Source organism: Cottoperca gobio, chromosome 19 (assembly GCF_900634415.1).
Source record: "Cottoperca gobio chromosome 19, fCotGob3.1, whole genome shotgun sequence".
NCBI classification, from domain to species: domain Eukaryota; kingdom Metazoa; phylum Chordata; class Actinopteri; order Perciformes; family Bovichtidae; genus Cottoperca; species Cottoperca gobio.
In genome coordinates this window covers 5,422,250-5,710,607 of record NC_041373.1, presented here as the reverse complement: position 1 = coordinate 5,710,607, position 288,358 = coordinate 5,422,250, and the positions used below count along the sequence as shown (strand labels likewise).

The 288,358-nt window shown below is 39.1% G+C and overlaps 7 protein-coding genes and 1 pseudogene across 47 annotated transcripts in view; 3 read left to right on the top strand and 5 right to left on the bottom strand.

Moving 5' to 3' along the window:
* LOC115025048 (PH and SEC7 domain-containing protein 1-like) overlaps positions 1-48,509 on the bottom strand; it is an 84,303-nt gene extending 35,794 nt beyond the window's left edge. Inside the window, exons 1-11 of one of the 5 annotated variants that reach the window (XM_029457037.1) lie at positions 38,466-38,597; positions 26,529-26,709; positions 24,252-26,437; positions 23,122-23,239; positions 21,776-22,316; positions 20,588-21,055; positions 12,034-12,228; positions 10,512-10,592; positions 9,485-9,597; positions 8,688-8,746; positions 7,095-7,184 (exon numbers count right to left, since the gene is read on the bottom strand). In XM_029457037.1, coding sequence (XP_029312897.1) covers positions 7,095-7,184; positions 8,688-8,746; positions 9,485-9,597; positions 10,512-10,592; positions 12,034-12,228; positions 20,588-21,055; positions 21,776-22,316; positions 23,122-23,239; positions 24,252-26,423 — 3,837 coding nt within the window. In that variant the 5' untranslated portion in view covers positions 26,424-26,437; positions 26,529-26,709; positions 38,466-38,597. Of the gene's footprint in view, positions 1-7,094; positions 7,185-8,687; positions 8,747-9,484; positions 9,598-10,511; positions 10,593-12,033; positions 12,229-15,248; positions 15,650-20,587; positions 21,056-21,468; positions 21,487-21,775; positions 22,317-23,121; positions 23,240-24,251; positions 26,710-38,465; positions 38,598-48,110 lie in introns of those variants that run through there. The other 4 variants (XM_029457036.1, XM_029457035.1, XM_029457038.1 and 1 more) reach the window with 4 other exon arrangements.
* A 10,313-nt stretch (positions 48,510-58,822) lies between these two features.
* Positions 58,823-73,872, top strand: LOC115025054 (elongation of very long chain fatty acids protein 6-like). Its single transcript, XM_029457084.1, has 4 exons — positions 58,823-59,197; positions 63,378-63,509; positions 67,394-67,545; positions 68,663-73,872. The coding sequence occupies exons 1-4, from the start codon at positions 59,106-59,108 to the stop codon at positions 69,091-69,093; spliced, it is 807 nt and encodes a 268-aa protein (XP_029312944.1). The 5' UTR covers positions 58,823-59,105; the 3' UTR covers positions 69,094-73,872.
* A 3,409-nt stretch (positions 73,873-77,281) lies between these two features.
* Positions 77,282-102,828, top strand: LOC115025053 (transmembrane protein 150A-like). Its single transcript, XM_029457083.1, has 8 exons — positions 77,282-77,856; positions 78,986-79,056; positions 83,741-83,788; positions 88,699-88,785; positions 90,819-90,886; positions 94,858-94,985; positions 100,818-100,995; positions 101,623-102,828. The coding sequence occupies exons 2-8, from the start codon at positions 78,995-78,997 to the stop codon at positions 101,883-101,885; spliced, it is 834 nt and encodes a 277-aa protein (XP_029312943.1). The 5' UTR covers positions 77,282-77,856; positions 78,986-78,994; the 3' UTR covers positions 101,886-102,828.
* A 3,111-nt stretch (positions 102,829-105,939) lies between these two features.
* On the bottom strand, positions 105,940-114,839 carry LOC115025052 (S-adenosylmethionine synthase). Of its 2 annotated transcripts, none has more exons than XM_029457081.1 (9): positions 114,616-114,839; positions 111,309-111,386; positions 110,738-110,860; positions 110,462-110,574; positions 109,855-109,998; positions 107,857-108,075; positions 107,554-107,736; positions 106,647-106,780; positions 105,940-106,110 (listed from the first exon to the last, which is right to left on the bottom strand). In XM_029457081.1, the coding sequence occupies exons 1-9, from the start codon at positions 114,704-114,706 to the stop codon at positions 106,008-106,010; spliced, it is 1,188 nt and encodes a 395-aa protein (XP_029312941.1). In that variant the 5' UTR covers positions 114,707-114,839; the 3' UTR covers positions 105,940-106,007. The 2 variants fall into 2 exon arrangements, with proteins under 2 accessions (XP_029312941.1, XP_029312942.1); XM_029457082.1 differs by lacking the exon at positions 105,940-106,110 and adding an exon at positions 106,867-106,908 and having other exon boundaries at positions 106,714-106,780.
* Positions 114,840-118,363: 3,524 nt separating this feature from the next.
* On the bottom strand, positions 118,364-129,619 carry LOC115024830 (vasoactive intestinal polypeptide receptor 1-like; annotated as a pseudogene).
* Positions 129,620-134,396: 4,777 nt separating this feature from the next.
* On the top strand, positions 134,397-166,503 carry LOC115025050 (microtubule-associated protein tau-like). 31 transcript variants are annotated; one of them, XM_029457053.1, is made up of 17 exons: positions 141,188-141,368; positions 144,297-144,429; positions 148,433-148,504; positions 149,499-149,591; positions 150,854-150,877; positions 153,128-153,162; positions 154,289-154,429; positions 154,748-154,814; positions 154,927-154,965; positions 155,180-155,430; positions 157,151-157,243; positions 157,896-157,988; positions 159,157-159,249; positions 160,985-161,075; positions 161,992-162,098; positions 163,137-163,287; positions 163,726-163,864. In XM_029457053.1, the coding sequence occupies exons 1-17, from the start codon at positions 141,324-141,326 to the stop codon at positions 163,728-163,730; spliced, it is 1,533 nt and encodes a 510-aa protein (XP_029312913.1). In that variant the 5' UTR covers positions 141,188-141,323; the 3' UTR covers positions 163,731-163,864. The 31 variants fall into 31 exon arrangements, with proteins under 31 accessions (XP_029312914.1, XP_029312912.1, XP_029312913.1 ...); XM_029457054.1 differs by lacking the exons at positions 141,188-141,368; positions 163,137-163,287 and adding an exon at positions 134,397-134,532 and having other exon boundaries at positions 163,726-166,503; XM_029457052.1 differs by lacking the exons at positions 141,188-141,368; positions 163,137-163,287 and adding an exon at positions 138,447-138,548 and having other exon boundaries at positions 163,726-166,503.
* A 274-nt stretch (positions 166,504-166,777) lies between these two features.
* Positions 166,778-198,309, bottom strand: LOC115025049 (KAT8 regulatory NSL complex subunit 1-like). 5 transcript variants are annotated; one of them, XM_029457043.1, is made up of 16 exons: positions 198,295-198,309; positions 197,596-197,678; positions 189,597-191,061; positions 178,750-178,891; positions 178,508-178,591; positions 176,931-177,040; positions 176,091-176,232; positions 174,825-174,993; positions 174,136-174,291; positions 173,256-173,483; positions 172,175-172,320; positions 171,177-171,301; positions 170,967-171,024; positions 169,713-169,825; positions 169,113-169,359; positions 166,778-168,443 (listed from the first exon to the last, which is right to left on the bottom strand). In XM_029457043.1, the coding sequence occupies exons 3-16, from the start codon at positions 190,991-190,993 to the stop codon at positions 168,231-168,233; spliced, it is 3,330 nt and encodes a 1,109-aa protein (XP_029312903.1). In that variant the 5' UTR covers positions 190,994-191,061; positions 197,596-197,678; positions 198,295-198,309; the 3' UTR covers positions 166,778-168,230. The 5 variants fall into 5 exon arrangements, with proteins under 5 accessions (XP_029312903.1, XP_029312902.1, XP_029312901.1 ...); XM_029457042.1 differs by having other exon boundaries at positions 197,596-198,305; XM_029457041.1 differs by lacking the exons at positions 197,596-197,678; positions 198,295-198,309 and adding an exon at positions 194,069-194,581.
* Positions 198,310-208,209: 9,900 nt separating this feature from the next.
* On the bottom strand, positions 208,210-266,926 carry crhr1 (corticotropin releasing hormone receptor 1). 2 transcript variants are annotated; one of them, XM_029456788.1, is made up of 14 exons: positions 266,431-266,926; positions 259,352-259,439; positions 257,511-257,570; positions 257,053-257,178; positions 239,491-239,576; positions 232,217-232,323; positions 223,705-223,825; positions 221,600-221,753; positions 220,084-220,144; positions 218,566-218,638; positions 214,109-214,194; positions 213,766-213,901; positions 213,480-213,521; positions 208,210-210,443 (listed from the first exon to the last, which is right to left on the bottom strand). In XM_029456788.1, exons 1-14 carry the CDS (start codon positions 266,458-266,460, stop codon positions 210,303-210,305), a joined length of 1,311 nt encoding a protein of 436 aa, XP_029312648.1. In that variant the 5' UTR covers positions 266,461-266,926; the 3' UTR covers positions 208,210-210,302. The 2 variants fall into 2 exon arrangements, with proteins under 2 accessions (XP_029312648.1, XP_029312649.1); XM_029456789.1 differs by having other exon boundaries at positions 257,523-257,570.
* Between the last annotated feature and the right edge of the window lie 21,432 nt (positions 266,927-288,358).

Below are 288,358 nucleotides of genomic sequence, written 5' to 3'. Positions count from 1 at the left end.
TCTCTATTCTCTCTCTCTAGATCTAAGATCTCTCTCTCTCTCTATAGAGAGAGAAAAGAGAGGAGGAGTGCAAACCTATGCATCCTCTGAGCTCACAATAAAGGAGGAAAGTTTTCTCTAAAGCACTAGCTTGGGCCGGCAGCCAGAGCTTCAGATTCTGCAGGGAGCTGCGGTATAGCTATGTTTCCCATGCAAGCTGGGAGAGAAACATGAAGGGTTATGAAGGCTTAAAAGCTTATAGTGGCATTGGGACCACAAGTTTTAATCATTTAGTTTTTGGTAATTGCACAAACAGTGAGCCACTCATCAGTTATGGACACATTAGGTCCAAACACTGCAGTGCTGCAAAAAGACAAAGTCTGACACAAATGAGTAAGCATGAGAAAGCAGACAAACACATTAAAGTACAGTATGTCTTCTGGTTCATAAAAATCCACTTACAAGCAACACTGGGATGTGTTTTTTATTTGTGATTGCTAAGCATATTTAATGAAGACAAATTTTTGGAAAATACACTTCTTTTCGTTGTGATGAAGAGGTAGATGAGAAGATGGACACCCCTCTCATATCTATTGGTTAAATACGAAGGTTGATTAGCTTAGCTTAGCACAAAGACTGGAAACATCTGTCCAAATGTAACACATTCCACCTACCATCGACTGTTTTATGGGGAGTTAGGTGACGGACTCTGTGCACTCATTTTTGATGGTTGCCTGGCAACTACTTAGAGCCAAGAAATAGTCTGGCCAAATACTCTGGCACATAACCCCCCATAAAACACTGAATTGTTGTTTTTAACCTTCGGTGTTTGTATCAGTTAAACAAACGAGATACAGCGTGATAACTAGTCAGGTTTAGAGGTTTCATTACCTTCAGGCTAGCTGTTTCCAGCCTGGTCTCACTCCCAGGGCGTCAAATACCAACGCTTGGGCAGTGGGCGAGGCACCCTTAAGCACCGAGGTCACTAATAGGCGGACCCGGACCTATATCCGATAAAATATGAAGAGTTATTACATTATAATGAAGCGTTTACATTTTACCGGCAGCAGTTTAGCAGCCCACAGATCGCATGTGTTGTAAATCATCTCACGTGACGCTACTCAGCCAATCAAATAAGTGCATTCCAAAAAAGCTGTTTGACTCGGGTGACACACACACACACACACACACACACACACACACACACACACACACACACACACACATACACACACACACACACACACACGTAATGTAAATATATTTTACCAACAGCTATGAGGGGGGTATTAATCTTTTTATCTAATGTTTTTAGAGAGCATCATTTCCTCAAAATCTAAGCTACTGTTTTAATATCGGGATAAGACTCGGGTCTTATAGTCGTAGCTTTGTCCATCATTTCTATGAGTTATGATAACTTGCACTCACTGAAGTAACCGTTCAGATTTGTGAATGTGGCGATATAACATCTATCGGTGCAAGAAACATGAGCAGTTGTAAACACAGCACACGTCAGTTTAACCAGATTATCTAAACCACTTTATTTGGAGGTAAAACTGAACGTGAGCAAACTGTAATTGTTGCTCATAATTCCTCAGTGCACTGGAAAACTTGCACAGTAAGTCAAAGTTGAAAAATAAGTTTTGTCTGTAAACTGTGATGGATATTATTGGGTAACCATTTTAGAGTTAACTTTTATTTTCTCTTCTAAATACGTTGGATAATTTGAACGAATGTCTGACCGTTTTTTCTTTTTTACAGATGTCACCGTGTTCCCAGTTCTTATGTGTTATTAAATGATAAGACGCAGGTTGTTATAAACCATAATTTACTGGTTTGTGATTGAGAATGAATGTTTGCTGGCCTCTGTGCTTGGATTATAAAGAGTCTATCACATCTCTGCTGACTGATAGTCTGGTGTTGGTAACTGTGGGAGGAAATATCCTCTGGAGCGCATTAAAATAGTTTATTGCCTCATTATGAATCCTGGAACGAGAAGACGCTGATTGAGATAAACAAGCATCAGTACTCGAACGGACATGTGCGCTGTGCTGTATGTAGCTACACTCTGTATAACCTCCATCCATCCTGGTACTGGTGGGATGTAGTGACATGCACACCTATTAGCTCGGTTCAATCATATTGTCATTTGTCATATTTTAATGAAACAAAACGTAATCATTGCAATTAACTTCCAAATCAACTTACGTAAACATATGGCTGGTAACTATAATATGATTTGATGCTTGAATAAATACAGTTGTTTTCACAGCAATATAAAATAGATATCAGTGATTGATAAATAGACACTAGCTTGTAAGCAGCTTAAAATACATCATTAAAACTACTAATGCCAAGATTTCGTTTTAATCAAGACAAATATTTAAATAAAATACAACCATTTATTTCCAAAATAATTTGAATTGTGTGTTTTTATGCAAATAACCACTATTGATGACAATAAGAAAGTAAAAAATACAACAGTCTGCAGGCACTTTAACAATTTAAAAGGGATCGATAAGGGAATTGTAAAGAATCCGATCGATAGGAGAAATCCATTAGATGAATCGATGATGAAGTCGGTATAGATCAAATCTTATCCGTTCCCATCCCTACAAATATGTGTCCATGAAGTTATGGAAATATGTAAATAATGGGGAAAAATGAGTGTGACGCTGCCTAATGAAAGCCTATCAGCATTGGGATTCTCCAGACGTCAACACAATCAGAAAGGCAGGACAAACTTTCTGTCGCCGTCTGTGGGCACCCCGAGCTCTACGACTGTCACAACTGTTCAGAGACAGAACGAAAAGGAGAGGGCTGGGAGAAAAGTGAGAAAAGCCAAAGGAGTACTTGGTAACTTCTGAATATATGCATTTGTTACACGATTACAGGCATCGGTTGTAGTTACTGCGGAACCAAGTTAGCACTAATGTTACGGAATGTACATAAACGTTGCTACGGTATGTAGTATCTCTGGAGGTAAGCACCTCTTCCTTTCCTGAAGGAGCACTAAAATGTCAGCGCCCGTATTTGAGCGTTACAATGAGGCCAAAATCGCAGTTGGTCTGAACACATCTCAAGAGTTTGGTCAACGTGTAAGGAGTCGGTCGTAGTGATACACAGAGAATTATCACCCGACTCTGCAGCTCCCCTCAGCTTGATAGAGAGTTTTAGCCTCTTTCAGCTCATTGTTTGGTTTTCCATTTCCATTCACTCTCGTAGCATTTTCAGCCGCAACAGGAAGCTGTTTTCAAAGAACTCTATAAACCCACTGTAGACGACCTACCCGGCAATGAAAAAAAGTATTTCATCGATGTGCTGAAAAATGTATAAGAGGAGGTTTTGAAGCCAAAAAGTTCAGGAGATTTCATTTCTGCTCTATTGCGGCGTTAATGGGAGTCATATCACAAGTTTTAATCAATATAAGCTGAGAGAGAAAAAGAGGAAATAATTGCGAGAGTTATGGAAGCAATAAAAGCTAGAAAAGAAGAAAAGAAAGGAACTACTTGATGATGAGACAGGAGGGTAGTGTACCTGAGGGTGAGAGGTGGCAGGACGTGTCATGGGGATGAAAGCAGCAGATTTCTGTTTTAGCTACAGGGCTCAGCAGTGTTTCCTGTCCCTCAGAGTAAAGCTTTAACATATGGCACAGTCTTAAATAATCATATTGTATTGTTATAATGATAGATGTCGCCCATGTTAATGCAGAGCTTTGACTCTATCCAACTTGAATAAAAGCAGAGTTTGTCTAAAAAATGTGAGTCAAACCTTAGTGACTGCCTGAAATGCATCTTATTTAAAAAAAAGACTTGAAATAGCTTGAAAAACAACACAATTAGTGAACAATTTGTATTGAGTTTGTAAACAAAGTATAAATCATTTTGTGTCGTGCCAATATTTTCGGACTCTGAGGGGAAAGTCATTATTTGCAGGTATTTGGTCATTAACCAAAGTATTGAAGAAAAGTCAGAGGACCAACTTAAGCCTTCCTCGCACAGGACTAGTATTACCAGAGGACCTCATGTGATTTAGAAATGAACCCCCAAGTTATTATCAGGTCATCTCTGAGTCTAAGTGGACGTTTGTGCCAAATTTAAAGAAATTCCCTCAAGGCGTTTGTGAGCTATGTGTTCTTGAGAATGGGACGAAAGGAGGGACGTGCGGAAAACCAGAAAACATATCGGACAGAAAACCCGAAAACGTAATACGGCTGTCGCAGGCATAAAAAACTCCCATGAATCAATGAGACGCCGATCTGCATCAGGACTAATATTATTACATGACCTCTGAGTAAGGGGTTATGGTTAATATAGTTAGTAATTGCTTACATTTCATGGAAATTCATCCAGTGGTTGTTGAGATATTTCACTCAAAAGCAGAAATGTCAACCTGCTGGTGGGGCTAGAGGACGTGCCGGGGAGGAGCAATGTAGATACCAACAACGCTTTATCAACCATGGCCAAAATAACCACAATTGCTGATTTGTACATGCTGTGGGAGTCCCAGCTTCATCGGGAAACCAAACACCGTTGTGTCGGGGTTCATATCATCATCGGGGGGCACACACAGTTAATTGAATTTCACCAAACTTTCTTTACCGTCTCTAGCAAGTTGAATTAATCTAATTTACTACAGTGGTATTAACTAAAAATGCTGTAATTTAATTGCAATAAACGTATCAAATGGATGCCGAAATAACTACATAATGATACCGATTAGCAAAAAGACTGAATTAATGCTTTGTCAGCTCTGTCGCCAAGTTAAAAAGCAAAACACTTTTAAAATGCTTGTTTTCTGAATGGAGATTGGTTTGATCAGGGCTAAGCCAACATTGTAACCCCATCAACACTCAAAATAACGTTATTTGGGCATAAAAACAGCAGCGACATTATTGTTTACACCATAGACCAGGGGTCTATACACATACATTTAAAAATATTTTTGTCCCGTCTCTGTACAAATATAGGGTACTAGAGCTCTGGGTGTTTTCTTATGTGCAGTTTAACACTACATTGTATAGATATGTATGTAAAGACAGACCTAGATAGAAAAGTAGAGAGAATAAATAAATACTACTTTCTAGTAAGAGGGAGGTGCAAGGGTGGCCTAGTGATAAGGCACATCATTATTTGTTGTACTTGGATGGTATTACCACTTCAAACTGAGAGGAAGGGGATGCAAGGAGGGACAGAAGGATGGTAGAGAAACGAAGGAAAGATGTCATGGAAGCACAACGGTCACTATGAAGCTTTTGCAACAAAGGTGACAGAGGAAACAAGTGCTGAATCTGGGACAATGTGTGAGGTATACAGTACATGTGTGTTGTTGTTGTGCAGAATGAGCAGCAGGGAGAAAATGAGACTGAGTGAGGGATTTCTCAGGTTCACTCTAATGTATTTACAACACATACAAACACAGATACCAGACACGAAAGGGGAAATGGGCAAGCAAGAGAATGAGTTGAGGAAATGAGGGATACAAGAATAGAGGGGGGGGGGGGGGGGGGGGGGGGGGGTAGCAGGAAATGATGGCGTGATAACAGAGAAGAAGGGAGCAGAGAAAAAAACAAGAATGGAAAGGGTAAGAGGAGATGTAATAGTTATAGTATTGCTTTCTTCTTTTTCTTATGTAGCACAAAGGGGATAAAACTGCATTTCTTTGCGCAACCCTATTTTGTACAATGACAATAAATGAACATTGCACCTTGTAACCTTTTTACATACAACAGTTCTTCCATTGAGGTTAGTTGTTAAATAAAGCTGTTAAACTAACAAGGCAAACTGTTGTGCAGCTCATTTTCCTTCAAAAAAGGGAATTTTGTACTAAAAAGACAATTCATTTGGAAGGTACTCGATACTTGATTTGACCGACTCAGACTGCTGAAGCCTCAAATTACTGAAGGTTCAGCTCATTTGTGTACGGAACAAGGATTCTCTCATCTCTTATAATGTAGTGGCGCTGGGAAGCTTTAATTGTACAACCTGATTTAGAAAAATCACTTAAACTCTCTAGTAAGAGCGTAGAAGAGACATGACACCTAGAAGAGAAGAAAGCAGAGGACAGGGGTACAGGAGAACACAGAGATGACAGGTCAGGAGTGGGGAGGCAGATCTGGGTGGAGGTGAAAGAGTGCAGATAAAAAGGTGGCAGCGAGACACAGTCTGGAGATGGAGATTAAACTGCACGGGAGCTTAACAGAGTCAAGATAAGGAACGAGTAAGAGTGGGCCAGCAGAACATTTAGAGAATCAGAGAACAAGAGAAAGAGAGAAAAGAGAGTGTAGCTGCAGGGTGAGAAAGAGTCTCATTGAGAATGAAAGAGAATAAAAGAGCTTGTGGAAAGTGGAAGGCATGATTAAAAAGGCTGTTCCTGGATCTATACAAGCATTAATAAAACATCTAATGCACGTCTGTGAGACTATTTCTTTCTCTCTCTGCCTCGCTTAGCATGGATACTATCTGCCCTTAATAACAGCTTTTTATTCCAGAACTCAATGCAGCCGACGGACGTGGCCTCTCTCTCTCTCTCTCTCGCTCTCTCTCTCTCTCTCTCTCTCTCTCTCTCTCTCTCCCCCCCTCATGCATTATGAATACCCCATTACAACTTGTTGACTTGCACTCTGGGGTCCTGTGGCATGTTGACGGACCACTCTGCAGACAAAACTAATCAACGGCATCATCATTAGGCGCACCAATGGACAGGCAGCCCGCACTGATTGGGTTATTTCACCACATCACGTGGCCCCAGACCTCGGTCTGAACCCTGTCTGATGGTTCACTATATCTATTGCAACCAAAGTCAACTGGGTTAAGCTAAAAGCCTAATCCAATGCTGCTGAAGTCACACAGATACCCCGAGGGGTGGCTCCACATCACATAACAATTAGTCTTCCAGCTGGAGTGTACCAGGAAGTGTCGGGTGCAGGCAGGCCTCTGATTGGAGGCCTCTGGAGATGAGGCTAATGCCAGCTGGCAGTGAGCGCAGGCCAGACAGCCAGGCTCAGTCGCACAGATCTGAGGGACAATACAATGCTGGCACACACAGTCGGCCCGCTCTCATTTCAGATGTGTCTGTGCTCGACAGCATGTGCAAGTGTGCTATTTTAGACGTACTTTGAGCAGATCCTTGGGAAAATCTTGGCCGACGTTCAGTCCTTCCAGGTTGCCGATGAACTGCGTGCACGACATCCTCTTACCGATGTTCTAAAACAAAGGAAATATACTTAATTTCATACTAATAACTTAAGTATTCAGATCTCTACTTCAGTAAAAATAGCAATACTACAATAGTACAAGTCCTGCATTCTAAATATTAGAAATACAAAAATATTAGCATCTAAATATACTTAAAGGACCACAATTAAAAGTACTCATTATGCAGAATGCACCATTTTAGAATCAGTTATTTTATATCACAGAATTATAGTTATTAATGCATTACGTGTTCATCACTTTAATGTTCCAGCTGGTAAATATGGAGCTAATTTTAATTCCTTTATATACGGCTAGGTAGTTTAGTATAATACTACATCATCATTTATAAGTGGATTTATATTTTGTGTTAATAATCTGAATCCAGTATAAAAGTACAATATTGGAGTATAATTTGGAGATCAAATTAAAAACAACAACAGCTGCTTGGTAACTTATTCTTTGATCAGATAATTCCTGATTTAAATCAAAATGTATAATTTTAGACCTTTGTTTTGGGAAAAAGGCCTTTACAGCTGCTTGTGTGTGGACAACGTTTAATATTTAAGAAGTGCGGCTTAATTTGTTAAATGAAAATAAGGTGTGTAGAAAAACATTTATTATTTAAGTCATTGATTTGATGTCAGATCTGAAATTCAGGTATCGTATTTATATTGACTTTAAAAATGAAACCCAGTCTAATTAGTCCATTAATCAAAATAAAGTTGATAACATTCTGATAATCAAGTTATACTTTAAGACATTTGTGACCAAAAATAAATTTAAAAAATGCACGTTCAAGTTCTCAATTGTGAAGATTTGCTGCTTTTAGTACATGTTTGTTTTTAGTTTTTTCAAATTTCTCTTATTTTAGAATTAATTACTGGATTAATCAAATATATTCAAAAAGTCCTGGCCTGTATATCATGATGATGGTAGTGATGATGACCACAGTTAAACTTACAGTATCTCTGCTAATATTTGTTTAAACTCTCCTAAAGGAGCTGATCTTCTCCAGCCCCTTTAATTAATCATTCTTCCGCAGAAGTGTACTATCACTGAGAAGAGTGGCCCAGATCTGCAAAAGGGGGCTCTGACTATAAAAGTAGCACATTAATGATGGCAAAGAAGCTCATCAGGCAGACCTGCAGATCAGCTGGTGATCAGTCCCCAAACTCCTGAGTTAATCAAAAGGGCATTCAAGGAGAATGCAGCTTTTAAAACTTAATCTTTTATTTGTTTTTCCTTTGCCTGAATGCAACACTTGCAGTAACGCTACCTGCACACTTACTGTGCAGTAGATTCTGTTTTACATATAGATTTACACACGTATGCCACCCATGGATGGATTACTGAACAGGACTACTGGACACAGTTTCAGAGGCCCCCCTAGCCTTCATCTGCAAAATGTCACTTAAAAAGGCCAACCAGAAAGAGACTCAAAATAACCCTAACCCAGTGGCCCATTGTCTCATAACCCACCCAAGATGCCACCAGATATGAGTTATTACTCACCTGACCATGTAGATCAGTGTTCAGCAGCATTAGGGCGCAGGTGAGAGTGTGAACTGCATCTAAAGGATGAACACAGTGAGTTACCTCCATCCGCAAAATGAGACATCCTCACTTAGAAATAAACCTTTTTTATTTACAGATACTTAAATATAATGTATGTCAACACATGCAATACTCTACTATTATTATGGCTTTCATTTTAATTAAATGAGCTAAAAACATAGCAAACAAAGCAGTTTTAATATATGCTGTAAGCTTTAACTAGCCTATACTGCTGTCATAGCACAAGACAGATTCAGCAAATGTATTTAAATATGTCCTGAAGTAAATGAATCCATTCAGGTGAGGATTCTCTGTAGGTTGATCAGTAGTACTGTACTATCACATGCAGCACATCTAAGGTTCGTAACCCTCATACAACGATAAACAGTAGCTTATAGGTAGAACCTAGAACCTGCTGAACAGTGGACAACATTCAAATGTTAAATCAAATTTTTTAAAATGAATTGTGCAATAAGCCATGAGAGGCCATGGTTTACAGTGATCTTACAACAACGAGCTTCATTGTATTCTTATTTTTACTTCAATAACATCGAATGTGAAAGTTTATATTATCATTTTAATAAAGTGCCCTATGGGCTTCCACGGTTTTAACATTGTCATTGGATATATTGTAATTATAAAACATTCATTATAGCCGCTTTAATGATGGCACGGTGGGTGTATTAAACATCCAGGAGCAGATATATATTTTTTATTGTTGATACTTGGAAACACTCCTCTGCAGTGCGACTCACCCTCTGATGGTATGACTTTTGGGTTGCAGTCCAAGTAACGCTTAGAAAAGTGTGACAGCACCCGCTCCCTCTCCTGAGTCTCCCCCATCAGGGCAAACTGCCGCAGGAAAGTCCTGCAGTCACACACACACACACACACACACACACACACACACACACAGTTAGTGTTAGTTTGGATGTGATTACATAACTGAATTTGGGATAATCATTTTTATTTAATCAAATGTAATTAGTGGCCAGAGATGGAAAGTATCTCAGTATATTTATTGAAGTTTTGAACTTCTACTTCACTACAACATTTTACATTGTAATATTATTGCTTTACTGCTTTGATCTCGGTACTTCTACCCTTACAGTTAGATACCAACGGTTTCTTTTTTTGAGGAAAAAGCAGATTTAAAAACACATGATAGTGGTAGTTGCTACGGATATACTGGATAACTCCAATGTGTTAAACTGTATAAATGTGAAGGTGAGTAGAAAGTATGGAGAACGCATGCTCAGCATAATTTCTATCTGAGTAAATAAAATAAAAGAGAAACAATAGGAATACAGTATAAACCTCTTTATTCAACAACATACGCTGTGTACTTCCTGTAGATACTGTACACACTGTCATCTCACTCTAAATGCAACACCAAGGCTTCCCTCTAGAGAGCAGCGTTTTATAGTGGAGAGGTTTCACTACACGCTAACCAAGATGAAATGAAAACATCTGCAGATTTTCATCTAATTGAGGCTAAATCAATGCCACCGCTACACAAAGTCATGTGAGGGGAAGACAACGCACGTCACAATTTAAAATCATTCTTTAATCACCAGACTGTACAGTTCTTTGAGGGGAATGAAACTAATTCCAGACAATGGTTGGTTATTTGCTCGACATGCATTTAATATTTAGCAATTATTTTATGATGAACAAACTGCCAGGTATATTACACCATCGTGTCTTCATTTCTCATAAGAAATGTATTGAATATGTATCGCCATTAGATGTATTTTTAAATGTCCAATGATGTGTTCTCACCGCAATGCCTGGTCAAGAGCGAGGCCCGTGAAGTTGAAGAAACTCAGATACTCTTCTGCTACCATACGACTGAAGTCATTACTGTAGACAGACAGACAAGATATAAAATAACATACTGTATAAGCGAGGCATAAAGCAGCAGAAAAACAACAAAAAGCTCCAGTGACCATAAAAGCACAAAATGTCAATGAAACGTTCAAATTCTATCTTTCTAAGCTCAGTGAAGGGCCTCAGTTTGTGCTGTCAGTCAGTCAGCTGGAGATGCAGACCGGAGGACAGAAGACGAAAAGGAGGAGGAGATTCCCAAGGTGCATCTCTCAGTGAGGAAAACCTTTCAATCCCACATGTTTTTCTCATCAGCGCGAGCGAGCAGCTGACAGACTGACGGGCTGATCGAGCAGTGCAGCGCTGCAGGAATGCAGATGATGTAGAACGCCGCACTTTGGAGACAGAATGTCAAGTGGCATACAGTAAATGTAAATGTACAGTAAATGTACAGGAAACTGAATGTGAACCAGGAGATGAATTCATTAAATAAACATAGGATGCAGTAGAAAGGAGCCCACAGATTTAGAGCTCTAAAGTTAACATGTTGGTTTAGAAGAGGGTTATGTAGCTTCTTATTGTTTATCAGAGTAGCAGCAGTACTATTGATATCACTATTCAGAATTACAAAGCGGATGGAAGGTACATGTCACAGAAGTCGTTGTTGTCTAACTATTATTATTAATAATTTCAAAAAGATAAAAATGACACACCAGTAGAACATTTCTTCATGTTATGTGTTTGCTGGAGTCTGTTGCTCTTAGCTTGTTGCGTACATGTTAGCTAGCACTTAGCAATCTCAACCTGATAGTTGTTGTGGACGACCTTGGCTAACAGCTCTTGATAGCAACAGCTAAGTGGTGCGAGTCTATTTAGGGTGCTTGGTAGGATGTTGGTCATCTCTACAAACAGATATCTATAGACAGTATGAACGCAGTTTCTGGGACAACGGGACTAGATTTTAGTATCGGGAGTTTTCTGGTTTCCGTTTGTAGTCTGACATCTACTGACCAATCACATTTGAGCCAGGTAAACAGTCCGTGTAGAGAGCAAAAGAGGAGGAATGCACTGGGCAAAATGCAATCTCAGAACCCATTGGCTCTCATCTGAAGACGATTTTGCTTTTTTATTATCTGAAAGTTAGCTTCTAAACTGTGGATCGGCCTGTAAACAATGACCAGCGCATGGAAGAGGAAGTCTTGGCCCAGATAGCCACTGGCTATCCCGGGACTCCCAGAGACATTGCCAGTTGTCCCCAGACGCTTATCGCCATCAGACCGATAGCCGATGGGTTCTGAGATCGGGTTGTTGGTAGGTTATTGCCCGGGTGTTTGGGATGGTAGCCATGAGAAGTTTAACAGAATATTAATATTACATATGCAGGATTACAAAACAATTCAATTCTACACAACAAGCACACTTCTGAGATGTTCAGACACTTCAACCTACAACCCAATAAAAACATCTAGCAGCTCACTTCTTGCTGAGGTGGCGCGCCACATCGGACTTCCTGAAGCCGTCCAAGTTGAAGAGACGTTTGGCCAAGCGTCTGGCGGCTGCCACGTCGGCACGGTGGCTGCCGTTGGTGAGAGTGTCACTGCTGCCCAGACCCAGCCGGTCACTGAGGTCCTGGTCCAGTTCCGAATCTGTCGCCAGGCGGGCCTTGTCCCTGCTGAGAGGGTGGGAGGGAGGGGGGGTCAGAGGGTGAAGAGAGGGCAGAAATAGTGATTAGACACAAATAGATGGACAGAACAGGATATGGAAAGGAAGGAACCTTTTTGTTCCAGGAGTGGAAAGTGGGACAAATTATATAGATTTGTAAATAATTGAAAAGGAAAGAGAGAAAGGCATTAAAAGGAGGAACAAAGAATGATGGTGATATAATAATAAAACTAATAACTCCGGTATATCAATAATGTAATACAACTAATATCTGATCCCTGCAGCACTGATCTTAAAACTGAATTTCCAGCAGTAAAAGACAAGAAGGGGGAGATCTGAAAAGGTAGCTTATAAGAAAGATAAATATCTATTTAATGAAACAGTATTTATAAAACATGAAAGATGAATGGTGAGGGGATAGAGGGTGTTGATAAAAGAGGATTCAAAGACATATGGAGTGAGATAAGAGAGTGAAGAATATACAGAGTAGTAAACATAGCCTATATTTTACATTAATGTAGTATCAAGGATAACAGAATGTATGCAAATCATTTTATATTCAAACACAACATTTGGCATGATTATACACTTCACAAATCTCTTTAGCGAGCTTCCTCACTTTCTTGTTATCACTTCCTAATTAAGCCTCTTCAAAGCTTCAACCAGTTCAGAAGTGCAAAACTTATTACATCTGAATTATCCTGTGATAATAATTTAAGCATGTTATGTCACACTGAGCTGAAAAATAACTACTTTTCTGGCTGCTGGATTACAGAAACGAGTTCTCTGAGTTCAGTTACTTAGAATTCGACATGAAGCTGACTTTCATTGATGCTGTCAAGAGCTGTGTGACATTTATAGTCATGCCAGTTGGGCTGATAGAAAACAGTGACAGTTCAACAGCTGAGAGTTGTATTCCAAAAAGCAAGAAACACTTCCTGAACAAGCGGAGCTCTCATTTGGATTTCTCAGCATGAGAAACAAGCCAAGAAAACCCACAGTCCCAGGGCTTTGCTTCCCACACTTACACATCCTCACACTGTAAATGAGTCAGGCGAAATTACACCAGAGCAAACAGTAATTAATAACACAAGCCGACTTGGTATGAAAGCTTGAGGGTTCAATGGTCAACTTTGCTTTCACAAAGTACACAGAATAACAAGGACTAAGTTTACAGCCATTGTGAGGCTTTACTTGGGCACAGCAAAGCTTTGAGCTAAATGCTAACATGCTAAGCAGGTATAATGTTTACCATGTTCACCATCTTAGTACAGTGTGTTAACATGCCGCTAATTAGCATGAAACACAAAGTACTGCTGAGGCCAATGGAACTGTTTTTATTTTGCAGGTATTAAGTCCCATACGAATGTATTGGACTAATTACAATTTTGAACCTGATGATGGCGCATGATGAAAAAGCAGATGATCACCAAAATTAGTCTCCAATTCATCCTGAGTGGGACACAAATGTGTGTGCCAAATTGCATGGCAATCCATCCAATGGTTGTTGAGACATTTCATTCTAAACCACAAATGTGGACCGGATGGTGGCGCAAGAGGAAAAGTCAAGAGGGCACCAAAGTTATGAGGATACATCATCTGGGGACCATTAATATCTCTACTAAATTTCATGGCAATACATAATAAACTGGAAGGGCACTCAGAGCAGACCAGAGGGCAGGCCTCCAGCAACGGCGTTTCCACAAGTAAAAAATAATGCGTGTTTCCGCCCCGTGATTTCAATTTGCTCCAAAATTGAATGGGTTCTTCCTTTGCCCATGTTACACCCTTGTTTCATGAAAATCTGACCAGTAGTTTTTCTGCCATACTGCTGACAGACAAACAAACCAACAAACCAAACCGAAAGCATTACCTCCTTGGCGGACGTAAAAAAAAAAACACAAATGTGAACCTCATGGTGGGGCAAGAGGAAAAGTCAGAGGTTCTCCAAAGTCAAAGGATTTATTATGTGAGAACCATGGCTTTGGTTGCTTTCCACTAAATGATGTACTTCAGTTAGAAAATATATTTTATATCAGCAAGAATATGTTTAAAAATAATATTTAATAAATATATATACATATTTCATGGCTCACCTGATCTGTTTTCTTTGTTTGAATTACGGCAATTCATAGTTATGTTTAAACGCTCTAAGCAATAACATACAACACATCTTCTTTGTAGCGTCCATTTTGGTTCCACATTACGACTTAAAGCTCACAAACGACTTTCTAACTCAGGAAATGGAACCATCCAAGGAGCACGTAAATAAACCAATATTTTAGTCTGGACCAAAGTGGTGGACCAACAAAGCGTCGACCTTCAGGGCCTAAAAGGTGAAGCCAATAATGAAGTAAAAACTTGCATTCTTGCAAATGACCAACAGGGGGCGACTCCACTGGTTGCAAAAAGAAGTCTGACTGTATAGAAGTCTATGAGAAAATGACCCGACTTCTCACATCATTTATCAGTAAACATTTTCTTGATGAGTTTATGGACTCACTTGCTAGTTTCAAGAATTCTTCAATACATGATTGAATTATTAAATTATGGTTTAGAACAAAATATACAAAAAAACAGGGTGTGGCTACCTTGTGATTGACAGGTCTCTACCACAGTGTTGTCCGGTGTTGTCTGTGTCTTCATCTTTAATTTTAACTCATAGTGTTTTCACTTCATGAAAGTTCATTGTAACATTTTGGCTGCTTAAAGATGTCTTGTTAAGCGTTCAGTTGACTATGTCTACTCCTTATCTATACAGTATCTATACATTGCCATCCCTACAGCCATGCTGCTAGCATTGTGCATAGAAAACACAACATTTTAATGTAGATCTCAGTATTGCAGCTTTAACACTGTTCGGAGATGATCTACTAGTTTAAAAACAAAGTGAACAGGCTTGCAAATAAACTCGGCACGGCTCCTGAAACCTAAAAACAGTTTGAACTTTCCTTCCGGACAAATTTCAATTTCAAATTCTCTGATTTACATACACAAACAGGTGAGCGAGGTTCCTGGGCGGAGACCTACCTGTGACAAGACCGCCTAATCGACAAATACCTCTCCTCTCCGACTGCCGCTGAACCCTGACAGCAGAAGACGGACGATGACCTCATTGCTGTGCCCTGAACGCCACCTCTCCTCAGACTGCTCGTACGACTGAACCCTCCTCCTCTCCTCCCGGCCTTGTAACCTGAATGCATCACTGTCGCAGAGGAACACCTTTAGTCCCTCCCAAGAGGCCCGCAGACTTTGACATTCCTCTGCTTGGTTTTGAGTCAAACTGGGACTTCATGGGTCTCCCGTTTTTCTGTCCTCCACTTTCTCCCTCTGTGTTTGCTGTCATTTGATCCTCACAGCAAGCTTTTTTCCCTTCCAAAGTAAAAAAGCAGTTTGTCCTGCAATTCCTCTCCTCTAGCTTTTTTCCCTCTGAGTCTGTTTGCTGTTGTTCCCTCTTTTCCCTCCTCCCTCTCTTTCTCCCTCCCTGTTCCACTGTGTAAACTCTCACTGTCCCCTGCTGACCTTGGATTCGAAGCATGGCATGAAACTTGGCTTGTCTGTTGCTTAAAAATCCCCCTCCCTTCCCTTTTCTACCTTCCATTCATTCCTCTCTCTCTGCATCTCCAATTACACACACTCAGTATATCCATCATTTGAGGGTTGTACAATTTCTAGTCTACCTTGTTTCTAGCACACCTACAAAGAAAACAAAGATATGAGGTTTCAGGTTTGACGTGATATATCCACTGTGTGTGTGCCTCTACAACCATAACTGCCCAGGAGAGAGAATAGATGGCCTTTTGTCAACACCCGAGTCTATTGTTGAATGTGTTTACAGCATATGCTTCATCTGGGCCTGCAGGAGTGTGTGCACAATCATAAGATTAAGCCGGCACTCAAGTTTAGGCTTAGCCTCCTGTTTGCATTGTCTAATCAAGAGACGAGAGGTCCTGAGAGAATTCCCAGTGTCAGCCTCTTGCTTTAACGGTATCCCCGCATAATGCTGTCCACAGCTCTGCACAATGAGCCACTGTCTAATGGAGCATACTAACAGAAAAGGGTGATGTGAGGGAAGGAGGAGGAGGACGGGAGGGGAGTGAAATTCCAACTTTTATCAAAGTATGGACTTCAGAAATATTTGTCTCGCTCCTAGATTCCACAGCTCCAGGGCTGCCAGAGTCGGGCCGGTTATAAAAGTGTGATAAGATCGGTGCTAAGCAAACATTTACCTGAGCTAGTCCAGTGGGATTTTCTCTCATATAAAGAGTTTTATCAGGAAGTTGAGAGAAAAATGTACAAGTTATTGTTCCCAGACATTCAATAACAAGAGAAGAGAAAGCAAAAGGAACATGCTCAGCCTGGGGTGGCCAAACTTTAGCATGCGGGCCAACCTATTGGCATATTTCTAAATTGCTCTGTATGTACATTGCACATCCTAGTTTAAACACTAGATTTAGTGAAATTATCTCTGTCTTAACCTTTTGGCACATTGACCAATAGTTTACCATTTTCTGCCTGTTCTGTTTGTTACATCTTAATATTAGACAAGAACAAGGAACATGGAAATATTCAGATTCAACTTTGGTCTTCTTGTGACCTTTGGTCTTCACTAGACATACCTCTGTTCCTGCTGCTCACAGTTACCCACCTGCATTAGATTCATTTATTAAAAAAGCACCTGACAGCATGATTGCTCTCCTGTTACGCCATCTAGTGGTAAAAGCAACAAGGTGACCCAATGCAGTCCCTCGTCTCTGCAGTACTGTCACAGTAAGTTAGGGTGATATTCACAAATCAGCTCTACTTCACCGTCACACATAAGAACCGTAGCACATCACTTCCCCACAAAAACGGACTGTTGTCCCAGATATTTTGCAGGAAGGAGGATGTAAGATGCATTAAGAAAGCTACTGTTTTGCTTTGAATTAATATTCTGTATGGAAAAAATAGACAAAGGATTCTGGATACAAAATAAAGTCTCCTAAATTGCAGGTGGGAGTCTGTGGAGAGTTATTTTTAAAAAAAGTATTTGCGACCCTGACAGTCAAGGTGAGTCTCTCACTGCTGCAGCAGCCATCTGCCTCTCTCTCTCACACACACACACACACACACACACACACACACACACACACACACACACACACACACACACACACACACACACACACACACACACACACACACACACACACACACACAAAGACAAAGCATACACTTGAAGTACACAGCCATCCGAAAATCAATTACAGGTACACGTGCATGCACACACTCAAACACAGAGATACGGGAATATGCACAGATGGAGTCACGTATTACACGCACACACACTAACACACAAGCCTGCCTGGCAGACAGGAGAGGGACAACAGGCAGCCTTCTAGTGACCTTCACTCTAAAGCTCCAGAACAGCACTGCAGCACTGCTCTGCACAAGGAGAGGGACACACAGACAACCATTCGTCTGGAGACTGACAACAGTCCAGGGGGACTGACTTCAGATAAAGGCAGTGAATACTGAATTAACATATAAACCTCAACTGTTTATGATGTTCCTTCAGGTTGCAAAATTCCGGGAATATACAATGTGAAAACTTTCCATGGGAATTTTTGGGCAATTTATGAGAAATAACAAGAATAAAATGGGAATATTGGGATTATATGCTCAGGCTGTATGGTCATAAACAGATAGAAACTCACCTTTTACCCTATCATAAGCAAACGACTAATTTGTGGTGAGTTGGCTGCTAGCAAGTTAACTAATTGGGACAGGTACTTTAACATTTCGACAATGTGGGCTGTGTGCACAATAAAGTTAAAAGTGAACAGTTCATTTTTAAAATAAATGTTATACAATAAAGAATGAATGGAAATATATTAGTTAAAACTCCTCACTTAGCATGCTCAATCAAGCTACAACTAACAGCTAACGTTAGCTAGCAAAAACTAGCAGGTGTTAACATTAACTATAAACTGTGTAGCGTTACTTTGTTTTAGGCTTGGTCAACTGAAATATCATGAAAAATATAAAATATATTCCAGTAATATAATAAAAACATACATGGCAACATGAAGTCCTCTGGATCAGACAGTGGAGTAGTGTCGGCAGTAGTGTGGGCTGCACATGTGATGCAATCTACATGCAGAGGGTTGTAATTTTACTGTAGGCCTACTTTAATGTGGTGCTGGACAATGATCTGTAGCCTACATGTGATGTGATGTGACTGCAATTAATAGGGAATACTTTAACCAAAATATACCAGAAGACTATCACTAGCTATCACTTTTTTTTATATGCGTCTCCCCTAAATAATTTCACTATTAAAAAATTACGTTTTTAAAAATTCAATTATGCAAAAATGTCAGAACTTAACTTCCCTTTCCTCCAATTTTTCCATTCATTCACAAGAGTCTATGAACTGTTTATTCAAAGAATACAGGTTGAGGTGAGACAAGGTTCATTTTGAGTCTTTTCTGCTGTAGCCTGCATATTAAACATATGACAGCAAAGAGATGTGTTGATGATTTAGAGCAGGGGTGTCAAACATACGGCCTGTGGGATGACTTTGCAAAGTGTAAAAATGACAGAGCTATTAACTGCTATTTTTTTTTATGTATAAATGTTATACATTTACAAGGCAGGGGGATAACTTAACCTTCGTCCTTAATAGTTCCCACTTTAGTTTGTATGGTGTGGTGTGTCAGTTCAGGTGGTCAGGATTACTGCACAGATGTGGAAATTAATGTAAATTTAAAATCATTTTAAGATTTTGACAAGTTGTTTTGATCATAAAGTAAATTACTATATTGTTCAGTTCCAGATACCTGTGTCTAAATGTGTTCTGCCTTTGCAGATACACTGTGATCTGTAAGTTGTAATGCACATATGTAAATGATAAACTGAGGCATAATATTGTTGAAATTGCACTTATTTTTCTTAAGAAATTTCAGGTTGTTTATAATGTTTTGTAAAAAGATAGTTCATTAAATGTGAGCATTTTCAGAATGTACTTGTACTTTTTTGCACTAAAACAAAGGGAACAATTTGGAGTTGTCGTTATTTATTGGTTATTATGCTATAATTTTACTAGTCTGGCCCACTTCAGATCAAATTGGGCTGTGTGCGGCCCCTGAACTAACATTAGTTTGACACCCCTGATTTAAATATGATCAAGACTGTATCCTCATATACCTTCAGAAATGCTGCTCTTGCACTTGCCTTATTTCAGTGTAGAGTGGAGATAAACGGGACACAGAGAATGATTTGCAACAACAAACATGACCCAGATTCACCATCACTTAGATTCTTGGTGAATCACTAAAGTCACTGAAGAGTTACTACTAAGAAGAGCATGTTTACATTGGGGATTGTTAGACTATCATCAAAATACAATCATGACTTTTGCAAGATAAGGCCAAAATAGCAAACTGTGGAACCATTTCTTTATGGAGCAGGATTTGTGCACCGGGGGCCTTGTCAAGTTGAAACAAGAAAGAGACAAACTGTAGCCGCAATGTTGGAATCTCACTACCGTCTAAAATGTCATTGTATGTTATCGCTTTAAGATTTAAAAAGGGGCCCTCTGATCCAAGAGGAGAGTCGCACTCAATGACAAGAAGTCATTTTATTTACAGAAGACAAAACGTTCTTTGGTCCGAACCATGAAAAACAGACCACAAATACACTAAACTATATGGACTTGACGTATAAGATAAAATGATCCTTATAATCAGTGTTAGGGGGATTTTTTAAAATTTACAAATCAAACTGATTCTGCATTATGAGTTATTAAAACTTTTATGGAAAGCTGAGATGAAACGCACATTATGTAATTTCCTGCAACTAGGGGTCTCTCAATCTAAATAATAACAAAACCCGGAGTTTAGTGGCGTCCATTGCCGTCATTGCAGTTAGCTTCTTGCTGCTATCGTTTGCTCCGCTTGTTTCTCTTATAATTTAAAGGGCTGTTCAGCTGAAAGAGAGAGTAATTAACTTACTTACAGGTGACTGAAAGCTAATGTTGCATTAAGTTTGTGTTATCAACTTTGTAAGGTGATGATATGTCAATGTTGTGTTTATAGTTTATAGCACTACTAAAATAAATCAATGAATGCAGTTTGGTCCTTATATAATGTCATGAGACAGTTTCCCACACTGACAGTAACATTTATCACGACTACTAGTTCTGCGACTAACAATTATTTTCATTATCGACTAATCTGCCAATCATCTTATTTATTAATCGATTAATCTATAAACATTAATAAACTATAAATATTTATCAATGATGAAAATATTTGCAGATTATTTTTCTGCCAATCAACTAATCGTTGCAGCCCTGACGACTACTTGTTGACTCGCTGCTAACTCACCTTGGTAATGAGAAAGAAGGGTTGCTGTACCAGCTGCTCCCCAGCTGTGAACACCCTCGTCCTTTGGGTGGCGTGTCGTCCGAACCGCTGCTCAGCCTCTCGCTGGAGGGGGCTCTGGTGGCGTCCGAGTCCCCGGTCATGGTAAAGATAGAATCAGAGATACTGGGCCTCTCATCGTGTGCCAGCGGGGCGAAGCTAAGCTGGACGATCTGCCGGGCGCTCTGGCAGACCGGACCGTGGATGGCAGGGGTTAGTGTGGGCAGGTCAAAGGTCAGGACGGTTTGGGTGCTCGACGTCAGCAGCTCCTCGCTGTCCAGGCTATTGTACGATGTGCCTTTGGCTCGGTGAGACTCCATGATGCTCTCAAAGTGGCGGCTGAAGGTGTCCTCTGCAGCACATCGAGGACCGGAGACCAAGATGGGGGATTTCAGGGCCGGGTGGTGGTTGTCAAAAAATGTTGCCATTGGTCTAGACAGAGAGGGAGGTTTTACAAACTCTGCAACAACACAGCTGTGTTTATAAAGAAATGTGCAAGGAAACATGTAAAAAAAGGAACTCCAACTGTATGTGTTTGGATGTTTTGAAGTATGGTGGTATGAGGTACTCATCCATGTACAGCATTTGCTATATATAGAATTATTTCATCGCTTTATCTTGTCGTTAGACAGCAATTTCCAACGGGGAACTGAAGGTTATCTATGCTCTCAGTAAAGCCGCCAGACTAAGAACACTAGAGTTGCCTCGATCGTATAGTTTGTTTGTGTTATTGTGTGACTTTGGTAAATCCAAACTAACCAAAGTCACACAATAATGGTGGTGATGGCCTAGTGGTCTAGTGGTACAGCTTCCAAACATAACACAGAAGGTTGTGAGTTCATTACCAGGGCTGCCACCATTGTGCCCCTGAGCAAGGTACTTAACCCCTAGTTGCTCAGACTGTCCCTGTAAGTTGCTCTGGATAAGGGCGTCTGCTAAATGACCTGAAATAGTAATAAATAAAAAGTATTAACAGCAGTAGACCAGCAGTCCAGGATGCCAGGATGTACTGTATTGTTAGAGATGCCCCCAAACCTGTTTACGATTTACTTGAAAGGTAGGTTACCAGTGAGATCCAAATATAGGTCAGGAGAAAATCCCCAAAGTGTATTTGTAGCTTTGTGTATGAGTGTTAGTGTACTTCATGTTCACCTCTTCAGAAGGTGACCAAACATATCTGGCTCCACCTGAGCTGCATGCTGCTGCTTCCTGTTGTCTCCTTGCATCCTCACACTGGCCCAGCTCACCATTTCTTCCTCTTCCTCCTCCTCCTCATCTTCCTCCTCCTCCCCCCCTCCCCTTCTCTCCTCTACATCCTCCCCATCTGTCCTCCCATAACCCAGACCCCCCAGTGGGCTGCTGCCTGTGCCCGAGGTGCCCTGCACGCTGCGGTTACTCCCAAACGCAGAGTCGGCATCGTCCTGCTCAGCCTGCAGCACCTCGTCTATGTCCGTCTCTCTGTAGCAGCGAAGCGGAACTGCGTCCAGGTCGGTTTCTGAATACTTTAAGGTGCGGCGAATGATGCCGGTTTTTGGCGACGTCCCGATAACAGCTGGAGGAGGGGTCAGAAGTTCTACCTCCACATGCTGCACGTTGTGATTGGCAGAAAGCAGAGGGAGGGAGGACGGGGGAGTCGGTGTGGGAGACTCGCTGGAGTTACCGCTAGGAGGGGCTGTAGAGGTTTCGAGAGAATCTGGAAATGTAAAATGAGTAAAACATCAACCTCAATGATTTTTTAAAAATGTGATTGGCTATATTTGCTAATTCCCTGCTGTAACTGCACAGGAAAACATATTTAGATCAAGCAATAAATAAAAGCTGTAAAAGTATGAAACCTCAGTATCTTTCTTGATACAGGCTGAAAGTATAGTATCAAAAAGCACTCAAAGATGGCTGATTAAATGTCTGATCAGATTTGTCATATTTATTTTTTTAAAGATTATTTTTGGCATGGTGACAGGTTAAAACTCCTCTGCAGAGAAATTTGTCTCTTCGCAAGTCTGATTGGTTAGGCTCATTTAAGACAGGCTTTTCACAATAAGAGACACCTTTATGGAACAGCCCTCTGAGAGTTGACAGAAGGAAAACACTAATAGCACAAGAGGAACCCACAACCTGCAGACTGTGGAGCAGTTTCACTACCAGCTGAGCTCTCAAGACTTTGAGAGACAAACTTCATTTGAGGTTATTCCACAAGTGTTCACAGCAGGTTTCAGGTTAAAATAAATGGATTACAATATATTAAAGGGTTTTAATTGGTTATCTCCTGCAGATTCTTCTGTCTTTTATTTATACAAACATATAAGATGTAAATCTGAAAGAATTTGGTCATGAGTATCGACTTTAATTTGTTTTAAATGCTCAGTAATTTGCTTTTTAAACAGCTGGTAACAAAAAAAAATGTAAAATGTTTCTCAAAGAGGTTGGGAACAGTGCATTTGAGCAGTGGATTAATCATGTGCAGTAACTAGATGGAATTGAGTTGGACATGCTCTCACTTTTCTCTCCCCTGCTAGCAGCCTCCTCAGCAGGGGTCCCAAATAAAAACTCCCACTTGGCACGAGCGATCCTCTGACAATGAAGCGAGGGTACAGGCAGTGCACAGCCACTGTCCGTCTGAAAGACACACACACAGACATGCTAGAGGCTAGCTCTGCAGCGCAGCATTAAAGAACTAGTACAACATTTTGGGAATACGGTTATTCATTTTCTTGCAGAGCTAAGTGAGAGTGATACCACTCTCATTTGTGTGAAATATGTAGCCAGAGGATTTAAGTTTGGAAGAGAGTATAGCTAGATGTTCCCTCTTACCTCTGCTCTTAATGCTAAGCTAGGCTAACAGCCGCCTGTCTCCAGCTCCATGCTTACAGCACAGACATGAGTGTTCATCAATGATCTCATCAAGCTCTCGACAAAAAAGTGAAAAGGCATATTTCCAAAAATGTCAGACTATTCCTTTAAGGTGAGACACTACAGATGAATAAGGCAAACATATTATACTAATAGATACCACCATGAAACTTTCCCAGTTGATTACTTAAATTAAGTTTTCTGAAATGAGGGGATTTTGATTTCCTATTATCACTCCATAAAACAGAAAATACTGTCAACATCCATAAAAATAAATCTATTTTTGACATGTTTTTAGGAATAAAATGTTGTATAAATCAGGCTGTGAATAATATATGAACAAACCCCTCCGTAGAAACAGAATATAGATAGGAATGCAACTGGGAAGTTTGGTGTATGTAAGTGTACATTTCTAGCTGAGAGTATGACAAAAAATATATATCTTTGAGAAAAAGGGCCTTTGAAGATACATTTTCAAGACACAGTGTAAAAATGCTAACTAATATATATCACCATGAAACCTTTCTAGTTGACTACTTTCTTTTCTATAACAAGCTTTCTGAAATGTTATGTTCAAATATGTAATTGAAACAAGTGAATTTAGGAGAAACACCTAAAACACTTCAATGTGTATTTTTTCACTACAATGAATGAAGACATGTTGAAGACACGCAAAATATTCCAGTGCATGTAGTGTCTCGCCTTAACTCTAATTTATAAATTAGGTATCCAAAGCAAAAAGGGTCATTTGTAACTTTGTGGTTCACTCAGTGCCCACCTGTATTCCTGAGGTGGCGGCCCCGGTCTCGTTGCTCTGGTGACTGGACTGACTGGACTCGGGGGAAACACAGTCTCTGTCCCCCAAGCTGCCCGTCACCCCACTGGAGCTCCGGGAGGACGAACCTCCCATCGCTCCGTTCTGCTCTGCCTCTGGAGGCTCTTCTACCCTCTGCTGCTCTGCTCCAAATCCCTCCATCTCATTGTCCTGTCCTTCCTCATCACAACCCTCGTCCTCCTCTGGAGAGTCCAGCACCACCGGTCCCAAAAGCAAAATCTCTCTCCTCCTCTGCTCCGCTCGTTTTTGCTGGGCTGTGGGACTGAGCGGCCTTCGACAGTGACTGGATTGACGATTAGGAGTTTGGTCATTGACGCACCCAAATCCATCCCCAGGGCTCGGCCTCGGGCTGTTCTCCACCTGATTCCCCCACTGCTGCCTGGATGTCCAGCTAACTGGTGCCTCCTCAACACTCTGATTGATGAAGAGCCTGCGAGCAAGCTCAGTGCAGTCTCCTCTCTCGAAACAGCTCAGGTCTCCTCTCTTGTCCAGGCTCGGGGACCAGGAGTCTCTGGTGTACCGCGGAAGCTGCCGGCGATGCAGGGTGGGGGTCTCTGGTGCTCGGAGCTCTGGCTGGAATAGCCTGGGGTCCTTCATGGGAGAGCTGAACTCAGTGGGAGGATGGGAGGGACGGAAAACACGCGAAGGTATGGCGGGGGAACTCAAAATTGAGCTCTGATGCTGGGACTTCTGAATGATGTCCTCCTGGTGTGTTTGATAATTAGTACTGGAGTTTGTTTCATGTGACTGCAAGATTGAGTGAGAGAGAGAGTTTTCAGGCTGGTGAGAGTCTGTGTTGTCAGTTGCTGGCGTGTGTTGGTCGTTTAAAGGGATGTTCATCTTAAGCGTTTGCTTAGACTGTTGTGCATTTGGAGCTGAATGGTGAACTTCTCCAGCGGGCTCACCTAAAGCATTGTGCAATGAGGACCTTCGTGTCTCTGTGAAAATAGAAGATACTTTGGTAGCCTCCTCTGCTAGCCTGCAGGCGACTTCAGGGCTATGAGCTGGAGAAGAGGATTTACTGTCACTTAATTGATTCAAGCCCTCAACTACATTATTGCCAAATTGGAGGATTGCTCCCTGCGGTGAAGTGCTCATGTTGCAAGACCGGTGAACATTTCTTTTAGTGGATGGACTTCCTGCCACAGCCCTTTCCTCTGCTGACCAGTGAAGAGGACTCTGGGACTCAACACAGGATTTCGGCATCGCGTGAGGAGACTGCCTGGACTGGGAGGATAGCTGGTCTGACGCCGGGCTCCGAGGCAGCCCACAAACAGCATGGCTCCTATCTGTAAAGTGGTCTTTTAGGTTTACGCTGATGTTCTGACGCTGAACAGGAGACCCAGCCCAGGACTGACAGCGTGGCTGTTGGTTGAAGTGTGAGGATGAGGATTGCTCAAGTGCGTGGGCTAGTTTAATCCTCAACAGAGGGGAGCCAAACTCCTCCACAGCCCTCTGGGTAGCTGCCCTTCCGATGGGGTCCAAGGCTGGTTGGCGTAGGCCGGGAGAGAACGCCTGCTGGTGACTTCCTGGAGATCGGAAAGTCAGCTTGGGACTGGAGCTGCACGATGAATCGGGACTCCCAAACCAAACTGGGTCGCTGAACCTTTTACGGAAGTGAGAAGGGGTGGATCTTTCCTCTCTGGTGCCTCTCTCGCACGCAGAGTTGCGTGGACTTTCCACGGTTTTCACATTGGACTTCTCAATGTAACTGAAGGTGACGACAGAGCGTGTACCATCGCTGACCTCTTCCTCGTTTAACCTCCGGCAGTGGGGAGGTGTGTGAGGGATGCCGACCTTTCCAGAAGAGGGCATCATTTGTGAAGAGTGGAAGGCAGACGCTCCATCACATGGTGCGCTCCAACGCTTGGTGACTGTAGGGGAGCTGCTGGCTTGCTGGAGCTGAAAGTTTCTAGAAGGAGACTGGTTGGGTCTGCAGTCCTGAACCAGACGGTGAGCTGCGGAGGCCTTGGTCTGACTCGCAAGCTGGGACAGGAGCTCCGCTTGACTGTCCTGAACCGAATGCCCCTCAGCAATCCCTTCCTTCCCTCCGCTCTGATCTGGGACAGACCTCACTTCCACATACAAATGAAGGACTTTTCCAGACTGGGACATGACTTCCTCTCAGGCTGAAACAAGGACAGAGACACAGAAATGGAGCGAAAAGAGACAGAGAGTGTCAGACAGGTTGAAAGAGATAAAAACAAAGGGAAGCTCGACTTTGCCCTCTTCTTTTTTTTGTTGGTTTGTATTTCTGCTGGTGGTGCGTGTCAGTTTATTTTTAGACGGTCTTTCTTCTCCCTCCCAGAGCGTCTGTGTGCAGAGCAGAGACACACAGGCTGAACGGCCAGAGGACAAACATGCCCGTGGGACACCTGCAACAGCTCCCTATTCTTCATACCTGTGAATGAAAGAAAAGAGGATATCTTATCTTGTGTGTCCTCAAGTGACGCTAGATACACACAGAATATTCTAGAATTTGTGATGCACTCATTCACTTGTTAGTAGTGCTACCAGTTTCTCCTGACACATTCATTGTACAGTAAATGAAAACATACCAACTTTAAAGGATAAGGCTGCCTTTACATTCTTAGACCAAAGCCTACAATTTGTATGTCTGTCTCTCTATACTTTCAGTGTCAGTGGCACACAGCTCAAAGCTCATTCATACTTTTTTAGGTCACAAATACACAGTGGTGCAAGAAGCAATCAGATCCACAAACTAATACCGCACTGTGATAATACTGGACTGCAAGTAAAAGTAAGCATTATGCAGTAAAATGTTCCCTGTCAGTGTTTTCTAATTATAGATGATGTTTTTGTATTAATATTACTGCTGCATTAATGTGTATGTTGCATTTTACTGCTTTAGATGTTTAAGATTGTTTTCATTTGAACTGTTAAGTATATTCATCTACAGCAATATATCATATTCTATAAGATCATAATATGTTTGTAGCTTTTTCGCTGTCCTGTGTGAAACACGTGTCTCTGAAAATCTACTTTTTAGCTTTGTGACGATCTATTTTGCAGCTGATCCAAGAGGCTTTTTAAATAGTTTATTTAGCTTAACACATAAAGGAACACTTCATCCTTCAGTTTATCACAATCAAAATGAACACATCATAGTTTTCACTGCACATGGGGATGAAGAACTGTAATCTGTAAAGTAACTAAAGCTATCAGATAAATGTAGTGGAGTAAAAAGTATAATATTTATCTCTGAAATGTAATGTAGTAGAAGTATTACTACTTAAGTATTTGTACTTAAGTCCTGTACTTAGTTACCTCCCCCGCCTGCAATATATATAAATATACAAGTCATTTACAGCAGCAGGACCGTGTATGTGGAACTGACTGTGTATTTGTTGACAATAATACAAATATATCATATTTCAAGCCTTATCCATTAAAGTCTATAGCTGGATATCAATGGAGTAAAATCCATAAAGGTAATTTCTCTTTCTCCTTGCAGCATGTTCCTTAATGTCCCATAAATAACATAAACACAAACTGAAGCTGTTGGACGAGTTAATTGATTCCTACGACAATAAATAATAGTACTTTAATCCCTTATCTTTAGGCAGAGGAACAGCACTCTCTCTGCCAAAAACAAAAGAGAAGCAAAGTCCTGCAGCTAGCCAAGGTGCAGCAGTAGAAGAGAGTGAGGGCCTTGAAATAGTAACAAGGAAAACAGAATGTAAACAGCCTCACTTCAGATTAATGCAGCCATTTAATCCATTTAATTTACACCTCTTCTAAATACACACAGATAAGGATGTGCATACTGTTTAAGGTCAACTGATTGGATTTTGCCTCATTACAACACATTGGTGCATTATAAAGGCACAGCTGTACTGTGAACACACACTTGAACTGAATTATAAATAAATTCTCTTGACGCCAGTTAAAGACGTATCAGGTTTGTCTAGATTATTGTAAACTTGGACAAATCTGGTACACACTACTTTTCTCTTTCGAAAGAAACTAAACCTGAAAGTACTTCTATTTGTTAGATCAAGAGATTCAGTTACTGGATTACTAGAAAACAAGGGAGTTTTTCATTCACTGACACTCAAAGTGTTTTTTATTTAATAAAGAAAGACATCTTCATGTTGAGCCTCTGCTCAACATACATGCACATTAAGATGATGAAGAAGATGTCTAGAGAGCCTGACATGAATCTAAATTGACGTTCAAAATTGGCTCTGGACTGACTAACACGATAATAATCTGCATGTCCAATGCGACTTTGAGTATTTGTTGTGGAGATAAAACATGTGACATCACTGGACCTTCAGTCAAACCACCAGGCCACAAATTAAAACGTATATGGGTCATCTACGAACCTAACTGGAGTTGTTATTAAATATTTACACATTGGCAGATTTAGCCGTAAACCACACAACATGTACGATGTGTATAGTTGACAATACAAATACATGATCACTATAAGAGTCATATGCTTTTATTTTATTTAAGCCCCTTTTCAAAGAGGTATACTTTGTCACCTATTGACCTTATTGGCTCGTCCATTTCTTTGTTCCAGTTTTGTCTTTTAATTTATGTTAAGTTTATCTAAATTCTTCATTAAACAAACTGAGTCTCCACTGTGACCCTGTCTTTGGATATTTAAATATGGATAATAGGAATATTTAAATTCAAACCTACAGTCAAAACAAGTGTGCAGATCATCTGTCTTCTGTCCGTTAGGATCTGTATTGTGTGTTAAATCTGTTGTTCACATCACTATCTGTGGGATGTATATTGTACTGTAGTGAGGTGAGAACATGAGCTCATCCTGTTGTGAGAGGAAGCAGGACATTATCCCTCACTTCCTCCTCTGCTCGCTGACTCACTTGATAAGACCTGGTGACAGCTGCTTTATCTAAACTCTGAATGAAACAAGTCGACGCTCTGGATTCAGTCACATATGAATCTATTCAAGGGATCGACTTTGATTGACTGAGAGGCTTAAAATTAATTGTTGAAAATCAGATTATATGATCAGATTTTATTTTAAGAATCAGTGTGACAATGATGCAGCAGTGATACCGAGGACTTCCTGTGTGCACAACATCGCCTGCCTCTCTCAACCCATATCCAGTGGTGGAATATAACAAAGTACATGTACTCAAGTACCGTCGGCACGTACACATTTGAGGTACTTGAGTATTTCCATTTCTCAAAAATTACTTTTGAAATTTTCAACCAAAAAGTGTTGTATACGTGTATATTTATATTGTATACTCTTACATTGGCCGGTTATGTTAGGTCAGGCATATATCAGAAACAAATGGATTTCCCCTCCCACCCACCATAACTGCACCGACATGATATATGAGAAGAAGAAGAAGAAGAAGAAGAAGAAGAAGAAGAAGAAGAAGAAGAAGAAGAAGAAGAAGAAGAAGAAGAAGAATAGTAATAATAGCAATAATAAACATAATTATTATATTTTTTTTAAACTGTGAGTAAATCGTTTCAAGAGTCTTGGAATTAAGTCAATGACAACTCCACATACTCCACATTTCTCAAGTTTCAGGCATGATGTAATTTTCTCAAGCTGTGTGGGTTTCCATCTCAATACAATTGCACGTCTAACTACAACATTGGCAAAAGCCAGCGCATCACGTTTAGTTGCGTTCAGATGTGCCTGTGACGAGCACAGCTGAATGCACCTGCTTGAGAGTGTTGTCCCATATGTTGTTGGAGAAGGAGAGTCCTGTCTCTTACTCCTAATCTGCTTTTACTTTACTTAGAGGGGAACATTTCGAGCCTGATATAAGCAGATAGCAGATACTGATCCTTTGGTTGATGGGTTGAAGGTAAGCACCAGATCGATAGAATTGGTGTCAGGTGCCTTGGGAAAGCAAGATATTTGGGTCTGATCTGTAGATATCTAAAAAAAAAGAAGAAAAAATGGGCCTTTGGCAGTTTGAACTTTCCAGAGTTGATCGAATGAGGCAAAGCCGTCATCTATGAATAGGTCATCAAAGCATTTATGCCTCTTCTGTGCCAGGGCTGATATGAATATTTCCATTTTATAATCCTACTCCACTACATCTCAGTAACAAATAGTCAAACCTTTACTGCACTGCATCTATCTGACAGCTTTACTCAGTCAGAAGCAAACATTAAATACAACAACATCATGCACCAAACACCAAACTCCTATCACAGAAATGTCTTTATTATTCTGTGTTTAAATCTTTCTCTCTTTGTTGAGCTAAATCCCTCGACACTTACTCAACTCAACCAAGCTGAATTCTTTCCAATTGTCAGCGTTCTGTTTAGCACTCATGCAACGACTTTCCCCGCCAATAAAGCCACAGACAACAGAACTCGTGTGAAGAGTCACTCAGAGGAGGATGGTGAACCCCTGACTGCTGCCAGCAGTGACAGATTGGAGCGGCCGTATGGTAGCAGTGGGAGAGAACGTGTGTGTTAAAAATGGAAGTTGACAGAACAAAGAGAACTTGTGAGAGAGTTGGCACGGGAGGCGAGCGACTTTCCCTTCTTGACCCCAACTGATGATTCTGCCCGCGTCTTCAAAGAATCCAAACTGAATCTTTTCAGCCTCACAAATTCTTAATTAATTTACCCGGCCTCTCTGCATGGAGTCCCAGCAACATTTGTCAGGCTGTTGACTCTTGCGTTCACTATTGGACATTGGATTAACCTTTTTTTTCTATTCCTTGTGGATAAATAAAGTAAAAAATGTTCTCAGCCTCTAACAACTTTAACCGCCTCTCCATTTCACACTCTCATCTTTCTGTCGTTTTCACACCTCGGAGCAACTGTTCCCACAGCTACACCATTCACAAAAAAAGGCCTTTGTCCAGTCGTTGGTGGCTCCGTGGCTTCCATTGTCTATAAAGGTGTGAGGAAGACGACGTGGCTCCTGGGCTGTATCATAAATGTGACAGAGATGGTTAAGAGAAGAAGCCTGTGGGCTGATTAGTAGATTTGTAATATTTGTCACTACCAAGAAAGAGAACTGACACACTGCAACGCATCTTTTGGCCCAATCATCCACACCAAGCTGAGTCCATAGAGTGGGACATCTGGAAAAACTGGCCTTGTATGTAGTGTGGACTAGAAAAACAAAGCTCAACATTATCAACAATGATGTAGGTTGAGAGAAAAGTTGGAGGTGTTAAGATGGCCTGCGTTGGTGTGGGTGTGTTTAAGTAACAGATCCATGATTTTGAATGCTGATCAAATGATAAAACTGTTTTGGTTCACAATATTATGAAGATGGATTTTGCAACTCTGGAAAATGATCAAGATTGAAAATATTTATTCTTTCATTGTGATGATTGCAAGATAAATGGTGGAAATACACATTTGCATTACAAAGTCATTCTCTTTTATTATTTGTTTCTATTCTAAAGCATGTTGTAAGCTTATTTTGAATAGTGTCATGTAAATGAAGTAATTATTGGTATTATTATTATTATTAATAATAATAATAATAATTATCATCAAGATTATTACTAAGAATTCTGAACTTTAACAATTATTAAGAAATAATTAATAACCATATTTTGCTGTGCAACTCTGCACTGTTTTTCTAGAGCTGAATGTTCCCATTCAAATAAATGAGGGGGCTACATTTCTAAAAACAATATTTAGAGAGGATTGATCTAAAGACACCGTCCTCATATTTTACTGTGCGTGAGCTGTGAGGTAGTAACATTAAGAAGAAAACTTCCTGTCTCCTCTCACACTGTGTCTAATTTCAAATGTAATACATATATTAGTTTGTTAGATACAATCATAAAATAGTGGTTTGATCTCAGGAAGTACTGTCCACCTGGTCAACAAATCACAGTTTCTTATTTGAGTCATTGACTGACAACATATAATTAAAAGAATATGTAAATAAGAAGAGCTAAATCCTGAGTTGGGCTGTGTTGGTGATCACAAAGAGCAGTCTGTCCTACTCCGGGGGGATATTTGTTGTAATGTTCAACCTGTTTTCTGTTGTTTTCATTTGGACTGAACTCAATAAGAAAATGATGTGCACGTAACAGGTGTTTTCATCTTTGTATGGTCACCCTCTTGGCTTCATCATAATGGCGACAGAGCTGGTCGAGGGATAGATCCACAGGGATTACCATTAGATATGATTTGACATCTTTGTCGTCACCGAGAGAGCTGGTATCGATTCTGTGAAAGAGCTGATGGGCCTGAACTTCATTTGATCCATTAATTCATCATCTGAGACAGATGTTGATGGGAGCAAGCGAGAAAAGTGAGATCAAGACGGAGCTGGAGAGATGGATGTAGAGCAGGAAACATAAAGAGAGAGAGAGAGAAAGTAAAAGCAGGATGAGGGAGTCATGTGTGTGAAGGAGAGAGCTGTGCTGGCAGACAGCCAGAGTGATGGGAGTGTAGAGTTACAGGAAGGTCCATGTTAGAAACAAACACTCAGCCTCCTTCCTCTGCAGCGAGATAGTGCAAGGAAAGTGTTTAAAGGACCAGTTCACCTTTTAATCACAAAGCAAAACATTTCCCTGTTTAACTCTAGAGGTATCTAACTATGAAGATAGTGTACATTTTAGTGGAAGTGCCAAAGTTTACAAAAATACTAAATATCAGACGAGGATCACATGATTCACAAGGCTGTTCTACCTCACAGGTGAAGTCTGTTCTACCTTACAGGTGAAGTCTGTTCTACCTTACAGGTGAAGTCTGTTCTACCTTACAGTCGAAGGCTGTTCTACCTTACAGGTGAAGTCTGTTCTACCTTACAGTCGAAGGCTGTTCTACCTTACAGGTGAAGTCTGTTCTACCTTACAGTCGAAGGCTGTTCTACCTTACAGGTGAAGTCTGTTCTACCTTACAGTCGAAGGCTGTTCTACCTTACAGGTGAAGTCTGTTCTACCTTACAGGTGAAGTCTGCGAAGGCTGTTCTACCTTACAGGTGAAGTCTGTTCTACCTTACAGGTGAAGTCTGTTCTACCTTACAGTCGAAGGCTGTTCTACCTTACAGGTGAAGTCTGTTCTACCTTACAGGTGAAGTCTGTTCTACCTTACAGGTGAAGTCTGTTCTACCTTACAGGTGAAGTCTGTTCTACCTTACAGGTGAAGTCTGTTCTACCTTACAGTCGAAGGCTGTTCTACCTTACAGGTGAAGTCTGTTCTACCTTACAGGTGAAGTCTGTTCTACCTTACAGGTGAAGTCTGTTCTACCTTACAGTCGAAGGCTGTGAAGGCTGTTCTACCTTACAGGTGAAGGCTGTTCTACCTTACAGATGAAGGCTGTTCTACCTTACAGGTGAAGTCTGTTCTACCTTACAGTCGAAGGCTGTTCTACCTTACAGTCGAAGGCTGTTCTACCTTACAGATGAAGGCTGTTCTACCTTACTGGTAAAGGCTGTTCTACCTTACTGGTAAAGGCTGTTGGGGCTGGATGCAGTCTAAATAGGGATATCTGCAGACACTAACTCAGGGCTGAATACAATTAAAAATATTTTTATTTACATTTAGTATTCTCTTAAAAATGCTGAAATCAGTCAAGATGTATCTTTAAAAAAAATAAGGTCTTAATTAATTAATTAATTAATTTTATTTCCCGACTTCTTATCTTTTAAATGTTGTTATGTTTTTATTGTTTGTTTGTTTTTGTCAGTTTTTTCATTGCAGTCCTGAATTTTCTTTTTTAACTTTGGTTTTGAAATATGTTGTATCATTTAAGTTTATTATTATTACTTTTGTAAAGAGCTCTTTGTGATAAAGATGCAATTACCACATTATCCATCAAAAAGTTATCCCAGGAACCTAAAACTGATATAGGATTGTTTGTTCTACTTGCATTATTGTTATCCTAATTTGTTATTTATATATTTTGGAGCTACTGGAATAAAGTGACTTTTCCAGCCTTAAAGCTACTTGAGCAGAAGTATTAGGGGGAAACTAGATTTTAAGATATAATACAGTAGCTGTTTGTCATGGTATTGTCCTTTTCTCGTATTCTTGGATCTCTAATCTTAACTCCCAGGTGCTGCAGTGTTTCCCCCCCTCGCAGTTTTCTGACAGCCGTCCAGTTTGCCATCAGTTCTGGTGACACCATCGCTGCTGTGCCAGGAGGTACAATAGAAACAGACCATTACCACTCGCCACCTGCCACACTCTGAGGATTTACAGGGCACTTTTATCTAAACGTGTAAAACTGATTAACAAGGAATATTCTCTAAACTCCAATAGCGTAGTTCAGTATTTATGGCTGTCACGATAGAAATGTATATGATAAAGAATTCACAATAACAATATTATTACGATATCAATAGAACATTTTAAACAAATTAATTACAGTGAAAATACTATGGTAATGAGGTGGAGACGGAGTCAGGGAGTTGGGAGAGGGAGACAAAACGAGAACAGAAAGAAACAGAAATTATTTAAGAGGCGTTGGATTATTTACACGATATCATCATATATGTATTATTTACATGAAAACAATATTAAAACATTTTAATATCAGGGTTCAAAACTGTCAGTGTTCTCCTACTGAGGTCTTTCTTATTTAGGGAAACTGAGTTCAGTGCCCTGCTGGTGATCATCACGAGTTGTTTAAAGCCCCATGGGCCCCTCAGTGATTCATCTCCACCTGATCCATCATTGGCCTTCTTCATCAGAATAACATGAGGTGATGAATTTGTTTGGCTGCACTGCAAACATTCACGATTTGTTCTTCTGCTGTTGTTTTTCTGACAAAGAAGCTCTTAAACGAACAGTTCGAAATTTTTTGTAATTATTTTACTTTCTGGCAGAGAGTTTTCTTCTCTGTGTGATAAATATAAAGCTAATAGGGCTGCACCAGATAGTCTGAAGCTTCACAACAACAACAACAACAACAACAACAACAACAACAACAACAACAACAACAAATATTGTATCTCTTAATTTTATCTACCAAAATATTCTGCTTCTATCCATATTTGTTTAACCTTTCAAAAACAATAATAATATTAATAATAAAAAGACTAACTCATATAATCAGATTAAATAATTGTATTCAAATTGAGGATTTTGTTTGAGGATATTTGAATCATATTTGTTTAAATGATTACGTCATAAAATGTGACCACAGACATTGAAAGCTTCATTCGAAAACCTGAATAGAAGCTTTAAATGTTAAAGAAAATGACATTTGATACAGCCCTAGGAGGTACAGCCAGCAGCCAGTTAGCTTAGCTTAGCATTTAAACAAACAGACCTGATGGGAGAGCTGTGGATGAAGGACAAGATTTAAAACTTAAGATGCACCAGCTGACACACCTCAATAAACAAAAAAGCCACAGCTGCTCGATATTGATGACTCATGCTCTTGTTGACCCAGACACACACAAACACACACACACACACACACACACACACACACACACACACACACACACACACACACACACACACACACACATGCCCACATACGTATTAACTCCATTGGGTCATTGACAAGTCACATCACACAGGTAATTAAACCCAAGGCAGCATGTGTAGCTCTAATATTAGCTCCCTGGATACGATGGGGGTGCAGGTGGTGGTGGTGGGTGCTCATGCTAATATTAGCTCTCAGCTTGCTTGTTGCTGGCGCTGTGCACTAGCAGCTATCATTTCAGCAACATGACAGGTTGTGCAGTTTTAGGTAGTAACACATTAAAGCCCAGGGAGATTAAGAGGGTTTGTGTTAAGAGAATGGCTGATGAGGGACGTTCACAGCGCAACATACACTGATCACCACTCACCACTATTGATTTCTCTACAAAAGTAGTTTTAGGTTACATGCTGTATTTGGCACAGCATGCTAATTCCTTAAGGGCTCAGTGTAACACCAAAAATACTTGCTGAACTTCCACTCGTACTGAATCATAATCAACCAAGCGGGCGACTAAAGAGGATGAACTGAATTTAAAGAGGTGAGTGTCAAAGATGTCTTTAAAGAGATGACTTTGTTTGCATCACACTCTCCAGCTCTTTTTCTTTCTGCTGCCGCTGCCTTCAAAGACACACTCAGACAAAAGAGACGGGTCCTCTGACTCATGCAAAGGCACAGGAAGTGTATGAGAAGAAAGATGCAGAGAGGCTTATTGGTGGAGAAAAAAAAAGGGAGAGACATCACATTGGCCGCGACCTTGCTGCATGTACAACTACCCCACTCACTACCTTGCATGCTTGTGGGAAAGGATCTTGGGTTTACAGGCAAAAGGTTGACATGCAACATAGAATACTGCATGCGGAGATGTACAGAGTCCATGCAGGCTCACTCTCACTGCTGAGTTCTGTGTCACTCTTTTACACAGAGTCTATTTTTAGTTGCTTGTGGAATATTTAAAGAGAAGCCATATACAATTTTATGTTAAGGAAAGACAATCAGCTAAAAGTTGCTCCGCTGTTATTCATCTCTTTGCTGGTTGTACTCCTCTCCTGCCATGTGCATGATAAAAAGAAATTCCATAGAGACTCCCTGAGATGTGACCAACACGGGACCCTTCAGGAAAACCATCAATAAAATGCTTTCTTTGAACATGTAATTCCAGTTTGTGAATCACAACCCAAAACGTCTTTAAGATCACAAAAAGTGACTCACGTTTCAAAGCAAATCCCAGCAGACAACCTTGCTCTCCCTATCATCTCTGCTTCAGGGCCGCGTTCGACTGAACAGGTCAATGTACACATCTTCAGAGAGGACAGCAGCCGAAGACAAAAAAAGGACAAAATAGGCCTTTTTCTGACGTCTAACGCTGAACAAAATTTCTAGATAAACCAAAGACAAAGATAATGTTAAGACCAACAAACAAGATGACTAGCTTCTATCTTTGGGTTCAAGTAGAGAATTAGACAACAGTTTTTTCCACAATGGTATTATTTTTGTGCCTCCTTGCAGGCGACAGCTATTGTTAACCATTAGTTTCCGGGTTGTTGGTGCGTCCCCTTCTCATCTCAGGAACGTCCAAATGTGTTCAAATGCTTCCACCAACGTCCACTTGGACTCATGAACTGATTACAGTCTTGTGGTCAAAGGTCAAAGGGCAAGGTTGCTGTGACTTCACAAAACTATTTTTTTGTCCATGATTCAAGAATTCATAGGCTAATTATGACAATTCCACACAATGTCTAATAGGATAAAATTATGAAGTTTTGATAAAAAATAGGGCGGCAACTAACGATTGTTTTCATTATCGATTAATCTGATTATGATTATGAGCATGAGACGTTTCCTTCAGTGCACCAAACACAGCTAAGTGAAAAACCATCCATCATCTTTCCGCTCTAATGCTTCCAGTACATTAGCACTTTATGTTACATACTACACATTCAGGTTGAAGGATGTGCATACATACATCCTCGGCATTCTGATCATGTTAATGATAAATGATAAAAACATAACTCGAGATGGACATTTTTAAAAGATTTGTCTTAGTTTAGGATAGAAACTTGTCTAACTGTTATTGCTTTTTGTTTTAATTGTTTTTTAAATGCAATTTTAATGTTTTCTTAATGTCTTACGCTTAATGTATGTAATATATTTCTATGCTCCTGTAAAGCACTGAATTGCTTCGTGTCTGAATGCTGCTCTATAAATAAAATTGCTCTGCCTTGCCTAAGGATTTCAGACTTTTCCTACAAAATAAAGAGGCAGTTTCATCAAAAATATTAACGACAACGCAAATGAATGTAAAATCCCAAATTAAAGGGTGCAAAGCTATGAACTGGGTTCCACTGTTATGCATTACAAACTCTTCGAATGTGTAAAACAAAAGCCGTAATGACACATTTTGTTAGCTTTATATTGCAGTTTGCTCTGAATCATTCACTTGGCCCTCGCACAGATCAGATCATATCATCACTTATATTTGGTCAAGTTTGGCTCGATTGAAAAATATGCAGTCCCTCATTCATGCCTTCACACTCACACTCACACTCCCCCACACAAACACACACAATACACTGAAGAGTCCCACTTTTTTCTGCCCATTAGTCATCGGGTTCATAAGTCTTACAACATGTTGGATCATCTGTATCGCTGTGCAAATCTGTCAGCCACCTCGCTGGTTGTTTCTCCTGATGGACCCCGAGCTGGCAGCAGTAAACCAGAGATACCAACAGCTACATTTACACACACAATCTTCCTCTCAATTTCACACTCACCTCTCCTCCTCTCACAGCCGCTTACAGGATTTACACCTCCCACATGCTTTATCTTGTCTCATCCTTTCTGCTATTCCTTCTTCCTTCCCTCTTTCTCTCCAGCAGAGCAGTGCGGACCTGTCCGACCAGCACAGCGAGGCTCCCTCCCTCCCTCCCTGCCAGCAAATGCTCACACTCAGCCAGTTAGCAGGCTCCCATCACCAAGCCCTGCCCCCTTCCCTTCTCTCTGCCTTTCACATACATGCTGAGTCAGTGTGGAGTAGTTAGTGCCGGTCTGGGGAGGTGCTGCAGGGAGGGAGTGTGCAGGAAGAAAAGGGGGGCATGAAATGTTTAAAGGCACAAACTGGATCCATCTCCATGTGGGACACAATTCAAAATATCAAAACAAAGGAGGACGACGTGAGTGGATAAAAAGTGGGCATGTGGTCTGATCTGCAGGGCGGCAAAATCTCAAGCATGTGTGAACTCCTCCTCCCAAACACTTCAGTGGTAAATGACAAGGTAACAATACTGAGAGTAAACACCCCCGATAAAACATCGACGTGATTCATCACATGAAGATCACAATCGCAAAATAGAATATATTTTTACAGAGCAATTTTGTCCGAGTTTGGACCCCGATGTTTGTAATTTAAGGAACTTACAGACACAACCACACAATTTGTGTTTTATGGGGCAAATACCTTCAATTTGGGGGCAACTTTTATTTCTGACACTGATTTCATGTGATATATGAACATGTGTTTTCAGATATTTAACATGTTAAACATAATATATTACATGTGAAAGTATATTTTACAATTCATATACAGAAACATGTGGCCTGTATTTTTCACAAATAAAAACATGAACTTCACATGTGCTTTTTTTTGTACAGGACAGAATAACAACATTTGACTTTATATATTATGTTCAGAAACATAGTATTTTAAAGTTTGTATTTCAGCTTTGAATGGGTGACGTGTCTCAGAAATATAAAATAAAGCCAATAGATGAATATATAACATGTTTATATGTGCACCAAATTAATTTCAATAAAAAAAGATCTACCTTTTCATTTTCTCATATCTGTCCTGCTTCCTGAGATTGCCGAGCATTATAGGTCGTACAGAATCTAGACAGGTCGGATGAGTGAAGTTTGATTCTCAAATGTCGACTTTATAACAAATCCTCTGTTTTTCTGCTGTGCATCTATATTCATGCCATGTTTCCAAGTCGTTCTTTAATATATTATTTAATTATTTTCCATTTTCTGGACAATTAAGTTCCTAAAAAACTAAACTAACTGACTAAATAACTAAAACCTGAACTTCACAACTAAAGACTAAACCTTTTAGAACAGAATCCCATCCTGCCGTCTGCATGAAATCTGACAGAACTAAACTATGTGGACAAAGGTATATGGACACTTACAGTAACGCTACTTTGTGTACTTTTGGTTTGGGGCTGTATTTCATGGTTGAGCAACATTCAACTGTCCAAAAACATTTGGTCATGTTACGTAATATCTATATTTGGTACATATAGCAATGTCTCTTATAGAGTCTGAAAACATCAGGAAGAAAGGAGCTCGTTCTCTCTCTACTGAAATATTAAAGAGAAGCATGGAAGCAAAAAAAAACACTTATTCACTCTTATTTTCTCTTCATATGAACGTACATGTTGACTCAACATCATTATTCATGTACTCACACAGCTACAGGAGCGCTTTCATAAATATAAAACTACCTCCAATCCCTGATTTATTGAAGGTGTTTACACGCAGTTTTGTGTTTATGACCAAAGCAAAAGTCACGGTTAAAGCTGCACTGGGTGTATGTGTTATTGTCTTCCCCACCAGGTGACATTATACAGACACTAAAACGCTCAGCTGAAACTGAGACTCTGACGTGGCTGAATGTATTTTTCTCACCATCTTCACTCCTAACAGGTACAAGGACAAAACACATTTCTGTCTAAGGAGACATCCTGCTAAATCTTGTCTTGGTACAATCCTTCAAACATTCAAAAATATAAAGCATAATTATTTTTTTCCACTTTAGATCTTGTGCCTCTCGGTTGAATGATTCATTGTGATGCCAAGAATGGATTTACATGGACTTTCTCCAGTATTTTGCACTTCATCAAAAGAGCAGACTATTTTCTATCATTGGCATAATGTCATTTTAGGATAACAAAGAATAAATTCATATTCATTTATCAAATGTGTCCTTGATTTGAGACAGAATTAAACAAAAGCAGATTCTCATTTCTATCCAATGAACATCAATTTTACCAGCTGAAATAATAAATGTCACTGGAAGATTTTATCAGCTGTGGCTAGCTCGGCCATTAAGCGAACGTCCAGGAGTTGGTTTAAAATGTTGCTTCTGGCTGATTTTTTAATGTTTGTTCTAAAACAAGAAGCCTTTAACCCTTTGATGCACAACATGGGTCCAAAGTGACCCGAATGAGTTAATTGTAAATATCTTTGCAATAAATTACTTTAATCATTCAGAATTCCAGGGTTAGGGTTTCCTATGTTATCTTATGCATGGCCGAGTGTTTCTTTGCTATATTTTTGGAAATCAATTTGTTTAATCATTTAATATTCCAAGTATTCATTAAATACCATAAAATCCTTATTTTCATTCTCCCTTTCTTAATGTATGAACTAAAATAGTTTTTGTATTACTACATCAGGTTTACACACTTTTGACCCATGTGTGTAAACAAATGTGTTTGTAGGAGGACTAACCCTCTCGAGTCGAGTATAGCAGAGGGTACTATATATAAGCTAATAAAGTGCTTCGAGAGTCAAAGTTAAAAGATAGGGAGACAGTAGAGAGCCAAATAAATAAACTGCGTGCATGCAGCAGACAGATAGACGTCATCGGAGGTAAAAGGTCAGACACACTCAGACGTAAACAGATAGAGACATACATACACAAACACACAGACACAGCCACAGACTGTCCCACGTTAAGGAAAAGTAAACACACATAATAAAGGACACATTTGGTGGTTTTCTTATTGTCAACACATCCCAAGCCTGATTCCTCCGTGCCATAGAGCTCCATTGCTGTTCAAAAAAGTATTTAAAACAGCCACACTGTTGTACTGGTGACATGTTCATTCATTAACATGAACACACACGGTAGTTTATTTGGATTCTATCCCCACATACACCGTCCTGCTGCCCCATATACTTACTAGAACACTAAATGTGGATTAATCCGCACTGAAAACAGTCCCCAACAAATGTACTTCCTGCTTGAGTAACATTTGATACAAACGACAGCAACAATAACTGGTTCCACAGGCAGGGTGTGTAAATCAGAAAGTATTGAGAGATATTTTGATCGTTGATAGTTTTTTCATGGGATTTCTTAATGATAAAAATATGCTTTTCTTTTTAAATCACATTCTTCGGAAATGTAAAAAATCTTTTTGCCAGCTGAAATTCAAAAACACACTCCATACGATGCTAGACTAGCTAACGTACACATGCTTATGATTCTGATTAATATACATATATTTAACTATAAAAATAGATAAATGTAAGTTGACACATAAGATAATGCTCTAACATGGACTGTGTCTTTAAGGCTTAAATTAAACCCCTATTTGTCTTTGAGGTCTGGCATGTGTCAATGCAGCAGTGTATATTTTTTTGGAAAGTAAATTTACAACTAGTGTTAAACTTTGGCGTTAAGAACTATTGCACTGTTGGCTTAAAATGTTTCAATTTAAGCTTTGATTATTACATTTTTGTTTTTATATGACATCATCTTGAGCTTTAAGAAATTATAAAGGACACAATAGACTCAAGATAATCAGCAGATAATGAAATGTATTAGTTGCTGAGCTAAAGCACAGACCACAGAGAGATAGACAGAGAGACAGACAGAGAGACAGACGGACGGACGGACGGACAGACAGACAGAGAGACAGACAGAGAGACAGACAGACAGAGAACAGACGGACGGACAGACAGACAGACAGACAGACAGACAGACAGACAGACAGACAGACAGACAGGCAGACAGATAAACAGACAGACAGACAAACAGACAGACAAACAGACAGATAGACAAACAGACAGACAGGCAGACAGGCAGACAGACAAACAGACATACAGACAGACAGACAGACAGGCAAACAGGCAGACAGGCAGACAGACAAACAGACATACAGACAGACAGACAGGCAGACAGACAAAGAGACAGACAGGCAGACAGGCAGACAGACACACAGACATACAGACAGGCAGGCAGATATAGAGATAGAAAGTGTTTTTGTCCTTTGACCTCTACTTAGCCCTTGAAGCAGGCAGCTAATTTATCTAAATAGAGCAACTGCAGTAACGTCAGCAAAGTCTGGCACTCAACATACAGCATCCTCATGTTGAGCACCAGGATCACGTCTGACTAACAACATCAGCTAGTCAGGTCCTCGAGCAAGACAGAAAACGGATCAGGCAAACTCTCAGCTAAACAGCTTATACTGACTTATATTAATACCTTGAAGAGTTTGGAGATGTTTGACAATGACGCACCTCTGACAGGGATTCATCATTCAAAATCTGTTCCGCAAAGTCTGGCTCAACAAAGTCAACAGTTTCCCTTTGTGTGCCTGTGTGTGAGTGTATGAGGTGAAACAGGTGAATATGACAGGCATCATCTCTTCTCTGCAGTCTGCACCAAGCACCACCAAGCCAGCTTTTACCAAACAGCAGTGTCAGCACTCCTGAGGCAGATGTGGATGAGTTTTTTAAAAGCAGGGAGGCTTTCAGCAGCCAGCATGAAAAACATCTTGACCGCTGTTCTATTTCAGACAAATAACGTTAAAGACAATTCAATTAAAAGATTATGTTGATTGCCTCCGTCAGTCGATGGCGATCTTTGGGGGCGAACTGTCCTGCAGAGACAAACAATGGCGCTCATTGATCGATGGAGATTTAAAAATAAACTCCTTGGTGTGACAAGTGGTGGCTCAACAGTGGATCTCCTCTTTCTCTCAGTCTGTCCTTCACTCACATCTGTCTTTACACTTACGTCTGGTCAAGAATTTAAAGAAGTGTAAATATTTGATTATCAAGAAACTGTTACTGGTTCCAGTTCTTAAATGTGAGGATGTTTTTTTCTGGTCGGACAAAACAAGACATTCGAACATGTCAACTTGGACTCTGGGAAATTGTGAGGGCACAATTTTCTGACGTTTACTAACTAAGCCGTTGTTGGTTGAATTCCTCTCTTAAACAGAATTATTGGATATTATAGAAATGTTACGGTATTTTTCATCCTGGGTCTTGTTTTAATAATTGTGGCCACTCTGGGCCCATTTTTGGTATTTTTTATTTGTTGAATTTCCTGTGTTAAAAAATATATTAATATATATATACATATATATATATATATATATATATATATATATATATATATATATATATATATATATATAAATCATAAAAAACACAAGATTGCAATGAATACTATTGCAACAATTATTACAACATTTGGGTGAATGTGACACAACGCAACAAACAACAGAGATTGGAACAATCAATCCTAAATCTTTCCAAATAGATGCCTGCTTTCATAAATCCTTTTAAAATCTTAATTGTCAGACTGAGTGTAAACACAGAAGGTCCCCCTGGATTAGCTTTGTAGCTAAATGCAGAGTTATCTACGTCAGGGGCAACTTTTCGGCTAACCATACGAGTAGCATGCTATTTGTTTACATATGCCAGGCTGTGCATTTATCTTATCAACATCGCATTTCACTTTCCCAAAATCTACTGTAAAAAAGATTGCTGACAAAACAAAACAGTTAAATGTTTGGGAACAACAGCGATAACAAACCCAAAGCAACCAATGACTCTTAGGACAGTTGAAGCGAACACTTACGCATTAGTGAAAGTGCACGTGTTAGTGAGCCTACGACTGGATAAATGAAACTGGTCTGATACTGCTCGAGTTGTGTGAGAGTTTGTAAAAGGATGTTTTAATATACTGTTTTCCTTTAAAAGCATTCAGGAGTTTGTTTTACTATCAAGACAGTCAAAATATTTAGAGGTGCATTACAGAGCTTGTGGTTTATGTAAGTCTACTCCTCCATTAAGCCCCATGCACCCAGATAAACTGTGATATCACTCGCTGCTGGACACTTAGCAAGCGTCGGGAAAATCAATTACTGGCATTGAAATGTTACCAAACAGCCAAGAATGAAGCCTGTATATGACAAAACGAGAAAGCACTTCGGCATGTAACGAGGAGAAAGCAGCTCTACAACAGATTTGCGTTTCATTAATCACACAGGATCCAGGCCACTGCAAAGCACTCCATCTGCACCGCAGCCAACATACAAAAAAACAAATCTCACAGATTGGAGCAGCTAGCAGCAGACGACCACTCATTATACGGACACACAGCAGGATTGTAAAATGCTAATGCTCGCCATCATCACACATGCTCACTGCTATCCAAATGCTAAAAGGCCCTTTATCACTGCCAACGCTCTCACCTCCTAACGACTCCCACTACCACACCTCTGAAACGTATTCTTGGCTTTCAGCGCTGGATATTATGAGCAGAAGATACAACATATAGCTCCTCATCACAGCTACACTGACTTTACTGCTGTACTCGTAAAATCTGCTAGTTCTCTGAAACAGCAAGGCAACTGAAACTGTGAGCAAATTATGACAAAAAGACAGAGGCAGTAACCTGTGAGAGGGAGCAAAGAGTGAGAGAGTGTAGGAAGAAATAAAAACAGACGTGGGTAGGAGACGAAAACAGTAACTCAAGACTGCTCTGGTCGCTAATGCTGTTTTTCAGCACCATTGACAACATGAGAATAGAAGGCTGACCGTCTAAATCCTCCAATAAGAACTGATGGGAACACAAACATTGTTAGCGCTAATCACTTTGTTATCACAGCTCTGGGTTCTGTGTTTTCTGATCCTACAACGCAACCTTTTAACCTCTGAATAAAGGTTGCTGATATTCCAGGTTTTTATTATAACCACGGCCAAGGAGGTTATGTTTTCGACTCTGTTTATCTGTTTGTTTGTTTGACTGACTGTCTGCAGGATTACAGATAAAATACTGGCTCCAATGTGGTTGGAGAGTGTAGCGTGGGCCAAGGAAGAACCCGCTAAGTGGTTCCAAATCACGAGGCGGATATACTGTTCACCAATTATGTTTCACTTTCTTTAACATGGCGAGATTGCGCATTTGTGTGCCCTTCATGTGGTGTTTTTCACAAGAACACCCCTTCGATTCGGATCAACAATTCAGAAACCTGTTGTTTAAACGCCCTGAGCAATAAAATATATATATATATATATATATAAATACCACACAAATAGCTCACCAAGTTACATATACAGCGGTTCGATACCCAAAGCAGGTATCGGTATTGAAACTAAAAAGTCAGATCGGTGCATTCCCAGTCATGAGAGTGTGTGTCATATTGTTAAACCACTGCATGAACAATGAGCCAAAGAGCCAAGGAAACTGAACCAGGCGAGACAACATTGTCGAAAACATTGCCGTTACAGATTTGTTTGTATGTGGACTGGAAATGCAAATGGAGGATTTTGAATCCTCTTTTAATGGTCACACATGCACACAGCACACACAGTGACATTTAGACTTGATACAAACTACAATAACCTGCTGTTTAGCGAATTAGATATTATTTTTAAAATATAAAACTATATATTTGGTACCAATTTTCAGTAGGAAGCAATGGGCTTCAGACAGGGAAGGAAAGTCGCAGAGCATCCAAGGACGGACGGACGAACACGTTGTTTATCGTTGACCTTGTCCTTGAACTCTTTCACTCTGGTCATACTCATTTAGCAATTTGTGACAAACTACACAAGTTGCTAAAAATGGATCCTGATTGTCACAGCATTAAAGAGTTAAAGCAACATGAAGTTATATATCTGCAGTGTAACAAGCACAAACAGGTCGATGCAGCTGATTCCACAGAGACAAACAGCCCTGCAGACGTAATGGAGTAGATGTGTTTCTGTGTGTAGCGTGTGTTTTACTTCTCTCCAGGAAAGGTGAAAAGAATGGAGTCTTTTTTCACCGTCCTTTCACTGAAACCCAGAGGTAGAGTCTAGACTGAGCCCCAGATGGGGGATTCTTTAACTGCAACAAATGAAGACAAAATGCTTCCAGCTGCCCTTGGCGGCCGGCTGGGAATGGATCTGCTCTGGGGCTCATATATAGGGGGGACATTTGACAGAGTCTTCATCCAGTCATGCAGCCCTGTCCTCCCTGAGCTGCAGAGAAGATACTTTTCCTGCACTGTCATTTGTCATCAGGATCATTAGCATACAGCCTGATCGGATCCTCTCAAATATTGTATAACTGTATCTCGAGAAAAGACAAATTCATTATTAGATTTTCTCGATTTTGATCTGTTGTGAAAATGTTCTGTAACATGAACATATTGTAGTCACATTTGAGAAGCTGAAAAGATTTTTGTTTTAAAAAAACTCCTCAACAGATCGATCAATTATTACAATTGTCAATCGACTAATCTGTTAATTTAATTATTGTTTTTCTTTGGATTTAATTTATGTTAAATCTTAAAAAATCTATGAATGTATGGCAACGTTCTTTGTGTTTAGTTTGCTGCTTTTGGTTTCATTAGTGCTGCAAATTCATTTTTAATTATTGATTTATCTACTGATTAGTCTCAAAGCAAATTGTGAAATCACATGTGACCAACTTTACAGGAGAGTAAGATAAGCAGAATATATTAACATTTGAGAAGCTGAAGCCAGTAAATTGAGCTTCAAAACGATTAATCGATTATCAAAATAGTTTCAGATTAATTTTCTATTATTTCGACTAATCAGCTAATTGATTGAGTTTAAGATTAATTGTACGTGAAATCTAGAAAAGTCTATGAATGGAATGAAACGTTTGTGCTAAAAACAGTCAATTCGGGCTCAAATGACTATTCATCAATCAATATCAATACGGTTGCAGATTAATTTGATTAGTGGACTAATTGATTTAGATTTCATTTTTGTAAAAAGCTAGAAAAGTATATAAATGACTGGAAAAGTGTGTTTGGTAACAACTGCAGTAAAATATCACTGTTTTCTGCATTCATTCAACATGACAGTATTTATTTTAGGCAAAAACAACCAATTCATTATATTTCTAAGGACATATTGATACTCTTTTAGAAGATATGATTAAAAATACAGCAGGTCTGCATTCACCTGTGTGTCTGCTGTGTTCAGGTGCAGACAGACTTATCTAAAACCTTCTCACGTACACACTCACCTTAAAGATAAAACACTCCAGTGCCAACTTTTCCTGCCAAGGGCGAAACTTAGCAGAGGCTATGCGGGACAGGCTCTGCTGCTACTGTGAATGGCACGCACAGATGCGTCAATGACAGCGGTGTTTGTGAGGTGTGTGACCCTTTTCTGCATCCTACAGGTCCGACTGGATGTGTCAGTGATGCAGTGCACTCTCTCTCTCTACAGTACTGTACGTGGCTCAAGTTGTGCACTTCTATGCTGCATGCATCTGAGGCAGCAACACGCTGAAAACGCAACGAGCTGCTGGAAACGTCATTCCTACATTGACTAACACGAAGGCGGTTGGATACAGAAAGGTGTCTACTCACCAGAATATGTGATGTTATCTCTGCAGCAGCGGCGTTTGTCTCCCAGAGATGATAAAATGCTGCAAATGAGACACTGCGGTCCACATTTATCCGCTTCCCCCCAGATCCGTGTGTGTGTGTGTGTGTGTGTGCGTGTGTGTGTGTGTGAGTGTGTGTGTATGTGTGTGAGTGAGTGTGTGTGTGTGTGTGTCGTGTGAAAGGCAGGAGAGGAGGAGGAGGGGGTGGGGGGGCTGTTTCACGTCAGGTGGAAGCAGACGTGATTCTGTGAAATGGACAGATCCTCGTCGGTGTTTTTCACGGTCCGCTTCAGCTCACAGACATCTCAACTCTTCACTCTGCCTCTCCTCGTCTTCTTACATCCTCTCTCCTCTCTCCTCTCCCTCCCACCGGGCTGGGCATGCCCAGTCCCTGCCTCCTGCTCACCAGCAGAGCATCACTAAGTAAGTAAGTACATTTACTCAAATACTGTACTTAATTACAATTTTGATCTACTTGTAGTTTATTAGCATTTTCATTGTATGTATCTTTATACTTTTACTAGAGACAAATGTTGTACTTTTCACTTCACTACAGTTACTTTTCAAAATAAAATTTTACAAAGGCCTACAAAACATGATTTTATTAATAGCCTAATATAATAACAATACCAATACTACTAATAATAAATATAACAATGACATTAATAATAATCAAATTGATAATAGTGATAATAGTGATGATGATTGTAATGATAATAACTTTATCACAAATATAATAAAACTCAAGAGCAGCAAAATACAAGCACACAGTTTAAAGACCGTACAAGAAATGTAGATTATAAAAACAGTCATCAAAAAAATAACAAACAAGTGAAACTATAAATGGCTTAAACTTAAAATCCAGTGGTTGCACAACAGAGCTGTAGAACGTAACAAGGCAAGTGTAACATATAAAGTAATAATTGTATAAAATATGATCCATTGTCATTTTGTATGTTGTATAATAACCTTAAAGTACAACTTAAATATTAATACATAAATAATAATGATCCAATACTAGAATAGTATAACACTGACTAAAGTGCATTATGAGTACTTTTACTTTTAATACTTTAAGTATATTTTGTCGCTAACACTTACTTTTACTTTAATACAATTGTGAATGCAGGACTTTTATTTATACCAAAGGACAAACACATTTGCATTCTATCACATAATTTTATTTTTGTGGCAAAGCTGTGACACATCCAGATTTACTTCTTTACATATTTAAAGTACAACAGAGATTTAGTTTGAAGGTGATAGTTCTGTCTGAAATTACTCTGCATGCACACATCAATACAACCTGTTCTGGTGTTTCCTGGTTATAATGAAAGTGATGATTTCCACGGGGAAATAAGTACATTCCTTGTGTGATTAAAGTCATGCTGAGACACCTTGAGACGTCCCTGAGTTTCCTCACGTCGTCCTCTGGAGTGTAATAGTCTGGCTGTTGTTTATGTGGGGTAATGAACTCATCTTCATATCTCTGTGACCTGAATGTTAATAAAGACACAAAACACTCTGAGGGACTGAGTTGCCCTACAAACAGCAAATGCAGTGTGTAAATACTATATACAGTATTTACGTACAATTGGGTTAAGATCTTAAGATTTCCTTGACATCTAAAAAAATGACTATGCCTTAAAAATGTGTATTTTTTGACAGACATAGCTTGTAACATCTGCAAGAACTAAAAAACAAAGGTAATGAAAGCTCATTTTTAACACTTCTTTTGTGGTTTCCTGTAATTGAAAAATACATTTTGATGCAATATCTGAGATTAAGTTTTTTATACCACATAAATATGACACTAGCTTAAACTAATCATAATGGAGAAAAAGAAGAACACCAGTTAGTCCGAGTTTAGCAGAGTAGCAGTTCATTCATGGGATTTGATGTGATTAAACTATCTTTAAATTACAGGTTTAAATGTATTATTTCATTTATTAAAATAACTTGTTATTGAGATGGAAAAGGCTGAACAAGAAGAACACATTTTGTTTTTATATAAACAGTGTTTGAAGATAAAAAGTAGTGCAATGTAACTAAGTAGTCCTACATTTACTTAAGTATACATTTTAGGTACTTTATACTTTTATTGCATTTCATAGAGAAACATAACACTTTTTCTCCGCTACCTTTATTGACATATTTAGTTACTTTACAGATTCTGATTATTAACACAAAATATTATCAACTAATACATTATTAAAAACTACCCAGCAGTATAAAGAGATTAAAATGAGCTCCACATTTACCAGCTTCACCATTAAAGTGATGACCACAAATAAAGTATTAATAATTATAATCCAATAATATAATACACATTATTCTGAAATGGGCCATTCTGTCATGATCGGGATTTTTGTATATCCTGTTTTATTTTGAAGTGTTCACTCCCACTTATGTCATGTCTAGCTGTACTTCCTGCCTGTGTTTTCCCTCTGTGATTGTTGATTTGTTCCTCCTGTGTCCGTTCACTTTGTCCTTGTGTTTTAGCTTCTCTCCCCAGCTGTGTCTCGTTCCCCTCGTTTAGTGTCTGTGTGTATATATCCATGTCTTTTCCAGTGTTCCTTTCACCCTTGCAGATGTCTCCTCGTGCTTCCTCGTGCTTCCTCGTGCTTCCTCGTGCTTCCTCGTGCTTCCTCGTGCTTCCTCGTGCTATCCGGATTTATCTTTTCAGTTTACTTTTTACCTTTTGTATTTTTGTTATTTTGTAAGCTTTTTGGAATAAAGCCCTCTTTTTGTTAATCTCCTCGTCTGCCGTCTTGCATTTGAGTCCTCACCTTTTCCCAACCGTGTCACATTCTGCATAATGAGTACTTTTACGTCTGGTACTTTAAATAGGCCAATATGTTGATGCTACTGCTTTTGTACTTTTACTTAAGTAGAATTTTTAATTCAGGAATTGTGCTTCTACCATCATTGGTTTCATGTAAAGTGACTATGGTTAATAATGAATGAAATAAATGTTTTACAACAACACAGTTCTGTGTTCAAACATCAAACACCTTTTTCTCAACTTCACTGTTTCTGTATCTGTTGTTTGAGGTTGAAAGGCATTTCAGATTGGAAATGTACTTTAATATATATTTATCCGCTGTCATTGTTTCCCTTTACACCAGATTCATAGCTGTGACTGTATTCTAATGTTCATGCTCGTCTAATCTGTCAACCTCATTTCCTGCCTGAGGCATTAATACCAATTGACTGTACACTGGTTTGAAATGCATTTAGATCACAGCAGTTGTGTCCATTATAGTTCCTGCTCTAATCCCTTTGGATGAGTCCGACTGCTGCACTGATCATTATACGGTTCAGTAGCATTATGTAGCGGGCATCTTCCATAACTGTCAGGAGTTACATTTGAAACAATTTGTCTTTGTTCACATCCCTTAATTCTCTCTCAGAGCAGGTGTAATGCTGCTCGTAGTTTTATGATTACATATTGAAGCTCTTTAATTCATTAGATATACTCTAAATATTGGCTTAATATTGTATGTTTATGCTTTAATGTTGTCATTATTTTAATCCACATTGTAAGACTGTACTACTTCTTCTGTTGATTCTGTATATTGTATGTCAAATATATTTTATTATATATATATTTTATTCTATACTACATCCTGTATACATTATTATGAACTATGTTTGCCAATATCTTGTTTATGTTTTTGTCTTTATTTCAGTATATAAATCACTTAAAAGACACATAAAGGAAATCTGCAATCACTGTATGTGCTTTGCATTTGAATGACAACGCATTTCATGTAAATACATGTGGCACAGAGGGGAGGTGGATCACACAGACCATGATGTGATATTGAGGATGGAGATGGTGCTGTCATATCAAATAGGCTAAAGACTCAACATACAAGTCAATCAACTATCTAATAATATGGATTTCAACATCATAAACCACAAGGTACAACATCACATTCAATTAAATGAATCTGCACATTTTTCCCACTGATAAAACTCAAACACTCAAAGTGTTAAAGTGGAAGCATTTTGCTTTCTAAATACCAGAGGTCTCAAGTGAACAGTTGGATTATTATTATTATTATCATGTGTCAGAAAACCATCCATGTCCATTTTTATTTGATGTTTTACAGTTTTTTTTACAATTATAATTATAATATAAACATACGCCTGCTGTGTATATACTGTGTATAGACATGTAAGTGCATATACTGTACATAATGTTTATTAAGTACCCTGTTACATTAATCATTCAGTATTTATTCCAACATGCTTTGCACTATTGTTTTTACAGTAACAGTTTGAATTGAAAATAATATTAATAATAATAAAAATACTACTACTACTAATGATAATAATAATAATAATAATAATAATAATAATAATAATAATAATAATAATAATAATTTACAATCTTTACAACAAAAAACAAAGCTAATAAGAAATAAGAAAACGTACCCTCCTGAGACATAATAATAACATAACTTAAGTAATTGGGTTGTAAGAAACATATTACAAGATTTATTTTTCTTATGTCCCTTGTAGTGGATATTGGTTCAATCTCTTCCAGAAAAAATACACTACAAGGCACGATTGGGTGATAATACAATTATATTTTTTCTTTTTCATTCTTCCTCATTTGATGAAATTGGAAACAAATATAGATCTGCTGCTGCATTGGCCCCCTGCTGAGCAGCAGCCTCCTGCTCTCTGCTGCCCCCTGCAGGGCCGAGAGTCCAGTGGCTGTGTTTCAGCTGCTTTCACTTCCCTCCAGCAGCTCCACTCCCACACCGCACTGCACTTAATTCTTTGTGTGAATCAATGTGTAGGCTGCTGCCTTTAGTTAGACAGTAAATCTCCTGCTATTTGTTTTAGCAGCCGTAGAAAAAGAGACATTTACAAGCTGACAATCTACTTCAGGCTTCATCCAGCAGATGGCACTAAATATTAAACATATATTAAACTAAACATTCTTTATAACTTTATAACTTTCCAACTCGATCAACAGAGGTGGAATGTAACTAAGTACATTTACTCACGTACAATGTTAAGGTATTTGTTCTTTACCTGAGTATTTACATTTTCTGCTTTATACTTCTACACCACTACATTTTAGAGGAAAATGTTTTACTTTTTACTGCACTACATATATGTAAGAGCAATAGTTGCTTTTCTAATTAAGATTTTACAAACAAAATCCAAAATTAAAACAATATTTAATATAATAATAACATAAAATTAAATAATTAAATAATAATATAATATATATACAATATGATCCATTATTACAGATTAAACTACCAGAAGTATATGAGGTAGTTAAAATGAGCTCCACCTTGAGCAACAATATTAAACTACAGCTTCTATAATTATCCAAACATAGTATAACTCTCTGTATTATGATTATCTTTGCATTTGATACTTTGGGAATTTTGTTGCTAATACTTCTGCACTTTTACTTTAGGGGATCAGCATGAAACTTCCCCAGCTGACTACTTACAGTAAGACAGTTATTTTTTGTATTATTTTGTAAAATGTTATGTGTGAATATGTAAATAAGGCATCATCTTATTAAATATGTGCTAATTGCATACATTTCCAGAACAGAAATGTGAACATTGGATAAAGTCAGGTTCAAGTTTCTTATTGTTGACATATTAGAGTCAACGGATTTTAAAGAGGGATTTTTAGATATCTCTTTGTATAATGCCATACATCAGAAAATACTTTCAAAAGACATAAATGTTTTAGCAATAAAATGTTATATAAATCAGGCTATGAATGATGTATGAACAAACCCCTCTGTAAAAACCTCCAGAATATAAATAGGAATGAAACTGGAAAGTTGTGTGTATGTAAGAACTACTGAAGTGGAGACTTCTGGCTCAGAGTTTGAGAAAAAAACTAATTTTGAGAAAAGGTCCTTTAGGGATATACTGTACATGTATATTGTAAAATTCCATACACTTTGTAGGACACTACAGGTGATTAGAGTAAACATATTAACTAATGTATATCACCAAGAAACTTCTGCAGTTTATTCCTTAAATTGAGACAATTCGTTTTTGTATTACAAGTTTTCTGAAATGTTATGTTTAAATATGCAGCATTATCTAATGCTAACTTTTGGTGAATTTAGGAGTTAGTAAAGTAAACACCTAAATGTGTATTTTGGATGTTTTCTTTCCACCAGCTGAAAGAAGACACCACGTGTTTGCCTGTAGTGTCTCGCCTTAATTGAAACTTTGAACGCAAGAGTTTAATTGTAATGGAGTATTCCTATACTGTGATAGTTTAAATAATTTGAACGCTTCTTCCACGGACTGTCAATCTATTCATCATCCTTTTTAATTGTGCTATAATTTTCTAATTTTTTCAGGACGTATTCAAATGAATTCATGCGACACATCTGTACATAAAAAGAGCCGGAACTTATTAATGTTTGATCTTTTTCTGTAAGTGATCATTGACTTTTCCTCGTCTCTGCACCAGCAGGTGTACACGTGCACATTGGGACATTGTGTCTGGATCAACTTGTTTAAGAGCTGTTGTGCCATGATTTACCCCATGTGTCTTCCCCTTTCTGCTCAGTGTGGACATTGTATTCTGGAATAGTACATAATCTCTGGTTTGCTATATTGTAATTTAATTGAATGCAAATCAATTTAGGACTATGCTCCATGTAAGCAAAACATTGCATACAATTCTCTCTGATTTGGAAGCAAGTCAATCCAGCTGTCAGTGTAATATAATGTTTTTGCACTGTATTTACTGTATGATTTTCAGCCCTGAAGCAAGGCTCTCTATGGTAATAGTGGTTGGTTTGGTGGTCTTGTTAATCTGCTGTGTATATGTACTGCTGTTATTTTATGAATTTTACACTTTGATCATTCTGTGATTAGATTATTCTCCTCATATTTCGTCTACTTCATTACACATCTCACTTATATGTTTTGTTGGACACTTCTGTTAAAATGAAAGCATCAACTAAGATCTGCTACAACAGTGTCTTCTTTTAAAAGCACAGCACTTTTATTTTTCTCACAAGCTTTTAGTTACATTAGCTTTTTATTATTATCATTTGTATTATTCTTATTCTTATTCTTATTATTATTATTAATAATAATAATAATAATAATAATATAAAAACTATTATTAATAATAATAATAATAATAATAATAATAGTAATATTATAATAATAATAGTTTTGAAGCACATTGAGCCTGCCATATAAAATGTGCTATATGAATATTCTTGACTTGACTTAAATCTAGATTTTGACACTTTAGCATCAGGCAATAAAGCAGCATATGCTTTATGATTTTCTATTCTAGTCGTGCAGTTTATGTTACAGTTAATGATGCTCCCACAGATCTGTTGCACCAAACACTGGATCTGGGACTTGTCTGGTTACCTTTGCCCTACTGATGATCCAGCCATGATTATGCTCCCTTACATCAGTGAGCAAACAGATGTGTGCGCAGCGGTGACACCAGGAGTCTTTATATTGCAGAAGTAATGTCAATGACTGTCTCCCCTTTGGCACAGAAAGATTACCTCAATGAGCAAATTCAGTTTAGTAAAAATTACAGATAGCACTATTACAGGTGAAGATAAGGATTATGGAGTAATACATGAAGGCTTAAGCTAACATTGAATTGCAACACATTCCTATTTTTGTTATAAATGTTCTTGATTAATCCTTTGGTCTATAAAATGTTCATCACAACTTCCAAAAGACCAAGTTCAATGTTCATGTTCAAATTTCTCGTTTTGTGGGAACAAAAGTCCAAAACTTAAAATGAAAATTCCTTTTAAAATTTAATTCAAGTTCAGTACTTTAGTAAATGTACTTAGTTACTTCCAACCACGGTCGATTAGCTGATTTATCATTTTAGCTGTAGTCGACTTAATCCAACAAGGAGACATTTAAACGTGTCATTGTGACAACATGAAGAAAAACTAAAAAACTAACATATACATATTTTTATTTAATTATTATAATTAATTATTATGCAGCCTTTTATTAATTATTTTCCGTATGGGTAATACTTATGCAAAGACAAATACATTTAAAAAGATTAATTACATTTAACTCAATTAAATTAAATTCAGAACACTTTATTTGTCAAAAATGCAAGGATAAACTGTACACATAATAATAATAATAATAATAATAATAATAATAATAATAATAATAATAATAATAATGATAATAATTATTATAATACTTCTAATACTTCTAATACTTCTAATAATATTACCAGATGAAACCAATCAATTGGCTAAACTTCAAGCATGCCTTAAGGACATAAAAACTTGAATGTCTAGCAACTTTTTGATGTTAAACACAGACAAAACTGAAGTTATTATACTTGGCCCTAAACGCCTCCGAAACGCATTTTCTAATGACATAGAAGCTCTGGATGGCATTAATTTGGCCTCCAGCACCACAGTAAGGAATCTTGGCGTCATCTTTGATCAAGATCTGTCGTTTAACTCCCACATAAAACAAATCTCAAGGACTGCCTTCTTTCATCTACGTAACATTGCAAAAATAAGACACATCCTGTCTCAAAATGATGCAGAAAAACTAGTCCATGCATTTGTTACTTCAAGGCTGGATTACTGCAACTCATTGTTATCAGGTTGTCCCAGAAAGTCGCTTAAGACTCTTCAGTTGATCCAAAATGCAGCGGCACGTGTATTGACAAGAACAAGGAAACAGGATCATATTACTTCTGTATTTGCTGCTCTGCACTGGCTCCCGGTAAAATACAGAATATAATTCAAAATCCTTCTCCTGACTTACAAAGCAATTAATGGTCAGGCTCCAGCATATCTTAAAGATCTCATAGTACCTTATAAACCAACTAGAGCATTGCGCTCCCAGACTGCAGGGTTACTTGTGGTTCCTAGAGTCTCTAAGAGTACAATGGGAGCCAGAGCCTTCAGCTATCAAGCTCCTCTCCAGTGGAACCAGCTTCCAGTTTGTGTTCGGGAGGCAGACACACTCTCCACATTTAAGAGTAGGCTAAAGACTTTCCTTTTTGATAAAGCTTATAGTTAGGGCTGGCTCAGGTTTGCCCTGGTCAGGATCATGAATTGTGGCTGCGCCTGCTGCCCTGGTCCTGCTGGACACCGGGAAGCCTTTTTGACATTTTCCTGGATTCATCCATACTTTCTTTTTTTTTTCAACACAACACAATTTCTGTCAAATGTTGTATTTGTACTATGTTGTTTATCCTGTACACACGACATCTATTGCACGTCTGTCCGTCCTGGGAGAGGGATCCCTCCTCAGTTGCTCTCCCTGAGGTTTCTTCCATTTTTCCCCCTTTAATTATGGGGTTTCTTTTAGGAAGTTTTTCCTTGTGCGATGCGAGGGTCTAAGGACAGAGGGTGTCGTAACCTGTACAGTCTGTAAAGCACACTGAGACAAATGTATAATTTGTGATATTGGGCTATACAAATACATTTGATTTGATTTGATTTGATTACTACTACTAATGATAATGATAATGATAATGATAATAATAATAATAATAATAATAATAATAATAATAATAATAATAATAATAATAATAATAATAATAATAATAATAATAATAATAGCAAACATAGCATTTAGAACACATAATATGCTGTGTATAAAACTAAGGCATCAAAGCCGGAGTTCAGACTCCCAGTTAACTGTCTGGGTGATACCGGTGACCAGACTGTACTCAACGTCACAGCTAAGCCCCGCCCCGTCCGCCTCCCTCACTGCACGTTTGGAGAACAGAGAACGTGCTCTCACTGCGTCAAAATGCAAAGTGACAGTGGGAAGAACCGGAAACATATGTGTATACCTTCATAATAAAAGTTATGCAACTAACTAACGTTTCCATTTGTTGATTATTTATTGAACAAGTAATTACTCATTTAATCTATACAATGGCAAGTACCCTTTACAATTCAATAGACCCTAAAAATTATGTCTTCAAATAACTTTGAATAGATAAACAAGCATTTTAAAGCTGTACCAATTGGATTGATGTTTTATTGGCTTAATTTTTTTTTTAACAAAATAGTCTTCGATAAATTGTATAAAGATAATTAATTGAGTGGGATAATGGCTGGATTTGTGTTATGCTTTCACTCATGTATTGTATTTATTATGTTTTAATTATAGAGTTGTTGTTTTTTTCACTTTAGCTGCAAGACACATTTACCCTCGATTAAAGATGAATGCCATTAGTTACAACTTTTTGACTTATTAGAAGGTGGTACATTTTGGTGTTAGCCTATGCAGAGGCTTTTTCACAGGTTTACAAAGGGTGATATATACAGAAGAAGATTAGGGCCACATGGGAAAAATGTATTTGAGCTCTGAGTTTAAAGTCAGATCTCAAATATATTTTATTTTACATGTGGCCCTAATCCTCTTCCCTAGATATACAATCACATACTTTGAAATTATTTCTCAACATAATTTCATAAGATCAAAATAAAAAGGGAAAGTGTTGTGCAGCAGTTATGGTATATTAGCAAAAGGTGCAAATATAAATATTTTAAAAAGCATTTAAAAATCTAGTAGTCTCTTATTTGAGCACTTATAAACTAAACTGACCATATGGCCTGACCTGAAGCATTAGAGGCTGCCAATATAAAGGGCCGAACACAATTGCACACTCATTTGCTGCGTCATAGCGACGACGCGTTTTATTTTGAAAGTCCAAACCGGAAAAGGATTGTTTTTTTGTTAGCTAGCTTGATGGCCGTGAGGAAAGTGAGAGGCAGTGGGGAAGTGCATCTGGTGGTACCTCATCCTCCCTTCTCCCAGGACTCCAACCGGTGGTAATCCAGCTAATATCAGCTGGATAAGATAAAGGAGCAGCAGTCAGGCTGTAGTCCGCCAGAAGGCCGGTTCGGCGCGGTCACATATTAGTTCCTCTTTTCAGAATCCTCCAGAAACTTCGGGTGTTTTTATCGGAAGAAAAGCTAATAAAAATGAACGCGACTGAGCATTCCCCGCCGGCTGAGTACGACTTCGAGCGGCGTTTCGACGAAAGACGAGCCCTGGAATGGATGCAGGAAAACTGGTATGTATACGGGAGAGAATTATCTTTAAAAAACATGATAAAATGTCGGCTTGGTACCCCTCCTCCTCCTCTGTGGTGGGTGGTGTGCTCTGTCTGTACCTCATGTCCTGTCGCGGGGGACTGCTCTCCATGCGGACCCGGTGTCTTCCATATTTATCGTCTCCTTCCATTATAGTGATTTCTTTTGTACGTTAATGTGTTGCATCTCAGACCAAAACGCATGATAATAAGACAAAGTTAGCGTAAGAAACTGGGGAATCACATTCTACCCGCTTTAATTTAAACGTCCTTGAGGATGCAAGACATGACTTCATCCGTTCTCCCATAGGTCAGGCTTGGTCTGAATTAAAACGTGCTTTTATTTCATAAATTATGATTTGCATACATGAAAAATAGATGTTGCTTTGTGTTCTGTGTCTGCACCAATTGTATGTTGTCACTTAAGTAAACAGTAAAGCAAAGCAAAAGGGAAACCTAGTAAAACCACATTTTTTAGCTTTACTTTCACGCGGCTATGCGAGACTGAAACTAAATGGAGCTGTTTCTGTGACAGGCAAGTGAGCTGTCAAATTAATCCCCTGGGAGGTAAAGTGCAACACACATCCACACTTCCTCCTCCACACAGGCCTGGAACTCCATACTGACTGCTAATAGCATGACAGATGTAGACACATTTTTCTAGAGAGAAGCAAGTGAATAATAGCAGGGAGGCTTTGTGTTATGCTTGGACGTGCTTCAGCATTCCTTCTGCTGAGTCGTCATGTGACTTTGCTTTTAAGGTACACAGTTATAGGCCTACTTCCAGACAGCTGGCTATTCCTTTATGGATCATTTCAATTTAGGATTTAGTAAGCCACTGTTAATACATCCACTCTTCTTCTTGCACTTGACCTCCTCCTTTACTTCAAAGGGCTTCTTTGTTGTTACTCACATGCAGTATCACTTTAGGGAAGAGTAAAAACATCTTAGTACAGATACCATATCCTACTTTGAAGAGTATTGATTATTGACAAACTGGGTTATTTATGATTAATAGAGCAAGAGTCCGATCGATATATGGGCCGATGTTGGCTCATTGCAGATATATCGTATCATCGTGTATGTAAGGCAATAAATAAATAGGTGTTGGCTGTATGTTAACGTATCTGCAGAATGCCGCAGCAGTTGACTTACAGGCTTTTTGTGGACCAAATAATTTTTTTTCGTTTAAATAAAAGCCTGTCAGTAAACTATATATGTCTGGCCCTTCATGTGATTCTCATTTAGCAGTGTGGCCCTTAGTGAAATTGTGTATGACGCACCTGATCCAGGATATATTTGCCTCAATAACCGATAATAATCAGTATCGGTCGGATTCTAGTGGCGGCAGATAATTGTGGCTGGTTGTAGCTAATGGGGAGTAGAGCTACAACTATTAGTCGAATATTCAATTATTCCATCGACCGAGAAATAATCTCAAACTATCTTGATAAACGATTAACCGCTTAAAGTAATATTTTCTTTTTTTCTGTTTTCAGATTCTTAAATATGGAGATTTTATTATATTTCGTATACAATTACAATGAATATCTTTGTGTTTTGGACTGAAAAAAACATTTAAAGACCTCAGCGTGGACATTTTTCACTATTTATTTGCCATTTTACAGACTACACGATTAATCGATTTTAATCTAGAAAATAATCTGCAGATTAAATGGTAATGAAAATAATTAGTTGCGTCTCTTATTTGGGAGCTTAATTAGTGGGCGATTAGCAGGTTCTATTTCCCCCCCCAAAACATTAATTAATAACTAGATTTTAGAGATCAACTCGACTCATCGATTATCTGAAAATAAATCTACAACTATTTTGTCATGTTGTTTTTCAAAGCTCAAGTGTCAGTGCTGGAAATGACTCTGAGGCGGGGTGAGTGTCTAATCTCAACTGGTTGCTGTTGAAAAAAGTCTGTATGTCCATCTATAGAGAAACATGGATATTCCTGTGAAATATGAGGCCACTAGTGGAACGTGTGAGCACTAAAGCCCACCCAAATATGCCCTAAATCCATACATGGGCTTTAGCCTCTAAAATGTGAGGATTTGTTTCTTTTCTGTTTTAAATATGACAGTAACGTAGGATATAGGTTGGATAACATGCAATTTGAATACTGCAACTGGGGCTCTGGGTAAACAGAATGCACACATTTCACAATTAATTTTTTCACTTCCGTTTACATGCCACAACCGCACCTCAGGTTGTGCACTTAATCATATTTGTCATTATCTGAACCATATCACATGTCACCCATACAAACCTTCCCCCTGCCATGTGTTGTGTAACCAGTGAAGACATGAGATCAAGTTCACCCCTAGCTGACCCTTTCATCTGCTGTCTTTTTGCATGAAATAATAAAATAATATGTTTCATATATAAATGAACAAAGGAACATTTCAGATGGTGGATGCTAAACCCATTATAGAGGGGGCTCAGTGCTTTTTTTTGTGGTGCGCTTGTCCTTTTAAAATGTCATTTAATTTTTTTTAAATGCCAATCAGAAGTTCAGCCAGAGATGACGTCTTCAGCAACAGTCCAAAATCCAAAAGTATTTGGGAGGATTTGCTGCCTTTTCTCTATTTTACAGCATTAAATATTGAATATTGTTGGGTTTCCGCCTGTTGATCAGACAAAACAAGCACTTTAAAGATGTCACATAAGACTCTGAAATTGTGATTTAATAGACTTAACAATTATTTAATAAGAAGTAAAAACAAACCGATCAAGAATAAAAGGGATTATTAGTTGCAGCCCCAGTGTACTCCTTTTTTAAATATTTGATCAGTTCCTACTTGGGCATCCTTGAGGGCTTTGGGCTTTATGCTTATTTTTCTGCATTCGACATGGATGGACTGGGAACGACTATCGGAAGCCCCCGTAGCATTAACTGGGTCAAGCAGCATCTACTCGGCCTAATATGTATTGTGCCAATCTGGATTAGTCATCTGGTCTATTCCAAAAGCACCTCAGACACACACAGCCTCGCACATGTAATGCATGCACAGAACCTGCATTCAAAAAGAAAAAGAAAAGAATAATCAGGTGTGGCTGTTCCTTTTCTGGCAGCAGTGTCACGATGCATTCATAACATTTTATACACCATTTAGTATTCTCTGCTCAGGAGTTGACCTTTTCTGCTCTGTCGTCATTTTCTGCTGCCGGCTGTTAATTGAAATAACATCGGTGGTTGATAGGACAGGCGGAGCAGTGCTAAAGTTAAAATTGCCTCATCAGTCAGAGATGGCAGCGTAAATGGTCAGTGTGTCACAAACTAATCTCTGTTAATCCTTTTCTGTCATTATAAACACGGGTGAGGCTGAAGGCTTTATAATACTGATATGTTTCTAATTTCTAGTTTGGAAAAAACATTATGTCATGTGTTTACCTGACTCATGGCCTCAGTAAGCAGCTGACCGTCAGATCATGTCATATTTGTTCTTAATTGCAGTTGTCTGGCCTGTTCACCCTAATTGTGTAATGTCCTTGCATAACAGCTCCACAGCTGTGTAATCATCTCAGAGTTCAGGGTCTGGCTGAGGTGATTTAGGGTTTTGTCAGCGCTGTTTGTCAGGAAGTCACCATCTTCCTCTTTTTAAACCTGATGGAGATCAAAGTACATTACTGATTCTACAATCCTGCCCTTTGTGTTAAATCACGTGTGTGGAATCACACCCATAAAACATTACACACAGACAATCCCACCAAGTAGCAGGTGTGCATGTTTTGTCAATTTCTTGAATGGAGACGAGGGTGGTGCTGGGTATTCGTTATGTGAAAAAACCTGCACGCTGCTTGTTTATTTAATTTTCTCCTTGACGGGTGTACCTGATCAAGTGTCAACTATCTAAAACTCATACAGTCTGAAACAACAGTCCTGCCATGCATCCTCCCTTCATGAAGGTTATAATGTTCAGCTTTGTGTCAAACCTGTTTTTAAATACATCCGTACAATCATTTTGGAGGTTTCAGTTTGCGGTGATGTTATTGCATTGTATTTACAGGTGTTTCTATTATTTTGTCCATCCTGTTTACATCCATGAGGCTAGGCTAGGTACCAGAAACGCCTCACAATTCCCCAGCTGATGAAGTCTATGCCGTTCCCTTCAGTAAGTTACTGTAATGTTACGCTGTGTCTTCCCGTCCACAGGAGCAAGGCGTTCATGTTCTGTGGCCTGTATGCTGCGCTCGTATTCGGCGGTCAGCACTTCATGAGGGAAAGGCCGAAGCTGAACCTGCGACGCCCGTTAGTGCTGTGGTCACTCAGCCTGTCCATCTTCAGGTGAGTCACCTGCTGCAGCGTCAATAGGACTGCTTTTTGATATTTACTATACTTACTGTACTCTACGTGTACTGTACTTGTACTGTATTTCTACTGTACTTGTACATACTGTACTGTATTGTAGAAATTCCATTGTGTGCTACTTTATACTTCCACTTAAGTTATTTTACATATTCTGATTCTGTTTACAAATTATAATCAATTTAATATTATGATTCATTATTATAGATTAGGCTACTATACTAGCATTACACAACTCAATCACTGATCAGTGGTCGAGTCTTTGTGCACAGGGACAGGAGAGGGCCTTCACACTGTTGTCTAGACACTGTATCTCTTGTGTATCATTAGGTTTCCTTTTCCCAGTTGTTAAATTGTCTTCTGCTCTAAGCAGCTCATTCAAGTTCTATGTTATCGGCATAAACTGAAGCTGTCACAATCAATTACTGTCAGTTATACAGTGTTAAAATCTCAATGAGAATATTTGCCGTGATAATATATTTCCCCCATCGATCGATGCCAGCAGAGCTGCTCTCATACTCCCACTTTCACTTTTTAGCTGTTGTTTTTTGCCTCTGATTTACTGTTAGCTAAATATGAGTTATTGAAGATTAGATCGTCCACATTGCTTCATTACCTGCAGGAGGCCACCGGTGCTGGAAGAGTGCAGGGAATGTGTTGACATTTAAAATGGCTGAAACCAGTTTGATGGCACAGCTGTCACCTACAACACATTCCTCACTGGGTTTGAGCTGTGCACTCAAAGGAAAGGCCTTTCACAGAATGAAAAGCATCTCCACACCGCCATCATGTGTCCACACTCAGTATGTTTTGCCATGAATGTTACAGAACACAGCATTGAACTGAATTAACATAAGCTCCTTTCAATGAGATGCCATGTTGTGTTTACATGCTATTAGATGAGAGAACATAGATTATTTTAATACCCTGGAGAGTTATATAATTTATGTGATGTTTATGTTGAACTCCAATTCTCATATAAACAGCACTTTCACATTCAAAGCATCTGCTACTATTTATATCTGAAAGTATGTTTTGAGCTTGCACTGATAAAACCACACATGGTGCCTACTTTGCGATCACGGCCAGGAAAGTTTGTAGTGATTGTGACCCACTTGGCAGATGGAAGAAGGCGGGGCTGCTCTCCTGTTCTCAGAGTTCTATCACCAGTCGATCTCCCTCTAATCTTAATCCCATAGCAGTGGGCACAACCGCATGGCAACATGACTTTGGGGTTTCCAAAACTGGTGATATTCTACATGTTAATGTCAATAAATCCCATGTATAGACTAGGGATGTTAATTAACCATTCAAACGTGACCGACAATAGGAATGTCCCTCTCTCTCTCCGCTGGACACTCCATAAAATTAACTTTGGCATTGGCGGAAAACCCTGACTGAGTAACGCGACACAGCTGAAAAACCTCACAGCTAAACTAATGATGCGATGGAGACATACTGGTAAAGTGGCTGCATGTGACCATCTCAATGCACGCAACGTCACGGCTGTACTCTCTGGGGCGGGTGAACTGTAGTTGCCTGTTTGGCGCATGCACTGCAGCTGATGACAAATGATGTATTTGTCCTGTAACCTGTGCATCGTCTATCATTGCAGCTGGCCGACAAGTTAGGCTCTTCAGCCACAGCAGCCCTGCACGCACCGATCTTGTCAGTTAATGATCAGTCAGCGAGTGTCGGCTATCTGTCTGAAAACAAATCTAAATGAGCAACCCCAGTATAGACTGTATATTAGAGTATAGTTCATTACTGCTGCCTGCTCACTAGAGCACAAAATGTGGATTTATCCATTGCTAAAAATAGTCCCCAACAAATGCACTATTTCCTACTGTTTGAACGTTTGCTAAAAGAAGAGGTTTCAAAAAGATTTCATTTTTTTTAAGATTTATGTCTGAAGAAGAAACCAATGGGCTTGACGCTGAGGGCTACAGACAGGAAGTAGGGCAATAATGTTTTAGGAGAGACTTCAGAGAATTTGTCCAAAGTATTTGTCCAAGGCAACAAGCTTTATTAAAAGACTGAACGTTTCAACGGCAGGTGCTTCTTCATCAGAGTCAAAAAGACAGACGGAATAGCACATAGTTGTTTCAGTGATCGGAGGCATTGTGTTTTCGGGAGTCCGTCCGTCCCATTCTCGTGAAAGCGTATCTCAGGATACCTTGAGGGAATTTCTATACATTTGGCACAAATGTCCACTTGGACTCAAGGATGAACTGATTATAATTTGGTGGTCAAAGGTCACAAAACACATTTTAGTCAACACATTTTTAGCAAGAATTCATACAGTAAATCACAGTTTCACACAAATGTCTACTTGGATAAAATGATCAAGTTATGACATTTTATACAAACGGGGACGTAAGCTTGTCTGGTTGGTGGAGGCAAACGACAGCGAGGCAGTAATCCTAGTTTAGTTTAATGCTTTCTGCAAAGAATGCATTGTAAATGAGTATTTTGAAGTCAATGGGGAAACTAAATACCAAAAGGATTGTACAGTTTGTGCTTATAAAATCTGAGAAAAGTAGGAGCAGTATACAGTTGGTGTCGAGAACTGAATCTGAACCAGTTTTTATGTGAAACAAGCTTGCGACCTGCTTTAACCCCCTCAAAGAATTGGAATCTACAATCGTTAAGAACCGGTATCTGAGTCGCTAAAATCCAAACAACACCTAACCCTTTTGTTTTTTTTATTTTGTTGGGCAGAGGAATTCCTTCCTGCAATCTCTTGATCAATGATTGCACTGTACTACGATCGCTCAGAGTTTATATTGACATTACGGGGATGAGTAACGTTGAGTCGTTATGGCTGCTGCAGAGCTGCAACAATGTGGAATGTGGAATTAACTCTCTGGTTCAGTGATGTTTTTATGAGAAACAATGCCATGGGTTGTAAAACAAATCGGTGCTTTCAAGGCTAAAGTTTGTGACTCAGGGAATATCGTGACCTTTTATAATGGGACGATTGTATTCAGCGCTGAATGATTGCACTTTCACACATCAGGGCTCCAGACTGAGACCATCACATTTGTTCAAGGGCAATAAAAGGGATCGTTTTGAATGATCATAAACTGTTTTGGGATGACTTAACAATGATACTGTTGTGTGCTTCACCGTAGTTTTATTTGTATAATATACAACAAGGTAACCTGCAAATGGCTGTTAAATGGCAGTAAGTATGGAAGAGATGTTACTAGTATTGTGGACGACTGGATGTTGCCTCTGATCTCCCCGTTTGATTGTTTTAGGTTCAGGAAGTCCAAATTTAATTTGTTTTGATCAAATTTGATGCTGTTCTTGAAATGTGTTTGCATCAGACTGTTACCAGTATAATATAAATATGAAACTCTCCTCAGGACTCATTATTACAGCACTGTTGTAGATGAACAATTGCTTTAAGTGCAAATAAAACAAACTGCACAGATTCAGACGGAGCTTCTTTCCTCAGGCCATCAGGGCCGTTATGCCCCTTTCACATTCCATATTTTACATCAATGCATGCACTTTTATCATGTTGAAATGATATATTGTGCAGCCCTAGAATATAAAATATTGCTGCTGCTGTCTGGATGAGGTCTGTGCAGGGGGGGATGTGTGGTGCGGAGTCTGTGTGTGACTTCGCAAAACACACCTTGAATTTCAGGGGGGGCGCGCCAACAATAGGGGAAACACTGATATTGAATTATTGCCTGGGCCAACAATGTGCACATACCAACATGTATTTTTAATGCTCAGTATTCGGTAATACAACGGAAGAAGCCTTAGTCCAACATCTATTTTCAGTTTAGGATGGTGAAGGTGTTTGAACTGTCTTCTCATGTGTTGCATGTTGTGTGTTCCCTCTGCAGTATCATTGGAGCCCTGCGGACTGGATTGTACATGCTGCACATCCTCACAACCAACGGCTTCAGACAGTCAGTGTGTGACATCAGTTTCTACAGCGCCCCCGTCAGCAAGTTCTGGGCCTACGCCTTTGTTCTTAGCAAGGCCCCCGAGCTGGGTAAGGCTTCTCTAACCTCTCTCTCGCCTCTGATATTGTCCCAAATGTCAGAAGCTACTGAAATATTGTTTAGATGTCCTGGTTGCTTTAACAGATTCTAAATGACTATATTTAAACAGGTTCTAATGCCATGTTGAAATGCTGTTGAAACGATGGTAATATGTAACCTAGACATCTAAAAACTTTACTTTTGCAATATTGAAACAAATTTTAACCTAAAAGTTTAATAGTCTCAATTTTAAGATTTTAAGACTTATCTCCAGATATTTAGAAAACATATTAAATTCCTTATCCAATGATTTACTGACACAAAGATTAGGTTTCCTGTCACAGACTTCTAAGGTGAGGATAGTAACGTGCAACATGCAGACATAAACTTTAACCTCAACTGATCAAATCATTTCACTCTAGCGGTACATTCCTTGGAGCACTTAAACTTCAAGTAAATTTCTCTGTAAACTATTTCTTTGAGAGCTGCTTCTCTGGACGGTGTGTGTGTGTGTGTGTCAGTGCAGTCTCTCTGTCTGCACGCTAATCTCATCTCTTCATGCTCTCTGTCGGGACACAGAGTGCTCTGAGAAATGGAGGCAGATGCTTCATGAAAATCCCATTAGTGGATGATTGATACTGGCAGTGTTTCCTCAGCTGCAGACAGGACGAGAGTCCTCGTCCTCTTATTGGTCGGGCCATTAGTTCACTGCAGGATATACAGTATACCGTCAAGACCTGTGTAATCTGTGCAATTAGGCCTTATAGATCAGAGATAAAGAATAATACTGGTTCATGAAAACACAGCAACAAGGTCTGGAAAGAAAGAAAAAGAAAACCGTTGATCCTTAAAAAGGTCGTCATGTCCTGTATACCGTACGATAGGTCGATGACGTTAAAATGATCGAGGTCATGTCCATATAGCGTACGATAAGTCGATTAAAGAAACTATTATTACAGGACTATACATGCCCTCTCTACCAGGTGAGCTGCCTGGGTGCTGACCAGAAATGTAATCCCAGCTTTCAGTACACGACCGTTTACTAATACTCGGCGCTACAAACACATTTTTGCTGTTTTTAAATTAACGAGGTTCAAATTTCAGTTCAATTTGATGCTTCCCTCTCAGGTGACACAGTGTTCATCATCCTCCGGAAGCAGCGCCTCATCTTCCTGCACTGGTACCACCACATCACCGTGTTGCTCTACTCCTGGTACTCCTACAAGGACCAGGTGGCGGGCGGCGGCTGGTTCATGACCATGAACTATGTGGTTCATGCTCTCATGTACACGTACTACGCTGTCCGGGCAGCTGGCCTGCGGGTGCCCCGTCCTTGCGCTATGATCATCACAGCCACACAGATCCTGCAGATGGTGATGGGCCTGGCGGTGCTGGGCCTGGTGTACAGCTGGATGCACGAGGTGCGCTGTCCGTCCTACATGGACAACATCGCCTGGGGGGCTCTCATGTACCTCAGCTACTTGGTCCTTTTTGCCTTCTTCTTCTACAACACCTACCTCAGAGGCTCCTCCGGGGACAAAGGATCCAAGGCAGAGTAGCATGTCAGTGCTGTGCTATTGAAGTGTGCCATATGTAGAAATGACCAACAGTGAGGGGCCATGAATGTGTGAGTCACAACTAGTTAACTGGTTGCTCGGTCCTCCTCTTTTTATGACATTTTCACTTGACTTTTTATAGGCATCTGTAGCTCGAGACAGTGTTACGTCCATGGATTTAGAGCGGTAGTAAAGAGACCAGTTCAGACTGAGCACATTGTAGTTGGGAGTACAGTATGGAAATTGATTTAAAAAGGGGATGAAGGAATAACATGTTTGTGTTTGACTAACATAGTTTTCAATTCATTTATATTGCAATTTATTATTGCCTCGGTGACTTAGACTCTGGACCAGTATAAAAAACAAACATATGAGGGCCAAATATTTGTATGTTGTAATGAAAAAGTGATCATTCTTAATGTATTCGTAAAAGCTCTGAAGTTGGAAAAAAAAGGTACTTTTAAATTGTTAAAGGAATAGTTCCACATGTTGGGAAATAGTTATTTGCTTTCTTTCTGATAGTGAGATGAGAAGATTGATGTCAGTGCTTTAAGTATTTCTATTTCTGTTTTACGCATGAGACAAACATGATGCAACGTATTAATTAGGAACCTGTGTGGTGCTTGTAGCTGGAATAGTTTTTCCCTCCGGACAGAGCCACGCTAGCGATTTCGCACTGCTTCTAGTCTTTATGCTAACCTAACCTAACCTAACCGTGTGCTGACTCCAGAGCTATATTTAACGCTCAGACAGAAAGCAAATAAGTGTAATTACCCAAAATGTTGAACTATTCCTTTAAAATAGTGTCTTTTTTAGCCCTAGCACAACTATGACCTACAGGATAGTGAGTTTAGGATTACCAAAAGGGAATGAAGACTTCACAATGCACTGAAGGAAAGAAGGGTGTTTTTCTCATATTAAGTTTTAGCTCTCACACACACACACACACACACACACACACACACGCACGCGCGCGCGCATTACACACAGCATTTTAACCCTTGTGCCTCACTAGGGATGTTTTGGGCATTTTGGTTGTGTTAATGCATATGACATATATTTTGGAAAGGGAGTGTTTTTTAAAATTAGTTTTCTTTTTTTTTGGGGAAGTTCAAGCTCAGCTCCTATAATAAAGTGCATTGCCAAAATACATTCAGACCCTTAAGGACAAAATGTCCCCATTAAAACCACAATTTCTGATCCCACGGCCAGTGCAGCATAACACCATGCATTGTATTATATCAGGCTTTACATCTAGAGCCCTGGCTGCAAAATTATATGTTTACTATTTTCCACCAGATTGAGCCATTTTCTCATATTTTGCCTTATGTGGCAAAAGCATGCTATTTTCCTGGTTTCCACTGGTGCATTGCTGCTGTATTGTGTGTTCGATGTAATGAATCACAATCAACGTTGTTGCTAATCACTGGCATATCCCACACTGTGAAAAAAATCCCCCTAGCATTTAGTTTACAGAAAATAATTACATTTTTGTGTAACAGTAACCGTGGCATTATGTTAACAAACGGGCATTAAAAGGGTTAACATTCTGGTAGTGGTAGATGTTCAGGACTAACGGTTGGTTAAAAAATGTAACTCAGTGAAAGTGGAAATTGATATTAATATATAATTTTATGGCAATTCTTTGACACAGATATTTTTGTCCTCTAAGGACATCAGAGCAACTGTTTTAAAGGGATGCACAATGGTTCACTATGTAAGTGTGAAGCTGTTAGTCGGAAACATTGTGTTCTGTTTCACATGCCACCCCTCCCGCAGTACTGCTCCTAAACCACAGACCATGTGTCATCTGAGAGATGCTAACACATTAATATTATTATAAGGAACACAGACGATCAATTGAACACAGATACTCCATGTGTGCTCTCACCACACAAGCACTTTGTTAGGCAATAAGATCTGAACACATTCCTCAGCTGACAGCCGTCCCAGAGCAAATAACTTCCAGGAAGTGAGTTGTGTAATAATATGTTGTTTAAAGCTGAAGTCCTCCTGTCCCCCGTCCCTCCTGTTCTTTTGTAATAATCCTGTTTACACACTGCACATTTTGCCTTCTTCATCTCACCTGAGAACTTACACTGGACAAAGCCCAGTCTGCATCTCCCTTTCATGCTAGAGGAGAGTTTTACTTGGTGGGGTCAATATGGGGTCAGCCAGATAAACCAGCAGCCAAGGTGTAGAACACTCTGTGTATACACAACAGCACTCATACTGTATGTATTGCACTGTTCATTTCAGGTTTGTGTAAGCGTGGATCTGTTTTTATGAAAATCAGTTGTTGAGAAACTGTGAGCACGTGCACACAAGCCTGAATTCCACTCCCACAGTCAGCCATAAATAGACAAAGAACCAAACCCGAATCACTTATCTGCATCTACTGTAATACTTCTGTTTGCTTTACAAGACTTTAAAAAAAGAGCCGCAGAGATTCTCCAACTTCCTTATGCAGGACTTCTTATCTTATTATCACCCGTAAACTGTCACCTGCAGCAATTAAACACACACAAGTAAATAGGGTTTTTTGATTATTTAGCTTTACACATGAATTGATTCTATTCCCAATCTATGATGCTCATTGCAGCGGTAGTTATTCAGCTTTTTCTCAAGAAAAGAATTATGCAAAGTTTTGAAACTACAAGAAAGAGATATTTCGAGGCCACAACGAGCTGAAAGTATCCAGCATTTCACCTGGAGAAAGTCCGAAAAAACAATTATAATTAAGCCTTTTAACGCTCAAATTTATCTCGGAACCTTTGTGGTTTCTAACCCCCAGTTTGGAAACCACTGGTTCTAAGATTAATGCGCCAGATGCAAACATTCTTCTGAAAATATGAGTTAATGTGTAGTAACTGGTGTTTTCATGCTACTTTAATGTCATCATGCTCATCCTTTTGCTACACAGTGTTTGTCCGGTTGGTGTTGCCCTCCGTAGTTTCCTTGTGTGCTGTAATCCAGATTATTAGACTACACCCGACCCAAGATCCGCATGGGGTGCAGCACGTGATTTGATCTATTTAGTTAAAAATGTGGTCTGTAAAGCAAAGTGATGCTTCTGCATTACCACGCTTCACATGTGGTTGATGGTTAAACGGGAAACATCAGGGCTTCTGTGGCCCTTTGTGCTACACTCAATGAGCTGCAAAGAAGGGCGATACAGAAGATGACGTGTCCATTGTAAATAATTAGAATATTTATTTTCTTATTGTATAACATTTTCCAGCTGATCTGAAGTGCACCTGGTAGATGTTAGAGTATTTTTTATCAGGATGCCGCTCCGTTTCCATCCAAATGTCATGTTTGTGCATTTTCCTCATTCACTTATTTCATTTACATCGGCTGACATCATGACACCATTTCTGCCTCTTAATGTTAAACAGAAAGAGGTTTTGTAACGGTAGACTCTTGAAGCCATTAATACTTCACGTTGAAATGTTTAATTTGTGATATGTGTAGTGTAATTTCAGGCCGTCCTTTTTTCTCTATGTCCTGTGTTTTATGCCCTTTTTAGCCAAAACCTGTCTGTGTCGTAGCAGCTTACAAATGTACGTGGAGGGGGATTTTGGCTCTGACATATGAAGTAAAGATGTTTGTTCTGCCATCATGTTTAACCACTAATACTGTATTTTTGTTATGGAGGAGCTGATGTTTACATGATGCAAGAGGCGCTTTACAAAAGGGACATGAGTTTGAGAAGACGGTGTTTTTTGAGTTTTCCAGCTCTAACCTCAAATGTCCCCACAGAACCATTTGTGACCGTCGCACTTCGGACATTACTCTGTGATACGGTCAAGTAGCGCCAGACCGCCATCATTTATTAATTAGCAGCGTGTTGGATCTTCAGAGGTGGTTTCACAAATGTCCTCTGTCTGCCCGGTCAAATTAAATGTTTGCCAGATTTTAAATTAAGGCTGCACGATGTATCGTTTCAGCATCGGCATTGCGATGTTCGCATGCGCAACAGTCAAAAACACAAAAAACATTTTCCGTGACTAATCTACGAGAGAAGTCTGTCTGATAGAACACAATTCACTGATTTAAGGCTTCTTCTTGGATACACCGAGTTTGTTGCTAGTGAGTGACATGCAGGATCTGCGTACACGGTCAAACACCAATCACTCTTCAGCGGTTTTTAGGCCCCGCTAGTCGATGACCACAGCCTGAAAATAAACAAGACAGGTGAAAAACTACGAAAAGGATATCGCATTGTCAGGTTTTTTTCAATTTCGTGCAGACTTATTATTCCGGGCAGAAAGTGCAGCCCCTGAACTCACAAGCACATCTTTTAACGATGCAACTTGCAGCTGGATAAAGAATAACGTTTTGACAGTCACAGTAATGTCTGGAGGGCTGAGGCCACAAATGGAGCTCTGAATGATCTGTTGCCGGTGTAGCCTGAAGTCCTCTAGTGTTTCAGTACTGCTCACTACTGCTTAACCTGTATTTGAACTGAATCAGCAGTGAGGTAATGTTCAGAAGGCACCAGGCGAAGACTGTTTGTAACGTCAGTAATGATTCCTGGTCAGAACTTGTTGTAACCCCATTTAAACTTGAAATGATTATGGGTCATTTGAGTGCCAAACAATGCTTCTGTTAATTCTTTCTATCATGGATCAATGTGAGCGTGTTGGTCTGTGCATTACAGTACAGTGTGTAAGATTTCACTCTGGTGGATTCTACTGTCAACTGCAAACGAATGAGAAAAAAAAGCAGTTAAAGGGCTTTTGATGTTGAAATGTTGTTACAATAAATAAATTACAATAATGGTTTTAAATAAGTCTCAGTTTGTTATTTAAATTCTTAAAAGCAAGTAAAATAATTTGCATTTCTTATCTGCTGAATAAATACATTTATCAGCAGCGTCACAACAAAACCAACAAATCAATTTTAAAACAATCATTTAAGAAAAATAGAAAAAAAATGAGTTTCTGTTTTCTGGGCTGTGAAGACATTAACAATAAGTGATGATGCATGTTATATATATATATATATATATATATATATATATATATATATATTGTTAGCATTAAGAGCCATCGGTGCTTTACAATCTTAAACTATTTTAATACAAAACATGTTTTCATCAAAGATCAAACTGTAAAAAGTAGTCTAGAAGTAGTTAAAATGAGCTTCACCATGTCCATATTAATACATTAATAACACTGACGGTAGCTATACTTATTTTGCTCATAATTCTGTTCTCTAACGTTTCATTTTGAATGCAGGACTTTTACTTGTAACAAGTGTTTTTACAAATTAAAGGGTATTACTACTTTTACTTAGGTAAATTATTTTAATACTTATTCCGCTGTATTTAATATATTCTTTTTATATAGCTGAAGCCTTTTTTTGTCATATTTGGCAAACAAGTTTTCTTATTTTTCTGTCATGTTTTGCATGTTTGCGGTATTTTTCCGTTGTTACTGTACAGGGTTGTGTGAGCACAGTAACCGTACATGTGTTTGTCATGTGGATGGTTAAAAGCTTACGACACTCCTGTGGTGTTAAAAACCAGCAGCAGTGTGTCCTGTAAACGTCCAGGCTGAGATATGAAGCGCTGGGAGGTTTGTGGGCTGATGGAGGACAAAGCGCTGCCTGCTCAGCACATTATTAGTGCTGCAGCTGTGGGTGGTGACAGCAGAGGACATCACACTGTGAGAGGCTCTGATAACAGATACATCCCATAAAGGATTAGGGTCACAACTGCAGCTCTGCTCTGTGACTACATTTAATATCTGTCCCTGTAACCAAATCTCATGCGATTAATACTATAAAAATCAGTTCTGATGGATCAACACTGTAAAAACAGCAGTAGTGGAATGTAACTCAGTACATTTACTCAAGTACTTTTTGAGGTACTTCACATTATTATGGATTAAGCTGCCCAGCAGTATATAAAGTAATATGAAGTATTATTAAAGTGATGAACTCATTAATGCATCAATAATTATAATTCAGTAATATTATTCTGAAATAAGCCATTCTGCAGAATGAGTACGGTACTTTTACTTTTGGTCCTTTAAGAATATTTAGAAAATAATTATGTATTGTATGTAAGTATGCATAATAATAATAATAATAATAATAATAATAATAATAATAATGCAGGACTTTTACTTGTAACAAAGTATTTATACTCTGTAGTATTGTTACTTTTACTTAGGTAAAAGATCTGAATACTTCTTGTACCACTGCTTGTAGTTACCATGTGTTATATACTATATTATTATGTATATTACTATTTAATGGTGGAAGAAGTACTCTGATCCTTTACTTTACTAAAAGTACAATACAATACTATAATAAAAGTTTTCCTAAGTAAGAGTACATAAGCAATATCAGGAAATCAGGGGAATATTGTACTTTATACTTCACTAGATGTATTTGATAACATTAGTTACTAGCAATTTTGTAGTCTTCGATTAATAATACAAAATACAAATCATCTAATAAATAATAATGTAATATTCTAGATTAACAGCAGTATATAAAGTAGTTCAAATTAACATTAATGCATGAATAATTATAATTCAGTAATATAATATATATTATTTTGAAATGGGCCATTCCGCAGAATGAGTATTTTTACTTTTGGTACTTTAAGTAAATTTTGATGCTGATACTTTCGTACTTTAATTTAAGTATTACATTAAATGCAGGACTTTTACTTGTAACTGTGAAGTCTTCTACAGTGTGGTGTTGCTGTGGTTAGCTGAGCCTCCAGCTGTTAATAATGTAAAGCCTGTAGCGCCCTCACGCGGCAGAAGTCGGTTGTCATGGTTTCCTCCGCCATGCAGCAGCTTCAAGTCGAACACTGTAAACCAGCCGTTTGTTTCCGATTTAAAACAAACGGTAATTGAAAGCAGCTGTGGGAATCTCTGCAGTGACGCACGCGAGGAGCCACGTGAAGTTGCCTTCACGTTCCGTGGGATAAATACCATTTTAACGGAACATAGTTACATTCTTAAACAATAATAGCTCTAACATTGTGATTTCTTTGTTGTTGCAAAGTTAAAGTATTGCTTTTTGTCAGAAACTATAATGAACCTGTAACAAACTTTTGATGTGTGTTGTTTTTGCTTTAGAAACAGACGGGATTTTTTTTTACGTTTGTCCACATTGTCTTGCTTTATTGAAACTATGGAGTTAATATCCTAAATCTGTCTGTTAAAATGAAAGTAAATAACAACTGTGGTGGGGGGAGGAAGCTAAGTAAGCTTACATTTACTTACGTACTGTACTTAAGTTGTACTTTCTATTTCACTATATTTTGGAAAATATTATACTTTTTACTCCACTACATTATTTATCTGACAGCTGGTGTTACTATTACGTTAAAGTTTAGGATTTTACATGTTTTTTTAAAGCAACAAATTTATTAAACTCAATGCATTGTTGAAAATTAAACAAGTGGCTCTACATATATGGAGCCACTTTTATACAGATATTTCCCCTCTAAAATTCCCAAATTCAATCAATGAAGAAAAAGTATTCAATATTTTACACAAAAAAACAACATTTAGAGAAAAGTCCACAAAAAAAGAAAGAAATGTGTGTAGCAGAACATAGTTGTTTCTTCTTTCCTTCCCCATTGATCATCTCACAACCCCTCAGAATAACACTTCATCAATCAGAATGAACAATTTGATAAAGTAATATAAAAATATATCACTCACATAGGCCATTGTTTTGCAGAATCTTTATCTTTACTTGTGATACCTTAAATAGGCTACATGTTGCTTATACTACTTAATACTGAATATTTGTACATGATTGTTTTGCTACTTTTACTCAAGTACTTCTGCCACCCCTGGCTTTGTGTATGCAGGGAAATAAAAGCAAAAATGTGAAAGACAATTAAACAATGATTAAATCATATAAAAGTGCAGCAGCAATAAATGATAAGGACATAACTAAATGAGCATTGAATAGATTTGAATGCAATATGAAACAATATGGAGTAAAGAATAATTCATTCAAATTTAACCATTACAGGTACAGATATAATTTAAAATCAGACCCAAAAAACATCGATGATCCAGTTTAAAACTTTCAGATCTGAAACACTGAATTTTCCCACACTCCAGTCCATCACAAAGGCACCACTGTCAATTCAGAAACACGAGTTTACAAAGGAGTACTTGAAGGCATCATGTCCGCTTTCATGGAAAACATTTTGAGCTTCTTTGAGTAGGAACAGAAATCACGAGATACACTTTCCCAGACTACCGAATTGATGCGTGATCTGCAATCCGGGCGTGATATCTGTTTCCAGGAACTAGAAAAAATAACAAAATGATCGAAAAAAACATCTGCAGCTGATCGCACATAGTTCGTGAAGTATGCAACAGTCCAACAACTATGTACACACACGAGTGTATGAGTTCATATAAAGTTGTAAAAAAAGAAAAAACAAGTTTTTTTAACCCTGAAATAATGAGTGCCGCTAAAACCAACTCAGATGGTCAGATCTGCGTTTTAGTGTGTACTGGGAGGAGTTTCACGTCACTGGATCCAGCTGCTCTCTGCACGTCGGATCACAACCATCAGGCTGCACATGGAGCAGCCTCAGTGTGTGATGAAGGAACATCCTGATGGGATAAGTCGTCACACTATTGACAATGAAATCAGTTGCAGCAGCTGATGCAGATGGGCTCAGACACGCAGCGACTTTGTGCAACTTTTCCGCGAGTTTGGAGGAGCTGAGATGAAGAGGACCTGAAGCTTTTACCACCGAACAAACCAAAGGTAGAAACACACTTTTTAGTCATTTTTACTGAACCTCTGCTTGCAGATTTTCCTGAAGTAGTGATAGTTATTGTGAAATACCTTCAGGTAAAGCATCATTCAGTAAAACCAGAGGAGAGTAAAGAAATAGAAAACTTGCCACAGTGATTTGAAAGTCTGTTTGTAGTTTTTGTAATTGTAATTGTAGTTTAATGAATGGTGGTTAGAGTTTTATGAATATGAAAACACGGGACATTACAGCAACATGTAATCAGAGTAAATTATTCAAGGAACTGTTTAAAGTGCTCAAACCAGAGAAAATGAGACTGATCACTTTAATAATCAATTATCTGTTTTTTCATCCATTTTTTGTTGTGGACTATACATTATTTTGGTTTTATTTTATAGGTATTTATTTCTTATGTTCCATAATTGACAGATGAATAGAATTGCAGGCAGTACTGTAATATCCTGTGGACAGAGGGGCAGTAACAAGGGGTTAAGAGGGGCCCAGCAGCTCCTTTTAACCCCTGGGACCCCGGGCATGTTATTCCGGCCATGAGGAACATTACGTTTAAGTGTCTCCAAGGCTGCATTGTCCGCAGGTTAATTTGTTCTGGTCTGCAACTAACTATTATTATTATTATTTATTATTATTATTATTATTGCTACTGTCAATTAACCTGGATTTGTTTTTTCATTATTTCATCCATCAATCACTGTATAAAATGTCAGAAAATAGCAAAACAATGCTCTTTAACAGTCAAAAACTACCCAGCAGTGCATATAAATAAGTTGAAATTAGCTCCATATTTAAAAGCTGCATTAAAGTACTCTTTAAGTATATTTTGATGGTAATACCTTTGTACTTTTACTTGTAACTATTTGAATACTTCTTCCACCGTTGACAGTGATATAAAATGCAGAAAATCTTCACATTTGAGTAGCTGAAACAGGAAAGTGTTTTGCATTCAGGTTTACGAAATTATTAATTTGCTGTCAAACTTTGTGTTGATGAATCAATGAATCGGGTAATCTTGTGTCAGGATTATTATAGTTCTTTCTATAACTCTGTCACCAACACAGATTGGTGATTCTGGTATAAATGGCTGCAGTCCTTCAGGTGTGTGATAGTGTTTGTTCTCTCCAGGTGGTCATCATGTCGTGGATGATCCTCCCCGTCAGCCTGCCTGTCTTCACCATCACTGGGATATGGGTTGTGTGAGTACCTCAGAGTTTGTGTAAATAAACAACAACATTTGCTTACAAAGTGTTGCAACTCCAGTTGTCTATACGTTAGAGAGGGCACCTATTATCCCTGCAGCGATCGTGATGACCTCAACTGGCTGTACAAAGGTTACAAATGTAAAACGGTCTCCTCCTTTTGGAAGTGGAGAGTTACGGCTTGCTGTTTATTCTACGATTGTGCCTGAGAAGAGTCATCCTTGAAATTCCTCTAGGCCCGTCCGGTCTGCGTGTCCCCGCATCTGCATCTGCTTTACTCCCACAGCAGTCACATCTGTAGCGCTGCACGACAGCAGCATACAATAAGAGCTGCGTTTTATGGTGGAAATGAGTGAGTGGAGCTGCTCGTGCGAGTAGCATTCAGCCCGGAACAAGAATGTGTTTTATAATCAAAGACTGAATACAAGGTTTAAGATATAGTTTAAAACATCCTTAACTTCTCGAGTCATATGTTGGTTTAACAAATGGAGATTTTAAGGGATTTTACCAGCACCTCCTAAACTCGCAAATTAACACTGGTTTGTTTAATCTGTACACAAACCAAAGTGTAAAAACATCCATTTGTGGTTTTGCAGTCTCCGCTGGTTGTCTGGCTGCCTCACAGTGACGAGAAGACGGAGCCATGCTTGCTGTTTCCAGTCTCATGTTAAACTAATCTAAGATGTTGTTTTACTTTTACTATACAGACATGAGAGAGAGTTGATCTTCTCATCTTACCCTTGCAAGAAAGCAAACAAGCAGATTTTTACAAAATATTGAATTATTAATCTTAACTTTTGGCCTCTTCTGCATCAAATTAAACTATTAAAAAAAAAATCTGTCTCCTTATAAATCCTCCAGATTTATGGAAGTGCAGTATTAGATTCCTGCAGTAACCCTTTTAATAAAAAATGATCATTAGTTGCAGCCCTACCCTCCTTATACACCCTCATGTATGTCTGATAACTGTGCAGAATAGTCATTTAATCATAAACACAATTGTTCATGTGGCCTACATCAACACTTTTTAGCTCTTCCTTCAGGTCATTAAAATATACTAACATTTCTGCTTTAAAACGTCTAAAGATCACTAGATCTATGTGAAATATTTAGTTAAGTTGTGTACTTACATTATCCCAAATGTTTCCAACAAGTTTCAAACTTAAAGAAATCTGTCATTTGATTCAAGGTAACCGTCCTTTTCATCTGGCCTCCTGTGATGGCGTTGTGTCTCCTTTGTGAGTGTGGTCGTCTGCCAGAAGCTGTTATAAATTGACTTTTTATTCCAGTTGTAAGTAGGATTTTAGTCATCGGACGTCTGAATCTTAAGTTATCAGAGAGACGAGCTGAGCAAACGTTAGCATTAGCACAGCATCGTAGAAACGCTGATTATTAACGTGAAACTGCTTTATTCAGTGTTTTTACTCTTTTAATCAGCCGGTCAGTTTGTTTTGGAGAGGAGGAGAGATCTGCAGATAATTCGGATCCCGGTAAAAACCTCCTGAACGATGAACACTAAAGGAATCCTCACCAGGAGCAGCTGACTGCAGTCACAAACTCCCATGATCCCACGCTACTTAACAACGCCACCAAACTCTGTCTTTTGACATTGTTCTGATTGAGAGACCTACTGGCAGAAAATGACATATTGTGCTTTTAATTTAATTTCACAGAACGTATTCTACACACCACACATCTGTGGTCAAATGTTTTGCTCTGCAGTTGTTCGTGTTAATGAGAGTCTGACAGGCTTGACGCTTCACAGCTCTAACATCTTTATACACACTTCTACTGCAGATTTAAGGATGTTGAGTTGCAGCAAGACGTTAATTTCATTTCTGGACTGTGTGACTGTTTCTTTTTGTTCTTGTTGTTGTTCTTGCTCTTCTTGTTCTTTTCTTGTTGTTGTTGTTGTTGTTGTTGTTGTTGTTGTTGTTGTTCTTCTTCTTCTTCTTCTTCTTCTTCTTCTTCTTCTTCTTCTTCTTCTTCTTCTTCTTCTTCTTCTTCTTCTTCTTCTTCTTCTTCTTCTTCTTCTTCTTCTTCTTCTTCTTCTTCTTCTTCTTCTTCTTCTTCTTCTTCTTCTTCTTTTCTTTTCTTTTCTTTTCTTTTCTTTCTTTTCTTTTCTTTTCTTCTTCTTCTTCTTCTTCTTTTCTTTTCTTCTTCTTTTTCTTTTTCTTTTCTTCTTGTTCTCTAGCAGATTATCGGCCGTCAGTTAATTTCTGGCTGTTGGTGAGCGTCTGTCGGCTGTCCCGCACCGTTAGCACTGTCGGAAAAATAAATCACTCTGATTGGCTGTTCAGCTTCAGCGAATCAGTGCACAAGAAGAGAAACGGACGTGAGGAAAACAAAGGACTAAAGTGAAGAGTGCACACACACAGAGGCTCTTTTCATGTTTCATCTTCATTTCACCTGAAATGAATTTTTCAGCGAGAGTGGTGTGAATATGGTCGACAAACACTGCTTAGTTTTATTGTGTGTATCAGAACAACGACTTATATATTTACAGTCAGTTTCCCTTTTCTGATGATGAATACAGACTACCGCTGCCTGCTGTTATTAAGAGTTATTTTCTCTCACGCAGGCGCACAAAGTACGTGCTAGTTTGCCGTTGGCTGTAGTCTTTGCGGTGTGCAGGCAACGTGAGCCGACACAACAGTCTTCTCTGTCGCCACTAGTTCTTTTGATGTCTGTTTGGTGTGTCTGGGCCTTTTTGGTGAGAAGCCTTTCACACCTTTGCTAAGTGGGCGCGAGAATCTTTCACACCAGGTCTCTTCCCTGTCAGAGACGAGTCTGTCAAACCCCCTTGTTTTGTTTTTTAGACACGTTGTCACCTGTCTGCTTGTGCCTTTTTGAATGTTGTGTTGACCCAGAAACACACCTGAGGCATGAGCTGCAGCTTGTGAAGTTTTTATAGGAAAGAATGAAGCAATATGACTAAGTAAGAGTTCCTCACTGTTTGTTAAAGTCGAGGAAAATCAATTTTCCTGACCTGTTCTTGTTATCAGAGATCAATAGAGGAACTGCAACCATCACATGTTTAACTTTAAGTTTCTGTTCTTCATGTGCAATCACGTGACAAAACTGTGTGACGTATGCGTGCGACGCCATGTTGGATGATATACAAATAAAAAATGGCGTCTAAAGCGAACAACTACAACAATACAACTCCAACTTCTTCAAAGTATTGTGACTCTCTGGAGTCCTCTGCAAAGGCAAGATTCAGAGGAAAAAGTCCAAATTTGCAGCCGTACACGCTAAAGCCGTTGGATTATATTGAGGATTTAGATTCATTACCGCTGATTGAATATCCGGATATTGTGAACTACCTTGTGCTACAAACGTTGTGGGCAACCAACGCACAAATGAAGGCATACAAGAGCTTAGATGCTTATAATGTCTTTGTTTCTGGCTGGGTTGGTAGTCTTCTTACCAAACCAGTCAAAGATGACAGGGTGCTCGTCCATGCCCGTGTAAATCACTCTCAAAGAGCTCGAGATACACCGCTCAAGCCAGTGGTTTGTGAGTGAGAAGAGCGGCGATGTTATCCTCGCTAACGTAAACGTAAACATAGCTTTAGCATGAGCTCTTACCAGATATAAAGTGGACTCCACACACACGGGTGAATTGTGCTTCTTCTTCTGTTAAATCCTCACGAGTTATGTTGCTAAACCACAGTTTACGGCTTTCTGTAGACAGCAATTCATCCCTCTTTTGTGGATCGTTGTTTTTGATGATTTTAGGAAACCTAAAGAACCGTTTCTCTGGGTCACGAGTAGCGTTATGACCACAATTATACACTGCGCACAAGGTTGGCATTTTCTTTCAATCTTAGACGTTTAAATACAAAGAAAATGATGAAGTGTTGCAGCAACTCACACGTGAACGGCCGCCGCCTTGGTTGTGTATACATCCAACATGGTTAACTTACGGGTTGGGAAATAAGAGTGACGTCACATGCACACAATCAATACAGTGACATGTGAGCTTGTTTTATGTGTCCAGTGTGTATCTCATCTGTGACACAATGCGTCTTTTGAGTGTTTCAATGATTTAATCTCTTATCTCTTCTCTTGATATATTTAAGCCTCAGATAACATTGTTGATATGTGGATCAAAGAAACGAGTCAACAGATAAGCTAGCGACTTTTCCATCTTCATTTCTGCCCTTTATATTTAAAAAAACATATAAATAAATTTCAAATGGTCATTTTCAGGAAAGGGGAAGTACATATTTAGTTAAAAACACTCTACCTGTAAATTGCTCTTTTAGTCTTTGCGGAGGTGGTTATTGTGGAGTTGACACATTTAAAGGATTTATGAAGGAGCAGCTCCTCTGGCGTCAGAGGGCAGGTTAAAATACAGCCAGAAGCTTCTGTCTGTACTCGTATGACGAACACAAGCGGCCTCAGTCTGTGAAAGCAACAGTATGGTAATTCATGTGACATGTGTTTTTGTTAGGAGAAACGGTATGTTGAGCCTAGAACAGCAATAATCTGTTTTAAGTGTGGCTTATTTATTCTTTGCTAAAGAGTAATAAAGTAGTGACAGTCATGTTTCAGGAGTGGAGCTATTGTATGAAAGATTATATTTATTATTTATAGTTATTGATTTCATGTCCAAATGTTCAGTTCTTTGAACAGTTAGTTAAACTAAAGATTATTCTCTCCTTTTCTCTTTACAGATATGCGATGTCCCTGTACAACCAGCATGTCTGCCCCGTGCAAAACTGGTACAACACACACACACACACACACACACACACACACACACACACACACACACACACACACACACTGTCGTGGATATTATCACTCACAAATGTGTACTGTAAGTTTTAAGAGTTTCTAGGAATTCAGTCGTAACACAGCTTTTAAACAGTGAAACTCTAAATGTAATGCTTAAAGACGATCATCGACTAAAGCTGCAGCGATTAGTTGATCGACAGAAAAGTAATCTATTACTATTTTGAGAATGGATAAACCGCTAAAGTAATTTTTGATGTAAAAGTGGCAGAAAATGCTGTTTTCAGCCTCTCAAATATGTAGTTTTCCTGCTTTTCTATGTTTATATCATATTAAAGTGAAACAAGACATTTAAAGACATCACCTTGGACTTTTTATAGACCAAACGATTAGTATAATAATTAAATAATGGGCAGATTAATCGATGGTTCAGCCTTATAATGATCCAACTGATGCTGTGTTGTTGTTACTTTAGAATCATTTAACATAACCATTTTTAATAATTCTTAACCAAATTTTTTTCCAGATGGAGCAGGCAGCTGTTTAAAAAAAATGCTCCCTGTCCTCTACCTGATCAGCAGCAGACAGGCACAGTTAGAGACTAGCTGGTGAACATAGTGCAACATCTAGCAGCTAAAGAGAAAGATATTTCACTCAGGAGTTGGTTGAGACCAAAAACGGAGCAAAAAGAGAGAGAATAATGAACTAAATGTCATCGGGATGACACGAACATGACTCCAAATGAATGATCCTGTTGCTCTTTAACGGCTGGATGTGGAAATGTTTGCGCACAAGTTCAATATATCAACTTTAAAAGGTGATAATATGTCAGTTCACAACTTGTTTCTGCTGCCCCCAAGTGGCCAGGAAATAATGTTTATTTTGTTACAATGGTTTGTATACAATTAGCATCTGTTTGACCAATACTTTTACACCTCAAATAGAGATGTTAGAGTTGGTTTTACACTCAGAATATGTCCACTCTAAGTCAGCTAAAGTTGAAAAACTTAGTGTCCACACTTGCTTCAGGTCGCTTGAATAATAAGCAGCTACTGTATATATCTTCTTCTTTGTTCTGTTTTGGTTGGCAAACAAACTCGCAATTTAGTTTACATACCTTTCTGTGTCTGATGTCAGATCAAGCATAAAACAGTGATTTACATCCTTGTTTTGCAAAAGCCTGTTTCCCTCATCTACACTAAAACAGGAAACCAGTGTTTTATATTCATTTAATCTTGAGTCTAGGTCTGAAACGCATCAGCTCAGTGTGGATGAAGGGCCAAAATAGAGAGGGGAAAAAGGCTTTGTATAAAGTAGTGAGGAGGTTTTCTCAGTTCCTGTTAATGTGCCACAAAACACCAAAAAAACGGATTGTGAATAATTACTTGCAGATGCCCACTGTGAAAAGTGTGGAAGGAAAAACTTCCTCAGCTGGCGTGTTTATGCAGCATTGATTCAGGAAGAAGGTCATTCATGGCGGGCTTATTTTTGCACGAGGCATCTTCTTTCAATCTACTTCAACGAAGCCTCGCTCCCCACTTCCTGTCAGTCTTAAATCAAGCATAGTGAGGCATGAGGTGGAGAGATGAAGGTGGAGGAGTGGACATGAAGAAGATAAAGTGCTGCAGGGGCAAACGTTGGCATGAGGGGAGAGTGTGTAAAGACTGAGAGAGTAGGTGGGTGTAGGAAGGGAGTTATAGCAAACTGAAGTCAGAATGAAAACACATCCGAATGGAGGGAGGAGGAATCTATCTCCAGTCAGGGCAGATGTGTTTATCTCTTCTATGGAATGTGAAATCTAAACATGGATTCAATGTACCTGTCTGTGTATTTTAATAAAAGTACCTTCCCTGCTGGTACAGTAAACACATAGCGTTTATCCGGGGTCGGGTCGCGGGGGCAGCAGCTCTAGTAGGGAAAATGTACAAGTTATAGTTATTACAAGTTGAGATGTTTTCAAAAACGTAATCGGCAGAAACATTTTAATCAATATTTGCATATCACCTGCGTTACCCGAGTACTGCTGTGTTTTCAGTGCAAGAAGCAAAATAAATGGCCACACAAAAAACACGAAACCCCATTCTGTTGTCTAAATCAGTCTAAATGTAATTTATTCTAAAAAATACACATTTCTAGAAAAGTCCATTGGTTATTGTCTCCAGGGGTGAACAGTAGCTAAGTACATTTACTCAACTCCAGTACTTCAGTACAACTTAGAGGGATTTGTACTTTTTACTCGTCTACATGTATTTGTTACTTTTTTAAATTCAAATTATTAATGCAACGTATAAATCAACTATTTAATTATGATATATTGTTATAGTTTACTATAAACTACTCAGTAATCAGTTAAAATAAGGTCCACATTTACCAGCTGCATCGTTAATGTGATGAACACATTAATACGTATAATCCAAACATATAATATACATTATTCTGGAATTTGCCATCGAGTACTTTTACTTTGAGTAATTTAAGTATACTTTTCTATTTTGAATGCAAGACTTTAACTTGTCACAGTGTTGTAATTATAATTACTACACTGTAGTAATTATACTTTTACTTCAGTAAAACACCTGAGTACTTCTTCCATCTCTGACTCTCCTATAAGAGAAAATTGCTAGATTAAAAGAATTGTTGCAAAAAACAACAAACCCGTTGTGTCACAAACTTACAATAAATAAAAGCATCATATTGCACATTTTGCAAAAAAAATATATATACAGGACTGTCTCAGAAAATTAGAATATTGTGATAAAGTTCTTTATTTTCTGTAATGCAATTAAAAAAACAAATGTCATACATTCTGGATTCATTACAAATCAACTGAAATATTGCAAGCCTTTTATTATTTTAATATTGCTGATTATGGCATACAGCTTAAGAAAACTCAAATATCCTATCTCTAAATATTAGAATATCATGAAAAAGTATACTAGTAGGGTGTTCAACGAATCACTTGAATCGTCTAATTAACTCGAAACACCTGCAAGGGTTTCCTGAGCCTTGAAAAACACTCAGCTTGGTTCAGTAAACTAAATCACAAGTATGGGGAAGACTGCTGATCTGACTGCTGTCCAGAGGACCATCATTGACACCCTCCATCAGGAGGGTAAGACACAAAAAGAAATGTCTTAAAGAGCAAGCTGTTCACAGAGTGCAGTTTCAAAGCACATCCACAAAAAGTCTGTTGGAAGGGGGAAATGTGGCAGGAAACACTGCACAACCAAGAGAGATGACTGCAGCCTTAACAGCATTGTGAAGAAGAGTCGCTTCCAGAATTTGGGGGAGCTTCAAAGACAGTGGACTGAAGCTGGAGTCCAGGTATCAAAAGCCACTGTTCACAGACGTGTCCGGGAAATGGGCTACAATAGCCGTATTCCCATGGTCAAGCCACTTCTGAACTCAAGACAACGGAAGAAGCGTCTGACTTGGGCTATGGAAAAGAAGCACTGGACAGTTGCAGAGTGGTCCAAAGTCCTCTTTTCAGACGAAAGCAAGTTTTGTATTTCATTTGGAAGTCAAGGCGCCAGAGTCTGGAGAAAGACTGGAGAGGAGCAAAATCCAAGTTGCTTGAAATCCAGTGTGAAGTTCCCACAGTCAGCGATGGTTTGGGGAGCCATGTCAGCTGCTGGTGTTGGTCCACTGTGTTTCATCAAGCCCAGAGTAAATGCAGCTGTGTACCAAGAGATTTTAGAGCACTACATGCTTCCGTCTGCTGAAAAGCTCTATGGAGATGAGGAATTCATTTTCCAGCATGATCTGGCACCTGCCCACAGTGCCAAAACCACCAGTAACTGGTGTACTGACCATGGCATTACTGTCCTCGATTGGCCTGTCAATTCCCCTGACCTGAACCCCATAGAGAATATGTGGGGTATTGTGAAGAAGAAGCTGAAAGACACCAGACCCAACAATGCTAATGAGCTAAAGGCCGCTATTGAAGCATCCTGGGCATCCATAACACCTCAGCAATGCCACAGGCTGATTGCCTCCATGCCACGCCGCATTGATGCAGTAATCCGTGCAAAAGGATTCCCAACCAAGTACTGAGTGCATTAATGGACATTTTCAAATGTTTGATTTTGTTTTGCTGTTATAAATCTTTTTTTTTACTTGGTCTGAGGAACTATTCTAATTTTTTGAGATAGGATTTTTGAGTTTTCTTAAGCTGTAAGCCATAATCAGCAATATTAAAATAATAAAAGGCTTGCAATATTTCAGTTGATTTGTAATGAATCCAGAATGCATGACATTTTTGTTTTTTTAATTGCATTACAGAAAATAAAGAACTTTATCACAATATTCTAATTTTCTGAGACAGTCCTGTATATATACTGTTAGATAAATAATAGTTTATACTCTTGCAATGTGTTTTGGTGCTAATGAGTTTTGTATCCACATGCACAAGTCTTCCTAAAAACAGCTGCGTCTCTCTGGTTTTAGTTTAGTTGATTCTGCAGAATTGTACTTCTGTGTGAGGATTGTTCTACAGCATGAAGGGGAAGCCCTGACACATCTGACTGAAATCAACACAACAAAAGCCGATAAGCCATTAACTGTTATTTAAGAGACCTTTCACCTAAAAGAATTTGGGGTTAATTTTCTACAGTTGTTTGCGTAGATCATGAGTCATGATGCTCCAAATGTGCAAGTTGATGCTCAAACATTAACAGAGTTTTACAAAGTTTGCTTACTTTACAGTCATTATGCACCATTGAGACCTGAAATGGGGATTATTTAACTTTAACTTTTTAAGATGAATTTCAAAGATTCCAGCTGGGCCCAAAAGTTTTGAATGTCCTGGCTTTGAACCTTAAATATTTTACTTTTAAAAACTCCATCTGTCGGTATCTGCAGATTGAAAGTGTTTGCATGTCCCTGTGTGTGTTTACAGGCTTTATAATGAGTCATGTGAGGAGATGCTTCCACTGCAGAGGGGTCCAGTTCTGTGCTGCACCCTGGACAACATACCACTCATCAGGTCAGTGATCCCACCTCTGCACGACAGTTTTGAGTCACTCTGCAAAGCTGCTGTTGTGAATCTCCTCTTGCACAATAATGTCTGGTTCCTTTATGTGATCTTCAATGAACCAAACATTGGCACATTGTTGACATCCATTTGTGCAGTTTCTTGAAGCCACAGTGATGAAACTGACCGAGGATCCTCCTTCCACTCACAATAATAATAATAATAATAATAATAATAATAATAATAATAACACAACAGCACACACATTGTACGCATGATGCCATGGGTATCCAATGATGGGAAATAGCAGCGTGCCTCGCTGTGGTCTGTGGTTTCCACCAGTCATTTTTGATTATGCTCTGTCTTTTTCAAACAATAAAAGTCACTTTATTTCTGATCTTTTATAAAATGATCTTTTGTTGAAACGGTGAATCCAAATAGAAAAAACAAGAATGTGGCTGCACACATTTACTTGGCACACAGTAAAGACTGATTAGAGAGAGAACTTCAGAAACTTTGTGATGGATTAGTATGAGTCATGGACAAAATGTGAAAAACAAGACTAGAATATTTAAGTGGTTGCAACAGAACATTTATCAGTCTAAATTTAAATCTGTATTGTACACCAATCTAAAGCCTCATCCAGACAGAATACAGTAAGCACCCATCCTCAGCGCTACCAACAACACAGGACACACTGCATTTGTTTCCAAACTAAATTTCTATCTGTTATTTTCATATGAACAAGAAGATCGATCTCCAGCATCGTTAGCAACATGGCTAACGCTAGCAGCCTGTTTACTGTCCAAAGCGAGACACAACCATAAGAATCCCAATTTGAACTAGAAACCCAGATCCCCTCAGTGCTATGACCCAGTGGCATCAATAGGCATGCTTTGTTACTTACTGATGTAACATAGTAGAAGGAATGTTTGCTCTCCCTCATCGCCTTCTTTGACTCTTTCTTTCCCTGGTAGAGTTTCCACAGTTAACATTACTCTGGTTGTTCCGCTGCCTGGGGATATACTGTAAGCTGTCTTGTTAAGTTACTTCTAAGGTAAACGCTCTCTGGTATGCTGTGATGCAGTGTATATGTGTAGGGCTTTTATTGTGAAAGGGAGATAGCGACACGGAGGCATACAGAATTGCATTGTAAAGTAAAGTTTACAGGGAACCAATCTAAATGCAGATGGTGTCATTATTCTACAGCCATTACATTGTGCAATCAACATTTACTTCATAATGTTAAGTAAAAATAAAGTAAGTAAAAATAAAATGTTATCTATTGCCACTGTATATGTAATGTAATGCATTTGATCATCAACACTGAACCGGTTGAAGGACACACGACACACGACAGCCTACAGTGAAGTTTGTACAGAGATGTTAAAAGAAATGGTCCCCAGAAGGTAGTTCAGTGTGTTTCCTCTGGGCTGTGATTGGACGCATTGCTGCGATATTCAGCGAGCAGCTGCAGTGCAGTTCGTTGGGAGATAAGTCCACACTTGCCTGCCTGAGGCTTCCAGTTCGAGGGTTTGACCTTTTCACCTCCACAGGAAGAAGAGCTTTTTGTTGTGTGTAGTGGATCCTGTTCCGCTCTTTGAAATGTCGCCACACTGAGTTGCAAAATGTAAACAAGAAATGCTCTTCCCCTCCCTGCATACGGTGACACGCAGAATGATGAACAACACATCTTCACCATGTCTTCAATACTTTCATGGTGCTTTTGATCTGAAGATAAAGATTTGCTCAACCTCCCGGCATGTTTTCCATTTATTGTAATCTTTTCTCTGTTAAATCTCTTTCAAAGGAAACATGCCACAGAGTAAGTAAGAACACGCTGCTTTTTAAGGAAATCCTGCAGCACAGTAAAAAAAAAAAAAGACGCACATGACCAAAAACCAAGAGGAGGAACATAGAGGTCACAGATCTGATTGTGAACTCTGCTGGAACTTGATTGAACTTGAACTTTAGCCCACTGAGCGTGGAGGCCAGCCCGCACTAACTAACCCCCCCCCCCCCTCTCCTCTCTGTTTTCATTGCAGTAAATGTGGAACTCTTCCACCTGAAAGCTGCTTTTTCAGCCTTGTATGCAGCACTGGATCCTTTATGGGTAAGTATCAACACAAGTTTGTGTATGGAGAAATGTACCTCTAGTATTTATTTTTTGTCCTTCACACACATTTACCCAACATGCTGCTCTTGGGTGAACAAGGCTCTGTGCACCCAGGCTTGTTTTCTCAGCTGTGACGGCTCCAGCCAAGTCTCTGTTCCTCAGAATCCACTGCCAGGTCCCGCCTCACCCCTTCCCCCCCCCCATGCTTTTTTATGACCGACAAGCATTCACCCTCTTACGAGGGCAACTACTCTGCTCTGCCGTGTGCCAAAACTACTTTAAAGCATCTATTCGGGGTGGTTTACTACCGAGTGTGCAGGGTGGGGATTGTAGATTTTTCTCTCTATTTGCTTTAGAAAACTTTCCGAGAAGTTACACTCCAGGATATTACCATAGTGAGCTTTAGTCTACTTAGTCTAGATTTTATAACTTGGAGGCTGACAAGGGGCAAGTTGGACATTACACAGAGCAAGACTGTATTTCCAATGGAGACGAGGGGTTTATCTCGGGCAACACCACGACTTTCTGCCAAACCTTGCAGCCGAGCGGCACCATTATATGGCGGAGTGAAAAGCCAAATATCATTTTAATATGCAGATAATGGTAAACATTTTCAGACTGTCTCTCCTGGAAGACACTCTGTTGTTCATATGAAAAGTGACAGAAAGAAGAGCGAGCAAGTTCAAACCCTGTCTGAGATTACTGTACCTCCAAACTACGCGTCCAATGGGATTGCGGCATTGATGGTATGAGAAGTTGGAGTGGAATAGTGGACATAAATTCTGTGCAGAGTAATGTCACTCTGCTCTGCGATACAACTGGGACCAGAGTTAAAAAAATAAAATAAAAATAAAATTCAAGCATTGCAGAGGGCGGGGACGCCAAGTTATAAAATGAATAGCCTGTTGTAGGATGACCTGCTGCTCTTCATTCTGCACACTCGCTGATCCGTGTATTCTGTGAACCTGAATAGGACGTTCAGCTCTATCGCCTCCTGTAAATGTTTTCATTATTGGTAGCCTTGTGGCAAAAATGTTGCTTCCATAGTATTTAGACAGGGTCATACACTTAGAAAACTTGCAAAAAACCTCTACTGACAATATTTGGTCGACACTTCTTATATTTGATTCATTTGATTTTTTTACATAAAAATCACTGCTCAGAAAATGGGAATCTATCTCGAGCCTGCAAGATCTGTTAACACACACTGTGTAGGAGCCTTTACTGCAAGGTTTGGCACTTATATACAGTTCAACTTGTCTGGACCTTCACATGTGGTTATGTAATCATCAGGTAAGGGATTGGACATTCCTTTTCCCAGAAAAGGGTGACGTTGAAGTGATCATTAGATAATATATCTTTTTTCTTACACAGATGTGTTTGTTTGAACAGCACTGTCCTGAATTGTTGATGTAGTATTGGGTTGGGTGGATGAATAAAGTGTGAAGTGCTGCTGTCTGTAGACCTCCATCGATACAACAGGAGGGCAACACTGCACATTGCTATACTGAGGAAGAACATTACAGTCAGATATATTGGAGAAGTCCCCGTTTTTAATTTCTTGGTTGTCAGGATTTTCCGTTGAAGAAGAAAGGATAGGAGGAGAGATAACATGATGGATGCTTCATATAATCATGTATGATCTACCAACTACCAGGCGCTCCTTTTTATAAACGGATCTGAAGTTTCCTCTTTGTGCAGCAATACATGAGGTGTTGTTTAGAGCTGCAATGATTAGTCGATTAGTTGATCGACCGAAACAAAAAATAGCGTTGTGTATTTGTACTCTCTTTAGACGTCGACTCCAGGGAACACTTTGTTCTTTTCCTGAAAAAAAAAAAGCTGGAATTTACGGACGTTTAACAAGCCCGTTAACCTGTCTCCTTCCAGGTTGTTTTTTTCTGTGTCTGCTATTAATCTCACAGCTTGGATGTTAGCACCCACTGAGTGTCCTGCCACACTCTATGGCATTACATAACTGAGACACAGACTGAGATTAAGTACAGAATTAAAGTGCAAAATAGAGAAGAATATTGTCTTATCTCATGTTTGTTTATTATCTCATTTTCTATGTCTGTCAGTTGATGCAGTTACACCTCCTTAACCTGTCACAATGTTCACAATTTTTAAATCATACAGCAGCTTAAACAAAAGCTGTGTGGTGTGAACCGGTCAGTGATGTCATTAACTTGTAGGAGACCCGCTGGTAACCATCAAGTCAGGTCAAACAGTAAAGGACCAAGTCACATTTGGTTAAAATCAAAGTAGGGTTGCAACTTCCAATTATGTTCATGAGAAATTAAAACGTCAGAAAATAGTAAAAATAATACCTGTTGTGATTTTTCACAACCTAAGTTGACGTCTTCAAGTTGTTTATTTTGTTTATCCAACACAATACTTTTTTTTTTAACTATCTTGACTTTAACTAAGTTGCTTGTCTTTAGCCATGTTAGCAGCATAAATGGAAACACGATGTCTACGTTAGGCGATTAATCCACCACTTTGCTCCAGACCAAAATATCTCAACAAATATATTGTATGGATTAACTATTAAACTGTTACTATTAAATTCAGACGTTCATGATCCCCAGAGGATGAATCCTATTGACTCCTCTGGTGACTTTACCTCCGGTGCCACATTTGTGGTCTTGAGTTAAATATATCATTGGATAAAGTGCTATGAAATTTGGAACAAACATTCATATTCCTCTCAGAATAGATTGTCTTCACTTTGCTGATCCTTTAACTTTTCCTTGAGCGCCATCATCGGGTCATTTCAAGTTTCTCCAATACTTTAGTTACTGACAAAATACCTGCAAAACTAATGGCATTCCCATCAACCTCATCATTTGCTAATTAGTAAATGTTAGCATGCTAACACTCTAAGCTAAGATAGTGAATATAGAAAACATTACACCTGCTAACATCCTACTGTCAGCATTGTCATTGTGAACATGCAACGCTAGCATTAGCATTTAGCTGAAAGCACCACTGTGTCTAAATACAGCCACACAGAGCTGGAGACTCTTCATCCTATTGCTTAAAAATTAAATTGTCAAAAAAGTTGAATACATTGTTTTGGTTGATTTAAACAGACAGAACAAAGACAACAACCGCTGATTAAAGGAAAGCTGGAGCTTCCTCAACATCAAAAGCTCTCCTCCACCATTCTTTATCAAGTTCATGTCAGTGAGGCAGTTTGTTTAACTCTGAGGTGTGGTGAGAGTCGACATTAGAAGATCAGATACCCCAGAACCATTATCGCTGGCCGCTGCTGGTTCCCTGCTGGACTAACAATATGGACATCATAACAGTCGCTGTCTGTACTTTGCTGCCTGATGAGCACCAGATGTGAACGGCATGAGCATCAGGTGGGCGTGTGGGAGAGCGCCGTGAAGCTGCTGTGAAGCTTTGATGGAGCAGATTAATAAACAGACATCAGGAATCTGCTCACACTGAGATCTGCAGCATCGTCGATTTACATTTCAGATGCAACACTGAACTCGTTGTTCCTTTCATGCTGCATCCTGATATTGAAAGGAGAGAAACGCTCTCTTTTCAGCTCCAAGAAGTGATAAATAAAGGTTTATCTTATCTTGTATATTAACACATATAGAGTATATAGAGACGTTTTTTATCTTTATCTAGTCAGATGGTCTCTCATCTGGGTAATGGCGTCTCAACTGAAGATGTGGAAGGAGAAAAAGAAGGTTTTGAAAAGTAAAGGAGAAGAGTAGAACTTGCACCCAACAATAACCAGTGCTTCTTAAATATCATGTTTTAAAGTAAACAGTGTGTCAACGTAACTCCTTAATCTGCATGTGTTTGGATGCAGAAAGTGAAGTTGTTTTTCTTCTGACCATAAGAATAAACATCTCAAATACATAGTTCCTGGAAGAGAACACATTTGAGACTGCATGATGAGATATCTCTTTCTTATTTCTTTCTCTCTCCATCTGCTCTTCTAGTGATGCTGATTGGCCTGCTGCGTTACGCTCATGTCATAGAGAAGCACCAGAACTGTGTCCTCAACACGGCCGGCCTCTCCAGCGCGTGGATCTGTGCTGCCGGGCTCATCATGGTGGGAAACTTCCAGGTAATCACAACCTGATCAATGACTTTAAAGAGCTGCAGGACTTTGTACTGATGATGTTGGTTTAGACTCTAATCCAACGTCATCAGCCTCTAAACTTTAGAGGCTCACAGAACGACAATGAGCAGGAACAGGTTGACCTTTACTCTCATCTCTGTGTGTAACGATTCACTTTATTTCAATCCAGCGTGATCTCAAGATGGCAACACATTCAGATTTTAAGCATTACATCAACGGCTGGATTACCAACCTGTCGGGTTCACCAATAAATAAGAATATGATAACATAGTAAGGGTTTTAACGGCGCCTCATTGTTTGAAGCCTCACTTGTGTCGTAGCTCTAGTTATGGCAGAGTCTGTCAGTCAGTAGGTTCACCACTTTGGTTCATACTGAAATATCTCAACAACAATAGGACGGATTACCATGAAGTGTTTGTTCATATTTGTTGTTGTGTTGTTTCCAGACAATTTATCAGAGTTGAAACCGATAGATCCGCACACCAAGTCGCCCCGTCAGAAGGATTTTAATGCTCTAACGAGCAGAAAGAAGGAGAATACCCAAACAATAAACATCTTAAATACAGTCTGTAGTGTGGACACAGTTCCTGGTAGAGATGTGCTTACCAAACTGTATGATGAGAGATCTATTTCTTCTCTCCTCATCTGCTCTTGTAGTAGCTCTTACCCCTTTATCGGACATGTTATCCCGATGACTTTGGTGATCCCTGACTTTCCTCTCGCGCCATCAGGAGGTTCACATTTGTAGTTTTCAGTGAAACCTCTCGACCATTGAATGCATTTGTAATGCTTCGTTTTATGACTAAATACTATGGATGTATTATAAGAACTGGATAACAGACTCCCATTCACTTGAATGAAAACCGCTCTCTGAACAGATACGTTTTCTTGCTTCTGGGTTGTGCAGCTCAATAAACTCATATTACAGTAATAAAAACAGTTGGAAGCTCCAGGTGACTTAGACAAAGCCGTATTAGATTTATTTAATATTAGCATGCACGTGCACATGTTAGCATTTAACTCAAGTGACTAAAGTGCAGCCTCACAGAGCTGCGAGCATGGCTTTATGTTGAGTTCTAGTTTTCAAACCTTTTTATTATTTCAGTTTATATTGTGATGCACATTCCTAAGTGTGTTTAATCCAATGTCCACAAACTGATGCCACAGTGCTCCAGAACAGATGGAGTCAAAGATGGAGAGAGAGAAACAGGTGATGGCACTAAAATGTTGCAAAGAAAGGGTGGCAAAATAAGTTGGAGCACACAATACTTAACACAACACAATAGCTCAAAAAAATAAATGATCGCTACAATAAAAACAATTAAGTGAACAAGTAAATAGATAAATATCCTCTTCCAGCAAAAAGTGTCTCTGTGGCCTGTGTGTCACAGGAACAGAGTGGAGGTAATATCAGAGATGGGTCATTCTGCTTCTCTTTAACCAACATGCAGGTACTCTGCGCTAATGGACACAATCTGTGGTGCAGGTCAGAGCAAATCATCTTTCCTGATGGTAAGAACACCGAGTTAAACGGATGAAATGTTTGTCTGCACCTCTTACCGTCACGTCACGCCTGCTGTCGCTTAACCTCTCTCTGTAGCACTAAAACAGTGATTTACAGATATTTCATTTTGATCGAAAGAAAGAAAAGCAATTTCTCTTCCTGCGCCCACAGTCACAAATGCATTTCAATGTTCTCTCACAGGTTACTGGTTCAAAAACTGTTTTAAAGATAATGGGGACAAATGCTGGTATTGGTCATTTGCACTCTGTCTATCTGAAACAGTTTTCAGCCCCACAAAATAGAGGACAAGAGTGGCCAATGTCACAACATTATTTTGCAATCAATAGGAATACTTTATATAATCAAAAGTGGATACTTATGCATTGTGGATGTACTGTTTATGACCTGGACACTTTTTGTTGCCACTGAGGGATTTGTCAAACATTAGGTTTTCTTTTTTTTTTTTTTTTACTATTTTCTGTTAATTACTTACTCACTGTTAAAAACAGTTTTTAGAGGTATAGTCTATTGTGTGAATTCTTTGAACAAACAATGACTGCGTTGTGAGAGGCTGTACATGTGCATAGAACTTGACCCAATATGAGATAGATCCAATTCTTTGGGGAAAATTTCAATGCAATTGCAGCTAAAGTCGATACTGAAAACAAGACCGAGTATCAGTATCCCAATAGAAGGCGGTATGCGTGCACAGTACACGTGTATGTGGTGCTTCTGCTGGGTTTAAAGGCTCCGCTGAGCCTCTCTGATGTGCGTCTCCCCCTGCAGTCTCTCAGCATGTTGTAGACCTTCTAAGCAAATGTCTCTTTCCTTCTCTTCTGATGTCGTCTTTGTTCAGTCTGGAGATTGTCTGGCAGGCCTCTCTGTGGTAGTATGATCCTAAATATAAGACGTGTTGTGTGTCTGTGTTCCTGTCCTCTGTACGCTCAGGACAAGCCCAGTTCAAGGATGCGCTCTCATGATAACGTCCGCCATTTGTTTTGAAAAGAAACTCGGTGTCGGGGTCGCCTTTTGCGCTGACTTGTAACTGCGGGTTTTATATAGCTGTTGAGATAAAGACAGACAGACTTACTGTCGAGAAGAAAAGCTACGTCACATGTACACACACATACTGTACGTACGGGAACACACCTGCACACACCTCTTCCTGTGCTCAGCGTTTTCATGCCCTCAGGTGCTCGCTGTGTTAAATCTTCTGCCAAACATGTGATAACTGTGGGTTTTTGCCAGGAATGTAGTTCAGAGTACGCGTTCATGCCTTTGAACATTACAGAGACATTTATGTGTTTAGGCACGTGCTGCGGTTATCAAGTACTGCAATTAATACTTGTTCTATTGTGCTTTCTATCCAGTGTACAGTAGTTGCTGGTTATATTGCAGACTCAGATTTACGCATTACGGAAAAACTACTGCCCGGATATTCATGAAACTAGGTGATCAAGGAAGATCCCTTCTGCATCCGAATCACAGGGTGGATATAAGCATTATTCACTTATGGCAACAGCCTTAGTGGAAGTCTGTGCTCTTCGAGTGCCCTTAGTTTAGCTCTGTTGTTGGTCTCTATCATCTCCTGAGGGAAATATCTTTCTCTTTAGCTGCTAAATGTATTACGATGTTTGGTAGTGTACAGTTGTGTTTTTTAAAACAGCTGCCTTTTGAGGCTGAAAATGACGCTCTGAAAGCGCTGAGAATGAACCAAAACAGTGAAGTCGTGGGCCTGAAAACCAAAACGGTATCTTTTTGATACCAGAAGACTGATATAGGAGGTAAATCTCAGACGCATGTGTTTGTGTGTTGTCAAAGGTCTGTCTGCAAACTTCTAATTACATTTCGGGGCACACACTGCACAGTTCATCCTCCGGGTCGGTCGTCTAGTTCACCCTCTTGTGGTTAAGGGTGGTCCTCTGATTGGCTGCAGGGGCCCTCCTCCCTGTCCGTGCTCAAGCTTACATAACAAACCTCCGTGTTTCCCTTCAGAGTAACCATGAGAGGAGTCCTTGAGAAGTGATTTACTGTATAAATGTGCTCCATCCATCTGCTGAGCCACGCACACACACACACACACACACACACACACACACACACACACACACACACACACACACACACACACACACACACACACACACACACACACACAGGGCCGCTGTTTACATCTCTGAGATGAAGTGTTGATGTTGAATTGGAGTTTCAGGAAAAGATTTCCCACAGAGAGGCTGCAGAGAGGAGAAGCGTTGTTGCATATCAAGTTTTCAATAAGATTTTATTTGATCGTAATTTGTCCACATTTTTTAACCTCTTTAACATCCTTTTTATTTCCCCTCATAAATCTTCTTATTCAACACTGTCTGACAGTATAATATATATTCTGTATCCATCACTGCAATTTATTATTACAGTTTGTTTGTATGTCTGTTGAGCGGACTACAGAATAACTACTGGTCCGATTTTCATAAACCTTTGTGGAAGGGTGTAGGAAGGGCCAATGAATAACTTATTATATTTCTGAGCGGATTGGAATAAAGGGCGGATACTCAAAATGTTTTTTTTTTACTTTTGTGAACAGAGTATTTGCGCCGCATTCATGCGGTGTCGGAATAATCCCAAACACTAGTCCCCGAACGTGAACATTCCCTCAAGCCTGAACCACGACTCGCAAAGTCGGAGAAAATGTTGGTACAAGACTTGCCGAGTTGACGTCATGTAACGCAAAAACATGGAGGACGGAAGTAAATGTGGATGGCTCTAGGCAAAAAAACAACAACACATCTTCCATGTTGCTTCCACATCACGACCTAAAGCCCATGAACACACCAAGATCCTCACGTTGTAGAAGCTGAAACCACAATTTTTGGCATTTTTTGCTTGATAAATGACTCAAAATTAGAAATTAGAATAGTTGCTGATAAGTTTTCAATGTATCTAATAATCTTTTGACATGTTCGTATTGGCTGCCAGAGGCCTACCGTAGTTTTTCCCTCCCGACTTTTATTCTTTTAGTTTGATTTACTCACTTAAATCTCTCTAAACAACCTCTTGACATTTTACTACCTCCTCTTTCCAAAGTAGTAAAATGTTAATTCATCCTGAGCTAACTCTATTTGGAGGACTATTAAGTTTAGTATATAAATGATTCAGCAATTTATACAGCATTTCAATGTTTTTTAAATTTTTATTAAAATGTAGGAAATGGCTTTCATCATCCACACACTTTATTTGTTTTCTTCTGACATATGTTAAACCAATCGTATCCCTGCCACGAAATAAATGAATAATAATCATACAATATTCTTCTTCCCTGTATACATGAGTTGAGATCTTTTCGGGAGTTTTGTGTGTACATTTGCTCTCTGTCGCTTCCCTGTAATTACACAGCTTAAACAGCTGTGATGCCTCCCACAATGCACCTCTGTTCACTTAGCCCCATGTTTATGATGAGTCATCATCGTACCAGCTGCTGCATTTGAAAATATATGTCCACACAGGTATTAATAAAAAAATTATAAATGCAATAAAGATGCAATTTCTGTATCTGAAGCTGGATGAGTACATTAAAGTAAGAAGCTTCTTATCAGCTCGTGTTCAAACTGTGTCGTCATTCTGTCAGAGATGATGATGGAGATGGTCGTGTTGCCTTTGTAAATTTGTATCATTACAGTTTTTTCTCATCTTATGTTTTGCTGGTGTGGATTTTCCCATCCTGCCCTCTGACTCTTTGTCGGATGATATTGTAGCAGTGATTACCCAGAATGCCGTTGTTGGGTCACGAATACCCTTTTAGTATGTGTTTTTGTGACATTTTTCTTTTTTGTGTTCCCACAAGAAAACCGTAATAAAAGATGCTCAGATGTTTTAGACTTAGATCTTGAGGGTTAATGTTTTACATGTTTTAAGGGTTAATGGTTAAAAAACAAGTTTTATAGTTGTTGAGATATTTCAATCTGGACTAAAGTGCTGGATCAACTGAGCGACATGAAGCCGAGCTGTAAAAACCAGTAACCAGTAAAAAAAAAAAAAGAAAAAGAAGAAGAAAGATGATAGGCAAGAAATAAAAAGTGTAGCTCAGCTGCGGGGGAAACCAGAGTAACAAAAGTAATTAACAGAACCACAACAACATATTATGTATAATGATGCCGACCCTTATCAAAATTGTTAAGTAATGTTAATGATCTTTTTCTGTCCTATCCCCAAGAATACAATGTTTAGTTAATGAATGATAACTCATGATCTAACTACTCTGAGGTTACATAGGACCTGTGCAGGATTGTAAGAGTTTTGTACGTTTTATTTCTCAGGTGGATTTTGCCAAAGTCCTGCACTACGTCGGAGCCGGGGTGGCCTTCCCTTCTAGCATGTTGTTTGTGTGTCTTCAGTCGGCTCTGACCTACAGACTGGCCAAAACCCAGGACGAGTATCGCATAGGTCATCTACGTGTGGGGATGTCCCTCCTGGCACTGATCGCCCTGGTGCTCAGTATCCTGCCAACATGAAGTTAATTCTGTGTTTCAACTTGCAGTGTCTTTTTTTTAAAAACAGTCTTAAGTTTTCTGAAATAATGATGTATTTGTCATCTTGTTTTCTGTGTTTTGAGATCAGTTCAAATATCAGGTCAAAAAAAACATGTCCGTTAAATAAATGCAAAGAAAAAGGAAAAGATAATAATAAGTACAACATTTCCCTCCAATGTATTGGAGTAGAAGAACAAAGTTACAAAGTGGAAACACTCAAGTCTTAAAGTACAGTACTGTTCAGTGCAGTTACTGTACCACTGCCAATGTGTCTGCTTTCATGATCTCCACTGTGACGCTCCATCGCCCTACCAGTACGTTCAGAGGTTATGTGTGTTACGTTGCCCTCTGCTGGAGAAAAAACACACTTTTCCCTTTAACGAATCCAAATGTCCACCCTCTGTCACTATTTCACAACAAGCCTTACTGCATGTTAAACTCGTACATCAAAAATAAGAAAATAAATGTCTTTAAATAACACCTCTATAAATCTGCACGTGTGGGGATGTTTGGATTCCTGACAGTGAGATTTACTGACCACGTCTCCCTCTTGCTGTACAGACATTGTCCTCCTTAACCTTAAACTCTCCAGGTGGAGTTTTCTTTTGCCAGGAGAGCTTCGCCCTGCAGCACGCCTCCGCCATCTTTGAGTGGATCTACTGCATGCTCATCATGCTCTTCTTCGGGACTTTTGCCTTTGAGTTCGGGGGCATGTCGGCGGACACGCTGATGGTGCTGTCCAGAGGAGGAGGAGGAGGAGGAGGAGGAGTGCACAGCTTCTCCACCTCGGGACACAAGATAGAGGTGGGCAGCGGCTCTAACCACCACCAGCCGGAGAGCTTATCGATGCTGTAACCAGACTGCAAATTAGCTTCAGCATCCCTGAAGGTCAAAGGGCGACACATGGGCCGATCTAGAAGACACCAACTCGGAGTCTCGAGACGCTGCATCCTGCATATCGTCACGCTCACTATAGCACACAGCCAAGCTGCCAAAGCTGTTTTGCTCAGCACTGACCAAAGACTTTTATCCTGCTTTGCTTAATTTAAGTGCAGGCTACAACTGCAAACCATTGCACAATATCATTATCACAAAGTGCTTTTCTGAACACTGAAAGAGATGCACGTGCGCACACTCACGCACACAGCCCTCGCTGTTTGTTTTAATGCTCTTAATGTAACAATCACTCTCTGCATTCTTGGCTGAAGTTGCCTTTTCTCAGACTGAGCGGGCTTCAGATGTAGCGACGTCAGTTTGTTTGAATGTTTAGACGTTCAGACACTGAGCTCTGTGTTGTTGTTTTTAACTCAGGAAGTTTTGTTACACAAGCAGCTTTTTGCTCTTTACCTAAAATGAGGTAAGCTTTTCCAAAAGACAATAGACGGACTAAAGGTTAGTGTGTGCCAAGAATAATTCATTTAATGTGGTTTATTTGTTTTATGGCAGGAATATGTCTTTAAATTAAAAAAAGTAATTTTTTTTTGTTTTTTATGATTTATAGCATTTTGTGCAACTCTTTATGGCAATATTGCCCAAGTAGCTGTCTCATATTAAAGCTCAAATAAGTTCTGTTGTATATTTTGTTGTATCAGCTCTTTGCCAACATGTTTTATTATTGCTCTCAGTAAGAATGAAACTTTTACAGTTTGAATGGGACCAAACTATCTGTGATGTCATGCTGTATTTGATCATATGCAGAAATACTTTTACAAGAAGTTCAATAATGTGTGCAGAGAACAAAAGAATTAAAGAAAATAGAACAAGATGAATTTCCTTCTTTTCAGTCAAACATGCAGCCTTGAAGAAAGATTCACTGCCTCTCTTTAAAATGTTTTATTGTTCAAAAATCATATTTACATTATTTTCCAGGACTAATGAAGCAGTCTGTAAAGAATGAGGTTTTATATGAGTTGTGCCTCACTGATTCTATGACTGTTTCAACATATCTAATCTTTGCTTTGCAGATGTCTGCAGGTCTCGGTGAAATTAACTGTTTTTATTGTCAAATCATATAAACTTAAAAAACAGCTGTTTCACTTTGTCGACCATAGAAGATATGATGGCATGTTCAGAATTGAGGTCTGTGCATTGATTTCCTACTGAAACTCTAAAAACTAGTAAGAAAACTGCAGATATTTATTATTTAAAAATAAATGTTAGGAAGCGTTGAGGATTTCTCTTATTTCAAAGTTATGAGTCTCTGACATTTAAAACTTAATCTGTTTCGAGCTCACATCTTTGACTTGCTTTGCAAGAGTCTGCAGGTCTTGAATTCATGACATATTAGTACCGAATAATATGAAGCTTAAGGCAGTTTCATCTGGTACATTACAAAAAAGAAATGTAATGGTAGGTTAAGGATTCAGGTTTGTGCGTTTATTTCCTCCTGAAAGGAAAACGAGCTCTGAAAAGTATAAATGTGATAAGTTTAAGACCTTTTAGAGGCTTTTAGATCATCCAGTGTGGCACTCAAACCTGCAGACACCTTACGAGCAGCCAGCTATCTACCAGATAGAATTAATGACCAACAAAAGTATATGATATAAATGTTAAGGCCCTGTCACACATATCTGTATGACAGAAACTTGTGCCGGCGCATACGAAATATCGGCAATAGGTTGATATAAATTAAGGGTAAGTTGGGATCGTTTGAAGGACGCAGACGACACGCCGAACACGCCAGACATGCACATCTCCGTATGACAGAAACGTATGCCGGCGCATAGGAAAATGTGTCAGAGTCCAAATACGTCCAACTTTTTCACAGCGGTGTTGTAGCTGACGTATACATAACGAATACATAACAAATTATTATACGCATGTCAAACATTGATAGCTTATCATTTACTTATTTAAAACGTATCAGAGTGTCTGGCCAACGGAGCTGGTGAAGTGCCATCTGGTTCACGTCATGCTGATGCTGGAGAACATGCTGAACGCTAGCTGTACTGTAGAAACACGTTTAATAAGTTACTCCGTCGTCAGGCTTAATGTTAACATAGGGTAGGAATAGGTTATCCACTCGTTATCAATACATTGGCTGTAGGGTTCACCGTCAGCCGACGTAGCCTATATCTAACGTTCCTCTAACGTAGTCACGTAGGTATTCATGTAGGTATTCACGTACTATATTTACGTAGGTAAGTATTTACGTACGTATTCCGTATTCACGTATGTCTAACGTCATGTAGGTATTCACGTACTATACTTACGTAGGTAAGTATTTACGTACGTATTCCATATTCACGTATGTATAACGTAACGTAACGTCTGCATATCTTATGAAGCACACGTCGAGTACGTCCGGTAATTTTGAACATGCTCAAAACATCAGCGTTCAACAACGCACCCCAGCGTAACACAGTGAGCTCTTAACGAACACTACTTATACCTTACCTTATATCTACGTAAACCAGCGTGTTGCCGATATTTTGTATACGCCATATTTTTGTATAAGTTATGCATTCATTGGGTATTCGTCTGATACATTTTGTATAAGTAAGTGATACTCTATCAATAGGTTAGACATGCGTATCTGTATATGTTCACTTTTCCGATCCGATGAAAAGTTGGACGTATTTGGACTCTGACAAATTTTCATATGCGCCGGCATACGTTTCTGTCATACGGATATGTGTGACAGGACCTTTAGGAAGCATGAAAGTTTTCTCTAATTCCCACCTTAAGACTCTAACATTTGAAACATCTTTGGGACATCTAGTGTATTTCTCCGTCTCACATCTCATCTTTGTTTTGTCATTTTGCATAGATCAAGTGCCAGCTAGCTATATAAATACCGACAACTATAATTAAAGTATCTAGTGTAAATGTTAGGATGCATTCAGCAAAGAAATCACTCTGATTTACAACTTATGAGTGACTAACATTTGAAACTTCTTTGGGATAATGCTGTATATCTTCTGTGATCTCATCTTTGTTTTGTGGAGATCAATTGTACGGCTGCCCTGAGAAGCAAGTGGGAGAAGAAATCTGGTGAAGTGTAATAGACATAGTTTTTCTCTCTTGTGTTTATGAAACAAAGTATTTATATATCTGGCAAAAGCCTTTTTTTCCACCTGTTCTTATGTCATAAACACAGGACAGAAAACAATGTAGATCAGAATTTCTTTTTCTCACTTCCCTCTCAGGGCTTCCGTACAATCATCTGCAGGTCTTGATTACATTTTTCTTGATTTAATACAAAATAATATAACACTTAAGAAACAACAGTATTATCCTGAACATGGACCAAAATAATACATTCAGGGTACAGATTTGATTTCATGCTGAAAAACTGACACTTGCAGTCTTTACTGTATGTAGAGACTTTAAGATCTTCCAGAAGGCTTTAGATTATCCAGATTAATGCTAAAACCTGCATCGTACAGTATTTATCATATAAAAATACTGACTACAATAACAAAAATGTAGATTTTTCTTAAGACATTAAAGAGTTTCAAACATATGCATGGCTGCTCTCCCTTCAAATTTGGTCACTCACTTATTTCTGGGCAGAAAAAAGTTGCAAACAACCAGTTCAAGTGTGAAACAAAATGCAGGCATGAATGCTGAATATATGGGACACAAATACCAAATAGCTTTCTCATATATCAGGATCCTATTGAAGGGTCATCAATTACAGATGAAACCTCTTTAGCTCGTCCAATCACCAGAGATTGTCTGCACCCACCCTGACCCATCTCTCCCAGCTGCCTTTCTCTTACTGGGTTACAAGAGCATGAGGACTGCATACACACACACACACACACACACACACACACACACACACACACACACACACACACACACACACACACACAGACACACACACACAGACACACAGACACACACACACACAGACACACACAGACACACACACAGACACACACACACACACACACACACACACACACACAGACACACACACAGACACACACACACACAAACACACACACACACACTGGTACACAGATACGTCTAGAAGTTGAGGTTCTTTGGGACCTCCCAGGGGAACTCCTTCCTGCCAAAATGTCCGTAGCAGGCTGTCTTCTGGTAGATTGGTCTCTTCAGGTCCAGGTCTCTGCAGTACAATAAAGATACATTCAGGTGCGTATAGGTTGACTGATGTGAAGTATAGTCAGTGGTGGAAAGTACATTTACTCAAATATAGTACTTAACGACAAATGTGAGGTAATTTAATTGAGTATTTAAATTTTACGATACTTTATAATTCCAGGTGGCAACCTCCAGGTCTGAAAAGTGAAGTGCTTTAAACTTGCATTCTTTCTAATGGCCAGCAGGGGGCGACTGCACTGGTTATAAATAATCTATGAGAAAGTTCTCTTTTGATTTATTACCTCAGTAAACAGTGTACACATGAGTTTATGGTTTATTTTACTGCAGAATGAATACTTGAAGTACATTTTGTTTAAAAGTTTTAAGTACTTATTTTAAGTAAGTCATTTTGCATGCAGGACTTTTACTTGTAATAGAGTATTTCTCCACTGTGGTATTGCTACTTTTACTTAAGTAAAGTATTTGAGTACTTCTTCCACCACTGACTATAGTTACATTTTCCACAACTATCAAAGTAGAAGCTATCAGTTTACTGCCGACCTGACGATGACGCCGGGTCTAAGATCAAAGTTTTTATTGACGATCTGCAGCAGCTCCTTCTCGCTCTGCTGAGAGGAGCCGTAGGTGAAGAGGGAGATGGAGAGAGGGTGGGCCACTCCGATCGCATACGCCACCTTAAAATACAAAAAAGAGAAAATAATTATAAATAATAGACTTTAAATAGAGTTTTATTCTGTATGTATTTATGAGTAGGACTGACCTCCTTTGTTAGAAACTGACTGGACCACAAGATACACTACAGCTGATAAAAAAATAAGACACAACGCACTTAACTCACAATTAGACTTTAAAGACCCGGAACTGTATCCTTAATGTAGATGATAAAAAAAGGAAAGACGAGGACAGCGCTCCAATTTGACCTTTTAATATTACCACACAGAGGTTTCGGGCAAGACGCCCTTCTTCTTCTTCTTCTTCTTCTCCATCATGAAACAGGAAAGGGTCAAACACAAAGTTGGAAGCTCACTATTGAAATCTGAAACATGATTCTATGGTGTAGCATTCACATTTACCTTCAATGAATCTGAGAGGCCCAAACCATGAGTCCAAAAGTGAACAGGGGTGTCCACATATTTTTGGCCATACAGTATAGATTGGATTTATTCCAACAAAGTATATTAATTATATATAAAGTAACATTAAATAGCTTCCTGTAATTGTGAACTCTGTTGTGTTATCCTATGAGATAATCTCCCAGATTAAATACTAAAGCCTGAAAGCAGAAATACAGAATTTTCCAAAATAACTTTACAGCTGAGCAACATTACATTTGTGTATTCAAGCTTAACGTGTTTTTCCTCCAAGTTTCAGGTAAAAAGAAAAGCATAAAACCGGTGAAAGCAGCTCCACGCTTAACAGCGCAGATGATTTTGGAAGGATTTCTCACCTGCACCAGCACCCTCCTGCACAGTTTGGCCTTCACCAGAGATTTTGCCACCCAGCGGGCGGCGTAGGCTGCTGAGCGGTCCACCTTGGTGGAGTCCTTCCCAGAGAACGCCCCACCGCCGTGGGCCCCCCAACCACCGTACGTGTCGACGATGATCTTCCTGCCCGTCACTCCAGCATCGCCCTGATAGAGAGTCACACAAAGAATTGTCTCCAATGCTCACGCAAGAATCGTGTAAACATTATTGTTCTTCAGTATCTTTTACTTTAAGTTTTTTACATTGAAAGAAAAAAAGACTTTTACCTGTGGTCCACCGATCACAAAGCGTCCGCTGGGCTGCAGGTGATAGGTGGTGTTCTCGTCCAGGTACCTCGAGGGGACCACGGCCTTGATGACTTTCTCCTTCAGGACCTCCTTCTGCTCCTCCAGGCTCACGACTTCGTCGTGCTGCACTGAAATCACCACAGTGTGAACCCTCTTGGGGATCACAGCGCCGTTCTCTTGGGTGTAGTGAACCGTCACCTGGATGCATGGGAGTGGAGAGGTTTTAGCATCTTTACTGTAGAAATGAGAGATCATATATCTCCTGCTTTATGCAACCTGCACTGGCTCCCTGTATCTTTAAGAATTGTCTTTGGGCACTAAATAGCGTGGCCTCCTCTCGTATCACAGACTCCCTAACGTTTATGACGTCCACAAACCCTCAGATCCTCCACAGCTGCTCTTCCTAAGTTCCCAAGGTCACCACTAACATCTTTGGGGATGCTACTTTTAGCCACAACGCCCCACAAATGTGGAACACTCTATCTTTAAATATTAGACTTGCAGACTCAGTGGACAGTTTTAAATGCCATGTTGTAGTTTTTCTTTTTAGATAATAGTAACTCTTTCTCCCCATTCTTCCTTGTGTATGTGTATGGTTTTTGAACTAGATTGTTTTGTTTTTGCTGCTGAATTGTAAAGCACTTTGTGTTGCAGTTGCATTTCTGTGCATTAAACGTGTAGTATAAATAAAGTTCCTTCATTCATTCACATTACATTGTGACATGCTCAAATTAGGAGCTATGGTTCCAGTGTTAAGACATGTTAAATGATTTATATTTTCAATTGTAAGCCAACACACAAGAAGCTCCTCATCTATAGACCTCATTCCTCGTTTTAGATTTGAGCTTTTGCAAACGAAGAGCTGAGTCTGAGTGTCACATGTGCAGTGAGTTCAAAGAACCAGAGCGATACGTGCGCAGCCTGAAGCTGCTGGAGGGGCTATTGGAAAGACGTTTCCCAGCTCAGATGTTGCATTCCAGCTTGCTCTGGTTGCACATTCTTGAGGTCACTATCACTGTCCCACCTACTAGAGAGTCATCATAAACATAGTGAGAACCACTGGCTTGACACCCTCTAGGATATCTCAATTTAAAGATTTGATTCACATGTAAATATTAATATTTAGGTTTTATTTTGGATCAGCGTCTGACTTTTTAGTTAATTTAGGAGGTAGAGTACTGGGATTAGTGCTGAGCAAAAAATGTAAGGATCAAATTAAATAAAATAGAACTGTGTTTATCCCGAGGGAGATTGTTGTGCAGCAGTTGCATTACAAAGTAGGAACGAGTGCAAATATAAAATATCAAGGTCCTAATACAAAATATAAAGAGCTTAAAATCTAGGATTCTGCACTCATACACACTAGTATATAAGTCTTGTGTGTCCTGTCTAGATTATACTTTATGAATTTGGTCAAATGTAACACGGTTCATTACAAAACAATTATATTATTTTTGTAAATTCATAAGCTTACAGTGAGGGTCCGGGATGGGAACCCCCAAACATCAGACATGATTCTGATTCATAACAGACGTGAATGTGCCTGAAAGATCTTTAACTTGTATATTTTGTACGGACATCCCTGAATTAATGCGGTGGAAGTTTTATTTGTATTATTAATGTAATATTTATGGTGCTAAGCAGAATCTAACTGAAAGTGAAAGATCTCTGTGTGCACACGGTTACATTAACATCAGATATAAACAACACGTTTACTGTTAAAGACTGGGATTTCATTAAGTGATTATTTCAGGTCTGAACCTTATAAGGTAACCTTTATTGTGGTAGTTTTTATTTGTAGAGCGTTGCTCAGGAGGCTTTTGTTTCATTATGATGTGAGAAGTTATGTTCACGTCTGATAAATGTTTCACGACTGCAACAGTAGATTTTGGTGTGTTATAAATCCATAACACTAACTAACTACATCAGTACTACATGTTCTGGGCATTTTGTCAGTAGTGTGTTTGGATCCCCCACCTGCGTCTTTGAGTCCGGACGGAGCCAGGGGACAGTCCCGTTACGTCTCAGTTCGGCCATCTTGGCGTTGAGCTTGTGTGCGAGGACGACGGTGAGGGGCATGCACTCCTCTGTCTCATCTGTGGCGTATCCAAACATCAGACCCTGTCCCCACAGGATGAAAGTAATAAGTGAGGTTGTCATCAATGTCTTTGTTGTATCCAGTGGTGAAATGTCACTAAATATATAAATATAAATATATTTTGATGCTAATAATTTTTTAAGTAAGATTTTGAATGCAGGACTTGTACTTGTAAGGGAGTATTGTTACACTGTAGTATTGCTGAAGTAAAATATCTAAAGAATTTCTTGCATCAATGCCTTTTCGTAGCAACCTCATGTTACCATCCTTTACTATATAAAGAAAAAGAGTTGAATTTAAGAGCTGTCCATTAACTGACTCTGTGGTTTAAGTGTCTTTCAGTATTTATGTGAATAGCAACATCATTTAAGTTCTTCAAAAATTAAAATGGGAGAGCCCTGGTTATTAAAACAATCAGTATGTGTTCCAAGTTGTGTCGTGTCGTGTCGTGTCGTGTTGTGTCGTATTGTGTGTTTTTCAGATGACCTGGTCTCCAGCTCCGATGTCACTCTCCTGACGATCAATATGAACTCCCTGAGCGATGTCAGGGGACTGCTGCTCGAGGGCCACCAGCACGTTACAGGTCTTATAATCAAAACCTGAGAGGTGGACATGCAGAGTTTACACATTTTACATTAAAGAACAACTGACTTGTTGTTTGGCTCATGTTTATGCATGCAGACACCAGTCCCAGTGGGACGTCTTCACTCGTGCATCAAACCAACTGTTGAAGGAGCAGGTGCAGCGAGGGGTTCCACTCACCTTTGTCTGAGTTGTCATATCCGATGTTTAGGATGGTTTCTCTCACCACCTTTTGGTAGTCCACGTTGGCTCGTGATGTGATCTCACCACAAAGCAGCACCATGCCGGTCTTACACACCGTCTCTGTGTCGACACACAGAGGATATCACATTGAATGTGTGTCTTGATAAGATCGAAGTGTGCAAGCTGGGCTTTTTTCAGCAGATGTAAAGTTTAAACAATTCCTTCTGACGGCATGAGAATGAATGCAAATTATTACAAAGTCAGACTGAGGAGATCAGAAGTTTATTAAGAATTTTCTTTCTTTTTGTTTTCACAATTTCTCATTTTATTTTAGTTGTATATACCTCTTATTATACATGTTTTACTCTTTGTCTATGTAGCTGTACTTATTTGCTGCTGCAACAACCTAATGTTGTCAGCTAAAGAAAAGTATGTCTCTTTGATAAACTTTCTTCCACTTGTGTAAAGTCTGTTGTAAGACATAATCACCTACTGATTTGAGGAACTACAATCCTCTCTTATTTGTGCTCTACTTCCCTCTGCTGGAGGGAAACACATCGTTACTCACCACAAGCCACTTTGGCATCCGGGTCTTGCTTCAGGTGAGCATCCAGCACAGCGTCACTGATCTGGTCACATATCTTATCTGGAAGAGAGATTTAAATACATGAATATCTGTCAGTGTGCCAGGTCGTTCCCTGGTGTGACTTTCTGCTGCACATGTCACACATTCCTCATGTGGGCAGAGCCTGTAAATATCACATTTCCCCGCTCCATCAGAAGACTACACATCACTCCTATTAGGAGCTACAGCTCTAGGAATAGCCTCAGCTCTGTATGTGTGACATGATACACTGTAACTCCATCAGATCATTAAAGCACCGCCTTCATTCATCCATCAGTCATTAACTGTACTGCAATACATTTCCTTTCTTTTACTTCCACTTCATCACAATTTATATTGTACTTTCACTGCACCCCATGTATCTGACAACTACTGTTATAGATCTTCCACACAAAACGTGAGAATCTATCAAATATGATGCAACGCTCAGTGCACAAAATCTCCTTCTCATCAAGTCAGTTTATTATGTCCTTTAATGAGTCTTTAAAAGTATTAAAAAAAAAGTATTAAAAAAAATACATTTACAACCTATCATTATTTTCAAATATTATTTTTATAACTTGCTTCAAGTTTCATTTTCAAAAGTTTCATTTTTAATTATTCTATTGCGGCAATCTGCTTTTATTCTTGCTAATTTCAAGGTAAAGACACATTTTCAAACACACTGATTTCAATTAAAATCTAAATAATAAAATACTATAAACTATATATAATTTATTTTTATTGTTGTCACTTTATGTTTTGGATTTTAAGGTTTTTAGGACTCAATTACAGACATACATGTCTTCATAAGATCGAACCTTTGGCAGATTTAACAATAAATACTTTTACTCTGTGGTATTAATACATCTACTTTAGCAAAGAAGATCTTACACCACTGGAGAAGGAAGTGTGAGTTACAACCAGGGGTAAATATAACAAACTACATGTGCACTTCTTACTGTTGTATTTCTCTGTACTTTCTGTATTGTACTGTATTGTAAACTGTGAGACACTCGAACAAAAGAAAAGAGATAAATCAGCAGCTGCAGCAGAGAAGAAGCTGCAGGAGCATCTGTTTAATGTCCAATATTCACTTTTACAACTTTTGTATCAACCACTTGCCACTACTTGCCACTTTACTTTCTTGTTCTTTTGCTGTAACAAGGTACATTTCCATTGTGGGACTAATGAAGGATTTATTATTTGTCTGTCCAGCTGTCTGTTCACCTGTCTGTTCACATGTCTGTTCACCTGTCTGTCCAGCTGTCTGTACAGCTGTCTGTTCACCTGTCTGTTCACCTGTCTGTCCAGCTGTCTGTCTACCTGTATGTTCACCTGTCTGTCCAGCTGTCTGTCTACCTGTCTGTTTACCTGTCTGTCTACCTGTATGTTCACCTGTCTGTCCAGCTGTCTGTCTACCTGTCTGTTTACCTGTCTGTCCAGCTGTCTGTTTACCTGTCTGTCCAGCTGTCTGTTTACCTGTCTGTTTACCTGTCTGTCCAGCTGTCTGTTTACCTGTCTGTCCAGCTGTCTGTTTACCTGTCTGTCTACCTGTATGTTCACCTGTCTGTCCAGCTGTCTGTCTACCTGTCTGTTTACCTGTCTGTCCAGCTGTCTGTTTACCTGTCTGTCCAGCTGTCTGTTTACCTGTCCACCTCAGGAGGGTCGAGCTCCGGCCAGCTGACTCTCTACACGTGTACCTTCAGTGGCCGAGTTTCAGATGATATAAAGGGGCGCGGTCGCACCTGAACCGCACCACCCGGCGGGCGTGCAGTGACCCTAATCAAACACACCTAAAATGCTGTGACATTAATCTCATTCAGCTCAATATGTGTGAGCGGCTCAGTGACTGCTTATATTTCGCACTGGGGATGAAGGAGTTGGGAAGCTGGACCTGGAGCAGATTGAGGACTTCAAGGTGCACACGAGTTACAGAATGAAGTGATGCACGTGAGTCCCACAACAAAGTCGTGTGCAAAAAAAAGCAGATCGTTTTGCTTTAACGTGTGTGTGTGTGTGTGTGTGTGTGTGTGTGTGTGTGTGTGTGTGTGTGTGTGTGTGTGTGGATACAGCTGCTTTAGAGTTATGTCTTTACATTTCTGTGTTGATGCCTTGGTGATGTTGTATTCTGCTGTTAAAGTGACACGTTATTAACTTTATTAACTTTATGTGGCCTAGTAATACTTGCTGCACCCGCAGTCGCAGTGTCCATTGACCTTTTGTTTATTGTTGGTAATAATAGTATAATTGATAATCAGTTGTATGCACAGGCTGCAAATGTCTATCTATAGATAAGGAATTTATGGCTTGGACAAAATGTGCATTTTTTTCCAAACTAAATTTTATTTTGCACAATAATTCCACTTTTAGTATGTTTAGAATATTCTAATACTACAGTTTTCATCCCTGTTTCAAACTCACCTGGGCAAATGTGAGGCCCAGAGTAATGTGCAACAGTGCCATTATTATGTTTGTCCGAAGAGCTCAAATGACCGCGAGTCAATTAATCGATCATTTATTGCATGTAGTGCAATCAACAGTGAGACTTGTGGTATCAGCAGAGATCACTGACCTCTGAAGTTATCAAACCAGTCAATCTGACAGCTGCAGTTCTCGGGTCACTGTTCACGGGTTTCCTGTGTGTCAATAAACTAAGTTTAAGATACAACTGAATTCCTGAATGATTTAGGACCAGCACTACCCACATGTTGTATTTGTAATAACTCTGGTCCAAAAGTGTCTCCAACAGGAACAGCTGCAGTTGTAAGTTCCTCGTGTCAAATGACCAACTGACTCTTCAAACTGAGTAAATGTGAATGGCAGCAGTTGTTGATTCAACTTAATATATTACGTTTATTGAACTTGATGACTTTGAAGTAATTATTCAAGTTTAGTTCAGTTAACTTAGTTTTAAGTTAAAGCAACGTTTAAAATGATCCACAGTTGAGCTACAGTGCAACTTTCCTGCACTTGTAATACATCCTAAGCATCATGTGCAGCTGCAAGTTTTGTCTTTGATAATGAACTAAAGATCTAATCTAAATCAAATCTAATTTCATAGCCGTGTTGTGCAGGATCCACGCTTTAAAGCAGAGGTGTCTGGCTTTTCAAACTATTTTTTTTACAGGCACAATGCCTCCATGCAGCATTCAGGACTTTGCACATTCCTCAAAGTCATCAATGATCACTGGAACATAAAAGTGTTTAACACCACCACTCCACATTGACAATCTACAGCAGCAGCATGGAGAGGGTGTCCGTTACTCACCAGGGTGTCCCTCTCCCACAGACTCCGAGGTAAACATGAAGGAGCCGTCTTGAGAAGCGTGCTCGTTATTTCCATCCATTGTACCATTCATTTTGTGCCACGCTGCAGGCTGGATAGAGATAGAAGAAGTGATGGCTGTGGAGGAGAGAAGCTGTTCTTGTGTTTCTTATGAAAACAGGGGAACAAAGACGGACAGATAGTGCGGCTGCACTCTAATCTCACAGTCCCAGAGCAGAGCAGCCGTATAACTCTGCACTATATAAGGCAAAGACAACACACACACATGGGGGGGGGGGAGGGTGCCATGTGAACCAGTGGGTTAGACCATTCAGAGGCGAGGAAGGGGAGGTGGGATTCCTTTTTTCCTCTTCTTCTTGGAGTCACTTTTGTTTTTTTTACTCCTCCCATGCTGAAAGTTTGAACTTCAGAAAGTGGACTCATCAAACTCAGATCCGTCTGATGGTCGAACTCTTGCATCAGACAGTTTATTTCACCCGAGTTTTACGTGGAAGCTCTTCCATGGATTCATTCATGCTTACTCTTTGTTTCTTTGTACCTGGGGGCCCCTGAGGTCTGTGATGGGGATCTGTGGCTGAGTACACATGGAGCCATCTGCCAATAGGACAATCCCAGCTCAGATATGACCTGATACAGGATCAAGTAGATTTACTCAAATACTTTACTTAAGTACAATTTTGAGGTACTTGTACTTGAGTATTACTATTTAATGCTACATTTGACTTCTCTACATTTATTTGACAGCTTTAGTTACTCTACAGATTCAGATTATTAATACAACATATAAATCAACTAATACATGATGATGTAATATTGTAGATTAAGCTACCCAGCAGTATTTAAAATCATTCAAATGAGCTCCACCTTTACCTTTAAAAACATTAAAGTGACTCATTAATGCATCAATAATTATAATCCAATTGTCCCTGTCCTGCTCCACAGACAGGCTCAGGAACTCTTTTCGTCCCCCTGGCCATAAGACTGCACACCTCCTCTCAGTGATGCCGGGGGATTCAAACATTCCAACAATTCAAACATTTCATACACTCCAAACTTTCAAACCATAAAACAAAAACAGTGGTCAATGTTGCCGTGTTGTAAAATTACTTTTGTAATTATTTATAATGTACACCCTTTATCGCTTATTTTTAATTTAATTTGTACTTACTTTTTAATGGAGGGAGGGGGGGAGATGTGTAATGTTAAATAATTATATAATGTATAATGTATAATGTATTTTAAGCTACTGGATGCATAAGATAGTATCTATCTATCTATATAGTTTCATTATTATGAAATGAGCCATTATTCATAATGAGTACTTTTACTTTTGGTACTTTAAAATATATTTCAATGCTAATACTTTTGTACTTTTACTGAAGTATGAGTTTGACTGCAGGACTCTTACTTGTATTTTTACACTCATAAAGTCATATTACTACTTTCCATCCATTGTTACAGATTAAACTACCAAAAGTATATGAAGTAGTTCAAGTACAGCTTTCATTCTGCCTAAAGAGTACTTTTACTTGTGATACTTTAAGTACAGTCTGTTACTAATCCTTCTTACTCAATGCGGAACATTTATTAATATTTCTACACTGTGGTATTGCTACTTATATTTAACTAAATGATTTGAATACGTCTTCTAATACTCTAGGTACAAGTATGCTCAGGTCTACTGTCAGATCTGTATTTACTTTAAATAATACAGAACATATATTTATGTGCACCTACATCAGGAAACAAAGGGGTCGTTATGTTGGTAGTTGATGAATATAAAAAAACACTCCGCCGTCTTATTTGAAAGGTATTTTATATAGCTAGGGCGTGTAATGTATATGTAAAAAACATGTTTTTATATTTGTTGAAATACTCTTTACATCCCACACAATTAATAAATGAAATGACTGTGATAAGTCCGTCCAATTCATTCGGCCCAAAGTGCTAACAATATTCATGTTCGTCGTTTACGTTCATAACGATAGTTTTGGGGGAGTGGCTTCAGAGGGAGGACTGAAGGGACGGGCTGTCGGTGTTGAAAACTTGCTCGTGGTGGTTTTTCAGTTGGACCATTTAAAAATGTAGTTTACTCTTTCTGGCTTCTCCAATGTTACCTTTACTTTGGTGTCAAGAAGTACAACTCTACACAACCGTGGCTTTACACTTCCAGTAGGTTAGATACACCAAAGGACACACAGAGGGGCGTGTGGTGTTCTTCTTCTGCTCTGGAAACCGAAATCTAATCATCACAAAACAAACATTGGTCAAGAAATTGATAAATTCCAAGGTCTTCTAATCTTTACGACTGGATGACCTCCTTCTATTGACGCCAAGTGTAGCAATAGCACAGGGTGAAAGAATCCTGCATACAAATGTATTAGCATTAAAAATATAAAGTACCAAAAGTACTCATTATGTAAAACGGCCCATTTTAGAATGATATATATTATATTATTAGATAATAATTATTGATGCTTTAATGTATTCATCACTTTAATGTTGCAGCTGGTAAAGTTGGAGCTCATTACTTAATATACTGCTGTGTAGCTTATAATCCTGTAATGATACAGCATCATTTATTAGTTGTGATATATTTGTATTAATAATCTGAATCAACAAAGTAAAGTAACTAAAGCTGTCAAATAAATGTAGTTGAGTAAAAATGACAATATTTGCCTCTGAATTGTGGAGGTGTTGAAGTAGAATATATCAACAATAGAAATGCTCAAGTAAAGTACTTAATGTAGTAAATGTACTTAGTTACTCAATCATTCATGTTTATGTGCTGCTAAATTAAGAAATCTCACACTTGAAATTTCAAGTGTAGTTTTGCTTTTTAATAAATAGCTGCAGTTATTTTTGAACAATGTGCATCGTATTTTGAAATATAACATTTAAAGCTCTCCGTGGTATTACCCCCCGCTTTATGTTTGTGAGTTTGTGAAGTTGCGTTGTGGAGGAGATCATTGAGCATTAGTTGTCACGTCTCTGCTGTGATGTGATGTGTTGTTCAGCCTGATGCAGAAACACTGTTTGTATTTATACGACTTAGGCTGCGTTCCAAATCACATATTTTTCTTTTAAGCGTTTAGTACACACTGCAACTCGCCGTACAAAGTATGTACTGTTGGGACATCATTCTTTGTCCTAACAATGGCGCCTCAAACTTTGACCCTCTTGCTCATAAATCTGCTGTGCAAAGGATTGTGGATCACAATAGCCAGAAAAGCATGCTGGGTAAAATCTACTGAATGCAGTAGGACATCCTGGTATTTTTTGGCAAACTGCATTTGACATGCTATGTACTAAACCGTATGGTAGTATGGGTATTGGTCATGTGACACTATTCTTTGCACATGCTGAGTGCTAAATGAACAAACAAACTCCAGAGTAAATCTTATTAATTATTATTTTCATATGGTCAGCATAGACAGTCAACATAACCCACTCACATTCACATAGTCGACACATTCTGCAGCACTACTGAAGAGTGGACAACACAACAAACCACACATTTCATTTAATATCAATTTAATCACATTTCATCAAAGAATTTCAATTTTCAATAATTGAGCTGCGGTGGCACAGAAATAAACGCCACAACCAGTGTGTTACTAATTTAAAAAAGTAAAATTGTGCAGCTGTTATAACTTAAAGCAAGAGAATATGTGTCATTACAAAGAACTAATAAGCACCAAACTATGTACAATATTTATTTATTTTGCCTTCAGGGGAAGAATTCTTGTGTTGGAAGATTGATGGCGTTAGTTTTCTTCTCAGGCCGCCATCTTCTCAACGTCCTCTGGAGTTCTTTTTGCACCTGAATGATAACGATTCATAATTCTGATGCTGTTAATTCTGACAAAGCTGATGATTTTTTACTGTGCAAGCTTACCTCTTCATTTAGAAAGCAGTACAACAGAGCAACAATAAAACCCTGGTGTACAGGAGAGATCACAGTTAGGAAAGTAATTATATTATATCTTTTAGAGCTGCAACGACGGTTTACTGGGTCGTTATTAATCGTTTGACAGTAAACTGAGTGAATTTGGGTTTTGGAACATTTTCCAGAAAAAACGAGGCATTTAGCTATTTTTATTACAAACAATTAATTGCAGAGAAATTGTCAAAACTGACTGAATAATTTCCCACAGTCCAACACCACGTCTTTAAATTCTTCGTTTTGTTCGACAAATGGTCCAAAACTTAAAGATCGTTGGGTTTCATCTTTCAATATTTTCGAACAATTTTTAGATTAAGTCTCTTAATTTACTCAAAATTTATCAAGAAAATGATCTGCAGATTAATTAACATTGATAATATTGTTAAATTGCAGCCCTAATGTATTTGACCAATAGTACACTCAACATACAGTAACACATGTAGAGGGCACTAAACAACTTAAGTTAAAAATAAAAGTATCTCATCACATATCTGTTACCTGGAAGGAGTCGAGGCCCGACGCACACGTGTTCTGGGATGAGTGCAAACACCACGTAGTGAATCCCAAACAGAGGGATGAGGAGCAGCGTGGAGCGAAGGAGTGTCCTGCAGAGGGCAGCAGAGGACGTCAGGACTGACGGGAGGAGGAGGAGTGGGTGTGAATGATGAGTCTCACCTGTACAGCTGTGTCTCCCTCTGTGTGGCCTTTGTCTTCTGAACAGTCATCCTGCTGATGTTCAGCAAGATCACCAGGTTTATCTGTCAATCATATCACACAGTCACTACACATACTAAACTAAAAATTAAACTATATATTTGTTTTTGAACATTCATGTGGAACCAATAGGCACAACTTTGAAGAGATTTGTTGACAATAATGCTGATGCTTTTATTCTTTATGACATAAACATATTTTTACATTTGAAATATCCTCTAACTCTACGTGCAAAAGCAGCTTCGCAAATTGGGAGCTCCAAATTTGAATAATTTATCAATTAAAAACAAAAAAAGGATTCAATAGCACATCACACTGATATTTACCAACCTGGAGGCTTCAAAGGAATAGTTCAACGTTTTGTGAAATGCTCTTATTCTTACTTACCTTTACTTGTAACCAAATATTTCTACACTGTAGTATTGCTACATTTACTTAAGTTAAAGATCTGAGTACGTCTTCCACCACGGGTGGAATCAATCTTTTCATCTAAGTCGCTGCTTGAAATAGGCATATTTCCTTTAACTCCTTTAAGCACACTGAGACAAATGTATAATTTGTGATATTGGGCTATACAAATAAATTTGATTTGATTTGATTTAACTATTGAGTTTTATTATTTTAAAAACCAAAGCAAACAAGAAATGTTAAAGTTCAAGCCTTTTATTGTCATTATACAAAAAGTACAACGAGATTCAGAGTGCCACTCTGTCTCAGTGTGCAAAAAATACACACTGAGAAAGTGTGTATGTTTAACATAACATTAAAAACATGGCAGTAGGACAGACAACATAAGCAATCATACGGGGGAATAAATAGTTAAAAGTATTGATATAAAAATAGTTTATACTTTTTAAAAGTGCATTCAGAGTGTGTATGTGTGTGAAGATGGTTATGGTTATTGCATTAGGTGTGGTGGTTAAGCAGACTAACGGCCCAGGGGTAGAAACTGTTTTTTAGTCTGTTTGTCCGTGATTTGAAGCTCCTGTATCTTCTCCCAGAAGGCAGGAGAGAGAGCAGTCTGTGACCTGGGTGAGAGCTGTCCTTTATTATTTAGTTTCTTCTGCTGAGGCAGCGGGAGGTGGAGATGTGTTCCAGAGAGGGCAGGGGGCAGCCAACGGTTTTCTCTGCCATCCTAATCACTCTCTGCAGGGCTTTCTTGTTCATACCTGTCCCAAGAATTTAGTTTGAGAAAAAAAGGTGAAGACGTGTGCAGAACATGTGCTTACAAAGATGGAGAGCAGGATGGGAATCTTGATTATCCACCACAAGCGGCTCTCCAGGTTGTCCCAACAGCTGCACACACACACACAGATATTATCATCCATTAAAATGAAATAAAAATATGAAATATAAGAGATATTTGCACATCACTTACCCCTCATTATCAAGCTGGATTTTCAGCAGCGCCCAGATTACAACAGTCACTGACGAAGTACCTATAAAGTCAGACTCTCGATCAGCATTACAGGTGAATAGACACAAATACGATGAATGTAACCAGCAGCCACCAGAAGTTAGACAAAACACAGAAGTGGAAGAACGTCACAGCTGCTTTACACCGGAGCTGAGACCACACAAAGGATTTTACATTACAGAAGTCGCAACCATTTTAATTCAAATGCCAAAAACATCTGCATGTTGCATGATGTGGATGCGCAGGGTTTGGTGCATTTCTTCTTGGAAATAGTTTAAATGTGCCTTAGATAAATTAATATATACTTTTAAAATGTAGGCGTATAGCATTTTATATTGTGCTTAAATTAGTTTAGCATTAAAGTTGAGTTCATATTTTGTACATCAGGGTCAGTTTTTAATGCATTATGGTTACAAACAATGATTTATATTGTGTTAGAGCTGGAATGATAAGTTGATTAATCGCTTTGACACAGACTTATCTCCCCCACAGACACTACGTAACATTTACGCAAAGTCTTCACAACTAAGCGTTAAATTAACGCACATATTTTGGACCCTTACCTCTGTACATTGCACATATTCTTTATACTTCACACTGTGAACTTTTTCTCATTCCTTGGTCAATATTTTGCACATTACTGCACAAAGGTGTACAGTTTCATTTTAAAAACTAACATTAGACTTTTTTTATAATATCCCTTCATATTTTATTTATTTATGTCTCTTGACCTTTGCAGTACTTGGTTGTTATTTTCTCTGACTTTGTTTATTGTTATCACTGGTTAGTTTCAGTCATGTATTGAACAGAAATAGTGCAAAAATGCAGCAATTTTTCAGTTTGCTTCTCAAATGGGAGGATTTGCTACTTTTCTTGTTCATATATGATATTAAACTGAATACATTTTGGATTTCTGTCATACAAAACAAAACATTTGAAGCTGCCATGTTGGGCTCTGGGAATCTGTGAAAAATATATGTTTTAGAAAGAATAAATGCTAAATATTGGCCTATAATAGAAATAACTGGTACATAAATAAATTAAACGCCCTCATTTGGTTCTTGCATCACCGCCCCCCCGCTGCCTCTGTTGGCTCCAGGCTTACTGTGGACACTGTGCAGTGGTCCGTGCTTGTGTCTGCAAACAACACGACATCTTTGAGGAACACAGCGACATTTCTGATCATGAATCACACAAACAGGTTGAGGTGGATGTAGTTGCGCGTGCAGAGCAGCTTCCTGACAGGAGGAATATTGTCACAAACATTTCATTATAACATTTTAATTACTTGATCTTTCTTTGAGTTTTCTAATGTGAAAACATAAACCGACCTGAAGCAGCAGAAAAGCAGAATAGCGACGAGGAGAGCAGCCAGAGACGCTCCGTATCCAAGCTGTAGATCAGCTTCAGCGTATCAAAGTAGTTTTTCTGGAGCAAAACATGGAATATTTATTAATCTGAGGCATAAAGAACCAAATCTTTGGGCTGCTGGCAAAAGGGATTTGAATTAGATGAAAAACGGCACAAACAAAGTGCATGCACACTGAACTGTATCGTGTTGTATATGGTTTGTATTGTGAATATATATATATATATATATATATATATATATATATATATATATATATATATATATATATATATAAATGTGTAACATTCAATTATAATCAATATAAGTGTGAGAATACAGCCTCTGTAAACATCTGGGAGAAGGCCTGAATAATAACATTAAGGAGGATGAGAGTGAAGAGTGAGTCTCCCAATTCAAGCTCATAAAGAAAGTGGATTTATGGGACCCTTAGTATATTGAGGATGAGATAAGAAGGCCAGGCGCCTGCTAAAAAGACAGGACTAACTTCAACTAGAGAAAAGACCCAGAGACACACGTTTAATGGACATCCATCCATCCATCCATCCATCCATCCATCCATCCATCCATCCATCCATCCATCGTCTACCGCTTTTCCGGGATCGGGTCGCGGGGGCAGCAGCTCCAGTAAGGAACCCCAATCTTCCCTTCTCCGGGCCACATCCTCCAGCTCCGACTGGGGGATCCTGAGGCGTTCCCAGGCCAGTGAGGAGATATAATCTCTCCACCGAGTCCTGGGTCTTCCCCGGGGTCTCCTCCCTGCTGGACGTGCCTGGAACACCTCCCTAGGGAGGCGCCCAGGTGGCATCCTTACTAGATGCCCGAACCACCTCAACTGGCTCCTTTCAACGTAAAGGAGCAGCGGCTCTACTCCGAGTCTCTCACGGATGGCTGAGCTTCTCACCCTAAGGGAGACGCCAGCCACCCGTCTGAGAAAACCCATTTCGGCCGCTTGTACCCGTGATCTCGTTCTTTCGGTCATGACCCAGCCTTCATGACCATAGGTGAGGGTAGGAACGAAGATCGATATATTGAGAGCTTTGTCTTCTGGCTCAGCTCTCTTTTCGTCACAACGGTGCGGTAAAGTGACTGTAATACTGCTCCCGCTGCTCCGATTTTCCGGCCAATCTCTCGCTCCATTGTCCCCTCACTCGCGAACAAGACCCCGAGGTACTTGAACTCCTTCACTTGGGGTAATGGCTCATTCCCTACCCGGAGTAGGCAATCCACCGGTTTCCTGCTGAGAGCCATGGCCTCAGATTTGGAGGTGCTGATCCTCATCCCAACCGCTGCACACTCGGCTGCGAACCGATCCAGTGACTGTTGAAGGTCACAGACCGATGATGCCATAAGGACCACATCATCTGCAAAGAGCAGCGATGAGATCCTCAGGTCACCGAACTGCAACCCCTCTCCTCCACGACTACGCCTCGATATCCTATCCATGAAAATCACGAACAGGATTGGTGATAAAGCGCAGCCCTGGCGGAGGCCAACATTCACGGGAAACGAGTCCGACTTACTGCCGAGTATCCGGACACAACTCTCGCTTTGGGCGTACAGGGATTGGATGGCCCTCAAAAGTGACCCCTTCATCCCATACTCCCGCAGCACCTCCCACAGTATTACCCGGGGGACCCGGTCATACGCCTTCTCCAGATCCACAAAACACATGTAGACCGGATGGGCGTACTCCCAGGCCCCCTCCAGGATCCTTGCAAGAGTAAAGAGTTGGTCTGTTGTTCCACGACCAGGACGGAATCCGCATTGTTCCTCTTCAATCAGAGGTTCGACTACCGGCCGAACCCTCCTTTCCAGTACCTTGGAGTAGACTTTACCAGGGAGGCTGAGAAGTGTGATACCCCTGTAGTTGGCACACACTCTCTGGTCCCCCTTTTTAAATAGGGGAACCACCACCCCGGTCTGCCAACCCCTAGGCACTGTCCCAGACTTCCACGCAATGTTGACGAGGCGTGTCAACCAAGACAGCCCCTCAACACCCAAAGCCTTCAGCATTTCTGGACGGATCTCATCAACCCCTGCGGCTTTGCCACTGTGGAGTTGTTTGACTACCTCAGTGACTTCCATCAGGGAAATTGACGATGATCCCCCATCAGCTTCCAGCTCTGCCTCAACCATAGAGGGCGTGTTAGTCGGATTCAGGAGTTCCTCAAAGTGCTCCTTCCAGCGGCCGATAACCTTCTCAGTTGAAGTCAGCAGGGTCCCACCCTTGCTGTACACAGCTTGGATGGTTCCTCGCTTCCCCCTCCTGAGGTGCCGGATGGTTTTTCAGAAGGACCTTGGTGCCGACCGAAAGTCCTTCTCCATAGCTTCTCCGAACTTCTCCCACACCCGCTGCTTTGCCTCTGACACGGCAGAAGCTGCCGCCCTTCTAGTCCTTCGATACCCTGCAACTGTTTCCCGAGTCCTCCCGGATAACATAACCCGGAAGGACTCCTTCTTCAGTCGGACGGCTTCCCTGACCACCGGGGTCCACCACGGTGTTCGAGGGTTACCGCCCCTTGAGGCACCTAAGACCTTGAGACCACAGCTCATCACCGCAGCTTCAGCAATAGAGGTTTTGAACATCGCCCACTCAGGTTCAATGCCCCCAACCTCCACAGGGATGGCTGAAAAGCTCCGCCGGAGGTGTGAGTTAAAGATCCCCAGGACAGGGGCTTCCTCCAGACGTTCCCAGTTCACCCGCACTACCCGTTTGGGTTTACCAGGTCTGTCCAGAGTCTTCCCCCACCCCTTGATCCAACTCACCACCAGATGGTGATCAGTCGACAGCTCCGCCTCTCTCTTCACCCGAGTGTCCAAAACATGCGGCCTCAGATCAGATGATACGATTACGAAATCGATCATTGACCTTTGGCCTAGGGTGCTCTGATACCACGTGCACTTATGAGCATCCTTATGTACGAACATGGTGTTTGTTATGGCCATTCCATGACTAGCACAGAAGTCCAACAACAAACGACCGTTCGGGTTTAGATCAGGGAGGCCCTTCCTCCCAATCACGCTCTCCTTGGGAGACCCTACCAGGAGTACTAGGCTCCAGACAACACAGCTCTCAGGTTCATAGGGACACACAAACCTCTCCACCACGATAAGGTGATGGTTCCCAGAGAGGCGTTTAAAGGACAGGACAGGCAAATTCCAGGTGATGAGTCAAGAGGGCGTAGGCCAGAATATGTCAGGTTGATTTACCGGACTCGACACACATTCTGCAACCTTTTAGCCTCATCTTGGTTTCACCATGTGAACTAAGGTATAAAGAGGGGAGCCAGATCAGTACTTGGTCTGTGCGCAGCGGGCTGGGTACTCAGAGTTTGTTATGTACTTACATGTGTAATAAACTCCACTTGTATCTAACTTTGAACTTCTCCAGTGATCTTCTTTTTTGACTAAGTATTATGCTGAGTCTGAGTTAGACTAGAATTTCAACAGTTTAAGTAGTTTAAAGAAATGTCTGTGTAGATCTAATCCTTCATCTCTGGCCCGGAGGACAGTATTTCTCTCGATCTTCATCTTCATCTTTATCTTCATCTTCCTCTGAAGCTTCATAGTAACTTTGTAATACGGTACGCTCGACTCACTCCATCCTCACACTGTACACCTCCTTGTGATGAGAACTGGGAAGAAAAAAGTGTTTCTAGAACAATCTGGAGAATGGAATAAAGTATTATTGTTCTAAAGTGTTGGGATACATTTTGGTGTTACATTTGGAGTTATTGAGAAAAAACACATGACATTAATTTAATTAAACTTTCAACAAAAATATTTATATAATAAAGAAAATGCACTCCAATATGAAGAGGTTTGTCCTGTGTGTCCAATATAGTGATACATTTATTTATTTATTAAATTTGATTTGCTGCGGCACATTATATGGAAGTTTTTGAGAAAATAATTATGCATTTAATTTAATGAATTTAATTTAATTTGAATAAATAATATAAATATTTGTTCTCCAACCATGTACAGTATATCTCAAAAGTGAGTACACCCTTTAGATTTTTGCAAATATTCTGTTATATCCTTTCAGGGGATAACATTATCCTACTGAAACTTTGATATAACGTAAAGTAGTCAGTGTGCTGCTTGAATAACAGTATAGATTTATTGTCCTTTGAAAATTACTCAGTACACAGCTGTTAATGTCTAAACAGCTGGCAACAAAAGTGAGTACACCCCATAGTGAACATGTCTAAATTGTGCCCAAAGTGTCAATATTTTGTGTGACCACCATTGTTATCTAGCACTGCTTTAACCCTCCTGGGCATGGAATTCACCAGAGCTGCACAGGTTGCTTCTGGAATCTTCTTCCACTCCTCCACGACGACATCACGGAGCGCACGGATGTTGGACACCTTGCACTTCCTCCACCTTCCTCTTGAGGATGCCCCACATGTGCTCAATTGGGTTTAGGTCTGGAGACATACTTGGCCAGTCCATCACCTTAACCTTCAGCTTCTTCAGCAAGGCCGTTGTCATCTTGGAGGTGTGTTTAGGGTCATTATCATGTTGGAAAACTGCCCTACGGCCCAGTTTCCGAAGAGAGGGGATCATGCTCTGCTGCAGGATGTCACAGTATATATTGGAATTCATGTGTCCCTCAATGAAATGCAGCTCCCCAGTGCCGGCAGCACTCATGCAGCCCCAGACCATGATGCTGCCACCACCATGCTTGACTGTAGGCAAAACACATTTGTCTTGGTACTCCTCACCAGGGTGCCGCCACACACGCCGGACACCATCTGACCCAAACAGGTTTATTTTGGTCTCATCAGACCACAGGACATGGTTCCAGTAACTCATGTTCTTGGATTCATTGTCTTCAGCAAACTGTTTGCGGGCTTTCTTATGCATCGGTTTCAGAAGGGGCTTCTGTCTGGGGCGACGGCCATACAAACCGATTTGATGCAGTGTGCGGCGTATGGTCTGGGCACTGACAGGCTGACATCCCACTTCTGCAACCTCTGCAGCAATGCTGGAAGCACTCGCACGTCTATTTTTGGAAACCAACCTCTGGATATGACGCTGAGCACGTGGACTCAACTTCTTTGGTCGACCCTGGCGAGGCCTGTTCCGAGTGGAACCTGTCCTGGAAAACCGCTGTATGATCTTAGCCACTGTGCTGCAACTCATTTTCATGGTGTTGGCAATCTTCTTATAGCCAAGGCCATCTTTGTGAAGCGCAATAATCCTTTTTTTCAGGCGCTCAGAGAGTTCCTTGCCATGAGGTGCCATGTTGTCCAGCATTCAGATAGAATTGTGCCCAAAACACCAAATTTAACAGCCCTGCTTATCATTTACACCTGAATCCTTGTAACACTAACGAGTCACATGACACCAGGGCGGGAAAACAACATCATTGGGCACAATTAGGACATGTTCACTATGGGGTGTACTCACTTTTGTTGCCAGCTGTTTAGACATTAACAGCTGTGTACTGAGTAATTTTCAAAGGACAATAAATCTATACTGTTATTCAAGCAGCACACTGACTACTTTACGTTATATCAAAGTTTCAGTAGGATAATGTTATCCCCTGAAAGGATATAACAGAATATTTGCAAAAATCTAAAGGGTGTACTCACTTTTGAGATATACTGTATATTCTTGACATTGTAAGTAAGGCTTTCAATTGTTAAATGAATGCCGCAATAATTGATTTTTTAGGCAACTTGGGGGCAGTGGTGACAAGCTGTGAACATCATCATCACCATCATCTAATAAGGTTGTTGTGGCAAACAATATTTTATATATAAAATATGAAATTATGCATCATGCAAAGTAGTGATGTCTTTCGTAGCCTCCCAGAAACAATGTTGATGACATTGCAGGCAGTGAGAATGAACCAAAATATTAAACTTGTGGGCCGTAAAATCAAAACAATAAGATTAAACATGCTACAACACGACAGACTTTGACTGTACTAACAGTACAAAGCAGCTTAAATATAAAAGACATGTCTATAAGTTCATTAAACATAATTATAACTGAGTTTTCTTTCTTTTCTTTGTCTCTTTCTTGAAAGTTGAAGTAAACTTTAGAGACTTGTTAGTGTGATGATGTAATAACGTTTACCTGGAGGAGTTTCCGGTTTCAGGAAGGGCGGAGGACAGTGGACGGAGACGATTTCTCCTTCAGAGGCAGCCGGCCAACAACTCACTCCGTCCCACTCCGTCACACAACCTAATATTGAAATAGAAAATCATCACTTAAGACGAATTGTTGCTTTAAACTTGATATATTTGTATCCATAGGATCAATTAGCTGCAGTTGTATTACTCAGCTGTAGTGAAGCTGCAGCGTCGGCCTTCACCTGAAGTTCACGCTCATCTTCTTTGTTGTGTAGATAAAGAACAATGGAGCACTCTGGATGAGTCGACCTCACCTGATAACAAAAATGACTGCAGGTTAATTTCCTTTAAGGTTTGGTTTACTAATGGTTGGTCAGCTGTTTCGTCTGTGCAGCTGCAGTGATGTGAAGTGTTGTAATATTCAGACACTACAGGTGAATAGGGCATACAGTATATAAATAGATATCACCATGAAACTTCTGCAGTTGATTACTTATATTTAGACATTTATTTATACATATTACAAATGTTATGTTTAAAAATGAAAATGCAGCATTATCTAATGCTATCTCTTGGTGAATTTAGGATAAATCTACAGACATAAATAGACAAAGTCAGTAAAATAAACACCTGAATGTGTATTTTGGATGTTTTCTGTCCACTAGTCTGAAAGAAGAAATGTTAATGAAAGCAAAATAGCTCAAACTCAAAATTGACCAAAGCATGAAAGAAACATTTAGTGTCTTATAAACACGTTGGTTGAAGGTTAAAACATTTATTTTATTTTACAGACAATGTTTTGAAGTTTATGTAATTGACTAATCATCCCACAGCAGGAGTTCTCGTGCAATATTTAAGTGGAAAACAACACGTGCTGTGAAGAGCTGCAGGACTACACAGGACATGTAGTTATACTCACAACTGATGGGTTTTACTGCGACTTCATATCATATGGAAAACATATACTCTCTCTAATCTCACTTATAACATTTAAACCTGCACAGTACAATAAAGATAAAATAGTTTTGATTCTTAGATTTCCAAATGCAGGTGTTTATTAGCACTTGAAATAATTTAAAAATATCCAGAACGTGTCAGAGGCATATCTAATCTTAGTGTTTGTCGGGTTTGAACACCATGGATATAGCTTTTATAATATGACACAATGTATTGAAACTTGGCTTGTTACTGGTGTGCTCTGGTATTTTGAGGAGTTCTTGCTAATATTGAAGAAAGGGGAATAAAATAAGATTTCACTGCAGCAGTGAGACTGTTGATGCTGCAACATCTCCCTCTGGTGTTTGATTCCATACTTTGTTTTCAGCTTTTGTTTCAGGCTGTTTTTTTGTCCGCAAGTATTACTTAAGCACTCGAACTTTCATGCAAATGTTACTTCTACTCCACTTCATGTCTTCATGACAGCTTTAGTTACTCTTTACTTGTTCCATGTTTCTCCAGATGTGTTGATGTTGAATGTTTGTGATAAACTGAAGGACGAAGTGTAACTTTAAGTGTTGAGATAATCCTCCTACTTCTTAAGTTAAATAAAGTCTTTAAAAATCCTCTTTTATTAGCTGGACAATGCATCGTTGACCTTCAGAGACACGTGGTTCTCACAGGACGGAGACAAAGTTACAAACATATGATCTGATAGAATATGATGCGTTGCTGTAGATGAAACTACACAACAGAATATAAAGGAGGTAAAATGAGCACAATCTTAAACATCTACAGCAGTAAAAAGCAACATACACATTAATTAAAAGAAATATTAATCCAGAAACAGGGAACATTTTACTGCACAGTGAATACTTTTACTTTTTATACATTTTGTTTATAATACTAGTTTTTAATGTTTATGAGCAGATGAATTATAAAATAAAGTGTTGGTTTTGGTATGTTCACAGAATGTTTTGTCAATAAGAAAAATCTAAAATATTTCCAGACTTTTGTCTTTGTTATGGACATAGTGATCATTTTATCTGGCAGCACAGGACTTTATAAGACTGTTAAAGACAGGGGGAGACAGGGCGAGTGAATGTGAGTTATTTAACAGTAATCCAGAAGAATTATCACAACTTGTCGGTTTGATTTGGATAAACTCATGTTACACAACTCCCTCCCCGAGGGCAGATGGTCAGTTAGTCTTTATGTTTTTAAGATTATTCCAAAACAGAGAAGCCTGAAGACTTAGCCTGACTGGCATCCAGAAAAGTCATTACTGTGATGTGAAGTGCTTTGTACAGTCAACTCTGATCTGAATCTGCTGTCACAGTCGGCTCCCAAATACTTGAGCCACTAATTCTTTTTTCCCTCTGGAGCTGCTTCAGAGAGCAGCCTCTTCATTTATTTCACTTCAGACTGAACATCAGTCTGAAGACACTGGTATGTTGCTGTTAAGCTTTAAACTTGAGGGCAAAAAATAAGTAAATCCTCCATATGTATGAAAATCTCATTTATATTCTGGCTATTGAGGTTTATGGATGTTTAAATTCTCTGTTTAATGAAAGAAGTATCCAAACAGGTTGTGTAGCTGTGGGATCCACTGAGCACACGACCTGGTGGAGCAACACAATCTGGATCCACCTTCACACAGTGGTGGAGGAAGTATGAAGTCTCAATACAACACTGTAAAAGTCCTGCACGGAAAATGTTACTGAAGGGATAATATGCTTACAAAAGTAATATGGTAAAAGTGCAGAAACCTCAAAATGATGTAAAATAGATTAAAAAAATATGTAATTTTTTAAAAGCAGCAAATCCTTAGAATTAAGAAACAAAACAATAAAGTTTTGTTAACAAGTGTTATAGTTAACAATTTTCCAAAAAGTTGCCAATTCCTTTTCTGTCGACTAATCAACTAATCAGTATAATAGTTTCAGCTGTACTTTTATAAACTGTTGGGTAGTTTCATTTATAACAAAACATCATAATTGATAAGCTCTTTGTAAAACTCTTCATTTGTAAAGCAACTAAAACTGTCAAAATGAATTGTAGTGGAGTAAAAAGTAGAATATTTGCCTCTTCGATGTTGCGGAGAAGTAGAACGTAGCATAAATGGAAATACTCAAGTAAAGAACAAGTACCTCAAAATTGTATTTACGTGCAGTACTTGAGTAAATGTACTTGGTTATATTCCTCCAGCTGCAGACATGAATCTGTCGTGGTTATTAGGTTTATAATGAACTGGTTATACCACGTTTAAGCCGATACTCAAAAGAATCAGAATTAGACTTTTACTACGAGGTTTACTGTGAGAGAAGATGGTATGGAACATTATTTTCTTCATGTTTAAGTCTTTATTATGCCCCATTTTGCCCCGTGTTTCACAATATAAACCAGCTGATGAAGACGTAGTCTCGGGTCAAATACTCTTCAGCATTAACAAAGAGTAAAGCTTGTCAGACCTTTTTATTAAATGTATGTAGGTTTCTTTTTTCTTCTTGTCTCAAAAGTTTTAGAAAAGAAGGTAAGATGTTTATGTTTCTATCTTTATTTACATGATTAAAGCGCTAAAACTTATTTATTATTAAACCATTTCGTAAACAAAAAAACTTCCAACTGCAACTTTAAACCTTCGTCTTATTCAACTTCTCTCAAGCTCCTCTTTTTATAATGAGCCACATTCAGCTAACCGGTCATTTATAATGTGCCTGGAAAGACTGAAACGTCCTGCAGGCAGTGAAGTGGTTCCTGCAGGTAACAGACTGCCGACCACATGAGGATTTGTAAAAGGGACATTTCCAGCCTGAGAAGGATCCCACAGCAGCACCTGGCCCACAGTGAACTCTCACCAGGATAAATCCCATCATCCTCGGCCACACAGCTCGTGGCAGCTGTTGCACTAGGCAATTTTCCAAAAAGGAGAGAGAGAGGGAGGAAAAAGAAAGAAAGAAGGAACAAAGAGTCTTGTCCTGCCAACACATCATAGCTTCAACATTCCCGAACACATCTGACTGTCAGTTATTCCACTGAGCCGGACGGTTCTATCGACTTGGTGTAAAAGTTTGCACCCAGTGTGTGTGATAGTGGGAGGCCACAGCGAGGCCAGTGAAAGAGGAGTGACACAAGGGTGCACTGTTTAGTCCCCCGGGCCTCCACTGTTTTATATGCCAAGACTCAACCTTTGTGTGCCGACCACACTGATCTGTTACTGTAGCTTCTGTTCAGTCTGGAGCTCTCACACACAATCACTGCATGCTTTTTAATTTTTAATTTTTTTATAAACATACATTTCCAGGGCATATTTTCCCCAAAATGTATTTAGAAATTGTTGGTTTCTTTGGAAACTTTGGGGGCTCCACTAGTTGAAACTAAAGTTTTGTGGGTTTGAATGAAGTTTCGTGCCTCGAAGCTGCTGCTAATTATTCATAAATATTCAGATACATAAAGACACTATTCATAAATGTAAAATATATTCATAAAACAGCTAAATAAATGTAAAATAGCTGAATTTATAAGCACATACATTTTTTTAATACAGTATAATTCAATGTTTTACAATGGCCAAACTAAAATAATTTTGGCCTGTGTGATGAGCTTTTCCCCAACACACACATCACGTTACCTGCTCAATCATTTAGATTCACATTCAGCTAACCGGCAACTTTCATATCATTAAACGACCATCGCAGTTTGATATTGCATTTAGTTTTTTAATTTTATTTCTTGATACACATTTTCTCGATGAAGAACACACATATAGTTCATTTTGTTAAATTCTGCTATTTTTGTTGCATGGATTTCATAAAGGATTGTCTGATGCAATGAGCGCACTGGACGTAGCCACAGAGAGCATTTTGTTTGTTTATTTGAAAGTTTAGTTTAGACTGAGTTTCTTGCGTGGTTAATATTGTGTTAGCGTTGTGTTAAGTGCCTGTCTAGTGTTTATTTGTAGTTAATCCAGTTATTGTGTTTGTTCATCCCTCCTGTCTGTTAGAGGGTTTAGCCTGACGGTATATGCAGCATGTTCCCCTCGTGTGTCATGAATTAGGTCACTGTTGTGGTTTGTTTAGGTCACTCTGTTCTCTTGTGATTATATTTACTGTATTATTGGATCATTTCTGTATCGTTGCCCAATTTTGATAATAAATATTTTGCTTTGTCTTTTCTCATTTTGGGGATAAATAGACGTCAAATAATATTTTTTTAATTCAAAAACCTGTGTCATGCTCTTTGGCCCCTTTCAGATTATTTAGGTCATATTTCTTGCCATGAAATCTATAAATAACATCAAAAACATTTTCTGTTAACTGATATCAAAATAACTTTTACTTCAGACATGTGGTCCACTGACGACAAAGATACAAATGCTTTGAAAACATTGAACACACATAATAATAATAATTATAATAATATATTTTATAGAATTAATAGTATAATGTTTATTATATTACTGGATTATAATTATTGATGCATTCATGTGTAAGCATCACTATTGTTACAGCTGGTAAGGGAACTCATTTTAAATTATATAATGTGATTATTATAATATAATATATAATATGATTGTTGTTGAATAATAACTATATTTTGTATTAATCTGATTCTGTAACAATTAACTAAAACTTTAAAATAGTGGAGTAAAAAATACAATATGTTCCTCCAAAAATGTAGTGGAGTAAAAGTATTAAGTAACATGAAATGGAAATACTCATTGAGAACTTTACTTAAGTAAGTCGGCTACTTAGTTACTTTCCAACACTGGAAATGGGCCGTTCTGCATAATGAGTACTTTTACCTTTTGCAATTTAAGTACATTTTATTGCTAATAATTTTACTTAAGTATTTGAAATGCAGAACTTATTTTTACACTGTGGTATTACTACTTTTACTTAGGGTAAAGTATCTGAATCCACCTCTGATAAGAGCTATAGTTACTTTCCAAATTAAGATTTAAAAAATATATACAGTGTATATGAGATTATAAAATATCATCCATTGTTACAGATTCAACTACCAAAAGTATATGAAGTAGTTGAAATTAGCTCAACTGTAACATAACATACGTTAAATTAATTAACACTTTAAATGCAGAATATTTTCTACACGATGGTAAAATATGATACACATGTACTGAAGTGTTCAAGGTGTGTGCTTTTGAAAGATTTTTTTGATGTATGAATTATATAAAAATGTCAAATAAACATTGTGTTTTCAAAGCTTGTATTTGCAGCTCTTTGTTTACAGCCTGCATTGAAGCAGATGGTTCGTGGTGAGCAGACAGGTTGCATTTCAGGACAGCCAGTCAGCGCTCCGCTCCACAGCGCCCCGCTCTGGCCTGCCGCTGCACTGCGACGAGAAGCTGTGTGAGCCGGTGAGTGACTGCCACTGAAGACACAACACTGCTGTCTGCACTCAGGTAAGAATAAACCCGACGTATTTCTTTTATTTCACCGATCAAATGTCACTGCAATCATACCTAAACCTCGCAGCGAGTCGCCGACATACGAGCTGATACACTGCGTCGTATTTCTCCATCGGCATTCGTCTTGTCACTTAATATTTTTTGCATGAGGTTGGGCCTCTGAGCGTTTACACGTATAGAAATATCATGCACATAAATGAAATGCATTTTTCTTACAGCATATGGCAGCACACATCCTCCTTCAGCGGTTTGTTTTGCACGTTTAGGTGTTTTACCATTTTAACTGTGCGCGATCTACATCGAGCCTCCATCTACAATAAACAGAGAAACGTGTTTTTGTTGCAGCCATCATCGTTCCAGGAGCAGTCACCCCCCTCCACTAGCACGGCGTGTTTTCTCCTCATTCCCTGCAAAAACAAAAATGTCTCCATCATCCTCCGGAGCAGGTCCTTCTCTCGCTCCAGACGCACGGAGATTGTTTTTGCACGCTGTAACAAGACTAATCCACCAGAATATTTATAATCTCATTATTAAAGGATCCCAGGAGGACAATAATGCAATGTTATTTTTTTATAATATATAGTGTATTTCAGCCTTTTCGTTTCTTTGTGTCGTCTGATTTCATTTAAAGTGTGAATGTGTGGCTCTTCGTGTTCCTTTTTATTTTTTTTCGCTCCCGCTATTCTGGATCTTTCGCTACTTTCTTGCATTTTAGGGCCTAAATGGTGTTTAGCATCGCTGTACGTGTACCACACATTCCCTCCTTTTATTCTATAATCGCTAATCCAAAGCAATGACCCCCGCCCCCCGTTCCTCCGTGGTGTTTTGCATTCATTTACACGTATGTTCATATTCCTATATTATTTAGAGAGCAGATTCTGTTGGGAATCGGGAATGATGCGGCGCCTGTTCGCAAATTGTGCGCAAATGCCAAGCCCATTTTTCATTTGATCAACAGTGGAGAGTGTACGCACAACAGCGCAGAGTCTCAACTGCCACACAGCCGAGCAGTGAACCAGGTTGTTTATGTGACACATATGGGCTCCTCGGTAATCTGCACGGGGTCAGTGGACAGGATCTGATGGCACAGTAGGTGCATGAAAAGCCTTCCACCATGAAAACAATAGGGCTTAATGCGCTCACTGTATGTCGGTGTTAATAGGGCTGTGGATGGATTTGTTGGAGGGAGTGTCTTTCTTCGCCTCCGACACACCTCTGTCCATCCTCATGGGAAGAGCCAGTTTCTTGCTACATTGATTTGTGCAACAAGGAGGGAAGCTGGCATGTTGTAGTCTGTAACCGCAGCTGGAAACCTTTCCAGCCAGCCAGATGAGAATGAAAGACATCTCAGTGTCATTTCATTTAAGTTCAGTTAATGTTTGGATAGACATAAAACTGCCTTCTGCAAGTTTCTGCAGCACTTTGAAATGAGCTGTTACTGGAGAAATGTGCTGGAATGCACACAGTGAGGTCTGACATTAAGATGGACCGCTCCCTGCCAAAGAACTGCTGAAGTGGAAGTTTAAATTAAAGGATGGGTTCAGACTTTTTTAAATGTATTTCAGATACAATACTCACTTTGCCCATTTGTACTCTCGTTAGTGTGAACTGGCCATGCAGGAACAACAGCTGCTGTATAGAGAATAACTTCTGGTTTCTGGTCCAGAAGTAAGAAATGATCGAGACATTACCCGGAGGAGCTGTGTGGGAGAGAGCAAATGTTTTGTCTTTGGTTATAAATTGAACACCTGTCTCTATCTTAATAATTAATGTTGGAGAAACACTAGAGAACACGATGGAAATGCCTCTTCAGGCTATAACAAAGATGCAGGTACATTGTAGTATTGCAGGTCTTAATTGAAACAATCACTCCTCTGAATTTGGCTGCTGACTTCATTGAGTCATCTGCCTCAGCGACGTGTCCTCCAGCGTCAGGCATTATGAAATGAGTCCACACTGAAGTGCTCCATTTAGCAAAGACTGACGGGCTGCTGCCTCATGTAGGCGCAAGTCCAAAGGTGACCTCATCCATCCTGGGGAGCCTCAGCCTGAGGACTTAGGCTGGCAAAAGCAACAATCAATCACTGAAATTATTATTTTATAACAAGCTTTTATAGAAGCTATTCAGACTCCTATATCTACTGTAGAGCTGAATATATTATTTCATTCATATGTTGGTGACCAAAATTCATCTCCAACAATTAATTTTAAAGTAATTTTTAACCAAAAATACCAAATATTCTTCTCAAATGTGAAGATTTGTTATATAATGTAAACTAAATATATTTATGTTTTCAACAAACTCATCAGACAATTAAACGTTTTGGGAAATTGTGATGCTATTTACTGACATTTTATTGCCAATATACCTGAGAAATTAGAATAATCATTAGTTGCATCTCTAATCTGTTTTCTCTGGGGTTTTACTTGTAACTCATGTTTTATAATTATTTCATAACCAAACATAACATTTATCATTATTCTTTTCATAACATCTTTTTTGTAAAAACAAATGGATTCACATGCATATCCTGTAGCAAAATAATCTTTTTTTAGGTAGTTAGTAATAAAACAAACACGATAAGCGTGACAGGGTTTTAAACATCTGCTAAAAGAAGCTGCTCAGACGTCTTTCCGATTGCGTCGCCTCGTTAAAGAGAAGAAGAAATGCTACAGCTGACTTTAAACTGCATTCTTGTATGCAGTTAATTGGCACCGTGTGGATAGAGGATGGCTCATTTCACCAGTACACAAGTGTGTGTGTGTGTGTGTGTGTGTGTGTGTGTGTGTGTGTGTGTGTGTGTGTGTGTGTGTGTGTGTGTGTGTGTGTGTGTGTGATGGATCCGATCGTAGCTCTGGGTCTTGTGTACATATTGAAACATGCAGCAGCTGGAGATGACTTTACTCTCACTCTCACCTTGACAACACAAGAAGAATTCTTTGAATTCCATACTGCGAAATTGTAATGTTTCTGTGTGTCTTTTCTGCAAACTGGAACTGAAAGTCTATCTTTGATTATGTCCCATACGTCTTGTTTGAAGAGGGTGAAAGGAGGATGTGTGGATAGGTAGCAGGGTGTGGTTTACATCCTGGAGGTATGAAAACAAAGGTGGAAACTAGAAAGGCACTCGGAGTGTGCAGACCTCTCCCAAGGCCAATGATGCATTCAAGTGCTCCTTGGATGTTTCCATTTCCCAAGTTGGGAAGCCTTTCTTCCGACTTCGGTGTGTGTGTGCATGAGCTTTAAGTCGTAATGTGGTAACACCATGGACGCTACAAAGATGTGTTGTATTTGATTGAGTGTTTAAACAACACGTTGATATAAAGGGGGCGTTCACGTGAAGGATATCTGTTGGGAGTTAATTTTTACGGTTATTCCGACGCCACATGAATGCAGCACTGTTAGTATAAGTGAAACATCTTTTGTGTATCTTCCCGTGTTTGGATCCACTCCAATGTTTAATGGCTTCTTCTTTGGCCCATGCTACACCCTTTAACAACTTTCATGAAAATCGAGTCGTAGTTTTTCCATAATCCTGGTGGCAGACAGTTAAACCAAGCCTAAAACACAACCTCCTTGGTGGAGGTAATAAATGTACAGCTACTAAACAGAGAATTAGTAATTGAGCATGTGGCCACGTGGCAGGCAGGCCCTGCAAGATGTTTCCCTCCGGTGCTTAGAGAAGGAGGGCAAAATGGAAACGGGCTCCACCTTCAGCCCCTCCACCACAGGCCCACATTATAGAAAGGTAGAGTCAGTCTGAGGCTGCTGGAGGCTGGGTCAGAACACAGAGAGGGAAGGATGAGGGAAAGTAGGTCAGAGATACAGAAGCAATCAAGCATGAGAGCAGCATCCTCGTCTCTCAGCTGAGCTACAAGCAGCGCTGCATGGTGAGGCGGCGGGACGAGACACGGCATCAGAGAAACGCCTTTGTTTCTGGGTTCGATCTTTTTTAGCACTGAAATAATTACGTGATGAATCAATTGCCTTGAAATGAATCGACAAAATGGTAAATATTCTCTGCTTCCAGCCTCTCAGATGTGAGGATTTGCTGCTTTTCTCTGCTTTATGTCAATAAAAATGGAACATCTTTAATTTGTTTGACTGCTGGTCGGACAGAATAAGCATTTTAAAGACTTCAACTGGCGTTATTCTTTGACATTTAGTAGATAAACCCTTATCTACTACCCTTGACATCTAACCCCCCCCCCGGACAACATATTTATGCAACTCACGATTATAGATGACATTTTCACATGTCTTGTTTGTTCAATCTCAAACCCAAAGATATTTACTTTCTAATAATGTAAAACACAGGGAAAAAAGCCCCAACATACTAGAAGGAGGAGCCAGAGAATATTGGTTAAATAATAGTAACAATTAACTCATTTTAAGAATTGTTGACGATTCATTTTACAGAAAGACGTCACCTTGGACTCTGAGAACCTGTGAAGGTCGTTTTCTGACATTTTATAGACAACGTGATTAATCATGTGTATAAATGTGTATAAAAGAATCTTTGTTCAAGGCGGTTTAGTGTTTCACTAAGTGCTCACAATGAAAGCAGCACAGGCCGGGGTATCCACGTTTTTACACACTGCAGCTTTTTTAGAATACATTATACAAAAATGTGTTCCCTGACTTCAACACTGATGTGTACAATGGGAGTAACCTTAAAGTGGACATATCATGCTTTCTTCTAGAATATGTTTACGTGCTTTAATGTAAAAAAAACACGTGTCTTTGAATAAAGCTTTATTCAGCCTCTGTCGAAAACGCTCCGCTTTAGCGTATGTCTCTTTAAAAGCCCTGACACACCAAACACATCAAAGACCTAGCGCTAACGAAGACTGACTGCCAAGTAATCGCCATAGTGACCCCGGCGTGATATGCACAAACCAAAAATGTACGTCGTCACTTATTTTGTGTAAAGCGCTTGGTCGTGCACCTTTTGAAATTTGTTTTAACTAGGCTCACTTACAAAAGCACTATTAACATGTCCGCAGGTTTTACATAGACGGCTGATTCATGTTTAAATGCTTTAGAAACAAGTCTTAAAAATCTACATGTGAATAAATGTAGCTCAAATTGTTTACAGGATTCAACCTTTGTTTCACTATCATACATTTGTTGTTCCGAATACGTGACTCTTTCCTTTACAGGGATTGTATAAAGACATTACATATATAAACGTTTAATATCAGATTCCTGTTGCATGTTTAATCTATAGCGTTAACACTCGTTGACTTCTTGCTTCAGTGAATGTTTTCTGTGTCGCACACTGGTGTTTCAGAGAAGACTGCACCGCATTGAGCATAAACGTCTTCGTGTGCGCTCGTAGCTTGCGTGCTATCCCAGTCTTCTCTGATTGGTCAGTGTTTCCGGGTCTTTTGTACCTGCGCACTCTGCATCACAGCCGGGAAATGACTGTAACGGCACTGAAGCAGCTCTTTCTACACACACACACACACACACACACACAAACACACACATATATATATATATATATATATATAGTTGTGACATCACAAGTCCTGAAGGCTCGTTTAAATGCACAGTTTGTGTGCATTTCTCCGTGGATTGGGCTTTTTGATACGTTCACAGTATTTATAAAGCACCTAGACCTGCTTCATAATAAAATAAATTATGAAAATCTCACTTTTTACAATATGGGACCTTTAAGAGAAATCAACATTTTGCCACACTTCATAACAACACACACACAGTTTCAGGATGTCTTGCTGCCTGCTCGGTGCTCCTGGAGCTGTGTCAATGTCCCTGTTGACCGAGCTCCTTGCAGAGCCGTCTTAGTGCGTTTGCTCGGGAGCCGTGGGCCTGTGCCAAGATTACATTTTCACACGACCCTGAGAGGAGCAAGCTGCATCAGCAGACCTTTGAGCTTTCTCCCTCTAATGAAGCTGCGATAAAGACCGCTGTCATGTTCCCTTTCTGCAGCAGGTGAAATTAGTGCACGTGTTTTGTCCCAAAGCAAATCATGACACAATAAGTGACAAATGGTAGTGTTGATCAAAATAAAAGCTCCCATGTTTACAGAGTCTGTAAGGACTAAAGTCCCAGATATCCCCATGAAAAAAAGGCTAATTAATGAAATGTTTAGTTATTGTTTCCCACCTGTCTCCTGTAATATAATATAGCCACGCTGCAGACTCATGTACATTCTCTCTGTACATATAATGATCAGTTAAAGGATCCAGTTCTTATCAGCCTCAAGTTTGTTTGCTCTCGAACCGTCTGAGCTCCCGGATGCAGAGTGAACGGCTTCTCAGAGTGGATTGTCTTTGTTGGCAAGTGTGCAGCTTTCTTGTTGTTTGGATTCTGTCATGTGTAATGCCACAATGGCAGTTTTGTCCCGAAGCGCTGAGAGTACACTATTCATTAGGATTTCTATGGGACACACAAACATCGCTCTATCGTTTATAATATATTGGGAGGTCTTTTTTTATGCACTTGTTTAAAGGATAAGTCTGCCGTGATTTTATGTTTTTTCTTATTGTCAACAAATCCCACAAAAAGACCAAAACCAACGATCTGTTAGTGTGACATTATCCTGTCACTCAGCTGCAAACCCAGCCTGCTTCCAGACCTTTGAATTGCTGCTTACATCACCGATTACTCCAGTGATTCGTAGAACTGTAGGTCTGGTGTTTCCCCCATTTGGAAAAACCAACAGCGCCAATCAGAGCTTTGTGGGCAGGATCAAGAATGGGGACGTTATGTTCCTGCTGCCAACACCAGAAAAATTACGAAAGGCACGGCAACGAAAATGGCGGCAAGCGTGGAAGAGGAGGGTGCAGCTGTACAGGTTGTTGTGAGTGAACTTACAGAAACAATAACTCTTAAATTGTCAAATCTCTTCAGTGACAAACGTTAAGTTAACGGCTACTAACAAGAATTCATAACTTGCTTCTGATTGGTTAGAGCAAAAACAACAGGTTTTTTTATTTGGCAATTCAGTCTAAATATCAGGATCATGTTCACTTGTCTATAGTTGTAAATCTTTAAAAAGGTCACAAATACATAAAGTTAATTTAAAAAAGATCAAACAAACGGGAGGAAATAGTGCATTTGTTGGGGACTATTTTTAGCGGCGGATTAATCCACATTTATGTATATGTATGTGCGATTGAGTCAAAATAAACTGCAGTGTGTGTTCGTGGTAATGATGTGTTTTTAATAGTGTTTGGACAACAATAGAGCACAGGGGAAGGAGATAATACTTAATAGTGGTTTTGGTCTTTTCTTTTTTGACAATAAGAAACATTTAAAATATCACCACATTATCCTTTTACATTTTAGAAACATAAGCTAGTGTAAGTAGGAGGATGATTGAAATCTTTTGAAGTCTTTTCTCACCTGATCCCATTCAGGCTGTTTGTGCTGTATGTGGAACATTGTTGAAACATCCAAGGTCAGGAGATATGAATGTACACAGAGGGAAGGTCACAGAGCTGCACCCAGCGTGCCTTTTAGACTAGGTGCTTTTACTGGGTGGAGTAACCACGGCAACAGTTTAGGCATTTCTGCCTGTAAAGAGGCAATTGCATCACTGCATGGTGGCAAGCCTAAACAGAGAAGAAATACTCCTTTACGCAAAATAAAGTACCGCTTCAACAATGTAAAAATACTCTATTACATATTAAAGTCCTGCGTCCAAAGTCTTATCCTACTCCTCTGTAAAAGTTTAGAAGTATTATCACAAAATGTACTTATAAAGTATCAAAAGTACTGCAGAAACACTGGGACTTGTGTATTGTTATATATAACATTAGATTGTTAAAGGGGACATTTACTAATTTTCAGGTTCATTCTTGTATTTTGGGTTTCTACTAGAACATGTTTAGAACACGTTTACAAGCTTCAGTGTCCAGAACACGTTGTTTTTCCTCCCGTCTGTCTGGATATTCCTGCATTCACTCCGTCTGACATGCTCTGTATTAACGACTGTCTCTTTAAGACCCCCTCCTGAAAAACCCAGCTTGCTCTGATTGGCTTACGAGAAAAATATGGCGCACCTTTGCAAAGGTAGTTCTGGAGATACTCAGATGGGGGCGTAATACTTTAATAAACCTGCATGCGACTACACGGATTCTTTGTAAGGCAAACATATTGGAAACACAAGTTTAATCTTAACAATGTTTTGTATTTTATAAGCTTTACATATTTAGTTTTATATGAAATCTCAATCTGTAAAGTAGCTAGTAACTATATCCGACAAATAAATGTAGTAAAAAGTACAACATTTCTCTCTAAAATGTAGAAGTATACATTAAATAGATATACAGTACACTGATCTTGAAATGTTATCTTTAAACTCTACATGTTTCTACTACATTACTTTACCTACTATTTAATTAATACTGAATCATTTCCATGATATTGAGCGATGATTATTCTAAACTAATAGTAAACTCATGCTATGTATGTAAACTGTCTTGGTTTGAAGCTGCACCTCTGAGGGATTAAACCGAGTCATGTTTATGAGCCACAGTTGGCATCAGGGTGGAAATAATGATCAGAAGCCAACAAATCAGATCGCCATACAAACACGGAAAGAGCAGTTTGGATGTAGACACTGATTACGCCATAAACTCACTGTGTGTGTGTGTGTGTGTGTGTGTGTGTGTGTGTGTGTGTTTGTGAAAATATGATTCAAACTGAAAGCTGTTGATGTAACCAGAGGCTTGTGTTTAATCTCATATGTAATCCTCTTTTTATGAGATTTGATGCAATTCACATCTCGCCGGTTGAAGAAGCATGTGAAGACTTTAAGGTTTACTTCCTGTCGTACATTACGCAGTGTTAGTGGTGGGATGTAACAATACATTTACTACCTCAGATGTGTACTTGAGTCTTTTCTTTTCATGCCCCTTTCTACTTCTACTCCAATACGTTACAGAGGGAAATATTGTACGACATTTATTTGAAAAGCGCCTTGAGGGAGTTTTCTTCTAATTTGGGGACAAACGTTCACTTGGACTCGAGGATGAATTGATTAGAATTTGGTTGTCAAAGGTCACTGTGCGCTCACAAAACATATTTATGGCCATAACTCAAGAATGAATTCGCTAATTACGACAATTTCACACAAATATATAGGATAAAAGGATGAAGTGATAACATTTTGGACAGACGTGGATGTAAACTTCACTGGTTGGTGGAGATGTGATGCGGTAATTCTAGTTCTACTTTTAATGCTTCTGTACGTTTACTTAAGTAACATTCTCAATGCAGGACTTTTACTTACAGTGTTTCTACAGTGTGGTATTAGTACTTATGTAAGGATCGGAGTACTCCCCATACCACTGCGTATTAGCATTTTAATGATGATGATAATAATGCTGAAAAATGGCAGTACATGAAACACAAGTGCTGCACTTGATCAGACGAGGTTGTTTAGGAAGTGCTACTAATGACAGTGAGGACGGCGTGCACATGGGTAGAAGGGAGTATTTTTATCTGTCAGGCTGTAACATGAAGCGCCAACCCCACGTCAGGATGTATAAATAACTGCTTTTCACCGACTCAGTGTCTGTTTACCTTTGGTGGTGACGGACTGGCTACTGCACGCCGGAAGACAAAGTGTCCACGAAGTGCGCCATCATCATATTTAATCTTTAAACCAGGTGGTCATCCGGGTCAGCTGCTTTGCAAAATGTAAAATGTGTGACTTGACATTTGTTACGTGACACATCCTGGACTAACTCTGTACTGATCTCCGTCTGTTGTTCTTCTGCAGCCTGACCTGCGACTGGCAATGGACTACATGAACAACTCCTCCAACAGCTACAGCTCCGGAGACACCATGAGCTCCTCCTTAGCCAACATCACCATCAACGACCAGCACCACCAGGAGAACGGAATAATGAAAGGTCAGACATGAATCAAGTCAATTCTATTTATGTAGCCCAATATCTCAAGGCTTTACAATCAGACACCCTCTGTCCTTCCAGTCTTTATTCGGATTTTCGAAGGAAAAACTCCACAAAGAACATGCAACATTTTGCAGTACATTTAATAACCGTTTTACTTCTACAGGTGTTTTTTTTAATAACATTAGCTTCAATTATTTACAATTGAACATAGGAAGCTTTCAACTTCAACAAAATAAAAAAAATTAATGATATAATGATAAAATGATATAAACCACATTAAACTCTCACTCATTAATCTATCAAGTCAGCTAAAGTCTCTTATAGCTTTAATGTACCCAGTCCACTTGGTCCAAATCCGTAACAAAATAAAGTTTTTAGACTTAAAGGGAGAATAGCAATGTTTCCATAATATATATTGCATATATTATTTCTAGCAATTCATCACCAAATATTCTTTTAATGGGGTAAACAATTGAAGAAAGCTCCAGAAGTGCAACAGAGGAGGGATCCTCAAAGATATGCTTGCTTAGTTAATGCGCTCCATTAATGAGGCAACAAAGTGAAAGTAAATACACCTGCTACAGAATCAGTGGGTGTTCACACCGAAAACAGCAATTCAAGAGGCTGCGAGTGTCGAGTGACGAGGAAATATTACTCAGGAGTCCAGTTTGAGTAACAGAATCATGAAGGTGTGAAGGTTTAACTGCACAGCGTTGTATAAAACTAGACAGGATTTTACAGTAAGTTATCACGAGGTAAACAGCAGCGTTCATGTTGCAAAGTAATCCACAGAAAATGTTCGTTTGCACGCATTCGATTGGCCCGATGACGTCACAACGTGTTGTTCTGCAGGAGCTTCCCCAGCGCTCCCCCGTTCTAATTAATTAACGGGCTGAGTTATTCACACAGTGTTGTTTTCTGTCCGAACACGGTGAAATAATCCCGATGACATCATCCACGTTATCTTTTATCATTACATCATGGGTCAGCGCTGATGTCCTGGCAACATGCCAGCATCACAACTTCTCTGTCACTGAGCTGAATGCACACAATGTTTCAGTACCACAGTGACACCTTTACTTACTGATGTTGACAATGTCCTCTCCAGCATAAATTAGCTTGAAGAAAACAGCCTCACAAAGGTAAGAATAATTGCTTTAATATAGTTTATTTATGTGCAGTAACAACACAAATGCCTTTGCATTTGACGTCCAAGATGAATAATATACGGTATATAAAATAATTATTAAGGTTAGTTGCTTATATTTAAAGAATATTTAAAGAAAAGTTCTGAATAGTTATTAAGCACCAATACAAATTAACATGTTAAATAATTGTACTATGCAAAATGCTACAGTAGATTAAGCTGTTTTTAATAACACAATAAAAACATTTTCCCTAGATATATGTCACAATAAGGCAATTGTATACAAATGTACATATATACAATAATCTATTTCATATGTGTGGAACAAAAACTATTACATTCATTTTAATTATATTTATATTGTAAATTATACTTATACTCTCTATTTAGAATGATAACATATTCTGTAAAAATAGCACCTGATTTCATCATAAATAACATTAATATTATTATATATGATTTAATGGTAACACTTTATTTTAACTGCATTGATAAGCAGTATATTGGGGCCCACAGGTTAAAGTCAACTCAACCTTTGAGTGCTTTAATCCCAGCACACATTCTTAAAAGATCACAAAGAGAAGGATTTATAAAGATTTACATCTACAGTACAGTTTCCTAAAAGTCTCTGCAGTCTGAACAGATTTGGGGCCGAGGCCGAGCCCCGCAGTTTCAACAGCGCTTTGTTTTAATCCCACTTTTACATAATGGATACAAGACATGCTTGAGTGCCCGACTGCAGCTGCACTGTGCTCTGTAATCTAGGCATCTGGGTCAGACTGAGTTTCTGTCTCCATCCTGTGTCACTGTACGCTGCCAATAAACAATCAGGCTTTTAATGCCGCGCTGAAAAAAAGGCACATTTGATGTCTGAAAGGGTAAATAAATGTCTTGTTGGTCAGTTGCAGAGTTCTAAAATAAATACTGACGGTCCTGGCAGATTGTTCAGTAGCTAATAATCAGTTTCAGTTTCCCCCTTCTCTTCCCTTCTTATCAACCGTATGGCCCATTAGTACGTAGCCTAGCTTTCCCCAGTTTACAGCCCTCATTAGTGCAGTCGTTCTCCCTGTTTCCGTTTCCCCTCATCTCACGCGCTAACAGGAAGCAGCAGCGCACACAGTCAGATCCGCCTGTCAGCAGTGAAACACAGAGTGAGTATCTCATAGATCTGTTTGAGTAGAAGCTAAAAAGTGTAGTATTTGGAGTACAACAGTAGTTGTGTGGTTATTTTTAGTTTAGACGAAATGTAGAGCAGTAAATTGTGTCATTATGGTTTTAAAAGTTTTTTTTTCCTTTTATAAAGAAACTAGGAATCAACTTAAAATGTTATCCTGTTAGTTTAAAGAGTTCTAAAGAGTTCATTTCCCCCAAAAACAAAGTTAAAATGGCTATATCTTATATTTTTGGAGTAAAAATATGACAATGTGGAAGGTGTCTCTCATAGTGATGAACCGATTATTTCCAAGTATCAGCCAACGATCAGCTGAATCTGCAGCTCCTCTCGGCTTCACGGAGCTTTATCGTGCGTTTCATTTCATTATTTATCCGGCCCACAACGTTACTGTTTTGGTTCTCTCTCATTGATAAAAAGCTGTAAAAACTACACACTACACTTCCTGCTCAGCAGCAAACGGCAGACAGACACAGTTAGAGATCAGCTGGTGAGCATAGTGGAGTATTTAGCAGCTAAAGAGACAGATAATGCTATTAGGAGATGGTGGAGACCAGAACCAGAGCCTGAAGAAAGAGAATAATGGACTAACATTCATCAGGAGAACACACACACGACTCCTAATGAATCATTATGTTGCTCTCTAACTGTTGGAGGTCGAAATAGGCAAATGTTTATTTACCATATCAACTTCAAAAGGGATAATATTTCAGTGTTGTCTTCACAAGTGGCCTAGAGAGTCTGTTGTGCAGCTGGAGCGACTCTCTCGGTTGAATCATCAGTACAAAAAAAGGATTAAGTCCATTAAACGATATTTGGTTCTTTGAACTTAAAGCATGTGTACATAAAAACTTTGAGGTAGAAGTTTTCTTTCAGCCTTAAATGCCACAAAAAGTGTTGAATAAACAACGATCCGAGCTTGTTTAAACAATCCAGACCACCCACCGAACATACGGTTGTATTTTTAGTTATTAGCAAATGTCCATGTGATTTAGAAAGAGGTTTTCGTACTTCTGGAACAGAAGTTCCAATTTCACTTCAGAGCTCTTTATCAGTATATGTGCATGTTTATACTGTATGTGTCAACAGATTAGACTCATCTTTCCGGTCATTGTTGCCATTACAAAAAGTATACCAGACCTTAAAAAGGTCTGTCTACATACCTTCAACACAGTCTTTAAGTCCATTAGTGGGATAAAAACTCGCAATGAAGTAAAGAACCTGTCTGCATAAACTGATTTTAGCTGGCCCACCAAAAATAATGTTTTTGTAATTGATTTTTTTGTAATATTGTGTAGTTCTCCTTGCTTTAATGTGATTAATCCAGTTCAGTGAAATGAACAATGAAAGCCTCTAAATGTGTGTTTCTCAGAGTTTCTGCATGTTTATCATCTAAAAACACAAATCTTTCCCAAAATAGCATCTTATTATTTAAAATGAAAGCATTTGGTTGAAATAGTTTCATATTTGAATTTAAAAACCTGGTTTTAATGTGTTTTATGGTTTGTTCTGGATTCAGCAGTTAATAACTGTTGCAAAGCTTTTAACCATTTTATTCCATTTCACAGCTCACGTGAACATGAACATTAGTTCAGGGGGATTTTATCGAGTGTTTCACAGTTATGTCGGCTCCTGTCACAATAAACCTCCTGCTTGACCTGCACTTTACCTTTAATTCACAGAAACTGAAGCAGCTCTCAGTGAAAACGGGCCTAAACCTGTGTCTGAACTCTGTGATGACAAGGTGCAACCTGGTACGCCCGCCTGCACTCCTCATGTCATGACGCTCAAACACCAAAGACTTTAACTTAACCCTCATTTAGCATGTTTCACTTTGTGTGCAGATTTTCATTTAATTTCTCCTCTTTTACAAATAACGTTTCTTTTGTTTCAGAGATATAATCAAAGAAACGTTCATCTCAGTTTGTTGATTTTCTTCTACCTCACAAGTTTTATTATTTTCAGCCCGTCTTGGATTAAAGTTGCACTTTTCTGCTTGCTTACTAATGAACTGTATGCATTAAACTTGCTTTTTTTAATTAATGTATAGCCCACTGGCACATGTAGCCAGTGGTGGAGTACAACCACACTGTAAAAATACATTGCACGTAAAGGTCCTGCAAAGGTCTCAAAATAAGTCAATAAGCTAATTAATTTATTCAGATGTTCTTGTTTTAATTTTTTGTTAGTTTAATTTCTAACAAAACATATTTAACTCTCAAAAATCTAAATTTGTAAAGTAACTGGTAAAGCTGTCAGTGAAGTAAAAACAGAATATTTGTTGTAGTTGTAGTAGAAAGTAGAAAGTGACATTTAAAGAAAAGACTAAAGTACCTTAAATTAAGTACTTATGTGTAGTATTTGAGTAAATGTACTTAAGTTACACAGGGAACATGTGGATTCACTTCACCAGCCACACATGGCTGACTAACATGGACAATAATGTCTCTTTGCCCGTGAGAATCAGCCACAGTAGCTCCACTCCAGCCTGGGTCGAGTGTGCTTTGATCATAAATAGTGAGAGTGACAGCGAGTCAAAAGCGTGGAAAGGAGAGTCATCAGGTTGAAAATACTCCTTGATCTGTTAAACAGCTCCTGGCTTCAAATGTGAGAAATATCACAACACTTGGTGAGGAGGTGTCATTTCAGAGAACTTTAGTAATCCTGAGGAAAGTGTCAGATTAGGGCGAGATTTATGGTTGAACAATTCCTATTTTTCTGACTGACTGACATCCATTTATCCTGCAGCAGAGACGTCTGCAGAGAAGGGCGGTGTTGAAGCAGCAGTGCCTGAGCTCTCAGAGATAGAGAGCACCTCGTGTGAAGACGAGGGGCAGCTTGGTAGGCCTCCGGTCTTTGAGCTCCTGCCTCTTTTCAGCTGCTTGTGCATTCCCTTGTTTTCCTAGTTTGACATTTTGGGAAATATATTTTCATTCTTGCATAAGAAGAATGATACCGCTCTCATGTCTGTATGATAAATATGAAGCCATAGCCAGCAGCTGGTTAGCTTAGCTTAGCTTAGCTTAGCATAAAGGCTGGAAACAAGGTGAAACAGCTACCCTAGCTGTGTCCAAAGGTAACACAATCCTCCTACCAGCCCCTCTACAGCTCACTAGCTAACAGTGTGGGGCAGCACTATGAGCAGGGCTGCAACTACCCATTCTTTTTTCAATCATTAGTTTAGTGTGGAAAATGTCAGAAAACTGAAATATGCTGGAGCACAAGGTGACGTCATCAAATGTCTTGTTTTATACAGAATTTGTGATGTATGAATGTGGCAGCTTTGATGAAGTAATGAACGTAAAGTCACAAATATCCTGCTGACAAACAGACAAAACAAACCTTGACAGAGGTAATAATTAGAGAGCTTAAGCCATGCTAGCTGTTTCCCCCTGCTTCCAGTCTTTGTGCTAAGCTAAGCTAACCGACTGCTAGTTGTAGCTTTATATTACGTGTCCACACGTGAGACTGGTATCAATCTTCTCATCTAACTCGCTGCTCTCCTGTGTGTTGTGGTTGTAAAATGAAGCTTACTATCTTTTTCTTTCAGCATCATAAATGGAAAAGAGCGGTGCTTTGTTTTGTTTTGGTTAATTCTTTGGCTTCTTCCTTTCTTCATGCTTGCACTGATGGTTGATGATTTGCTCCTTTTTAGAACAACACATGATAATAAACAAACTCAAACATGTTTTTAAAATAAAAAGATGGTTACATCCTGGCTATTTCAGAAGGAAGGGAATGTGCCAAACCTCAAGGCTGATTTCAGACTCCTGGGATCTGTTAAACAGATGCACCGCTCCCGGTCGCCGGGACGCCAGAATAATGTTAGAAACAGCTGAGAGACCACATGGAGCACCAGCTTATGTGTGGTACTGCTGCACCACATTAGATGCACATAAAAACTGATTATTTGCATATTTATCTTTGTTTTTTAATGATGTATGGAACATTATTTTGCTCCTGGCTTTCTGCATTAACTGAAGACACGCTGTATGTGGGCTTTGTAATGATTCCTTTGCATTGAGCGAGTGTATTAATGAGTCATGAGTGTCAGAAAGTCATTATTAATGTCTTTTTCCATTTGTCTCGTCATGTTCACCCAGCAGCTGGAGGAGCAGCTTCAACAGGTAGGCTGCTTTATGTTTTATTGATCGCACTTAGACTGTATTTATTTACTGCAGGAGATGGATATTTATACAGTTAGAACTCCAGGTGGACTAAAGCGGTTCTGTGCAATCTGTTTTATGTGATACCTAAATAGATGTTAAACAGGGTTTAATTATACATAACTAATAAATTAAACCATTTATTACCATAGATTGATTACACATTATATGTGTAGTTAAATGATGTATTAATAAACTAAAAGCCAATTAATAATTATATTTATATGATGTGTTAATGATGGAATATTAAAACAGAATTGCAAACTCAATTTTTAAAGTTGAATCTTTCTTTTAAAACTGCATTATTTAAATTTCCATATCGTCATTTGTTAAAATAAACACCTTTCTTTTTCGAAGCTTTGATTATTAAATGTATTTACATGTGTGTCACAGTACATGGAATAGCAACAAAATATATTTAAAAGCTTCTTTTAGTTAATTATGTGATTATTAATTCATAATTTAAAAGCAGAAAGAGGAAACATTAATACTTGGCTAATGTAATGATATTTTTTACTCTTACTTTATTTATGCATCCTTTAAATGCTAAATACAATTATACATTTTTTTAACGTATAATTGATATTATTGTTGTGGTGTCACACTTTTTATAGCTTGGTAATATGTTTCAAGGGTTTTTGGGAGGTGCATTATACTTACAGTCAGAAAGACTTTATTTCATATTTTATTTTTACAATGAAATGGAAACAGTGTGTTAGAGGTCTGTTGTTCATTCTGCCCACTGGAATGCATCATCTGTTGTCTGTGAGCCCGGTCTGATGCATTAACGTCCATTTCCATCTCATTTTATTTTCATGAGAAGGTTTTCTTTCCACCATTAATAACTAGGTTTTGCATCTCCACCTTTTATAGCTCTTTCAGTTTTTCTGTTTATGGAAATATTAACATAATCATTTTCCTCATGGACATCAATTGTCCAGTTCTGTTCCCTTTATTCTTCTTATTTTTTATTTGTTTCAATGGGGAGATGGAAAACAAGTGCTGTGAATGTCATCATTAATCTGCTTTCCAAACAAATTAGCAAAGCCTGCTACTGGAGTCCGCAGTGAGTTTGCGTTTGTGGGAAACGGATCAAATCCTGCCAGATCCGCTAGGGAGGCCGTTGACTTCATGGGAGCTTCCTGCTCCTTGGACCCAGGAAATGAGGTGGTGGGGGAGTGTGGGAAGAGGCTGAGTGAGTCTTTATGGGCCTCTGAAGACCTCGGCTGCGGGTCGGAGATTAGACGGGACGACAGGGGGAGCCCTGCGGCTGCGGATGCTCAGAGAGCGATCAGCCTCGACGCCTCCGAGTGCCTGACTGAAATTAGCAATCTGTCCCGGATGTCTTTAATTCGCAGCGCAGCTTTGGAAGACCTGACATCCATCGGAGACAGACGCTTGTGGGTCGATCAAGGAGAGGAGGTCGACTCTAAACAAGATGGAGCAGCTTCAAACACTAAAAACATCCCAGCAGATACACAACACGCCCAAAGTCTGTCACACTTTGACTCTCATTCAGAGGATCTTCACAGCAGCAGTGGGAACATTTCCGAGACGGAAAGCCTTTTAATCAAAATGCCATCCGAGACTGCAACTGAAAACAGCAGCAGTGACTCATCGTTACACAGGGCCGGCTATTCAAAGCCTGACATTTCTAATGACTCAGACATAAGGAACATGAGTGTGGCTCAGACCACCAGTACCGCTGAGCTCCACAAAACTCCCCCCCAAAGCTCTGCAGCCAGAAAGTCTTTGGTTCCGGTCGCTATTTTCAAAGGTCTGTTTGCTGTCATGTTCACCAGTTCAGAGTCCTCCTCAGTTAATTCCTTCCACTTCTTTCTTTTACAACGCAGCTTCTACCGTATGCCATGCTGCACTCTCCCTACGACTTTTTTCTATTGGACATTAACTTTAACCCGAGGAGAAGCTTGTTGTCCTCCCTCCCCACGTTTTCTTTAATATCACCGTCTCTGCTCACTCTGCTGGTTATGCAGCCCCCCCCCCCCCCATATATTTGGTTTCTTCGAGCACTTTGTGTCACAATGCATGCTGCATATCACCAGCATTTGGTTTTGGTTTTGGTTTCTTTGCCATGTTTAGGCACACACTTGATAGTAAAAGACTTCATTTATTTCACTTGGGTGGAAATAAAGAAGAAATAAAAGATATTAAACTTGGAATCTAAAGTCTGCCTTTCTCTTCTGTCTGTAGCTCAAGCAAAGATGGATAACGGCTCTGCAGATAAGGTACGTGACCAAGAACCTTATCATCATTTCTTTTATTTAGGGGATAGTTCTGGTTTGTTACAACTTGGAACCTATTTTTGTAGCTCTGTCCATGTTTTCTATCAGTTATTGTACCATTGGTCTGCAAAAGTGGCAACACTGGAGCAAGAAACATTCAGTCAGATTGTAAATAATTCTCCAGGTTAGACGTTATTTAGAAGAGATAATTATGGCCAACCAAGCTTGCCAAACTCAAATTTCCCAATGAAGAATTATAGTGCTAATTTTCAATAATCTGGGTAATCTGCTAAATTTGCACTGCTCATGTTTTGATCAGTTGCTTTTTAAAATGCATTTGAGTTATGACTCTTGTGTGTCATAAGGTTGTGTCTACATGGTAACTAGATTTGCAAAAACTTGCGGAAACTCTTGCACGACTCGCTGCCCAACGACCTATACTAAACTCAACCATCTCGTGAGAGTTGACCGAGTCGTGAGCGAGGTGCACAATCATTCAGGGAGGAGTTTAAGGTGGATGGTGTGACAAAGAATAAACTTCTGTTCGATTTTAGTCGACGTTAGTTTATTTTAGCCATGACTGCAAACTTTCTCTAACCTATAAACTTAATATAAACTCTACCAACACTGAGGGAAATCTCTTTCTCTTTAGATGCTCAATGCTCCTCAGTGTTCACCAGCTAGTCTCTCTCTGTTTGCTGCTGAGCACAGTAGAACCTTTTTTTTCCAAACACGTCTGCCGGCTGGAAACCACGCTGACACTGAGAGTGAACCGAAACACAGATCTGTCTTGTAAACCAAAACCAAAGAAAATCTAAAGATGCTCAAAAACATGCCGTAGATATCAATTAATAAATCATTTTTGTAACAGTGGTTTTAATGGTAATTGTTGTTGTGCTGCCGCTGAGCTCTCACCATTGAGTTTAACTGATAGAAGTGATGATCAAGACTCTTACAATAAGATCCACGTTGCAATAAACCAGAATAATCCTTTATCATTAACACTTGTGAAATACCATTATATCTTTCCATCATTTTTCCTTTGTTCAATCATTCCTCTGTTTTATGTTCACTGTCATTAGAACTTTTGTTATTGTTTGTTATTATTTTTTTCCTCCTCATGAAAAAGACCCAAACTGCCATCAAACCAACCTCTTCCCCTAAAAGAACATCCATAGTCACCAGGGGCAACAAAACACACGCTTCTTCCCGAAATGGCCCCAGCTCCATCCCCATTAAAGCCAGCAGCCCGGGGCCCAGGCAGCCCGGAGTAAGTACAGCTCTAAATGCAGCTGAGAGTTCAGACCTGAGCTCAGTTCAGGTTGTTAAAGACGATGGATGGACGCTGAATTTTCTTTGTCTGGTTTGAGAGGGCAAAAAAGTATAAATGCATCCAAACCTACATTTAGATTGTGAATGATCATAAACACAGAGCCTCGTCCATTCATCACTGATGACACTCATTTGCTCGACCAGATCAGAACAGGATGTGTGTGATTATTGTCTCCATACATGTTTTGATTTCTTGCACTTTAACAAGAGCAGCTTTCTGAGGTTAAAGCAACGTCTCTGTTCTGTTGATTTTCAGAGTCTCGGTGGTGCGAAGTCTCAAACCCCCGGAGCCAGAATTGCTGTCAGAACTTCAGCTCAACCTGGTACAGAACAAAAGTTTTCCCTTTTGAATACTTGTCATTTTGATTTTATGTGATTTTATAAGGAGTAAGATTTAAGGATTACTTATGATGTGTCATATTTTTTGTGATACAGCTAGTGCCAAGAAACCTCCCACTCCAAAAAATGAAAAAGGTAAAAAAGAAAAAGAAAAGGCAAATCAGTAGACATCACTTTTAGCCTCGCATGGCACAAAGCCACAGTCTGATCCGGTCCTGGCTCAAACTTGGTCAGCTTTTAGCCGGCAGAGATCCGAGTCTGGTTTTTATTGCTATTTATTATTTTCCTTTAATCCACTTCTGTTGACTTGTTTAAAACCTCTGACTCGTCGCTTCTCTTATTGCTTAAGATGGGAGTGGACAGAGCAGCCCTGGCGGCACAAAATCTCCCTCTACCCAGGCACTTTCTGCAAAGGCGGCGGCCGAGGCCAACAAAGTGAAGAAGGTGGCGGTGGTGCGTTCTACGCCCAAATCCCCGGGCTCGCTGAAGAGCCGCCCGCCAGCCCCTCTGGCTGCAGCGGCACCCATGCCGGACCTGAAGCACGTCAGGTCCAAGATCGGCTCCACAGAAAACATAAAACACCAGCCTGGAGGTGGAAAGGTAACCGGACTCTGACTCCAGCTGTTACACTGAGTGCACCTCATACAGCATGGAGGCCAAGACTCTACTCTCATCTGCACCAGCTTTAGATCCAGCTTTAGATCCAGCTTTAGATCCAGCATTAGATCCAGCTTTAGATCCAGCTTTAGATCCAGCTTTAGATCCAGCATTAGATCCAGCTTTAGATCCAGCTTTAGATCCAGCTTTAGCTCCAGCTTTAGATCCAGCATTAGATCCAGTTTTAGATCCAGCTTTAGATCCAGCTTTAGATCCAGCTTTAGATCCAGCTTTAGATCCAGCATTAGATCCAGCTTTAGATCCAGCTTTAGATCCAGCTTTAGATCCAGCATTAGATCCAGCATTAGATCCAGTTTTAGATCCAGCTTTAGATCCAGCTTTAGATCCAGCTTTAGATCCAGCATTAGATCCAGCTTTAGATCCAGCTTTAGATCCAGCATTAGATCCAGCTTTAGATCCAGCTTTAGATCCAGCTTTAGATCCAGCTTTAGATCCAGCATTAGATCCAGCTTTAGATCCAGCTTTAGATCCAGCTTTAGATCCAGCATTAGATCCAGCTTTAGATCCAGCTTTAGATCCAGTTTTAGATCCAGCATTAGATCCAGCTTTAGATCCAGCTTTAGATCCAGCTTTAGCTCCAGCTTTAGATCCAGCATTAGATCCAGCTTTAGATCCAGCTTTAGATCCAGCTTTAGATCCAGCTTTAGATCCAGCTTTAGCTCCAGCTTTAGATCCAGCATTAGATCCAGTTTTAGATCCAGCTTTAGATCCAGCTTTAGATCCAGCATTAGATCCAGCTTTAGATCCAGCTTTAGATCCAGCTTTAGATCCAGCTTTAGATCCAGCATTAGATCCAGCTTTAGATCCAGCTTTAGCTCCAGCTTTAGATCCAGCATTAGATCCAGTTTTAGATCCAGCTTTAGATCCAGCTTTAGATCCAGCATTAGATCCAGCTTTAGATCCAGCTTTAGATCCAGCTTTAGATCCAGCTTTAGATCCAGCTTTAGACAAAGAAATAATCTTCTCTTATTATTGAACCTCAATAAGCAGAGGTCTACTGATACACACATTATTTTTGACGTTTCATGATAAAAGGCACCTATTTTAAAAAGGTAGAATGTAAATACAAGGTGCTGTTTGAGGTCTGTGTGTGTGTGTGTGTGTGTGTGTGTGTGTGTGTGTGTGTGTGTGTGTGTGTGTGTGTGTGTGTGTGTGTGTGTGTGTGTGTGTTCCATTTTAGCATTAAAAACACTGCAAAGTCTTTGTTCTAATCCCGTGTGCGGTCACGTGATGTTTTACTGCAGAAACTTAGAGGATCTTGTGTTGTGATATTTATGATTTATGGAGCAGAAATACATAATTAAAGTTAAAAACTCTTTAAGACGTTTAAATTGTAGATCCAATAAACAGAAGAGAGGATGATCATAACAACGTTACATATTCATCAGTGTCTGCAATGCTTGTTGTATTTGGTCCTCAAAGGAATGAGAGGAAGAGTTTGAAGAGCAGTTTGTGGCAGCCCAGTGTTATTTGTATACTGTATATATTAATACATCACGTCGACCTGCATGATACACACAGCGACACGAGTTAACAGCATGGTTAACAGCTGGCTCTGAATCAGCACAGTCCTTTTTCTCTCAGGCTTCACAGCTCATGTTTCAAATCAAAAATCTAAAAGCTGACGTTTTCATTCTTCCAGGTACAAATCCTTGATCAGAAGTTGGATTATAAATGTGTCCAGTCTAAGTGTGGCTCCAAAGACAATGCGAAACATGTACCCGGTGGCGGCAATGTGAGTAACTGAGGGATGAACTCAAAACCAGAGTATTGAGTATCTCTGCAGTTATGATCATCAAAACCAACTTTTGGTAAAAGAAGAAAGTGCTCTCTTATTTGTGCTCTCCGTTTTTAAAAGAAGATGGACCTCTGAATGGAATCTGTACAGTAACAACCGTCTCAACAAGACACTGAAATATGCTTTTTGTAGTGTAGTTCACTAAAAGCTCAAGGTGCAGTTAACCAAAGATCCACTGTGTTAATGCGTTAAAGTTGGCATCTGTAACATGTTCTAAGTTATTGTAGGATTTATATGGTCATTTGTGAAAGTGCAGACATTCATTTTATTACTCTGAATTTGAAAATAAAGCTTGTCGGGTCTCATCTGTCCTGGTGGAAAAACTAAGCCAGAAGTGTCACATTCTGCACAATACTTGTTTTTATGCACTAAAGTTATTAGAACACCTCTAGTAGTATCTGCAGTGGTTAAATCTCCCAGTGTGACAAACATACACAGTTATGGATGGCAGCTTTAATGAAATGACTCCATAACATGACTTAATCTTCATCCTTTCAACATCTCATGTCCTGCTGTTTGGGCTGATCCTCTCTTGCAGTTATTCTCAATGTAATTAAGAACTTTTATTTTTCTTCTCACACTTTTGCAGGTCCAAATCCTCGACAAGAAGCTGGAGATAGCTAACGTCCAATCTCGTTGTGGCTCTAAAGACAACATAAAGCACACCCCTGGTGGAGGCAAGGTGAGGGATCTTGTGTTTGACTTTCACGTTTGAAATAATAATTGCCCTTATTTATATTTTTCCCAGCTGACATGTATGATGCCTCTGCCATAAGTGGAGGAAATATTCACAATTTAAAAAAAATAGAGCATGTCAGTCTGTTTAAATAGCTGACTGTAGCATTTGCATATGCACTACATGATGATGACAAAATAATATTGATAGTGCAACTACTTTTGGAACTAAAGTTTCCATAATTTTGATATTTTGGTCATGGGTTTAGAGGTTACATTTGGGAAATTGGCACCATTAAAATGATGCTGAATTAGCTATGTGCAGCTCCTGTTTGCAGTGTACCCATGCATGTACAGACAACTATAACTGGATCCCATTTAAACTGAGGAAAACTTAAACACATGATGACATTTAAGCTGATTTATGGCTGTTTATTCACGATTAACATCAGAGATAATGATATCCTCGATAAGTTTAAGAAAAACTGTGTAGTATGTCTGCGTATACAGAGTTTTGAAAAACATCTGAAGTATTTGACATGATGGATTACAGTCTAAAGACAATATCAAACATATACATGAAGTAACAAAGGGATCTCCTCATCGGGAGAGTTATAAAGAGTTATACATGTCATCATCTGCCTGTGTCTGCAAGAGTACACGCCCAGGAACATGTATGAACATTTCTGCCCATGAATACACCCAATGTAGTATAATCAGAACAGTGTGCGCTTTTGGATTATATTTGCCCCTTTAAAGTTGCATTTCTCTTATTGCAATTTCTTAATATTATTGTACACTCACTTTTTTACTCAGTTGGGATCTTCTTAGAAAAAGAGGGTGTAAGACTGTGTGAAGTCCATGTTAGCATTAAAAGTGCTGCAAAGTCTTTTTTTCTCATTTGTTCATCATTTGTTATCAAAACCAATTTTTATTAAAAAAAGAAAAAAGGGCTCTATTTTTAAAACACATGAAAAGAAGATGAACTTCTGAAGGGACTCTGTACAGCCACAATCTGCTCAACAAGACAATAATCTGTGCAGTTAAGATCATCACACATATCGTCCTCTTTGATCCGCCATGACGGTGCGACTTCTCTCCACCTCTGGTCCTCACCCGCAGCTCTGCTGCTGTTGCTTCCTCAAGGATAACCGTCTTTCATATCAACTTTCCAGGTGCAAATTCTTGAAAAGAAGCTGGACTTAAGCAATGTGCAGTCCCGATGCGGCTCCAAAGATAATATAAAACATGTACCCGGTGGTGGCAATGTGAGTAAATAAGGGATCTGGCCCATGGCAAGCTGCAGGTATGCAGCTGTTGTCAAAAACCCTCCTTGTTGCTTCGACTGAATGCATCTTCACAAAGGAGCAGGAAGTCAGCGTGCACGAAACCTCCTGTGTGTGTTCAACCCTCCTGACCTCGATACTCCCACACTGTTAACACCTCCTCCGAATAACCGTTTATCATTAGTACACAGGCATGAGCATTGATGACGACAATAACACTCAACCACAGACCAGTGGTGCAACATAACATGGTGCATTCACACATGCACTACTGTAGTACACATTTACTTTTATAATACACTTTTCACTTTCCTACATTTATTTGACAGCTATATTTATTAGTTATTCAATTAAGATGTTTACATACAAAGCATATGAAGAGTTTATCAAATATGATGCAGTGTTATAGATTAAAGCACCCAACAGTTTATACAATTAGAGATAAAATGATTTGATGATTGTTCATGGTTCCAGCTTCTCAAAAGTGACAATTAGCTGCTTTTTATTTTTCTTATATGACTGAATAAATTGAGGTCAGGCTCACTATTTTAATTATTATTTCAATCTTATATAAAAATGCATCTCCAACAACTACAACAGTAAAATCCTTCTTTTAATTATATTTCATTAATGAGTTATAATAATCCAATTACTTACTTGTACTTATTAACTTTAAGTACATTTTCTATACTTTTATTCTTTTACTTGAAGAACTTTTACTTGTAACGCAGTATTTTTACAGTGTGGTACTTTTACTTTGGTAAAGCATCTGCACACTTCCTCGAGCACAGACATACTTATCTACCAGTTCTTCTCGTCTGCACTGAAACTGTAGTGTCCGTTGTTTAGTGCTCACATTTAGCACTAACATTTAGCGCTTTGAGATTGCTTTTAGCTTTGAAAGGCGCTTTATAAATACAATTTATTATTATTATTATTATTACATTACTGTCCCAGTAACAGTGTTACGTAATGCTCATGCTCTTCTGTAAACCTGATAACGCTGTTGAATCTGTGCTTGTCGCTTTGACTGTGATCAGAACCTCTTTCCACCCAAACTGACCCCTCAACGAACATGCATGGATCCTGTGTGTGTTCTAGTTTTTATTCACACTGACCGGACATTTTTTTTTAGCAACAGAAAATGTGTAAAAATAATTAATCTTAATCCCCTCGTGGTGCAGGGAACTATTTGTTTCATAGAGCAGCAGGAGTCTCCGTAACAAAGAGTCTCTGTCCAAACTGTGCCTGTTGTGGTGAGCACTGAGATGACCTCAGCTGAGAGACTGAGCGCTTTGTGTTACCAGACAATCGGCCATGACAGGAGCGATGAGACTCTGTGATGCACGGCGGAGAAATATGGCTTTATATCTGCAATCATCATGAGCAGTGCATGTTAAAGAATGCAGAATATGATCAATTTAACTTAATACTAAACATTTTTAACACGAAACCGGATCATTTTTCTGCGTTCTTTTTCTTTTATAAAAAAAACCCGGTCTCAGATTCTAGTACAAGACTTTAATCTCTAACCCAGTTTGTCTTCACATGAATGATTTGGTGTTTTATTGATGTGTGTTTCCTTCCTGGTAACAGTTGTAGAAGACTAACAGGCCAGTTTCTAGCAGCAGTTCCTCTGTAGTTGCATGTAAACTGAGTTTAGAGTGACATGTGTTCACATGAATTAAAAACTGTGTTTCTGCTTTCTGTTTTATGGACTTCACAGGTTCAGATTACGCACAAAAAGGTCGATCTGACCAACGTTCAATCCAAATGTGGATCGAAAGTCAACATTCGTCATAAGCCAGGTACATTTGTGTTCGTAGTGTCCTGCAAAAACATCATATATATATATATATATATATATACATATATATATATATATATATATATATATATATATATATATATATATATATATATATATATATATATGTATATATAACATGTCTTCATCAGCTCAGGTGTTTCACTGTGTTTTGTGACCTGGTGGAAAGAACCACTTGAGTACATTTTAAGATACTTTATACTTCTACTACTCTACATTTCAGAGGGAAATATTATACTTTTTGCTCCACTACATTTATTTCACAGCTATAGTTACTTATTCAGAAAACGTATAATAAAAGATGAAACCAGTGATTCAACCTTTGTGTCTTATCGGGCTCCTCGTCACATTTCAGATTTCTTTAATTTGTTAGCAGTTCCCGTAAAAGACTCGAAACTGTGTTTCATTTTAATAACTGAGCCTCAAAAAATTACAATTATCAAATATTTCACAAAAAAAGCCAAGACTAGAAAATATTCCAACAAATAAATATAAATGTCTAAATCCAAACACAGTTTCTTCTTCTTTCCTTTTCCATAAATCATCTCACGACCCCTCAGATTTATCTGGGGACCCTTTGGAGGGGCCCGACCCCCTAGGTTGGCAACCAATGGATCTAATAATTAAATATGTGACAATATATCACAGGGGACATTTTTACTTCTACTGATATTTTAAGTACATGTTGTTGTTAATACTTCTGTTCTTTAAATTCTTTTGATTGCAGGACTTTTACTTGGAGTATTTGTTTTACTGTTGTATTAGTCCCTGGTCTGCTTATTATAGGACTCTTTAAGTTGGTTTGTTTTTATGTTACCTGTCTCTTATCCATATTTAAACAATGTATGTTGATATATTTCTTTAAAGGATTAATGCTATATGATCTTTTCCATCAGGTGGTGGAAATATCGAGATCAAAAATGAGAAGCTGGAGTTCAAAGTTCAGTCCAAGGTCGGCTCTCTTGACAACATCGGCCACGTCCCTGGAGGTGGCGGGAGAAGGGTAAAAACATCACAACCAGACTCTCTGTCACTAGTGTTTCGTTGTTGCCCTTCTTCATGTTCTCATGTCCTGCCAGTTCTGCTGATTGCATGGCCAATAGCTGGAGAGTTTGCTCGTCTATTTCCTGTAGAGAAACTCTTCACTCATGACGACGACCCTGCAGACTTATTGTACCTGGATGAGCACGAGAGAGATGTGTATAATAATTAAAAATAAGATAGTATCAAGTAAAAAACAGTAACCTTTGTAGTGAAGTTCATTTATTATAATAAAAAATGATATAGTATGAAATGATATCAGGTATAAATATGTAATAGGAGTAGTTTATATAGTATTTCTTATTTTCTTGTTAATTATGGAAAGTAAAATGCAATTATAATCAGGTGTATCGCCAAATATCGGTTTTCACATACGAGGGATTGGCCTTGGTGTTTTGGTGCAAAACGGTCAAAATAAACTGTAGATTATATCGGTTTTAAAATGGAAAGTCAAACTGTTCAAAGCGACGAGGAGGGAGTGTGCAAATGATTGATATAGATGTATAGAAATGCAGGAAATGGAAATGACAGTTTGAATTAGTTGGTTTGTGGTTCAGAAATATTGTTTGTCTGCACCAGATTACATTTTAAAAAGTCTTGATTTTGGAGTAATACATTTCAGCGTTTACCAACCAGGTTTTGAAAGGGCTGGCAGACTTGTTGTTACCCACAATGCAGCACGATTGTGATCTTAGATTATAGAAGTTCAGTCATCATATTTCAAAGGGTTTCACACAAAAAACATCCATTTTAAAAGCTTAAAATTCACCCGTCAGTCCTTCATCTGCCGTCCCTTCTTCCCCTGAGTTTGTCGCTTTTCTCGCTCCTTTGTTCAAGCTCCCATCGTCTCCATCCAGTTGATTTTATATTACATTATTAATATGTTGTCATTATCTTCTGTTTCTTCATTTGGTTACATTTTGTTTTGATTTCTGTTGATGCCATCTCGTGTATTTTTGTTGCATGCCTTGTTATTCCCTCTGCTGGGGTTCCTCTGTAGAGGGAGAAGGGGAAGGAAGCAGAGGGGAGTACCTCAGACAGCCCCTCAATCCCCTCCCCCGCTGTCACCCCCCCCCAGTCACCTCAGACTGTCCCTTCAGCACCCATCACACCCATCTTGACGAACCCCCTCATAAAGATTGAGGACTCCTGTAAGTACTCATGAGCTGTGTGTTGTCTGCTTTAAACAGCAGAACTCATTTTGTTTTTGACTCACAGGGTTAAACATGTGATCTAATACATTATACAGACATTGCACGGCCAAAACTATGTGGACACCTACACATTACACCTATATGTGATTGTTGAACGCGTCATTTACAAAATCCAGGGCCATTAAGTCATAACAATTAAAGTATAGTATCATAAAAAAAGTCATATTATAATATTACATAAAAAACGTTTGCATAGTGTGTCAAAGGTGACTTCACAGGTACATGTGATTCAGTGGTGTAACCCGGGCTGCTGGATTACAAAGCGTCCACATCGACCGCACATTTGAGTGCAGGTAGTTTCCCACCAGAGGGCGCTCCACAACATGTAACATAATCCAGGATGCATGTTTGACCTTCTCTCTAATCTGCCCGCAGATTGAGAGCCACAAACTGAGCTTCCGTGAGTCCGCCAAGGCCCGCACTGACCACGGCGCTGAGATCGTGTCTTTGGAAGACTCCCCTCACCAGCTCAGCACCGTGTCCTCCTCCGGCAGCATCAACATAGCCGACTCTCCGCAGCTCTCCACGCTGGCTGACCAGGTGTCCGCCTCTCTGGCCAAACAAGGCTTGTGAACGCACCCCCGCCACCTCCACCTCCCTCCACCTCAACCACACGACCACGTAGAGGAGTTGTGATGCCTTCCTCGTTATTTTCACAGGACCTTTTTAGCTACCCATCACTGTTTATCCTTCACTAACCTTTGAAACTGTTCTTGAGGCATTACTTGTAGAGAGAGAGAGAGAGAGGAAAAAATATTAACAAGTAGGCCAACGTGTATTTAATTTCTCTCTGTGGTCTCTTTATTTGCTATTTCTACCTTTTGTAAGTCTCCCTTTAAGAGTTAAAGCACCCGAGCAGAGCAACATTCTCCCTGTGAATCTAAAGATCTTCTCGTCATACATATCCTGGTGAATCATTTAGCACTTGGTTTCCTGTCACATTGACTGTAAACCCTTTTAGAGAGGTATGTATTCAATGTACTCGTTCCCTTTGATGGGTGTCCCCTGATATTTCCTTTGATAAAACTTGGAAGAGATGTAGGCAGACTGCTGGGGTCCAGTTTATGCTAAAGCAGAAGGAGCAGTTAACAGGGTACGGTGAGGGGGGTCGGAGGAAAGCTGTTTAAAAAGAAAAGTAGCAAATTAATTGTGCAAGGCAGAAAAAATGCTTTCAGACCTCAGTGCTGTCTTTTGCTTTGTGTAGTCCCAACATGACGGGGGTGTAACCTGGATAAAAAAAGAAAAAAAACAGAACTGCTAGAGTAGAAACTTTGGTTTGTGTTGGGCACAGTTTTATAATCGTATTCTGTGGATATATGACATGTATTTGATATGAAGAAACATTTGTATTGTGCCTGCTACTGTCAGTGTTATTTTATTTTTTGTTACTGCTCTATTGAAAACGCGCTAAAAGCTTGAGAAGGAAAATTAACCTTAAGGCATTTTAAAGTGTAACTTTCATGGCCAAATTATTAAGAGGGATAGGGAGTAGAGTTCGTCATCGATTACAGTATTTAAACTGCTATATGCACATTAAAGGTAGGTAGAATAATGCTCATCACAATTACTGGAAAATATTCTTAAAGCGAGACGACGTAAAATGATCAGATAATAACTAATGTATCGGTGTTTAACTAAAGCTGCTGGCTATGAATTTGTCTTTTATTTTGTAAGAAGAAGATTGTTATTTCCACTCAAACGTTACATAGTCTCACTTTAAAGGTTGGAAAACAAAACCTAGTATTTTAAAATGTACTCAACCAGAATGAATATTGTAAAGCAGATGGGTGGATGATGACGGATGATGACGGATGATGACGGATGATGACGGATGATGACGGGTTGATTGGGCCAAGAGATGAGGGAAAACTGTACAGCAATGAGTTCATGCATCTCTGTACCTGAGCGCTGGACACAGGACTCAACATGATGCCGCTCCCAGCTGGTTGCTCTGATCTCATAAAATACTCCAGTTCTCGGCTAAGACGAATCTACACTACATGGCCAAAAGTATGTGGACGCCAAATGACGTATCTCGCAATGTTAACACCATAATGTAAAGGGTTGTTCCTTACACTATGCTACACCCTTCCACCAAGTTTCATGAACATTGGGCTAGTAGTTTCTCTGTAATCCTGCTGACAAAGGAAACCAAGAACATAACCCTCTTTGCAGAGCTAATAGTATATTAATAATTCACAAGCTCAAAAGCAAAGATTAAAGCAAAGTACGCAAAACTACAAATGATTTTGTAACGTAGCATGCTGCAGCCTGTAGGTTTCATTAGCACTAAGAGGTCCAGCCCAAACCACGAAAAAACAAGTGCATTGAATTAGAAGAGCCGTCCACAAACTTTTGTCCACATGGTGTATTTCATATCAAGACCCCATGGAGATTAGAAAAGATTCTGAGTGAGTTATTCAACTATTTACTTTACTGTAAAGATGCAACCAGCTGTTTACCTCAATTTGAAATAAGAACGTTCCTTTAAAAACCTAAGTCCGTCCATGTGCTCAAAAACGTCCTAATGTTGATCAATATTCCCAATGATTCATCACTATTACTCACATTAATATTAAGTGAAACAACTTCTTGCATGCACCTCATGTAAGTCTGCTTGTTGCCTCCCCTTTCTCAAAGTGGTCTCTTCGTATATCCTGTTTATTAAACGCTTTCTGGATATGGAAAGACAAACTGATCGAGGACACAAAAAAAACCGTGGTTATGTAAAGTCGAAACACTTTGTTCCCAATTGTGTGTTTAACATGTTGCCAACATAGATATAAGTGTTTTATCTCTATGATCGCAAAGATGCTACTTTAAGTTAGCAGATAGGACTTAAGAGTGCGCTTGCAACATTATCTGCATGCTAAATTCTTGGTTCTTCTTTTTCTCAAATAGACCACATCTGTCTCAGAGTGCAGGACAGACATGAGTGCGCAGAGAGAAGTGTGCAGTAATGTGCTTTGGTGGGTCCTCATGTCATGAGGTACTCTGCAGTAACAAAACTCATCACCTTTTAGTTTGGTTGCTTCTGACGCTGTACAGTTGTGGAAATGTGATTGTTCTTGTTATTGTGCATTTGATCAATAACTGGTTTATGATGATTCTTGTCGCTGTATGTGTATTTGAAAATAAATGCTATGAAGTCACCGTCGTCGTGAAGGATTAAATCAAAAGTACAGTCGGCAGTCACTCCACATTTACCACACAGTGCACTGAGACGCTTATTCTTGAGTATTGAATTCACACACTCATGTATTCACAATGGCATGTTTGCAGATGTCCTGATGATACAAATTGTGTCCAAAATGGTCAACTTCCTCCTCACTTAAGAGTCATTTCTGTGCATTAACAGAGATGTGTGAACGTGGGAGAGATTTCAGACAGTTTCCACACTGAAGGACTTGAGGCCAGAACAATAACGCCAAGTTAAACATAAATGTTTTAATGGTACTATTTACAAAAAAGAAAAAACAATTCTGCTTTTTGATTAGGTTAACTGCTGCAACAATCGAACAGGTACATTGACATCTTGCTTAAACTACAAAAGAAAAAACAGTGATTGAATGGCTGTGGCATTAAAAGGAGGTGTAAAATGAAAACAACCATAGTTTTTTTTTGCATAGCAATTAGTTACTTAAGGGGGGAGGGGGGGCAAGAAGAGTGTGGTTATGACATTGGTGGGGTGGCAAAAAACAAAACTCATCTTGCAACAGAGTAGTCTAGATCTGATCAGAGTGAAACTATTAAACAGCAGAAAATATTCCCTTAAATTGAAAAACCTGAGCTCGGGGTGGCTTCTAGCTGAGAGCTGCTACATTTGAAATGTTTGCAAGAGGAAACTCGTCAAGCTGGACCAGAAAAAAAGAAGAAGGGGGGGGGATTGTGTTATGTCTTTATTTTGCCACAATTTAACTTTTCTAATACAGCAACGACTGTACGCAAAGAGTGAAACTAGCAGATGGTACAATCATCCCCCGCCATGTTTCTTTTAAGTGGAAAGCTTACTGTGTGCTGTTGTGATAAGACTAACATTAGCATGTTTTTTAGCATGCAGCAGCGCTTTTTTTCTGTAGAGCAAGTGCTCAGAAGACACCACAGTCCTCTCTATGCCACCACCCACTTTAAAAAACAGAACTGAGAGAGTTAAGAAGAGACAGCGGGGTGAGACAAGGAGCCGGACACTCCCAAAAAGAAAAAGACCGTAAAAAGGAATGATTTACTATTCAAAAAAACACAAATAATGTGTTACGCAGGAACAGACAGAACAGATACAAATAAAACATGTCAGGAATGAAAAAACAAACGAAGAAAAAGCAAACCAACAAAACTAGACTTGGCAGTTGGAGAAGTGCTCTGGTGATTTCAGGCGACCTCTAGAGGGAGAAGAAGGGACCACATCTCAAATGTACCTGTTTATTTGGATGAGGGGGATTTTTTCTTGTTTTGTAATTTGTCACTCCACTAAAAATGTACATGGGAATTACAAGCAAACTAGTCAATAGAAAACACCCTTTGGCCATATTTTGAGGAGTCCGCTACATAGTGCGCTACAAGTGTACACGCGACATATGAAACACCACTAAGCCCCCCATGTACATTGTTTAGCCTACTACAGAAAACATTTTTTGTAACGTGTTGTTTTATACTTTTTTTTTTTTTTACATTTATCCTTTTTTTTCCTGTGACAAAAACAAGTGCAGGGAAAGGCTTCTATCTCCATAATGTTCACTAAAAACTGTGAAAAGTATTAGACTGATGTTTGAATATCAAACAACAGGAACCCATTTAATATCTTATTCTGCTTTGAGGTTCTGCTTGTTAATGCCAGAGAGGAGCTGTGGGTGGGGGGGCGGGGACCTCAGCCTGTCAGTCATTCATCGATGTGTGGAGGACGCCTTGTTTTTGGGGCCGCTGTCGTCGTCACAAGGCAGCTCCATGTCGTCCGAATCCAGCCGCCCGTAGGCTGCTGCTCGGCAACCTGAGATGCTGCGCATTCTGGGCCTGATGAGGTGGTCGCTCTCCGGCTCCGGCTCCGGGGCGGGGTCCTCTGGCAAGGGGAAGCCACGACGTTCCCACGGTGCTACCGTCTGCAAACATCCGACATCGTTCATTAAACATGGCTTCAAATGTGCAGCATTTCTTTTTAAGATTGTTTTTGTGGCTTTTTGTCTTTATTGATAGAAGAGAAGATGGATTGGAAATAGGGAGAGAGATAGGAGGACATACAATTAAAGTTTGGAAAGAAACATCCATAGGAATTATTTACTAGGAGTAACACTCAAAGACTCCGCTAATGTGCTGCTTCAGGACTGTAGTTTGATCAGATTTGACTGACATCAAAGCTGAAGAACATTCTTTTTTTTTTTTTTTACATTTGCAGCTTGAATGAAGCTTTGAATGCCTGTCGTGATATTTTATGAGGTCGGTCGTGTGTTCATTAATAAATGATCCACTGATTTAGTAAAAATTGTGAATTTGAATAAAAGGGAGTCATCTATTAGAATTCTTTAGAACTTGTCAGTGCGTGTCTACCTTTGTGTGCGGCAAACTGTTTTTTAGACCTCAGTAAAAATATTGTTTTTGAAAGGCTCAGTGCTTTTACCCGTTACTTAAATCTAACATGAAAACAACACTTATTTGCAGTGCAGAGGCATCAAAAGAGAATTTCTTTGTATTTGCACCAGAACAAAAGTATTCTTAGAAAAAGAATCATTTGGGAGTAACTTCCAACAGGAAGCTGAAGTTGAAGTACGTACCCTCTCTTCAAAGGTAAAGTCTGGCGTAGAGCACCGCGTGTCTTCGCTGGACAGCAGCCGATGCGAGTCCCTGGAACAGGGTGTGTTGGGGTTGGAGGTGGTGTCGGGGCTGGCTGGACTCATGGGTGACGGCACGTGGCTGTAGTCGTGCAGCATAGGGCAGTGGTCTGGGGACGCAGGTTGAGGGGTGGGGGGGTTGGTCCCGCACAGAAGAGGTGTGGTGCGCCCGTCAACAGATTTGTACGACCTGAGGGACAACGCAGAGATCATGTCACATCTACAGTCTGCAATCAAAGACCAGTACGTCCCTGTGTACGGCTGTACCAAAAGTGAAGCTTTTATTGTCCGTTATATTTTATGACGTCATCACTCTAAAATAAAATAAATGCTTGAACAAAGTCCTCAGTTTGAATAAAGTGATTCATTAGATTAAATGAGCTTTTTGTTATTCTGGTTAAATAAATGTAATTCATGGTGCTGTTAGATTGCGTGTCTCCCTTTGTGTGCGTCAAGCGGGAGAATGAATAGACATGAACAAATGAAATAAGCTGCACTATTTGGTACAGGCCTATCACTGCATGGGATAGTGGTGATAGTGACCTGCTGCCCCTCCTCTTAGCGGGAGCCAGGGCCATCCATGTCCAGCGGGAACGCTCCTGGTCCTCATGGGGTTGATGGAGCACAGTGAAGGCTGCGTCTGTCAGGTCCTCCACCTACAGACACACAAAATACCATCAGGACCCTTAAAGTGTGCCGACTTCACTTTAGAACTGAAACAATACAAACAATCAACTGACAGAAAACTAAAAATCGCCACAATTTTGAGAGCCGCTCAAAATGACCAACATCCTCTGGTTTGACCTTGCAGGGTTTCTGTGGAGTTCACCACGTTCAATTTAACACGTTTAAAGATAATTTAATTAGGGCTGTCGAATTAACGCGTTAATTTCGATTAATTGATCGCAGAAAAAATAACGCGTTAAAAATATTAACGCAGATTAATTGCGCTCCTAGATGCCCTTGACTTTTGCTCCGACAGCACGGAGCTCTGACAGCAAATATTGATATATGCGATTAATCGCGATTAATTAATCACAAAGCTTGTAATTAATTAGATACATTTACTCGCTTGACAGCCCTAATTTTAATACAACATAAAATGTAATATTTCATGGGTAAACCAGACAAAGTACAACAGAGATCAGTGAAAACCACTCTGGAGGATGAAGTCTTGAAATATTTACAAAGTGCATGAATTCATTGAAACAACCTTCTCAGACTCATAAATTGTGAAACACTGCTTTGTGGCTCTCCTGTTGACTCGATCAATGTGGCTCTCACGTAAAGAATAGTGAAGACCACTGCACTACAGAGATATAACCTTGTTAGGCATTGGACCACCAGGTGTCACTGTTCACTCACTGCCATACAGTATGTTTGAGCTGACATTTTGAAAGTATAAGTGATATGGTTTATTAAATAATGAATAGATTCATATATCTCAGAAAGCATCTGCACATTTTAAACCTCTGCAATAGAAAGCGTCTGCCAGTGCCTACATTGGTACTTTTGCTTATTGTGATGTCATTTCTTAGAGTATCTTCAAACGCTTTATATCACAACAATCTGCACAACATAAGCTAAACTGTTATGTAGGTCAATAAACCATAAAGATAAATAAAAAAGGTATTGGAATTACAATATTTGAAATATTGTTTGACAACACCTATAAGGTAAGGTAACGCAATGACATCACCATGAGCGATGACGTGAAAGACAGAAGCCTCACCAAAGGGTGAGTAATATGGAACGTGTATCCTAAATATCACTTTGGACAAAGATGTCAACACTCACCTCGCGTTCATCTTCCTCTTCAGTTATTGGCAGAGAGAAGATGTCCACTGATCGCCACCTAAGCACAGAAACAGAAAGATAAATGTGAAACCCGCCGTCACAATACCTTCCTAAAGGCAGAGTATAAATGCACTGGTCAAGGAAAGCAACCAGGCAGTTAGCAGAAGGTTTCATGTGTCGGCGTAAACAGACCATCATGCAGGCATTTACCTGGGCGTGAGAATCTCTTTGTACTGCAGCTTCTCCACCCTGGTGGTGGCAGCCACAGACATGGGGATTACTATGTTGTTGATGTCAAAAGAGCTTTCACCTCGCCTCCTCTTGATGGGCTGCTGCTGGGGGTCAGAGGTGAACATATAGTATGAGGATTCAATAGGAATGTATGACCTCATATATGACCTCATATATGACCTCATGGTTTAATGAGCATTTCTGTGACAGTTTCAATGATAAAATCTCCACAGGAGACATTTACTAGAGGTTGGTGTTATTGTGGATCACCACCGTGCCTGTCATTATTTTCCACCGTTTTATTTAATGGTCACGCCTCTTGATGCATTTGAGGAGTTCAAATATTTATGAAAATTTTTAGATTTCACTTGAACTTTTACAGCAAATACAGAAAACATTTTCAAAAATGCAATGAAGCGCTTTTATCTAATCAAATTGGATTCATACGATATAAGCAAGAACATTTTAGAGTTTACAGAAGTCTTTTTAACTTGTATGTATGTATGTATTTATGGTATGGGCACCTGGGGGAGAAGAACAAAAACAGACCGTCCAGAATAACAAACATGGCCGGTAAAGTTATTGGGCAAGAAACAACTGGGGTGTAGGAATAAAACGCAGGTGACATTCTATTACACATTTTGTTAAGACAGCATTTCATGTTGTTGTTGCCACTAGGGAGGGGATTTCTAACAGACACGCTTAAATAATAATAAATAAGGATGTTCAACTTCTCAGTGCCTGCTGAGTGTTTGACAGTTGTTCTGCTTCCGTAACCACAACAAAACAAAACCACCAAAAGAAAATGTCCACAAAGTCAAAGAAATAAAAGAGTGTGTGTCGTGGTGCTCTGCTCCGTTTGCAGTTTGGCCATTTTGAGAGAAGACGGTAAAATTGACTGAACACCAAGAGGTTGATACCTCATGAAGTCCCAGTTCATCATCTGATAGAGAAGTAAATAAAAGGAGTTTCCTTACAGGTGTGCTCTGGACGCTCTGGCCCAGCGGTGTGGAGTTCTCTGAAGACGTGGACAGCTGGCGTGTGAGGGGGCTGTGGAGGGACGGGTGCATGTTGGCCAGAGTCGGGCAGGGACTACTCGAGTCCAGGAAAAGTTTAGGGGAGGCTGGAGGACGGGAGACAGACAGATTTTAGATGACTGCTTGGTCTCCTTGAGCAATTACAAACCCTTTCGTGAGATACCTACAATATCACATTAAAAAGGACCTTAAAAATAGAACTGGACCGAATAGTTGAACTATAGTGACTATAGACTAATAGTCTGGTTTTTCATAACGTTGACATTCCAAATCAACATTGGAATGCACAGGTTTGTATTTAAACCCAGTGCCGTTGCAGACAAAGATCAGGCTACACTAATAATATTAGTATTATACCATTTAGAGAATGAGATTCCAGCGGTGGCTGCAGAGGACATTTACTCCAGAGCGTTGTAAAGTCCAGAAGTCAAAATGTATTGTAAAAGATGGATATAATCAATTCCAAAAATCACAACATGTTTTTATCTATCGAAATATTCTGCTTCAAACCATATTTGTTAGTGTTGAGCTTTTCAAAAACATTTCCACTGCAGTGAAAAACAACAGTTTTGTCCTGAAGCTCGTCGCACCACAAATTATATTTAGATAACCGCAATAACAAAAAAATCTAATTCCATTCATTATTTACACAATTATTTAAGGCATTACACAAAAAAAGATCATATTATGTAACTGCATTTGCTTGGCACTCCATCGAAACGGCATTGCTTTATTTGTTGACAAAAACTGACGAGTCGTATACATTAAAGAAAGTTGATTCAATAAAGAAATTAACTAATTACTTTGATCCGATAAATCCCTATCAAAAATAAGACATTTTGTCCAAAGATTTATTATATTGTTTAGGGTTATGACGTCATAAAATATGGCTTCATACGAAAACCTCAATAGAATTATATATATTTTTAATTAAAAGTGTTCGGCAGAGCCCTACTTTAAATGATTAATGCCAGCGATAATTCCCAGTCTGTGATCAGGGCTTCATTTGTAAAAGACTCACTGTCGGTCCTGTCCAGCGAGTGCTCTCTTAATCTCTTGCGGCTGTAGTTCTTGTCGTAGGGCCCTAAGGGGGTGGAGAGGCCCTGCAGCCGCTCAGTCTTGCACACGGCCTGGCCCTCGAGCCGGGCTGTGTTTAGAACAGCGCTACTGCTGCTGCCGCTGCCCACACTGCTGTCCACCGTCCTCAGCTTCTCAGCACGGTTCTTATAGTGGCCCAGTCCTGCAACACCAGGAACCAGTCACACATCATCATTAGACGTTGATGCAGGTTTTCAGAGCAAACATTTCAGTTTTTTAAAAAGGACATCCGTTGGGTGTCCATAAGCCCCAAGATTCATGAGCTATAATACGCTGGGTATGAAATGTGTGTATGTTTCAGTACTAAAGTAAAAAACAATGAAAGCTGCTTCAGACCTGTAAGAACATAGGTTGCTACTACTGGAGCTGTGCAAACAAAAGCAACAGCCAATCCCATAACTGCCTCTGCCCTGTGGCATTGTGAAATGAAATACTTACTGGGAAAAATGCCAATGTGAAATAAAAACAGCTGGAATGAAATAAAAGCAACCGGCAATAAACTCTGTTATTGTGAAAAGCAGCAAGATGAAAGAACATTTCATCATAATGAGCTGAGTTTAAAGAATTTCTTGTCTTATTTCACTAATTCATGGTGATCCATTTGGTCTATACGATTATTTCCTCATCTCTTATCTTAAATATGGAACTGTTTGGGCCTCTTATATTCAGATCATTTCATTTCAGACATTTAAGGGATATTAGAGGACTTGTTGAGTATCACTGTGCAGAAATGTGTGTCTGTTTGTTAAACAAATAAAAACTCTCCCTGCAGAGGTCTGTGGCTCAATAGCATTTGTACTTACTGACTGCCATAAGTGAGTTGGTGAACTTGTGCTTCTCTTTGGACGAGGACAGCTTGTGTTTGAGGGAGAGCTTCTTCAGTGGTTTGCTCCTCTCCAGTGACTTGCTTTGCCACTGGCTCTTCATCACCTGCTGCAGACGTAGGCCTATACAAACGTCTGAGGAAGAAGTAAACAAAAGAGGTTTAACTATAAAAACACGGATTTAGGATATTCTACCAGTATGCAACCAAGTGTGCAGTGGACACTTCAGATGTGCCATCTGTAGTTTAACATTAGCAATTCACAATGGCATGCAACATTTATATTTAACCACAGGCAATCTACTGTGTGAGCTTATGCCAAGTCCACTGTTGTAAATACAACTTTGTCTTATTTATGTATCGGCATAATGCATTTGGGACAAAACAACAAATTCCTTAACAACAACAAAGAAGCCTTGATTTGTGTGAATCCAGAGCTACAAAGGGAAGACTATATTCTTATGGTAGTTGTGAAACCATCCCGAATAGTAAAAGAAGCCAGGCACTGAGAATGCGGGACTTATTCAGGGGAATATGACACCCATTACAGATTTTTAGTACATTTAGAAAATCTTAGCTAAGAACTTCCTGCGGAGAAGTCTCTCTACGACCACTCCTTGTTTGTCTTCCCCTTGAGATGTAAAGTAGGAAATGACTGCGTAAACTGACCATCAGGGAAGGAGAGAATGGGGTGGACGCCAAGATCCAGTCTTGACAGGCGCTCCAGGGTGGGCTGCTCATACTGAGGGTCCTCTCTGGGGGTGGGCCAGCCACCACACATCACACAGCTGCTGGGGTTTACCCTGCAGTTACACTGGATACAGCTGCTTCTCTGGGCCTGAAAATCATGTCGCAAATCATATAATGCTCAACTGTAAATATTCATAATTTAGTTTCTACATTAAAAGCGACAATGAGTAGGATTTCTTGATTACGGTTTGTATACACAGTATTCAAAGTTAGCCCCTCCTCCCCGACTCAACTCAAGGATTTGTGTTTTTCCGACGCTGTGTCCGTCATTTTCGTAGCTTTCTCTTGGAAGTCTGCTTAAATCTGGCACCTGATCGCTTGGTTTTTATAGAGTATTACTCCCACAAATGTCCCGAACACAGCAAAGTGAAAAGAAATGGTCCCGCCACACACTTCTAGTAGGTAATAAGTGATTATTGAGAGATCTAGACGGGACAATCCTATTCATTGTGCCTTGAACACATCTGATAAAGTACATTTTACTCAGTGAAGAACACATTTTCTACAATTTAATAGACTACAGTCATGACTGTCATGGTGACAGAGTTCCTGCATATTTCATAAAAGGTTCTAATATTAGTTCCACTTGGTACTGACTGGCAGGTTCATTTAAAAACTAGAAGCAACACCGGAAGTTATTATTCAGCCTTCATGTCCTGAAACTATAAATTAAATAAAAAAATAAAAATGTGATAGCACATTGTTGATTTAAAAACTAACGACATGAAAGATTTAAGCAATAAGACATTTTACATTAAACACATTTCCAGACTTAATGTCTCACAGATCCCAAAGCCACCGTGTTGTTCTGGGGAATAACACGAACAATCAGCTCATGTTTCTATTTCCTCAACTAAAACTTGTGAGTCGTCACATGGGTTATTTCCCTTCTTTGTTGTTTGCCCTAGTTTTTCATAAATAAGTCAGCCGTCTTTTGCTATTGGGTTATAAACCAAGTCTAATCAGTGAGTGCATGAAACGCACAAGAATAAAAGTTCACTTTATTGCTCTTTGCCAACAAATATGTAACAGCACTCGAACCCGTTCACACAAACACACCCTCTCAGTTCCTTTAAGGTGAAAGCAATGAAAAATCTAATGGTGATGAATTTGCTTTATGCACTGAATTTATCCAAATGTTACACTGGCCTTATATGTGAGCATGTACAAACAGACGACACTCACCTTGCCGTTAAGGTTGGGCACAGTGTTGGGCTGAATGAGCCTCCGTCGCCGACAGCTGACTAGCGGCCGTGTACGCGCAGCCACACACGTGCTGTCGTAGGCTGACGGCTGCTGGTGCTTGGTGTCTGCACTCTCTGCCATCCTATCAAAAGGACAACCAACAGAGCCCAATCAGGTCACAGGTCTTAGACGCTCAAGATGGTAGAAACACACCTCGTCTCGAGTGACAAACAAGTTAGTTAAATACATAAGCACTGATCCATTTGTCTTTGTTAAAAGCTTCAACATAAGTTAAAATTGAAGATGAAAAGAGACACTGATGGTTATTAACTTTTGTGAATTATTATTCAGATATTTAATGGTGAAATCTTCATCACTTAATCTCAGTAGCAACAGTAACATTAGGCTTGATCATCTTCATCGATTTGTTGAATAATCGTTTCGTCTATAAAATTTCCAAAAATAGTGTAACAATCTCCAAAAACTCTGCTTGTTTTATTCAACAAACAGTCAAATACAATCAGTTTACCATCATATATGACAAAGAGCATGAATCCTCATGTTTGAGAAGGTGGAACTTGTAAATATGTAGCATCTTTGCTTGAAAAATTACTAAAGACGATTAAACGCTAATCGAAATGGCTGTCAATTACATTTCTGTTGATTAACTTATCGATTAATCATTTCAGCTCTAAACAAAATCAGAATCTCAAAATGGGAAATCCATAAATAGAGATTTCTCAGTAACGTTTCTTAGAAAGCAGATTCCCTTCGGAGAAGCTGAAATGAGGCTATTATTATTATTATCATTATTATTATTATTAGTATTATCAGCTGTACCTGCTGAGGACGCCGTTAACAGGCTGTGTATTTTGACCTTTCCACTGGCCGGACTCTGTGTTGGAGATGTGGGCGACGCCTGTGTGCTCCAGCCGTTCTGAACCAACATCCTGCATCGACAGATAAGACAAAGCCAGTGAGACAACACCTCCTGTTAACTGGCACAGCAGCACAGGCTGACCAGCAGCACTTAAGCAAACCCAGGATATTTAAGGAAACTACCGAACTGCATCATCCCAGTCTTGTGGCCTTGAATTATTCATTCTAGATTTGTGAAAAAGGGCTCGGCTCTCCCAAAACTTAAAAACCTATTCTGCACTGTCATCAAGACGCATGGCCGGGAGCTCCTTCTTCACAAGCTTTCACATACAAATGAACACAATTTCATGGTTTCAATTAAACTTTTAAGTCTTGTCCTAATCATTTGGCGGTCTAATTTAAATAATTCAACAGTTGACAGTTCATTTTTCTGTATTATTCTGTTGAAGCAGATTATTATTATTATTATTATTGGAAAAAAAAGATTAAAGCGACAGTATGCCTCAGCAAAGACACAAAATCCTACAATTTAACAAGGTTGAAGTGAAAACCGACTGTACGATTAATTAGTTGTCAGCAAAGATTAGACGCCACACCTGCAGTTGTCCTTGTTGAACTATCATTTGTATATTCAGTTCAAACATATGCAGAGAAAAACAGGCTCATCCTGTAATAAATAATTATTTGGTCATGAAGGTGTTTATTACAAAAAAGGCTCTTTCGTCTGATTCATTTCAGACCTGAGGGACAGATAAAAAGAAACTATTTCCTGTGAACATTTCACATTTCCACTCGATGCTTTAAATGATGATTCACTGATTATCAGGCGTCTATGAATAAACTTGTAAGTGTACCAAAAACGCCAATATTTACCTCCCAATGTAACAACAAACGCTCAGACTACTGAATGAACACCGGTTTAAATCAAATACTTGCTGAGAACTTTTAAATATTGAAAACTGATTTATCCAATTTATTTTGTAACAAGCATTATTATTATTATTATTATAATAATAATCCTACTTCAATGGCAAGTTAACTTGAATGTTGTTCAAACAGCATTCGGATGTTTAATAAAAAAAGATGTACTCTTTAAGATTTAGATTTTTGGTGAGCCTTTGTTGCAAGAAATGTTTTTGAGGCTCATTCTTGCTCTTAATGTCATTTATTACACATTAACTGATTTATTTAAACATGCGCTTATTTCCCCCCAATGGCCTTGCAAGTTTTATTACCACAACATATCACCCAATAAAAAAAGGACACAGTCATTTCTGCCTCAATAATCACAAAACAACTCCAAGAGATCCTGGCGAGACTTACTGAATAGGATGTAGCAGAAAATGCTAAATACTCAACAAGAGATGCTGCATATCAGAGCCAGATTTAATAACTTTATACTGTGAGTGCATCATAATTGACAAGTCTGCTTAGAGACAGATTACACATTTATTTGGTTTAGCACGGAGACATCATATAGCCAAAGCAGCGCTGTACAGGAACACAACCCTCTGTTGACTTTCACCCTTTACACTTACCTGAGTATTTACAGGCTCTGTCTTCACTTCTGTCCCACCTGCAGACACTCCGCTGGGGGAAACGCCTGCCAGCTCCACTAAGCCCTACAGAAGTAAGACCTGAGTGTTATACTTCCACCACAAAAGATTAACATAAGGAGTATATCTATGTTAACAGCTCAGTGTTTTCCTGCACATTAGCCATCAGCCTATTATTTAACACACACAAACAGACATGTCCAACACGAGAGTGAGCAACTGACCTTGCTGGCGCGGATCTGTCTGTAGATGTCTGTCTGCTGTCGGATGCGGTACTCCAAGTCCGAGATGTGGGCCTGGAGCCAGTTCCAGTGGCTGATGATGGCAGCTCTCTCCACGGTGTAACGGCTCTCCGCCCGTTTCCATCTGCGGGTCAACAAGGTGAACAGATGAGATTCTGGATTAACGTTTGCAACAGAAAGCCTATCCAAAGATTTGTTTTAAACACAAATGATATACATATTTTGAACAGAGCTAGAAAGATTAGTACCTTAATCGATTGTCCGAAAAACAATCGGCATTGCTGAACAGAACAGCAGCCGTTTTCAACCTCTCAAATTTTGTATCATTGTAAACTGAATATATTTGGGTTTTGGACTGTTGATCAGACAAAACAAGACTTTGAAGACATCACCTTAGATATGGGATGAAAATATATTATTCAAAGAAAATAATCAGATTAATTGCTAATGATAATAATTATTAGTTACAGCTAGGGCCGGGCGATAATTCAGTATGATAATTTACCGTCTTTCAATGGAACTGTATCATACTGAAATCATATATTGTTATATCTTGTGAAATATAATATATATATATATATATATATATATATATATATATAATATTATATATATATATTATATATATATATATATATATATATATATATATATTATATATATATATATATATATATATATATATATATATATATATATATATATATATATATATATATATATATATATATATATATATATATATATATATATATATATATATATATATATATAATATATATATAATAAACTGTTCCCAATTAAATGAAAAAAATACTCAGAACTTTGTCAAGTATATAATAGGCTTTACCATTTGGTTATTTCATATAGATCACGTTTATTGAATTACCAGAAAACATGCTTCATCATGATATATATGGTTATGGGGATATGAAATTACCTATATTTAGATTGAAGATTTTAATTATTCAGTGGTAAGTAGTGTACAGAAAGGTAAGTTGAACATCTGTTGTGTCATGAATCATCTCAAACATATATATTTTTTTGAATATTAATGAATCACAAATGGATCATTTACAGCATATTATCCAGTGAGGCTCTGAGCATTTCCCCTGTCAGACTGCAGAGGTCAGTGAATCAGCATTATAGAAAAAGCTCCCAGCAATGGCAACTGCAGGCACCTGGAAAATCCTCCTAATCAAAAAACAATATGATGAGGGATGCTTCACAAGTGAGGGGGAAATATAAAAATGGGGATTTTCATTGTACTGAGTTACTTCATGGCAAACTGTGAATGTCAGCTGAGAACAGAGTACTCCATTTTACCAGTATGACACACAGAATGGGCATTTCAAAGGCAGACATGAGAGGAAAATGTCTGCTCTTGCACTGTGTGGCAGCAACCACAGGGGGTGCTGTTTCATCAAAATATGGGCTGCAGTGACCATGGCATGAACAATGAAAAAAATGACTCAGATGGCAGACAAAGATAGACCTTGCACTCCTCTGCGCTTTCTCCTCTACACACCCGTCTCTGTTTTCAATTTTTAGATCTCCACCAGGATGGAGGAAGTCGAGAAAAGGCTACTGCCGAGAGGGGAGAAGAGACGGGAAGGGGAGGAAGGGGAGGAAGGGGGGTGTAAAAAGAGGGACAACAAGGACTGGGAAAGCTCTGGCAGCCTAGAGAGGAACAGACGGGCTTTAAAAGCAATCTACAGGCCACAGGGTGCTGGGGGGGTGGGGCTGGGTCAGGGAACAGTGCGGCAGACACTGGGATAACCAATAATCCAAGCAGGCATCCTGTCTTATTGTGGAGCTGAGCGGAAGGAGAGTTATTGTGGCTTTGACGCAGACATCAGCCACCAATCAGTGCAATGAAAGATGTCTTGATTCCTTGCTTAACTCAGCTCCAACATTTAGCAACGTTTATCTATGGCTTGTTCACTGCAATACAGCATCAAGGACACTACTGCAAATACAGCTGCAGTGTCACCTGCCAACAACATTTCCTGTTGCTATTCTACAGACTCAATCCTGTTCTGCACAGATAAACAAACATGCACTGCTGTTACACACTGGGTGGTGAATGTTCACAAAACACTGCAACACTCCTGAACACGCCCATTGCCGGTGCATCAGATCAATGCACTGGCAATTTATTTGCATCCGGGATTCCCGGTGGAGACTCATTTAAAAACTACACCGGTGATGTGTCGCACAATATACTGCACAAACTAGTGATTCACCAAGATGTAGGTGGACAGCTGATCTACCAAAAGGCTAGGTGAGCTGTGAAGCCTCTCTGGGTGAACTGCAAAATGATCTCAAGGAAATTCATGCTCTCTATGACAAAGAAGATTTTTCAGCATTGGCCTGCTTACTAAAGGAGAGTAAGACTGTCTACAAGAGTCACAGAAAAGAGACACCAAGACCCAGTGGTGGAAAATGACTAGTACATTTACTCAAGTACTGTACTTAAGTACAATTAAAAAAATAATAATAATAATAATAATAATAATAATAATAATAATAATAATAAAAGAAATAAAATGAGCCTGCATTACCATTACTTGTTATTTTTCCTCCACTACATTTACTTAATAACATTGGTTACTTTTTACTTGGCATTTTGTATTATTAATCTGAAACCACAATCAACAAATAAAAGGCTTTATTGATCGCCAGGGGAAAATTCACAAGCTACCCTGCAGTTTGTGAAGTAATGTAAATAAATAAATAATAAATATTGTAATTACTTTTAAATGAGTATTTCTGCACTGGGTTATTGCTTTTAAGCAAAAGATCCGAGTACTTCTTCCACCACTGTGAAGTCCTGATCAAGCACAGTGGATCCCACCTTCCTAAAATCCTAAGGCTTTATCATCAGGACTGATTTAGAATTGACGTGCCACGGGAATTCATTTAAATTAAAAACTGAAGAGTAGAAAACCTATGAGTTCTCAGGGTCCAACGGACAAGAGCTGTCAACCACTAGTGTAGATAATTGTGAAAAAGAAGCAGGAAGAGCTAAAACTGTAGTTTAGTAAAACATAAACACACAGAGGCCATTACAAGTGCAATGACCTTAATCGGCAGTGACGAAGCAGGATGAGGAGGAGGAGGGGTCAGTTAACAGCATTGAGAAATCTCCCCTCCCCACACTAGGAGCTCAAACCCCCCCACCCCCTAACCAGGACATATTTTCCTCCCCCCTACACCCACACAAAAAAGCACCGGCGGCAATCACTACAGCCGTTGTTTTGTGTCAGCACATTCTCCATTGTGGTGCTTCTCTGAATGCAGCACATATGTTGTATGGTGCTGGTGCACCCCTGTACCATACTATCCACACCAAAACCAACCCCGCTGCTCAAAACACGTGGCCCAGCTCTCTGCAAAAAAAACCAACATGCGTCTGGGCTGAGGGCTGGTCACTGAGCCAGCTGACTCATTTACACCTGATGTACCTTTCCACTGGAAATTTACCATCAATGGGGAGGAAATTTATGACGTTCCTTCAGGCTAAGAGAACCAATTTTTGCTTTCATATTAAATTGTTCTACAAGTTCAGAACGCACAAACTATTTCTATCACCATTTGTGTTAACACCTTTCTCTTCTCCTCTACTTCATTGTGTTAGTTTGTTTATACTACGGGGGGGGGGGGTACTTCCTCTCCAAATGGACACACAAGTGGCTGGTAGAAGTAGATGTATTTGCTTGATGCTTGTATTATGCTTTACATATAATATGCTCTGCTATTTTTTGCTCATCATTTCATCACTCAGCACTATTAGCATATGTTCAGTAGAGCGTATAAATGAAAGTCTCTTGTATGAAAGAGGTAAAAGGTACTTAGGCTCTGACATACCTATTATACATTATGGTAAATGGATTGCATTTATATAGCGCCTTTCTACCGCTACAATTCGTCTCTCATTCACACACATTCATACACCAATGTGGCAGAGCTACCATGCAAGGCATTGGCTTGCCCATCGGAACAACTTGGGGTTCAGTGTCTTGCTCAAGCACACTTCAACATGGGATCAAACTACCAACCTGTTCTTTTGCACCATTTGTTTGCCGCTGTATTTGATAAGCAACAGTTTTATTAGAATATACTAACTCCACAGCCTCGCTGAACTTACAACAGACGTGTCTCACACGTGTGTGGTGTCCACACAGGCAGCATTACTACTGCTGCCAGCCCTTTCTTTCTACATTGAGTTTGCCTTTTATAATGGCCATCAATAATAGAATGTTGCATTTCATTTAACTATAAATAGCATTTATATTTATTTTTGATTGAAAAAGGTTAAACAGCATTTTCTCATTTGTAAATAACAATTATCCACATTGTAAAAACGGACACGGAGTGTTGAGTTAAAAATAAATATTCACTGACATATTCTACAGATAGATATTGTAACTGTAGTATTGATACTGGTATGATGTCAATACAATGTCAAAAGATAATTTTCACTGTGGTTTTGCTGTGAACCCTGCACAATGTGCGGGAAGAAAATGGCCAGGATCTCAAATCAAGAGAAAAGGCAGCTGGCACGCAGCCGCGCTTGAGTAGCGCTGCTCAAGCAGGCTGTGTTGCTGCCTTAACCTGGTAACATGGCACCGAAATAAAAAGCATAGTAATAATAGAAAGAATAATAGTCTGGTCAATTCTGAAAATGACATCACTTTAGTGTATTGCAGCAGTTTAAACCATTTAACGACAACACGTATGGTATAGTACGATATCTAAAACAATATCTAGTCTCATATCAGGATATCAATATATCGCCTAGCCCTAGCAGCCATCAAACTATCTCCATCTCACGCTTGCTGCTCATCTCTGAACCTCTGCATCAGCTGTCTTCTCCGACACTTTTATGCACAAAACTATAGTTTATAGTTCTAGTTGGAAGTGCAGCTTGCATCTGTAATCCAGTTGATATTAATTGAAAACAGGATTTGAAAGTGCATATTTTTGCACAGGCTGGCAATGAAGAGGGTAAGGTCTCCAAACCTGGCATGCTAGCTCTCCCAATCATCCTACCACAATAGTTCAACACTGTTCTAGGGTTGGGCAATGTCTACCAAACAGGCATATGATTATGTCCACAAACTGTGATGTGTTCAAATTCAAAATTTATATGAATTAATGTTACGCCATCTTGCGCTCTTGCTGCACGTCTAAATCACGATGGGTGCTTCTCGGTGGTCCATGACAGTCAGACATTCAACCCTACGAAGCACCCTACAAAACTTTCTTTGCAGACCGTACAAAAAACGGGATAGTATAAAGCAAAGCTGTAATGAAGGTTATTTTACGAAGTGCTGTCATTAGACTCACAAACATATCTGATCTAAATTGGATTGAATGTTTAATTTATTGTCATCTAGTTTTTTTTAATGTGCATTAGGGGACAACTGACTCCATAATTTATACTTTATCACACTCATGTTCACATTGGGAAAATGTAGCTCTGTGTATAAATATCTGGCAGAGGAACATGGTTATGAAGACATGCATACATTTTGCCTTCCCAGAAGAAAGTAAACAATAAAACCACATTGCAAGTATGATTCACAAACCATTCAGTCATCATTCATACATACTCAACAAGGGAAATCAGAGCAGCAGCTGTCATATTAATTTCTTTGTTCTTTAGAGTCAAGGATTTTCAAAAGCAAATTAAAAGCACAGAAAATTATCCAGACATTGAAACATTTAGAAGAGACTGCAAATGTATAACAATATTGTTCAGGTTTATTCTGATGAGCAGGGATGGCTGGCAGGAGTTTCACAGGACAGCTGGTTAAACTCATGTCTTACAGGAAGAAACGGCTCTGGAGCCGGGATTGTGAGCGAGGCAGGCCGACAGGGTGTGGGGCAGGAAAAACTAGTGAGGGCAAATTCAGCCAGAGAGCTACAGCAGTCATTACATAAAAGAGGGGGGTTATGTAACGCCTGTGGGTTCGTGTTGAGGAACTTGGGTTGAGCTAAACACATCCAGATGTGTAGAAAGGGACAGAAACCTATACAGGCATTCACATAGATAAATAACTACACACACAAAACGAGGGAAAAACATAGCTAAGCTACTCAGACTGCAGAGTAATGCTGAGCTATAAGCATGAAAGGCACGCTGTAGTCTCAGCCAACCTAGTTACCCTAATTCACCAACAGCAGGCAGACAGAATTTCTTTTCTGTCTATTTGCATAAAGATCATACAAACAACATGGACTCTGGATCATACAGGCCCCATTTTATCATCTGACAGACGAAAAGCCTGCAAACCGCGGTACATTTTAGTGCTGGCCAGATAACGCAACTCCCGACATTTTCCTTGTTCCGTCTGTGAGCCATTATGTAAGCTGAGATTTCCTGATGAGCATTATTGTTGCCTCAGAAACAAGAAACTGTGCCCACTTGTTTAACACAGAACAACCCGTGCTCCATGTAACATGCCGAAACAAACACATGTAACTCTAATGCATTAACTGTCCTTGTCATTTTGCAGCTAGTATAGAAGCCAACTTCATTTCTGAAGCTAGCAGCACCCACGCCTTGTTGTGGACGTCACATTCACAGACAGACACTGGCTAAAGCAGAAAGGCCCTGCAGCGTAAGCATGACAACAGATGTTGGCTGGCCCCGCAATCCTCTCCAAGATACGGGAAACCACGTCTACAATATAGACGGGGATGACAGGATTAGTTGTAAGCAACGCACTGCATCCAAACAAGCAGCTCAAATAGGTTATTTTCCACACTGCTGTCAACTCAGCTGACGATAAATAATTGAGGTGCTGCCGCCTGAAGAAGACATTACATTGTCTGTAGTGTTGACTGGTTGTAGTGCTGTAAGCCATTAATTGGTAACAGAGATAAAATGTCAGTTGGGAAAATGTGGCATTATGAGATATATAGAGATATAGATAGATAGATATAGATAGAGATAGATAGAGATAGATAGATATAGATAGAGATATAGATAGAGATATAGATAGATAGATAGATAGATAGATAGATAGATAGATAGATAGATAGATAGATAGATAGATAGATAGATAGATAGATAGATAGATAGATAGATAGATAGATAGATAGATAGATAGATAGATAGATAGATAGATAGATAGATAGATAGATAGATAGATAGATACACACACACACACACCTTCCTGGCAGACTAACATGTTCACAAAGAGGCAAGGCTTCTCCTCTGCTGGGTTGCGAGCTGAGAACCTGTTTTTTACTTGTCGTGTTATGGATGATTATACAATGTGCATCAGACGGCTGCATATAAAGGCATAACAGATGAGCAGTTTTAAATTTCCAAGGCAGCTTTCACTCAGTGTACAGAGAATTATTAGGCTTACATGTGCAACCGCTTGGCAAACATTAGCAGACCTGTTAAGTGATGGGTGCTTCTGTGACAGCAAAACAAAAACCTTCAAATGTGGCTTATTCAAGAACATCTGTGCAAATTAACAAAGCTCTCTGGGCCTGGTTTATTATATTCAAATTGCATAATTTAGCTTTATTGTGTAGCAAATAATACAGGCCAAAAAAAACTATTGTGCTCTTCATACAGGGTTCTTACAGATTTTTAAAATTCAAGCACTTCAAAAAAGCCAAACATTTCAGGACGATAGAAGCCTTTATCATCACATCTATATTGTTACTAGAAATGCAATAACTAAGGGATCAACAGACGACTTATATAGCTATGAGTGACTAGTGAACACAAGTAAATAGTAAACAGTGATTGTGTAGATGAAACTGCAAATTATGTTGAAAATCAAGCCTTTTTCAAAGATATTCAAATGCAAGTATATTTGTAACCTTGAAAACATACCGGTAAAATTAAGCTATTTCCAAACTTTCAGAGACTTTGTACAAACCCAGTTCATTCATGTGGTGGTGTTCTAACCAAATAACATTTATGTAAGCTATAGACAACCAAATGCCATAGTGGGATAATGTATTACAGTTATCGGTCACTGCAGCTGCATTTCATTTAGCCATATAGGCCAAAACACTGAGGTTAACCTGGTCTGGGAGATTTCTTTCATCGGGTATGGGGAGAAACAAATAGTTAAATAAAATGTCACCCTATAATATTCTATACTGATCCAGTAACATAAAAAGCATACAAAATGTCCATACATTAACGGAGACCTATTTTTACGCACTGAGGACTTAGCAGTTGTTAACAACAGTGAATAAGGTTGCAAGAAGCTGTAGCTGCTTCACAATAAAAACCCTGACAAAAAGGTTGGCTTTCATGGTAAAGCAGGAACAAGATATGTCATGTTTACTGCAACAGAAAATAAACTGCAGCTGAGAACATTTTTTGTTTGTTACCAGTAATTTTGCCTGGTTATTTAAGGACATTAGAGGGAGCTTGGTCAAGATTAGAGAAAAACACCATGATGACTGTAATGAGTTAGGCAGGAGTCATATTACCATTATACTGTGGTAGCTGCCTTATCCCACAGGGTAAATCTGAATACCACCTCAGCATTTTTCAGATGCTTTCTCATGTATGGAACTACATGTAGGTAGTATTAAATGGGCTGTTTAAAGAATATAATAAATATGATCCATGCTTGAGCTCAGCACACATCCAGAGAATGTTGCTTTTCATCAGAGCATGAATATAATGAGAATAGAAACACAATTAGGCACTGCTTGATAATGTACAACACAATCATCTGTGCTGTAGTACAACAAAGGATAAAATCCTACGCTCAGCAATAAATTGATCCTCCATTCATGAACACCATGATGGCTAAGGCTGTCCTTTGATTGAAGAGATTCTTAGTCGAATAATTGATAAGTTAATTTAAATAGACAGATCTGTAAAACTGAGTTTCTCCACAAAGTATCACACAAATCCTTGTGATTACCAGAGATGTGGTAATAACTTTCTTGGAAACAAGTCATTCAGCATGAAAAAAGGCTTTAAATAATGAGTAATTGACAACAGATATCTAATTTGACTAAGACCAAAATGACCAACTAATCGACTAAGAGGGGGCAGCACTACTGATGGCCTATAACCTTTAACCTAATTTTCTTTCTGTGGCATGGACATTTATGGGATTTAATTATTTAAATACTCTTGGTGCAATGGCAATGCATGGATGTACCAAAATATATAATTTTAATCGATTTTCTAAACAATACATTCCTAATTCAATAGAAAATACAAATGTTGCCATTTCACAATCATGATTGCAAATGTAGCTAACCCTCTGACAAATTTCATTCACTATTACTAACAAATAAGCCTAATTCAATATTCTCCTTAACATTCAAATTGTGGAAAGCATCTACAACTTCCAAGGGTATCCATTGTCAAAAACAAAACCTGGGTAGGTGCATCGTTCACTTTCATTACAAAAACAAATAATATTATTTATCATTGTAATAATTAAGAGTATGGAAATAATATCGATGATTATTTAGTTAATATGAACAAGTAATTGATCAAACCCGCCCATAATAAAAAATATATTAGATCAGACTGAGAGGATATGGGCCTATAAATGATCTTATGTCATGGTTTAGTACATGAGATGCCCTTTTTGGGTGAAACAAACTTCCTCTTTGCAATATGTACCATTACAATGTACATGATTGCTTCTAAATCTTAACATAATATTACATTATTTGTTGACTAGTTTTGTCCATTATCTATTTATTTAGGTAGATCTGAAACAATAAGCAGAATCAACTCAAAACAGTTCTGTTCGCTACCTTGTTTACATAAACTATCATATTCAGTGACATAATGACTCTCACTCCTACAATCTCAAGCAACATAAATGTAGCTCAATGTCCACTCTCCTTGAAAATGACGTGCTATAAATTTGCACATAAAATGCTCCAACACCTCCTTTGAGTATGAATACATTACAAGCAATTGTTCTACTTTTGGATCATGCTTGCAAGACACACACACTGTTAGGTTATGAAGATATTTAGGTCAAAAGGTCTAAAGTCAACACATGAAAGGACAATAAAAATCAGTGTTCTCAGCTACGTTGTTAATAATCTACCCAATACACAGGTCAGTAAGTCCATTAACGCTGCTGACCCTCCTGCTGTATTTTTCCCCCTTCCAAACACTAATGACACAGAAATGAGCATGTGAACTTCCCATGGGATACATTTGCAAGCTCCTGCTGAGGCAAACCTGACATCACAACAGGCAGCATGTAAAAACATAAAACCCACACCTTCTGCAAAACCCCCGACTCTACGTTTCCTCCTTGGTTTCAGTTTAAATCAAAACATTCATCTGCTCTGTGGGCGCTCACTTGTTCACTCTGCAGATAAACAGAACGTTCAGTTTCAGCCTCGGCCCCACTCAGGAGGAAGTACTGTGTGACGAGAGAGTTTTTTACTTTGAACCCAATCCAGCCGGTGCATTCTCCACAGGATGATACCACCCACACAACTACACTCTCTCTGGGCGAATGGTATCTCTACCCCTCCCTGGAGTTTGACCCAACCACTACTGAGGCAGTTATAATTGTCATTAGCACCTGCTAGGCCTGAGTAGCATATTGCAGGACCCAGAAATACAGGGACTTTCACAGGACAGTTGAAGGGCTATAAGCACCATAGAAATGTGAGCGTAATGAGAGTTATGTGCATGGGGAAAGTGTAACAACTATATCTTTTTTCATACATTTGCTTTCAAAATTAAACTTGAGTCTCGGTAGTAAATTCTCCAGTACTGCATAATCATGCATATATGTAAAGCCCTAAATAAGCTTGATGTCTCAGTGGGTGAAGTCCCTTTTACTTACATTTTGACATGTCGCTGCTCAATGTCCACTCTGGTCAGCTCCTCCTCCTCCAAGTCAGAGTCTCCTCCAGAGCTACTTTCTGTTACATCTGAGTCAAAGGCGCTTTCTGCTGAATGAAGGTTGGCCGATCCACTCAGATACAGCCTCTCCAGTTCCAAGGGCATGGAGCCGCTTTTCAGGAAGCGACCAAGGCCATCTCTGTTGTTTGAGGAAGAGTGGCGTCCAGTCCTCCATGTAGCTGTAGGGGTTGCAGTTTCTGCTTTACGGTTTCCAGCCAAAAGCCGGTTGAGAGCAGAGTCCAAGAAGCCACCCAGCTGCTGCTGAATGTGCCGCTCCACCTGCTTGGCCTGAACAACCTGAAGACGTTTGCGCAGGCGACGCAGTCGGCTTTCGATCTCAGATTGGCGGCTGCTGTTGAGAAGGGTACGCTCCTTAACATGAGCATCAAGGCTGTCCGAGGAAGAAGTACAGGGTAGAGGAGGCTGTGGTGCAGGTGTGCAAGACGGGGAGCCCTGCTGGCTGCTACCTGGTCTCTCCCTATCGGAACCCTGTGACTGACTGGTAGGCGTGTGTGAATCAGCTTCTTCCAAATTCACTTGTTCAGTGGGGTTAGGGTTGTCAAGGGTATAGGGGGAAAGGGCAGCAGACTGGAGAACTGGTGGCTCGCGATTTTTTCCGTCTGTATTTTGAGAAACCCCAGAGGAATGCTTCTGTTTAAGGGTTCCTTTCACCGGGATATGCCCCGATAAGGTAGCTGTCAAGGTCTCAGCGTCCAAGGGCAGGTTCTGGGACTGAGAGTCTGTGGTGGCAGACGGCTTGTCACCATTCACTGCCACCACGCAGCCAGAGCCAGACATAGTGGCCAGCTTCTTGGCCAGTCCATTGACAGGTGCCATTGGCTGGCCACCTCCGTTAGTGCTGCCACTCATGAGGCTTTTGAGTTGGCCGCCAGAGAATTCGATCTGCTGCCTCTTCCTCAACAGGAAGTCTCCTCCGCCGTTGAGCAGGGAGCTGGGCAGTATTCTGTGGCTTTTCAACACAGACTGTTTGATGAGGACTCCTTGCAGCTTGAGTGACTCCTTAGTTGAAGGGACAGGTGTCACATCAGAGCATAGGTAAGAAGCCACCAGTGGCTGGAGCTTTCCCAGGGCCGAGGCCTGAGCCACAGAGTCAACTTGGGGCTGCTGTTCCTGGTCTCCGCCACAAAAGTCAAGAGGGCAATCTTCGGACACGGCCTTGCACTTAGCGGAGCCGCTGCTGTGGATGAGGATGTTGCTGGCGTTACCGTTGTTCTCTGCACTGGCTGGTGAGAGACTTGAGGATGGGGCAGCCAGTTTGAAGCGGATGTGGTGAGCTTCGGCTGGGGCGTCGGTGAGAGCGGGCGCCATCGCAGCCATGCAGTGCAGAGGGACGGGCACCGTGGCCTGCTCCACACCACCAGCTTACTGCCCCACCTGAGGACAGCCTGAATATAACAAAGACAGAAGGAGAGGGGAGACAAGAAATAAAGTTAAACAAAGTAGTCTCATTAAGTCAAACATAAATAAAAACCTTACTTACTACACCAAAATCTGATCTGTTGATGTTGGGTGGAAATATTTTCCTATCAACAATTCCCAGGTAACATTCACAGCCTTGTACAGTGATGGGCCCACAACCACATAATGAAAACAAACATGCAGACACTACCTAGAACCCTTTTAAATGTTCATTAACACTAAAACCGGCTGCTGTACAAAAGTGTGATTTATATTAGTGCACTCAGAATTATTCAGAAGGCAATCAAGTAAGGAACAGTTAACTCGATAGCCTTAACACGTTTAAGGAAAAGCTGCATATAAAAGCCTATACAACAGTTCAGTCTCAAAGGCAATGAAAGTGCTTATCGGCAAATTGGACTTAAAAACTTGCTTAGACTTCAATAAACACAGAAATATATTTGTATATATGCATTTCTCCATATGAAATATTATTTTGTTACGTGAAAGCAACATGAAGGCAGGCTGTACATATATACAATGAAACATACAACTGAAATACTTGCACTACAGGTTCTGTAAGCCTTTAGAGTGAGCGGAAAATTACTAACCAAACCACCACCCAAAAAGATAGAAGTATTTCTAAAATATTTGGCACCAAATGATTATGGAAAAAAGCAACTATACCACTGCTTCAACATCAACACTAATTCAAAACACTCCTAACCGAGTTAAAGGGGCTAATCAAATCAGCTGGTGACTCATTGACATTTTGTTGACCTATTGGTTGGAAGTGTTGCTAAAAATGATCGACAGAGGGTCTGCAAAAAAGGAGAGGAGGACGATCATTTGAGATGATCAAATTCACTCTCATATTTCTGACGATTCACTATGCGCTCAAAAAATTACAGAAAATGTAATTAGATTCCATTGTAATCAAAATAAAGTTAAAGTGCTTTAATTGTCATTACTTACTACTCCCTACAGGCATGAAAAGAACAAACTACAGTTCCTCCAGGGCCTAGAGTAATAGACATACAATGTATCTGTTAAAGTAATAGAAGCAATTTGATATCTTAAAAAAGCAGTACAAAAAGTCATCTTCATTTTAGCTTAAAATGCATGTGGACGGATTCATCTACAGAGGCCCTCCTCCAAGACCTAAATATCAAATAAATAAATGATATGCACTGACCTTGGTGAGAGGGATACTAACAATATAGATGGAATAAATAAGAGCAGACACCTGAGCTACTTCTTCCCAGGCCAATAAATAATTCCCACTATACCCATTATCGTGTGAACAGGCCTTCATTGTCATTTACTTACAAGGCTCCTTTTTTAAGAATATGCTTTGGAATACAATTCTGGTGAGGGAAGAAACAGGCAAAGCCAATGCAAATTGCCCAAACCCCACTGCCCTACATGTGCCCTGGTAAGTCAGTGTGCAGCACACAGGCAGTGTAAGTAGGTGGATTTAGGCCCAAGCATTAGTCCAAAGCACATGATGTCATCCTGACTCCGTTCCTGTGTCAATTTCAGAAGAACCCATTAAATTTCCCAACAATTATTGCCCGCAAAATGATTCTAAAATTAAATATGTAAAGAGAACGACATTGCTAGGGTTATGGTGGATAATTGATTGAGTGTTTAACATGTAATTCACAGACTGCCTGGATATCCAAATTAAACTTTAAAAAGAAAAATCCTTCCTTCAAATAATACGAGATCAAAGCGAGCTGCATCTCCGCGTATCGTCTGCAGGGTCAGATGAATGGGGGCTCAGTATTTCACCGCAGTTTCTAGTCAGCGCGCACTACGCCATGTTGGTATTTCCGAAGCAGATTATGCAATGCAATTCATCTACCTAAAACCGCCCATTCCGCTCCAAACACACCGAACTTGTTCATGCTACAGTGGAGGAAATTAAACAACTAACGTTAGTAAATTAATGGATTTGATCAACATGCATTATAACACAAGTATCACTGTAAACTGTCAGACTAGAGATGCGACAAAAATGCCCACATCAAACGTTAGCCAACCATAACGTAATCACCAAAATGTCTTCCTGATGTTTACAAAAATATTTGTGCATGTAAAAAGGAAGCCTGGCGCCTGCCTCCAAGATGCAAACGATTGTAATAACGTTATTTCGTAATCTTGAATTATCAGTAGCTTCCGCGGAAAACGATAGGCAGTGTGTTTGTAGCATCGAGCCGTGCCATTAAAAAAACGCAACCGATCGCCACACAAACCAATCTCCTAAGAACCGAAAGATAACAATCTCGCTATTAAAACACATGTCACTTTATCCACTGCGTGCACATTAATGCGCTTCGCTTCTGGCTAACGTTAGCTCGGGAAAGCTGCTGATGCAAGAAACACAACCTGATCGCAAAGCTAGCGTGCGGATCTCATAAGCCAACTGCGGTGAAACGCTAACGTTACCAACCCTGCTCATATTATGGATAATTTCTGAAGCTTTTGTTTTAGTAGGACATCTTAACGAGTTCTAGTTTTTTGGCCAAAGCCGTTGAGCTTTAACTTTACGCAAAACTCGTTTAGGCAAGTAAACATTTTAGAGACCGACTACGCAACATACGCTCACCTCAGTGATAGTTTTAAGCCAATAACGCCCAAAGTAATATTTAAAAAAACATGAGCACATGAATTAACACCAGGGTTCAAATCTAGTTGTTGCAACATCGCAAATGTGGCCATAATAACAAGACAACCTCACTCGTTATGGATCACAACTTATCTTTAAGACCTATTGCAGAGTGGAGACATGGTGTGCATTGCAATTAGACTAAGGAAATATATACAGACAGGCCTGTTGTTGTACATCAATGGTGGCTGTCCTTTGACACACTAGCTGGTGGATAATCAAATAGTAGGTAACGTTAATGCACATATGTCAGAAGCTGAGAAGTTGGGAGTAGACCCTGCCAGTGTAGCTAGCTCGCTAACAAAGAAAAAGGAGGAACCTACCACGTGACGAGGTTGCACTATCCGAGGGAATTTCGGCAACAATCCCCTGCAGTTTTAGTGGAAAAAAACCAAGAGTGCTAACACAAAAAAACGCGCCTTGAATCGATCAGTCTGCCATTAATTAATCCAACAAAAAATGCAACCAGACTGCCCCAAAAAGGCCCAGTTCACAGAGCCGCTCGGATCTCGTTCCGGATTCAGGCGAATGGGCGAATCAACGATCTACACCTTGCTCGACCAGCTAGCTCGCCTCGCCGCTAACAAGCAGCGAATATAAAGACAAGGCCGTGAAACACTTCTTTCTACTCCAATTTACTTCATATGTAGGCGATTTCGCGGCAATCTTTTACCAAAAAATCCGATTCTCAGTAAACGAAAGGTAATCCAGATGATAGTTTTGTCGCGAGCCCTTTTCTCTCGTTTTAGGGAGAGACGCTTAGAAAATGGCGGCTAGCTCCTCTCCCTCGGATTTGAGTCTGACAAACATAGGAGGGCTGTGTGTGTGTGTGTGTGTGTGTGTTTGTGTGCGCGTATGTGTGTGTTGCTTGCTTGTAGGCGGGAGACATTTCTCATACTCACCACTAGAGTAAAGGGCAGATAAGAAACGACATAAAAGCTCAAAAGAAGATACCACAGGAGGGCATTGTCTTCCAAAAACATAGGTAATGTCAATTTAGCACTTGTTAAGACATACCGGCTGTGATAAAAGGAGCTGCTGGTTGAACTGGAAATATTACCACTGCTATGTGAGACTCTTGTCCGCCAAACATACAGTAAATATATTATTATGCTTTCAGTTTAACCACCTGTTTCCCCCCCCCCCACCCCACATAATTCATCTGTGCACAAAATGAACTATTTAATGATATTTCTATACATTAAAAGGTCTGATTTTCTCTTCTAAATAGCTAAATGATGACAATAAATACTTGTTATGCTCCCTATTTACAATGGAGAAAACTAAACCAGGTCCAGACTGTCTGGCTCCCATGTCACTTTTAACAGGAACTAGATCGCCCACTACTACACCAACAACTCTGTGAAGGTACAGCCAGTGGCCACATGAAGGAGCTATTCTGCACAGGACTGTTAAATGCAGCCTTTGCCCAAAATATAATTTAACACTAAACAGGTATATATAGTGTGTAAGAACAGAGAGAAAAGCAAAATCGCCAACTATTGTGTGGACCGATTAATCATTCAAATAATATGTTATGCTAAATGTCAGAAAATGCTGTTTTCAGCCTCTCAAATATGGACATTTCTGGCTTTCTGTTTTATATTGTATTGAACTGAATATCTTTGTGTTTTGGACTGATAAAACCTTGGACTTGGAACTGGAATGGACATTTTTCACTATTTTATAGACCAAACTAATAATAAACAATTAACTTAGAAAATAGGCAGATTAAACTATAATGAAAATAATCATAATTGCACCCCTACTGAAAACTACAGGGGTGTATATAAGATACCACTATTTAGATTTTGATGTTGTTTATTATGCGTCAGCGGTGGGTAATTGGTCATTTGAGGATGTAGTGGATTAAGATGATCTAATAATATTTTAGAATGCAGTACAATACCACCACAAACTGCAGCCTCAGGGTAACATGAAACATTCCTGACATAGTTTCAACAGAAACAGGGAAGAGGAAAGGTATCAAATAAGACCAAATTTGTACATAACAAAACCTACTGCACCTACACTGATCACTAAAACTGCAGTCAGATAGATAGATAGATAGATAGATAGATAGATAGATAGATAGATAGATAGATAGATAGATAGATACTTTATTTATCCCGAGGGAAATTCAGGATTGTATTCATGTTCATATCTACCCTTATTGTTTATCCTGTATATTACGCACTAAAACATGCATATTACTCTGCACTTCTGGTTAGATGATAAACTGCATATCATGGTCTCAGTACTTACACTCTGTGAAATGACAATAAAGTTGGATTGAATCAAATAAAAAAAGAACAATCTAATGCAATTTAATACGTTGGCCTTTAAGATTTAGTTTTTGTTTAGTCTGTGTCAGAGGTTGCTAATTGAGGCTGTAGCTTGTTGGTGGTGTTGAGTGGATTAAGATTATATATTCTATAACAATATAATATTTTAAAATGCAGTAGAACAACACCATAAACTGCAGTCTGCAGAGTTTTTCAAAACCATTTCTGACACATACAAGCATTAAATAGGGCAAGGTATTATTTAAAATCTTTGATACTAGTGTTTTGTTTTTTCTACAAAACCCTTTTATAATTTAACAAAAGTTGTTGAATGTTGTCTAAACACAAGTAGCCATATAATTATTTTTGCATTAAAATGGTGCGATTCAAATTGAGAACTACCTGTTGAAATAGGCTAATAAATGAACAAGATTACAAATTTGACCAGATATTTAGATGCCAGCTTTGAGTACTTCACAGTTTGCGATACTACCAAAAAAGTACTCAGATTTAATAACCAGCCCCAGCTTTAAAAACCTAAATGAACCTTTCATGAAAAATATCCTTTTAGATAAGGTACTGTAACATTACTATGTGGTAATTTCAGTGTGTACAGTACCAGTACCTCTTATCTTTTTTTTTGTTGAGGAAGTTTATATTTCTGTAGTTACTTGCCTATTTGTACTTTTCTGTTTACCATTACTCCTGCTTATCCGGTTTATCTTCTATGACTTTTAAATAAACAACTGTTATTATCACTTCCTGTGCACTACAAGTTTTTCCAAGGAAGACCTATTGCACATTAGATATTTACAGTGTCCTTGCTTTTGACTGTTAAGTAATGCTACTTAATGCATACCACTTATTTCCTACAGGTCTTGCATGGCCTCTGTGTAATATCAGACTACCAGAGTAGACATGCATAATAAATAAGTAATTATCAATGTGTGCACGCATGTGTGAATGAGAAAGAAAGCAACAGTCTATATCCGCCTGAAAATGACTTCAAATTGATATCTACATAAAGTCTCTGGAGGCAAATTACAAATGTCAGGATCAAATAGGCGATATCTTTGATAATTATCCCATAAATTATCCTGCATTTATACTTTTCTGCTTCATCGGTAACGGGTAAAAACATCCATCCAACCATCCATTTTCTAATCCAGGTCACAAAAGCAACAGGCTATGCAAAATTGCCTACACTTCCAGCCTCTCAATCCACATCCTCCTCCAGGGATTCAAGAGGCGTTCCCCCACACTTTGCTGGGATAAGTAATCCATCCATCTTTAGGTCTCCTTCCAGTTGTCCAAAATACCTCCACAGGGATGCGAGGGGGTCCCATTAGATGTACCTCATGTGGCTCCTTCCCAGTCAAAAGGGCAGACAGGCTCCCCAAAAAAGGACACTAATTTCAGGCCACTAGTATTCACAATCTCATCCTTGTTGTGGTTAACACTCAGAGCCCATGACCACAGGTGAGGACTGATCAAGAGCATTGCACAGGATCCGTCAGAACACATAAAAAAATAGAAAATAAATAATAACATATATTTAGAAATACCTTTAACTCCATTTTTGAAACGCTCCATTCAATAATCCAAGGGGCCATAATTCCAGGTACCGCACATGGGAATAACATGACACCTAAAAATAGAAGAATCCACAGACAAACATTAGTTTAATCTTTTTTCGAGTAAGAGACACTCAGTAAATAAAGTTGTTAGCTGACACTCAAGGCTTTTTCTTTTACGGCCAGCTGGCAAGCTAACGCTAGCAGGGCTAATGTAAACCTACGGGAACGTTATCATTGCAAATTTATAATGAAAAAGTTTTACATGTTGAATAATATTAACATTGAGCTCGGGAATTAAAAAGTAAGTTTTGAATGGGGGTTCTTTGGTGACTAATCGTGTCAAAGAATGCATTGCCAGTGATTTTTGTGACACAATTAACAGTACTTTCTCCCAGCGCTAGAAGAAAAGCTAATGTTAGCCATGCTAATGTTTGACGTAGTAAGCTAACGGCCAATAACAGCCAACTTTGCTAGCAGACTAAGCTAATGCTAGCTAGCTTGTTTGCCTCCCGATCCCCATACTGACTTTTCAATGACTACCGTTTTATTGCACGTTTGGTAGAAAAGTGTTAAAAAAAAATCCAACCTGCTCAATTCGAACATCTGATAGTTTAACCAAATGAGTGTTTTTTCCTGACAAGCGGTGCGTTCGTTAATTTTGAGAAAAATAACAAGAATCTTACTTACCTGCTTGTCCTGTTACTAACCGTTTACGACTTGATAACAACCGTCCCCCTCACCTTCCTATTGGTCGATGCTTCCATTCGAGGCTCCCTATTGGCTCCCCAAAGCTGTCAATCAGAGCAAATGCCCGTACAGCGGAAATGTGGGACGGAAAGTTCATAGCACGAAACTTCATTATCCAAAAAATATTGTTTTCATTTGAAAAATGTCTTAACAAACTCTACATTTATTATAAATGACTGTTTTAACTGCGCCATTACACGAGTATTGTTTATATCACACCGCTTGCTAGCTACTCAGTGTGTGTTTTCACTCAATGTAACTATAATATCTAATATTTCTACTGCCTTTTCTTTCGGACTAACCTTAGAAATGAACCATTGGTTTTCACAGCACACTATAAACCACATGCAGATCATGCTGATGGCTGCAAATGAGTTTCTTCGATATGTTTCATTTGATCTTATTTCTTGCATCAAATGCTATACATATTTTGCTGCTGGTGCTGCTGCTGCTGTTGGGATGAGATTTTAATGGTTTGAGTCTCTCAGTCCTTGACCCCAAATTAGGACATGAGACATAAAGAGAAGACATTTCCTTTATAAGAGTGGAGTTTAAGCTGGAGCTGATGAGACAAGAGACACAAGGGACAGAGGATGGGTGAGTCAGTGTTGGGCTAGAGGTTTGAATACAGGCTATAGCATTTGCCAGTTGTGGAAAGAAACTAGGTGCATTTAATGTTTTAGCTTTCTTCATTTTACCACCTTCCACAGTCACAAATGTTGCAGCAGGTATTAACTTTTTCTATGAATAATTTAGATAATAGTATGTAGGCTATCCCTAATGTGCTTAACTTTACTCTTCCTTTTGTGGGATGTGGAGTTAATTTAATTTAACTTCTTACACAGCCTGTGTGATTTCTTGTTTGGCATAAGAGCAATTTCTGTAGGCTTGAGATATTGTTATAGTGTCTTCTTCATCTTTTGTATGAAGAATTTGATCTCCTACCCTCCTGACGTAGATTAAGACTTCCAAAGGCCAATAATTTCTTTATTATAATTTCTTTATTTATTTATTTCTCACATCACCAGAATCTTAAATGCTTGCAATGACTGATTATTAGTTATAATAATAACTGATTATTAGTTTCCCATTTTACTATTTTGGGCTGATGATGTCCTGTTGTCACTTGATGTATTCATGTATGTTATTATGTTTTTTGTGTAGTCTGTGTGTGTATGTATGTGTGTTCTATGTTTTACCTGTCTGCAAGACAAAACCCTCTGAACAATGAAGCCAAAGTTGAAGTTGAGTCAAAGTTGAAGAGGCCATAGATTAGTATTTTACCTGCGATCGTGTGTGAATACACCTCCATGTGTGAGGTTGAGAAAGTAAAGACCCCGACCAACCAAAACACATAGAATTTAAGTTCTCTATTGTCATATGTTCAACAATAACAGCAAAGCAGTTGTTGGCAATGAAACACTTAGATATCAGGCTCCCTATAGAAATGCTCATGCAAATATGCATAAAAATTCACATAGGTAAAATTTAATTTAACATTTTTAATTTTAATTTTAATCTAAGACATAACATAGTGTAGCAGCTAAAATGTAGATATAACATATACTATATAATTTAAAATGCGGTACATTATGTTCACTAAATATACACACTAAATTATACTAAATCGTATACTTCAATATAATTCTGGTGTACAATGTTATAGTTGGTGTATCATATTATGCTTCATCTATGGCTACTATACTTTGCTGCTACCAACCACACACCACTATGTCACTTTGTTTGAGACAAAAGACAGACATTTCCTTTACAAGAGTTTAGGCTGATGAGATACAAGGGACAGAGGATGTTTGAAAACATAGATGAGTGAGGCAGTGTTGGGCTGGTGGTTTGAATATGTAATATTTGTATTTACTACATTTAATCAAGTATTGCGCCTACAATTTGGAGGTACTTTGTACTTAAAACTATAAGTATATCCATTGTCTGCTACTTTATACTTTTAATCCACTACACCTCAGAGGGAAATAGTGTACCTTTTTTTGCACATTTATTAAAACAAGTTAATTGACACTAGGATCCACACAACTTTACATAAACAAATAATATATTTTTTAAAAGAGGCAAAAGACAATAGATAGGTTTATGCATGCTTTCACATTTACCAAATTATCCAATTAAATGTGTACAGTATTTTCACTGCTAAGTACAATATAACAGATGACCATCTTTCTAAATAAATGCCCCTCCAGGACGCCCGGTAGCCCACCGGGTAGAGTGCGTACCATCAAGGCTCGAGTTTCAATCTCACCCTGGGCTCTTTGCTGCAGGTCATCCCTCTCTCTCCCCTGCCTTACCTGTCTTTCACTGTCAGAATAAAGCAAACATTTAAAAATAATATATCTTTGTTGCAGTCTAGTTGTTATGTTTTCCACACAGTTCACAGGCTTACGCTTTGGGGTCCATTGGTCCAATGTAGGTGGGTGGGTCTTAAGCCAGTTCTTTGTAATCATATTATGGGCTCTTACCTACAAGCTCTGAGCATATATCATTTGTTTTTCCCCAACCCCCCTTAGAGTTACATTATCTAGAATCAACTGATGTAGTTCAAATGTTCTGTTCAGAATTTCTCCTATTTAATTTTTTTCTTTTCTTCCAATAAACTTGTAGGACAATCCCAAACAATGTGGGGAAAGTCTCATATTAAACCACATCCGCTCTAACAGAGAGGATTAGGTTTACTGCCACAGTTGGATATTACCATTGGGGTTTTAAAATATCTTATTCTCAACTTCAACAAAAATATTTTCCAAGTGCTGGATGTCCTGGCATAAATGCTAAGTAGCCCAACAACTTGGACCATTTACCATTCACATCCAATGTATTGTCTGTTGAATCTATGACTCACTGTATAGACAGGATAGTATTTCTCTCCAGTGTATTTGATTCTCAACCATCTCAGTTAGTTGGGACTTCTTTAATCTTCCTTGTGTGTCACCAAGAAATATTGTACTTTTTACTCCATTACATTTATTGACTGCTATAGTTAATTAGATTGTATGTACAAATCCTATGATCAACTTATTATCTGGCTTTTTATATACCACATCTGAGGCTTTCCCCCACAGATGTCTCTCCATCTGGCCTCTTCCTTATTCCTCTCCTAATCCTCGTTAAACTCTCCACCTTTCTTTCTTTTACACCCATGAACTTTCTTAGCATCCACAATTAAGAGTGCTTAATGAAGTGTGTAATGTATGAGAGTGGTGTCAAGAGTTCAGATCTGACCTTTTGGCCAGGTGTCACTCCTCCTCAGCACCCTCTAAATGTTTGTTTAATTGTGCTTCATAATGGAAAACTCTTTTTTAAGAGGTTATGAAACACAGAGGAAACATCTCAATGTAGTTGCAGGGAAGCAACACTAGATGGCACTGAGACATCACACTCATCATCTGGCTCCATGAGCCTCATTAAATTACATTACATTACAGTTCATTTAGCTGACGCTTTTGTCCAAAGCAACTTACAATAAGTGCAAACAATCATGAGGATACAACTCCGAACAGCCGGAATCTTGCAAGTACATTAGCTTCAGATAGGTTAAATCATAACCTCATAAAAGGCACTATGCACTCACTTCTATATACTTACTGTGGAGTAGTTCAGTTATTGATCACACACTGGTTTTTAATTCTAAAATGTACTTTAAGTCTTCTCTGTTTAGCATGTAAAGGCAAATAACTAAGTACTGTATTTAAGTACAATTTAGAGGTACTTGTACTGCTAGTCAAAGACACATTTTTCAGTATCTGCAGTGCCCTATTATATTACAGGGATATTTTCTCAGATTATTAATGGGAAAAAGAGAACATGAAAAAGCTGCTTTACCAATACTATTAATGAATATTGTCAGGCCATCTTCTTCAGTGTCTGCAGATAACAGCTGTTTGTCCTCTTCATTTATAACACAGGAGAGACAAGAGACAACAGGGGCTGTCATCAGCATGATCATTCATATTATATTATATATCGTCTTCATGAAATCAGCCCCCTTTTGTGCATCATATTACAAACATTTAGCTGTTATTCTGAATGATTTATGGAATTAAAAATGCATTTTCTGGTGTCTCCACATTAGGAGTTTGTAGTGATGGAGGGAGTGGAAGATGGTCTTATCCCGGTTGAGTTGTTTACATCAACCTCCTGTTTTCAGCAGTGGTGTTTTTACTCAAATGATGTTCAAGTACAAACTGAAGATCCTTTTCTTTACTTCAGTATTTTCTACTTATGCTACTTTCTACTTCGACTCCATTACATCTCAGAGGGAAAAATGTAACTTTTTACTCCACTATATGTTTCTTACATTTTTACAAATCAAGATTTTATTCAAAAGTAGAACTGAAACGTCTATTAACCGGGGGAAAACTTTGGCAACTATGTTGATGGTTTAAGTCATTTTTAATGTAAAGAAGTTGAAGATTTGCTGCTTTTCCTTTTAATTATTTTAATAATGTTAATGTTTTTGTGATCATTTTTAGGTTTGGACTAAAACAAACATTGTGAAGGTGTCACATTGGGCTCTGGGTAATTAGGAACAGTGAAATCCTGCGTTCACATTTATGCCTGAGTAATACTAATTTAATGATATATAATACTATAAAAGTCTCAGTGGAAATATTTATACTTTTAATACTTTATGTACATTTTCCGGATAATACTTACTTAACATTTTCAATGCAGAACTTTTACTTGTAACAGAGTGTTTTTACAGTGTGGTATTAGTACTTTTACTTAAGTAAAGGATCTGAATCCTTCCTCCAACACTGGTTTTCACAAAAACAGCAATTAAAATAATGCTTATTTGTAGTGTCTGCCCACCAGACCACAGCCAAAAAATGTGGCTTATTAGCCTGCGAAAGTAAGATGTTTTTGTGCATCAGTAAGCCTTTTAATATTGTACAAAGCCAGACTCACCCACACTCCAGGAACATGAGCTTAACTGGGTTATTCTGACAGAGTTGTATTGTTTACATGTGGAGTGGTTACTTGAGTAACCGTGTTATAAGCTGAGCTCTCATGCATTTAAACACACCACTGTGAGCTCCCTCCTGAGACCTCCACATCATCATTATTAAACCTGCTCACATACAGATTCACCTTTAGCTTTACAGTCATTAAACTCATCTTATTCCACACAGGCGCACATCATTTATATTCTGTATCGGCTTCTTTCAGATCTTCTTTGAAGCCACATAATGGCCAATATCGTTATTTTTATTTGTATGGCTGCACCATGCATTCAAATGGAAATGTTGTAGATGTCTTGTGCAGCATTTTATACACATTATATTTGGTGTTTTTGTAGACTATAATTGAAAACAAAATTCTTTATTATTCATATCTTCAAGTAAAAGTAGCAATATCGCTCTGTGAAATGACTCTGTTACAAATAAAACTCCTATGTTACACTCAAGAATTAAAAATACAAAAGTATTAAGAGCTAAATCATATTTAAAAAATAATGTAAATATATTTTCAGAGAGTTATATACAGAAATATATACTTTAGTGAAATATAACTTTTCAATATTATGTACAATATTACTTCTGCAATATAATGTGTAATATTACTTCTTAAATATCATGTGTAATATTACTTCTGCAATATAATGTGTAATATTACTTCTTAAATATAATGTGTAATATTACTTCTTAAATATCATGTATAATATTACTTCTTAAATATCATGTGTAATATTACTTCTTTAATAACATGAATTTCTTTGGGATTATTAAAGCTCTATCTTATTTTATGCTGTATCACACATAATCAGCATTTTATTGTTACAGCTGGTGGAAGTGGAGAACATTCGAACTATATGTTGTTGGAGAGTTTAATCTACAGCACTATCATATTTCATATTTCTGGGAAGGTCACCACAGACACATAGTTTGTACTGCAAATATATACGTATTGCAAGACTTTAACCCGTGGGCCAGAGGTTCACTCACCATTGTGTTACCTCATGCAGCGATAGATAGGGACTTAACACATTTATATAAATAAAAGTCTTCAAGATTGCCACTTTAAGTACAGTACTAGAGCTAATGTACTTAGTTACTTTCCACCACTATAGCTGTATTGATTTTCTTCCAACTCCTTTGTTGAGCTGTTGTGAGGGTGCACAAGGGGAAGCAGGCTGCAGAATGCGCCACACGAATACAACAGTATAACACTCACACTGTTCCAGACAGACAAACAGTCATTATGAACTCATCAGCAGCAGCAGCAGCTCTGACTGTTAATCTAATGACATAAGAATTGAATCATGCTGACTGAAGTCTAATCAGCGGCAGAGTCCCAGAGCTAGAAACCGTGATTGCACCAATGACTCCGTAAGATGGCAGTAACGGCTCGCCTCAAGCTGCTCTGCAGGCAGTCACTAACCTTGTTGGTCACTTTAAGTGTTTGCATGGAAGTTCACATCCAATTTAGTGTTCTTATGTTGTGATCCTTTGAGAATCAACATGAATACTGTCACTGTCGATTTCTGCAACCCCCCCCAAACACACACACTCTGTGCAATAGCATAACATCCCTGGTTAAAAGCAGGAGAAGCTCCTCTCTCTTGTTCATGAGAGAAAATGGTGAATGTTCACTTCATCGTTTACAAATTCCCCTTTAGCTTTACAGTTTATAAACCCATCTTATTCCACGCAGACTGACCAGATCTTTGAAGATTCATTGAAGCCACATGATGGCCAACACTCATGGCTGCACTATTCAATCAGATGTTGTAGATGTTTTGTGCATCATTTTATACACAATTACCCAAAATTCAGCCGAATATATTTGGAGTTTTTGAGGACTGGAATTGAAAATAAAGTTCTGTGATTCTGATCCATGTTTGACTGCAAAACATCCAGTAATGGAAGAAGTAATCATGTCTGTAAAAGTATCAATATTGCTCTGTAAAAATTGGTCTATTAGTTGTAGAAGTGCTCAAATCTTTTACTTCAGTAGCAATACCACAGTGTACAAATACTTTGTTACAAGTCAATTTCCTGCCTTCAAAATCTTACTTAGGAGTCATATTATGCTCATTTTGAGATTCATACTTGTATTTTGGGTTTTATTTACATGCCTTAATGTTCAAACAACACTTTATTTGTCTCATACTGTCTGTTTGAATGTGCCTGTATTCACCCTCTGTCTGAAATGCAATGATTTAGCAAATTAATTGCAAACTCTTTACGTTTAAAACTGTGAAATGCTCTTTATATTGTACAGTTGTGACATCACAACCTTAAGGAAGTCCTGGCGGCTCATTTCAAGACAAAGTTTCTGAATACAGGCCGTGTGCATTTCCCCCGTGAATTGAGCTTTACGATACTTTCACAGTATTTATATTGCACTCTACCTGCTTTATAATAAAAAAGACATGGACATCTTTTTACAATATGGGATCTTTAAGCAACAGAACAAAAGTATTAGCATCAAAATATACTTAAAGTACCAATACTAAAAGCACTCATTATGCAGAATGATCCATTTTAGACTAATACATGTTATATCACTGCATTATTATAATAGATGCATTAATAATAATAATAATAATAATAATAATAATAATAATAATAATAATAATAATAATACATTTTATTTATAAAGCACTTTTAAAAGGTACTCAAAGACTGTACTTTTATTTCATAGTAATTTCATATTCTTATTGTATTTCTTTTTTTGTATATTTATATTTCCTGTACACATTTTCTGATAGTTATTACTATAGTTTTTGGTAATATATTCTATATTTGCGCTCATTTACATTTTAATTTCCTTTACTTTATGTTTAGGTGTGCACCATTATACACCAAAGGAAATTCCTTGTTCCTTATTGACTTGGCAATAAACCGAATTCTGATTGTGATTTTGTATTAATAATCTGAATTATTTTAAGCTAAATGTGTCAAATATATGTTGTATATGTATGTTGTGGAGTAAATAGAGTAATATTTCCCTCTGAATTGTAGTGGAGTAGAAATATAAAGTAGCAGAAAATGGAAATACTTAAGTAAAGTACAAATTCCTCAACATTGCACTTAAATAGCCTCTGTGACGCACACACACACAAAGCTTTAAAAGATCACTCGATGCTCAAGATGCATTTCTTGTTTGCTTTCGTCTCAGGGGAGCGTGGAGACAAATGGCACCATGAAGCTGAGCCTTTTAAGCGGGTAAAAAAAATAAAATAAAAAGGGTACCCCATAAGGCTAGCTGAACGTGTATGTATGTATTGTGCTATATAAATACACTCAACTTCACATTGTTGAATTTTTCATTCAGTCAAATGCAACACACAGTTTATTATCTCTTCACATCTTTTCAAGTATGAAAATAACAATATTGAAAATAAATAATAATAAATATTAACGTGAATTACATTGTGATTTTGTTCTCACCACCATATGTACCACATCACTATGAAGACGTCGTTAATTCTCTTTGTTTGACCGAATGTCACCAACATCCAATGCTGCTTATTCCTGCTGACATTTTAAAGTTGCATTAAAAAAATGAACCTTTCCTTTTGGGTAAATTCCTAAGTGCATCGTAATGAGACTTTACTTACATAAAGTAACAGTTTGTAATATCTCGATTGTCTCCTGTGAGATGTCTGAGAGGACCTTTCTATATGTTGGAATGGTGACTTCATGTTGTTAGATTGCACAAACAGCTGTTTCTTTGTATGAAGGGTTTGTTTTGTAGATGGAGAACAAAACGCTGTACAATGTCCAATACAACCAGGCAGAAAGAGAGAAAGAGACCTCAACAGTTCAATAAGAAAAGAGGAAACCAGCAGATGTTGGTCAAATAAACTGGAAGCTTTGCATCAAAATGTGTGCAGATTTAAAAAGCTTCCTGTTTCAGTGTCAAGTGCACAATGATACCTCGGACAAGCTGGACTTCACGGGAAATGTGTTCCTTTAGCAAAGCTCTTCTTTAAACTTAACAGAAAAAGAAGGTTAGTCTCAGAATAGCACTGTTGGAGCAGGATCTGTGTTTTGCGTGTCATTACGCCACAGCATTACACGCTCAGAGCAACTGCTCTAGAATTCAGGTGACTTAGTATAAAGAGCAAGACAGTCTGCGTACGGAGGATGGGTGGGTCCAAATAATGCAGGACTTTCACCCAGGAGACTGCTGTTCAGGACTCGTGTAAAACCAAGACTCAAGCATAGAGCTTTTAACGTTGACTACTTCATTTAGGTAACTTAATCTATTTTACAAGCTTACCCTTTTTAACCCAAAACATGATATCTTCCTAAACTTTGTTTGAATCAATAAAAATGTTAACCACGTATTTAAAACTGTGACTGTGTGTCCGCGTGTGATGAGTAGGGAATGAGTACGGGACGTTAAATGATACCCAAAAAGCTTAACATGCGTGAAAATCTATTTATACGTGATTAAATGGAAGTTTGTATCATTTCATTCTTCTTCTTTTGGGGCCAGAAGTATTTCCAAAGTAAATATTTCATTTAGAGTCTGAATTATACTGTTTTTATCCCAGTAAAAATAGACATTTTTGAGAGAGAAAAAACATCGGTATGACAGTTTATTTCAAACTGTTCCACAGCAGTGTAATCCTGCGTTATATAACATCCCAAAAAACCTCCAATTACCCATGAAGCAGCTCCACTGCTCCGATGATTAACATTAGAACAAGACACATCACAGTGGCATGTGAAATGTTGCTACCTTAAATATTTTTGACATTATCACACCCAGAGCTCACACATCTCCGACGGGGGATTAGGGCTGTGGGAGGGGGTGTAATGGAAATGACCACAATTTTGGACTATATAAATAAAATGTACTCGACATGACTTGAATATTCAGGGAAAAAAACCCAATTAGTTTTTTTCTCATAAATTTGTCACTAACTTTTTTTTTTCTCGGAAATGTACGACTTCCATCATCTCAGACATTCTGAGTTTTTTCTCAGAATATTACCCCCACCCCCCCCGGCTCTGTAATTTACATTTTTTATTTATACCTACAATGGCCCTAATACGCCGTCGTTCACATCACTTGTAAGGGATAACAATAACATGATTTTAGGGCGACAAAAAGATGAGGTTCATATACAATTTGACACAAACAGCAGTTGATAGAAATGCACAGGTGCTAGGCATACTGGTATAGTAGGAATGTGGACTGTGAGTTGCTGATCACATGGATGAATGTGAAGTCATGCCCATATGATTCACAGTGTGTGGTTTGTGTTTTTTGGTTTATATTTGTGACTTTAACCCCCCCCCCCCCTTATATATTTACTTATTTACATTAAATCGGTACACAGAGTTACTGCATAGCTCGCTCCCGTCATGCTTCAAGTCAACCCAACGCCACAGAAAGTCACTTGATTAGATACAAGAATGAACTCCTTCCTGGTTAAATAAACTGTGTTCGTCTCAGCTGATCCTTCTCCTTCTCTGGCTTGCTGGTAGAGAGAAAACGAAAGTAAATCTCTTTATTCAGCCGAAGACTTTTGTTCCAAAAACATCCATCAAAGTTGATTCTTGGCCTTGTTCAGTTTAAACTTGTTGACCTTGAAACTTGTTTTGGTTCATTCTCACTGTTCCCGACAGCAGACGTATTCAGAACCTTTACCTCTGTAAGTACTGATACCACCCTGTGAAAATGTTTCTTATAAAGGATGTAAGAATAATCAGGATAATGTACTTCAAGTACTTCAAGTATATAAGTGACTGTTATACTATTAACTAATGATTCTTTTCATTGTCGATGAATCTGCACATTATTTTCTATATTAATCGATTGATTGTGAGAGAAATGTCATCACAATTACCCAGAGCTCGAAGTGACACCTTCACAACTGTTTAATAATATTATTAAAACATATCATCACGTTTGAGAAGATGGAACTTTTAATAACGATAGATAAAATAGTTGCCAATTTATTTTTTATCAATCTATAAATGGATTAATCACCTAATGATTTCAGCTGAAATATATATATAGCAAAAACTGTTGGGTAGTTTAATTTATAATAAAACATCACATTTGATAAACTCTTCATAAACTCTTCACATGTTGTGTGTGCAAGTGATACTCAAGTAAAGTACAAGTACCTGAAATGTATAATAAAAAAACGTACAGTACTTGAGTAAATGTACTTCGTTAAGATTCCACGCCTGATTTTTGGACATTGGATTAAGACAGGCTAACTGTTCCCCCTGCTTCCAGTCTTTATGCTAAGCTAGGCTAATCACCCCCTGCTCTGGTTCAATCCTGAACACCTGTAACACACATTCATTCACGGTTGATGTTTTTTTGGAACAAAATTCTTCGGGTGGAAAATGATGGAATGTGTTTCACTTTCTGGAAAGTCGATGACAGTAGCATGACTGCACTGAACAGAGGAAGATAGCACAACACCAAATGAACAAACACCATGACCAGACAATTGTTTGTGACAACCAAACAAAATAAAAGCTGAAAATAAAACAATTTTAATAACTTAAAATAATTCCAGTGTCCGCAGGGGTGGAATCCAGTTCAGTGCAGTCCAAGCGGCTAAAGCTCTGAGTTCTCACTGATAGCAAAATAAAGAAACAAGTTTGAAAGCAGGAATACAACATAGAATTTCTATGGCAGGCAAACATTAAAGAATACGGAGTGCTGTACATTCAAACCCAAGATCCAAAGTCACTCAGCTTGGTCACGTGCATCTTTTGATCCACTAACCTCTCGTTTCCTAAAGTGTGCAGTGTCCTTTATTTCCGCCCTCATCCATTTTCACGTCTGTGTAATGTCCCTCCTGAGGTTTAGGAGACTGATGCAGCCTCTCTGTTGCTCTGCCCCAGCTCACAAAGTGGTTCAGTGAACTCCAGTGACGTGGCAGAAGAATGATGACGACAGCCTAAAGCCCGTATCCAGGACGACACCCGCGTCCTCTCTCATAGTGACGTGGACTGCTTGATGCTGTGAAAGCTGACCCGTGAAGGTGACGTGGGGATGGACATGGCCTGGGTCATCCGGGCTCGGATGGAGTGCTGCTCCTGCCACCGGTGGAACCGCTTCCTCACAGCCGAGCGCACCTGGACACAACAAACCAGGAAGCATCATAAACTGATTTGTCGGTGTGTTACCTTGGTAACAACACTGTTTTCTGAGATATCACCTTCGTATTGTTTTAAATGCATCTGTTTTTGCTTTTATAATAACAATATATGCATATGCTTTAATATGTTATATACATGGAGGCAGCGGAAAGTAACTAAGTACATTCACTCAAGCACTAAGCTGCCTTCACATGGTAGAAATGTTCTCTGCACTCAGCGTGAGGTAAGGTGCAGAGCCTTGCGGTAAAGGCAGCTCGTTAGTTTTGTTTCTATGGTTACCTCCCCTGCTTGCTGTGCCACTTCTTACAAGTGTTATCTTATTGGCAATCGAGGTCAAAGTTGAAATAATTTGAACTTTGAAGCAGCGCTCGGTGGCAATTTGCGGTGCCGCCCGACTAGGCCGGTGGCTTTTCGCACTGCTCGCTCCATAGGAAAACAACGGCACAGCCAACGGTTTCACCGCTGATAGTGTGATGCCAGCTTAACTGTGACGATATTAACATGCAATATCGTAGACAAAAAAAAGACGGGACTATAATGTAGTTTAAAAAATAAAAACTCTATCAAAATCTCTCTTTATTTTCCGTCACCTTCCACCTTCTCTTCCTGTCTCTCTGTCACTCTCTCTCTCTTCCAAACACACACACACACACACACACACACACACACACACACACACACACACGCACACAGAGCAAGTGCAGCGGCGCTCAGTCCGTCTCTGTCCTCGTCTCAGTCCTCAGGCCTTATAATTGGGCTAAAATCGACCAAAATGACACAATTATTGGTTTTGGCTCGACAAGATTGACTTTAACGTTTAATATAATCTAAACTAATGACTTAATAAAGGACATTTGAAACACCACTAAATAAAAAAAATACTGATAAAATGAAGAGAGAAAACATTTTGACTAGTAAAGACTAAAGGTTGAGTAAAATGTGACTACAACTGATAAGCATTCTTGTTTTAAGACTAAAACTAAATCTAAAATAGCTGCGAAAGTGAACATGGGTTTCCCGGCAGAAAAATCCATCTTGCAATGTAGAACCACATTTACACCTGCAATTCCAATACATTTCATGTATTTTGTAAACAGAATCTGGTGCAACAACACGGTAACTCATTTTAATGATGATTAAAAAGGGTTCCTCCTCCTCTTTCACTCCCATTTCAAAATCAATCGTCCCATGTGTCCCACTTCTCTACATCCCTGCCTCCAGTAATCACAACACAGTCGCCAAAGAAGAGCTTTAACCTAAAAAGCTGATCCGCACAATCATTCTAACGCACTTTAATATTTCACATCTCAATTCATCAATGTGCTAACCAGCGTTGTGTTTGGCTGCTGTCCTCTGTAAAGAAGATTTAATCCTCTACACACATGTTCTGGGACTACATGCTTTCCTCTTCTCTTGAGTGTGACCGCGGGTATCCTTTGTTCATCTGTCTCATTTCTTTTCTGCTACTCTCAGCCTGAAACAAATCCTAAATCAATATCCTCTGTAAGCTACACATGCTGGTTAAGCTCCTTGTTGGTCCATGATGAGATATTCATTCATCATCCAGCCGGCTCACACAGTGTGGGACGGTAACTAAAGGCCAGCAGTCAGCTGATATTACATCCATGTGCTCCTCCAGGAACACCTTGTAAAGTAATGATTATTCTGGTTAGATGGAGCTGACTGAATCACCAGATTAAGATTCAGATGAAGAACCACCAGGACGCCTTGATTAAACTCAAAGATCGGACATAATCCTCATTATCACGATGAAAAGGTCAAGTGATACTATAATTATCTTTATGCCCGTTTCATCTTCATCAGGCAGGTTTAAGTCGAAGCCAAACGGTTATTGATTGCAACTTTAGAGAACGAGATTAATTTAAACTTTTAGGTAAAAAGCTATCCTTTTTTAGATAAAACCTTTAAAGGCTCTTATTAGGGTCAGATTCCTACTATAACTGATGAGGCTCCTTCATGGACACCCTCCACCCTCCCTCCGCTTCCACCCTCCACCCTCCACCCTCTGCTTTTGAAACCATAGTTACGCATCTCCCGGAAGAAAAATAATAAATGATAAATAATAATAAAACTACAAATTCTTTAGTGGCATTTCTGCCACTTTGTAAACCTCTTATTGTTTTTGAACTTCAATCAAATGAACACGTTCACACGTTTTATAGACTAGACGCGGGTATTTTTGATCCTAAGTAAAAAATACAATTACAAGGTAACCTTTAAGTTGTTAACATCTGTATGACAATATTAAATGTCTCCTATTATGCGCAGTTTAGGCTACTAGTAAATGTTTGCACGGAACTACTGTCTATTGTCACACAGCATGTTTGTGTCTGTCACAGTGTGTGTGTGGACACAAACAGCGTTGCATGTGGTCACTCAGGGCAGCTGGTTAAGTCAGGATCGATGACAGGTTGCAGACTCGCTGTTGGAGGGTTTTATAACCCACTTCCACTTCCACTTCCACTCCCCGCTATTGGTTTGGAACAGCACTTAATGTGGCGGACCCTCCACACAAACGCACAAGCAAAGTGGAAGTGGGTAGAGAGAGTCGGGGCTGGATCCGTGTGCTCCAGTATACTTTGGACCAAATATCTGAAGTCTCTCCTCATACAATAAAATAACAATACAATTACTACTATTAATACAAGTAATAATAATAATAATAATAATAATAATAATAATAATAATGTCACACATTAAAGCATAGCATTTCTGCATATTCATATTTCTGTGCTATTTTGAGAGGGTTTCACCCACAACTTCTCAATGAGACCAAATGAAGGCTGACACTGTCATGACGAGTAGAAAGTGATGTCACTTATACATGACAAGTCTTAATTGTGCCCTAAATATAAGAGCTTCAAGCGTTATCACTCGTCAGCAACAGTCACCAAAAGAGTGAGTGGAAGTGCCTGAAGGTGGGAAATATAAATGTTGGAATCAGGGGGAACATCAAATGTTTGATCAATAAGTGGATGTGAATGTGCTTACCTCGCTGTTTAGGAAGCAGTAAAACACTGACACAAAGAAGCCCTGTGTGGAGAGGAAAGAGAGGAACAAAACATTGTATAAAAGGAGGGCATTTAAAACATCAACGCCCTGATCAGGTTTTAATCGCATGCACAGCCGCTTATCACAGGAACAATTTAGCCTTCCTCTCAATACAATTACTGTGTCTTTGTATAGACAAATCCACCCACACGAGATGATGTTACACCGTGTTTGTCCCTGAAAGCATTCAGGCTGTCCACACCTTCGTTTGTGGGGTAAATCTTACCTGGAAGGACTCCAAAAAAGAGTTGAAATATATGAAGACGATTTGAGAGATCTCGTCTTCCCCCGGGTTGACAAAGAACAGCATATAGGTGATTCCCAGGAGAGGAAGAAGTACCAGTGTTGCCTTCACAGCTTTCCTGCAGTCGATCAGACAACCATGACAGGAAGATGGTTTTAAAACGTTTGCACAGAGACAACAGCACACTGTACAGCTGTATCCCCTTCACCACCCTCCACAGATCCAAGTATAAAACAGGAATTATTTATGGCGTGCACATGCAGGAGGCGCTGTAAACGTGTGTCTCTTGCAGGTACAGCTGAAGACAGCGTTGCATTGCACTTACCTGTACTGGATTGTCTCTGATGTGGTAGAGGCTCGCAGTTTAGTCATCAGTATTCTCACGATGTTGAAGAGGAAAATGAAGTTGATCTGTTGGGAAAATCAAACACAGCGATGAATGTGAGACTTTTTATGAAGGCGTTATAGAGAGAGGTTGTTTAGGGGTCGCTGTTTCAGACGGGTTCAAAGCAAAGGATAGAGGATGCTTGCCCGGCAGCAGCGGTTCAAAACTCATTAGTTTACTATCAACAAAGCCGTTAACAGCAGCCCCTCTCACCTGCAGGTTCCACGCTCTCTACAACAGGAAAGCCCTGAGGGACGCTCGTGTTGCGAACCAGACAGATGACGTTTATCTCTGCATCATGTGTTTGAACTATCATCACTTAGTTATAAAGTAAAATGACCTTAAATGTATTTAATTACATTTTAAACATGATTGAAGTATGCTAGCTCCTTTCTGCCAGGAAAAGTAAAAATAAATAAAAGATTGAAAAGTTATGAATTTAACAAGTAGTAACGAGATATAAAGTCAAGACTTTAAAGTCAAAATTAAGAGATAACAATTGTACTTTCTAAGTGAAAGTTAAGTCTATTTAAAAGGTCCAGTGTATAGTATTTAGGGGGATTTATTGACAGAAATGGAAAATAATATTCCCAATTATTCATTAGTGTATAATCCCCTGAAACTAAGAATTGTTCATATCTACATAAGGAGCGGGTCTTCTTCCAAGGAGTGCGCCGTGTTGCACGGCCATGTTTCTACAGTAGCCCAGAATGGACAAACCAAACTCTGGTTTGCAAAGGGAGGGGTGAGCGGTGTGGTATTAAGCTGAAATCCTACACACTTCAGTATTGCTACTTTCACTTAAATAAAAGATCTGAATACTTCTTCCACCAGTATTTGAAGTAGCAGTGACACTAACACAGATGGCACAAAGGGAAATGGGCAGCACATGCTAAGAGCAGAGAAACTCCTATACATACAGTAACATGAGCATATGCTGCTGTAAACCTACATTATAGTTCCCATGGTCAAAATTCATATAGATAAACTAAAACTAAAAATATCAGAAACATTTAGAAGAGAATACATATCAGATGCCAGAAGATGGAAGGAAACTAAATAACATGTTTGTTTGTTTGATCTGTGCGAAGTGTAAAATCATCCAATAAATAATTTGGCACGTATGCACTTCAATTTGCATTTTTTTTATTTCATTGTATAGGCTTAGTAATGTCTAAACACTAAAACAATATAATATATATAACATCATCAAACGTTTTGGGTGCAATTCTGCATCATGAACATTTATATTAGATATGTCAAATACATTAAGCTAATAACACTTCAGTTTTTTAACCAAAGTATCATTTCAAAAGATAAACTTGTGATAGAGTATTTTACATGATGATATTACTGCTTGTGATTATTTCTCAACTAGGGCTGCATCCTGACGAGATTATTAAATGAATGTTTGTTCTATACAATTTTAGAAAATAGTGAAAAGTGTCCATCCCAGCTCCTCAAATTCCAAGGTGATGTTTTTAAATATCTTGTTTTGTCTAAAACCCGAAGATATTGACTTTAATATGATATAACAAAGAGAAAAGCAGCGTGTTCTGCCACTCTTATGCCACTTTTTATGGCAGCTGGATGGTGTATGTGGGTTCATTGTTGGTTTTCCTCTTTTTTTTGTGATTTGTGGAGAAGAAACATGTTAAATAATGCCAGCCCTATTGTTTTATAATACTAAATCATGTTTCTTGGTGATCTGAAATGCTCCTTGAGATTAATTTCCCCCCGCAATGTGATGAAAGACAAAATCCATAGCTTGTGCAATAGGTGTGGATTATGTAACATGGGAGCAAAAATAGCTGCAGCAATACTTTCCAGGCCCCGCTGACCTGACCTTGGCCTGAACAGATGCGTGGCAATCTTTCAAGAACCATCCATTCCACCAGTGCTCACTAACCCCATGCATTATGTTAACATGTTAAATAACAACCTCCATTTATCCCTAATAGCAATACATCACTTGTCGGCTGACATTAACAGCCACCGATGGTGAAAGGCATGGATCGCTCACAACCCAGCACCCTGACAGGATACACCACAAATATTGTGGTGACATGACGGTGATCCTGAAGGATCAAGTGCTCGGCAAAAGAGATACAAGCGCGAGAGTCGAAGCTGCTATTGTAAGCAAGAGAACTTTCAGTGAGAGGAGCAGAGAGATATTGAAGGAGGCAGATGTGTGCTTTAGGGGAGAGTAGAGCAGGAGAGACAGAAACATAAAGTGCCTCTTTTTCAACTGGAGAGAGAGAAGATCAGGGAACGTTCTGTTTATAACAAGGATGTGAAGGTCAGTCCTCCACTGGAGACCCGGCAGGGAGAAAACCGATCAAACTGAGCAAAGAAATGGTCAAATGACCACAGCGATGGGAGGTAGTGGTCAGAGGGCATGCATGTGGATCAGGACTGAAGGCAGAGGGGAAACACGTACTCAGAACTTTAACTCAAGCAAAGGGAGCAGAAGCGCAGTGTGTTATATGATATGGAACACCAAAGTACTAAAGCTTGTTATCCTTAGTTTACATACTACAGTAATACAATAATACAGTAATACATGAGGGGAGATCCTCCGTATAAGCATGTGGCTTCTCGACCACTCCTGTCACATTTGATATGATTTTATTTATTTTTTATTTTTCATAATACATTTTACTGACTTACATTTGACTTATGTGTGTGCAAAACATATATAAAAATACTGTTACAAGTAAAATTCATACATTCAAAGTAACATTATTATTGAAATCATTATGCAGATTTCAGAATGACATTGATTTAATGCTATTTTATTAAAGTGTGTTGGTATTATCTTATGTTAGTTAATATTTACTTATTACTGCTCTTACAACCCATTCATAGTTATACTAAAGTCCACACTGTAGGCATTTCACCTACAGTGTATTCATATTTATTCAACCACACTATATGTTATGTCTACCTTCTGCACATGATCATATTGTATATTTCTTAGCATACTCATATCTACTTACGCCCTTACTGTTTATTTTATATATATATATATATATATATATATATATATATATATTACTCTGCACTTTACTACTTTTTGTACTTCTGGTTAGATGCTAACTCCATTTTGTCGTTTCAGTGCAATGACAATACAATTGAATATACTAGTCTAATGTTGCATTGATGTTTAGGAATCATTTTAATATTGGAGCTGGTGAAGGTGGAGCTATTGTTAACTCATTTATATACTGCTGAGAAATGTTGTATTTAGCAGAGTAAAAAGTACAAGTACCTCAAAATTGTACTTCAGAACTTGAATAAATGTATTTTGGAAGCGCAGCCAGGAGGGAGTTACTGCAGTCCAGACGAGAGATGACTAAATCTTGTACAAGTTGCTGGGTCGGGTCCCCAGACAATCTGCCAAATCTGCAGGATCATTCAACACGAGCCCCGCTGAAGGGCTGAGAGTCTGCCTTCACACAGAGTGAGGAAGAGTCACAATAACACAGCTACGGTCTGACTGCTGAAGGAGAGGTTCTGCAGGGGTTTGATGCCCAGTTTAAAGGGGCAGTAAGGATTCACCAAAGCCACACAATAACACAATCAAACTAATCGATCGAGGCCGCGGCAGACCAGCAACTCCCGTGTTCTGAGAGGTCAAATGACGGTTCCTGTGTGAGGATGCTGGTGGCTTTGAAGAGAGGATAGATAATGTTTCCAGTTCCCCTTAGGACAGGGTTGACTTACAGCAAGGTTAAGCGGTGAAAATATTCTAAATATAGGGTACACTTAAACTGATATTGATTTCTTTTGGTGGGCCTTTCTTTTAGGTTTCTGAATAGGTTTTGTTGCTGCCCCGGTCCACAGCAGTACATCACTTCTGTGCTGGTTCTCCGGTCTGTTTCTCCAAACTGTGGGGCGGGACGACCGTCATCTACTGTCCGTAACACACTGACTGTGGATAAGTACCTCATACAACCCCCTTGCACTTTCCCTTTCAGATGTTATATTGCTGTAATTTAATGTTCAGCTGCTGAATGTGGAGCTGGATGCAGACGGGAGTGACAACACACAGATTTACAATAGTTATCACCTGATGAAATAATGAAATAAAAGCATGGGAAACGTTCCCTCGGGGTGGAAATAACAAGATAGTTCCTAGTAGGTAAGAACAAGAATGAACACATCCTTGGATTTCTTTCCATAAGGAATCCCATATTTCTTACAACGTGCCAAGCTGCGGAGATTGAAACGACAGGTAAAGTGTTACAAGTTCACATTCCTAATTTCTAACATGAAGAATGAGCTGCGTTTTTTACCTTTTCACGCCTGTCCAGCATTTTAAAGACATAATACAGACTAATTGTATCAGCAAGATATGTAGAATGCTGCTACTTCAGGATGAAGAAGTCTCTCACCACTAAGACGAGGATCATGGGACCTTGGTAGATGTAGTCTGTGTAAACGCCAGCTCGCTTTCCAAACCAGCACCTGAAATGAAACAGAAGCTCTCACACATGTTTACTTCTAACAGGCAGATGTATTTATATCGTCACTCATCATTCATTCAGTATGAGTTGGAAATAATTACCATTAATTGTGCCTTAAACGTTAAACGTTACACAAAGTATGAATTATAGAGGATCATTTTGATCATAATCGTGGCCTAAAAACCTTATTTTCTTTAATCATATATATATATATATATATATATATACATATATATATATATATAAAATAAAAACATCTGTTCGTATAATGAGACTTTTGATTTTGTGTCAATAATTGTCTTTGTCTCTATCTAGACAAAGACATAAAATGGCATTGTGGAACAATGTGCTACACTGGTTGATTTATTCACTTGGAAATAAATTAGAGGGTAAGGCTGATGTCCTATATTTGTCATATTGTTCACAAATTCCATGAAAAGACCAAAAGGCGTCTCTTAACACATTCTGACGTCCCTACCCTGTCTGTAACACTCAGCCCCGAGCCCATTGGTTCATACTGAGGACATCAATCTTTAAACAGCTCACAAATATAGTTTCATTTAAAAAAAAAAAGGCTAAATAATTCACTTAAACAGCTGGTCACTGTAGTTATCAAGCAAACAGGAGGAAATAGTGCTGCGAAGTCCTGACCGATGAGCTGCAGGGGCTTTCCCTAAAACTTCAGGCGAGGAATTTACCGGTGACAGAGATAAACTCTATTTGGGATTCAAACTCTCAGTCTGTCAGCACTGCTCGTGTTTTCCAACACACACCTTCAGAGTGTAAAAGAAGATGGCATGGTTTGAAGCAGAGGACAAAAGAAAAAATATACTTCAACGCTCTATGATGACTGGAAAGTCTGACCCCTCTCACCAACTCTCTGTAGACGCTGATCATTATACTGTATGTGTGGCTATTAGCGCTCTTTGTGAATTGGACTGTTTTTGCAATGAGGCTCATTTGCATAGAAATGGGCCAAATGTATTGCATATTTCCTCATTTAAATATGTGCTTATAACGCAGGAGCAGCGAGGCTCTTTTTGCTTGGCAGTGCAGTTTTTGTGCAGGTTTAGCGGCCCGCAAAAGTCGAGCAATCCTTTTGAGAATTCGCCGTTTTTTCATGGGATGTTGACAGTAAGAAAAACATAAAACAATGCCATTCTTATCCATTACTAATGTTTGTGCTTTAAAGATTTAAAATGAGATGGTTTTTTTGTGCTGAATCCATTTTCACCAGAGACCATTTCATATCAATCAAGCACTGAGAACTTCACATCAAAGTGGAAATGGCCACAGGGGTAATATGTAATTAAGAACATTGTACAATGAAAATGTGATTATCACAGGTCATTAATAGACATTATTCTCCTTAATGCAATACAGTCTGACTTTGCACCAGGTTCAGTTTCTCTAAATAGCAAAGAGGAGTCACAACATCGGGCTTACTTCTCATTGTCGTAGTACAGCTTCCCAATCGCCCATGCCACAATGATAGGGAACGGTATACCTGTGAAGGCAAAGAAAGGACAGATGACAGATTCTTCTTTCATCTTTCTCAGCTATTCAGATCACGAATATCTCCAAGGATTTCACACTGCTATAGAAAATCCTTATCTTTTTTCTTTTTCACCAGCCTGCCAGGCTCTGTCAAAAGCTATTGTTGCTGGTGTGCTGTGATCCACAGATTCAAGCCAAGACATGTCACCATGTGAACCTTTTGTGAATGAATGAAAATCTGGTTGACGATAATGCAGAGTGATCGTCTGATTTGCTGACTTATAGGAGTATAATAGAGCAGACTAACAGACATTACTTGGCCATGAAGCCGCACTATAGCCAGTGTCACACAACTTTCCACTGCATTAGCAATATACTGTCATCAGTGTGAAGTTAAACCTCAGCAAAATATACTCTCGCAGCCCCAGATTACTTGAAATATTTAATTTGTCTTGTCTTCATCTCGTGTCTTCACCCATCTGCTTTAATAATAATTTCTGCTCCTGAAGCCTGATTCAAAACTAAGCGAAGCAAATACCATTTGATCTTATAAGTGTTTGCATGGCCGACCTGAAATGTGCTGCCATATCTCCCTTCACACGGAGGCTTCACGCTGCCCCGGGGGAAATGTAATCCAGATGGCACAATACCTAATCTCAGCAGCACATAGTTCAGTTTGACAGTGTGAAACGGGGTGTTAGTGAACTCCACACCAAGATGTTTCCCAGCTGCCACAGCAAATCCTGGTTTCTCCATCAAGTCATTTGCTCCCATTGTTGGGACGATTTGTGTCTGACTTTCAGTTTGTTCTATTAAAGCGAAATGTAGCTAAACTGACTGGATTTGAATAAGCAGTTCGACAGTTAAGAAATACAATTACTCGCTGCCTTGCAGAGAGTTTAATGATAAATTAGATGTCACTCTCATGTCTGTGCACAAGGAAGTCAGCCAGGAGGCAGTTAGCTTAGCTTAGCATAAAGAATGGAAGCAGGGGGAAACAGAACATAGCCTGAAACATAACTCTCCATAAATAACTTTAGCGGTGTTGGCAGGTGTATTTTTGAACTTGAAGAAATCAAAGTTAGCCATTTTCCTTGTGCTTCTAGTCTCTATACTAAGCTAAGCTAACTGTTCCTGGCTCTCGTTCTCAAGGCAGACATGAGTGATATCAATCTTCTCATTTGAAAGAAAGCACATAAATGTATTCTATTCTTTGAAGGTTTTTACAGCTGCAACGTTTAGTCGACTAAACCACTAGTCAATCGACACAAACATTTTCAAGACATTTAAAGCTTGGACTTTGAGAAACTGGAACCTTTTTCATTTGTTTCTGACATTTTATAGACCAATTGATGACTGGATTAATCTAGAAACAGATTAATCGATAATGAAAATAATGGTTAGTCACAGCCCTAAATGTTTTCATACAGCTGTAGTGATGTTAATTGTGTAGCAGTGTACGTACACCAGCCGATGCAGATGAACATCCACTTGCGCAGCTTGTCGGTGGAGTAGGTGAGGACGATGGCGGTGTGGAGGTAGCAGCCCTCTCCAAACATCCAAAAGAAGTTGGTGGAGTGGAAATAGTTGAAGGAGGCGGTGACGAGTCGGCACCAAACCTACAAAAATGTTCTGTTAAACATTTTACAGTTTCTCATTTTATCTCACTGCCAATCATTTCTTGACGCACGCCACATGTTCTTTAGGTTACATTATCAGAATGTCATCAGGAAGCTGTTCGGTTTGTCAAATTAAGTTCTGTTTGAGATTCAAGGATTTGTAATACAAGAAACATGCTTTTATTTTATGACTTCCAGTCGTTTGTAATCCAAGTTTTATTTCCCAGAAACACGTGGGGGATAACTTGAAGGAACTTGAACGCATGGGAGATTTTGGAGAATCAATGATGAGGAGAATTCAAACTCTTCTGGTGTCTCATGGCAACCCAACACCTCACTAAATAAAAACGATGGCAAATTTATTTCGCTTCAATTTGAGAACTTTTTTATCTAAAACTTCTGAATGCAGCAGCTGACTCTTAAAACTCAGTTGCTGGGTCGTCATTGAAGACACTAACAAGGACACATTCTATAAATAAATGGTGTAAAGAGGAACAGTTCTTTTATTAAAGAATTATCCTTTTTAGCCAGCTAACGCAAAGTCAGATACACGCAGATATACACAGGATGTCTTAAACTATTTAAAAGTAAAGGCTGCTGTTGTCTTAGACCAAACCAAGAACATACGTTTGCCTCCTAATAGTTTCTGTCTGTGTCACTCCACCCCAACATTCATACTGAAGACGAAGTTTCATTTTTTGAAAAAGGCTAAGTAATTTTCTAAAACAGCTGCTCATTGTAGTTTTTAATCAAACGCTATTGAAACAGGAGGAAATAGTGCATTTGCTGGGGACTATTTTTAGTGGCGGATTAATCGACATGGTGCTCTAGTGAGTATTTGTGGCAGCAGGATGGTGCGTGTGGGATTGAGTCCAAATAATGTACAGTGTGTGTGTGTGATGGCCATCATTGATTGATTGATTTGATACATTTTCGTGCCCAACCCTCATGGGTTTATTACAATAAATATAATTCATGTGACTATAAAGCCTTTGAATTCTTGAATCTTTTATAAAGACACCAGAAACACAGCTGCAGTGGTCAAACATTTCATTCCATTTCACAATTACAAGTTATGTTACCGCTCTGCCTTATTTATTTTAGAATCTTTTTATTGAACTTCTCCAACATATGCATTTACTCGTCACGACATGACAGAAATAAAAGCAATCAGCATCACAGCTCGACAAAATACACCATACCAATACATAAATATACATTCAAGAACAGAACAACAACACTCAAACACAAAAACAAAACTGCCAAACTCGGGATAGAGGACCAGGGAACCTATACTTCATCTTTGGATACAACATTTTGTTCACAGTAGGAGATAAAAGGCAAAAAGCAAATCAGATTTCCAGTGAATCAACACCAACCGCTGCGCTAATGATGACAGAAAGGCTAAGGCTGTGTACCTGTACGTGCAAACACTCGAGGAGCTACACCAAATATAGCAATATCTGGATCTGGCTCAATCACCTTTCTACAAATAGAGAATATTTCAAAGATGGCCGACTGGAATGATACAAGTTTTGGGCAGCTCCAAAACAAATGTTAAAGAGTTCCGATGACAGCAGGTTTTATCCAATCCTGGGAACAACTTTGCTAGTCTGCTCCTGCTTTAGTGCAGTCTATGTATTACACATTGGTCTTGAACTAAATATTCTGCCTACTCTCCCAAGCTTGGCAGATAATCTGATACAAAAAAAGGTTCTCTTCCTTTCTCATTGTCATCCAGCCAGATGAAAACATAAATGGAAACAATTTGTATTTCAAAAGTTCATCCCTTATGTCCTCGTTGGCGAGACAGTAAATGAAAAAGTGAACCTTCTTCTCAATCTCACCTCGCTCATACAACATATAGAATATTACCAGATGTATCCTTTGATTCAAAGACGAAAGTGTTCCTTGTTGCATATTAAAGCTCAACAGGTGAAGCGATACGTACCACATTACTTTCGTGCACCGCGGGACTCATGGTCATTTGGACGATAAACCAGGTGGCATTCCTCAGGATGAAGGCGGTGATGAGGTTCCAGTGGATGATGTTTCTCAGGCAGCGGATGCTCCTGTGAGACGAACAGAGGAGTATAAATAATCTTGAATTCTTATGCTTCTTTTTCAACATTTCTCCTGCGGTGCCCATGAAACAAATATGAATTCACACTGAGAAGAAAGAAGATGTAAAAGCAAACATGTGACCAAACTGGTGGGAAGTTTCTGATTTTGTAACATTTAACTCACATTGAAATAAAATGTAACTGACTGGAGTTAAAGGAGTTGTTAAAATATTAAATACAATAGGAATTGTTCCATATTTTGGGAAATACAATTACTTTTGTTTTTTTGCCGAGATTTTAACAAGAAAATTGAATCCGCTCTAAAGTTCAAGCACAAAGAATTCAGCTAGAGTCCGAGGGTGATTAGCTTAGCTTAGCATAAAGACTGGAAGCGACGGGAAACAGCTAGTTTAGCACAAAATGTCCCATTAAACCATATGTGGTCCCTTTTACATTTCTGTACAGATTAAACACATAATATATATAAAACTCTAACAACACATTATGTAATAACAACACATTTTATAATAACTAGACAAAATGTAATACATTTTAACTTTAACATTATTTAATAATCCACCGCATTCTGTAATAATCTGCTGCATTTTGTAATAAACAGCCTAAACACAACATGTAATGAGAGGGGCGTTGAAATGTGAGTGACAGCAAAACAAAGAGTCAATCATGTTTCCTTCAGGAAACGTAGGTACCTCGAGAAGTACAATTCAACACTTTCTATACACCATATTTCCAGTGATTGTTAGTAATAAAAAACTGAAGGCAGGGACAAAGTCCCGATAAACCAGCAGTACTCGGTACCGACAGCAGTATAAGAGCAATAAACTGCCAGATTGTGCCGTTCAACAGCCACACTTTAGGGAGTGATGTTTCCCACTTCCACATAGCACAGTGAACGCAGCGTTGTATTCGCTTGGCGCTAGCCGACTGTTTTTAATATACTCTGGGAAATGATCCTAAATATTATGACAATGGGTCATTTTGGTAGCATGTCGACATACATACAGGGAAAATATGCTTTTAGGTGTGGAATTTGCCAAAGCTGGAAATGAAGCATTGCATGAACTAGCTTTAAGCTATCAGCTGTAGTGTTAGTGAATTTTACTCTTTTACAGTGTCCAGCTCAAGCTTTTTCCTTTAAGGTGTTTTATCTTTGTTATCCGTGTTTGCCCGAGAGTCTAACGTTACTATAACTCGACAGCGGCTGCAGCTGCACAGAGTGTATAAATGTGCTCACACAGAACCTCTCTCTGAATATTATATTTTTTGGTAATAAGTAACGTTAAGTCATTAGTATCACCTTTTCATAGAGTTAGTTTACATGTCATAACCTTTGTTAAACACATAAAGTATATATATATATATATGTATATATACTGTATGTAAGCCTATAGGTTATTTCACATCAGCATCATCATCAAAAGGACATTTAAAAGTGTGAAGTGACTGTGAGGCTGAAGCAGCCGACATTTTCCTCATATGACAGTCATGTTACTTGACAACATTGTCTGTTTTAGTGTGTTTGCAATGCGTCTTAGAGATGGCTCTGCTGTAAAAGTGCAATGTAAACAGAGATAATTCATTCATTAGGCCCATACACGTCTGTGTGGCGTGTAAGAAAAATGCAGAGCTTTCAGTGGACTTTTTAATGCTTACTGTGTACGCGCTGTCACCGGTGTTATCTGACGAGTGAAGAATCCGCTCTATCAGCAGGACACAACCTCTCAGCTGACACACACACACACACACACACACACAACCTCTCAGCTAACACACACACACACACACACACACACACACGTACACACACACACACACACACAGCCTCCCTTCACCCCATATTTCAACAACAATAAAAGTATTTTATTTCAGCGAATCATAAAATTGCCAATTGTTTCTTTTACAAAATGCAGCACATTTTGTTGAGATATTACATAATGTGTTGTTACAAACATGTTAATTAATGAGCTTTAGATGTTTTGGTTGATGTATTTTGTACGTTGGACGGAGGCGGTGGCGAGAGAGACCAAACTGGCAGGAAATATCAGAATGAATTATTTCTTCCTACTGAGTTTGAGTCTGCTAGTGTAATCTAAACAAAGACATTCAACTCAGATTATTAAAATATTCCCCCATAAGGATATATCCCTTAAAGTAATCTTGTAAAAACTAAAAATAATGAAGGGATATAGCCTCAAAGTAACATTTCCCATAACTCCCCAGTGCCCCTCACCCCTAATATAACATGAAGTAACATTTCATTCCCACTGTTTGCATCTTTGTGTCATGCCCTGAACATCTGATGTTTTTTTAATGCTGTAAATAAATCGACCTTAGGATACAATTAAGAAATCTGCCTCAGAGTGAGAGGTCGAAAATAGAATCACACAACCGAACGGACAGAACAAACCAGCCTTGGTCACCAGCTGACGGCGTTATCAGCCACCGAAGGCTTACTGCCAACCATGAATCACTTGATTTATTTTCTAGCATATATCAATTCCTAATAGGTGGCACTTGCACTGGCTTTGTGCTGACTGGGCAGACGTGCGTGAGCAAGATTGTTCCATTGACAGTGTATTATTATTACCTTTCACTTTATATTTATCATGCAGCTTTTAAAGAAAATAACACCCTCATTAACACAATAACATGAGTAGAAATGCTGCTGCCGTTTTGAATAATTCTAATATTACAAAGGAGTAAAACGACAGCAGCCTTAAGGATAGAAAAAATAAAGTGAAGTATTATAAATGTGGTTGTCCCACAAATAAGCAGCTAATTCCTCCTCACTTTCTGACAATGTTAGTAGAGCTTGCCTGAGTATTAAAGGCGCAGTATTAGTATTCATTACGCAGTGTGATCTCACTTCCTTTGGCATCGTGCCAGTGGGGTCAGCTCGGCCTGATGGATATTAATTAAAGAATTCTACTCCAATGTGAACGCAGATCTTCTACCTTAACGTATCGTTATGTGACCTGTTTTCTGTGGCTTTATATATTTATAGTGTCTTTCTGTACCAGTGGGTCCTATCCCCAGTGTATAAGCTAACACGTGTATGTATATCAGCATGTGTATGACAATGTGTCAATGTCAATTTGTATTGTTCTGGTGCAACCGCGCAGCCAGAAATAAACATTTAGGTGGGCCTGTGGGATATAATGTGCCTCCCCCCCCCACACACACACCTCTGGTACATTCTAATGCCACTATTGCATCCTACACATACATCTTAATTATACTTACAGGGGTGGGGGGGACATTTTTATATAACTCACCCGTGGCTACGTGATTGTTCTGGTGTGCTTAACAACTTGACCTGCTGACAATTGACTTCATGTTTGTTCAATCAAGCCCTAGACCTAGATTGTCTAGGTGCACCTGTAGAGTAACCCACATATAAGGTGACTCATGATGCACTGATGACAAAATGTTTGCACTTTTGCACATTTTTTCCACTGTCTGTGCAGCCCTGTAATGCATCAAATAGAAACATTTAAAAACCATACTTTATACTATATACTATACTATATATACTATACTATTCTCATATTCTGAATCTCTTTTATGTTCTCTGTGTGTGGCGTGCCTTGCTGCACTATTAGTTGAGAGGAAACACTGCAGACAAGTCTTTGTCAACCCCACAGTGAAAAACTAAACAAAAAACTAAACATTTGTTCCAGTCATGTGTTTCTGAGTTAGTTGTTCCTTGTTATGTGAGTCGTAGTATAGCAGTAACATACCTGTATTTTATATTACATTGTATTATATTACTTATATCACTATATAATACTATATTGCAGCTATACCATGGTATGCTCTTCCATTTCAATTATATATATTTCGTAATTCTTTATTATTACTGTGAAGTGTGTGTATATTTTGTGTGTTCATTAACATATTATTATGCATGTTGTATTTATTATTAGATAAGATTATATGAGACGTTATTGATCCCTGAGGGGAAACTCTTAGTGAAAGGCTAAAAGTGGTAAGAATGCAGAAAAAATAAAACATGAAATAAGAGAGTAAATAAATTAAACAGATATAGCTAAATACCATATATACATTAAATATCCTTAGATTATATTAGCAAATTGTGCAAATATTTGTGCAAAAGTACAGCAGTGCATCTCTGGCAGACATGATGTGTGCATTATAGCTATACACCTATAAATGACACATAGTCTAATTCAATCGATATGACACGATATCATACGCACATTTAACACAATCACTTATGTTAACTCACAAAAACGACCTTAAACGTAATTTGACATTTTATTACTGGGCTCTGTCGGATCGAGGTGTGCTTTGACATGACAGACCTGCCAGGGGAATTTCAAAATAAAGGCGTATCTTAAAGATGTCTTCAATCGATAAATCGATCCAGATCGATTTATTGTTACACAACTAATATCATCTTATTTACTTTCATTTTTATTTTTTTCAAATAGTTCCTTATCTGTTTTATTACCTCTTAGTCTGTCTCTATGCTGCTAAAATAAAGTCTTATCTTTCAGAAAAAGGCATTTTTGAGTATTTTAAGTATTTTATTTCTCTGCCTGCAAAACATTTCTGATGATTCATTCTGCACTTCCCCCTCCCATCATATAAAACTGACTTCGTTAGCGTGAGTGTGGTGGTAGCTGCTGCAGCGATATCACAGGTCAGAGGTGTGCGTTTGAATATCGGTTGGACAAAAAAACCTTGTTTACATTCCAAAAGAGGGTGCCTGCTGTCTAATTTATTAATGTCTTCATCTTCCTGATCTAACAACACGGGCGAGGGAGGTGTGGGAAGGTGAACAGCTTGTCTTCATGCTTGCTAAATCATATCCCTCAACAATTTGATCAATTTCCTCTCTATGCTATACCCTGACTGCATACAGAGAGATGAGTTGTTTGCAGCTTCTAGGGTAATGTGAAAAGTAAAAGTCTCATTTATTTTCATGTATATTAAGTGTGATGTGACTGACAGTTGGAGCACTTCAAGGCTTTGATGGACACACTTCAACTCTGCTGTTTGAATCATCGAAACAAAAGAAGCTTTGTTATACAATATCTGGATTATAATTGCTGACTGTAGTTTGCTTGTTGTTCTTAAGCCCCGTTCAAAAGCTTTCAGAGGGTTATGGCTAGACAGGATCCGTCTTATGTAAATAGGACATCACGTTCTCGTTGTAATGGGAAAATAAAAAACACTTGGAAAGGACGGGGATTCCGAGGTTGGCCGGAAGCCTTTCGTGGGGGAGAAGAGGAAGAAGGTACTTAGTCACAGGGATGACAGGTAGATGTTCGTCTTTTTAGGGTGCTTTCACAAGCCATAGTCCGTTTGGCTGGACCCAATCAGGGGGAAACGGATACTTTAGTTTTATTTAGTCTGGTTCTGTTTCACAGTGCACAAGTTAAAGCCGATCCAATAGAAAGATGTATTTGATGAGGGCCGTATGTGAAGGAGCAGGGTCAGCAAACATCTGACTTGTGCAGAAGTGCAACTCAACCTCTTCCACTCATTAAACTGTCGTTTGCCTGGGTCCATCTCAACAAACGCCTGCACAGGCAGCCCATAATCCTGCGTTTTGGTTTTCTTCCTGCAATTGGGTCGGATTATGTTCTCGCTGCCAATGAACTGCACTAGGGTTCGCCTGGAAATGTTCTGAGACCACATATCAAAAGCTGTCTCTGAACTGTTGTTCTGGTCCGCAAGAAGAGTATGATTACTACACAACAGCACATAGAAAACACACCAGGGGTTACACCGCACCATACTTGGATTAAAACAAACTAATGTTTGCTTAATGAAAAAGCCTTTACGCGAAAACAAATACAACATTTTTGTCGACCATAATGGACAAAAGCTTTGCCAAAATGGGGATCATGTTGAGGATTGATGTTGTCGGTTTTAAAGTTTGGCTAGAAGTTAGTCCTGAGAAGTTTAGGCTATCTGAGGATAGAGGAAAATAGATACTTATGTTGTCTTTCTAAGAACTTAATGTGTGTAAAAACTAAATGGAACATACAACATGTTTCACTTGATGAAGAGGGAGAAATAAGATTCATTGCTCAACTACCATCGACGTTGTCGATGACGTCACAACAAGGCTGCCTGCCGAACATGAACACACACATTCAACCACACAACGCATGAACCTTCGCAAAAGTGATGCAAAGTGAAAACATCGATACATATTACACAAGACTGATCCTTTCCAGCCATAACCTTTACAGAGAGCTTTTAACCAGGAAGAAACACAGCAACGCTTTCAGGCACCAGTGAGGACAAACAGTCACTGACACTGGTGGCGGAGTACACCCAGCTTGTAAATTATTTGCTCGTACGTGCACTGAACACCTCCACTGATTTCAATAAGAAACATTCAAACGAAGAACTTAAAATACTATTAGGTGCATGACTGATGCCTAATAAAACATTAAGCAGTTTAAATTATTCACTTTCAGATTGGATCCGTTTTGGATTAATTTAAGTAAATTGTTAAAACAGCACACAAGTATGGTAGCATTTAGAGGCATCAACCAGACCAGACCAGAGCAAACCAGAGCAAACCAGACCAGAGCAAACCAGAGCAAACCAGACCTAACCAGACCAGAGCAAACCAGAGCAAACCAGACCAAACCAGACCAGAGCAAACCAGACCAGACCAGAGCAAACCAGAGCAAACCAGACCAGACCAGAGCAAACCAGAGCAAACCAGACCAGAGCAGGCATTGGTTCAGCAGGGAAAGTGGGTTATTCACAGATTTCGGGGTTGGTGGTTCGATACCTGACTCCTCATGTCAAAGTGTCTTCCCAATTCAACATTTTCACATTCCTGCACAAAACTGTACAGCTCTTTCATTTAAAAACTAGATATATTATATATATATATATATATAGTCCATATTTTTTATAATGTTTTATTGTACAATTTTACCTCCTCCAAGGACGTTATGTTTTCGGCTCGGTTTGTCTGTCTGTCAGCAGGATTACAGAAAAACTACTTGCCCTGTTTTCATGAAACTTGGTGGAAGAGTGGAGCGTGGGCCAGGGCGGATCCAAATCACGGGGCCAAAACACAATTATGTTTCACCTACGTTGAAATGCGGGATAGGGCATTTGTCCTGCATTCATGTGATGTGGGAATAATAAAATAAAATAAAGATTCCGACTGGGAAAATTCATGCGAACACCTCATCAAGTCGGAACAACAAGTTGGAAAAAGCTACTGTATGATTGTGTTGTTCAAACGCTCTGAGCAATAAAATACAACACATGTTCTGTTTTAGCGTCCATGTTGTTTCCACTTTACGACTTAAAGCTCTTGAACACACCGAAGTGCGAAGAGAAATGGGACCATCTGAGAAGAACGTGAATGCACCATTGGCCTTGGCAGAGGTCAGCGCTCTCCAAATGTCACACTAGTTCTATTTGATTTATGTTTCTTGACTGTTGCAGTCCATGATTTTATTTTTATTTTAGCACCAAATGTCCATAACATAAACCCACAATATTGTTGAATTATCCAGGAGAGTCCTGTGTTTCTACTTGGAGGATATCATCAAAATAAAACCTTAAAATTGGATCTCACTGTAAGATTTATTATCTATTTCACTGACACCAGAAGCTAAAAATGCTCCAACTGCCATTTCAATGTTTTTTAGCCCCTTAAAATGTCTTCTCTCTGCTGTAATCTTTTCCACTCTCACGTTCCAGTTCCACAACACTGAACAGGAGTGTCAACCTTTCTCTCCATCACACTGTCAGCGGCTCGCTTCCCTTAAATGGTTCTCAATCTCATTAAAAAGTGAAGAAGGTGAGTAATAAATGCCAAACTCCTGCACTACCCCGATGCCATTTCTAGATGGCTGACACTTGTCCTCCCTCACCCTCCCTGTCCAAGCCACACAAACATGGGTTGTGCATAAACGCTGTCCTGTAGAGCTTTTTATTGTGTCTCTCTGTGGCCTTTCATGCTTTTCTCACCCCCCGTGGGTGTCTCGGGGATCAATAACAGTCCAGGCTGTTGAGGGTGCTAAGACCTTTCTGTCGTTTACGCTCGGTTTATTTCGGTTTGTCAGAGAAACCCATTCCACGTCCACCGGTTGTCCCAGCAGGCCTATGCAAGAGTGTTTTGGTTTTCTTTCTGAGATAGGTCTATTATTCCCATTTGTGGGGAAATGTGCCCTAGTTTTTGCGGGCGTCTAAACCCCTTTACATCTGCGGGATTGAGATAGGGAAGGTTTCATCCCATGACCAAACGGTTTTTCAATAAGAACGAGAGGCGCTTTAAAACGAGGGATCTTGAGAATACTGACGTTTCTGTCACATCAAAGATGTCTTTAGGATTATCAGCGGACTGGTGGCAGTGGGACCAACACTTACCTCAGACACAAGAAGAGGAAGAAGGCTATCAGAAGAGCCACCATGGAGATGCAGTGACCCAGGAAGTTTATGATCACAGCTATTTGGTAGTGCATCTTGCCTTTTTTCTGCAGGGGGAGAAGAAACACAGAATGAGTCTTTTTTGTGATTTACAGAAACAATACCATTAGGATAAAAAAAAGAGACTTCAAAGATGGAAAATCCTTTTTCGGCTATTTTATCACAGAGCGGACTCCTGCTGTGGCTTTAAACACAGGCGGGTTAAACATGTGACTTACTTTTGAAGCTCTGGTTTTGAATTTCCATTACATAATTAATAGCCACACTGTTTATTCAGTGTAATAAATTATATAAACAAGCAACTTAAAATATTCTAATGTGAAATAATATCAATAAATAGCTGCTATTTGTAACTCCAAATACCTTAGAGCCATGGGCGGATTACCAGAAAATTGGCCCTGGACAGACATGTAAAAGGACCCCCACCCTTTCTACATAGGAGCAGGAGACCCAGACAGAAAGACTCAGTTTGTAGTTATTGTAGTCTCTCTTTGGTATTTTTGTCTTTTTGTGATCGTTTCGTATCTATTTATGGTCGTTGTTTCATCACCAGACGGCTTCCTCATCCGGTTCAAAGGGTTTGCACAGAACTTCTCCTATTTTACTTCATGGATTTGGAATAATCTGCAGAGCATACTACATTTTAATAATCTAGTCCCCTTGAAAAATGTAAAGCCATGTTGAAAGTCCATGAAACTGAGAAATGCAGCTGCTTTATTTGAGCTGGATTAATTATCTTCCTTGTGTGTTTGATGATTGCATTTCCTGTCTGTTGTGTTTCATCTCTATTTAAACTGTAAATGTAACGTGTGCTGTCTTGGTCAGGTCTCCCTTCGTTAAATGAGATTTCCAACTCAAGGGACTTCCTGGTTAAATAAACATTAAATACATTTAGAAAAAAAAAAAATCTTTATTGTTATTTTACGTCGATTTGTGGTTTGAATCTCTTTATAGTAGATTAATGTCTCTTTGGGGTTATTTTTTATCTCTTTGTGGTTGTTTTGTATATATTTTGTGGTCTCTTTTCATCTCTTTGTGGTTATCTTTTGTCTCTTTATGCTCAGTTTTTGTAAATCTTTGGTTGTTTTTTTCGTATCTTTGTAGTCGTTTTGTATTTCTTAGTAGTCGTTGACATATATATGTTGTCGCTTGTCATCTCTTTGTGCTTATTTAACGTGTCTTCACGTTGGTTGTTTTTCTCGTGTCTTTGTGGTCGTTTAGTATTGGTTTATGGTTGGTTGGCTTCTCTTTGTGTTTGTTTTGTGTCTCTTTGTTGATTTATTTCTACAAGAAATGTAAACTTCAGTCATATAGAGGTTCTTGTCATTGGGGTTCTGGGTTGTACCTGGTAGGTACCAAAGGGTCACCTACATATCACAGAGGAGCTTGTGCCACCCGTGGTTTTGAAACATGAATATTGGAAGGCTTGTGAGCACACACTCACTTATACATTATCCACATTTCTGGTCCTGCTGCTGCATCTGAGGGTTTTACAGAACACAGACATCTTCCTCGAAATTGCTGCTGAAGACAACTCACTGTCTGTGACTCAGATATCCATTGTGATCGGATTTCCCCCACACTACCAACAGTAATCTGTGATGTGGATTTATATAACCTACTGGTGTCTACACCGAGATTAAAAGTGGACATGTTTAATCCCTGCCTCTCCCACCCTGAAACACATCATCCCATTCACTTCATTTTGGCATTTTGGTGCAGCAGCTCAAATCTTTCACTCTTTCTAAGTATTTAGTGTAGAAGTGGCAAATGGTATCACCTCTGTATCTTTCCTATTCTAAATCGTGAATTTGCATCGATGTCTGTATGACAGTATAAAATATTAGTTGAGTATTCATTTAGTTGATTAGTGAATTATCAAAGAGTGATTCAGCCACTCTTTTGATACATTCTGATTAATCGTTAAAGTCATTTTTAATGAAAAGATGCCTGAAAATGTGACGATTTCGCTGGTTTTCTTCATCCATAATGACAGTAAACTGAATACTTTTGAAGTTTATACTATTAGTCAATCCAATGAAGAAATGTCCCCCATCGAATGTAATAAACTGTGTATGTTGGAAGTGTTTGTTTTGTTGTCTGGCTAAATGTTGTGTTTTGTTATGGACGTGTAACAATGTGATGCCTGGTAAATTTCAGAGAAACCTTCAGTGAAACCAAACAAAGTGGCTGGTTTGAATTATACTGAGCCACAGTCCACATTTCTAAAGCTAAAATAAGGCTTTAACAGTTGGAATTAGACAAATCACATGGGCATTTCATCCTGGGAGTTGCATATGTGTATTGTCCCAGTAAAATATACTAAAAAAAACTACTGGGACATTTCCCTCTGCTGCAGTTTAATGCATTTTTTTTACCAAACAAGGAATGTAGATTTTGTTCTCCATCTCTTACAGCGGAATCACGCTATAAAAGGTTCGTTTCAAGGGTAGTATGACAGGATGGGTGATTACAATGATTAGTGCCTACACATTGAATGATTTCAATGTACAGTATATATGAGCATGTGCAGTAATAGAGACCTGAAAAGAGAAAAATGTGAGTCCGTCCTTTAAGAGACACTGCAGGACTGGCTAACACATCAGGGCATAAATCAAGCCAACAGGAGGTTTTAAAATGGCTAGCAGCGCTCAGAGAGGAGGGGGTGGACGACAAGAGGATAATATAAGACCCACCCACCATTCGCCTCAGATCTCTGAGAGAATGTGTAGCCACGAGAGTCAAACCCAACCTGACTCACTCTCCTTCAATAAGAGAAAACAAAGACACTTATCGAATATTTGAGAAAATAACCTTGAGAGAGTCCCAAAAGGAAAAGAGGATTTTGTTTTCTTCCTCTAACTAACTTTCCATTAAGCTTTTGATCCACACAGTTTATCTTCCCATAGGGACCACTGAATGTCCAGTTCAATGCAAGCTGAACTTTAAAGAGACACTATCTCAATGCCCCCCCCCTCCTTTTCCCCTTGATGTCAATCACACCACCACTGGCACCTGGTGATTTATTTCATGGACACAAAAAGAAAAAAAAGGAAAAAATCAAACACACATTTTAAAAGGTCAGACAGTCTATATCCATCTTCTGTTGGGATCGATTGGACATCAGACTCAGAGTCTCTCTCAGAAAACACTTAATGAAGGGTCTCGTTCATGCTCACAGATCTATAGAGTACAACTGAATACAACTACACTGCATCTGGTGACCTAATTGACAGGTTTCACAAGTTAGACAAAATCCTTTAAAAGAAGAATGATATTTTTTTATTGCTAACAAATCCCATAAGAAGACCAAAACCTACGATAAAATGAACCAAACAACCAACACAATTTGAGTTTTGAAATTGTGATTAAGAATGGGCAGTCGTCTTCTCGTGGTAAACAGAAAATTGACAACAAAAATAGAGCTTCAAAAATAACGCTATTCAGGTTTTTGTAATACACAGTACAGAAATAACTCTTACAGGAAAATATCGATATTTTCAAAAAAAAAAGGCTAATTTACTTTCTTGCTGAGAGTTAGATGAGAAGATCAATACCACTCTCATGTCTGTGTTTAAAGGAACGTGAGCCAGGAGGCAATTAGCTTAGCTTAGCATAACAAAATAGAAGCAGAAGAAAACAGCAAGCTAACGTGTCGGTTTTAAATGGCTGTTTGTGTACAGATTACACAAACAAGAAACAATGTGTTGATAGACAGAATTGGAGTTTCGGCTTCCGGTGGAATCACAATGCATGCTGGTGAGGCAAGCCTAGAAAAGTGAGCACCAACTCTACAAGGGCCGCCATATTGGATTTCTTCTCTACGTGTTTACATTGTATTTGGCTTATTCTTCAAGCGTGTTTACATTGTATTTGGCTAGTGTAATCATCGCTCTTCTAGTTATGGGATTTGGACACCGAAATTGTGTGGTGAAAGGATGTTCAAACAGTGGGAGAAAGCTAAATAAATGGGCAGAATCTCATTGTGAGCTTCACGATTGCAAAAATTGCCCCCGTTCGAACTATTTCCATTTCCAACAACACTAAAGCACAATGATAGAAGGCTAGCATGGACCAAAGCTGTAAATAGACAGGATTACAATGGGAAGTCTTGGGAGCCCAAGAAATCTTCGCGGATTTGCAGTGAGCATTTCATGCAAGGAAAACCAACAAATGAATTCCCTGATCCTGAACTCGACCTGGGGTATGTAGTCTCTATATATCTTTCTATATATTGAGTTTTATAATAATTAACAAACACAAGTTAGGTATATATTTATAATAGCTTACCCTGCAACACAACTGCAATAAGCACTTATGATATCGGCAGTTTTCTTGACTGCGCAGATCCATGCCGAATGTGGCGTATGGGAAATCTTCATTGAATGAGTACAATTTGCTTTCAAAAAGCAATACTCAGAATCTGCGAGAGGATTGAAAGATATTTGTTTCAACCAGCCAGAGTCAAACAGTCTAAATGCTTTGCCTTCTTTGTATTCGTTCAAAGTTCGTTTATGAACCTCGACATCGTTCCCTGGGTGGTCAGACATTAAAAATAATGTTATATCGCTGAGGTATATAGGGGGCCAAGAAGTCATGCTGTTGTTTTCATTGACCCAGCCATCCTGCAATGTCAAGGGATCAGGCACTGAAATGCCACTTGGCATAACCAAAAGCTTAATCTTTTCTTTTTCTGTGATTGAAAGTCTTTCGTTAGCTGTTGGTTGCTCCTCAATGCCCATCCTCTGATGCAGCAAACACCCTGGCAATAAGCTCCAGTTTTGTTCCTGAAACCTTTAAATTCCGCTTGCAAAGCTTCGACTTTCCACATCTGTAGAGAAGAAATCCAATATGGCGGCCCTTGTAGAGTTGGTACTCACTTTTCCAGGCTTGCCTCACCAGCATGCATTGCGATTCCACCGGAAGCCCGAAACTCCGATTCCGTCTATAGTGTGCTGTAGGTGTGTTTGTTTCACTTTCCAGTATTTATGCTAAGCTAATAACATCCTGAAGCTCCATACAGACAGTGCAGTGGTATCAATCCTCTCATCTAACTCTTAGCAAGAAAGCAAATTAAAGTAGATCAAAATTTGAATCTGATCTTTCTTTGCGATTGTTGCGAAAAGTTAAGTTAAATGCTCCTAGCAAACGCTAACACAGCTTCTTTGTTGACTGAAAATAATCTTAGCAAGACAGATGTGTGACGCGCTACAAAGGAAAGATAACACAAATAAACTCCTCCTGCCAAACAAACATTGACTAAAGAGACATGAACACGATATCAGGCTGAATAATTAAACCATCCTGTTGCTGGAAATGCTAACTAGAACGCCAAATATAAATTAATCTGCCAAAGAAAATAGTCCACAACAAATGCATTATTTAATACTGTTGACTATCTTTTGAGAAAGACTTCAGTGACCCGCTGTTTTTGGAAATTACTCAGCAAAATAACTGAAACTGTTTTTCCTGGCCAAGGTCAGGGTCCTTGAACACAACATGAGCGGAACGTGTCATCACGTGGTCACGCCATGTCAGAAAGCTTTAATATTAAACGAGACTGTCATTGACATCAGTGAACGCAGCGTGGCGAGTGTAAAAAAGAGAAAGGTAGATGCGGAATGTCGCACTTTCCAGGAGAAATGGACGAATGATTATTTATTTGTGTAAGTAGTAGTGTGCCTAGTTTGTGCGGACGCGCTTGCGGTGATGAAATAATAATAATAATAAAAATTTGAGCATCATTACAGCACGAAACATGTCAAACTGCACGAGCTGAAAGGACGAGTGTTTGGATAAAGTTAACGCTCTTCGCCGGAGTTTGGCCCAACAAGCAGCTCTCTGCAGAGCGTAACATACAAACATGGAAAGATAGAGAGGTAGACCACCACACCAAGAACAGACTGTTGCACCACTGCTGTGCAGTTATCACTGCCATTTACAATACTCACTTTATTTTCTATCAACCACTTGGTACTTATATTATTTTTTATTCTATTTAATTATTGTGTACTGCCTTTTTACTTCATATGTTATTTTGCTGTGACAACATACATTTCCCCGTTGTGGGACTAATAAAGGATTCTGATTTCTGATAAAACAGAAAGATACATGGATAAGAAAGTTGCTTTTTTGCACAGCATGAAAGAAAAGTGAAATAAATGGGTTGCGTCTGAAAAACATTGCAGAGGTTATAAGTTCAATAATTAATATGGCCCTTGAAGGATGTTGTAAAAAAAAAAATGGCCCTTGATAGGAGAAAGGTTCCCCCCCTGCTTTAAGTACAGGTCAAGGAGAAAGCATTGTTTTAAAAATGGGGAAAAGAAAATACCACAGAGCGTCTCGAACCATCGAAGAGTAACAATGTTGATGGAAACTCAACTGTTAAATATTGAGTTCAGTTTCAGCAGATGGTCAGGTCAGGCAAAACAAACATTTTGTGTCACATCTTTCCATCATGTCATTTTATAATTTACTTACAAAACTTCAAATGTCTACTTATCACAGCCTGATTTGGGTCAGCGTGTTCTGTCTGAAGGCTTTGTCCTCCGTTCAATCCTAATTAAAATGAGCGTTCATCACCACATCTGCACCTCACAGTGCACCATGCAGGTGGAGGATAAGAGCATGCAACAAAAAAAACGGCAACACATGAATGGATAAAAAACTGGGCCACAGCAGGACCTTAACTGCAGCATGCTGTTGCTTTCAACTGAAGCCAAACTTGTGTTTTCTTGCTCTCATCGCCAGAGGACAATGCTGTTTAGAAAAATCTCTGTTGTGGCTGCTGTTTCTTTTGAGGAATCTACTAAATGAAGCTCTTTGTTTTTGTGCGTTCAAAAGAGAAATAGCTGCAGGTTGATTTGCGGATTTCAGGCTTCCACCTACATATGAAACCTACCAAGAGGACATTAAAGCTGCAGCACCGGTTTGATGCAAAACATTCATTGTGCTTTTGAAGCCTTCTAGTGATGCTCTTGGGCATTTCGTTGTACGTTCATAGTATTTTCAGTTTAGGGCTGCAAGCCCTGAGGAACCAAACCCTCCATGTATCCATATTTACTATAAATAGGCTTCGAGCAAACGTGCCACACTCATCTTCCATTGCTAACTTAGCCTTTGTTGTTGGTTCTTGATTATGTTTCATACTTCATGAAAAGCCTCATTAATCAGGATACAGGCGCACACACACACTACACGCTGTGACCTCTTACCTCCTCGTGAAGTATGGCCTTACACATGGAGTAGTTCCCCTTCAGCGCCCATGTCCCATTTGCGAGACATTTCCTATAAACATTATCTGCACAGAGAGAAAAGAGGAAAAAGGACAGAAGACTGTTGTTAATAAATAATTTTCTCACAATTTCTTTATTTTTTAAGTGAATAATTCTTGTTTTTTAGCTTTGTATTCCTGGAAATTTACAAAATATGAATTCCTGCATGATTAGTAGTGGCACAGTGACCTTTCCTTTTGCTTTTGAGACTAATCGGTAGAGATATCATTAGATGTAGTCTTACAAGCTGTGAGTTTTCACACGTTTGCTGTCAGGACAGTCTACCACCCTCTGCCTAAGCATTGTGTATCGTTCTTTACATTTAGAACACAAATGACCTGCATTCACTGACATTTTACACAAAACAAGTTATCCTCGTGTCGTGCTGTTCACAAAAGATGTGGGAAAAGTAAGTCAGGTCTGGAAGTTCTTGACATAAATGATCAATTATTGACAATTTTACTGCAAGCTCTGACATAGTTAAATGGCATATTTTCAATATTTTGATATGTATCGCCACATTTAAATCAAAAGAAAGACTCAGACTGGAGTCCAGACAGAGTGAACCAATGTTCATTTAATATTTAAAGAACACCATTTCTACACATTGCTGGATAATGCAACCCAAGTCATATGGGGTCGGCATGAAGGCTCTGACAAATGATGAATAAAATTATATTTTCCCATGCAGGCTCGCTCTATCACAACAAACATTTCTTGCCGCATTCACGAGCCAGAGAAAAAATAAACTGTAACAAATTTCACATTTATTATTTCTTAAATTGAAGGAAATGAAATTGTCAAGCAGGACACTTTGGAGAAATACTACAAATGAGGCAATTTAAAGTTGAAAGGGGAGATAGATATTTTAAAGATGATATTTATTTTTACATCAGCAGATGTCTGCAGGTGATGCTGCTGAATTCTACCGCCTGAAAGCTTGAGGTTCAGTTCATTTATTTGATGAGCACGGATGAAATGAAGTTAGTTCCAGTGCTCGCCATATATTAATGTAAACAGGTTGAAATATACATAAATAAATGGAGGATTGTTTCTTCTTCAGAAAAAGCTTTCTGTCATTGGGTTTAGACAATCAGCAGTGGGAGCACGCACAAAATGTGTCAGACAGTTAATCCCTCGTCCAATAACAAACATTTTTCACTCAGTAATGTGGACAGATCCGACCCTGATGTGGAGTCGGGTCGACACCGGTCATTAGAAACCTTTTCCAGTGACAGTTTTCAGATCTGGGTGGAGAAAGTGAAGTTTGCTGCGCAGTCATCGTCACGGTTAAAGCTACATTGGTTTTCACTGGAATAGGAAAACTGTCAACATCCAGAAATAATGAGGCACAGCTTCAATAAAATGAAGTGCTTGTTTGCTTCTATTTTAGGACACAGTTTGCTCTCAGGTTACTTTAGCCAAACATTTGGCCAAACAGCATAAATCCACAGCGTGTTCACTGCAGGTAGCGTCTGAATTACTGTCCACATCTCAGTGCTTATTAACGGCTGACCAAGGTTAAAACGGTTATAGTCGATAAGGGGTCAGGAGAATTATCACCCTGACTCTGGAGTTCCCTTCTTTATCCTCTTTCAGCTCATTGTTTCCAGAATGTATGAAATATGTATACAATTTTAAAGTTTGAATGTTGAGTTTTAAGCTGAAAGAATGGATAAGAGTTGAAAATGTTTCAAATTCAAATCAACATTTTGGCCATTCATTTGAAGGTGGAATATTTCTGAATGTATTAATAGTATGAATGATACACATAATAGCCAGAATGTGCGAACTGAGCTGAATGTTTTGATGTTGGATGAAGTTTCTATGCTTCCAGCACTAACATCCAACAAGCTGAATAGCAATTACTCCCAACAGTGCAGTATAACAATACAATATCTCATAAAGAGTTCCTACAGAGCAAAAAGATGAAGGCTGAAACTACAGTTTATGGCGCTCACGAATGACATCAGAGCTGTTTTTGTTCTACAGTAATCGCTCCATACTAACGAGCCAACAGGTCATTCTGATCATAAAAACATAGAATGTGCAGAAAGTCTCACAATTCAGACTCAACACAACAACATTAATAATTCATTTGTTTCTGGTTAACTGATGACTTGATTTCTGATTATAGAGAGATATAAGCTTTAACTAAAAAAAAGAGTATGTTTGTATGAAATGTACCCACATCAGTGTGAAGATGGCCTGAGATGGATGTTAATAACTTGAAATTATGAGGATTTTTGAAGAGGGTAAGAGATGAAATGGGATTGGATAGCCTGAGGGCAATAATGTGCAATGAGCTGGGTATAAATAGCATGTTGACAGTGCAAGGGGACTGTCATCCCTAATCAAGATTACCTCGCCTGTGATATTCCCTAAACCCCAAACGTAATATCCTAGAGAGCCTGAAAATCTGTCTACAGAGAATTATGTCAAAGTCGAAATTGCTCTTATGGACTGACAAGTAGCATACACAGAAGTCATAGTTTCATTAAATTGGCTTCTTAATGGAGAAGATTTAAAAGTACATTTTTCAATTTCAAACGGAAGTTCATTATTTTGGATTTTGAACTGATTTATTTATCTTTCAAAAAATCTATTTTCTACTCTCACACTAGTATACTGGCAAACATCTCACAATTCTCTGCATGACATGACACTGCACGACTGGCTTTATTTAGAAAGCACACATTTAAAAAACTATGTGCAAAAGCAGACAAATCAAGCAAAAGCAGTAACACACAGAGACATCACAGTCGAGGTCTTGTGTACATGGTAGCACCTTCAATTCAATCAGTATGACCTTGAAATAAATTATTTCCAGGACTGGTCCACTCTGTGATTTATGGCTGCTAAACCTCTTTATTAAAAAATAGACCATATGTGTCAAACATTTTATGACAAAGACTGAATGGCATGGAATATATTCTTTATGTAATGAGCAAGTTAACCATAATCCTGGTTGTGTTTTTAATGGATTCATTGAGGTTTTTTGCATTGCATTGTTGTACAGCTGAAGCCCCCGGGCACCGCTTCATTGCTCATGAGCAGTGGTGGACAGTAACAGGGTACATTTACTTGAGTACATTTCTATGAAGGTTCCTGTTACTTTGAAGCATATATTTGAAGTCAGTGGGTGAATTTTCTTTTCCAAAATGCATTAGGCCATACTGCTGGCTAGCATTATGTATTTGTTGTTTGTTTGTATGTCGCACCAAAATGTAGTGGAGTAGAAATACAAAGTATCAGAAAATGGAAATACTCAAGTAAAGAAAAATTTAACTTGAATAAATGTAATGTGTTACTTTCCTCCACTGAGGATATATACATATGTTTTGTGTCTGTGAGTGAAGTACAAAGCTGGAGTCAGGACACGGTTAGCTTAGCTTAGCATAAAGACTGGAAGCAGGGGTACACAGCTAGCCTGTTTCTAAAGCTCACTCATTCATAGCATAATGGGGGGGGGGGGAATAAAAAAGCAGACCTTTACAACCTCGATAGGAAATGAAGGTGGGGAAGGTGAGGAGATAAGAAACACGTGTGAGCCGGAAGAAAGGGAAAAACTAACAAAAGCAGCGCGGAGGAGAACAGAAAGAGGAGAGAGAGTGTGGCTGAAGAGGAGATAACAAAAAGTTTGAAGTGTTCTCATTTAAAAAAGGACATACAAACTGTTCCCCACTTGAACACGTTCACACTCACACACAATCTCATTAACTGGAAGACAGAAGATTATCTGGAGTCCATTTAGGGACATTTGATTTTCACATCAATGGAAATGGAAATGGAAATGGAGGATTTGGAATCCTCTTTTAATGGTCACACACATGTGCACAGCACCGCACAGGGAAATTTAGACTCTGCATTTAACACGTCCAGCTATTATGTATACAGTACCCGGGGAGCCGTGCCTTGCTCAAGGGCACCTCGACAGTGCCCAGGAGATGGACAGGTACCTCTCAAAGTACCAGAGCACACTCCGTACTTGCTCTGTCTGGGGACTTGATCCGGTTCCTAAACCAAGTCCCTACGGACTGAGCTTTTTGTTTGATTAAGAACCACTTGATTTGATTGCTTTTTATTTGGTTTCAATACAAAAAGATTAAATACATTAATTTTTCGCTTGTTCAGTAATTGTGTACACATATCACTGTTGAGAAAACTGAGACTCATGGGTATTGTAGTATTTAGTACCCACCATGCCAAACTGACATCAGAAATTAAACTGAAATAATCAAAACTGGTAGCCAAACTGTAAACCTATATGATTGTTACATTATCCGTGAGAGCACGTGGTTTCTATGTTTAGTAACTTTGAGGATATTATATTGTGTAAAACAAATAAAATAAAATAAAAATTCAACCTGCAAGCTGAAATGGTGTATTTTACAAAGTGAACTATTCCTTTAACCCATGAATAGGTAAACAGGTTGTTTTAATAATAAATAGTAAGTTGTTGAAGTGCAACATGTTTAATTACAGTGAAATATACACTGACCTTACACTCTGACAGCAAGAAGGTGATAAACTGCTCAACCGCCTTATACAAATAGACAGTGTAAACGCTGCTGTTTTATCACAAAGAATAAATGTCAAGAATGTTTCTGTCATTTCTTCTGATAGTGTTTGCTGTCAGTATGCATGAGGGAGTTTTACAGCTGAAGCACAAAGGGGATTTAAGGCCCAGACAACATAGTGGCAGTATTATTATTGCTGTTAGTTGTTTCCAGCTGCTGCAGAATGCAAAAACTGTTTGTTTTGAGGTTAAAACATGTGAGAGGCAAATGTTTGACACGTCAAAGCAGCTCACCTGGCTCCAAAGTGAAAAACCACACAATCACACCTCTAAAGCTCATTACATATTATAACTCCTAGTTGTAGCTCCTTTGTTTGATCGGAACACGAACTGAAATACAAAAACAACTATAGACGCCAGGCATCATCGGGCCAGAGCCGTAAAGGGGGGGGGGGAGCAATGGACCATTCCTCACTTTCTACACCGCTGCCTACAGCTCGGATCACACCCATCTAGGAACTCGAGTTGTACGGTTGTGACGCTATCACGGTGACAAAATCTGTCCACAGACAGAAATAAAAACATTTAGTGAAGTACTCTAAACCTCTTCTGGGCTAGTTCGTGCTACAGAAGGTGTCTCCAGACCTTTTTGCCATGATGATACACACAGACCCACATGGAGAAAACATGCTGTCTTGGTTGGCAACAATTTGTGGTTTTAGGGGGTGTTACGTGCTGGAACCATTTCTTGGCGAACTGAGCAACTGCTCTGTACAGCTTTGTGAAGTCTTGTACAGAAACTAAAATCCATCTCAGTATCCATCCAAATTTAGGATAAAATTCAAACAAATTTCCAGTAAATCGGCTACAGAAACGGATTATTAATGCATACTTGCCTCCACGATTGTACTGGAGCCAGGTGCCACTAAATCATTGCAGAAGAAGAGGATGAGATGACGTCAGTAAAAGAGCTCCAGTCAATCCTCAAATGATGGAAACCATGTGGAAACATTATGAAAATATAACATTTCTGTTTCGTGTCATGTATTAATGTGAGGAACGTAACAGTCTCCGCATCACTGCACACATACCTGATGCTTTCAGTGGACACTTAGGTCACCTGATTACGTTTCTTTTGAATTTCCTGCCTTTTTTTATGCACAAATGGAAAATAATCCATTAAATAAAACTAGGCTAACCACTTCCAGACTCCTGTTCCTTGCTTAATGAAGCGAATAACCTTCGTTTAACGATTGGCCAGAGATAAAACAGAAATGTGACTTTCACTAAGTGAACAAGATGAGTTCAGTATTCGTGGGGTTGAGTTGCTGAAGGTTCTTTGGGAAGATCTCTGTCCCTCTCACTTAAAGAATCCAGGGTGCACTTTCAGTAGAACATGTGTCGTGGACATTCATACATAAGTTGCACAGATAATGCACTTAGACTGCAGTGGCAGTACTTTATTACCGTTCTCCTGCAGTCTTCTTGCAGGTTGCAGGGAACGAGCCTCTGACAGCATCGTAAAACGCTATTTGCATCGGCGACGAGCTCAAGGTCCCTAAATATATCTCCTGAATTCATTTAGTGGCTGCTGCCAAACTGGGGATTTGCCAGGAGTCATATTAGCGGCAGGCAGGTTTGTCTTTGAGCATCCTTGGAAGGGTAGTTTCATTGTTGCACGCTACATATTACATATCAGTTTGAATTTCTGCTCAGTGACCGGCCATTGTTGTTTCTGAACGGGTGTTAAAAACAGCAACGGGCCTATGCCAGGTGCTTAATCTTCCCTGTGGAACAGGAGCTCTCTAGGTACATGTGGATGGAACTCTGGCACCGCTCCAAGCCCTGAGCTAAATTATCCTCTTTTAATTTTATATCCAAAGACTACCGGCCGTGCAAATACACCGCTTAGTAACAAAGATCAGTCTACAGAGGGTCCTTTGTGTGGCTCAGAATCGCAGCGCGGAGCAGAAACCCTGCTGTATTTTAGGCCCAACACAAGCAAATATGCTGACCAAAATTTAGTCACACTTACTTAGCGCTTCAACACATCGGATCAATGGCTGCAGCTAAGAGGCATCTTCCTCCTCTGTGTATTCGGAGTCTAATTAAAACCAGGACCAGCAGGAAACAGAAAAACACATTTATTGTACTAAATGAGGTGTGGGGCTTTTAGTAGAAACAGACGCTGTAACATGATGTTTTTACTTGTTTGTGCAGCAAAAAGTTAAATACAAATACCATGTTTTATCATCAAATACTTGTTTTAATCCTATTTCTGACTATTCTTTTTACTTCATTATATTATACAACATATAGAGCACATTTTAGGCTTGTTTTAAAGATCAGAGAAGTAGTTTAGATATGTTTACAACTGATTATAGTTGTCAATGCCTGTGATATTTTGTTTAGTATCCCTTTAGTTTTTTCTATAATATCCATAGAGTGGTCGTGTAAACACAGAGGTGTGGTTCACCTGCAAAATGTCACATGAACATAAAACGAACGCTCTGAAACAAAAAAGAATAAATCAGAATGCTAAATAAGGAAACAGATGATCTGAATACATTTTTTAAAGCAAGTGGATTTGCATTAAAAGCAGGTTGAAATACTCGATTTATTTATCACTTAAATGTTATGAAAAACATAATATATCCACTGCACAAGTAGTAACTATAGCTGATAAATGTAGGGGAGTAAAAGAGTTCCAGATTCACAAATTTGAGGATTTGATCTATCTCCTTTTAATTATAAAATAATCTAAATTGAAAATCTTTAAAGTTAAAAACCTTGAGGTTCAGACTGTTGGTTGGACAAAACAAACATGGGAAGGTGTCACTTTGAGCTCTGGGTAACTGTGACAGCATTTCTCCATATTTTCATGATGTTTACAAACCACAATCACAAGGGACATTCTCTACTTTCAATACTTTAAGTACCGTTTCCTGATTATACATGCGTATTATTATAAAGTAACATTTCCAATGCAGGACTTGTACTTATTATAGTACGTATTTTCTATAGTGTGGTATTAGTATCATCTTCCTCCTCCACTTCCTACAGTACTGTGAGCCTACAATAATACTCTACTGTACTGGTAAAAGGGGAATAAATCCTGGTATAAGTCTCTCAGTCTCTTCCACAAACACATATAGTCACTAACAACTCATAAATCCCGAACTGTTTCTGACAACTGGTATATTACTGCAACTTTCCACATCTCTCCAACACTTCCACACTTGAATAATCGTGAGTATTCAGGTGAGCAGTACCTGTATTCTGAAAACATGGGAAAGTTTTCTGCCACCTCGTTTCCATTTAAAAGAAAAACTTGTTAAATTATCCAAACTGGAAACTGGAGCAACTCTTGAGACATTGCAGGCAGTCCACACTGAGGGGGAGTCCATGCCAGTTTTCACGCAGGGTGTGTGTTCTGGCTAACTTCAGTTTGCTTCTGCAGCACAAGACACCTCAAGGGTTTGCACAGGACTGCACAGTCTGTTTTGGAACAAGGTTTAGAGAGAGAAGAATAATCTACTTTCCTTGTCCGACTTACTGCAGGAAAAAAAAATACACACACACACACACACAGACCTGCTCATCACATCACTTTTAGATCTTTCTGTTTTGTCTTTTTTGTCTTTGATGTTTCCCGTCTTCATGCCCACATGCATTCATGAATTAATATTCAACGAATGCTGCGCGGCACACAAGCTCATTCAACAAAAAAGATGCATTACATTCCTTGTGAGTGAACAGAAGGGTGAGCCAGGGTGAGGATTTTGCCACCCCACTGACCGCGAGCACTACTCTAAATAAAACTTCCCCCCCTCCTCCTCCTCCTTCAGCCTCTATCCACTTTGACTGGCGCAAGACCCGACCACTCACAGCCAGTCAGTGAAATGTGTGTCCACATAAACACACTTTCATGCAAACGCACACACAAACATGCATATGAAAATCCACTGGCCTCCCTCCGGGGACCATTAAGGGAAAGTCAAGCTTGGCAACAAATGGTGAAGGGGTTTCCGGGTGGCACAAGAGGGGGGAGGGCGTGCAGCGCTGTGGGCACCTGTCACGAATCAGTGGCTGAGCGGTCTGGACAACGCCCCCTGGACGTACGTCATCCTCTCCATGCATATGTTTGACAACATGCTGTGATCATCTCAGAGAGCACCAGACATATCAAGGAGCTTCTGATGATTAATATGATTAGCAGGTGTTGATTGTTCCACTTAGGCTTCTTTCAACACTCCAAGTCTGCACGAGAAGATTAACTCTAAGCTTTTTGACTTTTTTGATCTTCAGACCTGAATTTTTCTTTCCATTGATTAGATTTTGTTTTCCTACGGAGCCCCTAAAGTCCTATACGCTGATATGTATTATCTTGTTATTATACTGATGTTTTTAGGTGTCTAAAATACATTTTCCTGCTGCTCCCGTCCACAGCAGTACATACACTGCCCGTCCAAAAAAGTTGCACACTCTAATATTTTGTTGGACCGCCTTTAGCTTTGAGTACGGCACGCATTCGCCGTGATATCATTTCCATAAGCTTCTGCAATGTCCATCCATCCATCCATCGTCTACCGCTTATCCGGGGTCGGGTTGCGGGGGCAGCAGCTCCAGTAAGGAACCCCAATCTTCCCTTCTCCAGGCCACATCCTCCAGCTCCGACTGGGGGATCCCGAGGCGTTCCCAGTGAGGAGATACAATCTCTCCACTGAGTCCTGGGTCTTCCCCGGGGTCTCCTCCCAGCTGGACGTGCCTGGAACACCTCCCGAGGGAGGCGCCCAGGTGGCATCCTTACTAGATGCCCGAACCACCTCAACTGGCTCCTTTCAACGTAAAGGAGCAGCGGCTCTACTCCAAGTCTCTCACGGATGGCTGAGCTTCTCACCCTATCTCTAAGGGAGACGCCAGCCTCTGCAATGTCTGCAACATTTCTTTCTGTCCAGAGTTGCATTAAATTTCCACCAAGCTCTTGTATTGATCTGATGCTCCCATCACTCTGGAACAGGGTGAGTCTGGATTCATCAGACCACATGACCTTGCTCCAGAGTCCATTCTTTTTGCATCCTAGCAAATTGACGCCTTTTTTTCCCCGATTATCCTCACTGATCAGTGGTTTTCTTATGGCTATACAGCTGTTTAGTTCCCTTCGCATTACGTGTGTGGAAATATTCTTACTTTCACTATTAAACATAGCCGTGAGTTCTACTGTTGATTTCTTCCGATATGATTCCACCAAACGTTTAAGTGATCTCAGTTCACCATCGTTCAAGAGTTTTTCCGCATTGCTTCCCTGAAGATGAGGGTTCACCACAAAACCTTCCAGGTTTAATAATGCGTTGGACAGTTCTTAACCCGATTTTTAGTAGTTTCAGCAATCTCCTCAGTTGTTTTCTTTGCTTGATGCAGGCCAATAATTTGACCCTTCTGAAACTGAATAACATCTTTCCACGACCACAAGATATGTCTTCCAACATGGTAGTTTAAGAAATGAGAAGCGACTCACCGCATCAGCTGGGGTTAAATAACTTGTTGCCAGCAGAAACATATTAATCCCTGCAGTAATTATCCAATGGAAGATCTTACCCATTTGCTTAGTTAAAAAAATCTTTTTGGACGGGCAGTGTAACTCCTGTCTGTGCTGACCGTCATCCACTGTAAGTAATACATTGACTTCAAATAAGTGCATCATACAATCCCACTTCAAAAGATCCGAACTATCCCTTTAAGTCGAGGATTTGTCACAATCTAATTTTGGAAAGCTAGCCTGGTACCTACGTTTCTAATTCATGGAAGTGATGTTTCACAGTACTGCTAATGCAGGGCAGGGACTCGTTCAAACCTCAGACACAATAGGTAATGGCTTTACTTCTAGTCTAGTATTTTTAGAAGCCGCGTTGCTGTTGTGACTTTATCAGTCACAAACATTAAGGCTTAGAGGTGGTAACCAAATTCATTGACAAAAGTACTCTAGTACAAATTTGAGGTACTTTACTTGAGTATTTTCTTTCATGCCACTACTTCTACTTTATTATATTTGAGAGAGAAATATCATACTTTTTTTAATCACTATAATTATGGGACATACATAACTGATTTACTTTAATCTGATGTTTTGTTATGAATAAATGATTAAAACTACCTTTATACAAGTACAGCTGAAATAATTTGTCAATTAATCAATAAAGAAAATTATCAGCAGATTAGTTAATAGTTCAAAATGAGCTCCAACTTATTATACCAACTACAACACTAAAATCCTGCTTTTATGAATAATCTAATGATACAATGAATTACAACAACACTTTCCTTTGTTCAGATTTGATATTTCTGGGTTTTGAGTTCAGTTCATGACCCTTCATGCTGCTGTCTGTAACTGGAGCAGAAACAAGAATTTGCATCCCTCTTCTTCTTTTCAGAATCCAATTTAAGACCCTCTTACTCGCCTGTAAATCTTTTCCTGGATTTGTCTTTGACTTTGGAGTTGATCTGCAGCTGAGATACGGCTCAGATCTTCAGATTCTTTCCATATCAACAACTCGGATTAAAAAGGGAAGCTGACTTTTGCACTTGTGGACTTGAACTCTGCAATAATCTCCCTCTGGATCTGAAGACAACAGCATCCACTCAGACCTTTAAGTGCCCACTCTGGTCTCACTGTGCTGCCCTTGTCTTCCTCTAAAGCCACTTATTATTGTCCTAACACTACTTACACTTCTTCTACATGTACAACCACTACTACATCCTCTGTCTTCTTATACTTAATTGAAATCCGCTGTTTGTAAGAAACACAATTTCAAATGTTAGAAAATTACATTCTTTATTTTAAAGTGTTATTATCATTATCATTAGTTGTAGTTGTTGTAGTTTCAGTAGTAGTAGTAGTAGTAGTAGTAGTAGTAGTAGTGGTGCTTTTAGGTGAAAGAAATGGTGATGATTCTGCTGGGTACATACCTGTTCTCCTCAACTTGATGCTAAAGTGCTCAACTCCCTGCTTGTACGCGCTGTCAATTTGCTATGTTTTCCCAGTTTTACCGTGTTGTCCTGCTTCTTTCACGTTTGGTTAACCAGGTACCATACCCTCCGAATAACACACACGGGAAACAAAACAAAAAAATGTTTTCTACGCCAAGCTAGCAGTTAGCCATTTTGTCCTGCAGAACCACTCCACGTTAAATCTGGTTATTTTAAACAGAGGTTTGGTTTATAACAATATATCTCACGGCTGGTGGGCACCAAAGTGTCTAATCTCAACTCAGACTTCAAAACTAGTGCTGTAGAAGATAATCCACATTGTTCACGTCGACCGCACAAATACTAATACGAGCAGCCAACCAAATTGCAGCAGTGCAACAGCCAATCCCTTAAAGCAGGGGTGAGGAACCTCCGGGCCGTATACGACCCGCGAGACCATTTGATCCGGCCCTCGAGGTAATTCATAAGCACACGCAAAAAAATCCACTTGGAAAAAAAAAATCTAGACAGCAATAGATGGACAATTGTATGTTTTTCCTGGCCAAGGTCAGGGTCCTTGAACACAACACGAGCGGAACGTGTCATCACGTGGTCACGTCAATTTTATACGAGACTGTCGTTGACATCAGCATGGCGAGTGTAAAACAGAGAAAACTGGATGAGGAATGTCTTCACTTTCCAGGAGAAATTGGACGAACGATGATTTCTTTGTGGAAGTAAAAGGCCAGTGTGTCTAGTTTGTGCGGACGCACTTGCAGTGATGAAAAATAATCTCGAGCGTCAGTAACCTACAGCACAAAACATGCCGAACTGCACGAGCTGAAAGGACGAGCGCGTTTGGATAAAGTTAACGCTCTTCAGCGGAGTTTGGCCCAACAAGCAGCTCTCTGCAGAGCGTAACATACAAACATGGAGAGCTAGAGAGGTAGACCACCACACCAAGAACAGACTGTTCCACCACTGCTGTGCAGTTATCACTGCCATTTACAATACTCACTTTATTTTCTATCAACCACTTGGTACTTATATTATTTTTTATTCTATTTAATTATTGTGTACTGCCTTTTTACTTCATATGTTATTTTGCTGTGACAACATACATTTCCCCGTTTTGGGACTAATAAAGGATTATTTTCTGATAAAAAAGTTGCTTTTTTTGCACAGCATGAAAGAAAGGTGAAATGAATGGGTTGCGTCTTAAACATTTTTGCAGAGGTTATGAGTTCAACAATTAATATGGCCCTCAGGATGTTGTAAAAAGTAAAATAGCCCTTGATAGGAAAAAGGTTCCCCCCCTGCCTTAAGGAAAAGATCATCTTCTGGGTAAAAAAAAACAGATCCTAACTGTGAACCTTTGCATATTCCTCAGACAATTATGAACATCTCTGCACAAACCCATCACTTCTAAACCTGCACAGCACTTCCACAACATTGTTTTCCCACACTCGGGGCACTTGACTTTGCGAGGCATGCAGATATAAAACACCAGTTTATAACTATATGCAGCCACTATAATTAGCCTATAAATAACAGCAGCAACCGAGGATGTTTTATGTCATGCATTAATCCAGAATTATGTTAATTTCTAAATTACTCAGTTACAATAAAACCACAACTTTTCTTTTCAGCTGCCAGCAGTTCACACTTTCTCCCCACTTTCCCCCAAATACACCGGGTGTAGACTGCGGGTATAAGCCTGCTTTAATGTTCTTACAGATAGAAATATCCTTTAAGACAGCGGCCCCCAACCTTTTTGCAACACAGACCAGTTTCATTTTTCTATGGACGCGGGGGGGGGGGGCAGGCATAACAAAACACACAATAAAGTGCAGAACATATAATTTCATTATTACGTATATAATGTAAATGTAATTATTACATTTTATATTATGCACTTTATGCATATCATAATACCAACAAAAAAAACGTTTTATTCTTTCTGTGCAGGCCCGGTGCTGGTCCCCAGCCCATGGTTGGGCTTTAAAATAGATAGCTCTGTACACTAGAAACACAGGAATTGATTGTAACCTCGTCTCCTGGTGGCAGTTAATCAGTTACCAATGAAATGGAACTAATTGGTCGCAGTCTGCTCAGCCTGTGCATTCTTGTCCAGACTATTCTAGCAACACCTCCACAAAACATCCAACCTCTAAACAGCAATAAAAACTGCAATGTTTCTTGTAAAAATGTCTAACATGTGGTTAAAATCATTTTGTGGCTGGAATGTGTGGAAGTGAGCAGAGAAGCAGACAGAGCTTGAAAGTATGTTTACTCAAGTACTGTGTAATTGTGAGGTACTTTAATTTGAGAATTTCCATTTTATCGTACTCTTTACTTCTACTGCAGCTAAAGTTATTCTGCAGATACATTTTTTACATAAAAGCAGGTGATATATTTACAGCTCTGTTAACGCTGAAGGCTCCAGGAGGTAAAAGTATCCAATAATTCACCAAAAATATCCAACTCCAAAAAAATACAATATGAACTTTTGTATCAAAACCTTTTTTTCTTTCCTCTCCCGTTAATCATCTTATGACTCCTCAGGCTTATCTGGTGACCCTTTAGAGGGGCCCGACCCTGGGTTGAGAACCACCGCACTAAACCTCGAGCGGCTACGACATGCTGCTTACATGTTGCATCATACTTAATGATACTTTTATACTTTTATTGAAGTAAGGCTACGAATGAAGGACTTTAACTTGTAATTCAGTATTTTTACGTTGTTGTATTGGTCCTTTACTTAAGTAACAGATCTGAGTACTTCATTACGTCATTTTCCATTGGCTTTATGTAGAAGTCTGTCATTGCACTACAGCCTGAATAGCAATTTATTACACCATTAGGAATCATATATATGTAAATATATTTAAATAACCTTATATATTAATTATTAAAGTTTAGTATTATTATAATAACGTTTTATATTATTATTCTTTTATTTTATTTATATGTTTTCTTCTACACAACTTCTGAAGAACTGCATTTAAGGTTCATTGAGTCATTTACATGACTTTACATACTGCCACCTTATACTTCTACTCCTCTACCGCTCAAACATTGTACATTTTACTCCACTACATTTATTTAAGTACTTTACTTTACAGATTAAGATTTAAATACAAAACATATGATTGTTTGTTCCATGCTAAAGTAATTTGAATGTATAATTAAGTCAGTATTGAGCCATCGTTGAGCAGACGTTGATGTATTTCTGTCCGACCCACAGGGCTACAGTGTAAGCATGACTAAGAAATGAAAACTGATAATAAAAACAGAGTGAAAATGTGTTTCTGTGAGTGTTGGCCGCCTCTCAACTCCACCACTGCTGCTCACTGAGCTTCATCAGACCCAGTTATGCTGTTTAGTGTTTGCTGCATAACATTACTGTTGATGAAAACTCTTACAGCCTTGTGTTGTGCTCACATTAGGAGCCTTAACGCTCACAACTTGTGCTCTCAGCTCAAAGTGATGAATATAAAACCTTGTGCCTTTGTTTGTCCTTGGTGCAGAAAAATAAAGCATTTAGCTAATCAGCAAACAGCGTCATTATGTTCTTCTTTTTGATCAAATGTTTCATAATGATTAATAATAAAATCATTAAAAAAGTACATTTTAAAGTTAAAGCTTCATTTTTGACCCATTACTTCACAAATGATATCATTGAGTATTTTAATGTTCAGAAAGGGATTCCGTCCTGAATCCTCATAAAGTTCATCATCATCTTGTATCCTGAACCTTTTTTACACTATTGACCTTCACTGTTAATGTCAGCGGGTGGGATGTCTTTTTTGAGGTTTTTAGGATGCGCTTCAATGGAGATTTTTAGGATGCGCTTCAATGGAGATTATGTTAATTCTCAAGGTGAAATGAACCTCGCAGTGATCTGAATTATTACCCGGCTCTCTCTCAAGTGGATCTTCGTGGACTCGTGGGGGTTTTACACTTCTTAACACATTTGCTTTTATCTCCTAAATGCGCTGAATTGTGTTTGCTGTGCTTTGTTAGCTTTACTTTAAGAGTGCCACAGTGCCATTAATAAGTATATGTGACACACTACAGATCAATATTTGATCAGGCCGTAGCTTTAGGAAATTTGGAGTGTCAAACACTTTATTTCCTGCATTTTGGTGAATTTTTATGCAACATTTTATGGTGGAAATGTCTTTATTTATGTAAAGGAAAACACGAAATCCAAGCACCAGGTGACAATTAAACAAATAAACATATAATGGAATATAATACAGTAATGTTCTCAAATATGTATTGTCCTGTAGACATGTGGGCATGATTTACTTTATTTTCCCGTCACTTTTACGTCTTTAGTTTGTTGAGGTAACCTCTTTAAATGCACACGTGGCAACTATTCATGTCAATGATACATTCATAACATATCGCACATATCTGTGTTCTCTGAGACGTCCAGAATAAAGTTGTAATATTTACGAGAGTAAAGTTGTGATTTCATGAAGTAACAAAAAATGGATCTGCCCTTTAGTCTGCTGTGCATTAGGTTAATATTATACAAAAAGGCCAAAATAAAACCTTTGATTCCATCTTCAAAAAATATGCTTTTGCACAAAACCACATTGCTTTCACCAAAGAAAGAAAAGCACATCAGCTAATTATGACTTCTGTTTGTCATAATCCTGACTCGTCTCATAATAATGAGATCAGGAAAAGGTCAGCGTGGTCATCAATCAACCATTGCTATTGGAGAAGACGGCGACATGACAACGCTACCTGATAAAGAGATCTCATAGTTATGAGACAAGTTCTGTACTTTTCTTTGTTATACATGACAGTGAACTGAATATCTCCGGGCTCTGGACCAATGGTCGGATGAAACAAGACATTTAAAGACATCATGTTGGGCTCTAGGATATTATAACGGGAATATTTTTTCACTATTTTGTTGCTGCCGGTCTTCTCCAGAACTCGCTGAGGATTCTCAAGTCGAGTAAATCAATCTAGATGTTAGTGTTCGTGCTCTTTGAACGCTTTAAGCTGAATGCTAACATGCTCACAATGACAAAGCCAACATGCTAACGTTTAGCATGTGTAATATGTTCACCATCCTTCGTTTAGCGTGTTAGCATGCTAACATTTGCTTTTGATCAGGAAACTCAAAGCACAGTCTGGTGGGAGTGTAAGTAGTTCTGCAAGTATTTTGTCATAAACCACAGTATGGAACAGATTAACATATTGACCTGATGATGGTGTGACATAAAAAGTCAGAGGATTAAAGTCCAAGCCACCAGAATATTAATTTCAGCCTATTGAGAACAGATATCTTTTTGAAAAGAGAGCACCAGGCATGTGATCTACGGAGCAGAACTATTTGCTGCAGTGATTTAATTTCAGTTGTTCTTTAAGAGTTTGACCTTAGAAGAGACTGTGGTGCAGAGGCGTTCAGGAAGAGTTCAGTACCAGAGCAGAAATCTGAACCACTTTATATTCTCACAGCTTAAAAAGGTGATTTCTAAAATATCTCCAGACACACTGCACGCAGAAATGCTTCCGATTCTTCCACGTTTCAATAGGTAGTGGTGACTGAGAGTGATTGCCAAAATTAACTATAAACACCAGAAAAGACATTTATCTTCTGTTTCAATCACTTTCACAGGCTTAATCATCTCCGGTTGCAGCGATTTACGCTTTTACTTTGAAACATTATCCCATCTTTCTTTTTCTATCTAAGCCCTGACACAAACATTTCTCACAGCGGGTGCACCACTTGTCTTGTATTCAGTACATCACGCTCCTTTCTTCTGGCACTTCACGCTGTATTATCTGCAGCAGTCCCACTTACACATGTTGTTTTTACATGTGTCTGTGTCTCTTGCTAATTTGTATTCTCATGCTAATTTCTGTATACACAATTATGTAAACACGGTTTGCCCATGGGGAAGACCAGAAAGGAGGAAGGGGGGGAATTAAAATTAAATCTGGCTTTAAATCTATTGTTTTGCTGGCAGGAGCTGACAGCGGGGACTTACTGGTGGTGTTGTATCTGACACCGTAGAACATCTCCGGACAGGGTCGTGACACCATCTGGCCGGCGCTGCTCCGGGGCCAGCAGGTGCCGATGCCATCGATGGAGGTGTCACAGGAGAGACCCGAGCCTGAAGCACGAGGACAGAGATGTAAAGACACAGACATACATTCCTGCCACGGCTCAGGACTACATATAGCCATGGTGAAATTCTGACAATGCTCCAATGATCTTGGCAATAAATCGTGGAGCTGAATAAGCTGTTTGTGTGAACAGAATTTAATGATTACTCCTGAGCGTCCTTTCCTGTGGAGCGTCGGCAAATCTATTTCCGGCATTGTTCTACTCTTTGATGTTAGTCCTTATAATCTGAGTTCGGATCAAACTTGTTTCCCTCGTGGGGTATACCACAACACTCCTGCTTTGTAGTAGCTGCGTAGGGAATCAGTTTTACACACTCACCGCTCCACCGACCTGTGGCGTTGCTCAGGGTTTGGTTCCAGGAGACGGCCAGCGACTTTACTGAAATGCAGAGGGAGAGTCTCATCAATAACCTCAGTCTCTGTTTGCACACTTTAGAAGAGGTCTATGAAAGTTTCATTAGATTCAGCTTAACAGCTCTAAAAGGGTGAGCATTAAAGGGCAACGGTAAACACTGGTGACAGACCTTTCCCCGAGCAATATCGGGACGGTAGCAGCAAATATGAATGTAGACGTGCCCCGAGGGGCGGGCTATTAATTCTGCAATAACTCAAGACGATTTGAATAAAAAAAAGATCTGGAAATAAGGATGTTCTGCGGGGCAAAGACGACGATTCAGTCTAACGCTTTCACGTTCTTTTTAACCATGTTTTCACACCTGACAGTTTTAGAAACAGAACTTACAAGGAAAACAACAACATTGATTGTTTGATCAAAAGCTAAATATATTTCTGTTTTCTTGACAAAGACTTCAAGTGGCCGCGTGAATTATTGTCTGTTTTAGCACCAGTAGCTCTTGTAGTGGTGGATGGGATAAGCAATTATCTTTCCATAACTTTACCCAAGAAGTTCTTTCCTTTAAAAATGACCTTAAAAGGAGCACTTCACCAAATACACACATAAATATCAGTTTACTAGCAGTGTTGGGCTGTTATGTGTTTACTTCCTGTAGTGAGGAATGTAAGGGAATATCATTTCAATTCAGTAATTGCTTTGTTACTTTGACAGTTTTATATTTGGCGTGTTTGATATCCGGCAACAGGGAGTATGACTCAGCCTGTGAAAATAGTTGGATAATGTCTTCTATAGTTATCAAGGAGAATTCGTCAGTCTGAGAAAATAGCTCTTGGCTTAAGCTTGAGCTTAAAATATGTGCGTGTTTACCAGGAGGAAGGTCTAACAAGAAGATGCTATCAAGTTGCCTTATAGGAGATGTAGTCTTACTGGAGCTTGACTGCAGTTTAAAAACAATTATACAGTTAATATCAGTGGCAGTACCACACCTGAGCTTGTTTTTGTTTTCATTTACAAAATGTGCTCAATAAAGAGTTAAATAAAGAACTTTGTGTAAACGGTCTAAAGTCCTGCTTTAAATGTAGGAAATATCTGATCAAAGAAGAAATAAACAAGCCGAAGAATCTAATTCTAACTAAGTGCCCATTTAAGATACTGGACTAAAACTGAAACCACTTTCATTTCTGTTTTTCTGTTTGCAGCTTTCCAATGTGAGAATTTTCTGCTTTTTTATTATCGTAAACTAAATATTTGGGTTTTGAACTGTTTGTCGGACAAAACAAGGTTATGAATGTAGAAATGTGGGCTCTGAAAAACTTTGTTGAACATTCTTCACTTTGTCCTTAACATTAAAGTACAGAAGTTCACACCCAGCTGAGTCATCACAGAGCAATGTGACAGCATCATAACGCAGCAACAGTCAGCATCGCTATTATCTATTGAGAGCTAGCTGGGACCTCTTAATGAGTATTACAACAAACAATAACAAGAAGATCATTCCTGTGTATAATTATGTGTGTGTGTGCTCTCTGGGTGTGTGCTGCGGTTAACAGTGTTTGATAATAAACTAATACTGTAGTTGTGAGCTCTACGTGGAATAATAAGAAAAGACATTTAGCCAATAAGCATAAGAGAAGAGTTGTGATTGAGGACGAAGGTTTGGCATTTAGTGGTCGTAAAATGGAAAAGACTGGAAATCAATTCAATCCCCCGTGTAGTAACAGTGGAGCAACTTGAAACACTCAAGGTGTAACTGCCAGCCTTTTAAAAGCTTGTAACAGTGGCTGTTGTCGTAAACATCGACTTACATGAGACATTTCCTGACAGCATGAGCAGAGCTTCACATGTCAGATTCTCCGAAGAGCCTGAAGGCAGCAGGCTTATGATGGCACACACCTGCAGACAGAGAAAATCACAAATCATGATTCAAATATTATCACAACATAATGTAAATCTCATGATCCTGCAAACGCACAATATGTCACGTTCTTCTGCAATAACAAAAGACGGAGTTTGGTGGCATTTTGAAGTAGCGTGGGATCATGGGAGCATTGCAGTCAGCTGGTGAGGATTCCTTCAGTGTTCATCGTGCAGGAGGTTTTTACCAGGAGCCGAATCATCTGCAGATATCGCCTCCTCCTCAAAACAAACTGACCCGCTGATTAAAACTGGTCAAAACACTGACAAACCCCTAACGTTTGCTTCGCTCGTCTCTCTGATAACTTAAGATCCAGACGTCTGATGACTAAACTCCTTCATCCGGTTCAAATATATCAATAAAAACGACCAAGGTCTAATAAGTGTATTGTAAAAGTGTGACTTAAAACTGGATAAAAAGTCCATTTATAACAGCTTCTGGCAGACGACCACACCACTCACACACACACAAAGGAGACACAACGCCATCACAGGAGGTCAGATGAAAAGGACGGTTACCTTGAATCAAATGACAGATTTCTCTTCCTTTTAAAAATGGTTGGAAACATTTGGGATATTGTAAATACACAAATCACCAACATATAGAACATAGCTCTACTTGTTTTTTGACATTTGAATGCAGAAATTGTACATGTTATACTTTTAATTCCCTCACGTACAGTCAATGAAGTTCTGCTGAATCCAACTGAAGGACTGCCGGTGCCCTTGAGCAGATGCATGTAATAACAACTCCTCTCGCCTAATGTGGAGCACTTTGTAGTCAGTAATCTTCCACCCCCATCAACACTCTTTCATGTTTACAGATACAAGGATTACAAAATATATAAAAGGCTAAAAAGTTACTTTACTTGCCTTCTTCTGCTAAATTGAAAGTATTTCTGTTTGTGCATGGTGTGCCTGGTTGCAGTCAGCCTACTTAACATGTGTGCAGAGGGGGAAAAACATTAAATAATGCACATAATTATAAAGCTACAGTATAGGGGAGGGGATATGTGCGTGTATCTGCTGGGTCTCGTGTGACAGAAGAACCCGTGTGTTGTGTAACAATAACAATTTAAGATTACATCTCGTACACACCAGAGGCCTGTACTACGACGCAGGATTTGAGGTTAGTGAGGTAACTTCAGGGTTAACCTGCTTGCTGTAACGGTTTACTTCTTAGAAATCTCCATTGTAATTTATGCATCACACCTAACCTGCTCCGGAGCAGGTTTTGTTCTACATAAGAGATCAACATGTGTAAAAGCAGCGCCTGCTGACAAGTCACAGCTCGGTGTGCAAATTGTCAAATAAAACTAAGAAGTTATAGGCTGTATAAAGTCATAATCCAGGCTAAAAGCAACATCGTTTAAACTGACAAATGCAGGCAGAAGAGCTGGTCTCCGACTGTGTGAATGTGTAAATTATCAAGTTTTTAATATCACTGCGCCATATAGGGCGAGTATCTATAATTACATTTGTGTATTCCATTAAATGTATGTGTTGCTGAGTTATATTTGTATGGCACGTGTGACAATATTCTAGTCATATTTTTCAGTTTCAACGGACTTGGGAGCAAATAACAAATAAATATAACAACATATTTCAAAGAGGTAAATATGTTTAAATTCATATCTAATAAACACCCACAGCATACATACAGTACCCGGAGCAAAGTAATGCAAGGGAATCACAACGTGTCGCACTTATATCAAATCATATCACATTTTCACTTTGTGTCAGCTTCTTGTATGTTTAAAAATAAAGAATATACGTCATCATTTCCCCCAAAAATGAATATGTTATATACATAAGAATACATCTTAGCAACACCTTCATTTAATGGAATACACACATGTAGTTATAGTGAGATCTACTCGCGCCCTAGATGGGCAGTGATATCATATATCTACTAACTTATACATTCACTCGGCCAGCTGTCCTTCCTGCAACTAGCAGTTTGAACTGTTGCTTTTACTCTGGATTATGTGTTTAACTTCTTCTAATATTGTGTAGTTTTGCTCTTCATTTGTAAAACATGATGTTACTGCTGACAGTACCCTGTTTGTGACGCTGCAAGCTCCGCCTCTTTCATGTGAACGTGCTGATAGCCAGACGGAGAGACCCTGGCTGCACTTTAGCGGGATCGCGTTTGTTAGGTTTAGTTAAGCCAGACAACACAAAGATGTCCCGGGAACGTTGGAGTCTAACTTTAAGGTTTTGTTAGAGGACAGCAGAGCGGTTTCATTTTTCACCCACACTTTGTTCTCAACTGGATTTCTTGTGACTGTTTGGGGAAAACATCCAGTGAATGTGTGCATTGCAGCGCATGTTGCACTTCTGGAAGCCATGATCACTGCTGGCAGCGTCTGTCAGTGGCACTTAATGAGAGGCAGAAAAGACCAGAAAAGACTGCAAAACGGCATCAAGTAGAGGCAGTAGTTGACCCCCATCTAGGTTACATGTCGGTGCAGCTGTCTTTGAGTACGGTCCTGTTCCCTGTGGACGGCTACTATTACCCATAAAGCCAACGTTTCGTTTCCTCCTTAAATAAAACATGCTTCTCAATAATGCAGCATTTGAAACAGTAAACATTTTTTTTTCCAGAAGGAACATAAAGAAAAAGTTGCTTTAAATAATTAAAATTGCGGACTTTTTTGTGTGTCATTACTTAATGTGTCACTCTTAAGTGTAAAAAGCACATTCATACTTCATGGCTACAGCAGCATGACATGTGAAATACCAGCGGCGAGTGTATTCACATCGTGCAAAATGCTAGACTGCCCCAGATTTGAAAGAGGGGCTCCAGACGACTCGCTGTTACACGCTCAGTGAATCCTGGGCCGGTATCAGGGTGCTGTAACACACTGATTAAAGCTCAACAACTGATTGATAGGCAGGGCGTAAATGGTCGGATCAAACAAGCTGCTCTTTAATCAACAGGCGTTATTTTCACTCACATCCTTTCCTTGGAAATGAGTAATACAAAAATGTGGAAATATTAGAAGTAAAAGACGTGCCTTCAAACTGATACTTAAGTAAAAGTGCGGGAAAAACTAATTATGGCAACTTTTTACATTTTTCACTAGACTTGTACATGAAAAATAAATGTGCAAATTAAGTCAACTTAATTGTTTAATGTCGCTCAATCAAGACTATTATGCAATGATTTTAAACTGTATTATGGAAGTGTAGCATTTATTATTTCAGTGAGCCAATCATTACTTGTTCATTACAGAACAAGAAATCTCTCTCCACTCAAACCTTTTGGTTTAAAAGTTGAACCTAGGGAAGTTAAATTTCATCCAGCAGTTTTGGGCTGTGTTAGTGAGACGGAGGGTCAGCCTTATGTCCAGCGCTACGCACCACACTTATGGTTCCCAAACCCACGGCTCCTCCGACTTCGCAATTTTATTGTAACAGAGTAAATAACAAGATCATTGTTTGTTGTTTGTGTGCACCTCAGAAGAATTGCTGGGATTACGTAAATATAACTTGTTATGGACAAAATGCCCAGTGTGTTTTGACCAAAAGCAGATTTTTTTCAAAATTAGATATGTTCATGTGAAGATACTAACTTAATTTTTTACTGCTAATACTACAGATCTAATTAAGCTACATTTCAGTCTGCTCAGAAACCTCAATCTTAAAAGAACATTTTCGTCCACAATCAAGTCCTGGAAACCTTAAAACGTTATTCTGCAGTATGCGACGTATTCTTCTCTTCATTTACATCGAATAGTTTAAAACATGTTCTAAGAGTGTCTCTACACTAGTGTTTCTGGACAGTTTGCCTTCTGCGAGACGTCCAGTGGCCCCCCTGAGGGGACTGATGTTTTCATTTAATATTTAATAATAATTAGAAGATTTGGATGATATCTTATTATTTCAAATCTATATATGCATACTAGTCCCAGTTATTACTTATCCTGCTTAACCCCGTTAATAATATCGCTGTATGATTCAAATACCTTCAGGTTAAAGTGTTGATGCCTCCACATTGAACACTTCTGTACTGAGGTGCAGTGTTGCACTTATGGATGTCCTGATCACGGTTAATGATCCAGTATTTGACAATATTTTCCTTTATTAAACCTACAGGGCAGTGAAGCAGTTTAAATATGTTTGCAGCTGAATATTGTTTCCTATAACATATCCATAGAGTGTCAGCGAGCATATGTTGCAGGAAGTGTGGACAGGATTTAAGTTTAAACACTGGGAAACAAGAAAGAATAAAGCAGCGGTTAAATAATAAAAAGGCTGATCTGACACAAGTTGATTTGCATTGAAATATTCCCACAAGACTGGCTGATTTTATTTGTTATTATCTTGTACTTTTTCTTAGAAAATAAAACTTCAATTCCAGACTGAAATGCCTTGATCAGAGGGAGACTTTTCTACTAAACGAAGACTCAAGTTTCAGAAGTTGATCACAACGTGCACAAATGTTGCACTGACAACTGCCTGCAGCTGAATGTGGACCAGACAAAAGACCCTGAACAATAACATATCAAGCACACCCCACACTGGACTGAACTAAACCTCCAGCCACGGCAAGACTGAAGAGCAAGTGAGCATCTTCAAACATTCCTCATCATAAACAACGATGAGTTTCGATCAACTCATCGGTGACATCTACAAACGATCCCAGCGATCCATATAACCTCAGAGCCCTCAACCCATCCCGCTGCACTGCTGCCCCTGCTTTGTCTCCATGTTAGCCATCTCTAACAAAAACAAACTTACCAGCATCCCACGCACTTCAAAATCATCTGGTTTCCCACACCCAGTCTATTAGACATGAACGTCAGAGCCATCACACGCACAGCACTCACAACAGCAGATCAAACAGATCACCGCCGCAAATAGAGCTACAACGATTAGTCAATGGACAGAAAAATAATCGGCAACTATTGTGATAATCAATTAATCGTCAAAGTAATTCACATGCATAAAGTATGGAAATGTCCTGCTGTGTTTTATATCATAGGAAGGTGAATATCTTTGTGCTTGGGAGTGATGAAAGATGTTTAAAGACATCACCTTGGACTTTGAGAAACTGGGATGGACATTTTTCACTATTTTCTGACATTTAATAGACCAAATGATTCATCTAGAAATGAACCTGCATTAATCAATAATAAAGCAAAGCCAACATTACTCCCATCTGTTGGGAGGTACAGGACTCTTAACTGGAGAAGAGCTCGCTTCAGCAGGAGTTCCTCACTGACGCTGTTGTGAGCTGGAATAACTGAACGTATGTACACATGAAGGTTGTGCGTACCGTCTATATCTGTATGTTGCTCTGTGTTTCTATGTGCAGGTTGTGTTGCTATGAGTATATATATATAATATATATCTATTTTAGTCAAATCCATTTATGTTGATTTTCTTTTGACTGGATAACATTGAAGAACTCGAGTTGTGCTTCAGGAAGGGAAACTTTTTAATTTTGTAATGAAATTAAATGTTTGACCGCTGCAACTGTTTGTTTTTGTGTCTTGTAAACCCACACTGTGTGCACTTGACATGAAAATAAAGAAATCAATCAGAACAAAACCTAAAATATCACTGAATGTAGTGTAATGAGCGAAAAATACAATATTTTCCTCTGAAATGTTGTAGAGTAGAGGTGTAAAGTAGAGTTACTTCAGTACAGTTTGCAGGTACTTTACTTGAGTATTTCTATGCCATGCTACTTCTACTTCTACACTTCTACTGTACAACATTTCATTTTACTGCACTACAGAACATTAATCTGACAGTTACTTTGCAGATTCAGTATGGTCGATGACGTTAAAATAAGACTGTTTTGATCCCCGGGGGAAAGTTATAAAGTACATTTTGATACTTTGGCAGTAAATATTTGAATGCAGGACTTTTATTTGTACCAGAGTATTTGTACACTGTTGGTACTTTTTCTTGAGTAGTAGATAAGTAGAATGTTAATGATTGAATTAATTATTATTGTTCTGCTTTACGATAAGAACATTTGAAACAGAAATACTGAAGTACAGGACAAGTCTGTCGGAACTGAACTTAACGGTGGTAAATGTACTCTGTTACTTTGTGACATTGCAGCAGACATGTGATATGTGAGTGATGGGGCCCTGCGTGGTCTTAAATCACAACAATGGGGGACGCGAATAGAATACAGGAGGGATTTCAAAAAAGCTTCAGAGGATTCTTGACTATTCTTAGTGTGGCAGCTCTCCTCGCGCACAATGGGTAGGAGGTAGGAAGTGATTCACCTCCGGCTGGCATCTGTAACATCTTCAGCATTTGCATCTAACCACAAGTCCTTATTACTCAGAACAGGTATGATGACTATTCTCAGGGAAACATTTTAAAACACTTTAAACATGTTAATTGGACTTTACTTTGTGGGATCCAAAATATGCATGAGAACAGGAAGTGAGAGCGGTGCACTTGCTGCATTAACACTTCTAATCTCCAGTGTCCTAAATCCGGGGTTTACAGCATCAGCATTTGTCCCATAAAAAGGGAGGAATCGTGTCACTTGGGATGCTTTTCTCACGCAATCTCAACCCAGAGGTCCATGTTTCTCTGTTTTCACGTAAACACACCGTTTGCAGCCTTAGCACTTATTTGAACTGATATGATTAAAATTACTAATATAATATATAGGCTACTGTTAGTGCTATGAATAGGTGGAGAGAAAAAAAAACCTCCAAGTCTCTGTCAGGATTTACTATCCCGCTGCAAAGCTTTTAGTTCAGAAAAAGGTTTAATTTAATGGGTATTATTTTTTAAATAACTGTGAGATGGAGACACAATCCAAAACTGACATCTGGATGGGAGGATGATAAATCCCCTCGCATCAAGATGATACTCTGCTGAAATCCTGCGAGAATAAGACAGATCCAATTGCTTTTATTAAACTATTCTAATGAAATGTCCAAACCCTAGGCGAGGGTTTAGGAGATGAAGCCAAAAGCGCAGAACTTACCTCAAGCAGACAGAAGCATTTGCGACGCATTTCCACACCTTTATTTTTCACATACTGTTGATGTGTGTCGTTAAATGTCTTCTTGTGACTTGATAACAATGTTTTTGTTTTTTTATCCAACCCCTTTTGAGTTCAATTGTGCAAGGAAAAGTAGCACGATTTGTTGATGGTGCCCAAAAGATATGTTGTCGTTGTTTGAAATGTCACAAATGTCAACAGAAAAAGGCGCGTGGTCAGAAAGAAACCAATCAGGTCTCTAAATGAGCCAAACAGATGATCCATTCAGATGATTTATCTTCAGGTGATCAGCTTTTGTTCGGGTTGTTTTCTCGCTCAGTCAGTTTCTTTTACCGGACTGGAAACCGAATCCACCTTGGAGAGAAGCGCACCATCACATGGACCCGACCGTGCCCTTCACGGCTGGCCCCGGACCAAAAACTGCCTTTGCATGCATGCTATCCTCCGCCGGTTACACCGTCATGTCCCACCGCTTCATATCCAGCTTGTGAGTCCTGGCTGAGCGGAGCTGCTGAGCTCTGTGGTTCAGATCGTCTCGTCGACGCGCCGCCCACGTTGTGCCATTTAAACCGGGAGTATGTGACGCGACTGAGAACTAACTCAATTCCTCGTCGAGTTAATTATGCAACGTCTCTCCGCTGTTGCAGATCCTAATCCTTAATCCCTTTGCAATCTAGACTTCACTGCTTCAAAAGTTTAACTGATTTTGGAAAGAGGAAAGGATCCGAGCGCATTACAGAAAATAACAGAAGCTCATCCAGGATGGGGAACCCTTTTATTTTGTGTCCCTGTTTTACAGCAGAATTAGTGCCAAGATCAGAGTCATCAGATTTGGCTGTGAGCAAAGATAGACAGATGGCCCCACTGTGTCAATACAGTTAGAATCCTCATGGAGTTCTAAATAAAATCACATGCCACATGCTCTTTAAAAATAGACTTTAGACCGAATTATTAGTGCTGAAGCAATTCATCAAGCAATTAATCAATCAATTAATCAATCAATCCACAGTCAGGATCCACATTACATCTGGTAGGTTATAAAATTATTAAAGGGATGAAGAAAACTAAACATTTTCTATTTAAAAAAATTATGTTTATTATTAAAGAATTTATTATCTAATTTTGGACTCTTTAAATTTGCAATAACATTTTTGTTGGCCACTTGGTGGCAGCAGAAACAAGCTGTAATCACAGCGCTGACATTCATCACTTTTTAGGTTGATTTGACAAACTTGTTATGAAACAGATGTTTATTTACACATCTATAAATGCTACACAATGTTCACCAGCTAGTCTCTATCTGTGTCTGTCTGCTGTTTGTGCAAAAGGGTGATCAGAGCCTTTTCTCTGAAAACACCTAGGCAGCTCATCCCTGTCGCCTACAGAATTTCATTCTGAACCTTAACAGCATTCTCAATTACGTTTTTGAGGGAAATGTATTAACGTTGTGAATTGGAAGAAAACAAAACAAAAGAGCAACAAAAGATTTACAGAAAAAAGCCTGCTGTGGCCAAAAACGACATAATGAATAAAAACAGTAAAGTTATGGGACGTAAAAGCAAAACAACGAGCTGAAAGATGTTAAAAAGCGCCTTAGAGCTGAGAGGAACTACAGTGTTCGGTTATGGTTCATCACTATGAGGAACACCTTTCGTGTTAGACTTTGATCTATAAAAAGTATTAATTATGGCAGCTTTAACCGCTCTAAGGTCATTCTCATGCTCACTCACATTGTTTCATTTTAAGCTTTTGGTTTGGAAACACATCTTAAATAATTTATCAGGGAAAAGTGGCAAATATTTTCTTCTTCCAACTTCTCAAATATGATGATTTCCAGATGCGCCGTCTTGAAAATCTTAAAATGTTGGACTGTTGGTCACACGAAACAAGTTTGAAGATATCTTCTTGGACTCTTGAAAGTTGTGTTTTTGTCACATTATTGTCCGCTTTATTAGCTTAGTTAGTTGTCATCATAGTTGTGATTTGCAGCATCGGGGGACTTCCATCCCTGTGGTGTTCCTGTTCCTCCTTATTTTAATCTAAATTAATGTTTGACACAAGGCATCATATTATTAGATGTAATATTCTGCTGGAGGAGGGATGGCTGGCATCTAATATCCATACCGCCCAAGCTTTGAGTGCACAAAATGCTTTATGCACACTGCGCTAAAGCTTTCTTTAGACCCAGTGACGTGCAAAGAGGCATTATTCAGAAGATGCTTTAATCCAAGGTGACACTGCCCTCCCCTGAGTGTGCCATCTTGTGAAGTGTCAAGTGTGGCAACAGGGAGACCATGGCGAACCGGGTTATGTGTTTAGGATTGGACTTATTAGTATGCCTTGTAGGACACTGTGTTCCTAAACTCCTGTGTACGCACCTGTGTAAACAGTAGTGAGACTAGCGTTCAGGTGCAGAGATACAGTACATCATTTCAATCAACCTAATCTTTCATGGATGCTTTACTGGAATTTGTTTTGGTCTGGATTTTCTGCGTCCACCTGGTCTTGTGTAAAACGATCTTTCAAATCCCTTATTCCTGCAGCTGGCGGAGTGTGTGTGTCCCACCTCCTCCTCCTTCTCCTCCATCTAATCTAAAACACAATTTATCTTCAATTTAGACATGTCACGGCCCCAGCACTGGAAACTCTATATATACTCTCCATGGCATCTAATGCTAGGCTGTGTGTTTTTGTGCCGAGGGTCATTCCAGATGCATGGTTGATGACAAAGCAGGCGCTCGCTGCATGTCGGGGCGTCGCACATTTATGTGATGAACATGCACTCCGCCCCTGTAAAGGTCCAGATAAACTCCCTATTCTCTTCACATGAGTGCATTCGGTGATGAAAATGTGTAACCTACCTTCTCCTTGCAAGATGAGTTCATATACTTGGGTGGGAAGGAAGGAAAAAAGTGCCTCTTCTTAATCTGCTTACAAGAGGAAAACGTTTGAGGACTACGCAACTGAAACAGTAAATCAATTATTGGGTCAACAGAAAACTTAATCTGCAAATTTTTCAATAAACGATTTATCATTTGAGTCATTTATAAAACAGAAAAGCAAAACATACCGCTTTACTTTGCTTCATGTTATAATTCATTGAATACTTTGGAATTGCTCAAAGCAAACAGACCGGCTCTGGGATCTTGTGATGCTCATTCTTCTTGTTTATTTCTGACATTTGAAAGACAAATCAATAAAATGATGAGCAGATAAATCAACAATACAAAAATAAACCTTTAATATTTAAAAACGTGACGTTCATCCTTGACCTTGGAAACTGCAGTTAACAGACCAACATTAACTCAATGCACTTACATACAAGGAGGTTTGGTGGAAAAGGTTAAGATCCTTGGAGCTCTCTCTGAATCAGAGAAATGATTCTGTGTGAACTCATCCCCCCTTAAAGAAACACACATACACGAACATATACATTTTATGTGGGATGCAAATCACCCAAGGAGGAGGTTGGGGTGGTGATGGGAGCTGCAGAGTAACAGTGAGAACTGTCAGGTTATGATGTACGTGCTGTACGTTTGCATGATTATGAGTTTACGGTACTTGTCAGCTGGTAGCTACAGCTGACAAGTGATTGTGAAACATGAATGAAACAGCTGACAGCCAATCAGCTAATGCAAGCGGGACTGGAGTCTTCATCAGCAGATTGGATTGGCTCAGTTGGTTAGGAGACACATTTCCACGCTTTTGTTTTTCACATATATTTTTATGTGTGTCATTAAATGATTTGAAAGTATATTTTTTTACTATGTGTCTCTGTGACTGAGCAAACCCTATCACCAGACAAGAACACCGTTTTAAATTCTTACTTTCCACATTATGTTCAAATGGCAACTTCAGTATGGTTAATGTTAAAAAACATTGTGGTTATGGTAAATAAATGCAGGTCTGTAACGGCTCCATCACCCGACCCTCACATCCTTACTCTCTGCCTCGCTACATGGCAGCCTTACTGTCTGTACTGCCACTAAACTTTAGCATTAGACATAAATCATGAGCTGTAGAGGTGTCCAATATTGAATTCCCTGGGGATACTGGGCTTTAATGTATTTCATAATTGTCTTTTTGTGACTTCAAATTATAATTTCTTGTGATCTTATCTGTGTCACTGTGATTGATACAACTCCAGTGAGACTATCCTTTGACTTGTTATATGGAAAGAAAAGTCACAACAAAAACCTTTTGTGATGGTGCCTCTGATGTGTTGTTGGGAGTGGAACATTTGAGTTGTATCACCTGAGTCAACAGAGATGGCACATGGCTCCAGGTGATCAGAACATGGAAAGTTTGAAGGTCTACATTTTATGGCAACTGAGCAAACTCAATATGCTGAGGAAGACTATGTGATATCGTTAAAAGCGAGACTATGTGAGACCGTTTTGTCAGCTGTTTCTAAGGTCATTAACTTTCACGCTCAATTTTTAAGACAGAAGTAGTACTGTATTGGTGCTCAGATTAATGGGAAGTTTGAACGTCAACATTTCTGTGGCAACAGAGCAAACTCATTTTTTCTATGAAGACTGTTTGGGCAGTCGGAAGGTTCAGAACAAGCCAGTAAGGAGACCTTGAGTAATTTGCTGTCAAGCTCAACCTTTAAGGCCGAAAGTCTGGAGGTGCCCAGACTAGTAGAAACTTTGAACATACAGTATATCTCAAAAGTGAGTACACCCTTTAGATTTTTGCAAATATTCTGTTATATCCTTTCAGGGGATAACATTATCCTACTGAAACTTTGATATAACTTAAAGTAGTCAGTGTGCTGCTTGAATAACAGTATAGATTTATTGTCCTTTGAAAATTACTCAGTACACAGCTGTTAATGTCTAAACAGCTGGCAACAAAAGTGAGTACACCCCATAGTGAACATGTCCTAATTGTGCCCAATGATGTTGTTTTCCCGCCCTGGTGTCATGTGACTCAGTTAGTGTTACAAGGATTCAGGTGTAAATGATAAGCAGGGCTGTTAAATTTGGTGTTTTGGGCACAATTCTCTCTGAATGCTGGACAACATGGCACCTCATGGCAAGGAACTCTCTGAGCGGCTGAAAAAAAGGATTATTGCGCTTCACAAAGATGGCCTTGGCTATAAGAAGATTGCCAACACCATGAAAATGAGTTGCAGCACAGTGGCTAAGATCATACAGCGGTTTTCCAGGACAGGTTCCACTCGGAACAGGCCTCGCCAGGGTCGACCAAAGAAGTTGAGTCCACGTGCTCAGCATCATATCCAGAGGTTGGTTTCCAAAAATAGACGTGCGAGTGCTTCCAGCATTGCTGCAGAGGTTGCAGAAGTGGGATGTCAGCCTGTCAGTGCCCAGACCATACGCCGCACACTGCATCAAATCGGTTTGTATGGCCGTCGCCCCAGACAGAAGCCCCTTCTGAAACCGATGCATAAGAAAGCCCGCAAACAGTTTGCTGAAGACAATGAATCCAAGAACATGAGTTACTGGAACCATGTCCTGTGGTCTGATGAGACCAAAATAAACCTGTTTGGGTCAGATGGTGTCCGGCGTGTGTGGCGGCACCCTGGTGAGGAGTACCAAGACAAATGTGTTTTGCCTACAGTCAAGCATGATGGTGGCAGCATCATGGTCTGGGGCTGCATGAGTGCTGCCTGGCACTGGGGAGCTGCATTTCATTGAGGGACACATGAATTCCAATATATACTGTGACATCCTGCAGCAGAGCATGATCCCCTCTCTTCGGAAACTGGGCCGTAGGGCAGTTTTCCAACATGATAATGACCCTAAACACACCTCCAAGATGACAACGGCCTTGCTGAAGAAGCTGAAGGTTAAGGTGATGGACTGGCCAAGTATGTCTCCAGACCTAAACCCAATTGAGCACATGTGGGGCATCCTCAAGAGGAAGGTGGAGGAGTGCAAGGTGTCCAACATCCGTGCGCTCCGTGATGTCGTCGTGGAGGAGTGGAAGAAGATTCCAGAAGCAACCTGTGCAGCTCTGGTGAATTCCATGCCCAGGAGGGTTAAAGCAGTGCTAGATAACAATGGTGGTCACACAAAATATTGACACTTTGGGCACAATTTAGACATGTTCACTATGGGGTGTACTCACTTTTGTTGCCAGCTGTTTAGACATTAACAGCTGTGTACTGAGTAATTTTCAAAGGACAATAAATCTATACTGTTATTCAAGCAGCACACTGACTACTTTAAGTTATATCAAAGTTTCAGTAGGATAATGTTATCCCCTGAAAGGATATAACAGAATATTTGCAAAAATCTAAAGGGTGTACTCACTTTTGAGATATACTGTATATATTTTCGGAACAACTAGGAAAACTCAAATTGCTGATGAAGACCATACGATATGGTCAAAAGTCTCAGAACAAGCGAGGAAGTGGACCTTATAGTGAGATTGTTTTGTTGACTATTGTTTCAGAAGTCAAGAACTTTTAAGCCAACATGCACAAGAAAAACATGGAAACTTTGAATGTCAGCATTTCCGAGATAACAAAGCAAACTCAGTTTGCAGATGAAGACTTAGTTTAGTTGAAAGCTCCAGCACAGGGGAGTAACTGATTATTTTGTTAACTGCTTTTCCTCAAGTCAATGAACCGTTAAACTCAATATTTATGCCAGAAGTCATCGAGGTGCTAAGAACCATCGATAGTTTGATCATCTACATTTCCATTTAAGTTCGTAAACTCAATCTGCTGATGAAGACTGTTTGATATTGTTGAAAGCTCCAGAAGGGGACCTTGAGTTGAGACAATTTTTTTTACTGCTGTTTCTTAAAGTCAAGAAGCCTAGCGGTGCTCAGAATGGTGGAAAGGTTGAATGTCTATATTCCTGTGACAGAAAAAAACTGATTTTGCTGATTAAGACAAGCAAGTATATGGACCTTGAGTTGAGACTGTTTTGAGCTGTTTCTAAGGTCAAGAATTAACATTCATGATTAAGTCAAAAGTCCTAGAGGTGCTCCCATTGTAATGGAAAGTTTGAACGTCTACATTTCCATGACAACTGGGAAAACTCAAATTGCTGATGAAGACCATTTGATATGGTCCAAAGCCTTAGAACAAGAAGTGGACCTGGAGTTGAGACTGTTTTGTCAACCACTGTTTCCAAAAGACAAGAACTTTAAGCCACCATCATGGGTGATCAGTCCTGAAGGTGCTGAGAACCACGGAACATTTGAACATCTACATTTCCTTGATACGAGAGCGAACTGAATTTTCAGATGGAGACTGTTTGTATCGAATGCTCTAGAACAAGTGAGGGCCTTTCCCTGTACCCTTCCTTTCCTCGCCTTCTCTGCTCGTGTCTAAGTCCCACCCAAGGGAGATGTGAGCCGAGGAGGCGATGAATAGATGTGAGGAGAGAGGCGTTGACGCAACAGGCATTTAACAAAATGAGACATCCTTGCCTCGGAGCCGTATTTTTTTAAACCAACATCAATTAAATATGACGTTTGGTACAACTGCATCGTCTGTCCATTGTTTTGTTACAGAGCTACTGCTGTATTTTATGATCTCTGTCAGATGAGCATAACAATGTTCATGACAACTTATATAGTTCCCTTTAATTCAATTTACAACGCAGCATAATGTGTCAAGAATCCACAGATTTCACAGGTCTAGTTTAAGAAAACATTAAACACACACACATAGCCCTTATATATTGTATTGTGTGAAGCACTACAAATGTTTGTGTAAAATGTACTATACAGAAAAAGAGTGAAATACACAGCAAATTAGGACTGATGCAAGAGAATGTTCTCATTGATATTATAGTTTGACGTTAGCAGATGTTTACAAGGCTTATGAGGCGCTACAGAACTGGTGAAGGGCAGAAAGTAAGTAATAAATAAATAAGTAATACAGCTTATGAATACAAAAGAAACAATTACATTTCTAAAATCCTGCCAGGTGCCGAAAAGAGTTCCATAAAGGATCCTCGCTTACAGCTTATAGCACTGAGATCGATTTCTGGGTCACGAGATGGAGGTTTAAGAAACGAGCCCCTGAGGAAGTGGACCTTTAGTATTTTGTCAACTGCTGTTCCTAAAGTTAATGAACTGTCAAGCTCAACTTCTAAGTCGGAGGTCATAGAGGTGCTGCATTTCCATATCAGCTGATTAAACTCAATCTGCTGATGAAGACCATTTGATATGGTAGAAAGCTCCAGAACAAGCAAGTAAGTGGACCTTGAGTAGAGACAATTATTTTCAACTACTGTTTCTAAAGTCAAGAACATTTGTGTTAACATGGACAAGAAGCCTAGAGCTGCTCAGAATGGTGGGAAGTTTCAATGTGTACATTACCGTGATGAAAGAGACGACTCTATTTACTGATGAAGACTTGATAAAGTTGAAAGTTCCAGAAGAAGCGAGTAAGTGGACTTTGAGTATTGTGTAAACTGTTGTTTTTAAGGTCAACAACTGTCAAGTTAAATGTTTAAACCAAAAGTCTTAGAGGTTCTCAGATCGTCGACATTTTCATATCAGCAGAGCAAACTCAATTAGCTGATAAAGACCATGTGTTAGTGGACTTGGAGTTTTGTGAAAAATGTTTAAGCACTTTTTTTTATAAATACATAAATTGTCAGCATGGAAAAGTTTAATTATAATAAATCCATTCGTCCAATCACTGTAGCGAACTTCAAACACTTTCTGAGACAGGAAAAACTTGTCAAGTCACTTGAGTGAGACGTTGACCTAGAAAAATGCATCAGCTTCATATTAAGGGAGTCTGCGTGTGTGTGTGTGTGTGTGTGTGTGTGTGTGTGTGTGTGTGTGTGTGTGTGTGTGTGTGTGTGTGTGTGTGTGTGAGGCGTGTGTGTGAGGCGTGTGTGTGAGGCGTGTGTGCTCGTGCTGATTCTTGTTTTGAATTTTTGCCACATCTGTGCACTGTGTCTTACTGGCACTTTCAGAACAACACAGAGCTCTCCCAACAATAACAAACACAAAGCGGCCCAAAACACACTCGTCTCCGCAGAATATTCTGCAGGCGCAATCGGGACCGATGTGTGAGGAAGAAACAAAGACGGCAGAGAACAAGGAACACCAGTTCTGCTTATGCACCGAGGGAGAACAACATAGTGTATATTTATGATGTGCATGTTTCCAAACCACCACATCTCCTCTCCTCTCACATATATATTTCACCTGGTAAACAATTTCAAGAGTCAGTCCTTGAACCGGGTTTGTGACAAAGCCAATATGAGTTATTGGTGAAGCCTTCGGAAGATGGTGTATTGATTTTATGACAGGGGTGGATGTAATAGTACCTTCACAACATGACACAACTCTGTGCATGCTAATAAGGTCACCTCACAAAGACGGCCTTTGTGCCATATTGCACCGCTAACCTTCGAAAGACACAATAGGTTCATTTAAAATGCTGTTCCTCTTTAATTCAACATCGATAAGTGTCTTCATTTGCATTTCTCATCCACATGCAAAACAGCCATGACATTCACGCTGCGCACTGTAAGAGCGCACAGGATTATTGTTATCTGATCACGCAAAAAAAGTGTAGTGGTCTTCATCAGAGCATTTCATTTCCGTTACTCTTTAGCGGATTACTTCCTGACAATCATATTTGGGGGGAAAGGACATTTGTTTTTTGCAATTTTAGTGATCTCATCATTTTACGCTGTTGACATTTATGGAGATGTTGTGGTGGTTGAGTAAGATGATCACAACAAAGATGAAATTGCAATCTGTTTGCTGGAATAGCTGTTATTGTGTAACTGTCCAGTGGTTCATGTCACTGTTAAATTATGTGCTTTTCGGATGTGGCATAACACAGCAAGAATTAAGACAAAGAGTAAACAAACAAATAGAAACACAAGTTCAGATAAAGACATAAATACATTTAAATTACAAATAGACAAAAATAAATAATTAAATCAGATCAAATTAAAAACACAAATACAAATGTGAATAAAAAAATGAAACATATATTTAAATCAACTCAATTAATAAGCACAAATAAAAAGTACAAATACATCAAAACATAAAAGTAAAAATAATAAACACAAAAAAAACACATTTAAATACAAGTACACATAAGATAAAATAATTTTAATATAAAAACAAACAAAATAAAAGAACAAATAATATTATAATAATAATAATAATAAAGTGTAAAAATAAAGATAGAGAATAAATAAAAAGTAAAATACAATATTTTCAATGAATAGTTTTGCAAACAAGTATTTTGTATTTTATATATGTTATACATTTTAATCAATTTGTAGAGATCTATTTTGGGATTCATTATCGTTCTGTTGATCAGTATAAAAACATAAAGCAACATTAAATCTACTTTGAGTCAATGTTGTAAAACAATAAAAGATGAATACCTTTTAAAGATAACGTACAGTACAACTACAAACAAATACATATACAAAAGAATATGCACAGAATGACAAATGTGCCCACAGGGAATTGAAGTGACTCTGGCCTTAATTTATCTGGACACCCAAAGAGTGTTTATGTCCTACATTCATCCATTACGATAATGAAGGCCCAACAAATGGACGACAAGGTGCAGCAGGCTAGTCTTTTTGGACCTTTTCTAACAGATCTGCTTCCTTTTTTCATCCATCTTTCATCTGTCAATTACTCTTTCTATCTGTGCCAATCAATAATTCTATCCGTTCATCCATCTACTGTCTGTCTCTTCCTGCTCCCTGCCTGTTTCCATGTAAGAAAACAAACTGTAGCTGTAGCCTATATAATAGATGCTCAGAAGTTCACACAATAGTGAGCAGTAAATTGAGGTTTCGGACACACAATAATCATCATTTTGCAATTGTTTGTGTTGTGTGTCGCACGACGGTGTTACGTTGTGGGATTGTTAGCCATTGTGGAAATTTTGATGGCATTACAAGGTGAATACATTTGCACACTCACTAAATATACTGCACTATAGATTTCAGATACAACCTAATGCTAGCAGCTCTGTGAGGTTTGTTTGTTTCTTTATCTCACGACAAATAGTAAAACGAAACAACACGGGGAATCCAGACCTGCCCCGTACAACAGATAGCTCAACATCATTTTACATAGTTTCATTACCACTTAGAGATCTAAAGTAATCAAGAGACACACAGTCTCCAATGACAAATACATATTAATTAATAAAGTTAGATAGATCCACACATACAAAAAACCTACTGTGCAGTGATTTGAGCTAAATGCTAACACTAGCATGGCAGCGTGAGCTCACAACGATGTTTAGCAGGTATAATGTTCACCATCTATAGTTATCATTCTAAATTACACGTGCTAATTGCCACTTAATAAAGTACAGCTCTGCTTCTATTTTAATTGTGAGTCTTGTGGCTCTTTTTATTTTGATATACTTCTAATTGCTTATTTATTACCTTTCTCTATGTATCTCTACTTGTCTCTGTTCTTGTGCTGCTGCAACACATACATTTATCCTCAGGGGATCAATAGAGGCTTATTTGATCTTACCTCATCGTATCTTACCTCATCTTATTTTATCTCATCGTATCTTATCTCATCTTATCTTACCTCATCGTACAGCTGAGAATGATGGGAATGTCATTAATTTTGCAGATGTTTGGTAATGAAGCAAAGTATTAGGAAAAATTATATTTTGGTCGAAACCACAAATGTCAACCAGCTAGTTGCACAAGGGGAAACGTCAGAGGATCACCAAAGTCATTCAGATTCATCATCAGGGGACCATGATTGTCCCAAAACATTTTTTATGGCAATCCATCAAATGATTATTAAGATATGTCACTAAAAGCCAAACACATACAGTACCACATTTTGTTCCAATCCAAAAACGTTAACTTCATGGTGGTGCTGGAGGAAAAGTCAGGAGATCACCGAAGTCAGTAGCCCTCCTCTTCTGGGGAATATGAACGTTTATATAAAATGTGCCAATCCATCTGCTAGTTGTTGAGATATTTCCAACGATGACCGACCAACAGACTCACATCCATAAAGACGTGCCGCTGGCATTGCTAAAAGGGGGGGAAAGTGCTTCACACACATGCAGTGTGAGGTAACAGATATGTAACATGGAATACATCAGCAGAAAGGGATGGGTGTCTTCCTCCAGCAGCATCACAGAGACCTCGCAGGTCCAGGCCCAGAATTCAGGAATTGATTATGCCTTGTCAGCTGTTCCTGTAGCAGATCTTTATTTATCAAGTGGCCGTGTTCCAGTGGACCTGGCAGAGTTGCAGCAGGTGTGAAGGTCAACAACAGAGTCATATTTTAATCAAAGACCAAATAGCTAAAAATAAAACTCCCCCAGCGGGCACCGCACTGTGAGACTCAAGGAGATGTGAAAAGGCACTGCAGCGCACACGTTCTAATTATCACGCATACACACTGGGGTTGTTGTTATGCATAAATGTCAGATGGACAGGTTTTCTGCTAAGGAAGCCATTAGTGGTAAAGAATGTGTCGCAATGCACCTGGAGTCTGAGCTGGTGCCAAAACTGGCAGCAGGAACCACATGCGGCAACTGAAGCGACAGTCCTGAAGAGAATACAGGACAGCAATTACTGATAGTGTGTGAGTGTGTGAGTGTGTGTGTGCGTGCGTGCGTGCGTGCGTGCGTGCGTGCGTGCGTGCGTGCGTGCGTTTATCTATGTTTTCATTTTACATAATGTCATAACTTTGCTTAGAATGACGGCCTAATTATTAATTTGCATGTGTTTGTGTTTTGCCAGGGCATTTTATTTACAGTGGAGCTACATCAAATGGAAGAAAGGTTGTTTATTTATAGTCCTAGTGTTAATTGAAAAACACCCTCGGAAAATATAGATTCATGTCGATAACTACTGTATAAGACAGAGAAACATGAGAGGAAGGTCTGATTTTGTTCAAGAGCTCCTTACTGTGTGTAGTAGAAAGTAAAAGGTACTGCTGATGTTTCCGGCAAAATGGTTTCACCTTCATTTGTTTGCTGCTTCAAATCAATAACTGGGACACTACAGGTAAAAACGTAATTTTTTCATGCATGGGTCAATTGGGAGAGTTTGGGTTATTATGCTCTTCTTTCAGACAGAGGAAAGAAAACATCCAAAACACACATTTACTTTAAGTGTTTATTTTACAAACTTTGTCTATTTGTGTCAGTAGATTTCTCCTAAATTCACCAAAAGTCAGCTTTAGAAAACGTCTCATTCTCAAATATAACATGTAAAAAAACTTGTAATACAAATAAATATGGTCTTAATTTCAGTATTCAACTAGGAAAGTTTCATGTTTATATCTATTAGTTAACTTGTTTCCCCCTATCAACCTGTAGCGTCTCCCTTTAACACAGAGTCTGTGACAGGTGAGTCGACAACAACATCTCCTCGAGCCACCAATGAGAATAGCTGATTGTACATTCTGTCCTCTGAGTTTATTAAATACCTGCAGCCATCACACAGCAGCAGGATGGATATGAGCGTCTCCAGATTGAGGGAGTTGCAGTACTTTTCTACACTTCAGCAGGGAAACTGTCTTTCAGCCGATGGTCTTCAGTTTATTAAGCTCATCTGGGCCCTCGGGTTATAAAAGCTGGCCCATGTGCTCACTATGTCTCTCTTTTCCAACAGCTGGCATCCACCCTGCATTACTGCCTTTTATTATTAAATGTTATTAGTATCTTTATGGGTACTTATATTCAAAGTATCATAGTGTCATTATGCTTGGATGCATTTCCATGGACAGGTCGCAACCTCTCTAATCATTAACGTAAATCACAAAATATGGCAACGTAATAAAAATGAAAACACATTTTATTGTATCATAAGTTACTGCAGTGAGATAAATTATCATTACACATGGACAGGAATGTTTTTGTGAACACAGAAAGCATAGTATATTTATTATTTTGGGTGTTATTGTGTTCAAATTCATCCCCACCTTTTCCCTACAGGGCTATTTAAAGGGTCAGTTCACTCAAATTATGACTAAATGCTGATGATACAATGTTTTATATCCCTGGCAAGTACATGGTATCCTCCACCTCCACCAGTGACACTGACCTTCCTGCCACTAAAACTTTAAATGGCACTCATACTCTTGCTAAGTCTTAAAATGACATGGGGATTTGGCTTGACAGAAGACTGTCGTTCATGATTCATATTCAAACTATGCTTCTTATATAGGATTAGAGGATGTTTGTCTTCTTCCAGCCGTAAAACTATTGTGCAGTCAACCTTCCTGTCTGTCCTTGACTATGGAAATGTTCTGTATGGCCATTCTGCCCCATCAACACTATAGCAGTTAAACCGTGTGTATCATAGTGCACTACCCTTCATCACAAATGACACATTTCAGACTCATTATTGTTCTCTGTATGACACGGTTGGATGAGCCTCCTTAAAGTCAAGAAGAAATAGTCATCTCATGTTATTCATTTATAAAGCTCTCTTTCTCGTTTAAATCTACAGTATACGATCCAGTAACTAATTAACCTTAGATTCTTTTTAAACAAGCCTGAGAAATCTTAGATAGAAATTCATTAAATCCCCATCGTTGTAACATATTGTTCGAATACAACCTCGTACGTTTTGAAAATCTCATTCTGTTTTCAGAAGATCGATTGGTATTCAAGTTCATTTACAATGCCCCTTCTGCTCCATCTAAGAGCCTTTTCCAGCTCCGCTCTGAACAAATGAGAAGAACCTCTCGATCGGCTCTGAACTTAAACATTCCACTGAGGCGGACTGCCTTTGTGCAATATGTTTTTAATTTACGGCCATCATTTGAAAATGCTTCCAGCTGAGCATACACAGACTTTCACTCTTTTCCCCATGGTCCAAAAGAATCCACATTTATTTGTCCGTGATTCAGGTTTTTAATTTATAATGAATTATTATTTTATAGTTATACTTGATGAAGGTGCTGCTATCTATATGTTGATGTGTGCTTGTAGTGTTGTAAAATTGTTAGTGTGTATTAGTATTAATGTTTTTTCCTGCACGGTCCTGTCACGGCCGTGACTCTGGGTTTTCCTTGTGTTTCCTGTGTTTTTCCACCTCTGCTGTGTCTGTGGGCGTGGCCCTCCTCGGCTGCCTCCTGGTTACCGCTGACTGCTCACACCCGCCTTCATCAAGCTCCTCACCCTGCTCTTCATCAAGCCTGGTTTTTCATCCACTCATCGCCAAACCGTGTTTATTCTCCTTGTGTGTTTTTGTGCCGTGCCAAACTCTGTGTTTCCTTGTGCTTCAGGATCCTCTACAACCACCTGCCAATTCATCTGCCTGCCTGCCTTCTCTCTCATGCATTCCCAGCCACCTCAGTTAACCTCACCATTCCCTCATCAATCCCTTGCCTCGCTGCATCATCTCCAGCCATTGCTCAACGCTCCCTGCCTCAGTCAGCAAGCCTCCTCATGCATTCCACATCCATTTCCCCCTTTTTCCTTTGCAACAAATTCTTTTACCAAATTCTTTCCTTTTACCATCACTTACACCTGAGTCTGTGCCTGGGTCGTTCTGTGAAAATCATAAAAGGTCCATGTTTAATTAAGACTAATACCATTCCTCATATACGCACTAATGTCGGAATGACTAGTTTCAAGTACTTTGCACCTTTTTAAATGAATGAACTGTAAACTGCCCTGAAACTACAGTCTTACCTTCCCCTGGCAGATTTTAAAGCTTTATTATCTGATGTTTTCTATATTGTTATTATTATTATTATTATTATTATTATTATTATTATTATTATTATTATTCTGTTTAGATAATTATATTTTTGTGAATGTTTCTCGTTCTCAGGACTCCCTGGTTAATACATTTTTTTTAATAAATACTTCACATTCTCAATAACCTCTTGTGGTATCTACCCATCCACATCGTTACAAGATTGAAGTATAAAAAATCTCTCTTTTCAGAATCAGTGCATTTAGCAGTTGAAGAGATAATCCCCTGAATCAAAGGTGCAATATGTAAAATATGTCATCATTTAAATTTAAACATTAAAACAACATTATGATAAAAATGTGAAGAGGTAACAGTGTGGGCCTTGTGTCAAAGACGTCTCTGTGTTGTGTTGCAGAGATATCTACTGAAGTTAGCATGCTAACAGCTAGCTGCGCTCCGTTTAGTCTGAAATAAATACCGGTCTTGACTTGTTCCTCTCGAGGCCATAGTGAGGCATTAAACAGGGGTCAAACATATATAGTAAATGTATCATTCTAACATATTAGAAGAGAGAGATATGTAGCTATAGAATACAATACACAATATAAAGAATACATTAGAATACTCTAAAACGTAGAATATGCCAAACTACAACAACTAAAATATTAAATACAAACAGGATAACATACAATAGTATGTTTTTTTTTAATAATGGATGATTGTAAATGTATATTCTATGGAGCCAGTAGTGCTGTCTCCTATTTGTTTGGAGCAGGTGGCTCTGAACTACACTTTGCACCTTTAACTGTCTACAATTTTCATGGGACCACAAATCTGTACGCATGTAACTGTTTACAGTGAAGTCTGTTGAAATTTGCATTTTCATTGTATTGGGAAGCAATTCTGGAAAACCCACCGCCATCAACATCAACAACAACAACAACATAAGAAGAAGAACAACAACAGAAGCTCTCTCCAGCTGCGGTTGAGCGTTGCAACCCTGCGAGCTGCTGCTGACAAGCTCCTGACCTTCCACTGCACTAATTATATTAGTACAGTGTGAGTCATGTCATACTGGTTGAGTTGCTTTTATTGGTATTGCTGGCTACACCCCTAATTATAGTGAGACCCAGTTATTGTTGAATACCGTCTGTAGAATGAACTCTTCTTTTTTTAATCTCCCTGTTTTCTGCTATCGGTTCTATTTTGCTGTTAAAGTAAACTAATCACGTCCTCCATGTTTACAGAAGTGAAACACTTTCTGAGACGTGTTTTCAATTACTATGCAATGTAGCATCGGTCTGAAGCAATGTGTCGAATTCAGAGTAGTGCAGTTTGATAGCTTCCCAATCATACTTTAGATTGGATGTTAACTTACACTTTCAAATACTTCAAACTAATACTTTTTTGAAAGCATGAACAACGCGGCATGCTGGTTTGATCCTTGTGTCTGTTAGATGTTCCTCTCTCACACATATGATCACTTCAGTAAGTAGGAAGGACACATGTCTTATTCCTTTTGAGCAAATAACTTTCATTTTTAGGAAGATTGTTTAATAGGTGAAAGAACATTGGGTGAAATGGAAACCCAAACATTTAGGGAGAGGTTGTTTTCTTCACAGCATTTGGATACGTAGGTCCTTAAGCCCACATTGTTGTCATTGTTATTTATTTTCTATCACTCTAATGTTGCAGCCGCTAAATATGAAGCCATTTCTAGTTACTTTGTATTCGGCTGGCTTAAGCTATAACAATATATTATGATTTATTAGTTGATTTATATTTTGTATTAATAATCTGAATACATCAATCAGCTGTCAAATAAAAAGTTAAAAGTACAATATTTGCCTCGAACATATAATGGAGTAGAACATGAAAATACTCAAGAGCTCAAAGTTGTATTTAAGTACTGTACTCGGGTTACATTACGTCAGCAGACGTCAGCAGACGTCCATCCAGAGCGACTTACAGTGAACTACCTACAAGGACAGTCTCCCTGGAGCAGCTCAGGACATCACATCCCACCACTGAATGTCTCTTTAAATCAACAGAAATATGACACATATTTTTTGTTATTAGGTTTGTGAGTACACATGAAGGATGTTTATCTTTCACTTGGTGCGAAATGTCTCTTTTTGCAGTTTGATAAATAAAGAACATGAACTTTGTTGTGTCCCACTGTGCAACACAAGAAGAGCTACACAGTGAACGTTGTAGTTTGATCTGTGTTCAATTATTTTCCAACGATCACTCAGCCTGCAGAAGATCAGCAGATAACAGCAGGTGAATTTCAACATGTGCTCCTGTGATAGGAAGGGGGGGGGGGTTTGAAATTCAGAGCCCGATGTCGATCAAGGCTCCCTACGTAGCTTTTTACAAACCAAGTCCCACTGCGATAACCACAGCTCACGTCAAGATTAAAGGGATTTCACCTCACAAGGCATTCGATCATGACATGAATTCAACAAGTGTGCTATGGCAGTGACAAGTCCACTATGACAAAGGTCAGTGTCAGCAGGAAATGACTGCTCAAGCTCTCCTCTGCCCCCTGCTGGTGGATTCTTCCCCATGCAGTCACAACATGGTAACCCCCGGAGGCTTCACTAATGACCTCAAAATGCAAAAAAGTAAAGAGGGAACCAGAAAGGTACCGCTCTCTCCTGCCTCCACCATCTGTTATGCAGGTACTTGTTTGTCATACAGCAGAGTGTCAGAAATTAATCTTCCTTAATGAGCTCATTAATTTCTGTGTTGACGTGCAAAGATGTTCCAAAGATTAGAGGGCGGATAAGTAAAAGGAAAGGGGATTATGCAAAGACGGGCATAGTACAGTGCATTTAGTCGATGCTCTTATCGAGAGACTTACAGCAACAGAGCTGACAATCCCCCTGAAGCAGCGCACAATGGTGGCAGTCCTGCTATCGAATTAACAACCTTGAGGTTTGGAAGGTGTACCACCTGACCACTAGGCTTCACCACCCCTTAGGGATAGGCTTTGGGTTGAATTGTCTTGAAATTAGCTCTCTGGCTAGTAAAGTATGTGTTTCTTTCAGGTCCCGTCCCTTTTCAGACAGTATTTTAATTATTTTGTTTTTAACAAATCACAGTGGAAAATCAAAACAAAAAGCAACAAACAACAAGGTTTACCCAAAAATCGAATGAAAACATTTTTACAAGAAAGTAATTTTACTGTAAAACTACAGTTATGGCATCAATTAGACAGACAAGGAGGTTGATGAGTAGAGATGGCCACACAGGTGAGTCTCATCCAGAAGGCAACACGGAAAGGTTGCTAAAATATGTCATGAAAAGGTTGTTCTTAGTGAAATGATCTTTACATCTTCTAAATACATATTAAAATGTTGAAATATTTAACATTCTTAAGCCAGGCAGACCGAGATGGTGAGGTAGGAGATTTACAGGCAGGAAATATTCTAGTACTAAAGTAAAGGTAACTATGTCCTTTTCTTTAGTGTCACATAAGATAGGTTTGGCTGCCACTCCAAAAGTGGCAGAAGATGACATGGTTGTACTTTGATCTCTAGAACTTGAGTTAGAATAAACATAGCACCAACAATCTCTAAATTCCAAAACATGTGTTTTAGGTCTTCTTGTGCATAACCACTAAATATCTTTTACTTAACTGCCAGTCCTTAGTTAAAGCATGTATTACTTAGTTATATTTATGTATGTTCATGGAGAAATGTGTGTGTAGTATGCATGCAGTGTTTCTTAAAGGGCAACCTAATAATTAATCAGATACATAATTAATTCAACACAGGCAAGTCATGTTTGATGTTATTTGAATTTTAATTAGCGACATACTGCCTGTCACGTGTGATCAGGACTGACTTTGACAAGAAAAGATGGTGGACTGTCCCTTAATGTGAATACTAGAACATTTCCCTCATCGTTTTCTTAATTATTTCTTCTTATTATTTAATTATTACAGTAACATATCACTGTTTTATTTCATCCCTTTCTAAACAGATTCTGGTATGTGGTACATCTCCTACAGCGCTTTATTTAGTGTAGTTTTCTCCTGATCTTCCCTTAGTTGACCCCATGCACTTGGCCTCATGACTCTCATGCTGAAGACAGACTTTGACAGAGTGCCTGACCCTGCGACTTATAATAAAAACATTTGAGTCTGAATGGGAGGCTTGTTAGGATGCAGCATAATCCTGTCTGACTGAGAGTTCAGTCTGTCTGCTGGTTACTGATGAACTCTGGTCATTTGACATTTTTCTTATTTATGGCTGCTGATGCACATTCTTAGCAACACATCATAATAATTAAAGTTTTATGAGCTTAAGCTGAGCAATAGATTCCCATTTTAGAGTTAGTAAATTATATGTACGGTCACTTTATTACTCTATTGATCCCGGTCCTATTTTACAGTGTTCACCAGTGATGTAGTCTAGACCACTTTAACCGAGACCGAGTCATGACCGAGACCAGAGTGTGTCGAGAAAGACCAAGACCAGTGTGAGTCCCACAGTGACACACTTAAGATTACATGTGGAACATGCGAACCATGAAAGAAAGATCCACATTCCCATAAAACAAATAAACAAATGAAGATTCCTCCTCATCCACCTCTTTTATTTTCATTTACTATATACATATGAAAGAGGCGTGTTAAAGCTGAAACACGCTGTTCAGTTGCTCTTTAATGTGGAAATGTATATTCTACTGGGTTCTATTGGACTGAGTTCTGATCGATCCCATTGAAGCTTTAATTTTGGTGCCTGAATATCATCAGTCTCAAATGTTTAGATCTGAAAATGAGTATTTAAATACTTGAATATAGTTCATTTGAATACTGCACACATGAACTTTCTATAGGAGTTTGTGAACCCTAAATAAGAAACTACTTAAAATGACAATATTTAATTCAACAACTTGAAAATGCTTTCTGAAACAAGGGGTATTCAAACTTCACGATTTATATTTCACTGCTATACATTTAGTAGCATCTTAATGTCAAACATTCTACTAATTTTGTCATTATTTTGTTTCCATAACCATTTTAATTTCTGAACCACAACAACCATCTGCTTTTGATCAGCTGTATTTATGTATAATGAGTAAATACTTTCCTTACATGACATTTAACCTTTGTTCATGTTTTCCACGGGACGCTTCCAGTCTTTAATACATGCCATGTTTTTGCTGCTCGTTGCTCAAGAGTGATGATAACAGTCATGCGAAGCGGCCCTCAACAAGAACAACGGTTTATTGTCAGAAGAGGGAGTTTCCAAACTCTCCGTCCTCCCTGCTGGTTCAAGATTCTTCTGATGTGAGTGTCATGCACAAAAACCCCTTTAAATATGGGTTTCATTTCCAGAGAGTCGATACATTTATCTGCAAATATGTGTAAATCTGTCAGCACAGATTTTATCTAATGTTCTAATGTTCCAAGAGCGCTAATTTCCAAACCATGTTATCTTTATGAAGCCATTACACCACTTCCTGCTCAGCAGGTGTTAGATAGCACTCAGAATGCTTTTAGTCAGTAGCAGTGAAGCTTTATAGATGTCGGTCCAATAGACTTGTCTCAACAACTGTTGGATGGTTTGTTATAACATTTGGTACGAACATTAGTCCCCAGAGGATGAACCCTTATGACGTCGGTGAATTACGACTTTCCTCCAGCGCCACCATGAGGTTATATTTGTGGTTTTTAAGTGAAATATCTCAACCACTGGATGGATTAACATTTTCACACGTTCATGCTCCCCTCAGGATGAATTGTAATAACTTTGGTTTTCATCATCAGGTCAAAACTTGAAGTTGTACAATGACTAAATATCTGCAAACTAAGATGGACAACATGGTCAACGTTACACCTGCTTAACATCAGCATGTGTCTCAGCACAGCCTCACACCGCTGCAAGCTTTCTCACTACACCATAATCCAAATTAATTCCCGATAACGATATTATCAAAATATCTAAAAAGATATTACAAATATATATCTTTAACTTTGTTTATTGTGCATTTTGTCTTTCTTTTTGGCAAATGATACTAAAAATACGAGAGACTCGTATCAAAAGCGTGTATTTATTATCCGCTGGATTATTTACACGTTATTATCATCTGTGTGTTATTTAACACGATATCAGTATTTAGTTTGTATATCACAGTTATCACTAATACTCCCCTAGATTCTTAGTCTTAATTATAAAACCATGTGATGTGTTGTAAAAGTATGTGTGTACTTATATCTGCTTATATGAAAAACATTATTGTGTTTGTATATATGTTTTATATTTGTTACCTTC

Bases quoted from the DNA above. Each gene is read 5' to 3' on its own strand.
- LOC115025049 (XM_029457043.1), bottom strand. From the start codon at position 190,993: ATGGCTGCGATGGCGCCCGCTCTCACCGACGCCCCAGCCGAAGCTCAC. The intron at 174,292-174,824 runs GTCAGTTTACGC...CTTCTTCCTCAG, and splicing joins CATTCTCTCCTTCCCTGATG to ACGTTTGTATAGGCCTACGT. The intron at 169,826-170,966 runs GTGAGTGTTGAC...GTGTGTCTGTAG, and splicing joins AAGAGGAAGATGAACGCGAG to GTGGAGGACCTGACAGACGC.
- crhr1 (XM_029456788.1), bottom strand. From the start codon at position 266,460: ATGCGTCGCAAATGCTTCTGTCTGCTTGAG. The intron at 257,571-259,351 runs GTAAGTCGATGT...TCTGCATTTCAG, and splicing joins GCTGTCAGGAAATGTCTCAT to TAAAGTCGCTGGCCGTCTCC. The intron at 220,145-221,599 runs GTACGTACACTG...TTGCCTTCACAG, and splicing joins GTTCATCTGCATCGGCTGGT to GTATACCGTTCCCTATCATT.
- LOC115025052 (XM_029457081.1), bottom strand. From the start codon at position 114,706: ATGAATGGTACAATGGATGGAAATAACGAGCACGCTTCTCAAGACGGC. The intron at 110,861-111,308 runs GTGAGTAACGAT...GTGTCGACACAG, and splicing joins GGATGCCAAAGTGGCTTGTG to AGACGGTGTGTAAGACCGGC. The intron at 106,111-106,646 runs GTCGGCAGTAAA...ATTGTACTGCAG, and splicing joins AGACCCGGCGTCATCGTCAG to AGACCTGGACCTGAAGAGAC.
- LOC115025054 (XM_029457084.1), top strand. From the start codon at position 59,106: ATGAACGCGACTGAGCATTCCCCGCCGGCTGAGTACGACTTCGAGCGG. The intron at 59,198-63,377 runs GTATGTATACGG...TCCCGTCCACAG, and splicing joins GAATGGATGCAGGAAAACTG to GAGCAAGGCGTTCATGTTCT. The intron at 63,510-67,393 runs GTGAGTCACCTG...TTCCCTCTGCAG, and splicing joins CTCAGCCTGTCCATCTTCAG to TATCATTGGAGCCCTGCGGA.
- LOC115025053 (XM_029457083.1), top strand. From the start codon at position 78,995: ATGTCGTGGATGATCCTCCCCGTCAGCCTGCCTGTCTTCACCATCACT. The intron at 83,789-88,698 runs GTACAACACACA...GTGTGTTTACAG, and splicing joins GTCTGCCCCGTGCAAAACTG to GCTTTATAATGAGTCATGTG. The intron at 90,887-94,857 runs GTAAGTATCAAC...CTGCTCTTCTAG, and splicing joins CAGCACTGGATCCTTTATGG to TGATGCTGATTGGCCTGCTG.
- LOC115025050 (XM_029457046.1), top strand. From the start codon at position 141,324: ATGGCGGCAAGCGTGGAAGAGGAGGGTGCAGCTGTACAGGTTGTT. The intron at 154,430-154,747 runs GTAAGTACAGCT...GTTGATTTTCAG, and splicing joins CGGGGCCCAGGCAGCCCGGA to AGTCTCGGTGGTGCGAAGTC. The intron at 157,989-159,156 runs GTGAGGGATCTT...TCAACTTTCCAG, and splicing joins ACACCCCTGGTGGAGGCAAG to GTGCAAATTCTTGAAAAGAA.